Source organism: Emys orbicularis, chromosome 14 (assembly GCF_028017835.1).
Source record: "Emys orbicularis isolate rEmyOrb1 chromosome 14, rEmyOrb1.hap1, whole genome shotgun sequence".
Lineage (NCBI taxonomy): Eukaryota > Metazoa > Chordata > Testudines > Emydidae > Emys > Emys orbicularis.
In genome coordinates, this window is record NC_088696.1 from 42,941,062 (window position 1) to 43,174,388 (window position 233,327).

Below are 233,327 nucleotides of genomic sequence, written 5' to 3' on the forward strand. Positions count from 1 at the left end.
CGCTCTGCCCCCCAGGACCATGCACGGCCCCCGCCCCCAGCCCAGGGGTGCCCGGAGCCGGTGTGTGGCGATGCAAAATGGATCCGCTGCTCCGTGCGCGGCGCCGGGCTCGGCTGTGGGGCTCGGAGCGAGCGGGCGGCGAACGCGCTGTAACCCGAGAGGCGCCGCGGTCACATGGGCGGGGAGGGACCGCGGGGCGGGGGCGGGGGGGAGATGCCCGGGCGCGCTGCGCGAGCCGAGGGGGCTGCGCCCGGGGGTTTGCTCCGGGGACCTAGGGGTGCACGTGGGCGGGGTTTGTTACAAGGCCGGGTGTCACCTCCAAGGTGCGGCTGGGTCACGCCGCGGGGAGGGGCGCAGGTTAGTTTTGAAACGTTGGATGATGATTTTCGGGCTCATGGAAGCGCCTTCGGGTTATTTTATTCCATGTCAAGCTGCAGCCAGCGGCGTGCCCCATGGCGGAAAGCCGGGAGCGCCCGCGGGGCCTGGGAATGACTGAGACGTGTTCCCGGCCCCCAGGGAGGGGCTGATTTCACTGGGCCACCCCCTCCTGGCCAGGTGCAGGGAATCTGCCAAGCCTTGTAGTGCCTTGTATTGGGAGCGGGAAGCCTGCAGCCATAACCACTAGCTCAAGGTCCCAAGTTCTTGGTCAAGTTTTAATTAAGGTCCAGACTCCAGAGAAAATAATAAAAAAACAACAAATAAATAAGATTTGTGGGGCCATTCAAAAGCACCTCGTGTCAGGCTTTGGCCCACTGTCTGCCTCAGGCCTACTCCTGTGCTGCTTATCATAGAAAATTAGATGTGGTCTCCTCCTGAGGTCTCTTCCAACCCTAATCTTCAATGATTCTATGATTAGGGTTGGAAGGGACCTCAGGAGGTCATCTAGTCCAACCTCCTGCTCAAAGCAGGACCAATTCCCAACTAAATCATCCCAGCCAGGGCTTTGTCAAGCCGGGCCTTAAAAACCTCCAAGGAAGGAGACTCCACCACCTCCCTAGGTAACCCATTCCAGTGCTTCACCACCCTCCTAGTGAAATAGTGTTTCCTAATATCCAACCTAGACCTCCCCCACTGCAACTTGAGACCATTGCTCCTTGTTCTGTCATCTGCCACCACTGAGAACAGCCGAGTTCCATCCTCTTTGGAATGCCCTTCAGGTAGTTGAAGGCTGCTATCAAATCCCACCTCACTCTTCTCTTCTGCAGACTAAATAAAACCAGTTCCCTCAGCCCCCTAATCATTTTCATTGCCCTCCGCTGGACTCTCCAATTTGTCCACATTCTTTCTGTAGTGGGGGGCCCAAATCTGGACCCAATGCTCCAGATGTGGCCTCACCAGAGCTGAATAGAGGGGAATAATCACTTCCCTGGATCTGCTGGCAATGCTCCTACTAATGCAGCCCAATATGCTGTTTGGCCTTCTTGGCAACAAGGGCACACTGCTGACTCATCAAGAGGAAGCAAGCCCCTGATTATGCGACATCTTGTACCAATCACTGGGGAGTTTTGTAGGTGTGACGATCCTCTGCTAATACAAATGCCTGAGAACATGCAAGCCCTTTGGTAGCCCAGGCCTCAAATCAACCGAAGAGGGGAAAGGGTTCCCACTGATGTTCCCTATAAAACCAGAAGCACTGACCACCTGCTGCCCCAGAGATTCTCTTTCTCTGTAGATACCAGTGGGTGGCTGGCGAGATCAAATTCAGGGCTGATAGGCAGCATCTATTTGTGTTCTCATCACTTGCCGTGGGCCCCGATCTAAGTTTAGGGGTCAGCTCCTCACTTGGCTCCCAAGTCTACAACAGTCTGACCCAACAGACCAGAATAGACTCACTCCCAAGCCTCAGGGAAATTCAAAGCCCAACATCACACTGGGCTGCTACTTCTCCAACACCAGAGCAGATCATTGTCTCTTCTTCAAACTTTGGGGCAATTTGGCTCAGGATCCATGGGCTGCAACTCGAATTCTAATGAAATGCAAAGCTGGGAGGCAATCAGCTGGTCTGTCCACTGTCTTCATTCTAGGCTTGGGGGAGGTAGATTTCCAAGCCCTAAGAATGCACCTCCTTGGCATTTTCTCTCTTGCTACATGTGGCCTTGTCAATCTCTTTTCTCCCCTCTTGGTGAGATTCCAGGACAGGAATTAGGCCAGGACACCTGGCTTTGCCTTCTCACTCCTCCAAAAAGTGGCCTGGGAGCAGCTGTGGTCAGGACCTCTCCTCTGAACGCAGAGGACGGGCTGAGCTATTTTGTAAAAGCCAATGATTTAAAACCCAAGAGCAGCACTGCTGTCCTTTGGTTCAGAAAGGCAGCTATTCCTGGGAGAGATGGGAAAGTTCTTCATCGTCTGGGGCCAGCAGGCAAAACTACCTGGCATTGTAGGGAACAATGGGAGGTGCCAGGGCCGGATGAAGGTTACGAGGGGCCTAAGGCTAATGGGAGGGAAGGGCCTAAGTATGAATTACATGTTGCAAAAAAAATGATGAAGTCAAACTACATACACATTTACATATTATTTATTTATGTAAAATTAACAAGTTTATTCTACTCTCACGACACTCAATTCTCCAAACAGATACTTCTGAGTAAGAGGTAGCAGGAGGGATGCTACGCTGGCCTTCTCCTGGGCCTCTTTCCTCCTAGGTAGTGGAGTGCTCATCCGTCTGAGGATGAACCTGCAACATCCCCCATCCTGCTCACCTCTTTCCACCTGGTGCTTCTACCCTCAGCTCTCCCCTGGCACAGTGCAAAGCCGAGCCCTGCAGGTGTTTCCCCCAAGCTATGGCCCCCCACACCCCATCTCACTCTGACTGCAGTCTGGGAGGCAGCCAGCTTTTATGATGTAAAAGAAAACCACCCAGGTGTAAAATCCACTGAAGTAGAGGAAGTAGTAGTGGGAAAATGACATTAGGTGGCATTGTATTTTAGGCTGTCTTGCTCTGAACGCTGCCGCCCAGTGTTGCGCTGGCTGAGGACAATGAATTACTGGTTTCACATTGAACCCAAATATTATTTGTGGGATGACACCCAGTTTGTGTAGCTAATCTCCAGTGATGCACCACATCAGGCCACTCTGTCCCCAAGCTCTGCCACAAGTAGAATCATAGACTAGAATCATAGGCCTGGAAGGCACCTGGAGAGGTCTGGTCCCCTGCACTCCCGGCAGGACTAAGTATTTATTCCCTACGTTTGCATTTGTTTGTTTTAAGCTTTCGGTAAGACAAAGGTAACAGCTAGATGGGACACAGATCTTTAGACGGTTGCCCAGTCATAATATTTAGCACTGCTGTACTATGTTAGCTCTTCAAAATCACTGTACAAACATTAAATAAACAATCTAAAGCCTTCTAGCTTTCGAATGACTAGGAGTTGACAAAACAGACCTATTCCCTGTTGTGTTCTCTGCCCCCCTGAACAAAAAAGACTTCACTGAAAATCAGCATCTTAAAAGAACCATTAAGGATCTTCCAAAAGAACAGTCCAACCAAGGCTTCTGTAGTCCCTTGTTACATCAGGTCTGGGGTTTGTTTAAGGCTGGTGTAGAATGAAGGGAGAGCTTTCTGTTTCGTTTGCATGTGTAAATCAAGCAGACCTTGCTTATTTTTTCCCATTAAAGTGCGCGGAGTTTAGGGGAGGAAAGTGAATGAGATTCTGCTTATACCAGGTGTGAAAAAGCAGAAGGGACCAAAATCTATTCTTGTGCAAAAATCTGTTCTCCCTGAAGTCAATAAGGTTACACAGGTGTACCTGTCAGCCGGAATTGGCCTGTCTTCTCATTCCCTTCTCGAATCACATTCCATGCTTACCCAACATTTTCCACTTGGGAAAGTTAGTTAGTTTGAGGTGGGGCAGAAAAATGAGGACTAACTTCAGGTTTATTTAGCTTTAAGTGTTTGGAATGAAACTCAAAAGAAATCAAATGTGATGTACTTTTATGATGGACTGAACTGCTAGAGAACCAGCAAATGGACAGAACCTGCCTTTAGCCTATTCAGCCAGTCTTTCTATCATAGCCTGCTAAGAAGTGGATTTAAAATCCTTGAGGGAGAGGAGAGGGAGAAACCTACAACATTGTGTGTTGAGTTTTGCAACCCCATAAAAGTACAAAGATGCGTTGGCCTGTGGAACTAGGCTGAGCATAAGGGAAGAACTTGGTGGCCTGTGCAGCCCAGGACAGAAAAATACATCAAAGAAAAACATTGGATGTCTTTGATTTTTAGTACAGTTCAATACAGTGTTGAACACAGTGCTCATACCTCTGGAGCCCCTCGCTGGAAGGGTCTGTAAAAGTTAAAGGACTGGGATCCAGAATGGGATGGTTTGGTTTGTTTTTCCTACAAATGTGTGGGAATTTGTTCCTTATACATGGGAGGGGCCATAGGTGCCGACTCCGTGGGTGCTCCGGGGCTGGAGCACCCACGGGGAAAAATTAGTGGGTGCTCTGCACCCACCGGCAGCCAACTCCCCCCGCCCCCGGTCTCATCTCCTCCTCCCCTGAGCGCGCTGTGTCCCCGCTCCTCCGCCTACCTCCCAGCGCTTCCCGCCGCCAAACAGCTGTAGCAAGCTCTGGGAGGGAGGGGGGAGGAGAGGGGAGCCGCACGCTCAGGGGAGGAGGCGGGGCCGGGGTGGGGATTTGGGGAAGGAGTTGAATAGGGGCAGGGAGGGGGCGGAGTTGGGGGGGACTTTGGGGAAGGGGCAGGGATGGAGTCAGGGCGGGGTCGAGTACCCACCGGTGCCATTACAAGTCGGCGCCTATGGGAGGGGCAATCGTTCTGGCTGGAGCTGGATAGTGTGTGTGCAGGTTCTGTGCAAGCTTCCCACCCTACCACTCTGGTATTGCCCCTTCCCCCTCCACCCCCTTGCCCTGCCCCCCCCGGCACTCACCAGTTGTCCAGAAACGGACCCAGCACCCATAGAAGATGATGTGACGGGCACTAGGACCCAGGAGCAGTAGCGTAGCTGGGGGCAGCGGCCGCTCCCCCACTGAACACAAGTGGCGCCTTGTCAATTTCTTGGCGCCTTTTTACTCACCCGGGGGAGCAATAAAAACAAAGGCGCCACCTGCTGCAGCGCTTTTATTTTACTCACCCGGCGGCGCTCCGGGTCTTCGGCGGCGGGCCCGTCACTCGCTCCGGGGGTCTTCGGCGGCGGGCCCGTCACTCGCTCCGGGGGTCTTCGGCGGCGGGCCCGTCACTCGCTCCGGGGGTCTTCGGCCGCGGGCCCGTCACTCGCTCCGGGGGTCTTCGGCCGTGGGCCCGTCACTCGCTCCGGGGGTCTTCGGCGGCGGGCCCGTCACTCGCTCCGGGGGTCTTCGGCGGCGGGCCCGTCACTCGCTCCGGATGTCTTCGGCGGCAGGCCCGTCACTCGCTCCGGGTGTCTTCGGCCGCGGGCCCGTCACTCGCTCCGGGTGTCTTCGGCCGCGGGCCCGTCACTCGCTCCGGGTGTCTTCGGCGGCACTGAGGGTCCCGCCGCCGAAGTGCCGCCGAAGACCCGGAGCGAGTGACGGGCCCGCGGCCGAAGTGCCGCCGAAGACCCCGAGCGAGTGAAGGACCCGCGGCCGAAGACCCCGAGCGAGTGAAGGGCCCGCGGCCGAAGACCCCGAGCGCCACCGGGTGAGTAAAAGCGCCGCAGCGGGTGGCGCCTTTTTTTTTTTTTTTTTATTGCTCCCCCTGTTCCCTCCCCCTGGCTACGCCCCTGCCCAGGAGGCAGCGTCCTGGAGCTGCCTGCCAGCCTCAGGGCAGGAGAGGGACAGAGGGAGCCTCTTCCCTCCCTGGCAGCTAAGCAGAGCTCCCGGGAAATTGGGCGTGGCAGGCGCTGGGGGAGGGGGGGGGGCAATGCCTGCTCAAACCACACCCATGGCTGGCACGGGTTCCCACGGTAACCGGCTTGTTAGTGCCCGGTCCCCAGTGTTAACCGGATCCCTGGCAGCGTGGTCCTGCAGCTGCCAGCGCAGGGGGCTGCTTTGCCATCCCTGCTGGCAGGAGCCCCCCCCCCCCAGCCGCATCCCCTGCCTGACCCGTAGGGCCGAAGCCTATGGCCTGGTTAGCCTAATGGCGAACTCCTGCCCTGGGGAGGTGCGATCAGGGACCACTCTCCCTCCAGGGCTGGGGGGTGACAGCGAGTCACACTCTCGCTGTCCTTAGCGGGGTAGCTGACTAGGAGGCTTGAGGTCCAGCTGCTGGATTCCCCCCGCTCCAAACCACGGGCTGGAGACGGAGGAGGGCAAATGGATTGAATTCCCCACTCTTCAATCTGCCCGGATCAGCTGTCCATTCAGTCGCTATAGCAACTTGAAATGCACCCAGGTCTGGTCCTACAATGCAAACACTGGGAGCTGGAGCCGGTGCCAGAGAAGGCAAAGGGCACCTTGTTGAGCTGGGTGGGCTCACAAAAGGCCGTCTCCAGCCAACAGCTTCACAAAGCAGCGGCTTGGCCAAACACCTCGGGGGCCCTGGGGATTTCGCTTGTGTCAGTGCCATGGAGAGACACACCATCCCCCTATGCATAGGGCTGGAACAGCCGGACTCACGGCCGAGGGGGGAAGCTACTTAACCAGGTCCCTGATGGGAATAAGGCTCCTTTTCTTACAGGTGCCAAGGGCCAACTCCTGGGCCCAGAAGAGGACGGCTGGCCTGGTGGTTAGGGAGTGAGCCTGGGATGTGGGGTCAAGTCCCTGCTCTGCCCTGGATTGATCGTTAGGCAGTCGCTCGCTCGGGCCAGGGCTGCCAAGGGGGGCAGGGGGCGCAAGTGGGGCAACTTGCCCCAGGCCCCGCAGAGGCCCCTACGAGAGTTTTCAGCGGGTCTTCGGCAGCAGGTCCTCCAGTGCCGCCGAACACACCCGGAGCGAGTGAAGGACCCGCTGTCGAAGACCCGGAGCTTCTTCCGCTCTGGGTCTTTGGCGGCGATTCGGCGGCGGGGGGTCCTTCCGCTCCGGGACCCGCCGCCGAAGTGCCGTCGAAGATCCCAGGCCCCCTGAATCCTTTGGGCGGCCCTGGCTCAGGCTCAGCTCCTCAAAGGCCGTTGACACTGAACACCCCGAGCTGAAGGGGAGTTAGGCATCTAAGTGCCTTTGAGGGGCTGGGCTTCAGCGCTTCAGTCCCTCCTCTGTACAATGGGCACAATAGCCCTGCCCCGGGGGGCTGAGACAGTAAGTGCGTTAAAGGGTGGGAGCAGCTCAGATACTGTGGAAATAGGGGGCACGTACACCACAGGAGCCAGATTTTGCTTTTTAAATGAGGTCACCCGTGGGGGAGGGGCTGGACTGATGGTCTCACCTGCATCCGCTTCTCTTCAGTAATCACTGGCGGCTGATGGCTGCCGGGCTGGGACACCTGCTAGGGTTATTCAGTGTGTGATGCTCTTCCCCCTGACTCAGACTGGGCCAATGCACCAGCATGGGGCTGGGGAAATGGTGCTCCAGGAGCTGTAAGAGATGGTTCTAGGCACTGGCCACTCAAACTCCCACAGCCCTCGTAGCAAGAGCAGGGGCATTAACTCAGTGCCAGGGCTAATTCCCTTAGAGGGGGCGAAATACTTCCTCTCCACCCCCTTAGCTGTAGGGGGAATGGAGGCAGGAGTCTGCCACAAGGTTTTTGTAGTGGCTTGAATCGTTTTAATGAGAGGCAATGCCACACTGGATGGCCCCTCAAGGGTTAATATGTCCACCACGGGGTCCTCAGACTCGACCATCTCCTCGGCCGGTAGCCCTATGTTATGGGCCGCCCTGCGCACAGCTCCTGGTGCACTCTGTTATCAATGGTGGGGTGGCCCAAAGGACGAAGACCCCGCACAGCCTCATCCGGTGAGGACAATGACGAAGCCCTAGGCGGAAGCCCTCCTGTCCCTCTAGCTCCCTGGACGCGTCCTACTCTGTGCCCTGCTGCTTGGTACTGGTAGCGGCCTCAGTGGCAGTGGTGGAGCCGGGACCCAGATGGGACTCTGTGCCGTGGACTGAAGCCGTCTCGGTGCTTCGAGGTGGGGGACTGGCTCGAGGTGGTAAAGAGGTGCATCCTTCTGAAATTACGGACTGGGAGTCCCTGGAGTAAGTGCCCTGGGCTTGGTGGTATGCCCACAGGGTACAGAACGGCCATTGCGTGGGCCCATGCCACTGCGCCCATCACGGCACCATCCCCGCCTCCTGCCTGTGTCAGCGCCACTCCGATCGGTGCTGACTGCGCCTGGAATAGTAGGACTCTGCCTCTAAGTCCCATGACCGGGGCTCTGAGCGCGGAGACCACGGTAGTGCCGAGCGGGACAGTGCCAGAGAACGGTGCCACGGAGAAGGCAAGCGGTGCCTCATCATCGTGGGCAACAGGAACATGCAACTCCAATGACTGTCACTGGTGGTAGGAAGGAACTGGAGAGGCGGTGGGTCGGCAGGGACCTATATACACCGCCATGAAGGTGCGACTCCAGGGGGCTCCACAGCCGACCCAACGGGTGCCACTAGGGGAAAAACCTTCCGATGACCGTGCACGCGGCGCGCACACCTACTTGCAATCGACATGAGCAAGCACTCAAAGGAAATGTAAAGTAATGCACATTGGAAAACATAATCCCCAACTATCCATACAAAGGGACGGGGTCTAAATTAGCTTTTCCCACTCAAGAAAGATCTTGGAGTCATTGTGGGTAGTTCTCTGAAAACATCCACTCAATGTGCAGCGGCAGTCAAAAAAGCGAACAGAAGATTGGAATCATTAGGAAAGGGATAGAGAACCAGAAAATATCCTAATGCCACTATATAAATCCATGGTACGGCCACACCTCAAATACTGCATCCAGTTCTGGGCACCCATCTCAAACCAGATCTATTCAGACTGGAAAAGGTACCGAGAAGTGCAACAAAAATGCTTAGGGGGAGGGAACAGCTTCCGTATGAGGAGAGATTAAAAAGCCTGGAAGTGCTCAGCTTAGAAATGAGACGACTAAGCGAGGATATGACAGAGTTCTGATAAAATCATGACTGGGGTGGAGAAAGTGAATAGGGAAGTGTCATTTACCCCTTCGCAGAACACAAGAACCAGGGGTCACTCGATGCAGTTAGTAGGCAGCACGTTTAAAAGAAACATGAGGAAGTATTTCTTCACACAACGCACAGTCAACCAGTGGAACTCGTTGCCAGGGGATGTTGGGAAGGCCAAAACTATAAGTGGGTTAAAAAAAAGAACTAGATCCGTTCATGGAGGACAGGTCCAGCAATGGCTATTAGCCAGGATGGGCAGGGATGCAACCCCATGTCTGGGTGTCCTTAAGCCTGTTTGCCAGAAGCTGGGAATGGGCAACAGGGGATGGATCACTTAATAATTGCTCTGTTCTGTTCATTCCCTCTGGGGCACCTGGCATTGGCCACTGTTGGAAGACAGGACACTGGGCTAGATGGACCTTCGGTCTGACCCAGTATGGCCGTTCTTATGTTCAGATACGGTAATTTTCTGCACTACACTGGACAAGCCTTATTGAATGACGTTTGCAAATCATTGTCAGCCAGGGATCGTATGTGATTCCATGGGGCAGCAGGACTGCAATCCTCCAGGAGATAAGCACAGTGGGGGTGGAGGTGATTCAGGGTGTAACATCTCCAGAGATGCTGCATACACTGGTTCAGAGTGGATTCTCCAGAGACCAACAGACAAAGAAAGGCCTGTTGGATAAATAGCAGAGTTTGAACGGACTCCGAGTTGGCTTTCGGATCTAGCAAACGGACAGGACTGTCTGTCCAAGGAGGAGCCCAATCCTGGAAGGACTGACACCAGCCAGAGTCCGAGGTGACCTCTGGGAAACTTCTCAGCAGGGGGAGGGATAGCTCAGTGGTTTGAGCACTGGCCTCCTAAACCCAGGGTTGTGAGTTCAGTCCTTGAGGGGGCCATTTAGGGATCTGGGGCAAAATCAGTACTTGGTCCTGCTAGTGAAGGCAGGGGGCTGAACTTGATGACCTTTCAGGGTCCCTTCCAGTTCTAGGAGATAGGTATATCTCCATATATTATGAGTGTTGGTTCTTTTATAGGTGTTCTGTACTGCTTTCACCCTAAGAAAAAATGGTTACTCGCCTTCTTGTGGCTGTTGTTCTTCGAGATGTGTTGCTCATGTCCATTCCAGTAGGTGTGCAAACGCCGCGTGCACAGTCTTTGGAAAGTTTTCCCCCCAGCAGCACCCGGGCAGGTCGGTCGTGGAGCCCCCTGGAGTGGTGCCTCCATGGCACTCAATATATGCCCCTGCCAACCTGGTGCCTCCTCAGTCCCTTCTTGCTGGTTACTCCAACAGAGGGGAGGCGGGTGGGTTTGGAATGGACGTGAACAACACATCTTGAAGAACAACAGTTATGAGAAGGTGAGTAACCGTTTTTTCTTCTTCGAGTGCTTGCTCATATCGATTCCAAATAGGTGACTCCCAAGCCCTACCTTGGCGGTGGGGTCGGAGTTATGGAATCACTGACTGGAGCACCACTCTGCTGAAGGCTGCATCATCTCTGGTGTGCTGGATGATGGCGTAATGAGAGGTGAACGTATGCACCGAGGACCAAGTCGCTGCCCTGCAGATTTCTTGGATCAGGACCTGGGCCAGGAACGCCGCCGATGAGGCCTGGGCCCGTGTGGAGTGTGCCGTAAGTGCCGGGGCTGGTATCTTGGCCAGCTTGTCCTGGAAGATATTGTTTGAGATGAGACCGATAGACCTTTCATCCAGTCTGCTACCGCAATGAATAGCTGGTTCGATTTCCTGAATGGTTTGGTGTGTTCGATGTAGAAGGCTAGTGCTTGCTGAACATCCAAGGAGTGCAGCCTCCTGGCATGAGGCTTTGGATAAAAAACAGGCAGGAATATGTCTTGGCTGGTATGGAAATGAGAGACCACCTTACTCAGAAAAGCCGGGTGAACTCTCAGCTGCACCTTGTCTTTGTGGAAAACTGTATAAAGTGGGCCTGAGGTAAAGGCCTTTAACTCAGACACCTTGCTGATGTAATGGCCACTAGGAAGGCTACCTTCCACGACAGGTAGAGGAGGGAGCAAGTCGCCAGTGGCTTGAATGGGGGCCCCACTAATTTGGAGAGGACCGAGTTAAGGTCCCAGGCAGGAACAGGTTGTGTGATCTGGAGATGTAGCTGGTCCAGGCCCTTGAGAAACCGGAAATGGAGCGTCCCGAGACTCGGGGTGGAAAGCTGAGATAGCCGCTAGATGCAACTTTATGGACCACACCGCCAGGCACTGTTTCAGATGCAGAAGGTTCTCCAGAATAAGAGGTAACGTAGCCTGAAGTGGGGGCATATGATGCTAGTCACACCAGCAGGCGAACCTCTTCCACTTTTCCAGATATGTGGCCCTCGTGGAGGGCTTTCTGCTGCAGAGTAAGACCTCCCTCACCTGCTCCGAGCACAGCATGGAGTTCAAGCCATGAAGCTTCCAGGCTGTGAGGTGGAGGGACCGGAGGTCTGAGTGGTGAAGACAACTGTGGTCCTGAGTGATAAGGTTGGGGAGGAGCGGCAACATGATCCAGAAGTGTGGTGTACCAGTGTTGTCGAGGCCACGCTGGTGCCACCAGAATTATCTCCGCCCCATTCCTGTGGACCTTGAGCAGGACCTTGTGCACGAGAGGGATTGGGGGAAAGGCGTAGAGCAGACGGCCTCCCCGGGGTAGCAGGAATGCGTCCACGATTGAGCCTGGGCTGCTTTTCTGGAAGGACAAAACATTGGGCATTTCCTGTTGCTCCGGGTGGCGGACAGGTCGACCCCCCCTCCGGAAGATGGAGTGAATGACGTCCAGCCGGATGGACCACTTGTGGCGGTGGAAGGACCTGCTGAGGTGGTCCGCCAGATACCTGGGCTCCTGGCAGATAGCAGGTTTCCAGGTGAATGGAGTGGGCTACACAGAATTCCCGGAGCCGGAGAGCCTCCCGACAGAGGGGCGAGGACCGGGTTCCACCCTGCTTGTTGATGTAAAACACTGCAGTGGTGGTGTCTGTCGTGACTGCCACGTTCTGGCCTTGCAGACGAGACGGAAAGCCCTGGCATGCGAGTCGCACCGCTCTCAGCTCCTTGATGCTGATCTGGTGAGAGAGCTCGTCCTGTGCCCAGAGGCCCTGCGTTCGGAAATCTCCCAGATGTGCACCCCAACCTAGAGCTGACGCATCCGTAGCTAGAGACCAGGACAGCTGAGGGCTGTTGAAGGGGACTCCCTCACAGACTACTTGAGTATCGAGCCACCGCTGGAGTGACTCTAGCACCTGCTGTGGCACCGTGACCACTAGTCCCAGGCTGTCACGCCCCGGGCGGTATGTCGAGGCAAACCACATCTGCTGAGGCCTGAGCCTCAGCCCGGCAGGCCGCCCTGTGACCGATGAGACTCGGACAGCTCCTCGCTGTAGTGGTCGTGTACTTCCTCAGGCCTCGAATGACGCTTGTCGTGGCTTGGAATCGGGACTCCGGCAGACCTGCTCTCGCCTGGACTGAGTCCAACACTGCTCCGATAAACGCTATCCTCTGGGCCGGAGACAAGGTTGACTTGTTCACGGTGAGGAGGAGACCCAGTCTCTCGAATGTGGATCTGACCAGACAGACCTGCGACTCCACCTGCTCTCTGGAGCGCCCCCTGAGCAGCCAGTCGTCGAGGTGGGGTATCTGCACCTGCCTCCTTCGGAGCAAGGCTGCTACCACCGACATGCACTTGGTGACCGCTCGTGGGGCTGTCGACAGGCCGAAGGGAAGGACCGTGAGCTGAAAAGGTTTTTGATTGATCACGAACCTTAAAATGCATCTGTGTGCAGGGCGAATGGCTATGTGAAAGCACGCGTCTTTCGTGTCGAGGGCGGTGAACCAGTCTCCCGGCTCCAGGGAAGGGATAATTGATTGAGGGAGACCATGCGGAACTTCAACTTCACCGTGAACTTGAGTCCTCACAGCTCTAGAATGGGTCTGAGACCCACCCCCCTTTGCCGAGGGGATTAGGAAATAGCGGGAATAGAATCCCCTGCCCCCGAGGAACCTCCTCCACCGCTCCCATGGCGAGGAGCGTCTCGCCTCCTGGACGAGGAGCTGCTCGTGAGAAGGGTCCCTGTAGAGGGACGGGGAGGGGGGCAGGAGCAGAATATCCCACTTTCACTGTGCGAAGGACCCAGCGGTCTGATGCTATTTGGGACCAAGCGCAGTAGAAGTGGGATAGACGGTTCAAAAAAACACGGGGAAGGATCCGGCATTGAGACAGGTGCTCCGGCCTCGGGCGCACCATCAAAATGTCTGTTTTGAGCCCGACGAAGGCTTAGCCGGGCCCTGGCCCTGTCCAAACGGGGGATGGGAAGGCTTACACCTGCCATGCCTACCCCTGCGCCTGTAGAATTCCTGCCTCGTCCGAGGAGGATATGGGTGCTGTTGGAGCTTAAAGGGCTTTCGTTGGGTTGCCAGCGTATGTGCATAGCCAAAGATTTCATTGGCGCCCTGGAGTCTTTGAGGCGATGCAGCCTGGAGTCTGTGGTCAGCAAACAGGCCCACCCCGTCAAAGGGTAGGTCTGGCATAGGCCTACAGCCATGAGCTACGCCGCACAGCTATCCCTGAGGACAAGGTGCGCGCTGCCGAGTCCGCAGCGTCCCGTGAGGCCTGTAAAGAGGTCCGTGCCACCGCCTTGCCCTCCTCGACAATTGCCCCAACTCCTCCCTGGACTCCGCTGGTACCAGCTCCCTAAGCTTCAGCACTGAGTTCCAGGAGTTCAAGGTACCTGCTCAGGACTGCCTGCTGGTTGGCAATCCTGAGCTGCAAGCCCCCCGTGGAGTAAACTTTGCGTCAAATAAATCCAGGCGCTTGGCGTCCTTGGACTTAGGTGCTGGGGCTTGCTGTCCCTGCCTCTCCTTTTCATTCACTGCAGCCACTATTAACGAGCACGGCTGCAGGTGTGTGAACAGGTACTCATGCCCTTTGGAGGGTACCAAGTACTTCCTCTCCACACCCTTAGCGGTGGGAGGGATGGAGGCCGGGGTCTGCCAAATGGTCCTTGCATTGGCTTGTATAGTTTCGATCAGGGGTAGAGCAACCCTGAATGGTCCTTCTGGTGCCAGGATGTCCACCATAGGGTCCTCTGACTCTACCCCCTCCTCAGCCTGCAGGTTCATATTCCGTGCCACCCTGCGCAGGAGTTCCTGGTGGGCACAGCTATCTCTAGGGGGCGGCCCAGAGGCAGAGGTGCCCGCCACCACATCGTCTGGGGAGGATGACTAGGAGACTAGTGAGGAACCTGGATTCTCCTGACCCTCTTGGTCCTCAGGGACCTCCTGCCCCGCCTCAAGTTCCATGCCAGCCGCTCCAGGGGTGGGTTCCAGAGGAGGTGGTACAACCGCCGGCTCCTCTGCACCCCTAGGAGTGGGGTGACTGGCGCTTCCTCCAGTGGTCATGAAGTGTGAAGCCTGGGACTGTGCCCCTGGGCCTGGTGGTCTGCCCACGGGGTCCAAAATGGCCACTGCTGGATTGGTACCACGAGCGGGGTCTGTGCAGCAAGCCGGATCTGTGCCGATATGAACGGTGCAGAGATTGGGACCTACTGCGTGAAGGCAATCTGCACCGTGAGCAGGAGCGCTGGCGGGACCTGGAGCGGTGCCACGAGTCAGACCAGCACTGCGAGTGTGAACGGCGCCGAGACTCCGAGCGGTGCCTCGCTTCTGCAGTCTGAGTCGAGGGGCAGAACATCGCTGGCTTCCCTCGAGACGGTGCCGCCCGTTGTGGTATTAGCATGGAGGGTCAGGGACCTCGGTGCCGTAAGTGCAAGGAGTTCTCGCACAGCCTCGAAGGTGTCTGGGGTGGAAGGCAGTTCTCCGTCCTCCACCACCTGACATGGGGAGTCCAACTGCACCAGACTCGACGGTCTCCCTCACAGGGCCGAAGTTGACAGTGCAGGCTCCAAAGTTTTCGGCACTGGGGGCTCCTCCCTGCGATGCGCCCCATTGGCCGGCTCCGAGGGGGTGGGTCCCGAAGTGGGGGAACCATTCCTCCCCTGCTTCTGGTGCTGCTTCTGCGCTGGCGAATGGGATTGGTGCTGGGTCGTTCCCGCCGGCTTCGGTGCCGGGGAGCAGCAGTGCCGCGGGTCTCGACCAGAGTCCTTCCGTGGTGCCATCTCCACCACTGCCGCCGGGGCACTGCACACTGCAGAACTCGGTGCCGGGTCCTGCCATGCCGATGCGGGTTGTGGTCTAAGTGCCGCCTCCATAAGGAGCTGCTTCAGTCTAAAGTCCCGCTCCTTCTTGGCTCGGGGGCGAAAGCCCTTACAAATCCTGCACTTTTCTGACCGATGAGCTTCCCCCAGATACTTTAAACAAGCGTCGTGGGGGTCGCCCGTTGGCCTGGGCTTGCTGCAGGACTTGAACTCCTGGGACTTGGGCATGTAAGTCCCAAGGAGAACGCGGTTGGGGGGAGGGTAAACCCCCCAGCCCAACAGCTAACTACTAACTAGCACTACAACAACTAAGAACTAGCTATGAACTAATCAACTAGGGGATAGAAACAGTCGGAAAGAGCAGCTCGGGAAACGGGAGCTTGCTGAGCAAGTCGCCACAGTTCCAACGACCGTCACGGGCAGTAAGAAGGAACCGAGGCGGCGCCGGGTCGGCAGGGGCATCTATAGAGCGCTATGGAGGCGCCACTCCAGGGGGCTCCATGGCCGACCCTACGGGTGCTGCTGGGGGGAAACTTTCCGACGAGCGTGCACGCGGCGCGCACCTACTGGAATGGATGTGAGCAGCCACTCGAAGACGAAGTATGTGCTGAGAGCCGCATAGTACCTTCCACGCACGGGCAATTACGCTGTTTACAGCCTCCGAGGAGAAAGCACCACGCAACCCTTGGCCTGCTCAGGCAGCCCGGCCTGCTGGGGTAACAGTGTGAACAGGGAGCTGCCAACACCCTGCTCAGGAGGGGAAAGAACAAGTCTCTGCCCACAGGAGGTGATGGCTGGGAGCCGGGAGCCTAGAGCGGGGCAATATGGGGGCAGCTGCCCTGAACTGTGACACAAGGGACCAGCTGCTGCTCTAGCCAAAGGCTTTTGGGAAGCCACTTGAAATGCAGATCTCAAGCGGTCTAAAGCCCAGGACAGGTGGCCACAGCAATGGCCCCAAACACTCCATCAGAATACACAGGAACCTGGCTCCGTACCCTGGGACAGGCTCCCGCTCCATAAGCCCCGGCCCTCCTCACTGCTCCACCGACAGGCTGAGGGGCTCAGGCAGGCCGAACAGCACATAGCGTACCTGCAGCGTTGCTCAGACACACTCCCTGGGTTACAGACCTACTGGAAACGGGGCAGGGCGGGATGGGACTCAGCCAGCCTAGGCCCCTGTCCCTCCTCCCCCAGCCGGGCCTGTCACACAATCACGCTCATCAAAACTGCAGATGGCAAACCAGGCCTGACATCTGCTGTCCCCACCACGAAGGGACACGACTGCACCATGGACGCTGGGATGCTCTGCCCCAGGTACCACCCACCAGTGGGCAGCCCTTTGTTACAGACTGTGGCAGGGGCCTGGCCCTGTCTCATCAATGTGACACACAGCGTGACGGCCCCCTGCCCGCCCAGCTCCGCCACTGTAGTCTCAGCCCTGCCTTTGGATTGGGCTTTATGCAGCGGTTGGTCCCAGTGGCCATGGTCAGAGCTGGAGCGGGACATACCGGGAGCTTGGGGGGCGAGGGGGAGCTGGGGTCTGCTGCTGCTCGGTGCTAAGGACCCTGGAGCTGGGACCTGGCCCTGTGAGCCTGTGCAAAGCTCTGGGTTGTTCCCGTGTCGGGTTTGACCCCTTCCAGGGATGGGCAGCTCGGGTCTGGCTCTGAGCTTGGCTGATGCCCTCCTGAGTTTTGCAGGCAGGTTGAGAGCCTGTCCCACTCGGGAGTGGGGGCTCAATGAACTTTCTCCAGGGTGTGGGAACAGGTGGTTCTAAGGGCTGGTGTGCAAAATTGATCCCCGCTCTCCTACTGGTGGACAGATCCTGACCCTCTCCCCATAGGAGAGCCAGGCTCCTCCGAGGGTGGGGGGATATTGTACAGACTGGCTGGAGGAGATGGCTGCATGGGGCACTCCCTGCCCCCAGACTCCATGTATAAGCAGTTAAAGGGACACTCAGATTCACTCCCTCTGCTTTCCCTGGGCACTGGCAGAGCCGGCTTTGGGCACCCGCCGCACGGGGAGGCAGGTTCAGTAGCGGCTGATGGGGAAGGGCTGTGCTGATGGGTCAGGCACTAACGGCACACGGGCGCTCGGGGTCAATTCCCGGCTCTGCTCCGACGCCCTGTGTGGCCGTGGGCGAGTTCCTTAGGGTGAGTTGCGAAGGGGAGCCTCACGCCCACCGGGGCCATCAAAGGTCGGCCCCTGCCCCAGCAATGGCACAGGGATGACACCACCGCCCTGGGTAGGGCCAGCAGCACGGGGCCGGCTCGGACGCTGGGGCGACAAGGGCCAGGGCAAGGCCTAAAGAGAGGTGGAAAAACGAGAGAAACCCAAACAAACGTCCTCAGAGATGACTTCCCATCCCCCAAACGGCCAATGAGTCTGTGTCGAGCATGGGTCAGCATTCCACTGCCTGCTCCCGGGACGGCACAGACACCGGCTGTGTGACTACAGCTCAGACTACGGGCCCGGCCGCGGCTCTCCAGCCGCCCGCGCCGCCCCCGGGGCCCGGCCGCGGCTCTCCAGCCGCCCGCGCCGACCCCCGGGCCCAACCGCGGCTCTCCAGCCGCCCGCGCCGCCCCCGGGGCCCGGCCGCGGGTCTCCAGCAGGGCCCGGCCGCGGGTCTCCAGCCGCCCGCGCCGACCCCCGGGCCCGACCGCGGCTCTCCAGCCGCCCGCGCCGACCCCGGGGCCCGGCCGCGGCTCTCCAGCCGCCCGCGCCGACCCAGGGGCCCGGCCGCGGCTCTCCAGCCGCCCGCGCCGACCCAGGGGCCCGGCCGCGGCTCTCCAGCCGCCCGCGCCGACCCCGGGGCCCGGCCGCGGCTCTCCAGCCGCCCGCGCCGACCCCGGGGCCCGGCCGCGGCTCTCCAGCCGCCCGCGCCGACCCAGGGGCCCGGCCGCGGGTCTCCAGCCGCCCGCGCCGACCCAGGGGCCCGGCCGCGGCTCTCCAGCCGCCCGCGCCGACCCAGGGGCCCGGCCGCGGCTCTCCAGCCGCCCGCGCCGACCCAGGGGCCCGGCCGCGGCTCTCCAGCCGCCCGCGCCGACCCAGGGGCCCGGCCGCGGCTCTCCAGCCGCCCGCGCCGACCCCGGGGCCCGGCCGCGGCTCTCCAGCCGCCCGCGCCGACCCCGGGGCCCGGCCGCGGCTCTCCAGCCGCCCGCGCCGACCCCGGGGCCCGGCCGCGGCTCTCCAGCCGCCCGCGCCGACCCCGGGGCCCGGCCGCGGCTCTCCAGCCGCCCGCGCCGACCCAGGGGCTCTGGGCATCTGCAGAGCCGTTTGAAGCTTACAGTCTGATCTGAAGGCCACAGGATCTTTCCCACTCACTTCAGTGGGCGGCTGGCCTGACTCTGCACGGTGCTGAGTGAGTTCGGCTCCCACTGGTTGCAGTGGGGGTTAAAGGAGCTTGGCACTGGCTGGATTTGGCTCTCTGCCCTTCCCCAGTCAGCAGGTACTAGTGCTCTGAAGTTACCCCACCTCCTGGAGGGGAGACTCTCGACACTAGCCCCCCAGGACAGGGTTCTGAAGATCTTTCCTCAGGACTGAGAGGAATGGATTTATTTTATGCAAGCTAATCCTCAGCACAGGGCTATCAAGATGAGCCAGCCCCACTCTAAACGAAGCAGCAGCCATAAAAGCGGAGGGAGAAGATATTCCTAAGCCTCCCCCCTACAACAAGTCATCCAGAGGAGGGTCATTTCTAGAGGAGCCGCCACCTTAACAGAATCCCCCTAACCAAACCTGGCCTTGTTCCATCTCTGTGCATCAGCTCTCGGCACTGCTCTGGGACGGGTTCCTTCCGCAGAGCTACAAGGTCATACTGGGATGGGAGGCACTGACAGGCCCCACTACAAATGGATACTGGCAACCCAGAACATTGTCTGCAGCCTGTTCCGTCTTCTGATTGGGGCTGCCCAGAATCCTCTCCAATGCAGGAGGGCGTAGCAAGGGGGAACCCAAGGCACAACCCCCAGTGGCCCTGCTGCTCCTTGCCAGCTTGTGTCACACAAGGAGGAGGGCTGGAATTCGGGAGATCAGACCACAGGCTGGATCCTGGGTTGAGGAGCTGGGAAGGGTTGAGGGAATGCCACTCATCCAGCAACTGGCAGGAAGTTAAGCCCAGCAGAGCAGCAGGCTGCCCAGGGGAAAGCGGCATTTCTGCTGCACTTGTGACCTACCCAACCGCCCAAGAGGGGAGCGAGCAGGTGGGGAAGGAAGTGGGCAGTATGAGGATTAAACGTTTCTATGGATAGTGAGACCATCTGGTTCTCTGTTCTCCTGCTTCACAGCACAGGTCAAGCACTGGCAGAGAGGAGCTGGAAAGACACTTCCCTGTAACGGAATAGCCTGCGCCCAGGGGCTCCTTCCCCTCCCTCAGACACTGGCCACCCCTGGAGCAGACAGACCCCTGGGCTCTTGGCCTGCCTGAGGAATAAACACACCCAACCCTGCAACAGTCTGCTCACACTTCGCAGCTTCCTCCGAGCAACTGCAGCAGGGCCGTTTGCAGCGGCCCACCGCTCAGGGTACGTCTGTCCTGCAATCCCGGGGTGACTGCAGCTCCTTCGGCCTGTGACACTGAACACAGCTAGAAAACCCCTGGGCACCGTAACTTTGCCAGCCTCACCCGCCCTGTAGCAGCAGCTTCCACTGACCCAGCTACTGGCGCTTGGGGAGGTGTAGTTCCTGGAGCGATGGAAAACCCCCTTCTGGCCTGTAGCCGGCAGCTACACGGCAGGTGCTCCAGCAGCACAGCGAAGGTGCCGAGCGGTGCCACTGCAGCGCCAAGAGTGCAGACGTGGCCTTAATCGGGCTGGCGCTGGCCCCAGAGCAGGGGCTAGTGCCATGGTAATGAATCCAGGCTTGCCCTGGGACCTGAGCACGTCTACTGGAGCTGCAGTTACCCCCTAGGATTCCAGCATCGGCAGGCCAGACCCCGCCATGCACAAGGGGCACTCAGTGACTCCCTTCTCCCTGGGAACAAATGGCAGACATGGGCCAAATCTCCAACCCACGCAGGAAGTTTGGGAGATGCTGACCCAGCCAGGGGAGAGGGCCCCCAAAGTGCTCAGTGGGTGCGGAGGGCAGCCTCAGCCCAGGTGATGGCCATCCCGGGGGCCTTCCCCAAGGAGCAGCAGATGCCAGGCAGGGACTTTGCCATAATTCTTTTATTTCAACGTGGGGAGCTTTTACATTGGTACAAATCTATTTTCAGGCTAGAAATCTGACTCGGACTGAACCATTCCTCTATATACACATCCATGATGCTTTCAGCGGGGCCATAACTTAAGGCTGCACTGCCATACGTACAATGGGGAGGTGGGTCCGAGGGGGGTGACAAGAGGCGGCTGGGTGATGCACGCACAGGAATGCAAGTCCACAGGGCCAAGAGCACTGGAGGATTAGATGGTGCTGTTGCCACGGGGAGGTCAGGGCAGTGCACGTCTGAGATCCAAGGGGCTGGCTTTCCTTTCGGGACTGCAGCACATGACTGCCTGCCTTGGGGGAGTGATGGGGGAGGGGGAGGCAAGGCCAGTCCAGTCACACGCCCACAGACATACACGCTTGTTTGAGGCTGGAGGTAGCAGAAAATGCTTTTACACGTCTTCCCTCTGGCCTTACTGGCCCGGCTGTGCCATCAGCTGACTGTTGCCAGGGAAGGATTTGTAAGGCAGAGTCCAGGGGTGGGGGTGGGGGCGGGCGTGTGGCTTCATTGGTCCATCTAGTCCCCTCCTGCCGCTTCCCCACATGCTTGCTTGTGATGCTCTGGAATTTTGTGCGGCTGGGGTGTTGGGCTCCGGCATGGTCTCTGGAGATCCTTCCCCAGCTGAGCGCTGTGACCACCTCCACCGCCTCTCCCCTGGAACAAGCCCCCTGCTGGATCACACACCCTGGAACCCACGGCAGCAGCCAAGTCCCTCCGACTCCCCTCCCCAGGTCACTGTCTCCATGCACGCCAGCAGCAGCTGGTGCTCAGAGGACGACCCTTCGGTCTGGGGGCTCTCCCCGGCCAGCCCGCTGGTGTCTCACTTCCAGGTGCTTGTTCTGGACTCGCTCAAAGTGCTGCAGCAGCTCCAGGTAGTCGATGTTGGTGGCGGCCGCTTTCTTGAAGCCCAGGGTGGTCTTAGTGCTGTCTCTGGGGAGAGGAAGCAGAGAGAGATGAGAGGGCGTGTGCCAAGCACCCAGTCTGTTACCACCCCCACGCAGACCACATACCGGAGCTCCCTGCCCCACAGGCCAGATGCTTGTGCTTTCCACTACGAAGCACGGCCCCCTCACTCCGGGCAGGGAGACAGCTGGACAACGACTGTGGAAGAGCCTACAGCTAGGAGCAGGCCAAGGCTGCTTAGCAGCTGAGAAGGGTCAGGAAGGAAGAAACTGGGTATCATGGCAGTGACGCTGCTGCCCATCCCCTACGTTTCTAGTGAACCAGCCGAGTGCACGGGGCAAGTGAAGACCCTGGTGCACTGCTCTATCACCACGGATCAGAGCGCCCAGCCGGATGCTGGGCTGAGCTAACCGGCCAAGCAGCAAGAGGCTTGGAGTAGAGGGTGGTGCGACTCTCTCCTGAAATGGGCCCTGGGCTGAAAGCTGGACAGCACTGTCGCCACTCCTGATAGCACCCCGTGCTACGAGCCTCTCCCGCTCTGAGCAGAGCGAGGCCCCAGGAGGCTGGCTGGCGTTTTGGACGCCAGAGACTGGAAGGAGCTGGAGTGCCCTGCGGAGTAACGCTCAGTACCTGCACCTGCTGGCGTTTCCCGGGGACAGTGTGCTCCAGGCTTGTCCTCTGCTCTATGCCTGCCGGGAGGAGCCACCCCAATGCCAGGCCTGGTGGGGAGTTCAGTGCCCTGGCACCTCACTGCCTGAGAGCTGGGTTCACCTGGCAACAGGGGCCTCCACGGGATCCAAAGAGCAGGGCCCGGCTGGGTCTGGGCCAGACTGGAACCAGCGATGCCCCATGGCTAGGCGGGAGGAGTCTGGCAGAGCCCAGCTGGCGCACAGGAGGCAGCTGCAGAGGCCTGGTCTGGCCCTAGCACTGGTCTCTCAAGAGTCACCCCCACACCAGCAGCGTTAGACAGAGCTGCTGCCCTGCGTGTGCGGTTCCTCAGGTGCCATTCACGGCGTGTGACGCTCCCTCCCAGGCCAGGGGGCCTAGCGAGCTGGGGGCACCAGGCTGCTTTTCTAATCCCACGGTTCTGCGGAGACAGTCCAGGGCCCCCGCTGCGAGGCATCTCCCCCGGCTGAGCAGACAGCGCCCGGCACGCCAGGTTACGGTGCTGCAGCCAGTGCAGAGGAAGCCCGCAGCGCCAGGAAGTTACTGACCCAATGGGACCAAGTACTAGAGCACCCAGCCGGGCTGTGGCCTCGTGTCCTTTCAAAGCCAGCCCCACACACCCACCAAGGCCACTGCCCTACAACCCTGCTGGACTGCCCCCCATGCCCATCTGACTCTTCGCTCCTGTCCGACTGCACTTCCAGCAGGGCCGGCCAAACCCTGCCTCGGATAGTGCATGCACCAGCCCCCCTCTGCCTCGGGAGTCGTTGCTGCCACATGTCCCCGTCCCCCCCCAGAGCAGGCTGCCCTCGCCCACACGCCCCACCCTGCCGATCAGCACAATGGGACAGGCTCTTGTCCCACCTCGTGCTCCCGTCTGTTCCCAGAAGCCCCGAGGGTGGGGGGAAAACGGCCCAGCCCGATGTTATCCCCCACGCCCAGTGCCTGTTCCAGCCCAGCTCCAGCTGACATCACAACAATGGGGCCGGTCGTGTCAGGGATCCTGGGGGACGCTCAGCCCCAGCCCCTCCCTACTCCCCACGGGGCTGGGTCGGGTGAGGCTGCAAGAAGAGGAGACAAACGTACACGTGGGAACCCGTGGCTCGGAGCCAGAACCGCTGCCTGGGAAGGGGGATCCGGGCAGGCTGGGGTGCTGGCCCAGGGCTCAGATGGGGCAGGAGAGGTGGGACTGTCCCGCGGGAAGAGCACACAAGCACACAGAGCCAGGAGGGTGGGGCAGTCTGCCCAGGGCCGGGAGTGTTGAGGGATCCTGGGCCTGTCCCTGGGCAGGAGAGAATGAGCTGCTGGAGGGGGAAGCAGTCTGAGCAGCCACGGGCTGATCTCAGCTGCCCTCCACCCTCCCCTGGCAGGGGAGAGAGCCTGGCCTAGTGCCAGGCGGGAGCACGGGAGCTCTCCCTTGGGCTGACCGAAGGGGCACAGGTCCAGGCTAGTGTGGGATGGCTCAAGGGGGCTCCGGACAAAGAGGGTCAAAGCACTTGGACTCCTGCCGCCAGCGCCCACAAAAGCCACGTGGTGTGCAGCTAAAAACAGGCCGTCTGGGCGGTTCAGCGGCTCGCCAGGGTCACGCAGGGGCAGCGGCGGCGGCACTGGAAATAGAGCCTGGAGCCTTGACTGTCAGCCAGCAGCTCTAACCATAGGCAAGCTGGCTTGCTCCGAGGGCGGCAAAGCAGCGACTGCAGCAGGATGATCCTGGGTGGGAGACCCCCGTTCTCAGGTACATGCCCGTGGGAGACCAAGCCCTGTGCATTTCAACTGCCAACAAGCTGCGTGGGCTCCACTCACTTACTGCCAACTTAGCGGCATCTGCTTTGCAATTCTGAGGTCCTGGCTACACCCAAATTGCCCTGGGTTAGTGGAACCAGTGCAAAAGGCCCTGGGCACAGGCTTGTTCTGGTTCATTGGGGTTTAGTTTCAACCCAGTTCTAAGCAACTTATGCTGCATGGAGATAAAAGCCGCCCCCCACCCACGGGGTTGGACTGGTTTGACTCAGGGCAGGTCTCCACTTACAATGCTGCCCGCGTCACGCTCCAGGGAAGAAGCTACTACACCAGCAGGAGAACTTCTCCCGCCTCCGTAGCGATGGCAGTGGGGAAGCTCTCCTGCCAGCCCAGCGCTGTCTACACTGCGGGTTAGACTAGGTAACTGCTGGCTTTTTCACACTCTGAGCAACAGTTATACCGATGTACGTTTATAGTGTAGACCAGTCCTAAAGTCTGTTTAGACTCACACCTGAAGTGAAACCAGGGCAACGCTGCAGGGAGACCAGCCCCGAGTGCCGGCTCCAGGGCTGTCTGTACTGCGGGCACGAGGAGGGCGAGGGATCGCCCACTGGCGCCATGGCGTGATGCGTCAAGGCTGGCAGAGGGAGCTCCCTCAGGCTTAACTAACTGATTTACGGGGTGGCAAGTGTGGTGCTTGGGAAAGGGACGCACCTAACAGCACAAACAGGCGCTGAGGGACCTGCCTCAGTGCAAGACACGAGAAGTAATTCTTCCGCTCTACGCCGCGCTGATTAGGCCTCAGCTGGAGTATTGTGTCCAGTTCTGGGGGCCCCATGTCTGGAAAGATGTGGACAAACTGGAGAAAGTCCAGAGACGAGCAACAAAAATGATTAAAGGTCTAGAAACCAGCTATGAGGGAAGATTGAAAAAACTGGGTTTGTTTAGTCGGGAGAAGAGAAGACTGAGAGGGGACATGATAACAGTTTTCAAGTACATGAAAGGTTGTTACAAGGAGGAGGGAGAAGAATTGTTCTTCTTAATCTCTGAGATAGGACAAGAAGCAATGGATTTAAATTGCAGCAAGGGAGGTTTAGGTTGGACATTAGGAAAAACTTCCTGTCAGTGGCTAAGCACTGGAATAAATTGCCCAGGGAGGTTGTGGAATCTCCATCATTGGAGATTTTTAAGAGCAGGTTGGACAAACACCTGTCAGGGATGGTCTAGATAATGCTCAGTCCTGCCAGGAGTGCAGGGGACTGGACTAGATGACCTCTCGAGGTCCCTTCCAGTCCTACGATTCTACCGATGCTCCTCAATCCAGACCTGTAGCCCCCTGAGTAATTCCAGCCCGAGAGCCCCCCAACAGCTCTGCCAATACCCTAAATCCAGACCTGGCCCCTGCTATGCCACTTAGTCCCCCCCGAGCTCTTCTGATGCCCCTCCATCCAGACAGGCACCCCCTGCTATTCCACTCCTAGTCCCCCAGCCCCCTGGCTCTGCCAGAGCCCCTCCATACTTATGCTCTGGGAAGGCCCCACTGTGCTGGGTGCTGCCCTGAAGAACCTGCAATCCAAGCGTAAGAGCACAGAAGAGGAGGATAATGCACGCAGCTATTCCAGCCCGTGTCTCCTCCCACCCAGCTCCGCCAAGGCTCCTCATGCTGCGCACCAGCCCTGCTATTCCAGGAGGGGAAAAGCGCAAGGCACTAAAACGCCAGTGTTCAATCCTTTCCCACAGCAGTACGGGAATCCCAGCTCCTGCTGGCTGGCTCTGCGCCTCTGCCTGCTCTGCTTCGGAAGCTGGACTTGGCCAGATCATAAAGAGCGTTTGTCTCCTCGAGATTAATTGGAATTAGGAGCAAACCTGAGACCCGGCTGTGTGTCTGAGGTAGTGCTCCCCACCCTCGGCAGCGCTGAGACACTGGCGGGAGGAGAGGTTTCCCCTGGCCTGGATATTTGGGGGAGGGAGGCCAATCCACAGAGCTTGACATTTGGGAAATCAACAACCCCTACCTACACACACAAGGTGATTAACGGAGGAGGGGCAGGTTTCAGAGTAGCAGCCGTGTTAGTCTGTATGCCACAAGTACTCCTGTTTTTTTTGGAGGAGGGGCAGAAACAGACAGGGCCTGTTTGTTGAGCTTTGAGGAGCTTAGAAGGGGAAGAAAAAACAACCCCCCACTGAAGGCTTAACCCTTCAGACACCCACTACATGCTGCAGAGAATATCTCCGAAATGCTTAGCCAGACAGCGCTGAATGGCCCAGTTTCTCCTGCTGAATCAGATGCTGCCTGAGTTCCTGATTCCAGCCAGTGGGTATCTCCGCTCAGTGGCTGGGAAGACAGAACCGCTGGGCGAGGGGGTGGCAAGCAGCAGCCCTGGCAAGGAGCAAGGTGCCAGTTTGCTGGGAGGTCAGCACTGATTGGGGGCCCCCGGGAGGGGGCGGGAACAGACACTGCTACTCTGCTTAGCAAGTGGCTAACGCTCCCTTCAGAGCCAGGCATGCTGAGCCAAGCTACTGGCCTAGGCCATGTTATGCCTGGAAGTGCCATGCAGTGCTTAGGGAAACTCCTGCCATGGCTCTCATCTCACAGGGTCCCTAGGGCCCCTGCTGAGTCTCCCTCCTGGCCGCCTTGTTCCAAGGAAGCCATGCTGGCCAGCTGAAGGCGAGCGTGTCTGCCCAAGGTCCTGTCTACCCTGGGCCGGGACAGTGGGGGGAAACATGCGGCCAAGATCCGGCTCATGGTGCCTGTGCTGTCAGAGCAGGCAGGGCTCATGGGCTGACACCATGTGATTACCTGGGTCCCTATCATGACCACAACGTACTATTTATTTTCTCTAAAGCCATAGATCTACCTGGCTTGGCTAGCTCTGCTCCCAGTCCAGTGTGGACGAGACGTAACAGAGCAGGCCACGCACTGAGAAGTAACACGTCCTGATCCCCCAACCCCCCACTACTCCACCGAACTCAGGGGATGAGGTTCTGCCAAGCCCTTTGCTCCACTGAACTCACTAGGGAAGTGTGGGGCAGCAGGCCCCTGCTACTCCCTTGGTAGGTACAGCATCCCCACAAGCCCAGTCCCACTGGCCAAGTATAGTGCCCACTTTGGGTTACTGCCATGGGGCAGGACCGTAAAACAAATGCTTTGAGGTTGGGGGAGTTCCTTGCCCCTGGCTTTCCACCTGCACTGCTCAGAGGCTGAGGGGAAGAGCACAAGGCAAAGAGAGAGGCCGGAGGAGCACTGCTAGGGTCGCAGGCAGAGCGCCCAGCAGAGTGCAGCCCCACAATGCCGGCTGAGAGCTGGTCACCTCCAGTACACTGCGCTGGGCTGCTGTTGGCATTTACTTGTGGGCAAGCGTCCGTGAAGCCAAAGTGCAAAGAGCACTAGCCTGAGACAAGTGTCATCTGGGCAGGCACCGAGTCCTGCAGGCAGATGCCAACGGGAACGCTGCACCCCTGCAGCACCACCACTGCTGCTCCAGGCCTGCGAAGGGATGGCCAAGGGCACCTGCAACGAGCCTTTTGCCACGAGGTTTGGCCTCTGGTTGCTAGTGACCAGAGTGCATTACCAGCTCCTTGGAGGCTCATGTAAGAAGGATCGATGTCCTTAGTCTTGTTCATAGGGGACAGGTGGCCGCTTCCGTCACCGCTGGCCCCTCAGCAGACAGGCCGAGATGAGGAATGGGGCACAGAATCCCCCCCAGCAGCGAGACCCTCCACGGGAGGAAGGACGCGCTGGAGGCCATGGTACATTTGTTGTGCTGCAGTTTGGAGATGTAAAGCCTACAGGGAGTGACAGCACCCAGCTCCCTTTCACACGGACTGTGGCACTCGCGAACCCGGCCCCCCACAGCAGGATGGCCAGCATGCTAAGCCACCAGGCTGCGGCTGTTTTAAATGCTGCCAACAGTCTGTCTTAGGCAAGGTTCTGGCGTCTCTCTAGAGTTGGGGGTTTCTCTGAAGACGACTGCCGCGTGGTAGTTGGAACCACAAGAGGCCCCGTGGGCTAATAGGTAGGACACTGGATTGGCCATCCTGGGCTCTAATTCCAGATGTGCCACTGGCCTGCTGGGTGACCTAGAGAGAGGCACACCTCAGTGCCTCAGGTCCCCCCCCCGTCTTGTCTATTCAGACTGTAAAGCTGTGGGGGCAGGGATGGCCTCTCACTTTGCGTCTAGCGCAATGGATGCAGAACTGTAACAGACTAGAACGGACGTGCAACTCTCCTGTGCCGACCCCCACTCTTGGATTAAGAGATTAACCCAAGGCTCAGTGATGGTCAGACTGGGGAACCCAGAGAAATTCACATCCAGGGATAAATGCAACAGTCTTCTCTGCAGAGAGACGTTTAAGAAGAGAGCTAGTCCGTACAAGGAGTGCAGACAAAGGAGATGGGACACCTTGATGGAGATGGAAAACCCGCCAGGCATCTCTGTCCAGGCAGTGGGTTGACCCCTTTCCCCCACGGCTTCCCCCTGCCCCAGCTGGCTCTCCCAAGGAGGGGCAGCTTGCTCTGTTAGGAGAGCGGGCTTCGATGTTTAATGGAATGTAGGTCACAGTTAATCAGATGCTCAGTCTGTCTGACAGCTCTGATTGCTCCAAAAGCCCGTAGTCGGGGGCGAAGGGAGGAAAACCCTCCCCCCCGAACATACACACAAATATAACTGCTCACACTCAAAAAAATACCCTGGCTGAGAACAGAGGCCAATGCTCCTGAGCACACAGGCCGGGGAGCGTGAGGCTCTGGATAACGAGGGACTAGTTAAAAGGCAAGGATCTGCTTTCGGCCCATCTTGGAACGTTGTCCCCATGGCTTTGCAGAGGAGGGATAAGTCTTTAATGTCTCCAGAAGGGATGTGCCGCCGCTGAGGAGCAGCCCTCCCAGCTCATTAGCCCGGACTTTGAAAGAGCTACTTCCCCGCCAAGTGGGACAGCCCAGCCGAACGGAGATGGGGTGGGCTCACCTGGGCCAGGGCGAAGATGTTCCTAGGAGCCCTCCCCACCACAGCCAAGAGACGCCTCATCAGTGCCAAGAGAAGAGGAGAGCCACATACACTGGGACATTTTATGCCTGGCACCGGTTTTATGATAGCGAAGAATTAACAGCACAGGCTGGAGACCCTGGCATGCCGCAGCTTCCCTCTCCCAGGAGGCCTTGCCTGACCGGCCACCCTCAGCCCTAACTGCATTCTGCTCCAGAGATTTCATACCATGGTGGACAGATGTCCAGCAAGGATCAGAACCTGGCCGCCCTGGGCCAGCCTGAAGAGCGAAGCAGCAAGGCAAGCCCTGATCTCTGGCTCCAAGCCGGAGGGCCCCAGCCACTAGGTCCCTGGGTCAGCCCCCCCTTGCTGCGCCGTGTGCCCAGCTGGAGGGGTCCACACTCTGGCTGGAGAGCTCGCTGCCTGCAGCAGGATGCAGAGCTGGCTCGGTATACAGTAGATGGGCATGCCGGGCTGGGCACTGCTGAGGTTCCTGGCCCAGTCTGCACAGCGGATGTCTAGGTCCCTGCCCCCTAAGCAGTGTCCCAGCCAGTCCGTAGAGTTGAAGCCAGAAGGGGCCATTATGATCATGTAGCCTGAGCTCTGGAGTAACCAGAATCAGGTGCACTGAGGGGCTGTGCTGTTGCCCAGCAGCGTAGGGGCCAAGAGCAGCAGATACATCCCAGGCAGGCGACTTGGCGAGACGGCAGAGCAGGCGAAGGCGATCAATGGCTCTCAAAGGCCAGAGTAGCCCGGGCCCAGCAGGGCTGCTAGCACTGGTGTGTGCGCTGCAGTGGCCGGCTAGGGGGAAAAGGGCTGAAGCAGCTCCCAGGGTAGGAGGCTGAGTGTGAGACGCGCTGGCTCCCCACGACGCCGGGTGCTGGGTAGGCTCCCCGGGGCTGTTCCTAGCAAGCTGGGGCAGCTGAGGGGAGCTGCGCCGGTCTCCATTCAGTGTAAATCTGCTCCAGGGCTCTGCTTGTTTCCATGGCGACCCTGCAAGTGAAATTTTCCATCCCGGATGCCAAATGCCTGTGGATGAGGCACAGCCCTCCAAGGGTTACCAAATATAGACAAAAGCCGAGCGAGCGCTGCACAGTGCAGGGCAGGAGCGCGCCCAGAGCACTGGCAGGCGGCAGCGTGCAGCAGGAAGCCTCAGGCCTGACACCCAGCGCTGCGGGCAGGTGCCTCAGAGCAAGGCCCTGCTGCTGCTCGCAGAGAAGGGGTCAGGTCTGGCCTGCCAAACGGCTCATACGCCGTAACGCTCCAGAGCCCCACACGTACGTGGTGCCCACAGGCTGCTCTGCCGCCCTCGACTGCTGCAGAAGGCATCTCAGCGATGTTACCGGAGGGTGAGAGTCGCAGCCCCCGCTCTGCTCTAAACACATGCCCCTGCCCGTGTCTCCCTCCAACTACCCACTGCAGCCCATGAGGTCCCAGCATGCATTGCTCCAGCTTGATGCAAGCAGCCAAGTCTCAGGCCCTTCGGTCCGTACAGGTCACGGCTTTGTATTAAGGATAAGGGCTGCCAAGCTAAATACAATTAGCCGTGTCCTGCGCACTGGTCACCGCCCCACAACTGAGCACTATTCTTCCTCATCAGAATTGCCCTTCGACCTCCCCACACTGGGCTGCGAGGGCCCCAGCCCACGCTGCATCACTGAAGGAGTGGAGGCAGCTCAGCACCTGCAGGATTGGACCTTCATAAGGGATGTTGCTGAGCCAGGCGCATATCGTATCGGGAGCTCTAGGTTTAGGACCAACGTGGGCTGTGCCCTGAGGATACCACAGACACTGCTGGCAGGAATGCAAGAGGACGGCATGCGCTTCCAGGGCCCCTAGGTCAGGGCAGTCTCTGCAGAGGGCTGGAGTCCCAGCCTCCCTGTGACACTGTCGGGGCCATAGCGAAAGGGGAAGGAGTTACTCCCCCAGCTGGTGTCACTCACGTGGTCTGCAGGAGCTCGGGGTTGGGGACGCACTGCAGCCGGTGGGAGAGGAGCTGGAAGGCACTGCTCTGAGGCAGAAGCATCAGCAGCCCGTAGAGAGCCTTGATCAGGTAGGGGTTATTCTTCACGTCCAGCAGCTGCAGGCGCAGATCTGTGGCCAGAACAGACAGGCAATCAATGGAGGTGAAAACAATCCTTCCATCCGGCAGCCAGACCCCCCCCTAAGCCCTCTGCGTTGGTGCAGAGAGAGATCTGGGTCGTTCTTTACAAACCACCCCAAACTTCTCCCAGTTGGCCCAGGAAAGCACCTCCTGGGTGCCATGCACTCATCTGCTTTCAGAGGGCCTGGCAAGCACAACCCCCTGAGGTCCCGTTATTCTCTACCCCACAGACTGCTTTCATGTACCATTGCTTCCAACACCCAGGAGTCCCCTTCCAGCACCTCTAATGCCACAGCAACTTTGTGCCCCTCCCCCTCCGCTAAGCATCTGTGCTTCCAGCAGCAGCACACCCAGTCTTTGAGTCAGGAAGAGACGCTCCCTTCTAAGCCACTGCTTTTGCCCCTGACCTGCAGGCCCGCCACCGTCCCCAGCTCCTGCTGCAGCGTCTCTGCAGGGATGTGATGGCATTTCTCAGGCACAGCCTGAATTTGGATTCCTGCACCAACAGAGGCAGGCTCAAAACAGGGCAAAATGCTGCATCTTTTCAGACAAACTGCATTTACAAAGCACCCCACGGCAGAAGGAGATTGCTACGGAACCCCTGCAGAACGAGACCTGCCAACGAACCGGGGCTGCAGCTCACAGACCCCTCTCCTTTTTGCTTTGGGAAGCAAAATCTACCAGAGTCAGTTGATTGGATGGTTTCCCTTTACCATTTCCTTTCTAGGCCTCCCCCTGCTGCACCTCCCTTCACCACCTTGCAAACAGGTTGCTCACAAATTATCCAGTTTAAGATGTAGTTCTACATTGCGAAGCAGCTCTTTTCTATTCCACAGATCTACTCCTTGCTGTAGTCAGTCAGAATCAGAGACGATTAGGGTTGGATTAGGGTTGCATCTGATGGAGTGGGCTGTAGCCCACAAAAGCTTATGCTCAAATACATTTGTTAGTCTCTAAGGTGCCACAAGTACTCCTGTTCTTTTTGCGGATACAGACTAACACGGCTGCTACTCTGAAACCTAGGGTTGGAAGAGACCTCAGGAGGTCATCTAGTCCAACCCCCTGCTCAAAGCAGGACCAACACCAACTAAATCATCCCAGCCAGGGCTTTGTCAAGCCGGGCCTTAAAAACCTCTAAGGAAGGAGATTCCACCACCTCCCTAGGGAACCCATTCCAGTGCTTCACCACCCTCCTAGTGAAAAAGTTTTTCCTAATATCCAACCTAAACCTCCCCCACTGCAACTTGAGATCGTTACTCCTTGTTCTGTCATCTGCTACCACTGAGAACAGTCTAGATCCATCCTCTTTGAAACCCCCCTTCAGGTAGTTGAAGGCTGCTATCAAATCCCCCCTCACTCTTCTCTTCTGCAGACTAAATAAGACCAGTTCCCTCAGCCTCTCTTCATAAGTCATGTGCCCCAGCCCCCTAATCATTTTTGTTGCCCTCTGCTGGATTCTCTCCAATTTGTCCACATCCTTCTTGTAGTGTGGGGCCCAAAACTGGATGCAATACCCCAGATGTGGCCTCATCAGTGACTGATAGACAGGAATAATCACTTTCCTCGATCTGCTGGCAATGCTCCTACTAATGCAGCCCAATATGCTGTTAGCCTTCTTGGCAACAAGGGCACACTGCTGACTCATATCCAGCTGCTCGGTCCACTGTAATCCCCAGGTCCTTTTCTGCAGAACTGCTGCTTAGCCATTCGGTCCCTAGTCTGTAGCAGTGCATGGGATTCTTCCGTGTTTAGAATGGTTTAGTCATCTCACAACAGAGTTAACACACTGGTTTCTACCTTCTAGCCCTGCAGAGCCAACACAGCTAAGAGAAGGAAGCTGGAGTCAATTCCTTGTTGAGCGTCAAAATAGAATTTAGTTAATTCCAACCACAGGATCAAATCCCACCTCCAGTTGCACAGGTGACAGGAAGGGAAGCTTGCAACCATGGATGAGGCACTAGACTAAGGGCTTGTCTATGCTTTAGAGTTCATTTGGATTAAGATATGCTGTGAATTTAAAGCTGCAATAGCTGCTCCAGAATAACTGTATGTGTAGACAAGCTCTAAGCACTTAGCTTGATGCTCAGACTCCAGGCAAGATTGCAGCTCCAGCAATTAGGAAAAGCCATCTTTCTCGTTCACCGAGCAGGTCTGATTTGATCTGGAAGCAGTGACACCACAGACATGGACTTGCATGATGCCATTTGCAGTAGTGCTGTTCTGAATAGCACGACACTTTCACTCTATGCATCTGAAGAAGTGAGGTTTTTACCCACGAAAGCTTATGCCCAAATAAATCTGTTAGTCTTTAAGGTGCCACCAGACTCCTTGTTGTTTTTGTAGATACAGACTAACACGGCTACCCCCGATACACGACACCGTGAATCGCCCAGAGTGGGTGCTGAAGAGGAACAGACATACACATGCAGAAATCAAGCAATCCCTGCAGAGATTACAACCACCACCACCTGCATTAGAAGAAACGGTTGGAGTGCAGAAATCCTGCAGCGGGCCAGGTGGCCTGTGCCATCACCAGAGACTCTTTAGGAATGAAAGAAACACCTCCAGGCCTACCCCAAAGCCTCGCCAGCTGTGAACACGGCACAGCCCTTCCTAGTTACTGCACAGCACAAACTACACGACACATACAGAGCAGCAGCAGAGTGAAGAAGAAACCAGCAATAAAGAGAACGTGAGTAGCAATTCTGAGTGCCCCACTGTGCTGCAATGGCTCGAGAGCCAGAGTACCAACCTCCGGGCAGACTCCTGGGCAGCGGCCCCACGCCACGCTGGAGGGGAGTTCTAGCCTTCCATTTCACCAACCAACTGTCACGTTCATACTCCTCGGGCACTATAACAGTCTCAACAGGGCCACAGGGAGCCCCCCTCTGTCCTGCCTTTGTCACAGATGGCCCCTTACGCCAGGATCACAGCAATATTCAGGTTACTCCCAGGGCCAAAGGACCCGCCACGTACCCCAGCTTAATTGCACCTGAGATCCCACACAAAGACAACACTCGTAGCCAGTACGATAATAAACTACCTCAAGGTGTATTAACTAGGAAATAGAAACCAGAGTTATTGACAAGGGTAAAGCAGGCTAACACACGCACCAATGAGTTCCAATCTTAAATTTCAAAATGAAACAGATGCTTCTATACTAAGGAAGTGCTATCTGTCCTTTAGGGCTGACCCAGGCTAAGCACTGGGGATCTTTTGCTTATGCCTGGTAATCCTTGCCCCCCAGAGTCCAAGCAGCATAAAGATACCTTTCCTCCTTGTTAGGGGTTTTAATTCCCTTCCCCCTTTCTGCTCAGAGCTGCAAACTCAACTGATGAGTCATGCAAGCAAATTCCTCCCATCTTCACGGGGCTGGGGAAAGTAAACAACAAAGTCTTTTGCCCTCTTTAAGGTTCCGCACTAGTCCCTCGGGTGTCGCTGGGCAGGAGCTAACTCCTTCCACTGGAGACCAGCATGTCACACTACTTAGTGGCTCTCCCCTGTCTGGTGAGCTACACAGTCACAGAGGCTTACAATGCAAACGCCCACATATTCCCTTGCAATATGGGAGACGGATGCTAGAAGTGAGATTAATGCAGGCAGCAATTTACAATCATTCCATACGCACTAAAACACACTTTGAATTGTAGCACCTATTTTAACACTAACACACAAGCGAGTCAGACTGGTCGCAGCTCTGTATTTGTCATTGTTCAACTGAGACCTGGGGTCCTGGGCATGAGCCGGACCCTGCCCTGCCAGCACCACCCATGGCCAATGCAGATTGGTTTTCCGGTCACTAACCTGTCTCTGACCTACAGATCTAGCTCCAGGCAGGAGAGTTGGATCTGAAGAGCAATCCTCACTCCCCAGCGTGCCTGCGAGGCGGAGACCTGCTGCCCGCTGTATTGCTTGCACATCACTCCCTGCAGCAGATCTATGCTAGTCGTAGTCCTGGCTCCCCTGGTGAACTGGCCAAATCACCCTTCTGGGACTGTTTCCCCATCGGTAAAATGAGGATGACGAGACGGACCCACCTTTGTAAAGTGCTTTGAGATCCCTGCCAATCGCCTCTCCCCACGCACCTACTCTGCCAACGAGCCTCCCTCCGGACAGGGGGCAGAGCCATGGCACTCACATTTCCGTGTCTGCCTGCCCAGCCCTGCCAGCTCCCCGCCATGCTCATGTGCAAGTCCTCGGAGCTCTTGGAGAGACCCACGGGAGGGAGGGCTGGAGAGTCCCTCCCTTCCCAGCTCAGGGCCAGGCATTTCCCTATATCCAACCTGATGTTAGCTGGTTCCCCATCTCAGGGGCAGGCAGCCACCTGGTGCCCCCAGAGCTCAGCAAGCCTCACTGTAGGGGGAGGGCTTACAGAAGTGCACGTCCTTTCCACCTTTAATTTAACCCATTCCCATCTCAATTAACCAGCCAAGACCATCTCTTCCCCCTCCTCACTCTATGCCAGCCCCGCAGTCCTGGGCTTGTAGCATTACAGGAATTTCCATGGCAACAGGCTGGGATGCAGCAAGATTTCGGAACAAAGCCAGCGAGAGAAGGGGATAAAGGAGAAGATGGACCCAGGGGCCCCGACAGGAGATCATCTTGAAGGCGACCCGAGACTAGGACAGATTAGGAAGTGCTAGGTACTTTAGGGTTTTAGCGTGGATGGGGGAGGCGAAGCTGCACAGAAATCTGTATTTCACGTCCTGGGCCCATGGCTTGGGTGGAGCAATGGTGTGCGTGTGGCCTGAAGGGAGGTGTATTCAGCCCTGATGCCCGACCCGGGCTGTTCAATGGAGCCGGTAAAGAGCATCCATGTCCCAAGAACACCAAACGTTGCTGTGGAGAGCCAGCAACTTCGCCACATTTGCACCCTCTCATCAGGCAGCACCGCGAGCCACTAGTCACACTAGGGACGTGAAATGGAGCTTAAAGTTCAACTCCATTCGCTGCTCAAGGAGAGAAGTGGGCAGGAGAAGCAGCATGAAGCAATCACTACCCACCCAGCCCGGTGCCAGCCGTGATGAGGTGGTGGGAGGGCCCGCAGCCCAGCTCATTTTAAGGCACTCTCCTGGTGCACGACAGCTCAGTGCAATGAATCTGCACGCACTGCTTGAGCGCTACCAACCCTTGCAAGGTGCAGCCCAAGACGCCAGGGGTAAGCGAGGCACTTTGGGACAGGTTTCCTTCTCTCCCATCTTGCAACGCAAGGGTAGCTAGCATCAGGCAGTCCCACCTCTCGGCTCTGAGTGCCTAAGGAAAGTGTCTGTCACAGGTCACATGTTCCTCGCGCTGCAGATCCTGCTTACCTGTCCCACTGATCTAGGTGGAACTGGGCCAATGGCACAGGCGGCTGAAATCAAAGGGCTGCTAATGCTGCTGCATGGCTTGAGCGACGGAGCAGAGCAGCCGGGTATGAATCAGCTGGGGTGAGCATTCCAAGCCAGGGCTCCCAAAGCAGGGAAGGCCCATGCCTGGGGCTCCCACTCACCCCGGATGGATGAGCATGCCCCGGTCAAGTTGCCATCTGCAGTTGCTGTGTGAAGTGTGTCACAAGATTTAACATGGTCAAGGGCCTGTCTCCTACATGGCATTGGGATCATGTGACACCAACACCCAGAATCGGGACAGGGATCCTCCAAACCCACAGCCACTCTACTTCAGGGGCACGAACACCAGGACATGGAGAGGGCACCCACAGCTTGACTCCTGTGCCCCACAGGGCATCGGTAGCTGCAGCTTGGCACAGGCCCCTTGTCCATCACCCGATTCACTGTCGCCCACTGAAGTTTGCCACACAGGCTCTCTGGTCCCTTTCCCCTTCCTGAGCAGCTGCTGCTGGGTGTGTCAGGAACGTGGTCCCAGCTCCAGCACTGCAGTGTTGCCAACTCAGGTGGTATCTGAGGTTCCGCTCCAAGTTCCAGCTCCTGGAGTCGTGATTATGCAAAACTCAGTTTTCAATTAAAAGAAAAGTTTCTAGCCTCATGGTTGCAGAGAAAAGCTTGACCATGAGCCTCGTGTGCACCCGACCAGCTCGGACCAGAAGGGAAAGGACCAAGCCCAAATTACCTGCTTTTATATGTCATGATTTTAGGCCAATCTCATGATCTTTGGGGGCCTGACTCCCGATCTGTGTATGTTGGGGGTTGGCGATACCATATGTGCACATCTCTAGAGCAGGGCTGGACTAAAGCCCATCATGCCACCGCTACAGCCCCACCCCTCACTCAGCAGCAGCCACGTGGGGTCTCCTTACCGACTACTGGAGCAGCAGCGGGGCACCCTTCCCATTAGCAGCAGTACCGAGCACCCCCCCCACCACCACTCACCTCAGCAGCCAAGTGTATCTGATGAGGGGGGACAAGGGCAGGCCTGCTGCACTCTTCTCCTGCCATATAGGGAGTCCTCTTCTGGGGTGGGGTTAGTGGGCCTGCTCTCAGGGCAGTGGGCCTTGGAGTTGGCACCCCACTGAGAAGCATGGGACAGTTCATCCTTCTCTGAGCAATTCTTTCAGGCTCTCTCAGACGCAGGCAGACGTTGCTGCACTGGTTACACTCAGGTCACATTTTCAAGCTTTTCTTCCCACTCACGAGGGCTATAAACTTCCTTGGTTTTAAAATGAAAGCTGAGATTCCAGTGTAACAACATGACTCCAGCAGCTGAGGCCCCAAGCAGGGACGTGTAATACTGTGCCTTGGTCCAGCCTTGAATTTCAGCATAGGTGCTCTGGGAAGCTGAACCCTCGCTCTGCATCCACGGTGACAGCTGTTTTCTGCAGCGAGTAACTTTATCCCTTTGTTACCATCACTTCCGGGGTTTCCCAGTCCAGTGAGGCTGTGACATGTTGCGCCTTGCAGCCACATCCCCTTGTGCTGAGATCACAACACAACTGGGAAGTTAAGCAGTGTCAGGTTGGTCCAAGAGCTGCAGAAAGCAGTTGGGGTAACTCAGCGGCCTTCTGCTCGCTGGGGCTCTTAGACAGGAGGGACAAAAGAAATCTGCTGGCTGAGCCAGTCCATCTGACTGGAAAAGACAGTTACCTTTTTCCGTAACTGGTGTTCTTTTAGATGTGTTGCTCATGTCCATTCCATGACCCGCCCTCCTTCCCCAGTGTCTGAGTTTCCGGCAAGAATGAACTGAGGGTTGGGGGGAGCTGGCAGCGCTCCTTATTCCATGGCATATACGTGTCACTCCAGAGGGCACCAGAGCTGGTCCACTACGGATACCACAGAGGGAAAAACTCCCGGCACCGGTGCACATGGCGAGTGCGCACACCTAACATGGAATGGACATGAGCAACACATCTCGAAGAACACCAGCTATTTGCTTTCCTCTGATCACACTCAGTCCCATTGATCAGTTCCTAGAGTTGTATCTTTCCTTTATTCTATTAATGCTCATTTCCTCGACAATACTTCTCAATCAGAGTCTGCATGTGGATTTTAGAGCCCTTAAAATATCGCTCTTAAACCAGAAATTTTGGTCTCTGAGCAAAATTTCCCAAAGGAGCAGGCAGACAGCAAGGAACATACACAACTTACATTCTGTGGAAGCTGCTAAAGGTAGGGCTCAAACCCACAGTACATGGGTCCAGCTGAGAGTCAATGACCACAGCATGTCTTCTTGAGCCACACATTTCCCATGACAACATACTACCTGGAAATCCTTGGGCTCTTAACCAAGCCCTAGACTTGCTGTGCATGAACATTTCATTGTCTTTGGCTCAAGCTACTAACATGCCAACCTGGAGTCCGTTAACTTAACCCTGAATAGCTTCAATATAAATCTGCCCTCCTCCCGCGAGGAGCAGTGGGTGCCGTACACTAGCCAAACTCAATCCTGTGTGGCTGAGATAAGTTTGGGGATAATCAGAGTCATAGTCTGAGCCCCAGGTGTGCACAAAACACAAAAAACAGGTGATTTTTGTAACATGATATTTTCAGGGGGGGCTGTATCCCAGGAACCCCATGCTTAGATGACCCCAAATTTGGACCATTAACCTTACCCCACATTCCCATGAGGCACAGCAAATTTTGAGACTACCTGCGTCAGCAAGTGGATTTTAGAGCACTTAGAATAGACAAACACAACAGCAGAGCTGCCACTGCACTATAATGTATCTGAAGTGGTAGTTTTTTACCCGGGAAAGCTTATGCCCAAATAAATCTGTTAGTCTTTAAGGTGCCACCGGACTCCTTGTTGTTTTCGCACTATAATGTTCTCCATCTCTCCATGTATATATCTTCACACAGAGACAGGTATCAGCTTTCCCATGCCACTGCCCTGAGCAGCATCACATATACACAGACTACGTGCAGAAGCCACACACATGAATCTAAGAGGCTCATTTGGAATGGGTTCCCTCTGTTCTTTCCATCTCTTTGTTCAGTGCCAACGCTCTTAGTACTGTTAACCTACATTCGGAGCGCCCTCCCTCCGTGCTGCAGCGATCCAGCGTGTCTCTGATGGACAGTTCTACTGGAGGTCTCACACCGCTCACAGCAAAAAGTCTCATAACTTCTGCTCTATTTATTTGTGCAGCGCTGCCACTTGTGATGAAGGAGCAGGGAGGGGACATGCCCAGGGAGCCTGAGCATGCAGACAGTACATGCACTGGGCGCTCCTTCCCCCACACATGTACACACGCTCCGCTACTAGAAAGCAAATTATGGAAGGGCTCCATATGATCCTTACACGTGAAAATTGGACACTCAATGAGCTGCACCAGCTTGTCTACCTCAGTGAGGAAATCCACTGTGACCTCCAGGTCCCCGCTGGACATGTCTGTTAAGGAAATTCCACCATAAAAGAGGAGCAGCCTTGGTCACCGCGGACCACAGTTTAAGTAGCCAGCAAAGAGGCAGATACTTATCTGTAGCAATAGGAATAAGATGCAGTGCAGATTACCCCCTGCTTCTCTCTTCCATGCGACCAATTACTGCGTATCTGCTGGGGTTGCCCTGCACATCAGAGTCAGGTTTCCAGCTATACCTATCACACCTGCACCTGCAGATGGGAAATCAGTGCCCAGCAACCAGTGTGTGCATAGAATTACCTGGCTGGGTGCACGCAAGTGCTGATCTGGAAACGTGACCGAGTCTTTTCTAAATATGGGCAGTAGAGAGAGAGAGAGAGAGAGAGAGAGAGAGTGAGTGTGTGTGTGTGTGTGTGTGTGTGTGTGTGTGTGAGAGAGAGAGAGATTTTGGTTTCTGGCTTATTTTGGTTTCTGCTCTAACACCCCCACCCCCAGCTCCTACTTCAATGTAACTGCTCCGTTCACCACCTATCCACCCATACCATCAAGCTGCAAACAGCTGACTCCTACAGGAAGCTGCACAACAAATGAGAGTGAGGGGAGGGTGCATGATTAGGCAGTGGCTCAAAGTAGGAGGTTGAAGGAGGCGGCCTAGAATTCAAGGGGACCTGGAGTCAACTCTTTAAACCAAGAGTTTCTCCAAGCCTGGAGAAAGTCAGGCTGCCCTTCAAGCCAGCAGTGGGTTTATCAAATGTGGGCCACAGAGATCACTGCGAGGAGCTCTCCATAAGGAAAGCGAGTGTTACCATTAGCATTGTGACAGCCTCCCCTTGCAGCCGGCACAGGGCTCTCGTGGCACCAATCCAAAGCGTTCCCATCTCCTAAGATGAACTCTAGTGCACAGCAGAGGGGATCACTTAGATCACTATCAAGCCCGTGCTTAGGGAAATGTACTTCGGGAGTTTCATGTTTTGCTGGCACATGGAAATAATCATTATGCTCAACATAAACAGTGATGTCAATGGAACTACCGGAGAATCACAGAAAACTGGTCTGGGTCCCGCCAGCAGAGCCCTCAGCTGCTGCCTCTGCCCAGGGCTTTCTAAACAAGGAAGCATTTTTGAGGCTCTGGATGAGCCGGCCAAATAAACCAAGGAACCGAGTGAAGAACCACTCAGCTTAACTAGCAACAGGGGCCAAGGCGAGCCGAGAATCTCACAGGAAGGGTGACAGCTGGATCACACTTGTGCTGAAAACTAAAATAAAGCAGCAGACAGAGCATGAGCCCATAGGCCCCAGGTCTGCTGCAGGAATGGCCATGATTAACCCTGGTTCAGATCCAACCGGGACAACGCTCGTTTTCTGTCTGCATGGAGGGAGACAACCCCTCCCCCCGTTATAACACAAATGGGCCGACCCCCAAGCTGCCACAGGGTGTTTCTAAGGACAGACAGGCTGCCCTGGGGCACGTGTCGGGGTCTCCACTGCTTGTGAAAACTCTTTGGGGCAGTGACTCTATTCAACCCCTGGCAATAGGTGCTACTGTAATATGAATAGCATTGCAAGCATCAGCACTAGGAACGCAGCGCAGGAGCCACCAGCCGGCTGTCATAGCAGCAGCTGGGGGGGCACATGGATCCCAGGGTGCATCTGGGATCAGGAGCAGGGGAGAGGAAGGTCAGTGACATAAGCCAGCTGGCACAATGCCATCAGCTGCTCTCTGTGTGGGGCTCCTCTGAGTGAAGGGCCTGGGACCGGAGACTCCTGCCTTCGCCTTCACCCTGCCCATGGTGGCCGCAGGGCTGAGCTTTGTACCCCGTTAGAGGGGAACGGCCCTATTGCACGGTGGGGCTTTAAGGACAGCAGGGTGACCCCTCCGAGAGCTGCATGAGGCAGTGGCCTCAGCTGCAGAAACGGCCCCTACAGAGTGGGTGCCTGCCAGTGTAAATGATACAGGAGGAGGGGACCCTTCTCTTCCCCAGCCATTGCGCTCCCTGCTGGGGAGATAAACTCAGCCCTGCGGCGCTTTCCTCTCTCTGCACCCACAAAAACGAACCAGAGGGAGAAAATATCCAGCCCCAGTCCAGGAAACGCTTCCAGGGCCATTACTCTCGCTCCCGCAGCAAGGAAGGTCTCCTGTGTAATGAGGGGAGGGTCGAGCTGGTTGGGGGCCGACCGGCGCAGCGAGGCTAAGGCAGGCTCCTTGCCCTGGCTCTGCACAGCTCCCCGGAAGCGGCTGCAGGGGCGATCAAGGAAGCTCTGCGTGCTGCCCCCTCCCCCAGCGCCGGCTTCGCAGCTCCTGTAGGCTGGGAACTGTGGCCAATGGGGCCTGCGGGCAGTGTGCACTGCGCAGAGCCGCCTGACTGCACTTCCGCCTAGGGGCCGGACAGGCAGGCCGCTGCCAGGAGCAACGCTGAGCCAGGGCAGGGAGCCTGCCTTAGCCCCGCTGCGCCGCCGACCGGGAGCCGCCTGAGGTAAGTGCCGCCCGTCTGGAGCCCGCACCCCGAACCTCCTGCCCCAGGTTGGAACCCCTTTGCGCACCCTAACTCCCTCCCAGACGCCGCACCCCAACCCCTGCTCCAGCCCAGTGAAAGTGAGTGAAGGGGGGGGGGGGGGAGCGAGCCCGGAGGGAGGGGGCTGGAGTGAGTGGGGGGCGGGGCCTCAGAGAAGGGGTGTTTGGTTTTGTGCAGCCCTACGTTCCCTCTCTCTGCAGGGTCTGAGTGTTGTGCTCCCAGCTCCTGCTGGCTGAAGGAGCTTGTGCTTGTGCTTTCTGCTGCACTTAGAGCAGCAAGTGAAGTAGTGTGTGCTGCCTGCCCCTCAGAGAGGGCGCTCACTCCTCTGGATGATCCTAGACCCGCAACTCCATTCGCTGTCCCACGTGAGCCAGAAAGGCTAGGGTCCCTGGGAACTGTGGAAGGCTGGCTTCCTGTTCACGGGTGAGGTTACGGGAGCACCATAGCCGCTGGCCCAGAAGCAACGTCTTTGCTGCAGTCTGTCACCAGTCAGGTCATTCACTCCACTGTGGAGAAGGAAGGAAAACGCAGTTTCTAACCACATCCTATAACTCTCCGCTTAAAACCATTATGGAGCAGGGCAAGAATGCTGCTCCTCAGAGCTCCCAGCTCATCTGAGGGGAGGGGAAAATAACGGAGCCAGAAGAGGTGAAAGGGTGGATGAATTCAAAGGAGCTGCTCAAGTGTATGCACGTGTGAACAACTCCCGCCAGCCGCATCCTTCGCAGCAACCTGTCCTGGCAAACAGGTGAGCTCCCTGGCTGGCAGCGTCCAGGCAAATCGCTGATGTGCTGCTGACCCAACCCTGATTGCCCCTTCTTAGGGGCTGCTCTGGAAGCACATCCTGTTTCCTGGGGAGAGCCAGGCAAAGGCGGCTACAACGGCAGCCTGATGGATGAAGGAGAGAGCGGCTGTAGTTGTGATGTGTGCACATCACGCCCAGGAGACGACTTGTCAGGGCCATCTCAGAGATTCTGAAAGATGCAGGTCCAGTGGCCCTGAAGGCCTCTTCTTCAGCCAATGCCCAGGTAACAGGGCAAGCTTGCTCCATGCCGCCTCCCACCAACAAGCCCCAGCCCTGACCTGCAGCTCTGAGTGGGTCCCCCGTTAAGGATGGGAAGAATAGGACGCCCCACGCCCTCCATGTTCTCCCTCCCCATCCCCACAGAAGCAGCATGATCGAGGAAAGAAACTGTCCAAATGAGCACCTCAGCCTCCCCAAACGTCTTCAGGCCTAACAAACACAGCACGAAAACACTTGCACAAGGTATCCGAAGAAGTCTGTGGCGGAGCAAGAACTTGAACTCAGAACGCCAAAGTCCCAGGCTGGTCCCTTAGCCACAGGCCCATCCTTCCTCCCCAAAGGGGAGGGGCTGGGGTGTTGGGTCACTGCTTTCTCTGTGCTCTGTGGAACAGAGAACTGGTTTCACAAGCAGGGCCCAGCAGGAAGACTGTGGAGAAAATTGTCTGCTGTCCTAGTCATGAGCACAGAGCAATTTTGACCCAATTCATCCCACAGGCTGCGCTCTCAACTTGCAGACACCCCGGTATTTCAGCTCCTTTTGTCTGAAAAGCCCCATCGGCTGGTACCACACCAGAGGAGAGAGTTTCAGACTTTTTCAGAATTATTTAGGCTTCTTGCAAGAGGGGGTGTAGGCAGTGAACTCAGGTCCTTGCTGCAGTTCCCTTACGCAAACAATATCCCAAGGCTCCTTCCCGGCCCAGGGGATGGCAAATGGCCTTGTTAGGGACCATCCTTAATCAGCTGTTTAACTCCACCACTGTTTGTTATGAAAACAGGGGCACGGCTGGCTGCTCAGCTCTGACCTTGTGAGCCAGGGAGAGTCAGCTTGGCAGGTCTGCTGCCCTGTTTAGGCTACAAAGTGTTACCACTGCTACCCTCCTGCTCCCCCCCCGGCCCACTCCCTCGGAGACCCCCAGCAGCACCAAAAAGGATACAACTTCTGGATGAGGTCGTAAGCATGTTTGTAGTTCTGGGTGAGGAAGCAGAGGGACACAGTCGTCACAGGGTTGTGGCACCAGGAGCGGTAGAGACAGCAGAACAGGTTACGACTCTCCTGGGGAAAAGAAAGCAAGCGGGAGTTAGACCCACGGATGGAGGGGTGGTGTAGTGTGCAGGGCCTCAGGTTCCAAACACAGAGTGCCTGCAGCCAGAAGGTCACTGCTCAGCCGGGCCAACTCAACCCTGCAGCCATCCAAATCTGGATTCTGTGGGTCTCCTGGAACAATAGTAAGGGCTAGATTTCCGGACTTCTGAACATACCAATACACTCCTAAGTTGTGCAATAGTGCATGAAGCTGTGGTATTTATAAATGCAAATGACCATCTCCAGCTCCCTGGCTATTTGCATGTGCAATTACCATAACTGTGCACAGCTGTGGTCAATGCCGGAGAAACTCATGCACAGCTCTTCATACATTTTCATGCAAGCATTTGTGGAGCCGGCTGGAAATCAGGTCTCATAAAGCTGTTATAAGAACACAGGGTCTGCTCTGGGTGGCTGGCAGACTGTTGTGCATCGTGGCACTAGGTTGCTGCCCTCCACACCAGCACTGGCTGCATTTCCATCGTATTATATGAAAGCTCTTCGGGGTAAGGGGAGCTCTATGATTGTAAAATATCAATGCACAAGTTATCCAGTATTATCCAAAATTGGGGTGGAGTGGAAGAAATCTCCCCTGGGCTGGGATCTTCCACGCCAAGTTTCAAGCCAGCTGACTAATAAGGGGTCATGAAGGAAACCGACAGACCCTTAACTCTGGTATCATCATGTGGACGCTATTGTGTGCGGAACCGGAGAACTCTGTGAGGCCGGGGAGCACAGGCACAGCAAGGGGTAGAAAGGAGGGGCCGACATGTGTTTGGGTGTTTCCCTCTGCAGAAATAGCCAATAGTCCTCCTTAGTAGTTAGTGGTTTGGGAAGGCTGCCTATTGCGGCCGACAACCTGAGGCATGTCGGCTCCTTCTCTGCCCTGGCCCACGGAGGAGTCGTCTGAACCCCTCGGAGCAGCAGAGCGCACGGCGGGGGTCTGCACTATCTTGACACAGCTTGAATGACAAGAAAGGCAGGAGCACAGTGGCTGCCGACAGAGCCTGCTGCGCTCCTGTGTGTGGGCGGCGAGCTGCAAGACGCACCGAAGGACTGGGTCTGAAGGCTGTCTACCAACACAGGCCTGATTACAAAGGAGAGCTCTGAACTGAGTGCCAGGGAGCCAGGACACAGACCTCACCCCAGACTGGCAGCGGGATGGAACAGGGGATGCCAGCCTCAGACCTAGCTCTGGAGCGGCGCCTTTTGCAGCCCTCGGCGTCGGGAGGGGTGACACCGAGGGCCCCAGAACTGATGCCCCCTGCAGGTGCTGGCTATTTACCTAGCTCTCGGAGGTGCGTTCACCTGACTGATGGCCAACAAGAAGGCGCGGGAGGGCTCTGAATGGAGAGCTGCCAGGCTAGCGCCAGCCCCTTTAAACACCAAGAAAACAGGAGTGCTGAAGAAATCAGGGCAGTCTTGGGAAAACACAGGATGTCTAGAAAAGAATTCAGCTGATGTCAGCTTCCCAGGCAGCCAGCTCCCAGGGAGCTACAGGGCGACTGTCTCCTTTGAGAGCAACGTTACAGCTGCGTTAACGCTTCCTCCACGACGGGCAGAGGCTCAGCGCGCTCACAGGCAGGCCTTGCTAATGCTCAGACCCCACCGCCTCTGGAGCCAAGGCTGAGGCTAGGGCGCGGTCTTGGACACAGGGACAGTGCAGGGTTGAGTCTCCAGCTGGCACGGGGGAGGCTCTCCACCCTTCAGTCCCCAGAACTGCCTTCCGGAGAGCTCACCCCTGCACCCTGCCTCCCAGGGCCTTCATTTCCCCAGGCAGCAGCACCTGCTTTGGGACCCAGGGAGCACCGCAAACTCCTCAGGGGTGAACAGCTGAAGCAGAGGGGCTTTGAGAGGAATGTGATGGGGTGATGCTACCACCATCACCTGTCCCCTTCCTAGCGTGCGCCTGTTTTGGGAGCTGGGAGGCAGATGTCAGCTGCTAGGGAGTACCCGTGGCTGTGGGGGACCCATGACAGAAAGGCTTGTGTGCCATGGGATCAGCTTACACAACAGTGGCTGCTCTCTGCTCAGCAGTGTGCACCAGAAACCCCCTCAGAAGTGGGGGCCGCAAAACTTGGAACTGCCTCCAAGCCCCCCCAGGCACCACCATTGACAATTGCCTCCAGCAATTAAAAACATTCACACTCCAGCTTGGCAGAGAGGGCCCTGGCACCAGTTCCCACTGGGGGATTTGTGTGCACTCAGGGGAATTTTAATACCCAGCCTAGGGAGGGAGGGGGTCCCACAGCCAGACACTGGTCTGGAGCTTGGGAGATCTAGATCCGATTGAGCTCTGCCATTCTTCCTATGGGACCTCAGCTGGTCTCAGTGCACCTCCATTTCTCCCCACCTTTGTCATCTATTTAGATCCTAAGCACTTTGGGGCAGGTACTGTCTGTGTCTGCAAAGCACCAGCACAACGGGGCCCTGATCTTGTTTCAGGCCTCTAGGAAGTACCCGAATACAGGACAGGTTGTGTGCAAGGACCACTCCTCTGGGGAGAGACTGAACATAGAGATTCCAATCACAGGAGACTGGGGAAAGTCCAAAACTGGATTTCAATGGAACTTGCAATGTTCAATCTGGATTCACGGCTTCCTTGACATAGTAACCTGCTTCTCTCTTCCGGCGTCATGATGCAGTGTACAAAGACAGGTACACACTACCCCTAACTGCTCAGTCCCAAACTAAAGTGACTGTTTTTTTCCTGAGATATCAGCATCTTTCTTGGCAACAGTTAGTCACATTACTGAGGATTATGGCTTCCAATAGGATAGGAAATGTGTATACGGACCCTACATAAATCAGGTCTAGTCACACACTGCTCTTGGACCCATCCTTCCTTCAAGCAATAACAAAGAACAATGGTCACATTTTGCACATAGATAGCCCCTTCCAACCAAGGACAGAAAAGCAAACAGCCTGTTAGGAACCATTAGGAAAGGGATAGATAATAAGACAGAAAATATCATAATGCCACTATATAAAACTAGTACACCCACACCTTGAACACTGCGCGCAGTTCTGGTCACCCCATGTAGAAAAAGATACATTACAATTGGAAAAGGTTCAGAAAAGAGCAGCAAAAATGATTAGGGGTATGGAACAGCTTCCATGTGAGGAGAGATTAAGAAGACTGGGACCGTTCACCTTAGAAAACAGATGACTAAGGGCGGATAGGATAGAGGTCTATAACATCATGAATGGTGTGGAGAAAGTGACTAAGAGTTATGTAAAGGGGTAAATAACACAAGAACCAAAAGTCACCCAATGAAATTAATAGGCAGAAGGTTTAATACAAACATAAGGAAGCACTTCTTCCCACAACACAGTCAACCTGTGGAACTCATTACCAAGAGAGGCTGTGAAGGCCCAAAGCATGAATGAGTTAAAAAAAGAACTAGATAAGTTCATGGAGAATAGGTCCATCAGTGGCTATTAGCTAAAATGGTCATGGATGCAACCCCATGCTCTGGGTGTCCCTAAGCCTCCAACTGCCAAAAGCTGAGAGTGGATGACAGGGGCTAGATCACTTGATTGCCTGTTCTGTTCACTCCTTCTGGGGCACCTGGCATTGGCCACTGTCAGAAGACAGGATACTGGGGTAGATGGACCTTTGGTCTGACCCACTATCGCTTCTTATGACCTCAAAGCACCGTACAACTGTTAAGCCTCAACATCTACCAGGGAAAGCTCAAGCCAAGAGTAAATCAACTGAGTCAGGAGCAGGTTAGAGGACTCCCAAGGCCACACTGTCAATGGTAAAGCGAAGAATCAGACCCAAATCCTAACCCTTGCATGATGCTCTCTTCCTCCTTGAACACGAGCCCCTGGACCGTACCCTGTGGGGAACACGAGTGTAAGGCAGACACCAGGCAAAATACTGAGCAGCTCCTTACCATCAAGTCTTAAGACGGGGCTGCTGTTTAGGGCACCAAGAGGCAAGTATGTGAGACAGACAGGAGAAGCAAAGGGGCTCGGAGGTTATGTACTGGCCAGAGAAAAAGGCTAGGCATCTCCTTCCCCTCAGCCAAGTCCCTTAATTCATTCCAAGAGAAACCTGTCAGATGTCAGCCTATGTCCTGAGGGGACAACTCTGCCCTAGGATTGCTAGGGGCCCTGGGTACATGACAGCCTCGGTCACCTGCACACGGAGAGGTAAGAGGTGGGGAGAGCCTGTTTAATGAGGAAGTGTTCCTGTTCAACATACCGGGGTCTTCAGGTCCTTGAGCTGGTTTCGCAGTTGGAAGAGCTCGGAGGAAGTGAGCAGTATTGTGTTGAGAGTGTGGACCATAGTCGAGGCAAACTTGAGGTCCTCTTCCCGCAGCAGGATGTCTGCCATGGAGTGGAAGATGTTTTCAGCATTGAGAAGCAGACAAAGCTGCCTGTATGTCAAAAAGAGAGAAAAAGGGAGAAAGAGGGTTATTTACTCCAGTCTGTGACCATCATAGCAGATCCATACACCACACCCCTCTGGGAAGGTGCCCCTGTGTGGTGTAGGGACATCGGGGATGGAAAAGACCTATCTGGTCACATCCAAGTGCTTCCCCCGGGGCCATGACAGCACTATCCCCTGCAGCCTGTTCTCCAGTGCTGTGTTCAGAACCAGCCCAGTGTTCCAACCAATGGCGTTTCCACCACTCCCTTTAGCGCACTCATTTTTGTTGCCTTTTCCTGACTCTCCTCTGTTTTGGCCATGCCCCTGTGGAGCAGAGATGCTCAGAATGGAACAGGGTATTCTAGATGTGCGGAACAGCGTTCTCTGCCCTCCCCCTCACGCAACTCAAATATCACAGGGGCTTTCCACTGCTCCCTCTGGATTGCTTCTGGCATTGTGTGACCTGGAGGGAGCATTTCCTGACAGCTGTTCAAGGTGCCTGCATGCAGACCTAAAGGTTAGTGCTCCAGCCGAGGACTAGTTCCGCTACCTTGACTCCCATGGGGCAGTGCCTCCCACCCAGCTCCCAGAACACTTCACAAAGGCAGGTAAGAACTGTCTCCATGTTACAGATAGGGAAACCGAGGCACAAACAGGTTATGAGAGTTCTGCAAGGACATCCAACAAATATGTGGCAGAGTCAAGAGTCAGATCCAGATCTCCTGACTCCCAGTCCACTCGAACATGGTGGTGTGGGGGTTACGACGGACGTGCTCCTACAAATACACTTTGTCACTATTGTTTCCTTTATAACAGCCCAGCTCCGCACAGTTCTGCTGATACAGGGTGCTTCATAAGCTGTATCACGGGGGCTCAGCTGGTCACAGCCGGAATGTTCTGCTTAGCAAACTGCAGCATTCGCCAGGTTTTTAACATTTTTCACTAGAAACCAAACCCCAGATTTTCCTCAGCGTTTGTTTGGATTTTAGGATTTTCTGTTTGGTCTGCGATGCCTCCATGTCTCCCTAGCCCTTGCGGTTCTGGATGGTTTGTTCAAGGACACCTGAAATGCTGCCCAACGCTGGCTTTGCTATTCTGTGCTAGAAGAAGCCCCGGTCCAACAGCCTTCAGTACCTTGAGAACCCGGAGAAGGACGTGATCCATTCCCTTGTCGTCACTGGGCAAAAAACAGGCTTAAAACCTTCAAGTCTCATTTTATTTTCAATGTAGAATAATCCATACAACGCGCCTTCTCCTGAAGCCCACTCAGTGACATGCAGAGACTTTCGGGGGGGGGGGGGGGGGGAGGAGATGGGGACTTCCCCTAACGTGCATGACATTCATTAAGAATTTCTTGTCCGAGTTCATTACAATTACAGGGAGGCATTTCAGTGCAGAAAGTCCCCAATGTCTGAGGACCACATTAGCAGAGGTCAGCTAGTTGAGCCAGCAAAGCGATGCTTTCCCCCTTGTCTACACTAGGATCTACCACCAACATTTCTCACTGGATCATGGGCTCAACTTGACCAATACAGAAAATATCCTACTGTAGACACAGCCACTAGCAACCTGCTGGGCTGGATCCTGCCTGGTGTTGGGTTCTCTAACTTGACTAACTTCACTAGATCCGGCTCTCACCAGAATCCTATTCAGATAAGCTCTGGGTGGGCTTGGGCACCAAGGATACTACTTATCTATAGCATGCTCCGGGGTAATGCTGAGTGCTGGAAATGTGTCTCCTTTCTTATCCTTAGGCTGACAGGACCCAAGGACATGGAGAGGGAGGGGAAGGACAGTCTGAGAGTGGATTCCAAAGCTACCTATAAACAACATCCCCTAGTGCACCACTGGGACTCTTCCAAGCACTCATGCCATAACCAGGCACTGAGCACTTAACAGTGGGGTGCTCCGTGATACAGGTACTGTAGGGTTCTCAGTTGCATTCATAAACCCCCTTTCCTTCCCCATTAAAGTAGGGGGCAAATTCCTCATAGAAGATTTAATCGGATGGAGAAAGAGTAACACATTGTCCAGCTGATTGTCTGACGGTGTTCAGCGCGCCGGCCGTCTCCGTGTTTGCATCCCAGTACCCAGGAAGTGACACTCACCATCAGGTAAACCAAACCAGAAACTGGAACTATCACCTGGAGGCATCCGATGGACATTTATGAAGGCAAAAGCAGCAGCATGTGCGTTCCTGAAGGGGCTGGGGCATTAGCAAGCTGCTTGGCGAATCTTTGCTTTGACTGGCTGGGGGGTCGGGGCTGTCGGTCTGCCGATGGAACACTCCCAGCGCGCTCCGATGGAACGTGCCAGACAGGTGCTGCTGCAGGAGCTCTGAGAAAGATCACAAGGCTAGTTCTCCTTGCCAGTGCTGTGCCTACGCTCTCCGAGGCAGCAGTGGCAGCATATGGTGACTTCTGATAGCACGTGCTGGATGCGTGGCTGAAGGCTGAGGCCTCTGGCTTAGAGAACAATAAGCATCCTCCGTTGCATATGGCTTCAAGCTGTGATCTCATCACATCCCATAAGCTAAACAGGGTCAAACTAGGGCGGTGATTTCATGGGAAAACTCAAGGGCAATAGGAAGTGGTGCTGGTGACTCAATAGGTGGCATTCTTCTCTCCAACGTCCCTGGAGAACCAGTGCCCCCGCTTGGCTGGTGTGGGGGGCTGTGCTGCTGGAGTGCTCATCTTTTGAATGAGATTTTAAACCATCTTATGGAACTTTTTGCACAAGTGAAGGCTGACAGCTCTAGTGTCTTGGCCAAACGTGCTCTGCCTAGATTCCCTTCCTGTAGTTTTGGTTAGACACCGTCCTTCACTCCTTGTCCTAAGGTTGTGCAGTCATTCATCCCCTTCTGGAGAGCTGTCCCATTTCACTCTAGGGATGGCTGCACTTCTGTACTGGGCAAAGGGATTTCAGTTCGTGATGCCAGGCAACAAGTGCTTCAGGGTCTCTCCTGGCTGAAAGGCAACCCAGAGATACAGGATTGCTATCACTGCTCGCTAACCGTCTCCTCCTTCATTAAACGTCCAGTACACCTATGTTGACACAAGTTACTTGATCTAGGCCATGCTTATGTGTCGCTACACTAACATGACTGTTTCAACTACAATCCTGGCTGTTGTTAGAAGTTCCCTGAATAAAAAACAGCTTCATGGTGCTGCTGTACTGCTAGCTACAGGATAGAACTATGACTTGCTTTGGTCCTTCCTTGTGATACTGCTTATTTTAGGACAATCCATATTAGATTTGATCAGTCCCTTTTGGCCTTAAAATCTATGAAGATCGTTCATTGTAGAAAGTTACACCTCTTGGCAGGTGAAGAGCAGATTTTGCTAATATGTTTTTTAAACAAATTCTTAAAGCAGAAGGAAGCTGTCCACGAGTCAGACTGAGGACCTAGTAACGCAAGACTTGGGATGAGCACACAATGACGCCAAAGCAGCAGGGCTCTAGGGGGGTAAACCTGCCTTTCTACTCTGCTCTGGAGGCTCTGAAAGAGTCAGTCAAGCTTTGGATGAAGGAGAGAGACCCTGTTGAACATAATTTGCTTGGATTTTTAAACTGCTTTTGACAAGATCCCTCACAAGAGGCTATTAAAGACAATAAACAGCCAAGGGCTGAAGCGGAAGTGTCCCAAGGTGGATCAAAACACAAAGGAAACACTGTAATGAACAGCTGCTACTCAGAGTCCAGGGAGGCTAATAGCAGGATACCGCAGGGAGCAGCATTTCATAGAGTACTGATCTCGAGCAGCAAGTAGGCAGTGGGTGAGAAGACCTATTTACAGCAGGTTTGGGAGAGCTCAGGGCTGGAGGAACCCAGAAGGGTGGAAGATGGGATACTGAAGTGTCATGCAGAGGGAGGAAGAGAAGGCTCAGTCCAGTTGGTGGGGATGGGCTCCCACATCACTAAGGCATCCTTACAAGTGCCCACCTTGCTGGCAGGATTCCAAGGGCTGAAAGCTCTCTGCAGGGAAGAGTGGAGAAGTCAGCCCAGCCACACTCCATCGGCAGGGCTGTCAGCCCAGCAGCTTTCACCAGCACACAATTCCCGGCAGAATTTTGGAAAACCAGTGCCACAGCATCCTCCGCACTCTCCTAAACAGGAGAAGGAAAGCGGTGCTTTCCTGGCAACTTTCTACCCTGGGTCCTGCGAAGCTCAGCGTGCACAGCAGAATCCCTCTACCCACGTGGCTTTCCTATGCTAGGAGCAGGGGGCTGGGACTCGGGGGCAGCAGGAGCAGCTCAAGGCGCCGCTGGTACAATTAGTGACGCAGGGCTGGCCGACAATTAGATTCTCTGTGCAGAGCTTTACGTAACCTAATCTAACGTTCTTTATGGACTGTGTTCAAATGGAACGGGCAGCAATAAATAAGCCCATTGATATCAATTACTCTTGCATAACTGGCTGCAGACATGTGCTTTTGGGATTAAACACTTCCCCCCTCGGTGATCAGCACCGCAACCAACTGGCCAGGAGGCCGCTTGGGTCAGGATACGGCCCCTATTGGTATACCATGGCGAGTGGCAGCCTCAAACAGGAGCTAGCGAGGTTGCTGGAAAGGAAGGGAGACCGCCCTGGGGATGAGTTGCTTGCTTATTTCAAGTCAAACCTGGTGCAGTGCAGCGGGAAACAAATCTTAGTGCCACAGCGAACTGCCAGGGAGGCACCACGGCACTGCAGGGAGCCGGAATCACCCCAGCAACCTTCGGGAGAGGGCTGGGACTGGTAACCAAACCCAGCTGTCTTGGCGCAGAGAGATGATGAGCAGTCAAGCAGTGCGCAGGACTTGAGAGTCAAGGGCAAAAATATCCTTCCTCCTGCTATCAGGGGGTAGCCGTGTTAGTCTGTATCCACAAAAACAACAAGGAGTCCGGTGGCACCTTAAAAAGACTAACAGATTTATTTGGGCATAAGCTTTCGTGGGTAAAAAAAAATCTCATTTCTTCAGATCTTCTCTTCCTCCTGCTGTTACCCCTGACCCCACACCCCTTTCCTCTGGCTCTTCCTGTATGCAATAGCCTTGGGCAATAGTGATTTTATTGGACAGGGAATGCTGCTACCACCGAGGTCTGAGCACGGAACGCCAAGTTCTAACCCCAGCTCCTCTGGCAGTTCTGTGCCCATCTCTCCCCAGCTGTGCAGTGGGACAGATCCCAGCTACACGGGATGCCAGGAAGTTGCTGTGCAGAGGAGATGTATTACGCCAGGACTAAGGATGAGATTTTCAGAAGCATGCGGGGCTGCCCAGCTCTGCTCCCACTGAATGGAATTTTATCACCATCTTCATTAGGAGCAGAGTTAGGCCAACACTGAAAATGTCACCAAGCACCATTCTCTTGTAAGCTACCGAATCAAAGGGGAAGGAAGTTATTCAGGTTAAAAAAATAGCCACATTAACTCGCCTGCCACAGGGACTGAGTGCCATTCCCCTGCAGTGAACAGGTAGCATTTATTCCCTCTGATGATGATGGAATATGGTACTGTCACAATTCAGGGCAACTGGCCCTGTATTTCCCCCTCTATAGTCCAGCAAGGGCCCCTCACTTTTAGGCTCCCTGCTCCTCAGGCATCAGCTCTCTTCGGCAGCGACCTGCGTCACCCCACTCCTGACCAGGATTTCTCCAGGCCGCACAGTTCCCTGCCTGCAGTGCGAATTCCCCAACAAGCTTGCCTAACCCAGCCTGCTTTTCCCTCTCCTCAGAGGTATAAAGGTAGCACCGAGCTTTTCCTACAAAGCACATTTATTCTCAAGGTGAAAGCATTACAGAGAAAACATATTAACCAATCCGAGAACCCATATGCCCGCTAATAAGCTTCCCAGAGATCACTCTAGCTAGGGCTCTGGTAGGAGTCAGTCCTTCAAACCCCCCCACAGAGGTTTTTCTGTGGGCACACATTTGTAAAACCTTTGGCTCAGAACAAGCACCACCCCCGATCTGAGAGTCACCCCTTTATACAGTTTGGGTTTTTGATCTTGGGACCCTGGGAGCAGGTGAGCAGCAGGCCATGGGTTTCTTCTCAAAGCAGTTTCAAAAGGAAGGGTCGGGCGACGGGAATCTGCATTGCCCACCGCCCAGCATTTTCCAAGAAACCCACTCAACTTCCAGTTCCCTCTTGTCCTGCACACCTGTTGGTTCCTTGAAACTCATAACCCTCCCCAGGGTTTACACTGTCCTAGAGCCGCTACAGACGACCCCACAGTAACACAAACATTTGCATTTTTAATACGATGAGCTACTAAGATACTTAAACTTAATTCACTCAGGTTTGTCCAGAACATTGCAGGAAATGGCCATGCCTGTCACAGGTACCAGTTCACAATCAGGCGCCTAGGGCATCCAGGGGCAAAGTATGCACGGAGGCTCTTCCTCTGGCAGACAAACATCAGTGCCAAGAGTATTCCTTCCAGGCTCTGGGCCCACCCTCTAGGCACCTCGAAAATACACAAACTTCAGCTAGATCAGCATCTACTGAGCATCTGCCCCCACGCTCCCTTCCAGACACAAGGGACCACGCTGGGCATCCACCCTGACCTGCATGAGAGCTCAAACACACTCCCTCCCCCTGGGAAAGCCAAGGGCACAGATGGGCTCTGAGCATGTCTCAAAGGCAGAGAGACCGGGTTCTCCTGAACCCATCACTTCTGCAAGCGCAGGGGAGCGTGTTTTCCAGTCTATACAACCCCTCCCTGGCACCAATTCCTCAAGGAGAGATGCTGAATGGGGCAGGGGAGAACAGCCTCCAAAAGGGCCGTACAGTGTCTGACCAGGAGAGAAAGGACACCCCACCCTTCAGCCTTCCTGACGGTCCATCCCACTCCGCCATGAACTCCCAGCCGGCAAACCGAAGGGATCCCCCCCACCGGCTCCCCCTGAACTCCCAGCGGGCACGCCGAAGGGATCCCCCCCGCCCCCGGCTACCCCCGAACTCCCAGCGGGCAAACCGAAGGGATCCCCCCCCCGAACTCCCAGCGGGCACGCTGAAGGGATCCCCCCTAAACTCCCAGCCGACAAACCGAAGGGATCCCCCCCCGGCTTCCCCTGAACTCCCAGCAGGCACGCCGAAGGGATCCCCCGTCTCCCCACCCCCTGAACTCCCAGCGGGCACGCCGAAGGGATCCCCCCCCCCCCCCGGGCTACCCCCGAATTCCCAGCGGGCACGCAAAGGGATCCCCCCCCCCCGGCTCCCCCCAATCTCCCAGCGGGCACGCTGAAGGGATCCCCCGACTCCCCACCCTCGAACTCCCAGCGGGCACGCGAAGGGATCCCCTGGGCTCCCCACCCCCCGAACTCCCAGCGGGCACGCCGAAGGGATCCCCCGGCTCCCCACCCCCTGAACTCCTAGCGGACACGCCGACATATCTCCCGGCTTCCCATCCACAGCTAACGCAGCATGGAAGCGGCTCCTCCACATGCAGTCGCACAGGGCAAGTGGCCCCATGCCTATCACTCTTTCCAGGCCCATCCCCACCCACAATGGAGTTGCCTCTGGGCACAGATTCCCACCTGAACCGCGCAAGAGACACATATCAGCCCCGGGGGGCTAACACCCTGGCTTGAGCGCCTCTGGGGGCAATTACAGCCAGTCAGGGCCCAAACCCCATGATCCAGTCAGTGCTGGGGGGAAAAGAGAAGAGCCCTTCATTACCCTCTACCCTGACGGTCTCTCTGCCTGCACCCTCCGCCGTGCGGCTCAGCACTGCCTTGGCCCTTAGACAAAAGCCTCCCTCCCTGCCCCCAAGAACCCGGCAAGGTTGGGTCAGTTGAGCAAGGCTCGCCGCAGGCTCAGGGGCAGCGAGGAGCCAGTTTCTAGGGCTGCAGGCTAGGATGCACATCCAGCAGCCAGGGCTGCAGAAGCAAGAACTGCCCTGGAAAGCTTCCTGGGAAACCCTGTGTAGGGAGCCAGGAAGGCAGCTGTGAGGAGCCTGGTGACCTCTGACACTCCCCTCACACGCCTGCCTACCCGCTGGAGCAGGCATTTTAAGCCCAATATAATTCTGGTTCTCCCCCCTCCCCCCACCCTCGATCAAAACCAAGGGCTCATTTTCCATAAATAGAAGCTCTGACATTTTGCTGGCCAACGCCTTGTTCCCTCGAGCAGGAGTCTGAAGCAAACTGCTGGCCGATTGCAGGCCTGGTTTTGATTAGCAAGGATGGGATTTTGTTGTTGGTTTTGTGTGCACTAGCATTGGGAAATCTGGAAACGTTTTGCATTAAAGGAACAGCACACACATCACCCGTGTGTGAGGCAGACGGGTACTCCACTGCTTTGCCTCTGCATCTTCCCTAACTCCACCTCTGGGTCTGATTCTCAATACGTGGGGTGGGAAAAGAAACAAACGTGCTCCCACCCCCACTCCCCAGAGAGACAGTGGGAACAAGCTGTTCCCTAGTGGTTACAGCGAAGATTGAGGCAAGGATCTGTGGGAACCCAGGACCCAGCTCCACATGGAGCAACAACAAAGAGCAGCATGTGGGCAGGAAATCTTGCTCCTGGCCAACACTTTGGGGATGTGACTGATCTCCCTCGTGTTTGGGAATCAAAAGCTCTGGTCCAACCTGGGTGCACTGGAAGGAATTTTGAGGGCGCCCCAGAGTTTGGCAAATCCACCCCCTATTTAGGTGTAGACAGCCTGCTGGGAGCCAGGGCTCCTGGGTTCTATTCCAGGGAGCCAGGCAACTGGCTTATTGTTTTAACTCCACTCCCAGCCCCTGGTATCCCAGTTTTCCCCCAGGGAAGTGGAGATAAGCCTGCCCCACTGGGGTGTACTGAAGTGCCACTCCTGTTTGCAGAGACCCCTGAACTTGTGGGGTGGAAGGTGCTATAGAGAGGTTGTCCCAATGCATGATCGGGGGGTTGTGGCAGGGAGCAGCCTCTACAGAGGGAACCATTTACCGTCTGTGAGCACATCTAAGAGCTTTCAAGGCCTGTCCCCATGCACTGGTACTCAGGTACAAGCCAGCTTGCCCAGCCTACAATACAGGAGTCAGTCCCTCCCAAGCTGCTGCTGGGGATGTTGGTCCCACCTGAGGTGTCCAACCCCTGGCAGGTGAAGGGAATCTGACCCCTGCAGCTACGGCTGAGGGCTCAGCTCCCCGCCTGCCTGGAGAGCAGCAGGCGGCCTCGCAGTAAGCTAAAAGCTCCACCGCGAGGTCAGCAGCAGGCAGAGACTTTGCAGGGGCACCTCCAGCAAGGGCCAGCATCTCCACAGCGGCAGCAGCTCTTTGTTACGACACACACTTGGGGCTAAGCCCTTTAGCTTATACAGTCACGGCAGGAATTTTCCACCTCAATTGGTGGAGGGGTGCTTTGCATTCGAGTCCATTTATAGGCACTAATATACTGTTTACAGACAAAGCCTGGGCCCCCTTCCCCTTAAATGCCCACATCTAACCTCTGCAGACCCTGGTGCATTTGCGGTGGGGGGACACGGCCTGCTGCAGAACTCCGTAGACAGCTTCAGAGAGCGCAGGAGCAGCAGCTGTGTTCCGCCCTCCCTTTTCACCAGGCTCGCAGCCCATGCTTCAGGCACCGCACTTTCTGCCCTGCTGCAGTGCCTGAAAGTTTCTGTGGGAGGGGCAGGGAAGAGGAGAGAACAACTGGCCAAAGCGCATCAAGCAACCAAGTGCAGCTGCTAGCCTCCATAACAGCCGCCAACAGCTGAAGCCATCAGCTCAGTGACTCCCAGATCACATGCCAGGGACATGGAAACGCAGAGCAGATCCCCTCTGCTGAAGGGTTTCCACTGAGTGAAGGACAGCGGTGAACAGGAGTCTGTAACCCAGTAGATGGGGAAGTGGGAGGGGAAGGAGCATGGGAAAACAGGTGGCTTTAACTAACCAAGCAATACTGGAGATTCCAGAGAGCTACTGGGAGGGGGTCTAGAGAAACAAGGCTCTTGGCAAGAGGGCAGGAAAAAGGAGAGCGTGGCCTCGTTCCATGCACGTTCTTTGCTGGACGTCACCTGCTCTGCCGTTCCCGCTCCTCCCCTTGGCACTGCAGGCCAGCGCACAGCGTTTCGGATTTGTTACTACTGCAGCTCACAATCAACCATGGAGCATCTGCATAGCTAGGGGTGAAGTGGCACACCAGGCCGTGCATCTCTGCAGACTGGGTTAAGCTCCTGCACTTCAGTCTTGGAGCGGAAATGAGTTGGAGGCTGTAATCTGGTCTGTCTGCACTGCTCAGCCAGGCCATTTAGGAGGCTGTGATAGGGATAGTGAGCTGCCTTGTGAGCGTAGATGCCCAAGTCAAGTAGGAAGGTTACAGAGAAGGATTTCGGTCCAGGCGGCAGAGCTGGGTGTGGGAGGTGATTGTGCTGGTTCCGTCTGCACTACATCTGGTTCCAGCGGATACTCTCTGCTTCTTGCTTTCCATCAGCATTGGAATCCATTCAGGGACTTGTCTGAGAATTTGAGAGTTCAATGGCACAGTCACACACCCGGAGTGAGAGAGGTGGGGGTCTTCCAGCCACCTCACCTTGCCCCCAAACTGCCTGGGAGCAGGAGCAGTGGCACAGAAACGGGAGCCAGGTGCATCTCCCTGGGGGTGGCTCGTCATGCAGGAAGATGGATGGAAGTCTCACTGTCATTCAGGTCCCAAAGTGCTGAGGGACGGAGAGCGGAAGCAGGAGGGCACTGTAGAATCGTGCCATATAGGATCCATAGCACTAGCAGAAGCAGCTGCACTTGTTGGCACTGTGAAGGTCTAGGAGTAGATTCCAGCAGACACCCTAATCCCTCCCCTCCCTGCAGTCAGGGTCTGGATTCTGCTAACATTGATTCCCAGGTGTCGATCCCACCACCATGACTAGATGCACTGACTACAACTGGACTGACAAGGCATGGTAGTGCCCCATTTGGTAGTGTTTGCAAGACCCTTCGGGTGCGTCTCCACTGCAGCTGGGGCTGTGAAGGGCAGCTCGTGTAGATGTATTCTGCTTAGCTTGCTAAAAATAGAAGAGGATGCAGCAGCGCTGGCTTTGGAGCAGGCTGCACAAGCAAGTACATATGCAAGGGGAACAGGTGGGCTGCATCCTCACTTCTAATCTTAGCAAGCCAGCTAGACTACCGCTAGCGCAGGCCTGTTTCCAGGAGCTGCCATTCACACACCTGGCTGCACTGCACATGTATCCTTAAGGCTGCAGCTCTTCGGGTTAGGGACTGAGCCTTGCTGATCGTCTCCTTAGGGACTGGCACATTTTAGAACTGTACTAGGTACTAAATAACCAATGATAAGCCAGGAACTTGCTGGCTTCTGCCTCATGCCTTAGAAGGTCTTTTTGGGTTGAAGCTGTTCGTGCAGAGGAAGCCAGCCTTTTTCGAAAGGAGCATCAACTTAAACCCCCCCCCCCCCGATGTGATTTCAAATGTACTGTTGTGACAAGCAGCACCAAGATCCAACAGTTTTGTTCTCTCTCCTTTGTTATAAGCTGTTTAGTTGCTTGTGGATTGTACAGTGCTTGCATCGACCCAGTGTCAGTTACTCCTCCTGTTTGTCTGGGTCTTTCATCCAGCAATGGCGGAGAGAAAAGCCATTAAAAAAATATATAGGAAAACGTGTCAGGCACTGAGGAGCAGGTGCAGCAGCTGAACTGTTCTGGGGTGGGGAAGTGACTCGATTTCAAGTCCGGGAGCCCTTACAACAAGTTCAGAAAGTAAATCTATTTAGCAGGTTCGGCTGTAGAGCTACAGCTGCTCATCATCTGGCAGCTTCGTAGGGCAGAGGCTGCTCCTGGAGGAGGGAACTCTGCCTCGAAAGCCTGTGCTTGTTCTGAGGAAGGGGCAGAGAAGGGCTGTGATGCTCGAGAGAAGCAGCACAAGGTGAGATGCCGTGACAGCCAGAGGCTGCCCAGGGACGGGATGCAGCAAAGTGCATGGAGGCGGGGCCTCGTAGCTGGCAAGAGGCAGGACCGCCCAATACAAGCATTAAAGGAAATTGTAAGGTGAACCAAAGTAAGTGAGGGGCATCCCTGTGCACAGGGCCCCATCGCCAGTGCACGTACCCTGTGTCACAGGTAGAGCTAGCACGGGGTCTCCTTGTCCTTGGGCTGCCACCTTCACATGGTGGAGCAGCTTGCGTATACTTAAGACCTTAAGAGCGATGCCGTCTGGAGTCCTGTGCTCCTGGTAGGGTCACCCATGGCGGTAAGGTTGAAGGCGAGGTACCAGGCAAAGTGCAGCCCAGCACAACACAACCCGTACAAGACCTCAACAGCAGAACAGCTGGATGAAGCAGGATCACCTCTCAACAGCTGCAACGGAGGAGAAACCCCTGGTCGTCTTGGACCTCCTTGCCACCCGACACAGGTGCCTCGTTTGCCAAGATGTGTGTGGCTGCTGGTGCGCATTAGCTCCCCCACATTAAACTACTCACACACAGACTTCTTTCACAGGAAGAACTTTTTCCCCACCCCTACCCATAAAAGTCCTGCGGCAATGACGGTCATGACTGAGCAGGCCTTTTTAGGAACCCCTCTGTTCACCCCAGATGGGGAAGGAGCTAGGAAATGTGTCCCACATAGGCTGTCCCACCATACCTGATTGGAGAGCCGTGTCCAGAGGGATCACTCCCAATGTGGTCAAAAACCAAAAATGTTTCTTGCAATTTGGAATGTCTGTACCCTACTAGACGAATTAAAAAGTGAAAGACCCAAACGCAGACCAGTAATTGTCGCCCGAGAACTCTCAAGGTACAACATTGACATCGCTGCTCTCTGCGAAACAAGACGTCCAGATGGCCACTTGAGGGAAGAGGGTGGCGGTTACACTTTCTTCTGGAAAGGAAAACCAGCAAGCGACAGGCGAATACACGGTATTGGTTTTGCAATCAAAACCTTCTAGTCAACCACCTGACAGAGCTCCCCGTCGGCATCAACGAGCGCCTTATGACCCTCTGCATCCAACTGGTCAATAAGTCATTTGCCACTATCATCAGTGTATATGCACCAGCTCTTGACGCTGAAGAACAGAAAGAATCATTCTACATGGACCTTGATAAAATGTTGTCATCCACTCCAAAAACAGATAAGATAATCCTCTTAGGGGACTTTAATGCAGGAGTCTAATGTATGAAGTAGCACCATTGGGAAGGAAGTAGTGGGCAAGACCAATTCCAGTGGCATCCTTCTACTCAGCAAATGTGCAGAGCACGACCTTGTGATCACAAACACAATCTACAGACAAAGCAACAAGTACAAAACAACTTGGCAACACCCCCGCTCAAAATAGTGGCACCTCCTAGGCTATGCCATTGTAAGAACACAGGATCTAAGAGATGTCCAAATCACTCATGTCATGAGAGGAGCTGACCATTGCTGGATTGACCTCTGCCTGGTGAGGTCAGTCATGTCCATCAGGATTGCACCAAAACACAGAAAGCAATTCAAATCACACAGACAACAATACAGTATCCAAAGACTTCAATCCTCAGTGTACCAAGAGAACTTCCAAACACTCCTCAGTGAAAAACTGGCCATATAAACACCAGGAAATGACAACGTAAGTGTCGAAGAAGACTGGGAAGCCCTAAAACAGACCATCCATGAGGCTTGTGAGGAATTCATTGGCCTTGCTACCTGTCGACATCAGGACTGGTTTGATAACAACATTGAGATTACAGCCCTTTTGGACCAGAAGAGAAAAGCTTTCTACGACTGGCAAAAATCAACCACTATCCAGTCAGAAGAAGAGCTCTTTCCATCAAGTTCAAAGCAGGATCCGAGAAATCAAAAACAAATGGTGAGAGGACAAAGCAAAAGAAATCCATACATTTGCTGACAGACATGATATGTGGAGCTTTGTTGGTGAGTCAAAGGTCTTGTACTGACCAAGCTCATGTGGCCTCACACCTCTGAGCTCCGAAGATGGTAATGCCCTTCTTAAAGATAACGAATCCATCAAAGAACACTGGAAGGAACACTACCAAAAGCTTCTAAATCAAGAATCAATTGTGACTGACGACACTATTGACTCCATCCCTCAGCACCCAATCTGGGAAACTCTCACCAACCCACCAACTCCTGAGGTCGTCTGCAAAGCAATTAAACAAAAGAAGAAGAATAAAGCACCAGGTCCTGATGGCATACCAGCTGAAGTACTGAAAGTGTGGGGAGAAAAACTGACTAACAAGCTTCACTTGCTGCTCCTCAAAATCTGGCGCACCGAAGAAATCCCCGCTGACTTACGTAACGCTAATACCATCACCATTTTCAAAAAGGGAGACAGGGCTGACCGTAGCAACTATCGAGGCATTGTCCTCCTCTCCATCGCTAGGAAGATTCTTGCTAGAATCTCACTGAATCGCCTGCTCCCTCTCGCAGAGGAAGTACTGCCAGAGTCCCAGTGTGGCTTCAGACCAGTGGTCCCCAACGCGGTGCCCGCGGGCACCATGGTGCCCACCGGGGCATCTATGTGCGCCCGCATACTGGCTGGTGGACGAGCATCCACCGAAATGCCGCCGACAAGCAACGTCATCCAAAGGCGTCGCCGCCGAAATGCCGCCAGTGACAAATGGCCACAGTCTGCCAGATGACAAAGGTTGGGGACCACTGCTTCAGACCATCATGAAGCACAACCGACATGCAGCCAGGCAGATCCAGGAAAAAATGCCAAGAACACTACCCGGAGCTGTATATGGCCTTTATCAATATGACCAAAGCCTTCAACTCTGTCTACTGTGAAGCTTTGTGGAAAATCATGTCAAAGTTTGGCTGCCCAAGCAAATTTATCACCATTGTAAGACTCCTCCATGACCAGATGACTGCCTCCAACCTCTGCAGTGGCTCTACCTCTGAGTCTTTTGTCATCTGACTGGTGTAAAACAAGGCTGTGTGCTGGCACCCACCCTTTTCTCTATTTTCTTAGCAGCTATGAAAACATTAACCCAAGACTGTTTACCACAGGGCATTGGCATCCAACATCGGATTGACGGCGACCTCTTCAACCTCCCTCGTCGCCGTGCCAGAACTAAAGTAATATCGGCAACCATAACTGAACTCCAGCACACAGATGATTGTGCGGTAGTTGCACACTCAAAGGAGGATCTACAAACAGCCCTTAACTGCTTCTCTGAAGCTTACAAAAGCATAGGGCTAACTCTGAACATCGACAAAACAAAAGTTCTCCACCAGCCAGTCCCTGGTCAATCATCAGACCCAGCAAGGAAGATCTACATTGACAAAGAAGAACTGGAAAATGTAGAATACTTTGCCTAGCTTGGCAGCCATCTCTCACAGAGGGCAGATATAGGCATCGAGATTCAGCACAGAATTCGCTGTGCCAGCCTTGCCTTTAGCAGACTGTCTCTCCGGGTATTCGGCAATCACGTGTGTTCAACATCAGAACACACACTAGACTTTTAGTGTATAAAGCCGTGGTAATGGTCCCAACTCTCCTCTACGGCTGTGAGACTTGGATGACCTAGAGAAAACACCTGAAAAACCTGGAACGCCAGCCCCAGCACTTTCTTCGGAAGATCAACAACAAAGTGGGAGGATCATCACACTAATGTCAGTATCCTCACAGAGGCCAACGTCTTCAGTGCTGAGACCTTGATTATCCAGCACCAGCTGAGGTGGAGCGGGCACTGTGTGAGCATGCCTGATGTACGCTTCCCAAAACAACTGCTGTCTGCCCAGCTCACAAAGGAGAAGGGAAACAGGTAGGCCAAAAGAAACACTTTAAAGACACCCTCAAAATAAACATCAAGAGATGTGGCATTGACACCGCACACTGGGAGACAGCAGCCCAGGGATAACCGGCAAAGACTTGCCAGCGAGGGAACGTCCACTTCTGAGGAAAATCGCCTTGCCCTGGTCGCAGGAAGACAATGGTCATGCAGCAATCGTGGCCCAACCCCGCCTTCCAACACCACCTGCCTCTGGCTCAAGGATCAGACTCCTCAGTCACCAAAAGACCCGTGAAAAATAGAACCCGTGAAAGATCATCCTCGACCCCTAGGGATTGCCAATGTCACGGGTAGAGCTAGCACTGTGTTATGAGAAGAGGAGATAACTAGGGAAATAGCCCTGGGTGGGGAAAGGCCAATGCCATGCTCCCTGCTTGGCTGTCTCCTGTCTCACCAAGTGACCAAGCCCTCCCATTCACACAGCCTACCGCAAAGTGCTATTGCAATCCATCTTTGGCCCCAGGCAGCCAGCCCATTTTAAGCCAGGTGAAACAGGAAAACTATCTGGCCCACTGGGTAGGGCTTGCATGGAGTTGGTCTGTAATGTACTGGCTGCACTTATGAGCAAGTGATATCTCCCTGTAGTGGCTGGCTGCCCCCAGAAAGGATAAGGTACCTACTACCACGAGCGAGCACAGCTCTACTTTAGCTGAAGTAGTTGAGGCCTGGACTCAAAGGTCCAAGGTTCTAGTCCCAGTTCCCCAGGGATATGCGATTTATACAACTGTGCCCACTGTCTGCAGAACCCAAATTAGCGACATCAGCTGAATGTCTTCTCTCTGGCCAAGCTGGTAGATGTTACCAGGTCTGCCGGGGGGGAGGGCAAAGAGGGCAATTGCCAAGGGGCCCGGGCCCTTTTAAATCCCCCGGGTGGGCTGCAGGGCTCCTAGGCGTGTGACACCGCTCTGGGCCCTGTGCTTTGGGGTGCCCCACAGGCTGGCGTGATTGGCCAGCGCGGGCAGTCCCGGAAGTGACAGGTTCGTCTCTTCCGCCCCAGGCCCCGCCCCTCCAGGGATGGCCCTGGCCCCTGGAATTTCTGTCGGTGGGCCTGGATTCTACGCTAAGCTTCATTCAGCCAAAAGTTAACGCTGCAGCGCTTACCATACACCAGATCAACAAGCAACCCAGCAGGGCCGGTCTCAGAGATTCCTATCTATGCATCTGTGCTAGTCTCCAGAAGATTCAGTCTGCATGTGCGGTCTACCAACGTTACAAGAAAAACCACAAGTGCTGGCAGGAGCAAAACGGGCCTGAACAGGTTTTATTTCAACCCGTTATTACAATTCTCTGGCTGCAGATCAACCCTCTTTGTTCAGCACTGATTGATTCACCTGCATTGAAGTGAGGAACTGCAGGCCCTTTGATGAGAGGATTGAAGGTCTGTCTCATCTCCCTGCAGCCTCTTTATCCCTTTCCTGGAGTGCTACTTTAACGTCTGACAACGCTCTCCGTGAATCACAACAGACAGCCCCCCGATGTATTCTTGCCCTTGGGGACAACGCAAGCCTCACCCTACTTCTCCGGCACTGGGAGATCACTACTGTCAAAGCCACGCTGAGATCCAACCAGAACCTTTCCCACCGCAATACAAACAGGCCTCTGTACTTCAACTGAAGAGCTACAATCCACTGCTGACAAACACTGCGTTTGAGCCCAGGAAACTGGAAATTCCAGACACACGCTCCGTGCCTTACGACTCAGCTCTCTGAACGCGGCGACACAATGCTCACCACCCCATCACGCCAATGCTTGGCTGAGAGGATGTGTCAGACACACGGCAGCTCCCGCTGAGTTGTAGAGGGGTTGGTCCCGGGAACGCTGGGAAAGGGAGTGCTCGCTCGGAACTGTTGTACCTATTTTATGATGGTAGCAAGGAGAAAGCCAGACAAGCAGCAGGTAGATCTCAAGGAAACAACATGCAGCCTGCATGGAGGGGAAGGGGATATTGCAGCATACGGGGGATACACTTGGAGCTCGAGAACTCCCCCTGAAGATTGCGATGGGGAAGGTCTCTCCTCACAGAGAAGGGCCAGCCAGCCTCACACTGGATTCTTGGGAGAGAGGGGAAGAGGAAAATTGCTCCATTTCCAATGTGCAGCCAGCCCGTAAGAGGTTCCTCATGCTGCATCCCCGTTACGAAGCAGCCGCCTGTGCTAGCAGCCAGCAGCTATGCAGAGCTCACAGGCACGCAGCAGCAGCAACGAAAGGCAGGCCGTAGGTTATTACAAATTAACTCCTTCAATTAAAAGGGTTATTCCTCCTTTTCTGCAGCGCGAGGAACAGGGGGTGGCAGCAGCACTTGTGGCTGAGTAATGGTGAAAGCACCTGCCTGCTGTGAGCTCAGCACCTTTTGCCTGTATGTGTCTGAGGAGCGCGGGGGCAGAGGCTGAGGTGTAGCTCGCACGGCAGGCCAGGGCTGAACAGGGAAGCCAGCCCTCCATGGGAAGGCCAGCTCGCAGTAGGTCACCGAGAGGCCCTGGAACCCAGACGGGAGCTCCCTCCAGCACAGAGGGTTCTGCGGCCGCCGGCAGAGCCCAGGGCGCAGGGAAAGGGTGGGTGTCCTCCCAGCCAGCTGATGGCTGACTACCATGAATCAATTCCCAGTGGGGCGGGAGGGGCTGAGTCTCGCTCACCGGAGGTTGTTCTCCTTCGCTCTGCAAGCGGAACCCACCTGGAAATGCCACCCCAACCTTGCCCAGTAATTAGGGGATGGGGGATTGTCTGTGTTGGAGGTGGCAGGTGGAATTCAATAGGATGCAGGAAACCCCTCCAGCAGGGGGGCAGGTATGGGGTGGGACTGGTTGAAAGAACAGCACACAGGGTTGACTCTAGGCTTCGCAGCCTGGCCAGGAAGCAAGTGTGGGGACACTGCTCCAAGGGAGCACACCTCCATGCTAGCCTGAGGCACCCTGCTGCATGCAGTGGCCCAGCAGCCCCGAGGCCAGGAGAGCACAGAGCAGTGGCCAGGAAGTTTGGAGCCCAGCAGGTGAGTTGTTTGTGCTGACTGACTAGCTCCCCGCTGCTGTTCCGGACCCAGCACTCGAGAGGGCCAATGGTTTCGTCTCCCCTCCCCCGGCCCAGCCCTGCGAGGATGCTGGAACTGTTGCGCAGCAGGGAGAAATGCAGCTGCAGAGGTTACGTTTTCACAGGGCAAACATGCTGGCAGCCGGCCAAGGCGGATAACAACTCAGCAGCTGGCTATCAGGCGGAACCAATCAGAAGGACCAGCGCTGCGGCTGCTGTGTGCAATGCACCCTCCTTCCCTCATTGCAAGGCTCCTGCCTCGCATTCCCTGACATGCGCCTCCCAAGCCCATGCCACCCCCTCCTCCCGTCCCAGCGTAGGCCTGCTAGCAGCGAGGTGCACGCCCACACCACCAAACGAGACAGAGCCACGGCTCAGCTGACGCTGCCAGCACAGAAGCCATTTCCTCTGGTGGGAGCTGGACTGAAAGCGAGCTGTGCAGGAGAGTCGGAGCAGAGCGGGGAGAGGTTAGGGGATACGTCTAATTAAACCATCTGGCTGCAACAGCTGCTCTACTGGGGTGATGGGCTGCCCCTGCGGGACCGGCAGCTCAGAACATTCTCTTCTCTTGGTGCTCTCACCTGACCCGCCTCTGATGGATGCACCTATGAGTCAAATCTGAAACTCCTATTCAGCGTCCTTCCGCGCGACTCCCTGCTCCGTCGGCAAGCCCTGGCCAGTAGACTGGGAGCCCTGGCGTGGGGGAGGAGCACTACCTACGCTGGGGTTTGTGCACATACCCTCCTGCGGACTGCACTGAGATGCAGCAAGTTCTGGGGAACTCACAGCAGAGTGGTGCATCTCTGGGCATGTCTCCACTGCACAGTTATCCCAGGCTCTAGCTGACCGGGCTGGGGTGTGGTTAAACCCAGGCTCCCCTTCAACTTGGGCTGGAACCCATCCACTTTGCAGTGCGGACGCAGGCTAAACCACTCAAGAGCTGATAGTCTCCAAGATGGTACCTTCCCACAATTCCCCCAGGGCCTGACGGGTTCTCCCCGCATGGACTGGGAAAGAACCATGAGTGCCTCAGCCCTGGGATATGGCCCCAGACACAGGGAGGGCACAGCAAGAGCATTATGGGCCCAGGCTCCCCATGGCCAAAGATGGGGGAGGGGGGAAGAGGGAACAGGGAGAGGTCCTGGCCAGACTCATTTCCCATGGGAGGGGTGGGGGAAAAGAGGCTCTGGTCTCTCTGGTGGGAGGGGTGGGGAAATAGGCCCAAGCCAGTCCCAGTTTCTCCAGTGGGGAGGGAGAGAGGTCACAGCAATGTGTGTGTGTGTGGGGGGGGGGGGGGGAAGGGGACTAGGGTTGCCAACCATCCAGGATTGCCCTGGAGTCTCCAGGAATTAAAGATTAATCTTTAATAAAAGTTTCTCATGTGATGAAAACTCCAGGAACACGTCCAACCAAAATTGGCAACCCGAGGGGACCCCATTACATGCATGCCTCTTGGGCTCCCTCCTTATAAAACGTCTGGCTGTGCTGGGCACAATAACAGCTGTTTGCACACGAGCGAGGCTAACCCAGGTTAACGGTGCAACACAGACAACTTAGCTCAGAGGTTTACAGCAGTGCAGCCTGACTGATGTCTCTGCTCCAGTGTAACACCCAGATACACTATGACCACAGGACGGTGATTCAGGACCAGAAGAACCAGGAACAGCTTCATTCCCCTTAATCGAAGGCTCCTCAATCCAGAGTCAGGCCAGAATTTCACTGCACCCCGTCTCTCACTGCTCTCCGTGGCAGCGGCGGGAGCTGCCCTAGTATGGATTGAGGAGCCCAACGTTAGGCTTCTCCTTTTAAAAATCCCAAACATTTTGGCCAAGACGGCAAACCCCACAGCTCTGAGTTCCCCCCAGCAGCCTGCCAGTGAAGCCCAGGAAAACATTCCCCACCACTGCCCAGGCGAGCGGGGGTTTATTGGCGCAGTAGGGTTGTGAAGTCTGAGGCATGGGCGGGTGGTGGGAGGCAGAGACAGAACAGAGGTTAGAAGGCCGGGGAAGAGCCAAGAATTCAGCGCAGGGGAAGGAGACCAGTGTGGCGCAGGTGGGGGACAGAACACAGGCTGACGACAGTTCAGGAAAAGCTCTATGGGAAAGGAAAAGGGACGAGAAGACAAGAGGCTCCGAGCCAGGACGCTGCACTCAGATGGAGTGAATAGAGAGATGGTTTGACAGTGTTGCCATTAAATACAGCACCCAGCTGCTGAGTTCCTTAACACTGGAGGGCATGAGATCGCACACGCACGTCCAGCCCTGGCGAGCAGGCTTAGCCCTGGGGCAATGTGGCAAGGCCTAGCCAGTAAGCCTGGGGGCCATGGGGGACTGTGTGTAAGGGGAAGACTCCCTGCACCTTTATGCAATGTGCTTTATTCCACTGCTGAGCAGCTGCACAACCAAGAATCCCCCTCCCCCACACTACAAGCCAGGCCGACACAGCTATAGCTCCTTCAGGCCGGCCTGGCCCCTTCGAAGGGCAGTGGGGTTTGTGCAGGGATTCCCGGGGAGTAGCTTGTTTGGATCTGTCCCAGCTCTCCACCAAGTCAGTCAGACACACACTTCCAAGTAAGGCCAGAACCTGCCTTGGCTGCTGCAGCTCTGTGAAGGTCCCTCTTGGAAATGGGGCTAATCTAAATATTGCTACTGCGATTGGTCAGAGCTCCCTTTGCCTCCCGCTCCTCCTTTCACTGCTCCGTCCTCAGGCCTCCCCAATGGCTGGTTGAAGGACCACGGCCGAGGGGATGTGTTTAACAGCGCAAAACTGCCCCAGCCCTCCAGCTTCTGAAAGCAGCAGCCAGTGGCTGATTGGTAACTCTGGCGAGGCCTTGGGAAGAATGGAGGGTCTAGGCGGCAGCTTCCCAATCACAGCACCAGTTCACAGGAGATGGCTTAGAAAACCTTTGTACATTTGCAAGATAGGAAGAGAACAGAACACGTGGCCAGTGGCAAATGGGATCCAAAACAATCCCCAAAACCGCTGCCTCCCCACTATCCTCCTCTTCCTGCACAGGAAGTCTGCGCTGGATTTGGTCTCAGTAAATCTGGAGCAACTCCAGTGGGGTTAATTCAAATTCATACCTTTTTAACATTAAAATCTGCCCCTTTCCCTGGCCCAGAGGGAATTTCTGCCCCTCTCTCACTGGAAAATCAGCTCTCCCTGGCAGATCCAGCATGTGGACGGGGGTGAGCTTTCTGAGACTTGGGCAAACCCTGTTATCAGCGCACAGCTGTCGGATGGGAACTGGGATTTCTCCTCCTGGTGCGGGAGTGGAATCTGCTGACCTCTCCAAGTACTGTGGCTAGGAATGGCTGCCCCACAGCCAGCCCACCTAGTACGATTCCTTTGCATTATTTAATAAAGGCAATTTTCACTTTTAAGTAAGAGTCGCTCCTGCATTTTACGGCTAATGCACCATGACTAATAGACAGCAACAACAATAAAAGATCATCATACTGGCAGCAAATTCCACTTAAGCATCTTCCCCTGCCGTAGCCACCTGCTAAATAAATCAAGTGACTCTTTACTAAGTACCAGTTAGCTCTCCAGGAATTTGGTCTATTGGTGCTGGCAATGGTGCAGACAGGATTATTTCTGCTCCATCTTTAAACAACTGCAACAGAGAACAGTAGGATCAGGATGTAATAATTGCCCCAAGACCTACCAATGAAACACTTTGTGGGTGACGCTCACCCTCCCGAACATGTTCTAGATGGGCTAACTAAGGCACAAAGGTGAAAAGACAGTTACCTTTTCGTAACTGGTGTTCTTCAAGAGGTGTGCTCATGTCCATTCCATTGTAGGTGTGTGAGCTCGCCACATGCACCAGTGCAGAAGTTTTTCCCTCAGTGGTATCTATAGGGGACCGGCTCCAGCGCCCTCTGGAGTGGCGCGTGTATGCCCCTGAATAAGGGGCGCCGCCAGCTCCCCCCACCCTCAGTTCATTCTTGCCGGGAACTCCAACAGTGGGGAAGGAGGGCAGGTCATGGAATGGACATAAGCAACACATCCCAAAGCACACCAGTTACGGAAAAAGGTAACTGTCTTTTCTTCTTCGAGTGCTTGCTCATGTCCATTCCATTGTAGGTGACTCCCAAGCAGTACCATGGGAGGCTGGTAGGAGTTCATGGATGTGTTGAATGCAACACAGCTCTGCCTAAGCCAGTGTCATCTCTGGCTTGCTGGGTGATGGCGTAGTGCGCCGTGAATGTGTGTACCAAGGACCATGTTGCGGCCTTGCAGATGTCCTAGATAGGGATGTGCACTAGGAAGGCAGCCGAAGACGTGTGAGCCCTCGTTGAGTGAGCCTTCACTGTCGGTGGAGGCACAGCCTGCGCCAACTCGTAACAAGTGCGGATGGAGGTGATGATCCAATTCAAAATCCCCTGAGAGGACACCGGAAGGCCCTTCATCCTGTCCGCTGTCGTGATAAAGAGCTGGGTCGACCTGCGGAAGGGCTTGGTGAGCTCCAAGTAGAATGCCAGGGCGTGCCAGACATCCAGAGTGTGCAGCCACCTCTCCTCATTGGTTGAGTGAGGCTTGGGCAGAGCACCAGGATGAAGATGTCCTGGTTGACATGGAAGTGCGACACCACCTTAGGCAGGAAAGCCAGATGGGGCCGCAGCTGGACCTTATCTTTGTAGAATGCTGTGTACAGAGGCTCCAAAGTCACGGCTTTAATTTCGGAGACACGCCTCACCGAGGTAATCACTACAAGGAATGCAACCGTCCACAACAGATGGAAAAGGAAGCAAGAAGCCATGGGCTCAAAGGAAGCCAGAAACCTCATGAAAACTTGTTCACCTTAGCCTCTAAGGATAGAACAAGAAGCAATGGGCTTAAACTGCAGCAAGGGAGGTCTAGGTTGGACATTAGGAAAAAGTTCCTAACTGTCAGGGTGGTTAAACACTGGAATAAATTGCCTAGGGAGGTTGTGGAATCTCCATCTCTGGAGATATTTAAGAGTAGGTTAGATAAATGTCTATCAGGGATGGTCTAGACAGTATTTGGTCCTGCCATGCGGGCAGGGGACTGGACTCGATGACCTCTCGAGGTCCCTTCCAGTCCTAGAATCTATGACTAGGTTGAGGTCCCATTGAGGGATCAGGTCCCGGATTGGAACCTGATCAACATCTCATGCGAGAATATCGATTTACCCTGCATGTGAGGATGGAAGGCTGATATGGCTGCCAGGTGCACCTTGATCGAAGAGAAGGCGAGGCCCTGGTGCTGGAAGTGAAGCAGGTAATCCAGGATGGACTGCAGAGACCACTGGGTCGGGGAGATATTGCGCTCCGATGCCCAGCAGGAGAGGCGCTTCCACTTTGCCAGGTAAGTCGCTCTGGTGGAGGGCTTTCTGCTCTCCAGGAGAACCTGCTGTACCCTGCCTAGAGCAGGCCTGTTCCTCTGGGTTCAGCCATGCAGCATCCAAGCTGTGAGGTGGAGAGAGGTTTGGTTCGGGTACAGGAGCCGACCGTGATCCTGCGAGAGTACGTCCGGGGGGCTGGGAAGTGGCCACAGGGCTGCCACGGCCAGATCCATGAGCATGCCAAACCAATGCTGGTGAGGCCATGCTGGGGTGATCATAATGACTTGTCCCTCTTGATTTTCGAGAGGACTTTGCTCATAAGCAGAATTGGTGGGAAGGCGTGCATCAGGTCCCTTGACCCTGACAGGAAAAGGCATCAAAAAGGGAGCCTCTGCCGAGGCCTTGGAGAGAACAGAACTGATGACACTTTCTGTTCTGTCTGGTGTTGAACAGGTCCACGTGGGGAACCCCCACTTCTGGAAGAGCATTCGGATGACCTCTGAATGGAGTGACCACTCGTGGTGAGAGAAGGACCTGCTGAGGCGATCTGCCAGCGTGTTCCAGACACTGGGGAGGCTTCCAGGTGGATCACGTGCTGAATGCAGAAGTCCCACAGGCGGAGGGCCTCCTAGCACAGAGCTGACGAACATGCTCCCCCTTGCCTGTTGACGGAGAACATAGAGGCTGTGTTGTCAGTCAACACTTGCATCACCCGACCGGACAGCTGTGGAAGGAAGACACCCCTGAGCTCCCTGACGTTTATATGCAACACGAGCTCCTCTTACGACTATGACCCTGGAGTCCACAGCATACCGAGATGTGCTCCCCAACTGAGGCCGGATGCATCTGAAATCAGGGAGACTGTGGGTTGTGGACTCGTGAATACCACTCCTTCCAACACCAACATTGGGTCGAGTCCACCACTGCAGAGAGGTGAGTACCCTCGGAGGGATCGTGATGACCTTGTCTAGGTGATGTCTGGCCGGGGAGTAGACCGACACCAGCCACGTTTGGAGGGGGCGCAGCCTGAATCTTGCCTGGCAGACAACATACGTACATGCTGCCATGTGACCCAATAATCCGAGACAGACCTGGGCCATGGTGAGCGGTAAAGCTGGCAATGAGATCTGACATTGCCCTGAACCTGGCCTCTGGCAGAAATGCTCTGGCTCAGGTAGAGTCGAGTACCGCTCCGATAAACTCTATCCCTTGGACCAGGATTAACGTTGATTTTTGTTTGTTTATCAGCAGACCAACAGCTTGACAAGTGGCTTGCAGCATCGCAATGCTGCGCGGGACCTGGACCCTGGAGCGGCCCTTGATGAGCCAGTCGTCGAGGTACGGGTAAATCTGGATACCCTGACGTCTGAGGTGGGCCGCCACCACCAACATGCATTTTATAAACACTCTAGAAGCTGTTGCTAGGCCAAAGGGGAGTACCACAAATTGGTAATGGGTAGTCCCAACTATGAAACGCAGGAACCATCTGTGAACGTGGAATATTGATATGAGAGAGTAAGTGTCTTTCAGATTGAGGCCAGCATACCAGTCTCCCAGATCCAGGGAAGGAAGGATGGAGGCCAGGGAGACCATGCGGAACTTCAACTTCTTGAGATACTTATTGAGGTTCCACAGGTCAAGGATGGGGCGTAGGCCCCCCTTGGCCTTTGGGATTAAAAAAATAGCAGTAGTAAAACCCTTTCCCTCTTAAATGCAGTGGAACTTCCTCGCACCCCCTCATCTCCAGTCCCACCACAGAGCCTGCACCCCAACCCTCTGCCTCAGCCCCGAGCCCCCTCCCACACCCCAAACCCTCATCCCCGGCCCCACCCCAGAGCCCACACCTCCCCACACCCCAGCCCTGAGCCCTCTCCCACACTCCGAACCCCTGGGTCCCACCACATGAATTTTGTTACATGCACCAATAGGAAGGTGATGTGTACATCACCTTCTGGCCTTTCTTTGCTTTTTAGCCGGTACTGGGGATGGGGACTGGCGCCAGTCTGAGGCCGGTGTGAGGGAGCGCTCGGAGACGAATGTCCCGCTCCTTTTTGGTGTGAAGCTTGTCGCTAACGTGGGTTTTCCCTGAGCACTTCAGACAGGGGATCACAGACGGGCATGGTTTTCTTGCAACAGTCACAAGGTTTGAAGCCTGGGGACTGGGGCATGGCCCGCCCCGAGGCTAAGTCCTGTCCGGGGGTAACAAACTATCACTAATGCTTATACTAAGGGAACTATCAAAGTTTTTAACAACTATATACAAAAAGTTCACAATGAGGCACAGTTGAGAGGAGCAAGCTTGCCAAAGCAAGGAGGCATTCCAGCACCGTCTGACGGTAAGAAGGAACGGAGGGAGGGAGGGAGAGACCTGGCAGCGCCCCTTATACCATGGCATACACACGCCACTCTAGAGGGAGCCAGAGCCGGTCCCCTACGGATAGCACTGAGGGAAAAACTTCCAGTGCATGTGGCGAGCACACACCCCTACCATGGAATGGACATGGGCAAGCACTCGAAGAAGCAGCATCTTGTCCAAGGTTACAAGTAGCAGAGCCAAGCCCAGGACACAGAACGGGGTTCGAGCTGCTGAACTGCACAGCTCCCCATGTACACACCGCACTTTGTCCCATGCACGCCAGGACAGCAAGAACCCAGTGTTTGTTGCTGCCATTCTTGCTCCACCATCCAATCTCCACTTTTCTGTTCTCAATAACCACCCTGCCCCCATTCTGCAACAGTTGGCAGCTGTGACTTGAGCACAGTCGGTCTGTTCTCAGAGCGGACCCCCGCCCTCTTATCCCACGGCGTATCTGCAGCAGTCTCCATAGCTGGGTTCTTCAAGCCACACCTCAAGGAGGGCTGCTCCCCTCCCCGCTTCCTCCCCACCCTGTGCTTCCTGCACTAATTCCATTTGGCTGGACCTCGCTTTGCAAATTCCTTCCTGTGGCCTCCCCACCTCGCCTCCAGCAGCCTTTCACCACCCTTCCCACCAGCTCTGCACAGCATCAGAGAAAGGGGCAGAGCCCTGCACCATTTCCTCCTAACTGGTCCATGTGAGATGGGTTGTGGCTGTTCTAATGCATTAGCCTCGCCAAGGGGGACACCCAAGCAGCGCAACCCACCACGTGACATATGGACGAGCGACCCCGTCTCTGCAGCCAGTCCGCACTGCATCCATGCTTTGATCACCAGCTGTGGTCCTTTAGGAATTTGAAGAGGAAGCAGGTCTGTGAGCAAGGATAAAATTAGGACACCGAGGGGAGGAGAGAGAGAGGAAGTCAAGAGAGCTCTGAAGCTGGAGAGAGGATTTTTCCCACCCAACTAAAGTAGGAAAATTGTAATTCTCCATTTTATTTTATTTATTTCCATCAATCCTCAGAAACGCACCCCTTGGGGCAAAGGAAACCATGGCAACCCTGTCAGCTCCCGCTTTAAAAATTCATAGTGCTCAAGATAGTAGATTTCTAGGTGCACTTTTAAAGTTCCAGGAAAAGAGAATGGGGTCTCGTTTTAGTGCTTTTACCACAAAGGGGGGGGGGGGGGGGGGAAGAGAGCTCTCTATTCCCCACCCCCTCTTGGGGAACATGCCATTTTAAAGAGAGCCTCCCATTAGACACTTCCCCAAATGAGCACAGATGCCTAGTCCAAGCTGGGTGCCACATGCTGAGCAGAGCATGCTCAGGTTCCAGAGGGCCAGCTCCACTGATGTCACTGCACTGTTACCCCCTTACATACAGGCATTGAAACAGAAGAATTAGACAGTGAGCAGGAATGGCCAGGGGGCAAATGGGCAGCAGGAAGAGAGGCAAGGACAGGACCTGCCACAGGAAGGACCCAGCGAGAGGGCAGGACAAGAACCACCAGCTCCCACCGCACAGTATCCAGAAGAGGGGTGCTACACTCACTGGGGCATGGGAAGAGTAACAGTGGGACCCACCCAAAAGGAGCAATGTGCTCTGGATGAATGGGCCCTTGCCAAGGAGGCACCGGGGGGCCCCAGGAGCAGGAAGTCATTGTGGACCTCCCAGAACGGACAGAAATCAAACTAGGTGCCAGACAGTGATCGAATCCAGGACCATGGCAGTGCCTCTGTTCGTTAATGCAGCATTTTGATGCCTTGATATTTAAGCCCTTGGGCTTCTAACAGCTTACGCCTCACTCTTTGCAGTGTCAGGTTAACTAAGAATAAAAGCGTTCGATCAAAGGCAGATGATCAAGGGAAACGGTGAGTGTCTCCTCTGGAGCCCTAGTTTAGAGGTGGGTAGCTGAGCTCAGGAAGGAAAGATGAACTTTCCTCTCCGGAATATTTCCCCGCACTCCCTGTCCATAACCCACTCGCCAGCAGAGAACTGGGGCCTGCAGTGAAGCTCCCTCCTTCCAGCACCCACAGCACCTCCTTTCCCTGCGGCCCAGGACCCCTGACATGCCCTAGCGTGTGGCCAACGTCCAGGCAGAAACAGCCATTTAGCACATGGCTGTTGACGTTTATGCGCCTTGGATGAACCTCACCAGCACCCTGCTCGGATGACTTCCAACGGGACTGCTGCTGGTGGGCCAGATCCTAGCCACCTGCCACAGCTGCCAGCGACAGCAGAAACGCACTTCCTCCCCCTCCCCCACCTGAAAGAGAACAAACCGCGCTGCTCAGCGGTGCACCCGGGACAATAGTCACGGCCAGTACATCCCTCGGCCCGCACCGCTTCCCGCAGCCCCCATTGGCCTGGAGCAGCGAACCGCGGCCACTGGGAGCTGCGATTGGCCAGACCTGCGGACGTGGCAGGTAAACAAACCGGCCCGGCCCGCCAGGGGCTTTCCCTACACAAGCAGCGTCCCAAGTTTGGGAAACACTGGTTTAGAGGAAGCTGGTTTTCCTAATACGGAGCAGAAAGGAAACTGGTTGAGTCTCTCCAGACACCCCCCCCCCCCCTCCAGTCCTCAGGACAGTGGTCAGGGCTCTGACCCCCTCGTCTCTCCCTGATTTAGGGGAAGGGGCTGGCAGGGAGCAGAGAGGCACTCCCTAGTGGCTCTGCATGGCAGCTCAGCAGGCCAGTGAGACTCCTTGCTGGGCTAGCCACTCCCAGCTCAGGGTCTCACATGGCCACAAAGGTTTTCCCCCAGCCTGGCATCCCCTTGGAGGCAGGGGGATGCTGTGGGGATCTGTCCTGGCTTCTGACTAGGCTGGGGGAGGGCGAGAAGCAAGCTGTGGCTTGTCCTCCCCATCCGTTGGGTGGGGATCTTAGGGCTGGTGCTTTGCGAAGCAGTTGCCGGTCTTCTTCAGCAGCAACTGCTGCCTGCCTGCTGCTGAGGTGGTTTAGATCCTTAGAGAGGGGACTTCGTCCAGCCAGCTGCCCCTTAATGGCAGGCCCATACATCAGCCCTCGCTTGCATGTAAAGAGCTTTGCCTCTCCAGGGGCCCGGTTCAGTTCTGTGAGATTGATGCCATCGCTGTCAAATGGAAGGGGGAGGGATGGGCCTGGAAGCAATCCCCAGCTAAATCCGTGGGAGTCTTTCCACTGGGGGCCCAGGCCAGGAGCTGCCGGGCTGATGTGGAGAGGAGCAGGACTCCCTGATGGGGGGTGGAGACCCCGTGAGCACTGAAGAGCCCTATTTGCACCCACGGGTGACAGCGCCCCAACGGCTCGGGGAAAAGAGGTTCTCCCAGCTGGCTCAACTCATCGCGCAGAGGGGGGTTTTGCTGCACGAGAGAGAACCCTCCTATGCAGCATCTGCTTGTGAGGAACAATGAACGTCCGAGCTGCTGAACAAGCCGCGCTAGTCTAGTCGGTGCTACCCGGGATCCCCAGGACCAAAAGAGAACAACGAGGAGGAGAGAATCACCACCAAGGAGGCTGCTGCTCTCCCCTCAGAGCACTTTCACAGAGACTCCAGTGATTGGGGAGCTGAGTTTACATAGGGACAGTGCTGGGGTGCTCCCTCTTCAGGATCATCTCTTCCTGGCCAGAACAAGCCTTTGGCAATTGCTTCAAGAGAAGTGACTCTAGGAAAAGGTTAATGATTTCACCACATAGTGCACGAATTGGCTACATCACCGAGTCTCCTCTCTCTGTTCCCCTGCATCTCCCTGTCCTTGCATTCAGACCTCCTCCTTTCCACTGCACATGCTGCTCCTTCTCCCCTCGACATTCCTCTTCCGCTGGCAACTCCGGTCTCCTGCTCCCATGGATGCTCCAGATGGCAGCGCCAGTCCCCGAAAGCACTTTCTGTTTCTTCATAGCACTAACCTCTAGTCAGTGGATGGAGGCAGCTCATTTGGTTCCTCCTTATTTCTAGCTACTTTTACAGGCATCCAAGCTCCTCTTTGCGATCAAACAAATGTTCTGTAAAGCCCAATTTGAGACCCTCAATGTCAAGTTTGCTTGCAGTGATTAAAATTTAAGACCAGAGGGGGACAGATTAGAGATCCTAGTACTATGTAACATTTGGAATACCTAGATCAAAGAACTATAGGTTCAAATCCTGACAGATCCAATTAGCTCTTAATTCTTCCATGTCGGAAATTGAATTCCATCTATGGTCTTTTGGGCATCTTCTTTAAAAACGGAGGTCCTATCTGCTGGATGCCCATACTAGATGGCACTTCATAGGAGTATATTTACCCCAGAGTTTTTATCCAACAATCGCTGCACACTGCTAAGCAACATGTTCTACAGCAGCTGGTTACCCCTGCCCAGCCTAGATGTGGCTGCAATTCAGTGGCGCTGTACATTACTTGTAAAACACTTTAGGAGCTGCAGAAATGCAATACACACACTTGAAAGGAATCATGCTAATGCCTGCTTGAGTTTGATAGCTTGTAAAGGAGGCAGTATGGGCCTAGTGGACAGAGCACTGGCCTGGACTCAAGAAACATGGGTTCTATTCCCGACTCCACCACTAGCCTGCTGAGTGACCTTGGACAACCCTTCTGTGCTCCCCAGATCTCAGTTTCCCCCAATGTAAAATGGGGATAATGATACTGACCTCCTTTTTTAAGGGCTTTGAGATCTACTGATAAGAAGTGCTACACCCGAGCGAGGGATTCGTAGAGAACAGCTATCTGCAGCAGAGAGAGAGAGAGAGAGAGAGAGAGAGGGTTGGCAGAACTCAGTGTTTATTTTTGTTGAATTTCTTGATATCATCAATGTTTATTTTTCAGCTTTTTAGATCAATTTAAATTTTCACAATTGCGTGAAATTACGGGGGGGGGGGGGGGGCGGGGGTGTCAGACAATTATTTAATGACAGCCAATGTTGAGATTCAAAAAATTAAAGCTTTATAACTATTAAAACAAATTGTCAACATCACATGTCAAAATACACAAAGTAAATATCCTTAAACTGGAACAAGAAAAATGCAGCTTAAGAACTTACTTTGCCTATCTGTAAATTTTGATCATCATCCCTGGAAATATTTTTTCATAGGTTTGCTTGTGTACAATGAAACTGACATTTATGGATGTTTACCAATAAAAATCGAATCCTTCCAAGCCTATATATAGCGATAGCGTTTAGCTGAAGTGGAAGGCACACATCCGCACTGCATGCTGGGGAGGGGAAAGGGGGAGGAGGACTGCAATTGCAAAATAGCTTTGGTCGGATGTTTGTTATTTTGCAATTTATCCTTGCTGAGTCTGCTTAAAAGTGCACTGCTCGCAAGCTCCCACTTGCAGTGTCAATGCAAAAAACGAAGCACACGACTCGGACCGTGTGCTATTAGAGGTGGTTCGCCCAGTGGCAGAGCTGAAGGGAGCTCAAGTCCAGGGCCCCTGCTCACGGAGCGCTAGGAGATGGCAGGGCGTTCAATGCTCCAGGACACGCTTGCTGGCTGCAGAATGAAGGATACTACAAAGCATGGCAGATCCCACCGGAGAACTCCCAAGTGCTATTGGCTAGGGGAGGGGCAGCCGGAACGCAGCCCCGCCCGGACCTGCCGCAGCTGGGAGAGGCGCCTCTCCCCCCCAGTACAGGTGCTGCTGTGGGGAGTCCTCTTGCACCCCAAACCCCTCATCTCTGGCCCCACCCCAGAGCCCGCACCCCTGCGCCCCAATCTCTGCCCTAGCCCTGAGCCCCACCCCCACCACATCAATTGTGTTATGTGCACTAATATGAAGGTGATGTGCACACACCACCTCTATATTGGTGCAGAGAACAGAATTCATTCTGCACATGGGTGGGGAAAACTAGAGGGAACCCTGCTGCACACACTTCATAACACAGCACCTCCTACACAGGACAGCTTTTACCGCATCCCAGTGTTCACTTCGACTGCTGCCTGCATCAGCATGCGGTTCCTAGTTACGGGGCACTCTTCACTCTTACCATGTGCACCCAGGGAGCCAGCTGATGGGCCCATTTTAATGTTTTGGGGCTGGAGAGGATTGTAGCCATTTCTGACCCCTCTGACAACCCCATGACTCTGCATCTAGATCAGGGGTCTCAAAGTCCCGGCCCGCGGGTCATCTGCGGCCCGAGAAGCTCCCCACTGCATGCATTGGAATGAACCACGCGGCAGAGCTGGGGCTCAAAGCACTGCTTTTCTGCCTTTGCAAACTGATCGCCCGGGGCCAGGCTCCAATGAGAGTCAAAGCTCGAAGGAGGCAGCAGCTTGTTTTAGTATTTGAGAAAGAAGGATCAGGCATTCCTTCATGGAAGACCTAGTTGAACATGTGCTTTGCAGTGTCAGTCCAATACCTCCGGGATAATTCCCAGCAGTGTATGCACACGGGCTAAGTGGAGGTCAGGCAAGTTGCTGTGTTCCTCTTGGCTAAGAGAGCCAGGGATCAGAGAAGATGCTGTATCAGGCTGCTAACAAATGCTGGCTTGAAAGTCCAATGGAAGCTGGCTAGCCTGCTGAGCCATCCCAAGTCCTTCCTATGTTTGAGCGTTCGCCATTCCTTACGGACGCCCACGTAGGCGCTTTGTTCGTCTCGAACACACAGCAGCTCTCCCCCAAGAAGCTACCATGAAACAAGGGTTTGGATATTCAACACCTCTAGATAATTGCGAGACCAGCAAAATAACCACAGCTAAATACGCCCCAGAAAAGGGAACGAGCACATCGTATTAAGGAGAGGGAAAGGGAGAGGGGACTGAGAGGAACGTCTGCTACTGATGCTCTCAGGGATTAGTGGAGGGAAACCAAGAAGAGCTAAAATACAGCGAGGGGCCATCAGGCCCAATGCACTGATGAGCTGCTAGAGCAGCCTTGCAGAGTCTCAGGCATGGGAGGTGCCTTGAGATTTAAGTACATTGAAAAGGCATTCAAAGCCGCCTCCTGCCCCCCAGGAATGCTGTGCCCCGAATCTCCCCACACCATCGATAAATAAGGAGAAACCAGAAATGGTACATGACCAAAGTTACCCAAGGCAGAAGTACATCATGACCAGCAATCAGGGATCATGCAAGCAGCAGTAGGAATGGCTACGTTTCTACAGGAGACTCATCTGAAAGAGAACAACAACTAAACAATTGTTACCTCCAAGCCCTGTTGGGAGCTTGAGTCACCACCCTGCTTTTTAACCATATGTCTTCACACAGCAAGCCGGGGTCTGAACTCAGCAATATCTGTCCCCGACTGAGGGGACAGGATTTTCAGACTTTATGTTACTGAGAACCCCTCGGCGTTCTTACAAGGTCGCTGTGAAGGGAAAAAGGTGAAAGGCCTGCAGGTGTCATGACCTCAACACACAGCTAGGGAAAGCCAAGCCGCGCCAATCTTCCCACTGAAAATGGAGAGGCACTTTTCAGCTTGCGTTGTAATTCAGAGGGGCTGCAGGTTCCACCGAGCAGGACATGCCACCCTGTGCTTTTCAGCGGTCTAGCCTCAAGAGGGAAGAACAGATGCCCAACATTACAGCACGTGCCTTTGAGGCTGAATCCTAGGCCCAGAACAACATGCCCAGAGGCCCCTGACTCACGTGCAATTCAGCTCCCTGAATGCTCATAACGTCCCAAACGCCTTGGACCATCCCTGCGAACTGGGATGGCTTCAATGATGCATCATCCTCCGTACACCTTTTAACTCAAGTTAGTGCTGCAGTCACCGTGCAAGCTCCTCCCTCGCTCCACGGCACGAGGGCGTTACCGGTACTTCAGAGGGTTAAGCAGCAGCAGCTCGTGGTAGGTTTCTCCTTGGAGACGGATGCTCTCCTTTCAGGCTGACAGCTGTGGCCTAGTTGTCAAGGAAACTGACAAGCTCCTTATTTCCACCCATACAATTTCTTCCATTACAAATAAACTAGGTTCGGAGCTGGCTGCAAGCCAGGGTAACGACAGCTCCTACTCAGCTGTTTATCCAGTTGGAGGGGTGTGTCTGAAAGGGGGTTGCTGGAGGCAGCATGAGAAGGGCCAAGGACTTAATTTTGCAGAGGGAAGGGGCCAAGGTCTAGCTGTCAATGCACTCAGCACAATCTTGGGGCTGTCCTGGTTTTTAAGAGAACGCCCCACTGCCCTTGCTGAGCGAGGAGCAGACTGCTTTCCTTAGGCAGCGTGGGCACAGAATCAGTGTATTCACAAAGCCGGGGAAGAGTTCCATTTTCTCATCTTGAGCCCAGCAGGGAAATAGCGGGGGCTCCCATGAAGGGGCTAACATGAAGACCATCTCCTCCATTTTCAGTCGCACTCCCGTAGTAACCTTGTGTTTGGGCTGGCTTTTAAGCCAGTGAACTCCAGTTCAGGGGGAATTGCACATGTTCTGCTTAGGCCAGCAGGATTAAAGTTCAAGCAGCAAGAGGCACTGATCAGCGTGAAGAATTGAAATGCCCTTGACATTAAAGCTCAGGAGAGGTGCATGGTGGCGCCATGCCGGCTACTCGCTGGAAAAGGGACTTGAGGACAGCATGGGAGCCCAGCGCTGGAAGAGGTCAGACTGGAAGCAGATAGTGTGGGGGAGGGGAGATGTGGTGGAAGGTGAAGCCAGGGGAGTGACTTTTAAGGAGGGGTTTGAGGAGAGGGGCCACCTGGCACCCTACGAGTGTGGCTGCCCCACCCCAGCAGCGAGCCCTGAGCCCAACACTAAAACTAGCTGGGCAGATGCTGCGGCTAGGCCGGGGGCTCAGGCTCGGGGGGGGAGGCTTCAGAGCCTTGACTGCAATTTAACGTGTTGTCTGCACAGCTATTTTGAGCAACCCAGGCCCAGAGGCTGCCTGCCGCAGGCTGTGTAGACGTACTCTAGACTAGACAACCTCAGAAGGCAAAGAGAAAGGCATGAATGACACGAAGACGTGGGCAGGAGATAGACAAAGGAAACACTATGACAGGGCTGGACAGAGCTCCGGACTTGCAGCACAGGAGAGGAATGAAAGCAGATTTGGAAGCAAGGGTAGGACAGAGCAGCGTCAGGCCTGAGATGCACAGCTCTGATCTGGCTCCAACCTTCCCCTACGTTCTGGCTCAGGTCCATCTCTTACGCCAGCTTGAAGGGAGGAGGCGAATTTAACGTTGATGAGGAAAGAGGAAGCCAGCGAAGGAATTCTGGGAGGGGAGCGAGAGATTCAGAGTGGCAGGACGAAATCTGACACAAAGTATTCAGGGAATTGGAAAGTGAAGCAAACTGTCCTTGGCATCAGTTATCAGTTCTACCCGAGGCTGGGGACTTTGGCAATGGGAACAGTGCAGTGCCTTTCATGGCCAGGGCTGGCGCTAGCCAGGAAGAAGACTGAGTGTGGGTTGCAGAGATCTTACAGCAGTATCGAGGGGGAATTGTCCATTGCCAATGCCGTTCTGATTGCGAGAGCGAGACCCCACCTGCGTGAGCTGCAGGGGAGCGTGTCGGATACAGCGTTCAGGAGAATAGCATGACAGAGGGCAGCAACCAAGGGGAGGGAGTGCCTTTGCACTCTGATGAATGAGCTGATGAATGAGAGGCAGTGTCCAGGAGATTCCAGCTACTGCGTAATCATGGAAGATGAGCTGGTAAACAAGGGGAGCCCAGGCAAAGGCGGGTGAAAGACTTTGATGGGAGGAGAGCATACTGTTTAGTGGTGCACTTTGGCTATAATCAGCTATAGACTAAGTCTGCCTAACTCCCTCGTGGTGGCTAGCAGCAGTAATAGGCCTTCCAAGGACATATGGGGAGGGTTAGTCAGGAGATGGGACATCAGCCACTGTGCAGACTGGGATAAGGCACGAGGCTGTACTTGAAAGACAACAAAGGAGGTGTAAAGTTGGTACATTTTAGTTCCTTACTGATCAGTGGCAGAAGTGAGCAGGACCCGAGTGGGACGCAAGGAAACAGTTGGCACTGGCCAAAAATTTGGGGATTTTTATCGAGCAACCAGGATTTCTGGAGTAGAGGGAGGCTCCGTCTGTGTTTACGGTGGCGTCTAGAGCACGTACACTGCATGCCCCCAGCACAGGTAGAAATGGCAGTGCAGCCGGCGAGGCACTGCTCAGACGAGTGACAACATGGCAGAACGTTAGGGTCTATTATCAGAGGGGTAGCCGTGTTAGTCTGAATCTGTGAAAAGCAACAGAGGGTCCTGTGGCACCTTTAAGACTAACAGAAGTATTGGGAGCATAAGCTTTCGTGGGTAAGAACCTCACTTCTTCAGATGCATCGTCTACAGCCAAGCACTGAGGTACAACCGCATCTGCTCCAACTCCTCAGACAGAGACCAACACCTACAAGATCTTCACCAAGCATTCTCAAAACTACGATACCCACACAAGGAAATAAAGAAACAAATCAACAGAGCCAGACGTGTACCCAGAAGCCTCCTGCTACAAGACAGGCCCAAAAAAGAAACCAACAGAACTCCACTGGCCATCACCTACAGTCCTCAGCTTAAACCTCTCCAATGCATCATCAGTGATCTACAACCCATCCTGGACAATGATCCCTCACTTTCACAGACCTTGGGAGGCAGGCCAGTCCTCGCCCACAGACAACCCGCCAACCTTAAGCATATTCTCACCAGCAACCACGCACCGCACCATAACTCTAACTCAGGAACCAACCCATGCAACAAACCTCGATGCCAACTCTGCCCACATATCTACACCAGCAACACCATCACAGGACCTAACCAGATCAGCTACAACATCACCGGCTCATTCACCTGCACGTCCACCAATGTTATATATGCCATCATGTGCCAGCAATGCCCCTCTGCTATGTACATTGGCCAAACTGGACAGTCACTACGCAAGAGGATAAATGGACACAAGTCAGATATCAGGAATGGCAATATACAAAAACCTGTAGGAGAACACTTCAACCTCCCTGGCCACACAATAGCAGATGTAAAGGTAGCCATCTTACAGCAAAAAAACTTCAGGACCAGACTCCAAAGAGAAACTGCTGAGCTCCAGTTCATTTGCAAATTTGACACCATCAGATCAGGATTAAACAAAGACTGTGAATGGCTATCCAACTACAGAAGCAGTTTCTCCTCCCTTGGTGTTCACACCTCAACTGCTAGCAGAGCACCTCACCCTCCCTGACTGAACTAACCTCCTTATCTCCATACTGATTTATACCTGCCTCTGGAGATTTCCATTACTTGCATCTGAAGAAGTAAGGTTCTTACCCACGAAAGCTTATGCTCCCAATACTTCTGTTAGTCTTAAAGGTGCCACAGGACCCTCTGTTAGGGTCTATGTGGCTCTACACGCCCAAGCAGAGCCTCTCACACCTACACTACTATCTTTAGCAGTGTCGCATGCCACTGCCTCCTCCAGTGCAGGGAACGGCTCAGCACAGCTGCCTACTGCCTAAGTCTTTTCCCACGGCCTCCCCCGGCCAGAGCCTGTCACTGCTGTGCAAAGCTACACACTGCAATGTGGGCCCAGCCTACTTTTCACTGCGAGGGGTACGTAAGTGGACCCTACACGCCCCCCTTCCCCCACTAGTGCAGACAAGGCCTTAGGCCTTGGCTACACTTGCGAGTTGCAGCGCTGTAAAGCCGTCCCCAGCGCTGTAACTCACTCCCCGTCCACACTGGCAAGGCATTTGCAGCGCTGTATCTCCGTGGTTGCAGAGCTGCATGTACTCCACCTCTCCGAGAGGAATAGCGAGTGCAGCGCTGCCGCTGCAGCGCTGCGGCGCCAGTGTGGCCGCCCAATGCGCTGTGAATGGCCTCCAGAATTATTCGGCAGTATCCCACAATGCCTGTTCTAGCCATTCTGGTCATCAGTTCAAACTCTACTGCCCTGGCCTCAGGTAACCAACCATGTGACCGACCCTTTACATTCCCCAAGCGAGCCCCAGCATGGAGCAATGGCGAGTTGCTGGACCTCATCAGTGTTTGGGGGGAGGAAGCTGTACAGTCCCAGCTGCGCTCCAGCCGTAGGAATTACGATACCTTCGGGAAGGTATCAAAGGACATGATGGAAAGGGGCCATGACCGGGACGCCCTGCAGTGCAGGATTAAAGTGAAGGAGCTGCGGAGTGCCTACCGCAAAGCCCGCGATGCAAACGGCCGCTCGGGTGCTCCCCCCGTGACCTGCCGATTCTACAAAAGAGCTGGATGCGATACTTGGGGTTAACCCCACCTCCACTCCGAGCACCACCATGGACACTTCAGAGCCGGTGTGGGGGGGGGAGGAGGAAGAGGAGGAGGAGGAGGAAAACGGGAGTGATGGTGGTGGGCCTGATGGAGACACCCCGGAATCCCTGGAGCCATGCAGCCAGGAGCTCTTCTCGAGCCAGGAGGAAGGTAGCCAGTCGCAGCGGCCGGTACTTGGTGGAGGACAAACAGAAGAGCAGGTTCCCGGTAAGCGGGTTTTTTTTTCGGGAAGGAATTTTTTCGGTGCGGGCTCTTTGGGAGAGGAGGGTTAGGCATGCATGCCTAGATGCGGAATAGTGCATTGATGTGGTTTATCACATCGCGGTAATCAGCCTCGGTAATCTCGAATGTCTCATCCAGAACGTGTGCAATGCGTTTGCGCAGGTTTATCGGGAGAGCCGCCGTGGTCCTTGTCCCAGCCAGGCTAACGTGTCCGCGCCACTGTGCCGCGAGGGGCGGGGGGACCATTGCTGCACACAGGCAAGCTGCATATGGGCCAGGGCGGAAGCCGCATTGCAGTAGAATACCCTCCCTTGCTTCCCAGGTCACCCTCAGCAGCGAGATATCATCCAGGACGAACTCCTGTGGAAAATGTTGGGACAGTGTTCAATGTAGGTGCCCCCTGAAGCTGTTGGCTCTCCCCAAGGCACAGAAACCCAGAGGACAGTGCAGCCCTGAAACAATCAGTCCCCCTTACTCACCATTTTGAGGCTCCCGTGGGATATGTGTGCTCTGTTTCGGACGGGAAAATTATGCTATTGTGTAGACCCTGTGTGTTTTCTACTCCTTAAGTGTGGGGGGGGATCATTACTCTGTCTGGTATGAACAATGCTGCCTCTGTTAAATGTTGCATTTTGCCTATACAGCTGCATCAACCTTGAGACCTCAGCCGTCCCTCTTATCGCCTGCTCAGAGACTGCAAAGACTCAGGAAGAGACCGCGAAAAAGCAAAGAAGACATGCTGCAAGAAGTGATGCGGCAATCTATTAAAGAGAATGCGAAAGCACAGGACTGGAGGGAGAGAGAAAGCAGGATCCGCCAGGAAAATGCAGCGCACCGGCGGCAAAGCACCGCGCACCGGCAGCAAAGCACTGATAGGCTCATAAGCATCCTGGAGCGCCAAGCAGATGCTATCCAGGAGCTGGTAGCCATGCAGAAAGAGGAGCAGTACCGCAAACGCAAACGCCACCCTCCCCTACAGCCCTTGTCCCAAAACTCTTTCCGTTGTGCCCCACTGTCACCTCCAACCCACTTTCCCCAACTTCTGTGTTGTTCACGCCACCCGCTGCCTCCAACACCAGTATCTTCACACCCAGCCCTGAAAACCACGACCCTTGCCCTCTGCACTCAACCCCCATCACCATGCAGTATAGCTGTCCTGAAGTGCAGCACTCACTGCACAGCACACCAGACAGGACATACGCGAATCTGTGATTGTACCGTTCCCCACTCCACCCCCTTGTTTCTTTTCAATAAATAATTTTTTTTTCTTTTCAATAAATAATTTTTTTCTCTTTTCAATAAATGGATTCTTTGGCTTTGAAAACATTCTTTATTATTGCATAAAGTAAAAGACTCCTTAGCCCAGGAACTAAACAGGCACTGCAAGTCTGCTTGTCTGCTAAGCAGACACTGATTCCTAAAGATTGGAACTACTGCACTTCACTTCTGTGCAGGGCACCAGATATCACTGCTGGTTTTCAGCCTCAAATTGCTCCCTCAAGGCATCCCTAATCCTTGCAGCCCCACGCTGGGCCCCTGTAATAGCCCTGCTCTCTGGCTGTGCAAATTCAGCCTCCAAATGTTGAACCTCGGAGGTCCATGCCTGAGTGAAGCTTTCACCCTTCCCTTCACAAATATTATGGAGGGCACAGCACGCGGATATAACCGCGGGGATGCTGCTTTCGGCCAAGTCCAGCTTCCCATACAGAGATCGCCAGCGGCCCTTTAAACGGCCAAAGGCACACTCCACAGTCATTCGGCACCGGCTCAGCCTGTAGTTGAACCGTTCCTTGCTGCTGTCAAGTCTCCCTGTGTAGGGTTTCATGAGCCACGGCATTAACGGGTAAGCGGGATCTCCAAGGATCACAATGGGCATTTCAACTTCCCCTACCATGATTTTCTGCTCTGGGAAAAAAGTCCCGGCCTGCATCTTCCTGAACAGCCAAGTGTTCCGAAAGATGCGTGCATCATGCACCTTTCCGGGCCAGCCTGTGTTAATGTCAATGAAACGCCCACGGTGATCCACAAGCGCCTGGAGAACCATAGAGAAATACCCCTTCCGATTAACATACTCGGATCCTAGGTGGGGTGGTGCCAGAATAGGAATGTGCGTCCCATCTATCGCCCCTCCACAGTTAGGGAACCCCATTTGTGCAAAGCCATCCACTATTTCCTGCACGTTACCCAGAGTCACGGTTCTTCTGAGTAGGATGCGATTAATGGCCTTGCAAACTTGCATCAACACGATTCTAACGGTCGACTTTCCCACTCCAAACTGGTTTGCGACCGACCGGTAGCTGTCTGGAGTTGCCAGCTTCCAGATTGAAATAGCCACCCGCTTCTCCACTGGCAGGGCAGCTCTCAATCTCGTGTCCTTGCGCCGCAGGGTGGGGGCGAGCTCCTCACACAGTCCCATGAAAGTGGCTTTTCTCATCCGAACGTTCTGCAGCCACTGCTCGTCATCCCAGACTTCCATGACGATGTGATCCCACCACTCAGTGCTTGTTTCCCAAGCCCAAAAGCGGCGTTCCACGGTGCTGAGCATGTCCGTGAATGCCACAAGCAATTTCGTATCGTACGCGTTACGCGGCTCGATAGCATCGTCGGACTCCTCACCCTCACTCTCACTGTCACTTTGGATCTTAAGGAATAGTTCGACAGTCAAACGTGACGTGCTGGCGAGACTCGTCAGCATACGCCTCAGCAGTTCGGACTCCATTTCCCGCAGACAGATCGCGCTGCACTCTGAAACCGTTGAAAGATGGCGCCAAAGGTGGACAGAAACAAAGGGATTTCTGGGATGCGAAGCGATGCATCACGGGGCATTGGGACAGGACCCAGAATCCCCCGCACCCACGCCCCCTTCCCACAACCCACGGCGCCAGAATGGGAAAAGGTGCTCTGTGGGATAGCTGCCCATAATGCACCGCTCCCAACAGCGCTGCAATTGCCGCAAATGTGGCCACGACAGTGCGCTGGGCAGCTCTCAGTGTGGACAGAGTGCAGCGCTTTCCCTACTCAGCTGCACGAAGTCAGGTTTAACTCACAGCGCTGTAAATCGGCAAGTGTAGCCAAGGCCTCAGTGTCACAGGAGAGATTCTCCAACTCACCCATTGGGGAGTTAAAGGCTAGCTATCATAAGCTCGTTTGGGCCTTATTACCATAATATGTGAGCACATCACCATCTTTCAATATTTATCCCTGTAGCACCCCTGTGAAATACATAACAACGGCCATACTGCATCAGACCAAAGGTCCATCTAGCCCAGTATTCTGACCAATGCCATGTGCCCCAGAAGGAATTAACAGAACAGATAACCAAGTGATCCATCCCCTGTCGCCCATTCCCAGCTTCCGGCAAACAGAGGCTAGGGGCACCATCCCTGCCCATCCTGGCTAATAGCCATTGATGGACCTAGCCTCCATGAATTTAGCTAGTTCTTTTTTGTACCCTGTTAGACTCTTGGCCTTCACAACATCCTCTGGCAAAGAGGTCCACAGGCTGACCGTGCATTGTGTGAAGAACTACTTCCTTTTGTTTGTTTTAAACCTGCTACCTATCTATTTCCTTTGGGGACACCTAGTTCTTGTGTTATGAGAAGGAGTAAATAATACTTCCTTATTTACTTTCTCCATAGGGAAATATCCCCATTGTACAGGTGGGGAACTGAGGCTCAGTGAGACTAAGTGACTTGCCCAAGATCACCCAGGAAATCTGTGACAGAGCAGGGAATTGAATCCAGGTCTCTCAAGACCCAGGCTAGCACTCTAACCACTGGACCATCCTTCCCCTCTCTCAGAGCTCAGCTGCTAAGGTGGACAATTAGCCTGGTGAGATTTTCAAGTCTGAGGAGAGAACAGAAGGGAGCAAGCCTAGTTTTTAAGGTAATGGCTGCACTGAAGGAGGGAATGAGGGGATCAGGAAACTGCACAGCCAAGGAAACTCTTCCATGCCAATGCCAGCGATGTCTGGAAGGCAGCTGGTGGAGGAGAAGGGCATTACGTGCTTTCAAGGGCTAAGAGACATATTACTGGACAACGCACGGATGGACCAGGAAAATGACACGGGATACAAAACCAGAGGGCAGTTTGCTAAAGGGATGGACCAAGCTGAGTCAGAACCAGCTGACAGTGGAGACCGGACTGAACTGACAGACAAAGCTGCGTCTTGGATACCAGCCAGGGGAGAAGGCTCAGAAACCCCCAGCACTGCAGCTTGCTGCAGCCCAACTTCTTCAAGAAGAGCTGGCACCGGGGGCAGGCTGCTTTCTGGCTTCCCAGCCCTAGAGCCCAGGCGGGCTCTGGGTTTCCCAAGCCGAAGTGCAGTGATGAGCACGCTGGCTGACCGGCTCCGAAAGGGGATGCACTAGCTCCAGCATGTCCCATTCCAGAGCCAACTGGCCCGCTGATCAGGCTAGCTCCCCGCAGAACCCAAGCAGTCAGCCAGTACGACGGGTGTTTACAGTGTTTACAGAGGAGGTGGAACAGGATCAGGGAAGGGAGTGGAGTTTACTCAGCTTCCATCCTTCCGCTCAAAAGCCTTAAGGTTTCAATGCGTTAAAACCCTTCTGCTTCAATGCTGGCTTCTCACATGCCTGTACTCAACCACACTGGCCTCCGCTGCCCTTTTCCCAGCTCAGACTCAATGGGGGTAAATTTTACACCCAGCCTACTTCTTAGATCATTCTCATGTGTGTCTCAGGCATGTCCTGACTCCTGCCCCTCGAGCACCAATCAGGGTTCTGGGGAACGTAGCATCCCTTCAGAAATCAGCTTTCCTAGCGTCAAAGCAAGATGGCGTTCGCCTTCCTCTCGTCTCTAGTCTGAATTATTCAAACACGCCGGCCTGCTCACGAGATTCAACAGGCTCCGCGCCTCAGCTCTGTTATTTCCCTCATGCTCGGCCACTAGGCCCACCGCTACTGCTGACCTGACTAGAAAACAACCCTGCCCTGCTGCTGGAAACAAGCGCTCGTTTCTGCACAGTCATCTCCAGCCCCACCAGCTAGTCCCAGGCTTCTGGCCTTGCTAACCTGCCAGTGAGCTAGGGAAGCTGGAGTACAGTCAAGCTGTAGGGACAGGGCTGGAGTGGTTATCCAGGGTTCCACTGCACTTGGGGCTTTACTTGTGGGGTGACCACATGTCCTGGAAGGCAGCACATTGTCCCCAAGGCCAGGGCCCAGGAGAATCAGCCAAACATCAGTGTTGCATGGAGACCGGGCACCTGAGCCAGCAAGATAGAGAGCAGGCTGGCTGTGTACACTGCATCTCAGTCACACGCCCCCCCTCCGTCAGCTCCTCAGTTCAGAGAGTGAACAGGGAGGGGCGCTGCTTGGGTGACGAAAGGACCAGCCTCAGCCTTCCCACCCCTGCCAATGTAGCTTGTAAGTACTCCTCTGCCCTGAGCTCCTCACTGCCCTGCTCTCCCCATTGTGCAGATGAGGAGCCAAGGCCCAGAGACCCCAAGTGATGTGCCCAAGGTCACACAGGAAGTCTGTGGCAGAGCAGGGAATTGAAGCCTGGGTTCTTGGGTCCAGGCTAGTGCCATAACCCCTGGCCCTTTCACCCTCACACACACACTTCCCCCCAGGATGCCCCCCCACCCCATCCCCACCCACTCATTCACACAGTGGGTTTGGTTTGACAATCTGGTCAGCATTTCACAATTCACTCTACACTGCTAGTCAGGCTTGAGTCCCCGGCCAGGAGCTCGACACTTCCAGCCGCACTGAGAATACTCCTCTGTCACCACCATCGCCAGAACCAACTGCAACGGGTACCAGACCAGGCACCAAACACAAAGTTCTGCAGACTTCATCCTCTGTATCAGAGGTGCTCGCTGGGCACATCTGGGCCAGAAGCCCAAGTTGATGACCCAGCTACAGCCTTGGCTAACAGAGCTCAGACAGGAGAGGCTCATGCATTAAGATCCAGAGGTGCCAGATTCCACTCCCACTGCCGATGAACAACCCAAGGGAACAGCACTCCACATGCAGTACCATAAACCAGTGGTTCTCCACTGGGGTACGTGTAACCCCTGGGGATACGCAGAGCTCTTCCGGGATACAGCAACTCATCTAGAGATTTGCCTAGTTTTACAAAAGGTGACATAAAAAGCACTAGTAGTGAAGTCAGTACAAGCTAAAATTTCATCCAGACAATGACTGGTTTATACTGCTTTACGTTTCAGTGTATAGTACACTAGTACAATATTTATATTCCAATTGATTTGATAATTATATGGTCAAAATGAGAAAGTCAGCAATTTTCAGTACTACTGTGCTATGACACTTCTGTATTTTTATGTCTGATTTGGTGAGCAAGTAGTTTTTAAGTGAGGTGAAACTTGGGGTGCACAAGACAAATCAGACTCCTGAAAGGGGTACAGTAGTCTGGAAAGGTTGAGAGCCACTGCCATAAACCAGTCTCCTGTCTTAAGTATGATTCTCTCCTATGTAGCACTCTGTGTGAGGTTGCCAGACTGCTACCACTGTAGTATCTTCAGTTCTCCCTCTCCAGCGTTTGTTCTCTTGCTTCTCCACCTGATACCAAAGAGGCATCTTACCAAGTGTCTCTAGCCAAGCTTTTAGCTTATGGGCTCTTGGAAACGGTCCCTACTTTTGCTTCATATGCTGTGGCTGGCCATATGCTGTGGCTGTCAGGTGTTGAAACTTCTCTTCAAGGAAAAAACCGGTGACCTACCTTCTCGTAGCTGTTGTCCTTCGAGATGTGTTGCTCATGTCCATTCCATGTTAGGTATGTGCATGTGCACTGTGTGCACAGTTGTCAGAGATTTCTGCCTTACCGGTACCCATAGGGCCGGCTGTGGCGCCCTCTGGAGTGCTGCGCTCATGTGTCGGTATATCAGGTGCTGCCGGCCCTGCGCCCTCTCAGTTCCTTCTTGCTGCCAACTCTGACATAGGGGCAGGAGGGTGGGTCATGGAACGGACATGAGCAACACATCTCGACGAACAACAGTTACGAAAGGTGAGTAACTGTTTTTTCTTCTCGAGTGCTTGCCCACGTCAATTCCATTGTAGGTGACTCATAACCAGTATCCACGGAGGTGGGCTCGGAGTTCACAGCTTAGCGGCTGCAGTACTGCCCTACCGAAGCCAGCATCGTCCCGGGCCTGCTGGGTCAGTGCATAGTGGGACGTAAAGTTGCGGACATTTCGGCTGAGGCGCTGAAGAGGGTGCAGAAATCTCCGAGAACTGTGCACATGGGCGCTAGAATGGAATTGACATGAGCACTCTAAGAAGAACTGGGGCTCATTCCTCATGACACTAGGGAGTTTGGGTTCTTGTCACCCACGTGTCGCTTAGAATGATAGGGTGGGCAGGTTTGAGTTTCCCTGCATGACAGATCCTTGTTACCGAGCCTTGCAAATATGAATTTCTCATGTTCTATAATGTTAATAGAACGATCAGAATTGCTCCCACACCCATGGACGAGAGAGAGCGAGAGTTACCATTTTTTAAAGATGTTTGTTTACCCCAGCTAACAGCTCCAGTGCAGCCACTACACTCGTTGCTGGAAATAGGTATTTGGCCTGCCCACATTTCCCCGGTAGACCTCACCAGCTGCTTTGGGAGTGGTTATGAGCTGCCCTGTAAATCTACAAGGGGTTTGTCAACCAGACAGCCTGGTTAAGATCTAAATCACATCAACGACTACTCAGAGACCGCGTAACTAGCGCATTATTATTTCTGAGAGACTGCTATGCATGAACACATACCTTACATGTTCTAAATCGGTACACACTTTTGCAGGGCTGGGGTGGGGAGAAGAAAACGGAGCCAAGGATTAGAACAGCTTCTCGAAAAGATCAGAAAACAAGACTTGAGATTTTTCTAGAAGACCCCAGACCACATTTCAAACTCCAGCCACAGGTTCAGCTGAAGAAAAATATTGAGTTTTAGAAGCAAACATTACTGCAAGCCCAATACTGCTGAGCTCATCTGTAGCTTATCACACAGTGCAGGTTTATGCACGAAGGCCGATGATCACTTTATACAGCTGAAGTGTGTGAAATCCACCAGTCCAACCTAGGGCCAGCCTGCAGCCCAGCCATCCTCCCTCAGCCAACCCAGCCCTCTGCCAGCACCACTAGAGTTCCATGAACTCATTGATCGGAGCCCTTCTGCCCTCAATATCACCCGCCCTGCGAGCCTGTTCAGGGCAACGTGGACCCCTCAGACCGTGCAGTCGATGCAGACACAAGCATGGCTGCTCTACCCACAAACCCTGCTTCAATGGCCTGAAGGGTCAGTCTGATTTGCCCCAGGCTCTCTCATACAACCACACGAACACATCAGAGTTCTATGGGAAACTGCACTGGGGGAGAGACGCCGTTTCAGCTGGAAGAGAGTCAGAGCGGCACAGCCACGCAGGCTAGACGAGACAGGAGCAGCAGAGAAGGGACGGCTCTTGTACCAACAAGCCAACCTACTGTGAAGAGGGACAGAAAGGAGGCCCCTGCTGGACAAGTGGGAGGAGCAGGAGGGGAGCAAAACAAGATCAGTGTGTCGGGGCAGAACACTTTGCACTAAGGTCTGAAGTTTGCGGTTGCAGCGAGACTTTCCTGTGCTGTGTTTTGGCCCAGAGCAAAGCTCCAGAGTCTAGCCCTAACCCGCAGAAAATATGACTAATGGGGATGCTGCTGCACTCTCAACAACAGCAGCCTCTTTCCTGTGTGCTGCTGGCTCGCTCCACGCAATGCCAAGAGCGAGCCAGCGCTGGCAGCATCCCGAGCTGAAGAGGCACAGAGTGAAAAAACAGATGATACACTGATGCCTTGGGAGCGCATCGTCAATGAGATTCCAGAGGTACCAGGCCGCACAGCCTCGCCCTAGGGGCCTGGAACAAAGCGTGGTCAGTGAGTCAGGAGCCCCATGCAAGAGCAAGGCAAGACAAACTTGTTCCCAGACTGATTTCCCCTCCCTTCTTCAGTACACTCTGCTGCCCAGTAACCAGGGCCGGCGCTTCCACTAGGCGACCCTAGGCGGTTGCCTAGGGTGGCAGGATTTTGGGGGGTGGCATTTCGCCGCCCTCGGTGGAAATTCGGCGGCGGGGGGGGGGGTCCTTCCGCTCCGGGTCTTCGGCAGAAATTCAGCAGCGGGTCCTTCACTCGCTCCGGGACCCGCCGCCAAAGTGCCCTGAAGACGTGGAGCAGAAAGACCCCCGCCGCCGAATGCTCAGAGGAGGAGCGCTGCCACCTAGGGCGGCAAAACCTCTGGCACCGCTCCTGCCGGTAACTAGACATTCCACTGGTGGGAATACAAAGCCAGGAAGTGCCTGAGATTTGCAGCAGCTCAGAGGAGGACACATGACTGGTGCAGGTTAGACTAGTCTCTGGTACTTTAATAGTTAATGCTTCACTTCTTCGGCCCCACCTATCCTGACCTTTCAGCATTGCTGCAACCCCCACCCCCATGCACATTTTCCAAGCTAAGCAGAGCCAACTGGGTCCCCCACACTTAACACAAGGGAGGATCAAAGAAGCCTTTCCTTGTTCAATCATTTAACTTGCCCTGGGTGAGCACAATTTTGCAAGGTAGCTTTAAATCACATTTGGGAGCTATGAGTAGACACTGCGGCCAGCAATCCTACTGTTTTACAATAGGCCCGATTCTCTCCCTGCACTGGTATAAACCGCAGTGACGTCACTGAACTCAATGGGGTGACACTGGTGTGAATGAGAGGTGAATCAAACACAGTTTATCCAGACAGGATCCATGGGGCCAAAGAACCATGTCAGAACAGTTGTTCAGAAACTGTGTTCTAGCCACAGTCCCTCGGGACAAGTCAAATTCTTTCTATCTTCCCTCTCAGTTCTCCAGGCTAAGAATCCCAATTCCCCAACCCACTCCTGCAGTCCACGCAGCGAGCGCTGGGGGCTAGGAAAACTACTGGGAAGAACTGCCCCCCCCCTTTCCCCTCACTAAGAACACGCAAATAGGAACGCTGCCCTTTACAGAACTTCTTGCATATTTCGCAAGGTTTCTTTTTTCTAGCCAGCACTTCCTCTTCCTCTCCTCCACACACTCACCGAATTTAATTAATCCCAGCCCATTCCAGTGATGTTGATCACATGTGTTTTCCATTTTTCTCAAGGAAAAGACATCCAGTTCTTACAGGCAGCTTGGAGTAATCTGGGTCACAGAGCAACTTGAGCATGTAGGACAGTTAGCGAATTTCAACAGCACCCTGGAGGTATTTTTAAACGGACCCAGTCACAATTCCCTGGGCACTATTGAGAGAGGGGGTGCTGGAGGTTCCGCATTCGTTCCCCTACTTACACTCCTCTCGGAGTCTGCCAGTGGTGGCAGCTGTCCCAAAGCCCCAGAGGTTGGGCATGTAGGTCTCCAAGTTTCATTCATTGCTATGGGCCCGGGGAGCCCTACAATAAAAGGTCTACTATGCAGTGATGCTGGGCTCCTTGGGCAGGAAGGTTACAGAGTGACTGCTTGAATCCAGCTTCCTAAATACAGGTCCCTGGTGCAAGCTCTAACCCCTGTAGAAATCTCTCTCTGCACCCTCGGCTTGCAGGGCTGGTTGGCTTCATTTACACAGTAAATTTCTTATGCTACGGTCAAACCCTACTGAGCTGCCCCTCGTGCTCATGAAGCTTTTGCTGTGTGTAAGCAACCATATTCAGCTGCAGTCCGGTCGTGAGTAACAGCTTCCGACTCTACAATGCACTCGTGGCCACGCAGGATATTGCAGAGATGAGAACACAAGGGCACTTTGGGGTTCCGAGTGGCCCTGCATGAGGAAAGACGCCAAACTGACCTCATGGCCAACAGAAGCCAAAGCCTTCTCGTGGTTCTCCAGAAATAATCTGGCAGCATCCATGCCACATATTAAACCCCCAATAGGAAGCACTGCTGCCCCTACACACAAAGGATTTGATACATAAAACTGCCGAGACACCAGATCACCTGTGCCTTCAGCTGCTGAGCCCATTGCATGATGGGAAGTGGGATCATTCTTATCATAAAAATTAATTCCTGTCACAAATTAACCTAGTCCATCAAACTCTGAGAGGCTCCATCAAAGACATCTCCTTGCAGACTCAGAACAGCACGTGCACCGGCAGCAAGAGCCAGTCCTGACAGTGCCACTTAATGAACACTGCTCTTCGTCTTCGGTTACCAGGGCTAGAATTCAATGGATGCAAAGGGAAGAGCTAGCGCTGGGGAGCCGGGATGGAGGCCGCTGGAGGAGAGAAGTCTGGCAGGATAATTTGCGGGGGCAGGGGGAGAGGGGGATGGAACGATATCAGCCAACTGACTCCTGACCAGCTACCATAATAAATTGGACATGATGATTAACAGGAACATCCATTCATCGCCAGAACTGACCAGTTTAGCAAAGCTGTAGTCCCCCAATTACTGCATGAAAGGCAGGTTTTTTCCACGTCATCTTGCAGAGCAATTAAAAATGAATCCAACTTTCAACTACATCAATGCAACGCACGGATTACCACCAATGGCCCCGCCAAGTCAACGGAAACCGAGCAGGCCACCGAGTGCACTAATGACTCTTACATAAAGTGCACTTATGAAAATTAGTGTCATGCTGACCATCAAAGGGGGCGAAGAATGCGGAGGAAAGAAGACTGACTTGGCAACTGAATTGACCACCATGCAGGTCTAAACTAGTGGTAGGCCTGGACCAAGACTCTGCATCCAAACACCCCAGGACTATGGGAACATTTGTGTCTGAACTTGGTGGCGTGGCCCTTTAAGCTGACTCCCTGCCTCTGCCCCAATGCACTCAGTTTTCAACTGCCCTGAATTCAGACCACACATTCCTAGCTCAGACTTTGTCCATCCTGCCGCCCCCTGTCCTGTCCTGCAGGGAAGTCAGAGCTCAAAGTACATTTCTGGCTGCACATTGCGCCATTCGGAGCCCCACAGTTCACTGAACTAAATTACACTGGGGTTGGGGATTTTTTTTAAAGGAAAAAAGATAAAAATAAAACTCTCCGGTTACTCCTCTCTGCAAGACAACGGGGCGGTGGGGGAGAATGCACAGTTCATTAAAGCAAAAAAAGGGCAGTCGGCCAGAGAGCATCTTGGCAGGCAGCGCAGAGCATTTTCACAGACTTTCCTGCTTCCCAGCACAGAAGCATCCCTTGTAAAGATCACAGCTGTTTGGATTATGCCTGAGTTCATATCACAGTTTATCAAAGAGGCTAGGGGTTTTTTTTTTCCCCGCGTTGCCCAGTACAAGTGGAACAGTTCACATGAAAACAAACCAGGGTTTTGTTCTGCATGCATTACCATGGAGGGTGGGAAAGAGGAGGAAGCCTCGTTGGAGGGGATTTTCAGTGAAAGGGTTCCTGGGGTCTCTGGAAAATGAGTTGCTGTGCACAGGGCTGGAAGGGTTGACATAGCCTAACTCAGAAGACTAGGTTACAGCAGGTCAAATCTCTGGAAATCTAGCGCATGTCATGAGTTTGATGTTCTCAACCTAAAATCCCAGTGGGACTTGGAGTGCATCCCCAAATGGCCAAACAAATCAACAAGTGGCAGAGCATTCCGAAGGGGCCCAGAGTTGCAACGGCAGGCAGCAGTAGTGGGACAGAACAGATGTGCCTGGGGAGAGCTGTGCACGTCCATTGCTGCTGCTGACCTGGGAGAGTTGCATGAGGGAGAGAGGACTGGAACAGCAGGTGGGGATGCAGGACTGAAGGGCACTGGCAGAGCTTCCCACAAGGAAGCAATGGTGGCAATATTCATCCCTAGACCCCAATTCATTCCAATGCACGAGGATTCTGCATTCTTTCCAGTATCATAGAAGGGCCCACACCACAGGGGTCCAATGCAGATGTGTTTCCCCAGAATGCTGAGGGGTTTCGATCTGGGCACCCTCTCTATGCATGGGGCATACTAAGATTCTGAGCTTGCTACATACCGAGTTACTGTGTGTGACCACTGCCTGCCCTTTGGGGGTAATGACAAAAACGAGGGGATGCAGTCTGTTATAATCCCGGGGGAATTCTCCCTTGATCCAGCCTGAAGAGTCAGCGAAAGCCTCTAACTCCAACAAAAACTCCTCCCTTTGCCAGCTGGTTTCCAGAGGCCCCTGTCCGCGTTGCAGTGCCATGGCTCTTCCTGGCCATGCTCACCAGAGCAGAGAGAGCATGGCCATGGGAAAGCTCTGCAGACAGAACGAAAAACAATTTAACATGCGGCTTAGAGGGAAGAGCTCCTCTGCTCCATCCTGCCTCTGCCCAGCAAGCATCAGATGTTTTTCTACCATAGAAGCCAGTTGCTTTTGAACACCTCCGCCCCACCCGGCCCCATTTTCTAAACACAACATCTTGGTTAACAGGTTTGGTCAACTTGTCAATCTAAGGCCTGGTCTACACGGAAGCTGGGCGGCCCACACCGCAGGCAAGTGCCCACCACGCCTCTTCCTCTGGCGTGGGTGGGGCTCAATCAAGGGACAGCTTCTGAGCACACCTATTGGCTCATGCCCCCCGGGTGAGCCAGGCAGGGCAACGCCTAGTTTGAGGATCCTGCTGGTGTTCAGGTGTGAGCTAAGGGCCCAGGTGTCCATGCCCAGCAGCACATTTTGGTGCTAAGGGGGCTCTACCAGCAGAAACTTAAGGACTTTAGGTATCTACATCCAAAATTTTGATCCCCAAAACCCAGCACAGCTGTGGCTTAACCCCCTTTGTGCATCTAGCCCTAAGTGACTTGCCCAAGGTTACACAGCAAGTGTGGCAGAGCAAGAAACTGACATCCCCCCGCCCCACCAGTTATGCAAGAACTCTGTCTTCTGACACTTCGCCCTGAGGAGGGGACCTTTGTCTGCTGATTATGTGTTCCCAGAGGCCCAAACTGGAAAAAAGAGTGACTTACAGCTGTTAAGAACAAACTTCTGGCCACAGAAAAAAACCTCAGTGAGGTTTGAAAGACTGATCACCTGCTAGAGCCCTTGCAGGACTTGGGGTGATCTCTGGTAAACTTATTAGCATGCGTGTAGGTCAGGGGTCAGCAACCTTTGAGAAGTGGTGTGCCAAGTCTTCATTAATTTAAGGTTTCGTGTGCCAGTAATACATTTTACATTTACAGGGGCCGGCGGATGGAACCCCAGGCCGGCAGCGGGATGAGTCTCTCAGCCCGCTGCCAGTCTGGGGTTCCGTCCGCCGGCCCCTGCCAGGCGGGGTCCTGGCCGCCAGCCCCGCTCAGCCCGCTGCCGGCCTGGGGTTCTGTTCACGAACAAGGTCAGCTCCCAGTCTGCTGCACTGGGCAGCACAGCGTGGGGAGAAGGTGACCAGCCCTCTGTGGAGAAAGAAGGGGTTCAGGACTCTTTAGAAAAGCTGGATGAGCACAAGTCCATGAGGCCGGATGCACTGGATCTGAGGGTGCTAAAGGAGTTGACGGATGTGATTGCAGAGCCATTATCTTTGAAAACTCATGGTGATCGGGGGAGGTCCCGGATGACTGGAAAAAGGCTAATGTAGTGTCCATCTTTAAAAAAGGGAAGGAGGAGGATCCGGGGAACTACAGGCCAGTCAGCCTCACCTCAGTCCCTGGAAAAATCATGGAGCAGGTCCTTAAGGAATCAATTCTGAAGCACTTGGAGGAGAGGAAAGTGATCAGGAATGGTCAGCATGGATTCACCAAGGGCAAGTCATACCTGACTAACCTAATTGCCTTCTATGATGAGATAACTGGCTCTGTGGATGAGGGGAAAGCAGTGGACGTGTTTTTCCTTGACTTTAGCAAAGCTTTTGATACGGTCTCCAACAGTATTCTTGCCAGCAAGTTAAAGAAGTATGGGCTGGATGAATGGACTATAAGGTGGATAGAAAGCTGGCTAGATCGTCGGGCTCAACGGGTAGTGATCAATGGCTCCATGTCTAGTTGGCAGCCGGTATCAAGCGGAGTGCCCCAAGGGTCGGTCCTGGGGCTGGTTTTGTTCAATATCTTCATTAATGATCTAGAGCAGGGGTCGGCAACCTTTCAGAAGTGATGTGCCGAGTCTTCATTTATTCATTCTAATTTAAGGTTTTGCGTGCCAGTAATACATTTTAACCTTTTTAGAAGGTCTCTTTCTATAAGTCTATAATATATAACTTAAACTATTGTTGTATGTAAAGTAAATAAGGTTTCAAAATGTTTAAGAAGCTTCATTTAAAATTAAATTAAAATGCAGAGCCCCCTGGACCAGTGGCCAGGACCCGGGCAGAGTGAGTGCCACTAAAAATCAGCTCACGTGCCGCCTTCGGCACGCATGCCATAGGTTGCCTGCCCCGATCTAGAGGATGATGTGGATTGCACCCTCAGCAAGTTTGCAGATGATACTAAACTGGGAGGAGTGGTAGATACGCTGGAGGGTAGGGATAGGATACAGAGGGACCTAGACAAATTAGAGGATTGGGCCAAAAGAAATCGGATGAGGTTCAACAAGGACAAGTGCAGAGTCCCGCACTTAGGACGGAAGAATCCCATGCACTGCTACAGACTAGGGACCGAGTGGCTAGGCAGCAGTTCTGCAGAAAAAGACCTAGGGGTTACAGTGGACGAGAAGCTGGATACGAGTCAACAGCATGCCCTTGTTGCCAAAAAGGCTAACAGCATGTTGGGCTGTATAAGTAGGGGCATTGCCAGCAGATCGAGGGACATGATCATTCCTCTCTATTCAGCACTGGTGAGGCCTCATCTGGAGTACTGTGTCCAGTTTTGGGCCCCACACTACAAGGAGGATGTGAAAAAATTGGAAAGAGTCCAGCGGAGGGCAACAAAAATGATTAGGGGGCTGGAGCACATGACTTATGAGGAGAGGCTGAGGGAACTGGGATTGTTTAGTCTGCAGAAGAGAAGAATGAGGGGGGATTTGATAGCTGCTTTCAACTACCTGAAAGGGGGTTCCAAAGAGGATGGATCTAGACTGTTCTCAGTGGTACCAGATTACATAACAAGGAGTAATGGTCTGAAGTTGCAGTGGGGGAGGTCTAGGTTGGATATTAGGAAAAACTTTTTCACTAGGAGGGTGGTGAAGCACTGGAATGGGTTCCCTAGGGAGGTGGTGGAATCTCCATCCTTAGAGGTTTTTAAGGCCTGGCTTGACAAAGCCCTGGCTGGGATGATTTAGTTGGTGTTGGTCCTGCTTTGAGCAGGGGGTTGGACTAGATGACCTCTATTCTATGATATTCCTGATATCTATGATTCCATGACCCCGGCTGGCAGCAGAGTGCCACTAAAAATCAGCTCGTGTGCCGCCTTTGGCACATGTGCCACAGGTTGCCAACCCCCGGTGTAGGTTATTTTATTGTTGTAATTTGTTTTCTCTGTACTGCTTTCACCTTAAGAACAAGTGTGCTTGCTTAGGAAAAGCTGTGCGCTACCGTATACCTATAGGCTGTCTGACTTGCTGGGGAACCTGCAGTATGCGCAGGGAGCTTTGCAGCCTAGAAAAACCTCCGTCAGGAGGGAGAGAGATGCATGTCTCCACCAAAGAGGTGATGGCTGGGATCTGAATTACTATTGGTATCTTCACTTCCTGTCCTCAGCTGCTGCCTGGCACTGCTGTCACAGCTGCTGCAGCACATGGTGGAGGAAGGCAGTCATCCCCGAGGACAGTATCGAGCTGAAGCTTGGAAAGTGCTTTGGGCTCCTTTGGGAGCAGATGCGCTTTGCAGAGGGGAATTTTACTGAACCTGCAAAACTGGCATCTGTGAAGAGCTCCAACAATGAGGGTAAATGGGCCCTTTCCCTCAGGCAGGCAAACTGCTGAATCAGGAGCCATCTCTTGGCCTAGCGGGTCACTGCTGATAAAGTACATAGGGCCCACTAGAGAGTGTCTAGATTTAACACACTAACAAACCTGGTTAACATCAAGTATGCCAAACAGAACAGGGCAAGCACATGGATTCTTACACTCACTCCAAAACCCACTGAAATGTAGAGAAAGGTTCACTTCTCCACACAGCAACACCTCCAGATGGGCTCTCAGCAAGAGAACCGCTGTGTACATGGGGTAAGACATGCCCCTGAGGTTTTTACTGGAGCAGATGACTGCACTGCAGCCCTGAGAACATGGTGCCCATTAGAGCAACGTCCTACCTATGATGCTTTAGTGAAAGCATGGATGAACTGGTATTTCTCAGGGCCACTTTGACACAGTGGACGGCAATGAGAAGCAGTGAGCAAAAGGCTGCTGTGACTCCTACCCCTCTGTCTGGGCCAACAAAAGCAGCCCCTTTAAATGCAAGAACGTCTAGGAGCAGATTGTCTGTGGGTTCAAAGGGAGAGAGGCAGTGTCTTGAGCACTAGACTGAGTTTCTGGGGTGCAGTAATCTCACAGGGTTTGGGCTTAGGGTGCTCAAATGCCAGCAGAAAACATCTGGATGAGGGACGAGATCCACAGGGAAGCCATCCACCTGCGGAGACAGACGCTTGTCCAGGTGAAAAGGTGACCCACCAAGGACTCTATGAAGCTTGGTGTGTGCCCTTTTGCTTCTTTAGGGTTATAAAGGCTGCCTGAAAGGACTTGTCTTCCCCAAAGATGGGGCTGTATAAAGAAATCAGGAATTTCAGGTCGGGTGTTCCCTGGAGGAAGATGAGTTCTTACTGGGAGCAGCCAGTCCTTCAGGGAAGCAGTGGGGGTGCTGAGTCTTTAAGATGGCCTCTCTCCTAAGTGTTCTTTAGACCTCTGAGACAAGTATGTGCTAACGCTGATTACAGCTCCCTTGCCCCTCCCAAATGCTCGGCTTTCATTCCCTTCTCTGCTGGAGTCAAATTCACTAGCTCTACAGTCAGTGCAGGCTGGGCCTACACCAGACTTCTTCCCACTAAAGAGTTCTCTCCTCCGCTGTCACTGGTCCAGCTCCAGCACTGGTAACAACAGGTATTGCCAGTGTAGACGGGGCACCGCATAACAACCTACACTTTAATCACACATCTACTAAGGCGACTGTGCTTGGGATTTCCTCCCTGGTGGAGCCAGCCATGAGTTCTCATTCACCAACATTTGGATGAAAACTGGCCCTCCCCCTGCCGCTTTCCCCTTTGGTCACTGGAGGGAGGGAGAGGCAAGGGGGAAATGTTTGGGTGTTAGTTTAAAAATAAATAAAAAAGTACAGACAATTTCAGAACAAACTGTTCTGACGTGTCCTGTGAGCCAGTTCTCATTTTCAGCCAGCTCCGCCTCCAGGTTGTCTCTGGCCCCTCAGGCCAGGCACATCTGTCATGCTGGCTAGCACAAATGGGGGGGGCTGAACAACAGTGGAAGGCTCGGGCTTCCTTGGAGGCCTTGTGGCAGCCGGCCAGCCTTGGACTTGAGGTGGCACAGAGCAAAGCAGGACATCCTCAGGTGGCAGCAGAGGGGATGTCTGAGCCCACCAGCACTCGGTGTAGTGGGAAGTGGCCAACATGGAGGGTATTTCTGTGGCTCCTGCTAGAAGTTAGCAGAGAGCCTCCTGGTTGTAAGGCAAGAGGCTTTACTAGACTGCAGCCTGCTGATCTGACCTCACGCCTTTCAGGCACACAGGGGCCCCGGAGCAGATGAAGAAGCTCCTCTTACTGCACTTTCTTTTCCCACGCACCTTCTGAAGAAAGCAGGCCCCTAAGGAGAGCTGCACGGAGGGGGAATGGAGCCTGGTTCTGTGTATTCCCGCAGCAATGCCCCCTTCTGTCATTAGCAGAAGGATGGGGGAGTGGAGCCACACACTGCAGAAATGGAAAGGTCAGCAATGTTACTATTCTGTGTCCGTGGTGACTGCTCAGTTCTCCAGGGCTGATTTCCTCAGTCTCCCAAGGTCACGGGAAGCCAGGGCATAATGTGACTGAGAAGTACCCACCCTGGTTTGCTGCTAGGACCATGACCCAGGCACGATACCCATCCTCTGGCCAGAAAAAAGGAAAGACCCTCTGTCAGAAGTGGATGCCAACATCACTCCAGAGATTGTCCTGCAGAAGATGCTTTGCACTTGTGACTTGCCAGAAATTCATTTGCCTCTAGGATCACTGAAAAACTACCCATCCGAGTCACATTCCCCGAACTTCATACACACAACATATCTTCAGCCTCCGGGGGCAAATGAAGACTTAGCAGAAAAGAGGTGAAAGTCTTCTATAATCATCAACTGCAAGGGGCAATTGCTGAGCCCCAGAGAGGGGTTAGGAAATAAACCAGGATCATTTCAGACGTTGCCTGGCAGCCTCCATCTGACCCTTTGGACCTCCCTCTTTGCCAAGCACTGGCAACACTAGAGGGAGAGTCACTGCTTGGTTTTCTGACGCTTTCGATCCCACAATTCCTTTTCATCTCATGTTATTCCTTCAGCCGGAAACATTCTTCCAAGTTTAACCATTTTGTTCTCGTTCTCTGCTCCCAAGCCAGGTTCCAAGAGTGTACAGCAAGTCACTGAAATGCACCTTGAGCAACACTTTGTTTTAGCTGTACTTGGGGCTGCAGGCAATCAAAACAGACAGAATCTGTGCCCCGGGTGAGGGACAAGGAATAAAAAGAAAGGAAAAAGGCTGGAGCCTTATGATTAATTTGGGGTGCAACACGCACTTGTCACTAATAACGGGGTTTGTTCTTTGGTGGCTACTTGGAGATTAATTAAGAAGATGATTGTTGAGACACACGAAGTTTTATTAATATCACAATCAATATAAACAAAATCTTAGAACTAGAAAAACAAGATAAGAACAGCAGCAGAATCTGCATGTGTAGTCACCAATCCATGGGCTCAGGGTTACCCTTAAGGCAGGGCTGGGCAAACTACGGCCTGCGGGCCAGATTTGGCCCGCCAGATGTTTTAATCTGGCCCTCGAGCTCCCGTTGGGGAGCAGGGTCTGGGGCCTGTTCTGCTCTGGCGCTCCAGCTGGGGAGCAAGATCGGAGGCTGCTCCACACGGCTCCCGGAAGCAGTGGCATGGCCCCCCTCCAGCTCCTACACGTAGGGGCACCCAGGGGGCTCTGCTCTGCATGCTGCCCCTGCCCCAAGCGCTGCCCCCAAAGCTCCCATTGGCCGGGAACCGCGGCCAATGAGAGTTGCAGGGGTGGTGCCTGCGGACGGGGCAACGTGCAGAGCCACCTGGCCACACCTCCGCATAGGAGGCAGAGAAGGGACATGCCGCTGCTTCTGGGAGCCACTTGAGGTATGCACCACCCAGAATCTGCACCCCTGAGCCTCCCCCTGCGCCCCAACCCCCTGACCCAGCCCTAATCCCCCTCCTGCCCTCCAAACCCCTCGATCCTAGCCCAGAGCCCCCTCCCGCACCCTGGACTCCTCATTTCTGGCCCCACCCCAGAGCCCTCACCCCAACCCCAATTTTGTGAGCATTCATGGCCCGCCATACAATTTCTATTCACAGATGTGGCCCTCGGGCCAAAAAATTTGCCCACCCCTGCCTTAAGGTGAGATTAAGCATTACGGTTGCCACCATCCTGCTATCCCGAGATCCCGCCATGGGTTGGGATTGATTCCCCATTTATGCACCTATTCCCTTACAGCGACCTATTTCCGAGATCACATGGCCCCTTGTTCATACTTGCCATTTCTGCTACCCATGGTTGAGGTTCCAACAATTGCCATAAGCATTTGTGCAGACAGAAGGTTCTCTAGACAACGCAGTTAGGGAACTCAGGCTAAATAAAGGCTTTACAGTCTTACAGTTGATCACAAAACAGATATGGTTAAATCTTCTGACCCAGGGTTACTTGCTAATGCTAACTTTCATTAAGCCTAATGTGGCCTTCTGCTAACCATTGCTACCACTGGGCCTCAAGCTGAACACTAGGCTTCAGGCTCACTGCCAAGCCCACTTTAAAATAATCTTTAAGTTTCTTTGCTTATTCCTACTTGCATCAGAGCGTTCGTTTCATTCACACTGGTTTAGAAAGCACCGTAACTCTTTCTAAGATATGATTATTCTGCCGATCACCTGAGTTCAGGCCATGGGTTAGAGGTCAACAGGATATTAATGGGGAAACCATTCTGTGTTCTTCTATTAAAGATTCACTTGTGGGAACTACTTTGTTTATCCTTATAACCCAGTGCCCACTAGCAAGAAAGAGAAACTGTTAGGACGTCAGTGATCGTCCAACACCGGCACATCACGTGCTCCGGTACCAACTTACCACCCTGCCTTCACCCCAGAATCAGCCTGGCATCAGCCTGCACATTATGCAGTAGCAGGCAGACTTGCTCAGGGAGAGTGCAGAACTGGACTGCGGTGTTAGCCAACACATATGTATCGCACAGCACATTAATATGTATGACACACACCAGCTTACCATGCATTGTGCATCCAATATTAATCTCGGTATATATAGTGTTGGGACGTTATGCTAACGGAATTGTATTATGCTCTTCCCACAATTCTGTTCACCCATGCTAAGTATCCCACAACACTTTGCAAAAAACTGAACTCAGCTTTAGCACTAGCCAATATAAAACCTGTCAAGACAAGATCCATTCATTCTATGTCCCAGTACAGGTTGGGATGTGCCTCCACAGCACAACTAGTACTTGGAACGTGAAACCCAAAACAAAAAAGATAAGGAAAGACTAGGTGGATAAAGGAAAACAAGATAAAAGAGCTGATTGGTGGATTTCAGTCTTAGGAGACAAATTAGAGAGCTCTCCACTACAAATATTGCTAGTTTGAATGCTTACTTTGGAGCACACCTTCTGTGCAGGATGAACTGAAACTGCAAGGGAACAGCTTCCCACAAGGATTGGAAAAGTATTAACTTGTTGCTTTCTGTATTGTAAAGATTTGTCATTAGACAATCACATTGGCTAAGGCAGAGATTTTCTACCTGTGGTCCACAGACCCCTGCGGGTCCGCAGACTACATTGAAGATTTCCAAAGGGTCCTCACCTCCATTTGAAGTTTTGTAGGCGTCTGCAAATGAAAAAAGATTGAAAACCACTGGGCTAAGGCTTGGTTATTTGGTTTCTTGAACATTTTTAATATCAAACCACAATTATAGTCAAGCAACTGGCTCTACTTAAGAAAATAGTTGGAACAAATACACTGAAAACAATCTGAAAAGATTGCACTGAAGATAGCACCAGTGGCTCCCATGATCATGGTCTTGGTGACAACAGATCAAGTACTGACAGTTCAGCAAACTCTCCTGTGACGGGTTAGATCACAGAACCCCCCTTGGGAGCTGCCACCTGATGTGCCAAGACTACTTCTGCCCCTGCTTTCCCTGCCAGCTCGGGACCCCAGCACCCTGTCTTGCTGAGCCAGACACACCCGTCTGCTCCAACACAGACCCAGGGTCTGAATTACTTGCCCCAAAGCTGCAGACTTAACTGAAGCAGCTTACAGAAGTGTTCTTGTCTTTAACACTCAGATGCCCAACTCCCCATGGGGTCTAAACCCAAATAAATCCGTTTTACCCTGTATAAAGCTTATACAAGGTAAACTCAAATTGTTCTCCCTCTATAACACTGATAGAGAGATATGCACAGCTGTTTGCCCCCTCCAAGTATGAATACATATTCTGGGTTAATTAATAAGTAAAAAGTGATTTTATTAAATACAGAAAGTAGGATTTAAGTGGATCCAGGTAGTAACAGACAGAACAAAGTGAATTACCAAGTAAAATAAAATAAAACCCTAATACAGTAATACAACTGAATACAGGTAAAATCTCACCCTTAGAGATGTTTCAATAAGTTTCTTTTCTCAGACCAGACACCTTCCTAGTTTGAGCACAGTCCTTTCCCCTGGTCCAGCCCTTGTTCCAGCTCAGGTGGTAGCTAGGGGATTTCTCATGATGGCTGCCCCTTTGTTCTGTTCCACCCATTTATATATCTTTTGCATAAGGCGGGAATCCTTTGTCCCTCTGGGTTCACCCCCCCTCCTCACTGGAAAAGCGCCAGGCTAAAGATGGATTCCAGTTCAGGTGACATGATCACATGTCACTGTAAGACCCCAAGCCTTCATTCCTCCCAGCCTGCTGCAAACAGAGCCATCCACAGTCAATTGTCCTGGTTGATGGGAGCCATCAAGATTCCAAACCACCATTAATGGCCCACACTTTGCATAATTACAATAGGCCCTCAGAGTTATATTTCATATTTATAGTTTTAGATACAAGAGATATACGTTTAAAGAAATAGGATGATCACACTCAGTAGATTATAAGCTTTGTAATGATACCTTACAAGAGACCTTTTGCATGAAGCATATTTCAGTTACATTATATTCACTCATTAGCATATTTTTATAAAATCATATGGACTGCAACGTCACATCTCCCTCCTCCTCCTCCTCCTCCCTCACTTGCTTTAAATCAGTGACAGTTACTACTGGCATCGAAACTGCCTATATTAAGCTCAAGAATTAACACCTCCTGAGATCAATGGGCAGTTCATACCTCTCCAAGCTATTGCATCATGCTGTGTGCAGACTCAGGGAGTCATCATTGGATCAGTTACGAGAGTCACATTGTGAACATGTTCTTCATAGCTATTAGGGCTGGAGACTTCACTTCTCTGTTAATTGGAAGGTTGGATTCTGGAGCCACAAGTCACCATGAAAAGCACTGGCATGTTAAACTGCCATGACTTGGCCCAATTTCATCTCCTACGGGTTGGGAAATGGCACAGCAAGCCCAGATGCAGGAATCTTTGGTACCCATGCCATTTTCCCCACGCAAAATAGTCCAGCTGACTGTAGTTCAGAGGAATGTCTGACAGGAAATTGTGCAGTCCCCAAACTAGAATGAGACCCAGGCATAGTTCTCTAATGTGCCATGCAGGCCTTGGCCCTCTAATCAGAAACAGGACCATTCTGCCGCTCCCTCTCAAGCACAGTGCACGTAGACCATGGCCTTGTGTTCCCATTTGCAGAAGGCCGGGAAGAGAGAAAGCACTTGCTGTTACAAAAATCCCTCATAGTATAAACTTCTACAGGAGAAGGCCATTAGCACATGCCAACCTAGGCTTTGGGAAATTAGTTTTTCCTGTGATTCTTGAGATCCGACACCCAGTGGAATATAAGCGTGGAGTGGGGAATATACTGGGAGAGGTGGAAAAAAATCTTACAGACCTTCCCCCTGCTGGGGAAAGAGTGGTGGCACTCATGCCCCACCCACAATCTCGGTGTACATGGATGTTTCACTGCTAATTGTTTTAGCAGGAATATTTAACACTGAGATCTAATGGCAACTTCAAAATCTAACTCTCCCTTGAAATGAATGGGGCAACTCTCTCCTCTCCTCTGTTGTTTCAGGCTGTCTGCAGACTCAGGCAGACATCGCTGCCGTTAGACACACCTTGAAGGTTTTCTTTGCAAACATAAGGATTAGGCGTGCATGTGCACCATGCTAACTAGTACTGCTGCCTCTGATCACTACACTCCTTGTAAGCGATACGGTTAATACTTAACCCTGGACCTTTCGCAATTATTCCATCCATCCAGTCTGCCTCTGACCTCCTCTTGCCCTGGAAGAGGGAGTTTCATGGAATTCAATATCCATGCTCATTCGGTGCCCAGCTCGAGCATACCTCAATGATGCTACACAACTGGGCTCTGCCCCCACTGAATTTCCCCTTTGCCTCCCCTGTGACCTTCACGTTGATTATTTCTGAGCAAGCACAGCAGAATTCGCTGCCCCCGCCCCAGATCCGTTGTGTTAAGGATTACATACTGCCAGCCGTCTGTCACAAAGCATGTTTTTCCAGTATCCACCACCTAATCACAGCTCCTTGGAAACAGAAATCAAACCACACAGGAGACCAAGACACTGATTCCACAGTTCCGTTCGCCTTCCCAGTTAAAAGCTCTCTCAAAGTGACCAGTTTTACCAGGCGGTGCCAACTGTTGAGTGTATACATCTCAACGACAATGCTCTGAACGGATTATCAATGCACACAAATACTACACCACACTGTACCCTGCACCAGCTGAAAAAAGAGGGTCCACACACCCACAGAATAGCCTGTTTCACACTCCCACTGTTTTGTTAGTTTCTCAGCAAGATAGGATCTGAAAACAGAGCTTAATTAGGAAACATTTAACCTCAGGGGATAGGAGTGAAAAATATGGTGTCTCAACATGAGAAAATTTAATTCATTTGCTTTAAAAATATCAACCGCAACAACTGGCAAACAAAGATGGCTTGCAGAGAGGTCTTTGACCACAAAGAACCAGGCAAGTGTTAGGCTAAAATGCCACATACCACCTAGAAGGAAGATGTTCTTAGCATAAGCTGTGGTCGGAGAAAGATGGTGTTCTGACCTGATGATGAATGCTCCTCTGGTCTCCAACAGCTTCCGCTCACTGCTGAATCTCTTGAGGAGGTTGATCATGAATTTGTAGAAGTAGGAGTTCATGGTGGGGGTGGAGGGGGAGCACTCCATGCCTTTCATACCTGGAGGGGGAAGGAGAGCAAGTTACAGAACACAGTCACAAGTGCAGCTGTCTTTGAATTGGAATTCTGTCCATGTGACATGCATTTACTCTTCTGGCATGAACCTGTCAGGGTGGGGGAAGGAGAGTGGCAGTGAGTCAGGTAGAGGATTTAAGGCATGATCCAATGGTCTTTCCTTGAGGTACTTATATCTATGTAGCTTATTTCCATAAATGTCTGGCACCTTTATACCAAGATAACCGCATCCACATAGGAGGTTGCACAGATTTGTGTCAGTTTCTAAACAGATATCGTTAAATCAATGCAAAAAACTATGCACAGACCAGCTCTCCATGTAGTCTAAGCTTTACTTTTACTGTGATTCTACACACCAATACACATACCCCTCCGCCACACACACACACACACACACACACACACACACACGCGCACGCGCACTGCCACTTTGAATGGCTAGTTCATTCAAGCAGCCGAGCCAGGGCTTAGCGCAGGAACTGAATTAATGAAGATATTCCTTGTGCTGCTGATTTCATTTCTTTACGTTCTCCTTCAGGAAGTTTCACGCCGCTACTGAACAGCTCGGGGTCTGGCACTAGTGAACACAGCTCAAGTTGCAGCATTTGGTGATCACAAAGTGTAATCCGAAGAACTACTAACTGGAGAGCCCGAATTGAACACCGACTTACAAGTGCCTTTATTAAGGACTTTTCCTCTTTACAGGGAATTTGTTGGGAGACAAGGTAGGTGTGTGGGGAAATGTGCATCAGAAAGATACTTTCAATTTGGTGATCAAAAGCAAAGAGGTTAGTAGTGAGCATAGAGGCAGTGCGGCCTAGTGGATAGTGCACCTCACGTCGGGCTCTGCCCTTAACCTGCTGAGACAGGCTCTCCGGGGCAAGTACGGTCTTTTACTGAGTGTTTGTACAGCTCTTAACACATTGGGCCCCGATCTTGATTTGGGGCTTTAGGTGTTACTATTATAATTTATCAGCATTATAAAGTTATTACCATGGGCACCATTACTTTACAACCCTATGGCTCTGAGAGTTCTTTTACACACTTGGTAAGAGAATTAGAAACCTCAATTCACATAGCCTAATCTCATTGAGAGACAAGTGATAACTTGATAAGATACTATTTGCATGTTAATTGAACTGTGTAAGGGTGTTGGCATGCCAGTTAGCTGGAGAGGCGTGAAAAATGCACTTCCTAGTTCAGGATACCCAGACAGACAGTGTTTAAGACCATTTCACCCCAGAGACAGACACTTCAACCTCAGAGAAGTTGTCCAATAACGACTGCTTTCAAGTGATGGGACTAAGGTATCTACTTAATTTATTTAATTACTAGAACACTAATAAGAAGAATTGCTGTGTGAGAGAGAGACAGACATAATGATACAGCTAGGGCACTACCAAAGAACCCATCCAGAGAGGAGCAAAGTCTTCGGTACTTCTCAACAGATCGAATGATAACTTAAGAGTTTGATTCTTTTAATCCATTTGTACTGAGCTGGGAGTTAGTTGGTCATCAGGTCATGGTGTACCCAATTAAAAGCATAGTGAAAAGTAAGATTGAAAATTTACTGAATGGTTTCTTGTTGGGCCAGCATGGTCTCCATGCCAGTGATCCAGATTTTGGTACAAGTGGGTAATGCTCAGCCTCCCAGCTGGCAAGAACTGAACACATACAAATCCCAGGGGGAAATGAAATGAGACACCAACATGGCTGGGATGTGCAGAGGAAACTAGGGGAATCAGGCATCTATTCCCATTGAATTTCACCCATTCCCTTAGGGGCCTTTGAAAGCCCAGCCCATGCTCTTAAATAACCTTTAATGGCCAGCTCCCAGAAAGCAAGTGCTAACCACAGCAGTGTATTCCCTCAGCTGCAGGTAAGATGATCCAGATTAAAAAAAAAAAATACTATATTGCCAAGACAAAATATTCCAATACAAAGGTGCATGTGTTCAAGTGAATACATTAACCAGAGCTGAAATATATCCATACCCTCCGTATAGCCCGTACAGCTGTTCCTCATTGTTCACAGGAGACTCAAAATAGAAACACTTCAGATGATACCATATGCAGCAGCCCATCTTTAAACACGGCGTGTCAGCCCAGTGCTCTGCAGACCGCACTGAGTAGCTGGTCATTACCGGATCCAAATTAGAGTCCTAGCAGCAGTCGCCAAAGCTTTACATGGACAGAGCTCCCGGTGACAGGCGTGGCTAGTCCCTGCAATAGCCTGGACAAGCCTCATTGAATGATGTTTGCATATCACTGTGGGCCAGGGATTGTATGTGATTCCATGGGGCAGGGGGACTGCAATCCTCCAGTGGGGTTGAGGTGATTGGGCAAATTCACTCAGGGTGTAACACCTCTGGAGAGGCTACATATATTGGTTCAGAGTGGATTCTCAGAGACCAACAAAGAAAGGACTTTTGGATAAATAGCTTGAGTTTTAACAGACTCAGGGCCAGCTTTCAGATCCAGCAAACGGACTGGACCTTCTGTCTAAAGGGGGCCCCAATCTTTCCTGGGAGGGTTTGGAAGGACTTGACCTATTCATGGGGGTGCTCGTTCTGAATTAAGAGCTGTCATGAACTTGTGGCCACAGAAAATGCCTTGGTGGGGTTTGAAGGACTGATCACCTGCCAGAGTTGGGGTGATCTCTGGTAAGCTAATTAACATGTATGTAAATTCTTTTACTGTTGTAATATCTTTTGTCTAACGCTTTCACCTTAAGAATAAATGTGCTTGCTTAGAAAATCTGTGTGGTACCTTATACCTATGGGAAATTATGCTGTTTATAGCCTCCGAAGAGGCGGCCAAGCAGGCCTGCTGAGACAGTCTCACTTGCTGGAGAACCAGAGAGGAGGCAGTGAGCTGTGCAGCCTGGAAAAACCCCAGTCAGGATGGAGACAGACACGTGTTTCAGCACCAGAGAGGTTGACAGTTGGGGATCTGGAAACTTGAAAGCGGATGCCCTTGGTCACACCAGCTCCACCCATTGAGGCAGGATTTTCCCCAACCATACTCCATCCCCATCAGGCCCTCATCTCTTCACCCGCTCAGGCAGAAATTTGGACCTAAAGGTCAGACCCTTCTCAGAGGAGGCCTCTCTCTCCTCATGACCACGTCCGCTGAGTTCCTCCAGCGCTCCGGAATGGACAGTGTCAAGGACACAGCGAGCCTGTGCTGGGAAGTGGTCTCTCTCAGCAGCAGGCCCCCAGCTACAGGGCTCCCTTCCACAAGAAAGGAACAAACTATGATCTGATCTTTGACTCTCAATGCAAGGCCCACCTACGTCTTAGTGTTGTGTGTCGCTAGGCTGATCTATTTAATGCAGCCTTCTCGAGATTATCCCAGTTTTATTGCACCAACGTGTGTGCTGTTCTTCATGCTGTCCTTGTAGCGCTTTCTGGGGCAGCCTTGATTCCGGTGTCCTTGTGCCAATTCTCCACAGAACATTTTTCTGGGGAGTCGATGTTCAGGCATCCGAATGACGTGTCCAACCCAGCGTAGCTGGGCTTTTATCAGCATGGTTTCGATGCTTGTGGCATTTGACTTTTGGAGAACCTCCAGGTTGGTAATTTTGTCTTGACAGCGGCTCCCCATAATGGCGCAGAGACCGCATATGGAAGGCCTCTAGCTGTTTGATATGCCATTTGTATGGTGTCCAGGTCACACAGCTGTAGAGGAGAGGTGAGCACAGAAGCATTGTAATATTTTATTTTGTTGAGAGGGTTCTGTTGTGGGATTTCAGGACTTGGTTGCTAGTGACTGAGAAACTCCCTCCCCATGTCTCAGCAAAATTTGAGATCAAGAAGGAATGGTTCTCCCATGGCACATCGACAGTCAGCTCAGCTTTATGCATGCAAGCATCACCATCAAGCATTTGCCCTTTATCTGTGTTCTGCAGAGCCATTGAGATCCAAATACTGGTCCAGTTTTTCCCCCTGGAATCCAAGTAAGGTGGGGTGTACCAGTGCCTCCAGGGGAAGAGCATCCGGAGAAGGAGGGAGAAGGGAAGGGAAGCACCTATGTGCAGTTAGGCTAAACCTATCACTTTCAAGAGCAATCTGTTGCTGTAGGAAGTCCATGACAACATGGAGAAAAAGGGGAAGTCATCTCCCATTTTGGGGGTGGGGAAGCAGAGGTACCTTGGTACCTTGCCAGCTATCAAGGTCTTTTAGTGCTTAATTATGTGTTTATCCAAAACTGCACTGGATTTTTCTCAGCAACATAAACCTATGCAAAAAAATGTCACTAGCTATAGAATATATCCACCAAAATTTTGGACAAAAGAGCTATCCCAGCTTCACCTTCTTTCTTGCAGAGGGAGAAATATGAAGATGCCAGGTTGGGAACAAAGGCAAACTTTGAAAAATGTAGTATTACAGCTGTACATGGCCAAAGAGCTGAAAAGACCTTGCATTCTTCTCTTGGAACTTTTCAATGAAAAAGGTCCATTTGTCAATAAATAGCAAGAGACCCCTTGTGTCTAGGAGTACTGTGACTGAACCAGAAAGGGAATTGCACCCTCACTTTACACACGGGTGGAACAGATGGGTACTGGACAACAACACATTCCCATTAGAGAATATCCTGAGCTTACTCGGGTAGAGCACTGTTGGATCAATACCTTCCTCCCATGCTCCCTTTAATTCTTGGTAGCCCTCTCTTGGGGGCTTCATTTGGAAAGTTGTAGGGTTTTCTGACAGGCATTGTATAAGCTCTGTACATGAAGGTCATTTTCACAATGAGATTTCAGAGACTGACAGGTTCAGTTGGCTCTTCCATCTCCTTTGCGGTGGAGCGTCATTGCATCCTAAGCATTCCCAGCCAGCAATCAGCCACGTGCTTCTCTGGGGTGTCTTTAAATACTGCCATCAAGTTAACCATTGGAGTTCTTCTTGCCAGCTACTTATTTCATTAGCTGCCCTGCCTCTCCCCAGGCCACCTTGCTGTGCTTAGCTCTACAGCGAACCCCAAACACGCAGCAGCCTATTCATGTTTATTATTTGTATTTGCAGAGCACCGAGGAGCCCTAGTCACAGATCAGGACCCACTGTGCAAGGCGCTGCACAAACAAACAAGAGGACAGTCCCTGCCCCAAGGGTCTTACAATCTAAGTGGACTACAAGAGATGGCCATTGCTCCACAGCCAGAGAAGACATCCCATAGAGCTGAAAACAACCTACCTGCCATGAGATTTCATTTACTTTCAGGTACGTTCCTTCATCCTGCAAACCAAAGATCAAACACTTTCCAGCCTGGAATTACATATCAGTTTAGAAGCACTGCAATTGAAGCAGATTGGATAGTGTTTTCACAGAAGTATGTTTGGAGAAAGGTGACACTTCTCCTGAATGGTTCCCAAACCCTCTGAACATCTCTTTTGCATGAAGGTGTGTGCCCACCATGACAGAGTTCACAAGCTTTGTATATGGAGAGCTTCATGGACCTATAAGATTGCTACATGGAAACAAGATGTGAGACAACAAGGTTAGAGAAGGCAAAGCCATATCCCCACTCAGAACTACCCACCTACCGCCCAAGATCTCATTCATATTATGGTTTCAATGCTATTCTAACTCCATGGCCTTCCCACTCACCTTCTGTCACCGCAAGGTGCTTGCACATTCTAGAGCAATAAAATCCTAGGATCAGCACTCCAGTATTTATATGAAGATGCGTGAGACACAGGCGGGAAGAGGTGTTAAGAAAACTGTGGATTAATTAATTGAAGTTTACACTTTTTTTAAGCCTAGACTTTGCAGATTTGTAACCTGCCAGATCGGCTGCGAACTTACTGATCATGATGCTGACAACAAAGAACACAAGCGCTTTGCTGCTCTTTGGTTGGAGTGTGGGTAGCTGTATGAAGAACCGTCTCTGCTCATATGCGCTGCAAACACCAACTCTAGAGCTTGGCTTCAGTGGCATTAATTAGAGCAAACAGGAACGTCCAATGTTCTTGTGGACCAAAATGAAGAGTGTAGGCATTTAACATGGGTGCAGACCCTGTACTCTTCACCTCCTCTCTCCCAAAGCTTGGCTGAGAAGTCTCCCTGGAACACAGTAAAATCCTAAATCTTCGCTCGACATAGTTCCTGAATGGGATCCAAGAAAAATGCCAGACCTTTCACCAGAGAGCTGAAGCATCTGCACACTCAACACAGGATGAGTAGTGTAGGTTGGAAAAGGAAGTTGCAGCTCTGAAGAGTTCATGACCAGCCGTGATCCTTATAACCACTGTTTGGATAAGTGCTGATGGTTGGAAGGAAAGTAGGAGTGATGGGACATACAGCTCCTTCATTGTATAAGCAACAGAACGAAGAGGTGTGGGAAGCACATCTTCCCCTTGAAAAGAGTGACCCTGCAAGAACACAGAATTAGAACTGCAGGCAGAGTGCACATTCTCAGCTCTTCAGAAAGTATCGGGAGAAACCCAGCCCAGATGAGGCTCCGAGCTCACTTTCCAGATTCTCGGTACATAATGTCAAACAGCTCATTTGAATTGTAAAGCTGCAAAACCCACTGCAACAACGGCCACACCAGCTTTAAAGCACTTCTTCCCCCTGCTGATTTGCGCATGCAAATCAAAGAAAAGGCACTTAGAAAAGACACATGGTATTTGCAATGGTCAGCTGTTTGGAAGAAAAAACGGTTACCTACCTTTCGTAACTGTTGTTCGAGACGTGTTGCTTATGTTCATTCCATTCTAGGGCTGTGCACGCCCACAGGCACCGCTGTCAGAATTGTTTGCCTTAGCGGTATCCGTAGGGCTGGCTCTGGCGCCCTCTTGAGCCCCACGCTCATGTGCCGCCGGGCCTGCACCCTCTCAGGTCCTTCTTGCCGGCAACCTGTCAGCGGGAAAGGAGGACGGGTCATGGAATGGACAGGAGCAACACACCGCGAAGAACAACAGTTACAAAAGGTAGGCAACCGTTTTTCTTCAAGTGTTTGTTCATGTCGATTCCATTCTAGGCGACTCACAAGCAGTATCCCTGGAGGTGGGCTCAGAGTTCACAGTTGTGCAGCTTGCATTGCTGCTCTACCGAAGCCAGCATCGTCCCAGGCCTGCTGGGTGATCGTGTAATGGGACATGAACGTACGGATGGATGACCAGGCAGAGGCCCTGCAGATAGCTTGAATCGCCACCTGGGACAAAAAGGCTGCCGACAAGGCTTGTGCTCTGGTCGAAGGATCGGTTACGATCGCCGGCAGTGGCACGTTTAACTGTTCAGAGCAAAGCCTGATGCAGGCGGTTATCCCCGATGAAATTCTCTGAGCAGAACAGAAAGGCTCTTCATTCTGTCCGCCACCGCCACAAAGAGCTGCATCGACTTACGAAACAGCTTAGTCCTTTCAATATAAAAGGCTAGTGATCTCCTGATGTCGAGAGAGTGCAGTCTATGCTCCTCGTCTGACTTATGAAGTTTCGGAAAGAAGACCGGTAAATACATGCCCTGGTTAGTATGAAGCTGCAAAACTACCTTGGACAGAAAGGCTGAGTGCGGCCGCCGTTGAACTTTGTCCTTATAGAACACTGTATACAGTGGTTCCTAGATGAGTGCTCTAATTTCAGAGACCCTATGGGCTGAGGATATCGCCACCAGAAAGGAGACCTTCGATGAGAGCAGCAGAAGGGAACAGAAGCCAGTCGCTCAAAGGGAAGACTCGGGAGCCTTGACAGCACAAGGTTCAGGTCCCAAGGTGGGACAGGGTCATGCACTTGAGGGTAGAGCCGCTCCAGACCTTTTAGAAACCGGACCATCATGTCATGAGCAAAGACTGACCTGCCCTGTACCGGAGGGGGGGAAGGTTGAAATAGCAGCCAAGTAGACCTTAACCAACGAAAGAGACAGGCCCCGGAGCTTGAGATGCAAAAGATAGTCTAGGATTGACTGGAGTGAGGCCTGTTCGGGACGAAGATTTTGGTCCGAAGCCCAACATGTGAACAGTTTCCACTTGGTGCCCATAGTCAGCAAACGGGATTCCAGAAGGAATAGTTTGATCTGAGTCTAGGAGAGCTCCGATGAACTCTATCCTCTGGGTGGGGGTTACAGTTGATTTTGGCATATTCAGTATTAGTCTAAGCTCTTCGAAAGCCAATCTTTACACGTGACGGTTCCATCTGGGCTTTGGTACGGCCCCTGATAAGCCAGTCGTCTAGGTACGGGAATACTTGTACCTATTGCCTCCTCAGAAAAGTGACTACAACCAACATGCACTTGGTGAACACCCGAGTGTTCACGATAGCCCGAAAAGGAGAACCGTGAACTGATAAAGGGCGTTGTTGACCACGAAGTGGAGGAACTGCTCATGAGACAGTATTATTGACACGTGGAAATATGCATCTTTCAAGTTGAGAGCAGCAAACCAATCCCCCAGATCCAGGGAAGAAATAATGAAAGCCAGGGAGACCATGCAGAACTTCAGCTTTTTCATTACTCTGTTCAGTTCCACAGGTCCAAAATTGGCCTTAGCCCACCTTTGGCTTTCGAGATTAGGAAATATCGGGAATAAAACCCCTTGCCCCAGAACTCCTGCGGGACCTCTTCTCCGGCTCCAGCTTCCAGGAGCACTTGCACATCCTGTATGAGAAGTTGCTCGTGAAAAGGGTCCCTGAAGAGGGACCAGAAGGGGGATGGGAAGGAGGAAGGGAACAGAACTGGAGAGAATATTCCAACTGTACTGTGCGTAAGACCCACTGGTCCAAGGTAATCTGGGCCCAGGCATGGTAGAAATGGGATAAATGATTCACGAAACAGGGAGAAGGATCCGGGATTCTGCCTGGTGTGTTGCTGCCGGGTGCACCGTCAAAAGTTTTGCTTGGGGGCTGAAGACTGCCTTGCCGAGCTCCGGCCCTGGTTGGAAGAGGGCTATGGAGGCTTTCGCCTATTACTCCTGCCCTGCTTCCTGTTGTAATCTTGTCAGGCCTGAGCAGGGTAGAAGTGTGGTGGAGGCTGAGGCTTGAAATGTTTCCTTTCTGGGGCTGGTGTAGGGAGTCCTTTAGAGTCTGCTTGTTCCGAGAACAGACCCGAGGTGTTGAAGGGCAAGTCTTGACTTGTTTGTTGGACCTTGTGCGGGAGGCCCGAAATCTGCAGCCACGAGTTTCTTCACGTGGCTATAACAGTGGACATCATGCAGGTCACCAAGTCCGCTGAGTCCAGTGTAGCTTGCAAGAAGGTCCTTGCAAGAATCTTGCCCTCTTCAAGGATGGCTCCGAAGTCGGACCAAGAATCAGCTGGGAGCAACTCCTTGAACTTGGACAAAAAGTGTCCCAAGAGTTAAAATTATAGCGGCTGAGAACCACTTGTTGGTTGGCAACCCGAAGCTAAAGCCTCCCAGTGGAATAGACCTTACGGCTAAAGAGGTCCAGCTTCTTTGCCTCCTTAGATTTGGGTGTCAGTCCCTGCTGCCCTTGCCTCTCCTTTTCATTTGCCACCGCAACAACCACTGTGCCCGGCTGAGGGTGGGTGAACAGGTATTCAAATCCCTTTGAGGGTACAAAATACTTCCTTTCCACTCCTTTGGCCATGGGAGGAAGAGAGGCAGGAGTTTGCCATAGAGAGTCTTGGTGGTATTTTGGATGGTCTTAATCAGGGGTCAGGCCACCCATGAAAGGCCTTCAGGAGTTAGAACGTCCACCATAGGATCAGTTTCTTCTGACACCTCCTCTGCCTGGAGGCCCAAATTTTGTGCCCTCTTCTAAGAAGCTCCTGGTGGGCTCTGTTGTCCATAGCCGGCAATGTGGCAGACGAGCCCACTACTGCCTCATTTGGGGAGGATGATGCCCTTGGCAGCACCGGATCCTCATGACCCTTCAACTCGCAGGGATCCTCCCGCGCTGATACTTCTTGTGGGGTGCTGGGGGCAGCACCAACCCCGGTCTCAGTGCCGGCATCAGCCTCGGTGCTGGCTTGGATGCTGGTCTCTGAGCCTCTTGGAGGTTCCCGCACCATGGAGGATGATGGGGGGGCCTGCCTTTCCAAGGCGATTGACAGTGATCTGGAGCTCAGCTCCTGGGCTTGGTAATATGCCCACAGGGTGCAAAAGTGGCACTGTGTCAGCACCTGCCATTGTGGTGACCATGGCACCATAGGGATTTGCTGCCCCTCCTCTTGTCTCGAATGGTGACGAGAGCAGTGCTGGCTCTGCCTCAAAATGTAGGACTCCGTCTCTGACCCCAAAGACGAATCCAACCGTGGTGACCATGGCGGTGCTGGAGAGTGGTGCCGAGGGGAGGGCGACCGGTGTCACATCAAGGCCACTTTACCCTTGGAAACACAGCTCCTCTGCGTGGTTCTGGGGGCTGCTGGTGCTGGGGACTGCGGAGCTGTCATCGCCAGGAGGTCCCTGGCTGCCGCAAACGTGTCCGGGGTGGACCGAAGATCCAGCTCCTCCATCTGGCTCTCCCATGCGGGGAGTTCAATGGGACCAGACTCGACGGACCTCCCTGCGAGGCTGGAGTCAACAGTGCTGGTTTCGCCGGAGCAGCGGCAGCGTGTTCCAGCACAGGACACACTCTGCAAGTGCTTTCCCGCTCCACTGCTCTAACTGGGGGCAAGCGCCCCCTCGGCTCTCTTCTGCTGTGTGTGGCAGCAGCAAGTGCGAGCGGTGCCAGGCGCTGCAGGGCTCGTCTTCGGTGCCAGAGAGCGGCAGTGCCGCGGGTCTCTAGATCACGAGTCCTTTGGCAGCGCCACCCCTCCCTCGCTCCGCACTGACGTGCTGGGCTTCAGGCCCGACCCCGGCGGTGCCGGCTAGGGACAAAGAGCTGACTCCATGAGGAGAAGTTTTAACCTAACGTCCCTCTCATCATTGGTTCTTGGGCAGAAGCCTCTGCAGGTCTTACTTGTCAGTCTGGTGGGCTTTTCTCAAGCACTTTAAGCAGGAGCTTGAGGGTCTCCCCTGGGCCTAGGCTTCTGGCAGGACCCGCACGGTTTGAAGCCTTGAGACCGAGGCATAGAACCATAGAACAGCAGGGTTGGAAGGGACCTCAGGAGGTATCTAGTCCAACCCCCTGCTCAAAGCAGGACCAACACCAACTAAATCATCCCAGCCAGGGCTTTGTCAAGCCTGACCTTAAAAACCTCTAAGGAAGGAGATTCCACCACCTCCCTAGGTAACCCATTCCAGTGCTTCACCACCCTCCTAGTGAAATAGTGTTTCCTAATATCCAACCTAAACCTCCCCCACTGCAACTTGAGACCATTGCTCCTTGTTCTGTCATCTGCTACCCACTGAGAACAGTCTAGATCCATCCTCTTTGGAACTCCCTTTCAGGTAGTTGAAAGCAGCTATCAAATCCCCCCTCATTCTTCTCTTCTGCAGACTAAACAATCCCGTGATGGGGGAAAACCCCAACAGAAACTTAACTAACTAAAATACTGAAACACTAACTAAGTAAAAGCTATTTACAGGTACAAATAGGAAAAGTCCACTAGGGGATCACTTGCCATAGTAAGGAAGAGAAGCAGCAGCTCCAATGACCGTCACGAGCGGTAGGAAGGAACTGGAGAGGCGGTGGGTAGGCAAGGACCTATATACACCGCCACAAAGGCACAACTTCAGGGGGCTCCACAGCCGACCCGACAGGTACCACTGGGGGAAAAAACCTTCTGACCACTGAGCATACCTACTTGGAACCGACATGAGCAAGCATGCGAAGAACTCCTCTTTCTTACCGTGCAGTGGCACATGGCACTTTTCCAGGACCTTCCATCCGAGGATCCAAAAGCAGTTTCTAAATAATGAACCAAGCCTGGTATCTCCATTTTAGAGATGGGTTTTTAAGGCCACGCTGAGTCGAAGGTAGAGCCAGGAATATAACCGAGACCTTCCGAATACTCTGCAACCAGACCAAGCGCCTCCTGTCGTATTCAGTTACAGTACAGCATACCTTGTGTGTTTCAGCGCTTGGTCAGCTACTTGTCTCTTTCTGGAATTATAAAATGCCTCCTGCTGCCTGGGCAATTCGAAACATTCATCTGTGGCTCGTGGCACTGATATGCTCCAATCACTCACGAGGGTGTATTATAAATCAAAAGAGACAGGCAATTAGAAATCTATATTAAAGTCCTTATAAATATATATTATATAGCAACCCTGAATGTGCAGGCAATCAGATCACTTGATGGACTGAGCAATCTCCTTAGCTCTGGCTGGGAAGGAAATTTCCTCAAATTACTTGAGAGACTTTTCAAAAAGTTAAAGGGATATGGACTTTGAAAGGAGAGTTTCCTTTTTTGAAAGCCTGCCATTGTCTCAAACACCCCTGGAAGCTGAGTCTACACATGAAGTTGCACTAGTTTAACCAAAATCAGTTTAAAACCAGTTTAGTTAAACTGGTGTGGACCCTTTAAAATTGCTTTAAACTGGGATTATATCAATTTAGCTTCAGTTGATTCCTTACTGAATATCAATAAATATTTAAATCAATATAAGCCAGGTTTAAAATCAGTTTAAGAATGTCCACACAGGCATTTGCAGTGGGGTTTAACAAAAACCATGTAAACATGCCTTAGTTGAACTGGTGTAGCTGCATGCATGCACCAGGCCTGACAGACCAGCGGAATAATTCTGTTCTTTCCAATTTACTTTATGCATTTATCTAGTCTGTCACACTCCTTCCCTTGAGCAGTCAGCCCCTTTTCCCACTTTGTGTGGGCCATTCACAGCAGACAGAAGGTGAGGGAGACATTTACAAATCAAGATACCCAGATACTTTACAAATCAAGGTGATTCTAAAACCATGGCAGCCACTGGTGGGCGGGGGCAGTTCCTGAAACTATGTTAACTCTTTAAAATTGGCGAGATTTGAAGTTAACACCCCCCAGTTTGTTAAAAGCGGAGTAGGCGTGCAGAGACTGGGATGCTTTATAATGCCAAAACTGAGAGCCTGCTCTCCGATGGAGACTAGCAGGATAACATCAGGGAGTTCCTGAGAACTCTTCCTGTTACTGGAAAAAAGGAAGAGCTGGGAACATACAAATCTGCTTATTTATGACTGATAGAGGAACAGAGATGCAATGCTGATGGGCACAGAATAAATAGACATGGGTCAGGTATTTAGGTGCTTATGGTGCCCATTACCTTTGTATCAGTCAAGATATCTCAGGGTACTTATCTGGCTCCTAAGACTGCAGTATCTGAGCCCTTCCTAATCTTTAATGCATATATCCTCCCAATAGCCCAGGAGGTACTATTATCCCCATTTTACTGATGGGGAAACTGAGGCACTGACTGGGACTGGCCCAAGGTCACACAAGAAGCCTGTGGCAGAACAGGGAACTGAATAGCTGAGCACTCTCCTTGGCTTGTCTGATCTCGGTCAAGCTGAAAACGTGAATCTCCTTTTGGTCACACCTGGACTAGTGCAACAGCTCAAGCAGAGAGAAACCTCGTCAGGAGCACTTCACATGCACAAGGCCCAGTTCACGCGCTGTCGAAGGCATGGGAGCCAGCATCAGCAGATGTTGTTAAGTGAAACCTGATGTGCTGGCACGAGAATCTGCAAAATGTCTCCCCAGCGAGCTTCTCTGGGATGTTTTGGGTTTTAGCTTTGTAAATACGACATGGAGGAGCCTGGTGTGGTAGGATAAAAATAGATCCATTCAAAAACAAACGCAATTTGCAGTTCAGCAAAACCGAGGCTAAGATGTCGGCCGCTCGGCTGTGCCAGGCGGCTCCTCTCCCCTCTGCAGGGGACAGGATATTCGTGAGAAAAGCAAACGCCCATGCAAACATCTGAACTATACCTGTCCCCTTTCGTGGTCACAACGGCACACACATTGTATGAGCTTTCCATACAGAAAGGAGTCCTGGGGAAAACTATTCCCCCGCTCTGCCCCTCCAACGCGATTGAGTATCCCCAGCATACTAATTGGCCTCAAGAACTGAAGAGTGGTTTCTGCGGTGTGTTCGAGAGCCTAATGAAACTATGTCGAGACCAAACTAATTTCACTTGTGATTCCTCATACTCTGAATACACCACTGGGTTCCCAGGGACAAAATGGCTCCGGGGACTGGCAATAGGCTAGCGTACCTCTTGTGTCTAAGTTCAAATCCAGTCTAGCTCACTAGTGACTGCAAATTCTCACAGCACTATCTGGTAGCCTACGGGTGGTCTCAGCCTGGGTCCTCACATCACAAAAGCCACCGCCTCCAAGGACCGAAGGAGCATGGGTACTAACTTACCTCCTCGCCCCAGACAAGGTACCTCCCCGATCAGGGCTGAGGCATGCTGGCAGGGGGTGCTGTCCCTGCTGCTGTCCATTTTCTATCTCTTCCAGGGGAACAGCCATTTAAGGGTATGTCTACACTACAAAGCCTCTGCCGGCATAGCCCCACAGTGTAGATCCGGCCTACACGGCTGGAAGGAGTTTATCCATCGGCATAGGAACACCAGCTCCCCGAACGACATTAGCTATGTTGATGGAAGCCCAGTGTAGACAAATCCAGGTTGGCACAGCTATGTTGGTCGGGGTGTGGGTTTTCAGCCCCTCTGCCCCCGAATGACACAGCTATGCAGATCCAGCTTTTCAGCAGAGACCAGGCCGCAGGCTCCAGAGCCGTCCATCCAGAACCAACACTGGACGGCTGTCCCCTTGAGCACTGGGCTTTATATGCACTGCTGCGCTTTTGCAAACAAGCACTGGCAAGGCAGCTACCGAATCCCTGCCATAACCAGTACCCATCCCCTTTCTCCTCTGCATTTCCTTCCCCAAATGCAAGACTTTAACATCTCAAACTGGTTACTCTACAGCCTGCCCGCAATATCATCAGGCCGAGCTCAGGACGTTAGAGACCCGATGGGGCTGCTGCAGCATCACAAGCGGAGTTGGGCAGGATGAAGCAGAGTGCACGGGAGGTTTTTGTTGCTTGGACACATCTTGGCAAAGAGCAGGGAGGGCATTTTCCACAGGCTCAGCTAGAGGGTTTAGTAGCATTTTAATCGGATGTTAAAGATCACTTATGCAGCAGTGGCCCTTTCAAAGCCAAGCCATGCAGTGAGGGTGGGGGCAGGGAATACTTGCCCAAGGCTCTGATTAAAGGTAGGCAGAGGGCTGTATCCCTGTCCTGCAGAAAGGAGGCCCACGTCTAATCTGGGAAAGCCTTGTGAATCCACCACAGATTTACTCTGTTTTGGAAGATAAATCAATAAGCAACAATAGGAACACAGCAGGAATATGTAGCAGATAATTTGCATGAGAAGAAAACATCTGGCACAGCTGTGGGAGGGCCAGCAGCCAAATTTGATAAAGAGCTTGGAGCAGGGCAGTGGCTAATACTGCCTCCCCACTATGCTTTTAGGAATGAATGGGAAGGGGGTTCAGAGAAGCAGAGGGATGCAGTGTAGTATAGAAGGGTAATTCAGGGGATATATAATGAACCCACAGAAGGAACGAAAACAGACAAGTGAGACTTTATCAGGACATTTCAGATCTATACCTACATTGCATCAAAACACAGTTCTATTGAAGGAAAGGAAACAGTCAAGAAATAAATATGGTGTAGCACTTGCACCAACAGTCCCCAAACTTTTGAGGGTCACCCGCACCTTACCCCTGTCCGCGGCTCCCCGCCTACCCCCACGAGCCAGGCTGTGGCTCAGGCCAGGGAGGTGAGGGGGGACAGGACATACGTTGACAGGAGTAAGGGAGCCAAGGCTGGGGTGCAGCTGGGGATGGGTCTGGGTTTGGGAGTGGGGCCACGGCCAGGGGTAGGAGCAGAGCCGCGGTCCAGGGCCGAGGCTGGGGACGGGAGCGGAGCCACAGCTGGGCTGCCTTGGGGGCTGGTAGCTGGGCCTGCGGCCAGGTGAGGCTCTGCTCCTGGCCTTGCCCCCAGCCTCAAACCCGGGCCGGGACCTTCCTCCAGAGGAAGCTTCATGGGCAGATCTCAAAGCATTTCACAATCTTTAATATATCTACCCTCACAACACACCTGTGAGGCAAGGCACTGCTACTTCCCCATTGTACAGATGGGGAACTGAGACAGAGTCTAAGGCCTTGTCTACACTACCAAGTTTTGTCGACAAAACAGTGAATGCGTACACACGGCAATGCAACTTTTGTTGGGAAAAATGCCGTTTTGGCGACAAAATACAACCACCCCAACGAGAGACATACATCTTTTTCCTCTACATTTGTGTCAACAAAGTGCCAGTGTAGACACCACGCTTGGTTTAATTGGCCTCCAGAAAGTGTCCCACAATGCCCATTGTGAGCGCTCTGGTCAGCAGTTTGAACTCCACTGCCCGGCAGCCAGGTAAGCAACCATCTGCCCCTCCCCCGTAGAAGCCCCGGGAATTTTTGAACTTCCATTTCCTGCTGGCTCAGCGTGGAGAGGTCTCATGGCATCTTCCCAGGTGACCATGGCAGATTATCGCACCAAACACTCTCCCGCTTGGACCATTCCGGAGCTGTTGGATCTGATCAGTAGAAGGGGAGCTGCGCCTGAGCTGTAAGAATTGGGATATCTACGGGCAGATTTCTCGAAGCTTGTGCGAAAAGGGCTGTGATCGGCATATGCTGCAGTGCAGAGTGAAGCTAAAGGAGCTGAGGCCGGCGGACCATACGGCAAAGGAGGCAAACTGTAGCTCAGGTGCTTCACCTAAGCTCTGCCGGTTCTAGAAGGAGCTGGACGCTATCCTCAGGGGTGACCCCACCTCCACCACCAAGAGCCCCAGGGATACTTCGGCAGGCCTGGAGGCGGTGGAAAGAGGACCTAACGCAGAGGACGAAGTCCTTGATGAAGAGGTGGAGTTAGACAACGATGTGGAGCTCACGGTAGGGTAGCCCAGTGGGGCAGGCAGCCAGGAACTGTTCTCCACTCCAGAGGTGTCTAGCCAGTCTCAGCAGATGCTCTCCGGCAAGCAAGAAGCAGGAGAGACGACACCTGGTAAGTGGCTGTGGCTTGTGTAGTGCAGAGGTGGGTTCAGGGTATAGAAATGTGGGAGGCTGGCTGTGTTTCTGTGAGCTGCACATTTCCCTATGTAGCTAATCGGTACGGTGGACAGGTTGTTGATGCACACTGAGATCTTACGGGAATCGTCCAGAAAGATCTCCAGGAAAGTTTCCTGGAGGTACTCGGTAATCCTCTGCTGAGGGCTCCTTGGCAGAGCTGCTTTGTTCCTTCCCCCATTGTAGGAAACTTTCCCGCACCATTCGGCAATCACTTGTGCTGGGACCAAAGTGGCACACAGGTGAGCAGCATAGGGAGCAGGGCGGAAGCCACAAGCATGGAGTAGATGAACTCTCGTTTCCCTGCTTACCCTTAGCAGTGAGATATCTGCTACAATGACCCCCGCCTGTGGAAAAGTGCGGGAGAATTTTAGAATGTTTTCCCTTGCAGAGTGTATGCTCTTTTCCCCACATGGAGCACCCCCACCAGCACTCACCATACAATGGGAGTTCGCAGAGATGTGTGCTTACCAAGGGTCAGGGAGAAAGTGATTGTTATGTTGCAAAAGGTGTATTTAACTGAAATGTTTCAATGCTGTGCGTGCATTTAACAATCCTGCTTCTGTGCATTGTCCCTTGTCCTTTGGCACATGTGGCCTTCAGGAACGCACCCCACACACCCCAGCCGAGCGTCCCCACCAGATAAGAAAGCGCCCAAGATGCAACAAAGACGACATGTTCTAGGAGGTATTGCCGTGCAGAGAAAAGGGAATGCAAGGAGTGCTGGGAAGCCGAATGGCAGAACAGAAGAGAGAATCAGGAGTTTGTTAAGGATGCTACTGAGTGGATGATTAAAGCAATGGAGGAGCAAACGCAGATGCTGAAGTCCTTAATCCTGCAGACTGAGCAGATCTGTGCTCGCCCTCCCTGGCAGCACATTCAGAACCCTTTTCCATGCCCCCCAAATTCCTCCTGCACAGTCCTTTCCACTTTCCAGGACTTCTCGGTTTCCCCTTCACTCCACCCCCTCAGACAGCTTTCACAATGATAGCTGGACCTACACACAACTGTGAAAGTCTTCCCTTCCCTGGTTCCTCCTTTCCCAACAAGCATCTTTGTGTGTCTGTGTGTGCTGTTTCTTGTGCAATAAAAGCAAAGTTTTTGAATGCTAACTCATCTTTATTTGTTTTCTACAAATTGAGATAGCAGGCACTACCAATACCTACACTGGCAATTTATTCATGTGCTTGCTGGAATGTAAGGCCCGAAATGTCACTATTACTTCCTAGGAAAACTACATGTAACGTAACATTGAAGCACCAATCACAGAGATATACATTACTGGTTCTCATTTTCAAAGTGTTGCCTCAAAGCCTCCCTGATTTGAATTGCACCCCTCTGGGCCCCTCTGATAGCCCTAGTATCTGGCAGCTCAAAATCAGCAGCCAAGTGGTCTGCCTTAGCACTCCACCCCTGAGCAAACCTTTCACCTTTAGCGTCACAGAGATTATGCAATGTACAGCACGTGGCTATGACCATGGGAATATTATCCTCATTAAGGTCTAACCTGCCATAAAGGCATCACCAGCGTGCTTTTAATCTGCCAAAGACACATTCAACTGTCATCCAGCACCTACTCACAGAGTTCCAGGAAGGTGACTTTCCGCATCTGAAAGTTCTGTAGCCACTGCTCATCATCCCATACCTGCATGACGATACAATCCCACCATTCAATGCTTGTTTCCCAAGCCAAAAGGTGACGGTCTACCATATGCAGCTGTTCTGTGAATGCCAAAAGCAATCTAAAGTTCGTCCTATCCATATCACGCAGCATGTCAGGTGATTGGGAGTCTTCTTCAGTTAGGAACTTCACAATTAATTGCACTGCCATCCACGATGTCTTCATGACAGATAACAGAACATAGGAGAGCAGTGCGGGATCCATCCCTTCTCACAAAGATGCTGGGGTGCACAGCAAAGAAGGGCAGTTGAAAAATGCCTCAAAAGAAAGCCGAAAGCCCATGGAGTGCTGGGACAGAAAGCAATGCATCACGGGACATTGAGCCTGGTCCCCAGATGCTCTGTGATCTGCTCCACCTTCCTACAACACCTAGCGACAGAAGGTGTCGAGCTGGACTGTGGGAGAGATACCCACAATGCATTGCTCACACTGTCGATGATAGTGCCCCCACACTGGATGCGCTTTGCTGACAGAGGGAGCGAATGTGAACATGACATTCTGATTTTCATTATGCCGATTTCTGAGTGTCAACATCACCTCTGTCGACAAAACTTGGTAGTGTAGACAAGGCTTAAGTGCCCCAGGTCATGTAAGAAGGCAGTAGCATGGCAGGGAATTGGACCTGGGTCTCCCAAGTCCCAGGCTAGCACCCCTATCACTGGGCCAGCCTTCCTCTGAGCCACTGCCACACCTCTCTTCGAGAGAGAATATCTAGTTTAAGGAGAGACCCATTGCAGACACACCTGCACTAACCTGGGGTGGAATCTTGCAAGCTACAGGACTTTAGGAACTCTCTGCTTTTGGTTCAGCAAACCCGTTACTGGCAGCCTGATAAACTCCCTGGTTGCTCTGCCCTGCCATGCCTGGCTTATATTAGTACAAGTGGCTGGAGCTGTGACATCTGCTGCCTCCCTGAACTTTCCTGCGCAAAGATGATTATGGGTTTTTTGCGCAACTGAAAATGAAGTGGGAGGGGTAGAAGCCCTGGTAGTTGACATTGCCTGCATCAGTCTTTTCATTATCCCCTGATTAAGCAGGCACCTGGAACGGGTTTGAAGAATAGGATGTAGTATTTGGTATGATTATGTGCCACTTCACTAGAATTCAGAAAAACAGGCCCTGATTTAATCAGATCTAGACCATTCAAGCATTTTCCATACTACATTCACCAAGTGATGCCAGAAATTGAGAGATTAGAAGAGTTGGAATGAAGCCCGAGAGAGCCTTTTCGTTCTGCTCTACGGCAGGATCTACAAGCAGTGAGACCCTGTGTTGCATGGAAATATTCAGATATGCCTCCCCTGCCCACAATTGGTATTTTCAGGCCCTACAGAATATTTTCTGCTCCTCTTCTAGATTAACATGGTGGCAGCTGGTTTGTTGGGAATGCACCGTATACTGTATCTTCTGAAGATGCTGGTGTTCTGCAAAGCCAGACATGGGATACCAGACAATCCAGAGGGGCAGAATGGCTCATGAAAATAAAAGGGCTGAGGAAAAAAGTCTATGCAGACAGGAAGACAGCTACAGCATATTAGCATATCGACCTACAAAGCCAGGCTAGCAGTGAACATCCCATAAGGACATCTACCTGGGGAGGGCAGAGGGCAGGAGAGGCTGGGGAAGGTTCTAGAGACAAGGGGGCTACAGGGATCATCCTGTTTCTCATTCTAATAAAGTTCCTTGTTCAGTGCTGGAAAACGGACCCACACACCAAACAGCTTCTCCGTGCCCAGCACTAAGTACGGTACCTGCACGCTTTTGTTGGAGGCCCTCTAGACACGTATGGGACACAGCAGAGGGTCTATATACGTAGGGCTGGATTTACACCTGGCGTGCCCCTAGGCAACCCAGGTGGCTGGACAGCTATGGGGGCCCCAGCTCCAAGCTCCCCACCACCACCCACAGGGGCTCGGAGCTCCAGGGTCCCCTGCCACCTGTGGTGGCTGGCAGCTGTGGTGTGGGGGGCACTTAACTTTTAGGCGCCCCACAACACAAATCCACCACAACTGCCCAGCGCCCCCTCACAAACCCCCCACTGCCCAGCGCCCCACCACAAGCACCCCCTCCTCCAGAGACCCACTCTCCCCTGTCCCTGGCCGCACTCACTGGCCTGCTGGGAGGTGACTGAGCCGGCAGCGCAGACAGGGATCGCCCTGGCCCCTCAGGAGCAGCGTGATCAGCCAGGCTGGCACAGGAGCGGGGCCTGCCCAGGCCAGGCTCCCTCAGAACCCACTTGCCCAGCAGGTTCCCTGCATTGGACTGCTGAGCTCTTCCCCTGCCACAGGGGCTGCTTTGCCTTCCCTGCTGGCAGGAGCGCTCCAGCAGGGCTGCATTGGACTGTCTCACCCTCAGCCGGCCTGGCTCCACCCCAGGCCGGGACCCGGGAGCAGCAAACTTTGGATTTTTAGGCGCCCCTAGAACACCGGCACACTAGGCACGTGCCTACTGTGTGTAACTGGAAATCCGGCCCTGGATGTATGGTGCAGATTTTGATGGAACACCTGAGCCAACACATCCGATTGTTAAAAACTCATCGCTGAGAAGATCAGATAAGCAGGACACCAATCACAACCCAGCTATCTAGTATGGCTCTCAATACACACTGTGGCTAAAGGCTACAACCCAGATTCTCAGTGTTCCTGGAAGGGTCGCTACTGTTCACCCTGTTTAACCAGGGACAGGAGTCAGGGACTAAAGCCAGAAAACAAGAGACCGAATCTTGGGCTATGACAGACCACCCACTGCAGAATCCAAGCTTCGCCCCGGCCTACAGCAGGTCACTTGCACATTCACCTCATACTGCTGAGGGTGAAGATTTTCAGAGCACTTGTGTCCAGCAAAGTGGCTGGAGCTGATGTACAAAAGAGGCTTGCGATGGGTGATCAGAAGCCGGAATATGTTCTGAGCCTGCCAAACGGGATCATGTTTAAAAAAAACAAAAAAAACACCCAAGTTGCCAGTGTGCTGCTTCCCTGGGAATGGAAGGGTTTGTGCAAAAGACTGGCGGTCATCAGGCGGGGCAGCAGCCGAGCAGTGCTAAAATAACCTTAACTTGGTCTGCGTGCGTCTCCCGTTGGGGTACTCTCTGGGGCAGGGACCGGAAAGCACAGCGCACATCGTAAATAAGGGACACAAGTGAGGGGGCTTATGAAGCCAGGCTCTGCTACTCTCTGGAGAGCAAACCCAGCCCGCTCCCTCTGCTGCCCCCACCCAACACTTCCCATCGGTTCTCCCTGTGCCCACTGCAGGCACCTTGCCTAGCATGGTCACCTCTGCTCTGGTCCCGCTCTGGCGCTATCCTTCCCTGGGACTGAACCCTGTCTCCCTCGCTCTGGCATCCCTCCCTGCAATGGAGATCAGACTAGCTTTCAATCCCCTCCCCCGGCTCTCACTACAGCCAGCTAACACCCCGATCACACTGGTCCCTCCTCTACTGATGCCTTCCACCCTGGACAGAAACCTGGTCATATTCCCCACACTAAGCCCCTGCCTGCAATATACTCCCCATTCCCCACTCTCAGCCCCTCCTGCAATATACGCTTACTCCGTTCCAGCTTCCTCCCACAGCAATCCGTCAGTCAATGCCACTTCCATCCACGGCTGGCTTTACTGCCACTACCCAGGAAGCTGCGGCGCTCCGTCCGAGCTGAGCTGAAGAGTATTTGGCACGAATGGTGTGACGGCTTGTTGTATTTTGCACAGCATATTTCAGCAATGTTACTTACTCCCCTTCTATGTCCCTTGGGAAGAAATCCCCCCCCCCACCCAATCATCAAGGACCGACCATCATAGCCCCCAGAGGAAGCTGTCCCTGGAGCCAGGGTTTCTGCGAGTTAAGAGATACAGGAATTGGTTGGCACAGTTGTGTATCAAGGAGATCATCTAAGCCCAAGACTGGAAGATGAGGGAGAGTGATTTCTGCCCCCATAGAGATCCAGAATCATGTGTAGCATGAATGGACATAGGGGTTGTGTGGGGTGCAGTGGGACTCTGGCTCTAGCCTCCCCCTTTTTGTGGCTTAGGGCACCAATAAAATGAGTTTGGTGGACCTCACTAGTCCTCTATTCGCTCACATCACAAAGCCAGCACATACTATGGCAAGACTGGCCAGTCTGGCCAAGAATGGCCCAAAGGACTGAGCTAGCAGGGGTCAATCAGCCTGCCCTGAAGTGTATTGGTGCACTACAGATCGGCTGCATGGCACCAGTTTGCACTCTGCCTAGTCAAGCTACTTCCCTACAACCCCCTCCCAATTAGGCATTTTGCTCTGGCTATCCTTAGACAGTTTGCCAAATACCGGGCCATCCGCTATGCAGAAAGCTAGCTATCGCCACGCTCTTCCCTGGCTGCAGGAGTCTGGCCATGTGCTGAAGGCTGTGTGCCATAGCAAGGTCCTTCCACCTGGCTAGCATCAGACAATTTATTCCCCTCATCTTTGCTATGCCAATGGGAGCTGGTCTTCCCACAGACAACACAAGCGACAAATGGGACGTCATGTGCCACGCAGCGCAGGTCCTTAAAAGGCAGGTCCTTAAAAGGCAGCTCCAAGTTCATTACATTTTGAGACGCTGTAAGAGCACAGCTAGCCTTATGTCATGGGAGAACAAAGCATCTAAATAAAAGTCAATCTGGGAATGAACTCAGGAAAAGGGACGCTGCTTTCCTGATTGCAACCAGTGAATGGTTGGAGGAAGCCAATCTCAATGGCAGGGAAACGACTGCATAAACACATCCCGGGGAAAACATGAGAAAGGAAGCAAGAGCATGAACGTGGAACAGCCCAGGCCCCTTCCCTTCCCCCACACCCCTCACCACTTTCTTAGGAATGGGTGGCAAGCTTGGATCAAAAATAGCCACACTGCATGAACAATGGAAACGTGCTACGACTTTCTGGACTTACAAGAGTGCCTGACTTAGTGACCTATACCCACAAACAGGTACCCGAGCACTCAGGGACACTAGAGTCCTCAGCTTCCTTACCCTGGGCAGGCAGCTCCTCTCCTCCTATCCCCACAGCTCCCTAATGGCTTTTCAGTCTAGCCTTCTCCTATCATAACAAATCACACAGGAAAAACATCAGCTAGAGCTCTACTGGCCCCCACCACCAATACTGAAGTTGCAACAGTGTCCTACCTGTAAAGCTTCAGTAGTCTGAGCAGATGGCTGCAGTACATGCATCTGCTTCATGCCTAGAGGAAGTGGTACGCTCATCTCTTTGGTTTGGGGGGGGGGTAGGGGGGAGATTTGATTTTCCAACAATCAGGACATCACGTTTGCATCTATTCTGACCAGCTTGTGCGGACAAGTAGCAGGGAACCAGCACACCCTGCAGACAGAGGCTTTGTCACCGTGCTCTATCCCAGCGGAGTGCTAGGGAAATTTGAGCAGAAGCAACACAACCCCAGCAGTGAGATGGGACCCATGCAGCCACTAAGGAGCATATCCACATAGACCAAAGATTTTCTATTAATCACGCTCCAAAAGGCCTTTTCAAAAGGCCATAATGTTACAAATTCAAACCCCAGAGCGTCCTAGCCTAGCAGCAACCCCTCACCTCGCTAAGGACTAATCCTGTGCTAAATCTGAACAGGCAGTCATTGGAGCTGTGTGTGAAACATGCGGGCAGTCACAATAAGGAGAGGGCGGTACTGCCACCCTTATAGAACTCCAGGGAAACCAAAACACAATTGGCTCAAATCCCCCCTTTCAAAAAAGTTTACTTTTGGGCAAAAGCCAAATCATGAGAATTTCAGCCCAAAAGGAGTAATCTGCCAGAAAGTTATAAACAAGTGAGAACAGGTTTACAAAAGGAGAGCAACCCGAACTATAGCACCCACTATTAGCAACCATTATACATGCATCCTGCGTACCCTACACACACACACAACACTGTAGCGACTTGCACTCTAGATACAGAAAACAGCTAGACACGGATGTAGCCAGATTCTTCCAAACCCTTGATTTTTTTTGTACTATGCTTGAATAATTGAAGCCTAGTTTCTGTTCCAGTTAAAGGGGCCACGCAGTCTTCAGGATACGTGCCATACTGCGGGCTATTTTTAGATAATCCACAAGGAAGGAAACCTCAGACAGCCATCATCAGCATGATCTAAAATGCAGCTTTGCAGCTGTTTGGCCAGTGCTGCATAAGCGACTCCACCCACCCAGTGTCAATCTCGGACAGAGACAGGATCACTAGCACTCGCAAAGCACTGCATTAGGTTTCAAAAGTCACAAAAACCTCGCACGAGGAGGCAGTGTTGGCTCTCACCAGACTAGCCCATTAGGCACGTCAGTCCTTCTACGACTACGGGCCTGCACCCGGGAAGCAGGGAGGGTTGTGTTCGCTGAAATAGTGCAACAATTCTAGAGAGGTCTGAGTAGGCTTTTGGGCCCACACTTTACTGGCAATGAGGCAGTCTGTGGGCATCGAGGAAGAGAAGGCAGGAGGGCACGTAGGTGGCTGCACCACTCTTTATTAGCATTTGTGCAAAGTGCCATGGACGTGCATGGCTATTTACAGAGAGACCAGACAGCCCCTACCCTGAGACGCTGACAATCTAACTCCAGCAGGAAATGCCTGGCTCTGAGGATGCAGGACTGTGCTCATGCAGGCTATGGCTACACTAGGAGCTAGGGGTGTGATTCCACCACTCACCCACGTGCTCACGCTAGCTCAGATATAAATAGTGTACCCACAGTAGCACAGAGAGTGGCAGCGGAGGCACGGCTGAGCCTTGCTGAGGATCTCCTCACCAGTTCCAGGCGGACGTGTACTCAGTATGGCTCATCCCAATGAGAGGTAGCGCAAGTGAGAGTCCAGGAGCAGGGAATCCCCCCCCCTCGCCTGTAGTCCTGTGGCAGCTCCAGAGAACTGCAGCCCGAGAGGGGAGTGAGATGGAAGGGTCTGGAGGAGCTGGACTGCCAGCTGCAATGGCTCAACTGCTGTTTGGGGAAGCGGGCGGATTCCAGAGGTACATGAACAATTGTAAATGACATTTTCTATAAAACCTCAAAATATGAAGATTCCCCTCCTCCAGTTTTAACATTTCACCTGTCCTGGCTCTCGGGATAACGTACAACTTCATTTTACAGAGATACATTCCCAGTGTCCTTGGCTTCATCTCTGTGTAACATGATGGACACAGGCCAAAACATTTTCAAGTGGGGCCTTTACATCTTGGGTGCCTCCATTTTTGGAAACCTCCAGCTTAACATCCTGGACCTGGACCATCTAGTGCATTTTCTGTGAGGCTCAGAAACTGGGGAAAAAATCAAGGTGGCTTAAACTGGGCACAGGTACATTTTAAAGTTTGTGGCCTCCATATTTATATGGCATCTGACTGATGAATGGCTCAGCTCACTGCTCCTCCTTCCCCAGGTCTCCTTTCTATAATCAGGAGAATTTAATTTGTTCTATTTTGGGCACTGACTTAATTCTGAAAAAAGTCAGTCCCATTCAAGTGTGGCAATAATGTGATCCGTCTAGCAGATATAAAAACATTGCAGGCACCGTGGATTGCTTTCGGGGCTGAATCCACAGATGGGTAGATAGGATCTGAAGTAGATTGCCACGAAGCAGCTGGAGAACATACTCTTCTGCATCCCAAAATACTCGAGTGATGTGGGGGCTGGAACTGGTATACTGATTCATTACTCCAAGGGAGTCCCTCTCCGCCAGACCAGATCTGACAGGTGCCACTTTGCCTGAAGGGAAATGAAGCAACTAGGAAGTGAGAGGGTGCCTAGCGATTTAGATCACTGTCAGGAGGGCACTTACCAGAGGACCTCAGCTGGCTGGCTTTGACGGGAATGTGCAACTCCGATTGGCCGGATCGCATATCAGAGCCATCACATGGCCCCTGGTCTTCTGTTTGACCTGCAGGAGAGGAGGCGATCTCAGCCAAAACTTCTAGGTCCTTCAGGATAACCTGGTAAGAGGCACAGACAGCACAGAGGTGAGCAATGACAGTGCAGCATGGGAGTCTGCAGAGGTGGCAGGAGACTAGAGACTTCGAGCCTTTTCTTTTTGAAGTGATTGAAAGCAGATCGGATCCAAAAGGCCAACCCTGACCCTGCTGACATGGACCAGGTAGAAGTGGGGAGGCTAGGACTCCTCCTTACAGTGAAGTCATAGAATCATAGAACAGCAGGGTTGGAAGGGACCTATGGTGGTCATCTTGTCCCACCCCCTGCTCAAAGCAGGACCAACACCAACTAAATCATCCCAGCCAGGGCTTTGTCAAGCCTGACCTTAAAAACCTCCAAGGAAGGAGATTCCACCACCTCCCTAGGTAACCCATTCCAGTGCTTCACCACCCTCCTAGTGAAATAGTGTTTCCTAATATCCAACCTAAACCTCCCCCACTGCAACTTGAGACCATTACTCCTTGTTCTGTCATCTGGTACCACTGAGAACAGTCTAGATCCATCCTCTTTGGAACCCCCTTTCAGGTAGTTGAAAGCAGCTATCAAATCCCCCCTCATTCTTCTCTTCTGCAGACTAAACAATCCCAGTTCCCTCAGCCTCTCCTCATAAGCCATGTGCTCCAGCCCCCTAATCATTTTTGTTGCCCTCCGCTGGACTCTTTCCAATTTTTCCACATCCTCCTTGTAGTGTGGGGCCCAAAACTGGACACAGTACTCCAGATGAGGCCTCACCAGTGCTGAATAGAGAGGAATGGTCATGTCCCTCGATCTGCTGGAAATGCCCCTACTTATACAGCCCAACATGCTGTTAGCCTTTTTGGCAACAAGGGCACACTGTTGACTCGTATCCAGCTTCTCGTCCACTGTGACCCCTAGGTCCTTTTCTGCAGAACTGCTACCTAGCCATTCGGTCCCTAGTCTGTAGCAGTGCATGGGATTCTTCTGTCCTAAATGCGGGACTCTGCACTTGTCCTTGTTGAACCTCATCCGATTTCTTTTGGCCCAATCCTCTAATTTGTCTAGGTCCCTCTGTATCCTATTCCTACCCTCCAGCGTATCTACCACTCCTCCCAGCTTAGTGTCATCGGCAAACTTGCTGAGGGTGCAATCCACGCCATCCTCCAGATCATTAATGAAGACATTGAACAAAACTGGCTCCAGGACCGACCCTTGGGGCACTCCGCTTGAAACCAGCTGCCAACTAGACATGGAGCCATTGATCACTACCCGTTGAGCCTGATGATCTAGCCAGCTTTCTATCCACCTTACAGTCCATTCATCCAGCCCATACTTCTTTAACTTGGCGGCAAGAATACGTGAAGTTCCTGGCATACACCTGCCAAGGAGAAGGGCGGGGCAGAGAAAGGGAAGATCTATTGCTTGACTGCAAAGGGGCAGGTGACCATTAAACTTGGGCAAACTTCTACAGTCAGCACCAACTAGACCAGGACTTGCTGCCCTCCACCCAGAGTATATCTGGTAAAAGCCAATGGTTTTACTTCTCAGCTTCACTTCACAAGAGAAGTGAAAAGTTCAGGTAAAGGAGGTAATTGGACGAGACATTTTCCCAGCATGCAATGAATGTTGCAAACCAGCCTGGACAGCCAGCAATGTTACTGGAGGGAGGCATGGGAAATCTGTGCTGGGGATTTCCAGGCACTCTGCAGCCAACCACAGAGTTCTGCTATTCTTGAATGTAGTTTTCATCTAAAGAGGAGCTAGCAACCATTTTGTTTGCAAGGAAAGTCTTTCAGGCACCAGCCAATGCAGTGCCATCTCACTGAGCAGAATGACAGCTTAGAGAGCTATGAATTGTGCCGATTAATCTCAATGGATCGACTCCGAAGACTGTTTAAAATGGCAACATTAATCCAGTGCTGATCAACTCAAAAGAAACTTCTAGCTAATGGGCTTATCTAGCATTGGACACCTCACTTATCTGAAAAGGAGTTTATGTTGGATTGAGGCTGAACGCTTTAACAATGAACGTAACAGCTTTATCCAACACTGGTCATTCTCTGCACAGGACTTCCCCATCACCCGCTCTCCTCTCTACCCCACCACAGTGGTCATTTACAAGATTATGAGGAAAATTACGGTTTTCTACAATTGTCCTCATGTCCCAACCAGTAATAATGGATCTTTCTCCATCCCTAGCTGTTTTATTGGTCACCTCCCTCTCTCTCACCATCCTCCTCCTTACTGGAGATTTGTAAAGCATGGAAACAACTTGAGACACAGGCTGTTGCCTTTGGGGAGCCCTGCTGCACCGACCAGCGCGCAGGCACTGGGCAGAGTGGATCCCACATACACCATCCAGAGTGTTGCCACCTCTTGCTATTTTATTGCAAGTCTCAGAGTATTTGGCATTTTACTTAGATATTTACAGCTCCTGGAGTCATGTGATTATTTGGGAATTTCAGCTTTTATTATTAATTAGTAGTAGTAGTATAATCCTTATGGCTGCAGAGAAGAGCTTGAAAAGTGACCCAAAAAACTCAAAAGCCAGAAGGCAAATGAAGACCCCAAATGTATTTTTTTTTAATCATGAATTTTAAGCCTCTTGTGATTTTTGAAGTCTTGGGGGTGGCAATCCTGTGTCTCAGAGTGCTTAGACAATAAAGTTGCAGGGCACTCAGGCAGTGGGCACCGCCCCCATTTCACAGATGGGGAAAATTAGGTGCCAAGACTCAGGCTTGAAGGCCAGAAGGGACCATTGTGATCATCTAGTCTGACCTCCTGCACATTGCAGGCCAGAGAACCTCACCCACCCACTCCTGTAACAGACCCCTAACCTCTGGCTGAGTTTTCGCCATCCGCCATTCACTCTAGTTCAAACCAGCAACTGAGACAAAACCCATGCTACAGGAAAGGTGAAACTCCTCCCCTCCCCCCCCCCCCCCGGGTCTCTGCCAATCTGGCCCGGGGGGAAATTCCTTTCCAACCCCAAATCTGGCAATCAGTTAGACCCTGACCATGTGGGCAAGACCCACCAGCCAGACACCTGGGAAAGAATTCTCTGTAGTAACTCAGAGCCCTCCCCATCTAGTGCCCTATCTCAGCTGCTAACAGAAGTCATGGATGGGCCATATGCCATTGTAGGCAACCTCAGTGACTTGTATGAAGAATCAGGACGAGAATCCAGCTCTTCTGATTTTCAGTCCTGGACTTTGTCCTCTTCTAAGCCATCCATCTCCCTTAGCCTCAGACCAACTTCCTGCACAACACAGCATTTCTCAGACAGGTTCTCAGGGCTTGTCTACACGGTAAGCTCGTGTGCAGAAAGCCAGGGGGTGACTCTCCAGCTCATCAGCTTGCTGCACAGTCATGTCCCATGCAGACAAGCCCTCAGAGTCTCAGCCAGAGCCGCCCTGAGCAGATGCGGGAGACAAGACAAGCTGATTTGGGGAATGCAAATAGCAGCTCGCTCCTATTACAGCTTCTGTTTCCTTTACAAAGGCCTAAGGAAAGTACGCAGATGAACAGGCACGGCCCTCCTCTCACCCACTTGTAATTGGCCAATGCTACCAGAAGCAGCTCTGCTCACCAGCACTCTTGTGCACTGAAGTAGGCAGCAGTCTACAAAACAAACCCTGGCTGAAACCATTCCCTCTTAGTGCTTGCCAGAGGCTGGGAAGGAGTAGGGGCCAGAAAACAGAGCACCCTCTGGGCTCAGATCTCACTGAACAGATGCGGCCCCTCCAACCAACTCCCATCCCTGCTGGGCCATGTGGATTTCCAGCTCAGCGGGAAGGATGTTCAAGTGGCTCAGAGGGAGGGGAGAAACACACCCACATTTGGTTTAGCCTTCGCTGCTGTGAAGCTACAGAGAGCATATTAACCTACAGAGACCAGAGCTTGGGAAACTGGGAAAAACAAAAGGCTCCAATACACATGGGAGGTCTCTGCACACACAAACATTGTTAAGTAACTCCATGCAACTCCCTCCGGGGGAAAATAAAGGACAACAACAATCTTAGCACTAGAGTGCAAGGAGAGGAGAGAGAAAGCAAGGCCCAACACAGCTGTGTGGTCAATACTGTGGTAATGATAGAGCCAAGGCTGGGATAGCACGGCACAGTCCTTTCAAGCCCCATTTTAAAACAATGTCCTTTTGGGACTGAGATTTCTCATGTGTTGGCCCAACTCCGGAACAATTTATTTGGGGGTGGCTGCAGGGCAGAAGTCAGGTCTCAAAGCTAATCAGTCCTTTTGGAGTCATCCATACAGAGGAATATCCGCTGCACATTTTCACCTAGTTTCTCAGTCTTTTGGGGGCTCAAATCATTCCAGGCCTGTCTACACTACAGCCTATGTCGCTATAACTTATGTCGCTCAGGGATGTGAATAAGCCGCCCCCACAAGCAACGTAAGCTACACCGACCTAAGAGTCTCTTGCGGAGGTGGTTTTATTAGGCTGACGGGAGAGCACTGTCCTGTCAGCATAAAGCGTCTTCACCAGACGTGCTACAGCTGTGCTGCTGTAGTGCTTCTAGTGTAGACTAGCCCTCAGATATGGCTTTGTTTAAAGATAGGAAAGTGACTCAGCCCGGGTGCCATCCAGAATGAGGAGTGTGTGAGCAAGAGCTGCCCTCTAGCTAGTGAGGACACAGTATCTGGAAATGGAAGTTACCAGAGTTTAAGAACAGTGCTCCAAAGTCATCCCAGGTCTGCTGGAAGCCAACAAAGTCTCCCATTGACTTGAGGGCCTGGTCCCACAGTACATGCCCAAAAAGACCACCACCTTCCACAGGGAGTTAAACACAAAAGGTTCCAATGACTCGTGGCGGCCGGGAGCTGTGGGGTACCCCCACCGCCTGCGGCAGCTTGGAGCTCCAGGGGCCGCCAGAGACAGTGGGATACCCCGCAGCTCCCTGCCCTGGGGGCGGCAGGGGATGCTGCAGCTCCCGACCGCCGCAGACTGAAGTCACGGAGGTCGCTGGATGTCACGGATTCCACGACCTCTGTGACTAAATCATAGCCGTACGCCTCGGTTCCTGAAAAGGAGCCGCAGTGATGCAGCGTTCCTGCATCTGCCCTCTGAGCCTGCTTTTCCTGCATTGGCTCAGCATGCACTTATGTACAGTACTGAGGTTCTCCACGGTCGCTCACCCTGAGAGGAGTCCATCTGGGGAGGGCAGGCTGAGGAGTGTTTTGTATGCAGCACACATCTTTCCGCAAAGCGCCGCCGAAGCACTTGCTTTCTTTGTGTGAGCAAGAGAATGAAGCAGGGAGGTTATAGGAAAGCAATATCCTGCAGGAGCACAAATGCCTGCCATTGCCATGGCAACAGGCTGGGTGCCAGAGAGGCACATCAGCTGGGTCCCATCATTCCGGAGCTCGGCTGCCATTAAAACCTCCAGCACTTGCAATGAACAGGACTGGAGCCGTCAGTCTCCCAGGTGGGGGGCGACGACTCTGGGCTCTTACATGGGGAGGAGCGGGGGGGAGAGAGACAGATCCAATGGCATTTCAGATGGAGGATTAATCACTCAGGGATCCACTCCTGATGGATGGAGAAGCACAGCTGGGATAACCTTGCCCCGGCCTTTAGCCACAGAGCCCGGAGAGCACTGGCAGCTGCAATGCAAGCTCTCTCCAGCGTGGCTTGGGGAATGAACAGGGACTAGCGGCTTTAGTCTACAAGGCCAGATGTTGAACATCTGGGCTCTGTTCCTAGGTCTGCACTGACCTGCTGGGTGACTTTGGGCAAGTGACTGTGCCTCAGTTTCCCCATCTGTAAATTGGATGATGAATGCTTAGCCATATTTAAGATAGAGTGTTATAACCCAGGCTCAAAACTAGCAGAGGCCAGCTATACCTCCCAGTCAATTACTGAGCTCATTCTGGTAACAAGAAAAGCGATGAACGTAGCAAAAATCTGTGTCCTACAATCCCTGCAAAGAAATTCTGCCACTGCACAGCTCGCTGGCTCCGACTATCACCCACTTAGACCTAGAGTCCCCTACTAGCAGAAGGGCTGAAACCATTTGAGAACATGGAGATCTGAAGCACCAAGGTGAAGAGGTGGCATTTCACCTCCATTCAGCATGAAGTGCCCCTCTCCCCCACCACATGCATCTGCAAGGGCTGCTGAAACAGAGATTTCCTTTGCCTCCCCTCCACTATGTGTATTTCTCCCCACTCCTCACCACTATAGAATCTGAGCAACTCACAAGCTTTAACGTACTCTACCCCGTCCTCCTGCAGGAGGCAGGGACAGCTGTTTTATAGAGGATGGGAAGTGGGAACAGAAAGGTTCAATGACCTGTAGAGGAACAGAAACCCAATCTGCCGATTGTCAGTACACTGCCCTTAACCCAAGACCATCCTTCCTCTGTCCCTCCCATCTTGTGTGCTAGCCTATTCTCCATATAGCCGAACCAAGGGGCAACCATTGCCACTTACAAAATCTCCCCAGCCAAAACAGTTTTCCTCGGCTGGGTTTCCTAGATTCCAGGAGGCGAGGCTATTTGGAGGGTGCTCTCTGCAGTAGGAACAAGTGGAGCTTATTAGTGTTAATTGGAACAAGCCTCAAAAAGGAGAACATGCCTCTTAGGAAGTACGAATAGTAACCAGGTGAAAACATGCGGCGGGCACCTTCTCACTGAGAGTTACTGGTATCCCCAATTAGCCAGAGCCAGCAATGTGAAAGCTGGAGAGGAAAATTACCCCTCCGCATGGCTGCGGATGGGCCTGAGGGGGTGGGGGGTGGGGACAGACAGAGGGAATTATAAGAAGACAGGAAGATTGTAACAAACAACTAGCTGGTTTCCTTCCTTGTTGGGAGTACAGTTTTCTCTCTACATTGCTCCCAAGCAATGGTTTTAAAGGCACAGAAACCAGGGATTTGTAGGTCTCTTCGGTTATCCAGATCTAGGTCAAGTTAATTTGCCTCTTGTTCTGGTTGAACTGATCTGATACTAGCATCACTGGCTTCTGAGGAGGCTTTCAGGCAGTGCGAGGAGAAAGCAGCCCCCACCCTTCATCTTCCTCTGCAAAGGCATCATCCGTCGCTTAGAAGTAATGTACCATGACACGTGAGCCATTCCCTAGCAACTCAGCAGCGCATCCTGCTGCCACCCAGTAACCCTGCTCACGGGGGGAGCGTACACTCTGGGGGCAGCCCTGCTGCTCACACGCTGATTCGGGAAGGAGAATGGGAGGAGAGGAGAGAGTCAGCAGGACCACAGGTGCTGAAAGCTGAGACACTTGATGGGTGCTGCCCAACTGCTGGCTGAGCACCCTTTGGCACCTGGAGGGAGGGTCCCCAGCTGCTATGGGGATGGTGGAGGGAGGACAAAAAGCCTCAATTCTTGTGACCCAGGAGGCTTCCCACACTAAAAGCACTGAGCAGATTCCCCAGAAGCCTGCAGCAGGCAGGTCCCTTTGGGGAGCGCAGCCTCTCATTAAGGAGTTCTGCAGCCTTTGCCCTGGTGGCAAAGAGCTCGTCTCCTTCTATAGGCAGCATGTGAACATCAGAGAGGAGCGGGTCTCTTCCATCAACCCCGGAAGTGCTTTCATCACCTTGGAACGAGAAGAGCTCCACGTCCCTCATTAAGGGGATTCTGAAGAGAGATCCCATTGCCATCTAGCTGTCTACAGCTCCGCTCTCCTCCCACTCACACAGCGACAAGCTCATTCTAGCATTTGCTCCAGTGACTGACTACACTGAGATCAGAAGCAGGAGTGTTATTAAATGCACAGTATAAAGAAGCCAAAAAGGGTAAGAGGAGGGATCAAGATCGTTTTACCAGCACGTTTTGTATACACCTAAGTAACACACAATGTAAGTCCTGGAATGGCCTGGGTTAGCCAGACCTCCACATTATCCAAAGAGCATTACAGCCCCACACATTAGCATAGAATCACAGGGTCCACCAGATCTAGTCTGACCTCCTGCACGTCAGAGGCCACTAAACCCCAGCCAGTTACCCCTGCACTGAGCCCAAGAACTTTGATTAGACCAAATTATTATAGCCCTCCGGAGACTAAACTACAGTGTGCCACAGGCAGAGAATAGGAGGGACCGGGATGCACCAATGCCCCTGCAATGGCAGGGAACGGATTTGGTGAGATGCGACCAGATGAACTTATATTCCAGTGGCACCTAGACACCAGAAGAGATGAGGGTCCCAATGTGCACACACAGCGAGAGCCCCTGCCCCAAGGAACAGAGGCCCAGGTGACACGGTTTTTGTACCAGTATAACTGTCTGTTAGTGGGTGATCTGTATTTACCAGCATAGTTACACCGGTACCACCCCAGTGTGGGCATAGTTCCACACAGCCTTCGAGTGCCCTATGCTGGTATAGCCATTCCTGTACAAGAGGGGGAATACGCTAGACCAGTAAGGCATCTTCAGACTGGGGTCGTTTATTCCCCTCCTCATACAGGAATAAGGCACCTTTATACTGGGATAACGCGTCCAGACTAGGGCCTGTGCGGCTCTAACGATACAGCTAGAAGGCGGTACAACTCCCGCCCAGAGAAGCCTTACAGTCTAAACAGACAAGCGACCAAGGCTGGAAGAAAGGAAAGATCATCATGCCCGTTTTACAGATGGGGAACTGAGGTACGGAGAGACTAAGGGTATATCTGCACAGTGATTAAACGACCCAGCTGGCCCAGGTCAGCTAACTTGGGCTCGTGGGGTTGTAAAATTGCTGAGTAGATGCAAGTGGGGAGGGACCCAGAGCCTGAGCCCAAACTTCCACACAGCAATTGTTAAGCCCTGAGCACCCAAATCAGCAGACCTGGGCTGTGGCGGCCATGTTGCGGGGTTTTTTATTCCAGTGCAGACATACATGGCAGTGGGCAGGCCACTGCGGGTAAGAAATCGATGCCAGAGGCAGGAGCTGGAGTCCCAGTCCAATGCCTTAACCATGAGGCCTCGCTGAAATTCCCTCAGCCAGCCAGCTTCCTCAACATCTGCAGGACATTCAGACAGCTGAGGAACAAAGCTGCACTACATGCATGACACATGTATGGCACAGACAACCTACACTGCAGGTAAGACAACAGGGCCAGTGGATAGGGCTCTAGACAGCCAAGTTTTACTCTTGACCCTGCCCCCAACTCATACTTTGTCTACACAAAGTTACACCAGTTTAGTTAAACTGATTTAGCTAAACCAGTACAAACCCGGGCGTCACCACTCTTATTTCTGCTTAAGTTGATTAGGAACAGGTTTAAGATAAACTGAAATAAGCTGCTCTTAAACCAAAATACCATCCATGCAGGAGTTTGCAGTGGTTTAACTAGAGCAGTTTACATTCACATCTGTAGGTGAACAAGTGCAGCTCTGGGTAGACAAGCCCTCAGCGTGACCTTTAGCCTTGGTCTCAGTTTCTTCAGTTGTGAATCGGGGCTAAGGCCCATCTTTGTAGAGTGCTTTGAGATCCTGGGATGAGAGGTACTTTTGATGCATTATGTACCACATCATTTACTGTGCATTGGATGCTACATGGGCAACTGAGCTAAGTTCACTCACACGCATCCCCACCCCAAGGATTCCAACAACCTGGCAACCACAAGAGCAAAGCTCCAGTGGTTTGTGATGTCATCAGGACTAACGGCGACTGTCAGAATTGCCCCGTGTTTTATGCCTTTGAAAATCTGTAATAAAAGCACATTTTATCTGCCGAGATGCCCCGCATTCCTCCTGCACATTTAAGGGTTGTTTTGTTGTTGTTGTTTTTGTTTTTTTTAAACTTCAGCTATGAAGAACTGTCACTACTGGCTGATGGTCTGGGACATCAGAGGTCACCTCACCAGTCACCCCTTAAATGTAGTTCGGCAGAATAGTGCAATTGTCAAACACTTGGACAGCTGCTAGGGAGTGAACTCTGCATTCACCCGAGTGAACAATCCTTCATTTGCAGTGCTGGTCCCAGGATCAGAGACACAATGTGGGTGAGGTAATAGCTTTCGCTGCAGCAACTTCTGTTGGGGGAAGGAACAAGCTTTCGAGCTACCAGAGCTCCTCCTCAGGTGATCCATTCCTGCTGCCTCTCAGCACGTGCTCAGGAAATCCAACAGCCTCCCACTGAGTCAGGCCCCCACTCAGATCGGGGCTCCCCCATGTCAGATGCCACTCAAACTGCATCCTGCACAGTGGGAGCCCTGCCCGGAGCTGGGGATTGAGCGGAGCACACGCTGAGTGGCACCAGGAATGGGTAACCGGAAGAAGCGCTGCGTGTAGCTCAAAAACTGGTGCCTTCCACCAACAGAAGTTGGTCCAATAAAAGCTATTCCCTCACCTGAATAACCCTTGACAACACGCCCAGGGAACCCCCTTTCCACTAGACCTGGGGCTGGGACACGTGGGAAGATTAATGTTTTAGGAAGAACTGGAGGAAAGGAGCACTCCATAGTTATTTCAGCTTTCAAACACCAGCACAAGTGCTCCAGGCCTCTGGTATTGTTCCAGTGTGTAGGGTATAACCCAGAGCAAATAGAGCTCTGCTCTCTCATTCTTAAGGGGGCAGGGGGGGAGCAAGAGATGCCCCAGAGCCAGCTTGGGTCAACATTGCTGAAAGAGGACCCGCAAGCCACTGGCTAGGCTGTTTACAGATTACGCAAGGCTATTCAGTGATGAGCAATCCCTGGTCTAAGCACTGCTCTGCTAAAGGAAAGGGGTCAGGGTCCCTGTAATGCCGCAGATTGCTGGGAAGTGGACTCCGCCACTGGGCACTACCCATGTGGAAGTGCTGCTGCATAGTACTGCATTTTGTTACACCCTTAAAACTAGCACAAGGATGCCAAAGCCTTTCACAAGCTACAGTGGCGGCCACCCGAACTGCACAAGGGTTGGGAAAAGAGACGCCCAAAGATGCTCTGTCCTTGCACGTTAACTATGAAAGGCCCTAAAGCCAGAAGGGGAGATGAAAATCCTGGCCTCAGCATGGAGGCTACTTAAGGAACCCTAAGTGTGCCTGCAGGCGCATTCCCTGAGGGCTAACGGAGCCAACTGCACAGTTGAGGAGGTTATTCAAGCCCCAGAAGTATCCTCCAGAAAACAGAAGGGATCCAAACTACACAGGTAAGAGAGTCAGGAGGGTGAAGAGGGAATCTGAAGAACAATTAGCCAGCCATGTAAAGGCCAATACATTCTTTAATCCATCGGAAGTAGGAAGGCCGTGAAAGAAACTTTAGACCCACTAGATCACCAGGGAGTAAATGGAGCAACTAAGGAGGATAAGGACAACATGGTGAAGCCTGAAGCCAAGCAGAGGGCATCAGGAAGGCACCCATCTTGCATCTGCTCTTGCCAGGCAATAAGGAGGACATGTCAATTGGACAGCATCCTGAGAGGAGATAAGAGAGCAAATGAAAAAATAAAGGCAAGGAGGGTCCAGTAGTTAGGATGCTAATCTAGAACTCTGGAGACCTGGGTTCAATTCCCTGCTCTGCCACAGACTCCATGTGTCCCCTTGGGTGGGTCACTTAGCCTTCATGCCTCCGTTTCCCCCTCTGTAAAATGGGGATAACAACACTGCCTTGGCTCACATGGGGGTTGGGAAGATAAATACATTAAAGACTGAAGTACTCAGATACTACAGTAAGAAGGACCACAACTACCAGAGAGAGAGAGCAAATGCAACAAGTAACCAGGCTTCTCCCTGATGGATTAAAACACTGCAAAGCCACTCAGAAAAGATGCCCTCAAAATTCAGCTGTTTTCCCCAAGCTCGGGGAAGAGAAAGCCTGCAGTGCAGTGCAGTGCAGAGACAGCCCTCCGGAGGCATGTTCTACACTAGCAGCACTCTGCGCTGTAGCACAGCTAGACTGGTGCACTAGACTGGGCGCAGCTTGTACTGGCAAAACCGCGTATTCCAGTGCACACATCCCAGCCCATAAGAACAGCTGCAGCTTTGCTGGTGTAATTCCCTCTCCACTCGGGGCTTTAGCCAGCACAGCTGGGTCACTCCATGATCGCCCCTCTTCACGCTCCTGCCCAACACAGCTAGGTGAGCAACAGCACCTTGCAGCCTGTAACGCTCTCGTGGGCTCCAATTTCCCCAGGAGCCCCTGGGAAGCAGGCCTCAGTCCCTAGGGCAAGTCCTGTCCTGAGAGAGGCAATTGCAGCATGGTAAGAGATGGTTCAGAGACTCTGTTCCCCTTTGCCACCTCACGCCAGACCCGTCCTGTTCTCTTTTCAGCCTGCAGTGAATGAAAGGCTGCCAGAGCAAAGCCCTCCAAGGACCCCTAGTGGTGAGATGCCTGTCAGAGCTGCACTGCACTCGGCCCAGGGTGGTTAGGAACCAGGGCACATACCGATTGAGGGCAGTGGGCTATTCATCCCACGCGAAGGCTGGCTGTGCTGTGACTTGAATGCAGCCGCATTCTGTAACAGTGGGCAACGAGGTTTCTTCCCGACACATTCGGAGGTTTGGGGGATTTTTAATTTATTTTTCTTCTAAATGCAGGCCGGAGGGGTGGGAGGTGAGAAGAAACCAAGGGAAGGCAGCACAAGAGCCAAGAATGAGAGCCCCATTGCTGGCAAGCCCCCAAATCAAGGCAGTGTGAAAAGTAAACTTGCATTCCTTCCTCATCAGTGTTAAAAGAGAAACCCCCATCAATCTTCCCACGACAATTTCACTGTACCTCTTTTCAGGCCCCCATCACCAGGGAAGAAAGGGGACGGCGACCTTTGCCCTCCAACTGAGAATTTCACAGCTACCAAATTTCTGCTTCAGTTCAACCCTGATCCAATAAAGAGGATGCGGGAGGGGAGGATGGGGGAAGCATAGGAGTGGGAAGTTTCTCCCCATCCCTCAAAGAATCGGCACACCTAAGCCCCCCACCCGAAGAGCTGCACACAAGTGCACACTAGCTGATCCTGTGTGCACAAATACCTGACTACACAACTGGGGTAGCTGTATGTGCAAAGTCTGATGCAGAAACGCACACGAGTTTGCTCCGCTCAAACTCTCTGAAACTGAAGCCTGCTATACAGAGGGACAGCGAATGCGCAAGGAAGGGCACTAGGGCTGAAATGCATAACGCAGTGAGGCCATATCCGGGCAATACATTCTCTCAACATCAAGCAGCAATAGCCTTTAGCCCTTCAGGAGAGTGATGATGGTAGTTGGCCAAGGGCAAACTGATCAGGACTGAAGCCATTTTGTAACACCGACAGACCTGTCATCTCTCAGGATGGGTGCCCAGATCACTTGAGGCAGATTTTTAGAAACGTGTAATTAGTGCACAGAAAGTTTCACACCCCATCTGATGCCAGATGGTGCACAGAGCACCACAGAGGCTGGGCACGAATCACTGCAACCACCAGCATTGATGCCTGGGTTCTACAACAGAACAGACATCTGAACTGTAGGGTGGCCTGGAGGGGTCAGACCTTGCCCGCCCTGCAGGAGACACAGCAGGATGCATGATCCCTACAGTGTCACATGAATAAGCAACATGTCAATCAGCATGAGTAACCTCTGCGGAGCAGAGGGACAAGAGAGCAAGACTTGCTAAAAGCCACTTTGACTTTCCATCTGCAAACACCTGTCTTTCTCCCAGACCCCTCCTCCTGATACAGGGCAGCATGTGACCAGTCACAAGAGGGAGCCTGCCACAGACCACAGTACAACTGGGCCTGAGCAAAGGCTGCTTCCATCTTAGGACGGGCCAGGGAAATCGTGCGCTGGGCTAGGCAGCAGCACAAAGATGGGTCTGGAGTGGGACAGCAAGAAGCTGGAAGGCTGGAGCACCAGCTATTGACAGTACTTGACCCTTCTGCTCCGCCCAGCTGAGGATCTCAGGGCTGCTTAGACAAGCCAGTGAATTCATACTTGTTATAGGCAAGTCACATCCTCAATGTACATGTGGAGAAACTGCCCCACCTTTTTGTGCCTCAAAGCACAGAGCCAGTGGGAGAGGAACAGAAAGAGGGTTGCCGGAGTCCCAATGCCACGCTTTAACCAGCAGACCCTGCCTTGTCTCCAAAACACACGGACACCATGACTAGGTAAGTGACACCAAAGGGCACCCCCCCGGCTGCAGCAGCTCATTTTAAGACATGCAATGATCGGCACCTGCTGAAATCTCCCGTTCACAGGCCGAAGTAACATCCCCAGAAGTTTAAACGGAGAGCATCTACCCCGCTTCTGGGCGGGGTGGGGGAAGGGTGCAAATAACTGCAGCCCGACTGGCACAGGCGGCTTGGGCCAGCTGGCAGCTTCCTGGTCATGTCTTCCACCTGGGCCACTCCTCTATCGCTAGAGGCTCATGCTCAGCTTTCCTGCCAGTGCCTTGCTTTGCCCTTCGGTCTCAGCGAGTGTGGGGTCTTGGGAAAGGGCATCACCACAACCGCCTCCCTCAGGAATCCCATACGGAAGTGCTGCTTGCAGGGGTAGCAAATTGGATTGCAAACATCTTCCAGGATCCAACTTACATTTGATTGAATGAATTTCTTTGCATTCACCCCCCCCCCCCCTTAAAAACAGCAAAGCTGGCCTCCCTGCCTCCTTGAAAGCAAATATCCTCCCAAATTCAGTCCCTAATGAGCGCAATACTCCCAGGGAAGTTTTGCCACCAAATACAATTACAACAAAAGTCACACACACACACACACACACACACACACACGTACGTACGTGTCCCTTCCTCGCCTTGCTGGTAAACACCACACCGTTCAGTTTAGAATGCCAAGCTGTCAGCATTCAGCCCCAGGCCTGGAGGAAGCTACTGTACAGAGCTGATCAGAGCCAAGAGCAGATCAGACCTGTATCAGCTGTGCCATCTCACTCCAGCAGAACTTATGTTGATTTCCCTCTCACACAGACAAGGCGTTATCACACTTAGAAAGCCAGGCATTTACATACAGGCTGTCTATACAAATGAGAAATTAACAAGCCCCACATGCTAGCTTCACTGATCAGTCACTTGCTATTGGGGCCCATCGACCCCCCCACCCCACAGATTTAGGTGCCTTGGGGCAGGCATTCTGTTTGGCAGACTTGCTTGTGAAGCACCTACTGCACTTTGGGTGCTCTGTAAGAAATAAAGCTGAATCGGAGGCTAGAACAAAGGAGTAAGGAAGTGAATCTCAGGTCATGTTAAGTTCCCTGTACTCTCTTTTTGGTGCGCCCTTTATTTTATGCTCTTTGCTTCACATGGGGTCCCATATTTTGGCCATGGCAAGTTGAAAGCTTAGAGCTGCAGCACAATGGGCCTAAAACCAACAGAGCAAAACTAAAAAGCAACCTGAACAAAGAGCCATTCACTTTGGCAAAAGTTTTTGTTTAGCGTCATTGTGCTTGCAATCCGTGCCGCACTGGGAGAAATTCTCTGGGCTTTACTGCCCAAGCCCATCCCAGAGGGCAGGCAGTGCACCAAGGTTTGTACCCTGCAGTGCTGCAGACGCATGCAGGGAGGCTGGCTGGTGGTGGGGAGCTTAGCAGCACAGGGGAGCGGGGTCAGGGTTAGGGTGAGTGTGGGCAGGGGACAAACTTTAGCAAAATCCGGAATTCTCCATCACTCATCAGGAATTCCCCTCCCCTCAGGTTTCACGTTAACAGCACGAGTGGCACCACCCTTTTATCAGCTGGCTGAAAGTTACATGACAAGTCCTCAGGTTTATTTTTCCCTCCCCAGATGTGAATATTGGAAATCTGGGGCAATGTTAAATCAACCACACCACCCACGCAAATAACTGACTACCAACTGGCTCGTCAAAAGTAACCGTGTTCTCCCTGGAGCCTCCAATGCCCTCTCTCCTTTAGAACGGTTGGTTGCTTCATGAGAAAGAATGGATATTCTTTGGGAACTCATGCCCACGCTGGAGGGGATTTCTGAGGGAGCCATTCAGAATGGCTGTCACAATCCAGCTACTGACTTGGCACTTCAGTTAACAGCAGGCTTCATTGACCCAAAAGGTAGGTACTGTCTGAGATACCTGTATCTTCTCCTTGCTCCTCACTGGAAGAGAACTGGAGCCAGTTCGTCCTCATGCCACACTGGGATCATTCACTTTGTGATTTCTCCTCAGTTCTGATGCCCACTCAATTGGCTTGCATTAGGCTGATGAATTTTAAAAGAATAATTTAGCACTGAGTAATTCTCATGTTCCAAGCGATCTAAGCACTAACCCTCAAAGCAGCCCAGGGAGGAGGTGGGCACCATCCCTATTTTATGGGTGGGGAAACTGTAGTGATCGGTGTAAGAATGTGCCTTTGTTCACACAAGGATTGGCTATAGCTCTGAATACACAGGGAGAAGATCTGAACGAGAAGTGCGGTCTTTACAAAGTCATTTTAACCACACGTTACACAGCTTCCTTTTGAAGTCTCTTTACTTCTAATAGCAGTAAAACCAAGTAGAAGTAGGAAATATTCTCTGTTAGAAGGGTGAGCATCTGAGACTGGGTGGGAATCAAAATTCTTGTTCTATCACATTCCTTCTGTGGCCTTGGGTAAGTCAATGTGACATCTGATTCTATCCAGACTCACATCTCAAACACTAACTCATCCAAGTTCCAGATTTCAGAACCTTCGTTGCTAGTGATGATGCACTAGGCAGAAAGAACATGTCCCAGCCAGACTCCCACCCCACAGTGAGGGTGCAATGCTTTTAGTTATGCAGGAAGAAAAAATAGATATCATTTGCTTGTAAAGTGAGCAAATTTCATCTGGAGTCAGTGAGAGAAACAAGAAACTCAGCAATGCCATTTCCACAGAATTGTTTTTCAGACTATCCCTGAACTTTAAGTCTGCCACGTTCACCAGAACAGATCATTTAAGATGGGGGTGGGGGGGAAGAGCATTTAGACTCTTGAACCAGGAAAAAACGGTTCCCTACCTCACGTAGCTGTTCTTCGAGATGTGCTGCTCATGTCCATTCCATGTCAGGTGTGCGCGCTGCGTGCACAGTCATCGGAAAGGTTTCCCCTAGGGGTGTCCGTAGGGCTGGCTCTGGTGCCCGTTAGAGCCCTGAGCTCATGCGCCGGTATCTTGGGCAGCGCTGGCCCTGTGCTCTCTCAGTTCCTTCTTGCCATCAACTCTGACAGCAGGGAAGGAGGGCGGGTCAGGAATGGACACGAGCAACACATCCCAAAGATCAGTTACAAGAGGCAGGTAACCGTTTTTTCTTATGTCGATTCCATGTTCGGTAACTCACAAGCAGTATCCCCAGAGGTGGGCTCAGAGTTAATTGTCGTGTGGCGTGTAATACTGCTCTGCCGAAGCCAGCATCGTCCCGAGCCTGCTGGGTAATGGCGTAATGGGATGCGAAGGTGCGGACAGAAGACCAGGTAGCAGCTCTACAGATGCCTTGAATCGGGACCTGCGCCAGGAAGGCTGATGAGGCTTGCGCTCTGGGCAGTCACAATCGCCGGTGGTGGCACTTTTGCCTGTTCATAACAAAAGGACGAAGACCGTTATCCACAAGGAGATTCTCCGAGAGGAGACGGGGTGACCTTTCATCATCTGCCACTGCAACAAAGAGCTGCGTCGACTTACGGAAGAGTCTGGGTCTCTCGATGTAGAAGGCTAAGGCCCGCCGAACGTCCAGGTATGTAACCCACATTCTTCGCCGGAGTTATGAGGCTTCGGAAAGAACACCGGAAGGAGCACGTCCTGATTCTTGTGGAAGTGCACCACCACCTCTGGTGAGAAAGCTGGGTGGGGCTGCAGCTGTAGAACCCCGGGTAGGGCGGTTCCTATGTGAGCGCTCTAATTTCAGAGACTGCGAGCCGAAGCGATTGCGACCAGGAAGGAGACCTTCCACGAGAGGAGCATCAGACAACATGAAGCTAACGGCTCGGAGGGGGGCCCGTGAGCCTTGACAGTACCAGATTCTTGTCCCATGGTGGGATAGGGTCACGAACTTGAGGATAAAGTCGCTCCAGACCTTTCAAAAATCTAAATGTCATATCATGGGAAAAAGACAGATCTACCCTGGACTGGAGGATGGAAGGCTGAGATAGCCACCAAGTGAACTTTGATTGATGACTGCGCCAGACCTTGGTGCCTGAGATGCAACAGGCAGTCTAGGAGACTGATTCTGGTCCGAAGCCCAATATGTAAAGCGCTTTTACTTGGCCAGGTAGGTCACCCTAGCAGAGGGCTTTCTGCTACCCATCAGGACCTGCTGCACTTGTGCTGAGCATGCCTGCTCCTCTGCATTCAGCCATGCAGCAGCCGTGCTGTCAGGTGTGGGGATGCTAGGTTCGGGTGCAGACGACGGTCATGGTTCTGGGACAGCAAGTCCGGCCAGAGTGGGAGTTCCAAGAGCATTGCCTCGAGAGCTCTAACAGCGTGCTGAACCAGTGCTGTGCAGCCAGGCCAGAGCTATCAGGATCACCTTCACCCTGGCCTGCTTGATCTTCAAGAGGGTCCTGTGCACCAGAGGTATTGGTGGGAAAGCGTACATCAGTGCCCCCAACCAAGGGAACAAGGCGGTGGCGGACAGGAAACCTCTGTCGAGCCCGCGGATCGAGGAGAACCAGTGACCCGTCCTGTTCTGCCTGGACACAAACAGATCCTCCCAGAGAGTCCCCCACCTCTGGGTGGAGTTACCACTCGTGGGGAGACGAGAAGGACCTGTTGAGGAGATCTGATAAGGCATGCCTGGCCCCGGGAGGTGCGAAGCCACAAGATGAATGGCATGCTGTATGCAGAAGTCCCACAACCTCAGAGCCTCTTGACACAGGGCTGACTAGCAGCCCCCCCGCTTGTTGATGTAGAACATCGCGGTGGTATTGTCCATTAGAATTTGGACCACCCCGTCTCTCGTGTAGGGAAAGAACGCCTTGGAGGCCAGGCGTATCAAACTGAGTTCCCTGATATTTATGTGTAGGGAACGTTCTTCCCGCAACCAGAGGCCTTGTGCGCTGGGGTTGTTGAGGTGGGCTCCCCACCCTAAGTCCAAAGCATCGGACACCAGGTCACTGCCAGGGAAAGGGCTGCGAAGGGGGTCCCTTCCAACACCACGTGTGGGTCTCTCCACCACGCCAGGGATGACAGAATGTGCAGTGGAACTGTGACCATGAGATCCAGATCGTGTCTGCCAGAAGCGTAAACCAAAGCCAGATGTGGCGGGCATGTCGGACCACGTAAGTGCATGCTGCCAGGTGGCCCACCAACCTGAGGCATACCGGTGTAGTTGTGAGCAGGTGGATTCTCACGTGGGTGATACAGTCCGACATGGCCTTGAACCGTGACTCTGGCAGAAAGGCCCTGTCCTAGGTAAAATCAAGTACTGCCCCCATAAACTCTATCCGCTGAACCAGAGTAAGAGTTAATTTTTGCTCATTTATGAGTAGACTCAGATCCTGACAAGTGGCCCGCACCAGACTGAGGCTGTGCTAAACCTGCGCCTGTGATCTGCCTCTGATGAGCCAGTCGTAAATCTATACATCTCAGGTAAGCGGCCATCACCACCATACATTTCATGAAGACCCTTGGGGCGGAAGAGAGTCCGAAGAGAAGTGCTGTAAACTGGTAATGACGTTGGCCCACTATGAAACAGAGGTATCTCCTGTGTCCATGGAAAATAGAAATGTGAAAATAGGCATCCTTTAAACTGTGGGCAACGTACCAGTCTCCTGGATTCAGAGAGGGGATGGAGATGGCCAGGGAGACCATGCGGAACTTCAACTTCTTGAGATATTTACTGAGGTGACGCAGGTCTAGGGGTGGTCTGAAGCCCCCTTTGGCCTTCAGGGCTAGGAAATATCAGGAATAAAATTCCTTCCCCCTCATATCTTGAGGAACTTCCTTTATGGCCCCTATCCGTAGGAGGGTCTCCACCTTCTGGACGAGAAGTCACTCGTGAGAAGGGTCCCTGAAGAGGGGCCGTGAAGGGGGGTGAGAGGGGGAGGAAATCTATAGGGTGTACCCAGATGCTATGGTGTTGAGCACCCAGTGGTCTGAAGTGATTTGGGCCCATGCAGCAAGGAACGGGGATAACTGGTTCAAAAATAAAAGGGTGGCTGGATCCAGGTGCAAGTCCAGTGCATTGCCCTCGGGTGCACCATCAACATGACTGCCGCAGACCACCTTGGTGGCGAAGGGGGCCCGGCTGAGGGGCTGAGGAAGATGTGGCAGAGTGACGGTGTTTATAACCCATCTCTTCTCCTGTATGAGCTCTGCCGAGACAGGCCCGAGTACAGTATCCAGGCGGTGGCGGATGCGGCCGGAACTGCCTCTTAGAGGCCTGAGGTGTGTACAACCCAAGGAAGCGCAGGGTGGCCCTCGAGCCCTTCAGCCTAGTGTCTGCCTGCTGCTAAAAAAGGGTGTTGCTCTCGAGGGGAGGTCCTGGATCAAGAGTTGTACCTCGTTCGACAGCCTGCAGGACTGTAGCCACGAACTGTGTCTCGTAGTAATAGCCGACGCCATCAACCGCGCTGCAGAGTTGGCTGCGTCCAGCGCTGCTTGGAAAGAGGCCCTGGCCACTGCTTTGCCCTCTTCCAAGATGGCTGAGAACTTGTGCCCTGCCCTCCTGGGGTAGAAAGTCTTTGAACTTGGCCATCGAGTCCCAGTGTTGTAACTGTACCATCCCAGCAGCGCCTGCTGACTGGCGATACGTAACTGTGGACTGGCTGTAGAATAAACTTTTCTTCCGAAAAGATCAAGATTTTTAGCATCCTTGTTTATAGGGGTTGCGCTAGCATTGCCCCGTTTGTCCCGTTCATTGGCAACTGAGACCGCCAGTGACCCAGGGGGAGGGTGGGAATACATATACTTGAACCCTTGGGCCGGGACATAGTACTTTTTCTCTACCCTCTGATGTTGGGGGCAGAGAGGATGGCGTTTGCCACTGTGCTTTGACGAGTTTCAGCACCCCGTCATGCCCTGGTAGAGCCACCTTTGATGGGACCACTACAGCCAAGATATCGGACAGGCTGTCGGACAGCTCACTGAGCTCCTCAATCTCCAGACCCAGGTTGGAGGCCACCCTCTCGAGGAGCTCCTGGCGGACACGGAAATCATCAGGTGCAGAAGGTTAGCTGGTCCAGCCACCGCCAGGTTCGGGAAAGAGGACGAGGAGGCAGCCACAGGCAGTGAGGCTGATTCTTCCTCAACTACACAGACGCTGCCGGAGTCTCGGTGCCAGGATCTGGTTCTGAGTCAGTTCCCGGTGCCGCAGCCAAGGCTTGGCCCTTGGAAACTCCCAAGGGTGCCTGGAGAGAATACGAGCCCAGCATGGGAGGGCACCCCCAAGAAGTCCAATACACCCATTGATGTGTCCATTGAGTGGGTGGCTAGGGACCTGACGTTGGGCCTGCCGCAGGCTCCAGCCCGTAAGAGCAGTGCCGGCGATGCCTCGGGGGTGGGGAGGGCTCATTCTCAGACCCCAAGGAAGACTCCTCCCTAGGAGACCAGGGTGGAGCTGAAGCGGTCGCGTGCTGATAGCTGTGGCTGGCTGGGGAGCGGCACCGCGGGGTCGGTGACTGGTGTCTCGGTGCCCGCGATGTACTTCATGGTGCTGGGAGGGCAGAGACTGAGCGACGACCTGGTGATGGGGAGCGCTGGGCTGAGGATCAGCGCCATGTCAGAGGTGCAGCTAGCGGTCTCATTGCGGGTTTCTCTTTAGAGAATCGCCTTTGAGGAGCCCGCCCAGGGTGGGCCTGGGTATCGAGGCATGGGTGGCACAGGGAGAGACATCAAGTCTCTTGCAGCCCGAAAGGCCTCCGGTGTTGAAGGGGCCAGGAAACGTTGTGGGTCCCAACCACTCCCGGGAGTTGGTGGTGGTTCCCAATTCGGTCTCGGTGCCCTAGGCGAACTGACCGCTGCCAGATGCAGCTCCAGGGAAAACGAGCGGCCCTGCACAGGTCTCGGCTCCAGCGGGGACTCCCAGGTAGCTGTGCGTGGTGCCATGGAACGACCTCCGTCGGACCGCGACTTCTTATGCCTCCTCTTAGGCACAGGAGAAGGGGAGTGGCGCCAGGAAGGTCCCAGTGCCGGTGGAGCAGTCCGCACAGATGCCGAAGTGCTCGGTGCCGAGTTGGAGCAGCAAAGTTCCAACGCGGGGCCCAGGGCAGCCTCCGTCAACAGGGCTTTTAGCCAGCTGTCCCTCAGAGTCCACGCAAAATAAACTACTAGGGGACTCGCAAAAGCAAGGTACATTCCAACAACCATCACTGGCGGAAAGAAGGAACTGAGAGGGCACGGGGCCAGCAGGGCCCAATATACCGGCACATGAGCACGGGATTCCAGAGCCAGCCCAGGGTAAACATTTCCGATGACCGTGCACATGGGCGCACACACCCCTAACGTGGAATGAACATGAGCAAGCACTCGAAGAAGAATGTAACTTTAACCCCTGTGAGGTTTTCCATCTCAAGAATCAGAGGGGTAGCCGTGTTAGTCTGAATCTGTAAAAAGTAACAGAGGGTCCTGTGGCACCTTTAAGACTAACAGAAGTATTGGGAGCATAAGCTTTCGTGGGTAAGAACCTCACTTCTTCAGATGCAAGTAATGGAAATCTCCAGAGGCAGGTATAAATCAGTATGGAGATAATGAGGTTCTCTCAAGAAGTGGTTTTTTAACCGACGAAAGCTTATGCCCAAATAAATCTGTTAGTCTTTAAGGTGTCACCGGACCCCTCGTTGTTTTTGCAAAAATTTTAAGTGAAAAGATATAGCATATGCATCGTCAGGCATGAAGTTACTTGTTCGGGTGAATTAGGAAATGGTGTTACAATGGGAGTTTAAAAGCTTTAATCATTTTTGAAGAACAGGTTTCTAAGACACAATCAAAGAGGTCAATAGTATATTTAAACTGAAGCATTATAAAGATCAAACATACATTTTCCTCTGCTTTAAGCCATTTGCTTTTTGTGGTGTTCTTCAGCTTGACAATGAAACTCATCTGTTTCACTACTTACAGCGTTTCACTGTCAGGTTTTCATGCCCTAGCATAATGCTGCAATGTTTGCACTGTAATGCTGCAAGGGAATGGGTATGTTTAAAAATGTATTTCCAGTGGAAGTTAAAGTAGTCTTATGGAAATACACCCATTAGTCTTGAGTTCCATAAAAGCTGGGTTTTACTACACAAGATTTTAGATCATTTAGAGACAACATTGGATCAAATTTGATCCATGTTAAAAAATCCCTCGGCCTGAACAGGAGCAGAAATGCAAGGAAAAACACTGAGTGTTTGTGCTGAACTAGTGACACCTACGACGACAAAACTGTGCAGGGTTTTAGATCAGAGGTTTCCCCAGCTTGCTACTGTATCTGCTGCTCTGGAGTTCCAGAAAGGGAATCACCTGCTCCAAATTCATTCCAAGTTGTTCTTCTGTGTTACAGCGCCACTAACTCTGGGCTGCACCATCTCTGAATATCACCTGGCTGGTTCTGCTCTACTGACTGTTTTCAGCAGGATTCTGAGAGCTGGGTCAGGGTGGGGAGAGGGAACGAAGAGATGAGAGACAAAGCAAGCTAAGGGGTATCCTCAGGTACTGGGCGCTGTCCTGTGGGGAACACCTGGTCTGGCAAATCCGGTTCGTAAGTCAAACTTGTGGGGGGTGAACAACATATAACATGATCAACTCCTACCTCACGGTCTCATCAAGTGCCTTTCTTCCCTTCCTCTAGGACAGCTCACTTGGGAACATGCAGGGAGTGATTTAGGAGCCGCTCAGGAGGACTGGGCTGCAGCAGCAAGGCATTAAATACTGTATGGACCCCTTGCTATACTATAGGTAGTGTTTCATGCTGACATCGAGAAACACTAGCATGAATGTGCTGATCCTCAGAAGCCAGACGTCCCTTCTGCTCCAGCCCAGCGCAAGACGATCACTCCAAACCAGCTGGAGGGTGTGCTAGCAGGACAATTTCTAAGCCCCTGGAGGATCAGTGGCTAGCACTGCTGCTTCCTCTTTGAGGGGACAAGTACCCCCGGGGAGGGAACACTGCACTCCCGTGTGTCACACCGCAGGCCACCTCCCCCAGGGAAGTGTGGGGCAATAGGAAGAATGCTCAAGCTTCTCGCCAGTCCAAGGCTGGACCGTGCATTCGACGTGGCACCACACGGCGTGTGCAGCCTTCTAAACCAAAGGTGCCAGATTCCTGCCCCCACGGCCTTCGAACACACTGGCGAGGTGAAAGTGAAGGTTGCGATGCGAGCGTACTTAGAAACCCCCACGAATACCCTGGTAAGGCTCTGTGCGTCTGCTCCAGATTCACCCAGACCCTACAGACAAGTCAGAGCTCACAAATGGCTGCTGTGAAATTGTCTAGAGCAGGGTGTAAACCTAAAGCAGCGGTTCTCAAACTGTGGGTCATGACCCCATTTTAATGGGGTCGCCAAGGCTGGCTTAGACTTGCTGGGCCCAGGGCCAAAGCCAAAGCCCAAGGGCTTCAGTCCTGGGTAGTGGGACTAAGGTTACAGGTGCCCTGCCTGGGGCTGAAGCCCTTGGGCTTCGGCTTTGGCCCTACGTCCTGGGGCAGTGGGGCTTGGGCGGGCTCAGGCTTCAGTCCCCACTCCTGGGGCTGTGCAATAATTTTTGTTGTCAGAAGGGGGTTGCGGTGCAATGAAGTTTGAGAACCCCTGACCTAAAGAAAAAGCTACCCTGAGCCTCTATAGCGCCACCTGTGGCAGTGTCAGAAACTGAATCCTAATCCCTTACCCTCCAGTCCTCACTGCACAGTCACGTTAGCAATCTCCTCCCTCTTCCCACTCCTTCAAAAGCGCTATTCCGGGCATTCCCGTTTCCACTGCAGCAAGAAGCAAACAAAGCAGGTTAGGAGCCAGCTGAGAAGTGTTATTTAATGGACTGAATCTTCTACGGATTTCCTAAGTAAAAAACGATTTACATAAATAGGCTGGATTAAATAAATCATCTTCAAATTACTTTTGAGCCGTTCCCAGTTATGTCACATGGAGGAAATGCATCACCGGGGTCCTTTCTGCATTGCTTATTTTTAAATATTAAAAAGAAACAATTGTAACATGACTCATTGCAATTTCCTGCCAAGCCAGAGTATCTGCAAGATATGGGCTTTCTAGAGCATTGCAAATGCAGATGGGATGCTTTGGAACTGCTTGCCTCATAAGCAGCAGGGTATGAAATGCGGCCATGCAGTCGCTTGGATTTGCAAGTACAAATCATTCCCTTGATATTACTTATTTTCCCCATCCCTCAACAATCCCCTTAACCAAGGATTTATTCCAGGCTGGGCAACTTTGCCTTCCTAGTCATGCAGTCCAAAGCTGGTATTTCATGATTTTTAGTCCTCGGAGAAAGTCTGGCCTATGAGTCTACCAAAGACCACTAGCAGGGCTATGTGCATTAGGCATTTAACACCGGTTGCACTTCTGGCTTCTAACACAGCTAACATTAGCATCAGAAGTTAGAAACGCTACTGGCCTCTGATGGTAACTGCCAGATCTGCTAATGTCGAATGCAGGAAGTGCTTGATGAAGTAGTGAGGGGGAAGAGGTGAATGTTAGGGGCTGTGAGAATGGGCCAGGGAAGGGTGAGGCAGAGAAGAGGAAATGGAAACTAGACAAGAAAAAGCCAAGGTGCTCTCAGGAATGGGAGCATCTTGTTAGACAGGAAGCAAAGTGCCTCCAGAATGCCAAGCCAAGCACCAGGAAGTGACCATAGAATCATAGAATATCAGGGTTGGAAGGGACCTCAGGAGGTCATCTAGTCTCACCCCCTGCTCAGAGCAGGCCCAACCCCAACTAAATCAGCCCAGCCAGGGCTTTGTCAAGGTGGGCCTTAAAAACCTTTAAGGATGGAAGGTTTTGATGGGCAGGGCCCAATTGCTGGGCCCAAGGCAGGGAGCAAAGACTGGAGCATACATGTTCCTTTTAGAATACAGACACCTACTTTGCTCATGGCAGAGACACTCTTGCTGACAGGTGAGAGGTTAACCCTGTCTTTCCCCAGCAATCATCAGAGAGACCCAGCAAACACCAGGCAGAAGAGACCTCACACACTCCCGTTACAAGGTGCAGACTCATCAACTCTGCAGCAGGAGCAGCTCAAGAAGAATCGCTGGCAGACAAGAACAAAACATTCATCTAAAGATGTCAAAAGTGCATCACTCACCCAGGTTAAAATCCAAGCCCTCCCCTGCCTTGAGGTAAATATTCCAATTTTACAGGCAAGAGGTCAGTGAAGTGAAGCAAAGCAAAGCATCGTTCCCAATGTCCCAGGGGGTCAGCTTCACAGTCAGAAATAGAACTGAGGAGTCCAACACCCAGGCCCCAGTTCTTACCACTGCAGGCAGTACTGCCAGCTGTTGTATTCCCTTGGCAGTAGCAGGTTACCCTGGTATATTGGTTTAGTTGTCTGTGTTGCATGGCTCTAAACCTAGAGCAGGGGTCGGCAGCCTTTCAGAAGTGGTGTGCCAAGTCTTCATTTATTCACTCGAATTTAAGGTTTTGCGTGCCAGTAATACGTTAACGTTTTTAGAAGGTCTCTTTCTACAAGTCTATAACTAAACTATTGTTGTATGTAAAGTAAATAAGGTTTTTAAAATGTTTAAGAAGCTTCATTTAAAATTAAATTAAAATGCAGAGCCCCCCAGACCGGTGTCCAGGACCCGGGCAGTGTGAGTGCCACTGAAAATCAGCTCGTGTGCCGCCTTTGGCACGCGTGCCATAGGTTGCCTACCCCTGACTTAGAGCCTCATCCATTAAGCAACAACACGGTAAGTTGAGACACCTGCCATTCACACGACAAGGCAGGGCAAGGCCCTCCTTAGCTCTGCTCCTGCCTCGTGTTGCTAGTCAAAGTCTCAGCACACCAGGCCAACACAACCCCAAGGCTGGCTGCTAAGCCCTTCTCACACTGCCGGCAGCACCCCAGCCAGGCCTAATCGCCCCACTCTCATGATGCCCCTCAGGCACAAATAACGAGGTAGTGTCTGATTTCTGAGTGAAAGGCCATTGAAAGCAGCTAAATGTAACACGGAGTCTGACTGCACCAGCTGAGCGCCAGGTACTGCATGTAGCCAACACCCGCACTGCCATGAAAGTGGTGTTTAACCACAGCACAACACATCAGCCATCCAGCTACAACCCCCTGGTGGAGAGAAGGGACTGCAAGGCAGCCAGGCCAGGCCAGCCATGGGCAAGCGAGTATAGGGTTGATCTCGCCTAGCTACCTTGTGGTAAAAGCTGCAGGGGCCTGGTCTCCGCTAGGACATTGCAGTGGGCTAGCTCCTGCACATGAGTTATCCTTCTTAACCCTTTACTGGGCACTGTGGAAACCAAATAGAGTCAAGCAAGTAACCAACTGCAAACCAGGTGGAGGCCCCTTCACCAAGGTTGGCCTTGTGCTGGGTGACTTGGTTCCTCTCCCCCACACATAGGTCAGTGTGGGAGACAGCAGGGGCACTCAACACCCCCCCCCCCCCCCTAATGGCCAGTCAGTAACAGATCAAGCTGGCCTTAACATTATCACCAGGCTTTAGGCTGAGCAGCCCACTGAGGGGAGTAGGGAAATTCACACTCTAGAGTCACGGGGTTCGTCCCAGGCTTGACTGTGGGAGTCGGTGAAATTACAGCTAGAAATGGGTTTGTCGGTAGACTCAGTGAGACACACTGAATTGGGTCATGTGCAGGGAACTCTCTGGAGCCACAAGGGCTAGACAATCCTGCAGAGCCAGAGAAGAGCTGATACAGCGAACTGGTGCACTGGTCCGGGCTAGCTCGAAGCTAAGGTGAGAGCATGACAGCTGGCAAGCACAGCCCAGGGGGGTTGTATACGAGGTGTAACACTCACCTCGTCTGACTCATCCGACAATGTCCGTAGCAAAATGGGAAAGAGGCTGTCTGTATGCCGGAACATCTGAAACCAGAGAAACACGGGGCCTCAGTCACACAGAGTCTGGAATATCCCTCCCACACACCAGGAGCCGTCCTCGTCAGTGCAGGCTAGTGCAGCTTTGCAGGCATTTTCCCAGCCAGCTAGCAAGCTCTTCGAAGTAGGGATCGAAACAGTAGCTCGGGTGAAAGTATCAGTAGCAAACTTATTAGGCCAACAAGTACAATCCCAGAAGGACACGGTTGCTTGTTTGCTGAGCTGATTCCATACCTATGTAATGAGAAGGCAAGTTTCTAGTGTGGGACACTCACTTTCCTACCCTTCCCAAGAGAGGAAAGGCCAGAAGAGACTTACAAGTGAAGGGTTTCTTATTAAAACCCCCATGGGTAGTTTGGGGGTGAATTTTTGGGCTTCTCTTCATGAGGAGCTGCAGTCACCATGGCATCGATTCAGATTTCACCTCCTGTCTGATTAGATACATGGTTAACGAGAACTGATGTGCAGCAGGCAGCGTGAATGATGGCAGCTGCTCCCACTAGAGAACTTATGACATGTCCTACCAGGATTGATCTATGGTAGGCAGCACCCCAGGGGAAGGAAGAGGGGGTGTCTTCCCCTCTACCTTCTCTTGGGAGAGCTCGCAATCTAGAAAGGCCAAGCCCCTTCCCTTCTCCTCTGGAGGATTCTTGAAAACCCTTGCCAAGCCCCGATGTGCTCTAATACCCACACCTGGATCATACCCCAGATGTGCTGTAACTGCCAGCCAACCTGCTCAGGATAGGGGACTGCATCTAAATTCATCTATAGCACCACCTCCCAAGCACTCGCTCTCCTTGCAACGAGTCCACTGATAGAACCTCAGCTACAGCAAGTCAGGAGCAACGGATCAAAAAGGGCTTCCCAGGCGCTTCTCCAAACCTGCTGACATTTCGCTCTTCCCCCCACAGCCTGTCTAACGGGAAGAACCCCTGTGCCAAGCACGATGCCTGTTAGGCTGGCCTGCCCGCAGAGTCCTACACAGCGTCCAGTGGGAACCAACGACCTGCAAAGGCAGTCAGAAGTTTCAGCCCTGATGGAAGAGCCCCAGAAACCACACTTGGCTTTAAGGGAGAAGCCAGCCCAGGTCTACCCCAGAGACGCTGGGCAGAGCAGAATTTTCAGAGGCCTCTCGCTAGCAGTGCAATCCCGCCAACCGATCTACAGACGTACATATGGGAGGTCTGTGGCAGCCTTCTCCTCCCAGGGAAGGTGGTGGCAAGGGACACGAGTCTGAAGAGCTGGGAGGGTGTGACAACTGGCAGCAGAACAGGTAACTCCTGAGTGAACCCAAAGCTCAGTGTTTGGTTCAGAAACAGGGCAGAGGCTCGGCTGGGTTTTTATGCCTCACCCAGGAGCAGCGGTTTGCCTACCCGTGCTACTAAGGTCCCTAATGTCAGAAGGGCTCATTTTGATGAAAGCCGGGGTATTGCTCATGTTTGTACGGACCATTTTCTGCAGCTAGAGCCGTCTTCAACGCATTGCAGCCCAGCTGGGCTAGTGGCAGGAAAGCCCTCAGCTGATGGTAGGACTCAGGTTAATGGGTGTTGAGAACAAAGACGGTAGCTAGAGCCAAGTGTGCAGCACTCTGCCGGAGTGACAACCCCACTAGCTCCAGCCCTGCGGCTGGTCCCCACGTCTGCCAATGCACCTCAATGCTAAACTGAAGCACTCCCGTTCTTCTAGCTCGGCAGCCGTTCCTTGCTATTGCAGCCAAGGCTCCACCATACAACTCTGCCAGTGCACCTCCTCCCTACCTGCAGTGCCCCCTGCTGGTCACAGAACGTCGCTGAGGCACTGAGCCAGGAGACGCACTGGCTTTGCAACAGACAAGTGGTCAGCGATAACTAGGCTGAGACCAAGCAGCTCCAGCCCAGCTCCGCAAAGGGAGCAGGATATTGCACCAATGGTTTCACAAGCCCGACTTACCTTCCGCGGCGTCTTGATGTACAAGTGATAGAGCCATTTCAGGACTGCGATTCTGGTCATCATCCCGGTGGCTGAGTCGTGAAGGTGGCAGTCCAACACCTGCACTATCCCATCGAGGTTAAGGGTCACCGGGACCCGGTCAGTGCTGCACAGAAAACCAGGGGCACAAAGACGGTGGTTTGTGTGCGCACGTGTCCCCGCGCTGCTCCAGCCCAGAAGGTTGGCCCCAGCACCCCCTCTTCCACACATCAACTGGCAGGTGACCCCGGCTGCCTACGCTTGCTGTCTTTCAGAGCTACACATAAGAGCGAAGGAGCAATTTCACACAGTCCACAACTGACAGGAGCTGCTGAGTTAATGGATTGGCTAATCAGGAACCCACTGCATGGGGGGGGGGGGGGGGGGGCGACGACGATGGAACAAGCAGAGCCTGTGTAAAACATGGATTGTACCACTCAAATCTGCTGGCCAGAGAACCTTTAGTATTGGGTTTATCATTCTGCTCCTCCCTAGGGCTGGTGTGTCAGGGTTTGCGCCTCCTCTCTCGTGACATGGGCATGAAGTGAAAGACTGAGCAGTGTGATTCCATAGGCCAGAGGAGCACAGATTTGCCCAGCCCCGCCGCAACAGGCTACCCCCCCCTACTTGCTGTGATCCCGGGGATCAGGTGTGACTGACAGCCTGGTCCCCAGCTCCTCATGCATCACTAGAATAGCCTGGGTTGGCAGCACTGCAGCCTGATGGGTTAAGCACTGGCTGGGAAGCTAAGAGACGTGGCCTCAAGTCTTAGGTCTGACTTATTGGAAGTAATATAAACACGCAACCTGTATCTCCTGGGGGTTAGGAGGAAGCTTTCCCGGGGGTGGGTTGTCCCATAACTGCCTTTATTGCAGTTTCTTGAACCTTCCCTCTAAAGCATCTGACAGGACACTGCACTTGAGGGATCTGCCACAGCAGTTACTATGTTGAGAAACTAGAATATGCTACAACACAGCCAAAGGCCATCAAATCCGGGCTCCAAATAACAAAGTGTGCGTGCCAGATGCATTGAGAGTCCCAGCAGGAACAGCATGGGCATTCCCACACGCTGACCCTGCCAGGGGACTCAGAGCTGCCTCGAAGGGGCCACGTCAATGAGCCAGGGCACTTGGTCTCCATTAACCTTCCCGCCATGACTCCTAACAAGGGGCCCAGCTGGTATCACGCGTGGCAGTTGTTTCTGCAATGGGGACACCTACCCAACTAGAGCATGGACTGAATGCCAGCTTTTCCCAAAGGGCCCTGGCAATTGGTCAGAGGGGCAATGGCTTTCGGGTACCATCAACCTGGGCTGAATTCACAACAACTCGAGTTTACCAAACTATTTCCACGATCACCATGGACAGACCAGAAAATCCTCAGCTTCCACCCCAGCATGACCATCTCTGCCCCAAAGGGGCTAACTGAACAGCGAGGAGATCACGAGTCCAAAGAACTTGCATTGCAATGTGGGTAGAAGACTCCCAAATAACAGCGTTTGCCAGATAAACTTTGCCCTCCTTTGGATGTAATGACTCTCCAGTTTCCAACTAGGATCTGAAAGTCTAACTGGAGCCCTAGGAGTTCCCAGAATCTGTATTCTCCTCCCCCCAGCAGTAAAGCTCTCAAAGCATTCGCTCAAAGAGTTCCACATGAGGAATCTCGCCTCTAGCCATTCCTGTTGGGGCTGGCTGGATCCCAGGGGTGGGGCAGAGTTGATGGCTGGGGCCCAATCTTACATTCAAGGCCAGATGGCTGAAACACATGCCCGAAACAGATGCCCAAGAGAAGATGCTCTGAAGATCCAGAAGGGGCGATGCGCTCTTGCCTTCCAGGACATACAGGGGATTTCTAAGAGACTGAATTATTCAAGTGTGTGCTGAACTCATGATGGCTCTCTCATTTGCTTGGAGTTTCTCTGCAGCTTATTTTATGGGAATTCCTAAAGGGCAAATTTCTCTGCAGAAACTGCTGTTTCATAGGGTTTGATTTCCCCCTGGACAGGCAGTCTAAGGGTGAGACAGGGGGATCCTTGCCCTCTAGGAGGTAGATGAATTGTTTGAGCTACATCATGTCAGATGTTTGTTCAGGTTTCTGTTCGAGGTTAGTGCGGATGTCAGAGGCAGCCGCCAAGGCCAGCTGATCTAGCATTTCAAGCCCTCACCGGGGAGAAGAGAGGCAGGCCCCAAGAGGCTTCGGATTAGGGTCCGAATGGGGCCGCAGCACTTTTGGATATCAGGCTACTGTATTGAAGCAGGCAAATTAGGTTTTGGCCCAAAATCAGGCGCCAAATCGCCAGTGAGTGCGGGCAGGAGCCTCCACGTGCAGCCTAGCAAGACGGAGCTTCTGCTGAGGGTCAGCCAGGCTCACTGGTCGCCATCTACAGCCCACGGTCATTGCTCTCGTCCTGCTGTCGGCATCCCCAGGGCAGAGTAGGGCTGCGCCGGCTTTGGGTGGATTTAGTAACACGCTGCTGCACCGTGCTCTGCAGCATGCCCACGCACTTCTCTGCTCTTCCTTAATCCACAGCCAGCCTCACACAGGCGCTTCGTCACAGTAGCAATGGCATCGCTTTAATCGGACCCTCCACGGATGTGCCACGGGCTCTCAGCGCTGAGATCTGGGCCAGGGCAGGTGCTTTTGTCTAGTTCATCACCCTCGCTTTAGATCCGCTGCTCTGCAGCCCTGAGAAGGTGCTGTCATGTTCGCTCTGGGGACTGTATTAAGGCAAGTACATTTTCTCTTGTGAATTCAGCGCTGCGAGATGTGCCAGGCCTGAGACTAGAGCGCTCTATTCATCCCCAGGAGTGGTGTGGGCAGCCTCAGGGCAAGCTTGCCCTCGCATGGCCCTGCCAGCATGCCTCTGCCCTGACCTCGCAGGGCATCATGTCGCAGTGGGAAGTTCAGCTTCAAAGCCATTCACTCGTTCGCCTCCCTCCACAGCCAGCGGGGCTGCCTATTCATGCCAGTTGCAGTGCATACTTATCAACTTGTGAAAGGGAAAATGAATGGGTTCTCAAGCTGCCTAATGGCGACTGATGCACACAGCAGCCAGCGCTCCCTCCCTGGGGAAAGCGGGGAGGGGGGTTCCCATTTGTTTTGGCGTGAGAACATCCAAGCCACAATTAAATCAGATTTAAAAACACAAACCACTAAAGTTACTCTCCCTGGTCCCACTTGTACATTAGAGTATCTTCTTCAGACTGGTTTCTTTGTAACAGTGTTTCCCAACCCTTTGCTTTCTTCAAGGTATTTCTGATTGGGCCCTTCCACTAAACATCTGTTCTTACCTTCAGCTATTGCTTTTCCTCCCCTACCCCATCTCCATTCCCTCCATGCTCGTCTCTCCCTTCTGTTTCCCCCTTTGGAGGAGGGGCTCAGGGCCCAGGCCGGGCCAACCCTTCAAATGTAGGCAATCAGTGTGTTTAAGGAGAAAATGGGAGCGAGCCTGCGGTCACCCTGCTCCAGGTGTGGCTGAGCGGAGCGCGCTAGGATTGTAATGATACGGATATTTATCCCCTGGGTGCCTGGCAAGGTGGTAGCAGCTTTCACTCTCTGCTGATCTGGGCTGACTGAGCCAGTGACTGGTTCTGTCTCTCTCCATTAGCCCGCCTGTCCCCCGGTGCTTCCCTGGCTATTTTAGTTTGTTGCAATTTCTAATGTCCGAGTTGCTGATCACACTCCCTGGTCTAACCAGAAAACCATACTTTAGTATTACAGTCATAACTAACGGCACCAGGATCAGGCTGTGACATTACGCCCCATATTCTTCATAGTAATATTATTATGATAAGAGTATGGCATGATTCTGATGTCTTTTGTGCAAGATAAGGCATGTGAGATATTGAGAAGGTTCTGATTTACTGAAGATGATTATCCTACTTGTAGGCATGTATCATTTTGGTATCTGAAGTTAGGAATATGGCCTGTGTATCTATTACAAATGCGTTTACAGCTGGGAACACCCACTACGCAAAAGATTCTCAGTCTAGATGGCTGGCTAGGAAGGGCCATTAGGGAGAACAATAGGTCTTAGAAGAAGCTAATCTCCCACCCGGGGGGCCTTCCTAGGGAGCCTCTTTAAGGACACTACAAACAGCCTCTGAGTCACTGCTGCTATGACCCTACAGGGACATGTGACCAAGTCACCTGGTACTGGACTCCATCTTGGAATACCAGTGTTTTTCCATTGACCGGAGGTGGGAGCCAAGCTTAAAGATAAAGAGTTCCCGCCATATGCAAAAGCTATTTAAGGCAGGGGAGTGACATCATCGTGGTTCTTCACTGACTCCCTACTCACAGAGACTCCTGGAAACACCTGAGGAACAAGGTCTGAACTGAGGGAGAAGGGCTGGACCCAGGCGAGAGGGGTTTCTAGCCTGTGACAGGAATACCTGGGGGTTTTAAACTGCAAGCAAGGGCAGCTTAAGAATCCCTGCAACCAGCTCAAATCACCATTTAGGGTGAGAAGTTGCTACTCCTATCCAAGCTCTTTAGTCTATTAAGCTTAGATTGCCTTTGTGTCTATTTGCTATGTAATCCGCTTTGATCTGTTTGCTCTCCCTTATCACTTAAAATCTCTTTTGTAGTTAATAAATTTGTTTTGCTTTATCACAAACCAGTTTGAGGAAGTTATAACTTGGGGTAAAAAGCGGTTGTATATTTCTTCTCCATATTGAGGGAGGGGGAAATTTCATGAGCTTACGCTGTACAGTTCCCTGAGCAGCACAAGTCGGTATAATTTCGGGTTTACCCTCTAGAGGGGGGTGCATGCCTGAGTAGCCAGGAAGTCCCTTAGCTGAAGCCTTCCCATGCAGAACTGATCACAGCGTCTGTATGTTTCTGCAGCTAGGTGTCTCTCTACCTGTATGTGTGCTGGTGAAGGTACAGACTGGAGCGTGGGAGAGGGCTTGGCAGGCTGGTCACAGCAGTATAGTGTAAAGGGAACCCAGGCGGGCTCAGTGGTACCCCAGTTCCAGGTGGCACCCTGGGGGGAACCCGTCCCAGGGGCCTCTCTGTTCTGGGCACCATACCGACACAGTGAGACACCTTGCCCAAAGAGCTGACAGTCCACCTAGACGAGGCAAAGAATCACACAGGCAGGTACAGAACCCAGATCTCCAGCCGTTCAGGCCAATCCCTATACCGCGACCATGCTGCAGGAGGTTGTACGCATGGACCCCTTGGTGTGGAGTGGGCATGCTCTCCATTCGAAAACCAGAACGCTGCTGTTCTCTGACCAGCCAGTGTGGCCCATTAACCTAGGTACATAAGGCCTCGATGACAGAGGAGAATTTTGGAGGAACACGTCTGCAGAAACCCAAAGCTTTTCCTTCTCCCATTTTTTTTTTTTTAAAGCCACAGCACCACAACCCTACTAAATTCCTACTAATGAGGGATTTCACACTAGGGAGTGGATGTGCTGCGAAGTGCTCTTCACTTCCCTGGCATACTCTAACTGTTCCATCACCGTCTGAACAGGGCATGGGAATACTCCTGTTGCCATGACCTAGAGACCCAGCTAGCTAAACACTAGAATGAGGATTCCTAGATATCATGACAGGTGCATTAGGAGAACCTAGTGGGCAGCCTGCAACTATGTTCCTTCAGCACTCTCCTCTGCTCCATAAAGCCTGCTCCTCTTACCCCCTGGATAACTTCTCCTACAGCTTGTCCCCACCTCACACTCCACCAAAGCCCTTTCAAGGGTTTCCTTTGTCTTCTTCACCAGCTTCTACATTCATTCCCCCTGTGGCAACGCTCCTCTCTGCTCTCCTCCAGGCGGAGCAGCAAATAAAACATCTGGCCAGACTGGAGAAGGCGGCATTCCCAATCCCCCAAGACACATACTGCAGATGAGTTGCAAGAGACTGAGCATTTGGGGGGAGGGGGTCATTTATAGCCCACAACACCTAGATGATGCTGCCAGTCCAACCTAGTGGCATGTCCGTGCATTGTAGTCGTCTGCAGAGCTGGGACTGGGAGCGCTCTCTCCTGCAGGTCCGCAGAGGAAGGGTAAGGAGTTTGTGCTGCAGGGAGGGGTGGGAAGCAGCACCACACCACTGCTCCCAATAGCCCTCACTACTGTCAGATGAGCTGGGGTGTGCAATACACGTCCTCGTCAACCAAGGAATAGCCACCTGGCCCATTATGAAGTCTGGACTAAGCCAATTGGAATGGGCTAAAACCATGACTGAGGGAGGCCAAGCGAGCTGGACAGGAGGCCAGGTCTCAAAGAATGGTCAAGTCTTGAATTCTGCTATCCTGTTTTACACTATTTTACCGGTACTGATGTCCAGCCATTTTGAGAGGTGGGATAGACAACCAGGTCTTCTCTTAGCACCTAAGACTGACTGAAGGAATTCACAGAATTATGTTCCAGCAGCCAGATTTCAACCTCCCCTTCATGGTCTGGGCTCAGGTTATGATCTTTGGAATCAATTCTGTTGTTAAGTTATGGCAGATTCCACAGTGTCTCTGAAACGTGACTCTAGTTCTGTTTGATCAAGCCAGATTTCCACCAAGACTGAAGGTAGGGTCCCAGTCTGGTAATGACTCTACGAAATCCCTCCCAAACGTCCTTCGACCTGCCTACAGACGATGTGGCTTAGTAGATTCTAAGGTTGTGGAAGACATGTTCTGTTTCCATTAGTGTACTCCTGGCACTCAGTGCAGATTTCTACATGCTTATGTAGCTGAACATAGCGATGGTCCTCCTGAGATTCTCCCAAGGCCCATGATCCTTTTTCAGTCAACCGTGAGACTGGTGATTGTTGTGGAAGAGTTTTTGAACGTTCACAGTGTGCTTTAGGGTGGCATCACTTTCTGTTCCAACAAGACAACACACCCGCCCATAGGTCAAACATGCAGACCTCCTTTTCTCTACGTTCTTGGATGGCATCTTCAGCAACTTGGACACAATATTGTGCAGTTTCTCAGACACCGAACTGGCAGTGGGAAGTAGGAACGCCTTCCCCCTGCCTGAATGCTTGTAGCCACTGAGGGCCATTTCTCATGTTCTGCTCACCATCTTCCATTAATGCCAACACTGGTTTTTCAGTTGCTACTTTGGTTTTGCCTCTCCATTTGCAGCCTCTAGTAGGAGACCTGCAAGTTAAGTGTCTAGAGAAGTAGCCAGAGCAAAGCGCTTAATTGCTCATTCTGTGGTATGCTAAGAGGGATATAAAAAAAAGGCAGCTGAAACTTCCTGAACAAGTTGTTCTAAAGTTCTTCTCTTCAGTTGTTCTAAAGAGCAATTGTCTCTCTCGCTCATGTGGCCCTTCGGTAGATACACCCAATTTGGAGCTCATCAGCTGATTTGCCATCCTGATACCAACACCCACAAAGAGGGAGAAGGAACCTTTCTAACCTGCTCCCCCCACCCTTGCCCACTTCTAAAAAGTTATGGACTTTCAGCATCTGCAGCTGGGGGGCGCAGTGGAAGCCAAGGTCAGATGGTAAAGTATGGCACTGCCTGCAACACCGGTATTGAGTCAGGAGTCTGTTTTCTTCCTCTCACTTTGTTTTTCGGGAGGGGCGCCTATACCCAGCAGCAGGCAGTAAGAACTGGGCCTCATTACTTTCTGCTGAGCTTCACTTCCCTGTATAAAGCCAAGTGGCTACTGACTTCAGGAGTAGTAAAGCCTGCATAATTCAGCCCCCCCAACACACTCCTCACCAGAGCACAAGTTGAAAGGCCCTTCCACTAAAGCCGAAAAGACGCAAACCGAGTAGGGCTTAAGGAAACCGCTTTCATGGATTCATTCCATCTCAAGCCATTTTGAAAGCAGCTTTTCTAAGGGCAGCCTCGCCACTATCTGCTCCTCACAGATGGCTTGAAGAGCCTCAGCCATTGCAGCTCATGGTGCTCCCAATAAGCCCCCGGGAAGCGTTCGTGCTCTGGGGGTGCAGGCTGGATTAGCCGGCAGAGGGCAATGCTGACCCTCCCAACATCTACTGCAACGGGTCTCCTCAGCTGGCACTCGGTGACCGACAGGAACACGCACGGTGTGTGCAGCTTGCTGGGTTTCCTTTGCTTAGCCTCTTCCCTTCTCGTCTATCACCTTTCCCCTTCCTTTGCCTTGAGCGGAGACCTTCATGTTTTTCACTCTCCCTTCTCTGTACACGGCACACAACCCCCAGCCCCCCTCTCTCCCCATCCATTCCGTTTCTAACCCCACCTCCATAGGGCTCTAGCAACATTAGACAAGCCCCCATCCACCCCTGAAAGGAGTTCACCTCAGTCCCTGTTTAGGGATGAGAATTTTTTTTTTTTTTAAATCTTCCTTCCACGGAGGCCATGGACAGGGGAAATCTGCCCCAAGAAGTGAGGCGTATTGAGGGCGTCTCTCGCTGTCTGTCGCTGGGTTCCTGGATTCCTTCCCCTTCCTATCAGATGGCAAGGATTAGAGGCGGATTTCAGCCCAGCACCAGTTCGAGGGTCACTGAGCCTCTGGCAGAGCGAGCGGGTGCACTGCCTCAAACGCAGATAGCTACAACACTGCCTTGCGCTCTGCTGAGCTAACATCACTGCTCGCAAGCAGGGCTGGCATGAGAAGTGAGCAGAGTCCAGCTCAGTGCTTCCTGGCAGATGGCAGCAGTCCTGTCTCGCAGTCCAAGCCAGGGACCAGGCAAGAGCCAGGCTGCCTGACAGCCTCCCCCAGGAATTAAGTACCACCAGAAACCTCCCCACCTTGCACTCCAATGCAACCTGCCTTCTCGACGAACAAAGAGCAGCATGGACATCTGAAAACAAACAAAACCCTACCAAAACAAAACACGCCACTGCACACACAAATCTCCCCAGGGAGAGGATGACAGCAAGGGCAAGCCCCATGTGACAGTCACGTCACTTAATGCACGACTGGATGGCGCTCAGATACGAGGAGGCTGAAGGCAGGATAAGAACCTAGGCAGCATTTTAAAAAGACATCCAGCTACACTATTCTAGAAGTCAGGAATGGGGGAGACCTGTTAGATCACCCCATCCATCTGCCTGAGCTGATCTGCATCCCTTTGCAAGGCACTTCAGAGTAGGGGGCTACGGCTCCGGATCCATCAGCATCAATGCGTCACTTGACTTGTGTGACTGGATGGGTCACGGTATTGAAGGAGCTTTTCCTCTCTCAGCCATCAGCTTGTCTCCAACCCAGACGGAGAGTGACCAACAGCAGTTCACATCCAGCAGCTGACTCAGTCCGTTTCCTAGTTGACAAAGGCCTTTGGTACAGAAATGGACCAATGTGGACTGGGTGCAATGGCAGGGTGTGGGGAAGACTTGCCCTGCAGCCAGAGGGGCTCATTTCCAGTGTCACAACACACCACCCGCACTAGCGATTTCAAAGAAAAGCTCCTGAGAAATCAGCTTTGCAGACTGACAGCATCAGCAGTGGCTGCTCTGCTCCAGTGGGCTTTGAAGTGACAGGCCATTAAACAAATTCTATTTAACATCTTAAGTGTAAAGTCCAAGGATGAAACTTGCATCAGCAACAGCTCAGGTATAAACAATTCACTGCACTATTAAAGGGACACCGTTTAGTGGTCTAGTGCAGGGGTGGGCAAACTTTTTGGCCCAAGGGCAACATCTGGGTATGGAAATTGTATGCCAGGCCATGAATACTCAAGAAATTTGGGTTGGGTTGCAGAGGGGGTGAGGGCTCTGGTTGGGGGTGCAGGCTCAGGGGTGGGGTCAGAAATGAGGAGTTCAGGGTGCAGGAGGGGGCTCCAGGTTGAGTCAGGGGGTTGGGATGCGGGGGGGGGGGTCAGGGCTCCTGCTAGGGGTGCAGGCTGTGAGGTGGAGCTTGGGCTGAGGTATTTGGGGTGTAGGAGGGTGCTCAAGGCTGGGACCAAGGGTGCAGGAGGAAGATCAGGGCTGGGGCAGGATGTTGGGGCATAGGAAAGGGTCAGGGGTTCAGGCGGCGCTTACCTCAAGCAGCTCCCGGAAGCAGTGGCATGTCCCCCCACTGGCTCCTACATGGAGGCGTGGCCGGGTGGCTCTGCACACTGTCCATCCGCAGGCGCCGCCCCTGCAGCTTCCATTGGCCACAGTTCCTGGCCAATGGGAGCTGTGGGGGCGGCGCTTGGGGCGGGGACAGCACCCAGAGCCCTCTGGCTGCCCCTAACCGTAGGAGCCAGAGGGGGGACATGCCACTGCTTCCGGGAACTGTGGCATGCACGCACGGAGCGGCCCCCAACCCCGCTCCCCAGCGGGAGCTCGAGGACCAGATTAAATCGGCTGGCGGGCTGGATGTGGCCTGAGGACTGTAGTTTGCCCACCCCGGACTAGTGGCTCGAGATCATACTGGAAACTCAGCGTATGTCTACACTACCCACCGGATCGGCAGGCAGCGATCAATCCAGCGGGGGACAATTTATCGTGTCTAGTCTAGACGCGATAAATCGATCCTCGAGCGCTCTCTCGTCGACTCCTGTACTCCACCGCCGCGAAAGGCAACGGGGGAGCGGCAGCAGTCGACTCACCGCAGTGAAGACATCACGGTAAGTCGATCTAAGTATGTCGATTTCAGCTACATAGGATGACCTTGGAACAAGTCACTTAACCTCGCTATGCTTTTCCCCCTCCTGCCCACCTTCTTTGTCGCCTTTGGTTGTAAACGCTTCAGAGCAGGGACTCGCTTACCACGTTTGTACAGCACCTAGCACAAAAGGGTTCTGATATCGGGCAGGGTCTTTGGGTCCCCCGTCACGCCAGTAATGACGGGGGACCCATTGCAGATCAGCACATGAAATCTGGGATGGTATTCCCTTCTCCAGGAGAGATACCTGCCGCTCCCAAGGAAGGCAGTGGTGCACTGGGGGACGGGACGGGACACTCCAGGACTGGCCCACTGGGGAGTAGTTAACACACGGCAGTGTAAGGTTATCATCATTAACCTGGTGCATTTGATAGCCCATTGGCTAGTGAGTTTCCAGGCTCTGTTACACACAGGGGAGAAGATATGGCCCAGAGCTGCACGCACTGACACATACTTCACTTAAAGCAGGTGACAAGTCACCAGTGACTTTATGGAGACTGTTGCTGCACTTACGGTCAAGCACAGGTCTAAGTGTCTACTGACTAAGGGCCTAGGACTGTAAAGGCACAAACACTAACAAGGGGACTCCGGCAGGTACAGTAACCCATGAGATGCGACTGCAGTTAGATTGTGTGCCTTTAAACTAGTGCAAGGGCATATTAACACCTGAGTTACAGTGACACTCTGTGGTGGGCTGGTGGTATTGCAGTCTTACCCAAGCGTAGAACGAAGCCTTCCTTTAAGCTGTGCATGCGTAACCAAGGTGGGACAGTATGGAGCTGACCGTTAATACGCCCAAATGGGCACCCCATGGAGAGTTTCTGTAACTTCACCCCCATCTGTGCACAGCACAAACGTACAGCCGCTATTCCCATTCTCTCTCTAGGTTTCTAGAGCACACCCATTGCTGGGGGACCTCCTGGATGGAGCTGGGCTAACTAGACTTGCAATAGGCCAGTGATCTCCTTGGCTTCCCTACTTCCAGCCAAGCAGGCAGGGCTACGGCTGAACTTACTTCGCCCTCTCCCCTCCTCTGGGAGGTCTCCGTGAATGGGGCCTGGAGCCTCCCCTTTTCAGCAGTCGGGTCTCACGCTGGGTGGAGTGAAGGTGCTAGCAGGGAAGGCTGGGACAGGTGGGGTCACGGTTCTGCCCCTGGAGTGTGTGAAGTGCTGATTCCTTCACCCCCTACAGAGAGCTCCTGCCTCACAAACGCCCACCCCTCCCTCGAGCATGCCAGGCTCCCAGCAGGCCAAGTGTCTTGCTATAGTGGCCCCCAAAGGAGGAGTTTGGAGTCTGTCAGAGCAAAGGAACGGGCACTGGCCAGGCCTCCCTCTGACAGCCCACCTCTATTGGTCCTGCAGCCCCGACAATGCCCCTCCATCCTCACCTGCACCCGTGTCCCTGCAAAGCCTCTCCCCGCCACAACAAAAGGGAGAGGGGGGTCTCACTGACCTGTATCCCATGCACGTCATTCTCAAGCAATGACCATTACTTTACCTGCTTACATTGAAGACACTGGCGCTGCTGAGGTTGGAATCGCTGGAGGCCTCCAGGCAACCTAAAGGAAGATCAAAGGGACACTACTTAGACCCTGCGATGGGGCAGATTGAGACAGCGACTCCTACTCATCCCCCTGGCTGGAGAACAGCGCACTACCCTGTAGATCTGTACAATGAGGACAGCCATTCAGGCCTTTGGAAGAGCTCACCCTCCAGGTCCATCACACACTGCAGCAGGCACGTTACATTGTGTATGGGCCCATGTGAGCCAGGAGCTCTCCCGTGGTCACGGTGCCCTCTACTGAAGGAAGGTGGCCATGAGGATATTTTCACTAGCACAAACTCGAGCTATAGCTCTCCAAGGCCACCTAGCCTAGATGTTACTCACCCACCTCAGCCCAGCCTTCCTCCCCCTTTAGCCCTCACAAAAACGGAGCCCAGCCAGCACTAGCAAGGCTTGCAAACTGGTTTCCTAACTTCAGAGGAAGAAATTCCAACCTTGCCTCAAAATTAAGTTCATGGAACTGAACTAGACGATCTGGTCATTTTCCAAGCGAGTGACTGATACAGCTGAGAACCGACACCTTGGGTCTCAGTCCAACTAGTAATGGGGCAGGGCGTTCCGTCCCAAACTACTCTACCCCATCTGCCACTGACTAGTCCCTCCAATTAGTAATGGGGCAGGGCGTCCCGTCCCAAACTACACTACCCCATCTACCACTGACCAGTCCCTCCATTGACAGGCAAGGAAAGACCTGAATGCCACGCAGGCTGACTTTCTCAGACCCAGAATTGGTCCCATTTGGGTCACGGAACAGGAATGATAGGAAAGTTCATACCGTGTAGCCGGTCTGGGGGTGAACCAGGCCTCTGGCTGCAGGGCTCTTAATACTGCAGATATCACTAGGAATTGCATTGGTGTTTAAGCCATTCAATAATAGGCGGTGAAGGGGAAATATTTTCCTCACTACACCCCATCCGATTTATGTTCCAGCCCGCCCCCACCTCGCTTCCTAAACCCGCCTAGCTGCTGCCTGGACTCTAACCCCGGTAATACAATTCTTTAGGCTGTGAGATTCTGGTTACATCATGAAATCCAGATCCAAGTCAGAGCCTTCCCCACCCTGGGCAGATCTGACTCTGTACAAAGAGCTGGTGATCTGAACGCTGTTCATTCTGCCCCTGATCAGCTCAAAGACCCCGGAGAGCAGATTCTGCAGTGCCCAAACCAGCACCCTGAGGGAGGGAGAGTGCAGCACCCGCTCTCCCATGGTTACAAAAGGCTGGCAGCCTGTCAACCAGCAACTGAAGCAGCAAAGCTGGTTGAAAACCTCAGCTGAGGAAGAGACGACTGGGGCTGTGCATTTCACACGGCAGCCCCACACCCCTCCAGCTAGACTGGCATCCATTTCAAAAGGCGGCTCCTGCACTGGCCAGGAATCAAACGCTGGCCACCCCCGTGGCAAGCGAGAATTCTGCACTGAGCCACCAATATCCCAGCTGCAGGAAAAGGCTGCACCAGCCGTTTAAGGACCGAGCCCTGGTCTACACAACATTTAGATCAGTGAAAGAATTCTTCCAGCGACTTCGCTAGGGCCACTTGGGGAGGTGGATCCGTGACACGGATGGAAAACCCCCGACCATCGATGTCGGGAGCATCTCTGGCACTCCGGTGGCACAGATGCAGATGTGCTTCCATAGCCCCCAAAGCGCAGACAGGCCCAGAGGGCCAGGGACCCCCCCGGGCCAGGAACTGCTAGTCACATACACTGAAGCTGCTACATCAGCAAGTGAAGAGAGAGGGGCTGGGGCCATTGAAGAGCCTGTGCCAGAGGTTTCCCTTGGGGTAAGGTGTGATCTAGTGAGAACACAGCACCATGGCAACACTAGAAATGTGATTCACAGAGGTTCTATTCTTTCATGTGAATGCTCCTCTGCCCTGGTGCTAGAAATCCGATGTAATAGGTTTCCTAATTGTTCAATCAGTTCCCTGGAAAGGACTGACCAGGACAGAGGGTCAGGTTGGCGCAGGGCAATCATTTTAATTAAGAAAAAAAGCCTGGCTCTTGCATTGGCCGGGAATCGAACCCGGGCCTCCCGCGTGGCAGGCGAGAATTCTACCACTGAACCACCAATGCTGCAGCTGGGGAAAACTGCGTCTCCAGCTGTTTTCTTCATGCTGCACACATGGGGACAGTCAGGAAGTATCTGGTTACAATCCTGCTTTGGGAACATGTAATTCTGGCCTTAGGCTTCTTAACCCTTGCACCATAAAGCGTGGAAGCAAGAGCACCTCCAGGCTCTTCATTTCACTGTCTTGCTCTTCATTTTAGGGCCTTGATTTCACTGCCCGACAGGCCATTTGCAAAAGTACTCGGCTCAGACAAGGACACATCTGGCTGAACTGACAGTAGAGCGAAGGTCTCCGCAAGCCGGGATCTCTGCACTCCCCTGGGGAAGCGAGGGGAAAGGATAGGAGCCTGCAATCAACTGACAGCAAGTCTGGTTGGGCCACGGGTAACACCAGAGAACATGCAGGAGCCACATGACCAACCCCCCCTACCCCCCCGATGGTGACCCAAGCTCCGTGTGCCAATAGCAGAGGTTCTTGGGGGATAGGAAAGCACCCTGTGCGTGGAACTGTTGCTTCAGAAATTAAAACTGCCTCCGTTGGTCTGTCTGAATGGATGCCCTGGAGGCTAACAAGAGCTCAGATCCCCTGAGGGTTATTTACTCACGTGTGTGAGGACAGGAGAGGAGCTGGGCAGTGTGACTCATACCCAGCTCCACCAGTGGTGATTGTGGCACTGCCAAGTAGGCACAGGCTAGCATGATGCCATAGGTGTGAGCAGGGGGCTCCTGGGGTCTCTCCCAGAGCTGGCCACTGATTGGCTAAGTGACTGGGGAGCAGCCCCAGGCATAAAACCAGGATACTGTGGCTTCCTCTTCTAGCGACCTCTCGGTTCCAGCTAAAAGCGTCTGCCATCCAACAGCTGCCAATAAGCAAAAGGCAGGTTGGCAGGGCTGCAGCCAGAGGAGAAAGGGCTGGGAGGTGCCTTCCCTGGCTGCAGCCCTGCAACCTCCCAGCTAGACTGGCGTACATATCAAAAGGTTGCTCCTGCACTGGCCAGGAATCAAACGCTGGCTGCCCCCGTGGCAAGCGAGAATTCTGCACTGAGCCACCAATATCCCAGCTGCAGGAAAAGGCTGCACTAGTCGTTTAAGGACCGAGCCCTGGTCTATACAACATTTAGATCAGTGAAAGAATTCTTCCAGCGACTTCGCTAGGGCCACTTGCGGAGGTGGATCAGTGACACGGATGGAAACCCCCGACCATCGATGTCGGGAGCATCTCTGGCACTCCGGTGGCACAGATGCAGATGTGCTTCCATAGCCCCCAAAGCGCAGACAGGCCCAGAGGGCCAGGGACCCCCCCGGGCCAGGAACTGCTAGTCACATTCACTGAAGCTGCTACATCAGCAACTGAAGAGAGAGGGGCGGGGGCCATTGAAGAGCCTGTGCCAGAGGTTTCCCTTGGGGTAAGGTGTGATCTAGTGAGAACACAGCACCATTGCAACACTAGAAATGTGATTCACAGAGGTTCTATTCTTTCATGTGAATGCTCCTCTGCCCTGGTGCTAGAAATCCGATGTAATAGGTTTCCTAATTGTTCAATCAGTTCCCTGGAAAGGACTGACCAGGACAGAGGGTCAGGTTGGCGCAGGGCAATCATTTTAATTAAGAAAAAAAGCTTTGCTCTTGCATTGGCCGGGAATCGAACCCGGGCCTCCCGCGTGGCAGGCGAGAATTCTACCACTGAACCACCAATGCTGCAGCTGGGGAAAACTGCGTCTCCAGCTGTTTTCTTCATGCTGCACACATGGGGACAGTCAGGAAGTATCTGGTTACAATCCTGCTTTGGGAACATGTAATTCTGGCCTTAGGCTTCTTAACCCTTGCAACATAAAGCGTGGAAGCAAGAGCACCTCCAGGCTCTTCATTTCACTGTCTTGCTCTTCATTTTAGGGCCTTGATTTCACTGCCCGACAGGCCATTTGCAAAAGTGCTCGGCTCAGACAAGGACACATCTGGCTGAACTGACAGTAGAGCGAAGGTCTCCGCAAGCCGGGATCTCTGCACTCCCCTGGGGAAGCGAGGGGAAAGGATAGGAGCCTGCAATCAACTGACAGCAAGTCTGGTTGGGCCACGGGTAACACCTGAGAACATGCAGGAGCCACATGACCAACCCCCCCTACCCCCCGATGGTGACCCAAGCTCCGTGTGCCAATAGCAGAGGTTCTTGGGGGATAGGAAAGCACCCTGTGCGTGGAACTGTTGCTTCAGAAATTAAAACTGCCTCCGTTGGTCTGTCTGAATGGATGCCCTGGAGGCTAACAAGAGCTCAGATCCCCTGAGGGTTATTTACTCACGTGTGTGAGGACAGGAGAGGAGCTGGGCAATGTGACTCATACCCAGCTCCACCAGTGGTGATTGTGGCACTGCCAAGTAGGCACAGGCTAGCATGATGCCATAGGTGTGAGCAGGGGGCTCCTGGGGTCTCTCCCAGAGCTGGCCACTGATTGGCTAAGTGACTGGGGAGCAGCCCCAGGCATAAAACCAGGATACTGTGGCTTCCTCTTCTAGCGACCTCTCGGTTCCAGCTAAAAGCGTCTGCCATCCAACAGCTGCCAATAAGCAAAAGGCAGGTTGGCAGGGCTGCAGCCAGAGGAGAAAGGGCTGGGAGGTGCCTTCCCTGGCTGCAGCCCTGCAACCTCCCAGCTAGACTGGCGTACATATCAAAAGGTTGCTCCTGCACTGGCCAGGAATCAAACGCTGGCTGCCCCCGTGGCAAGCGAGAATTCTGCACTGAGCCACCAATATCCCAGCTGCAGGAAAAGGCTGCACTAGTCGTTTAAGGACCGAGCCCTGGTCTACACAACATTTAGATCAGTGAAAGAATTCTTCCAGCGACTTCGCTAGGGCCACTTGCGGAGGTGGATCAGTGACACGGATGGAAACCCCCGACCATCGATGTCGGGAGCATCTCTGGCACTCCGGTGGCACAGCTGCAGATGTGCTTCCATAGCCCCCAAAGCGCAGACAGGCCCAGAGGGCCAGGGACCCCCCCGGGCCAGGAACTGCTAGTCACATTCACTGAAGCTGCTACATCAGCAACTGAAGAGAGAGGGGCGGGGGCCATTCAAGAGCCTGTGCCAGAGGTTTCCCTTGGGGTAAGGTGTGATCTAGTGAGAACACAGCACCATTGCAACACTAGAAATGTGATTCACAGAAGTTCTATTCTTTCATGTGAATGCTCCTCTGCCCTGGTGCTAGAAATCCGATGTAATAGGTTTCCTAATTGTTCAATCAGTTCCCTGGAAAAGACTGACCAGGGCAGAGGGTCAGGTTGGCGCAGGGCAATCATTTTAATTAAAAAAAAAAGCCTGGCTCTTGCATTGGCCGGGAATCGAACCCGGGCCTCCCGCGTGGCAGGCGAGAATTCTACCACTGAACCACCAATGCTGCAGCTGGGGAAAACTGCGTCTCCAGCTGTTTTCTTCATGCTGCACACATGGTGACAGTCAGGAAGTATCTGGTTACAATCCTGCTTTGGGAACATGTAATTCTGGCCTTAGGCTTCTTAACCCTTGCACCATAAAGCGTGGAAGCAAGAGCACCTCCAGGCTCTTCATTTCACTGTCTTGCTCTTCATTTTAGGGCCTTGATTTCACTGCCCGACAGGCCATTTGCAAAAGTGCTCGGCTCAGACAAGGACACATCTGGCTGAACTGACAGTAGAGCGAAGGTCTCCGCAAGCCGGGATCTCTGCACTCCCCTGGGGAAGCGAGGGGAAAGGATAGGAGCCTGCAATCAACTGACAGCAAGTCTGGTTGGGCCACGGGTAACACCTGAGAACATGCAGGAGCCACATGACATGACCCCCCCCCCACCCCCCCGATGGTGACCCAAGCTCCGTGTGCCAATAGCAGAGGTTCTTGGGGGATAGGAAAGCACCCTGTGCGCGGAACTGTTGCTTCAGAAATTAAAACTGCCTCCATTGGTCTGTCTGAATGGATGCCCTGGAGGCTAACGAGAGCTCAGACCCCCCGAGGGTTATTTACTCACGAGTGCTAGGACAGGAGAGGAGCTGGGCAGTGTGACTCATACCCAGCTCCACCAGTGGTGCGTGTGGCACTGCCAAGTAGGCACAGGCCGGCATGGTGCCATAGGTGTGAGCAGGAGGCTCCTGGGCTCCGGGAAGTTGGCAGGGCTGCAGCCAGAGGAGAAAGGGCTGGGAGGTGCCTTCCTTGGCTGCAGCCCTGCAACCTCCCAGCTAGACTGGTGTACATTTCAAAAGGTTGCTCCTGCACTGGCCAGGAATCAAAGCCACCAATATCCCAGCTGCAGGAAAAGGCTGCACCAGTCGTTTAAGGACCGAGCCCTGGTCTACACAACATTTAGATCAGTGAAAGAATTCTTCCAGCGACTTCGCTAGGGCCACTTGCGGAGGTGGATCAGTGACACGGATGGAAACCCCGACCATCGATGTCGGGCGCATCTCTGGCACTCCGGAGGCACAGCTGCAGATGTGCTTCCATAGCCCCCAAAGCGCAGACAGGCCCAGAGGGCCAGGGACCCCCCCGGGCCAGGAACTGCTAGTCACATTCACTGAAGCTGCTACATCAGCAAGTGAAGAGAGAGGGGCGGGGGCCATTCAAGAGCCTGTGCCAGAGGTTTCCCTTGGGGTAAGGTGTGATCTAGTGAGAACACAGCACCATGGCAACACTAGAAGTGTGATTCACAGAGGTTCTATTCTTTCATGTGAATGCTCCTCTGCCCTGGTCCTAGAAATCCGATGTAATAGGTTTCCTAATTGTTCAATCAGTTCCCTGGAAAGGACTGACCAGGACAGAGGGTCAGGTTGGCGCAGGGCAATCATTTTAATTAAGAAAAAAAGCCTGGCTCTTGCATTGGCCGGGAATCGAACCCGGGCCTCCCGCGTGGCAGGCAAGAATTCTACCACTGAACCACCAATGCTGCAGCTGGGGAAAACTGCGTCTCCAGCTGTTTTCTTCATGCTGCACACATGGTGACAGTCAGGAAGTATCTGGTTACAATCCTGCTTTGGGAACATGTAATTCTGGCCTTAGGCTTCTTAACCCTTGCACCATAAAGCGTGTAATGGTGTTGCCAGCTGTGGGTGTGCCGCCTGAAAGCCCTGTATGCACTAGAAAATTAGTTTGTTTCTGACAGCAGTCATCTGCATCAGTTTGTCCTGACCCAATGGCAAAGAGGTAACGAGAACTAGGTGAACCTATTTTCAACACCTCTGCAGAAAATGTGATTGAGAGTCAGTGGATGATGGTCTTGATTGTACTCAAGAGCATTAACTGTTTTGGCAACAGGCACATCATAGGGGACCTGTTGCTGATTGCCATTGTCAGCAATCCATTAGGTCATTTTCTTAATGTAGATGCTACCTTAAAAGCAAGTAGTATTCAAACTGGTGGTGGTGGTGGTGGTGGTGAGGAGCCCGTGTCATGGACCCCACTGTGCTATGCATTGCACAAACACAAGAAAAAGATGGTCACTGCGCCAGACCTCTAGGTGAGGAGGAGTTTACTGCTAAACACGCTTCTGTGTCAACTGTTGGCTCTGAGCAGGATAGCCCATATAAATAACGTATTGGGTGAAGATCAAGCCAAATTAAAAGATCCTAAGGACCTACCATGTAGCGACTTGACAGATGACTTGTGAAGTACTGTATCAGAGGGGTAGCCGTGTTAGTCTGAATCTGTAAAAAGCAACAGAGGGTCCTGTGGCACCTTTAAGACTAACAGAAGTATTGGGAACATAAGCTTTCGTGGGTAAGAACCTCACTTCTTCAGATGCAAGTAATGGAAATTTCCAGAGGCAGGTATAAATCAGTATGGAGATAAGGAGGTTAGTTCAGTCAGGGAGGGTGAGGTGCTCTGCTAGCAGTTGAGGTGTGAACACCAAGGGAGGAGAAACTGCTTCTGTAGTTGGATAGCCATTCACAGTCTTTGTTTAATCCTGATCTGATGGTGTCAAATTTGCAAATGAACTGGAGCTCAGCAGTTTCTCTTTGGAGTCTGGTCCTGAAGTTTTTTTGCTGTAAGATGGCTACCTTTACATCTGCTATTGTGTGGCCAGGGAGGTTGAAGTGTTCTCCTACAGGTTTTTGTATATTGCCATTCCTGATATCTGACTTGTGTCCATTTATCCTCTTGCGTAGTGACTGTCCAGTTTGGCCAATGTACATAGCAGAGGGGCATTGCTGGCCCATGATGGCATATATAACATTGGTGGACGTGCAGGTGAATGAGCCGGTGATGTTGTAGCTGATCTGGTTAGATCCTGTGATGGTGTTGCTGATGTAGATATGTGGGCAGAGTTGGCATCGAGGTTTGTTGCATGGGTTGGTTCCTGAGTTGGAGTTGTTATGGTGCGGTGCGTGGTTGCTGGTGAGAATATGCTTAAGGTTGGCGGGTTGTCTGTGGGCAAGGACTGGCCTGCCTCCCAAGGTCTGTGAAAGTGAGGGATCATTGTCCAGGATGGGTTGTAGATCACTGATGATGCGTTGGAGAGGTTTAAGCTGAGGACTGTAGGTGATGGCCAGTGGAATTCTGTTGGTTTCTTTTTTAGGCCTGTCTTGTAGCAGGAGGCTTCTGGGTACACGTCTGGCTCTGTTGATTTGTTTCTTTATTTCCTTGTGTGGGTATCGTAGTTTTGAGAATGCTTGGTGAAGATCTTGTAGGTGTTGGTCTCTGTCTGAGGGGTTGGAGCATATGCGGTTGTACCTCAGCGCTTGGCTGTAGACGATGCATCGTGTGGTGTGTCCGGGGTGGAAGCTGGAGGCATGAAGGTAGGCGTAGCGGTCGGTGGGTTTTCGGTATAGGGTGGTGTTAATGTGGCCATCACTTATTTGTACTGTGGTGTCTAGGAAGTGGACCTCCCGTGTAGATTGGTCCAGGCTGAGGTTGATGGTGGGGTGGAAGCTGTTGAAATCATGGTGGAATTCTTCCAGGGTCTCCTTCCCATGGGTCCAGATGATGAAGATGTCATCAATGTAGCGTAGGTAGAGAAGGGGCGTGAGTGGACGAGAGCTGAGGAAGCGTTGTTCCAGGTCAGCCATAAAAATGTTGGCATATTGTGGGGCCATGCAGGTGCCCATAGCGGTGCCACTGGTCTGGAGGTATATATTGTCACCAAATTTGAAATAATTGTGCGTGAGGATAAAGTCACAGAGCTCAGCAACAAGTTGTGCTGTGTCATCATCAGGGATACTGTTCCTGACAGCTTGTATTCCATCTGTGTGTGGGATGTTTGTGTAGAGAGCCTCTACATCCATGGTGGCTAGGATGGTGTTTTCTGGGAGGTCACCAATGCATTGTAGTTTTCTCAGGAAATCTGTGGTGTCACGGAGATAGCTGGGAGTGCTGGTGGCGTAGGGTCTGAGTAGGGAGTCCACATATCCAGACAGTCCTTCAGTGAGAGTGCCAATGCCCGAGATGATGGGGCGTCCAGGATTTCCAGGTTTGTGGACCTTGGGTAGTAGATAGAATAACCCCGGTCGGGGCTCTAAGGGTATGTTGATTTGTTCCTGTGTTAGTGTAGGTAGTGTCCTGAGTAGATGGTGCAGTTTCTTAGTGTATTCCTCAGTGGGAGCTGAGGAAAGTGGCCTGTAGAATTTGGTATTGGAGAGTTGTCTGGCAGCCTCCTTCTGGTAGTCAGACCTGTTCATGACGACAACAGTGAAGTACTGTTGCTCTTATTAGCATTGTGAACACTTACATGTCCTCTTACATGCTGCCCCAAAGACTCATTGAGTCCTAGGATTAAGATAGATCTGGGAAATTCGCTACACAACGCCAGGTGTGATGCCATTGCCTGTGGTCACTCTGACACAACGCAGTGTACTAAGGACCGTTGCCTCTCTTGGGTTGCCCCACCGGCGATGCCAGGCAGGGTCAGAGTGTGCCCCCCTTCGCATGCCAGTGGAGATTGGCGGGCGCAGTGTGCTGGGATGCGACGTGGCTGAAAAGCATGCAATGCCACTTTGGGACATGAGGAGTGACTGAAGGGAAGCTGGGTTTTTGCCAGATTTTGACATTTTGCACAAAGTCAAACCACTTTTTACTCAGAACTTGGTGCTGACCGCACATATAGAATGTCGCTAGCCGCTCCAAGTCTGCCTGTAGCAGTGTACAGGTTTTTGACCAGCCTAGCAATATGGGCAGCACAAAGGTTTGAAAGATCCTGAAATTTGGTAAATGTATGGTCTTTAAAAATGACTAATAGGTACCATCAAGTTGATTGTAATTGGTTTAAACAATTATTTAGAAGTAGTTTTCATGTATTTTGCCTGTGCGGTGATTCCTCCGGGCAGGTTATGGTTTTACAGTCATATTTGTATTTTGAATGTTTCTTTCCTGTTTTTAAAATGCCAACACAAACAGGAGAAATGGACTATGCAGCAGAAACAGTGACAGACTATGCATACTGCTGTCAAGTGTGTAAAGACAACAAAACGAAAAAGGGGAGGGAGGGTTATTTTCTAACTTTTCCTCACTTATCCTAGTTGTTACCAGACATGCCAAACCCGTGAGGGAAGAAAAAAAATGCAGAAATTGGGCTTGTTTTTGGCTTAATTGGCTTGTGAGTTGCTTTTTTGGCTTGTAGCTTCTCTTTTTTGATTGGCTCCTGGCAAACAGGGGCAAGGGGGGGAGGGGAAGAGACAGTGTCAGGGGTGCACAGTGGGCCCATTGCAGTCCCAGACTGCACGCTGGGCAGATCTAGTCACAGAGTGTTGGGGTTCTAAGGGATTGGCTTTTGGCTTTTTCTTCTTATCTTCAAAGATGCTTTATTTTCCACAGCTGCTGTGCAAGAGAAACTCACACAAACTGTACAGGGGAGCCATGAAACTGACTAGCCTACAAGCTCTCTGGGGCAGAGACTGTTTTTGTTCTCTTTTGTACAGTGCCTAGCACAATGCAGTCCTGGCCTATGGACAGGGGCTCCTGCGCATTGTCAACCACAAATACAATGGTGCTGGCAAGTGCATAAAGGAAACTGGAGAAAGAAGAAGTCTGTCAACTACAGTGGCCTTGGGTTTTACATTATGATAGAATATCAGGGTTGGAAGGGACCTCAGGAGGTCATCTAGTCCAACCCCCTGCTCAAAGGTTGGACCAATTCCCAACTAAGTCATCCCAGCCAGGGCTTTGTTAAGCCTGACCTTAAAAACCTCTAAATACTTCGGTAGCTGGCAAGTTTCAAAGTTTAGGGACACGCGCGCACTACTTGGGTTGTACTGGCAATTGAGTGAGGTAATTACAATTCTCATCAATCCCAAATAACGAAGCTTACAGGGACCTATGCAGAAGGCAAGAGCCGTGTCCCTAGACTCCATGTTAATTATGTACTGACGTAACCCACAACCAGGAAGAAGGAAAAATCATTTCACTGCCACGATGTCAATGCTCAAACAACAGCTTCCACGGACAACCACTGCATTGCAGCATTTGACTTTAGACTGAGCACGGGCTATGTTGAGATTGCTAGATTGCTCACGGTAAAGGGGCATGCCAAGTTACAACGCTCAGTGCTGTCTATGATTTAATTTTATGGAAGCACTCAGGCCTGGTCTACACTTACAGTTGAGTTCGACATAGCAGCATCTCTGAGTGTGAAAAATCCACACCGCTGAGTGCTGTAGCTATGCCGACCTAACCCCCAGTGTTGAGGCGGTGTTCCTACACCAGATGGAAAACCCCTTCTGCCGGCATAGGCTGTGTCTACACTATGTGATTATGCCGACATAGCTATGGTACTGTAGCTGTGCCGGTATAGTCCCTGCGGTGTAGACGCAGCCTCAGGCTCCAAACAGGATGAGCAGATCCTCTGCGCTGCATACTGTACAAACAGAAGCGAGATCAGAATGTCTCTCTCGACTGAGGACACAGCTGTGAAATGGGATTATACCGCATTTAGCCCACTGGACTGCAGCAAAAGAACGGAAGCCAGTGGGGAAAGTGTTGGCTTAGTTGATTCTGATCATTCCTTGACTTTAGCAAAGCTTTTGATACAGTCTCCCACAGTATTCTTGCCAGCAAGTTAAAGAAGTATGGATAGAAGTGGATAGAAAACTGGCTAGATCGTCGGGCTCAACAGATAGTGATCAATGGCTCCATGTCTAGTTGGCAGCCGGTATCAAGCGGAGTGCCCCAAGGGTCGGTCCTGGGGCCAGTTTTCATTAATGATCTGGATGATGACGTGGACTCAGCACGTTTGCAGATGACACTAAACTGGGAGGAATGGTAGATACGCTGGAGGGTAGGGATAGGATACAGAGGGACCTAGACAAATTAGAGGATTGGGCCAAAAGAAATCAGATGAGGTTCAACAAGGACAAGTGCAGAGTCCTGCACTTAGGATGGAAGAATCCCATGCACTGCTACAGACTAGGGACCGAGTGGCTAGGCAGCAGTTCTGCAGAAAAGGACCTAAGGGTTACAGTGGACGAGAAGCTGGATATGAGTCAGCAGTGTGCCCTTGTTGCCAAGAAGGCCAACGGCATTTTGGGCTGTATAAGTAGGAGCACTGCCAGCAGATTGAGGGACGTGATCATTCCCCTCTATTTGGCATTGGTGAGGCCTCATCTGGAGTACTGTGTCCAGTTTTGGGCCCCACACTACAAGAAGGATATGGAAAATTGGAAAGAGTCCAGCGGAGGGCATCAATAATGATTAGGGGGCTGGAGCACATGACTTATGAGGAGAAGCTAAGGGAACTGGGATTGTTTGGTCTGCAGAAGAGAAGAATGAGGGGGGATTTGATAGCTGCTTTCAACTACCTGAAGGGGGGGTTCCAAAGAGGATGGATCTAGACTGTTCTCAGTGGTACCAGATGACAGAACAAGGAGCAATGGTCTCAAGTTGCAGTGGGGGAGGTTTAGGTTGGATATTAGGAAACACTTTTTCACTAGGAGGGTGGTGAAGCACTGGAATGGGTTGCCTAGGGAGGTGGTGGAATCTCCTTCCTTAGAGGTTTTTAAGGTCAGGCTTGACGAATCCCTGGCTGGGATGATTTAGTTGGTGTTGGTCCTGCTTTGAGCAGGGGTTGGACTAGATACCTCCTGAGGTCCCTTCCAACCCTGATATTCTAGGATTCTATGATGGACCGATCTGCCCATCACACAACTCACACATCTAATAAATGGGTCCCATGTCGCACCTCGCAAGTGCTCTGCCCATCCGCTCTCCAAGGCCTTGACCGGAATATGTCTGAACAGGCAGCCCTGGGACATGCAGGGGAAGCACCAGAATGCTAACTATTTGGGTGCCGTTCTGACAAAGCCAAGATGAAAAGGGACTCACCGCTGGAGGTCACCTCCTGCTGGGAGAGGGACTCCTCCTTGGGCTCCGTCTGGAGGCTCAGGGATTGCTTGCCCTCATCCGTTTCGTCGTCTTCTGGGATGACCAGCTTCATCAGGCTCTGGTTACACACATTAGCTACCTCTTTGATGCCTGAGCAGAGAGGATGTAAGGAACACTCTAATCCAAGACGCTTTACACAGCACCTTAGACAAGCCACGCAGCAGGGACACAGAAGGATATCTCAGAACCATTCCCACTCCCCTACCCCACATAGTTCCCACCCCGTCCAGTCATTACCGCAACCCTGTAAGCTATACATTCTGACAGCTGCCCCCTCACATTACTGCCCCCACCCCTTTTTGGGGAAGGGTGGAGGGAACTATATATTTGTGGCAGGAAAGTTGGCTAATTCCTTGTGTCCCACCTCAGCAACCCCAAACTCAGTAGCTATCCTCTGCTCCCACATCACACCAGAGTGCACAGCTGGAAGTGTCTGCTCAGGTGACCAGATATGTCCTGTTAGGTGATCAGATGCTCACACTCCAGAGATGGGGCAGCTCATCCCGCTGGGAGGCAGTGCTTCAAGGGGACTCAAGCGTCACTATAGGAAGGGGCCATTCCTGAGTTCACACCCTCATGCCCCAGAGAAGGTGATTTTCCCAGGCTAACCACTGACTGACTGACACCAAGGACCAGCAGTGGCCCCATTACACATGCAGCATGTGATTTCCCTCCTCCCCAACAGAGATCTTACCTATTTGGATTCCCCTTCTCCACAGGCCTGGTCATATCATTTAAAACCACCTAGGGGCCTAAGGAGGGGTAAGATTGTAACAATCTTTGTTTCTTTCCCCCCTTCCACCAAACCCTCTCTGGCCAGGAGAGCCGGGATTAGCTCCCTGAGGAGCTTTGCCAATGCCCCCAGAATACCCGTACAGAGCTGCGTATGCTTGGTGACGACTGTATGACCAAGAGGAAGCAGAGACACTGGGGCTCGGCGGCAGTGCCTGCTTCCCCTGATCTGGGTAACAAGGATACTCTTCTTCCGGTCATCGTAGGATAGGCACGGCAGAACGGCGGTCAGGATCCCTGAGGAGTAGGGCAGCATCACCCGGCCAGCCAGTTGGATGAATTCCCTCATCCAGCACATGGCTGTCAGCTGAATCAGATCATCTGGAAGACAGGGACCAAGGAGAGCTGAGGAAGAGGCAGGTGGCACCCAGATGGATCAAACTCAACAAATTACCCAACATGCACAATGAGATGACAATTGACTTCTGGTTTCGGTTTCATCAGCCGGGGTCATAGTGAGGGGTGCTCTCCCAAAGATCCATCCCCCAAAAGCCCAGAGTAGCTGGATGTTAAAAATGCTTAGTGAAAACGCTAAATGTAGACATGTGCTGGTAATCATTAGGCTTCAGTGTTAACCCCCACTGACATTCATGAGAACAGTACATGCCTCAATTTTAAGCATTTATAACAGGGGTCGGCAACCTTTCAGCAGTGGTGTGCTGAGTCTTCATTTATTCGCTCTGATTTAAGGTTTCGTGTGCCAGTAATACATTTTAACGTTTTTAGGTCTCTTTCTATAAGTCTATAATATACAACTAAACTATTGTTGTATGTAAAGTAAATAAGGTTTTTAAAATGTTTAAGAAGCTTCATTTAAAATTAAATTAAAATGCAGAGCCCCCCCGGACGGTGGCCAGGACCCGGGCAGCGTGAGTGCCACTGAAAATCAGCTCGCGTGCCGCCTTCGGCACCCGTGCCATAGGTTGCCTGCCCCTGATTTATAACATGCTCCTCACCACAGTAATTGTACAGCTAAGTCACCACCACAACACGTCGGCCCACGTATGTGCTGCATGCCTCCCTCTTTCCCCTGAGGCCGCATGGGGATTTACTGCTTAACTCTCCATGTTCTGCCGCAGAGTAGCAGCTGGAGAGGCCTGTCTGCAAACACAGGCAGACAGCATTGCACAGGCTCCCACTCGGGTGGTCTCTTTCAGAACCACCAGGGCTGGGAAGGCTGCTTTAAAGAAAATTCTGAAGAAACTAAAGGAGCCAGCAAAAGAGTGAGTGCTGGTATGAGGTACTAGCCTGGCCGCCCACTTCCTCCCCCTTGGCCTCCAGCCTCCTCCACACTGATCCAGCCACCCACTCACCAGCCATGCGAACACCCAGTCTAGGCAGGAACAGCCTCTGTTTGCGCAGATTGTGTAAACCCCTGCTTGAGACCTGAGTAAGCTGCACCCGTCCGTGCAGATCACGGCTTAGAGCAGTTTACCCTGTCTCTACCCAAGGCTTGCAGCATTAGTGCAGCTAAGGCAGGGGGAGCTGCTGATGGCCGAAGTTGGGGTAAATCCCCAGCAAAGAGGCCACACACATAGCAGGAAGCACGGAATCAAATAGAACCCTTTTAAAGTGTTCCATCAATAACCTAATGAAACCAGATTCAGTTGCTCAAGCCTGGGTGCCAGAAAGTTACACCGGTTTTACCAGAGGTGTTATTTTATAATCAATACCAATTTAGACAGAGAGCTGAAACTTGGCATTCTAAAACCGAGGCACACCTAGTTTACAGGCTTAGCTGGCGTATGTAAATTCAGAGATTTTAAATAGATACAATTGCTTTCAGTTCGAAATACGTGTGCCCCCACGGTTTGCACCATGTAATTAGATTGGTTGTAAAGAGATGCCACTTATGTGCAGACAAGCCCTCTCTCAGAGAGTACCAAAGCTGTCTGTCTGTGTCCATGTCTCATACCTGCAGGGTCCACTGGATGGCACTTTGCCAGAGAAAAGTGTGCAGTATATTTCAGGGTTTATTTTTATTTCTATGTAGATGTCCAAAAAAAGCAGGGTTTTCAGGGCTCTCTGTACGTACAAGTAGCATGGTTTCAAACAGCACTCCTCTAAACCGCACTAGGGAACCTTTAGTGAGCACCAGCAGAGTCTACAAGGACCAATTAACGCACAACACCTTAGTACACTTTAGAAATCACAGCCTGTAGTCCCCATCACTGCCCTGTGTAGACAAGCCCTTGGATACAAGCCACGAAGCAGGGACATCACCTATCTGAACAATCTGCATTGGGAAAGGGATGAAGCCAACACAAATTGAGTAACCATTTTTGGTGGTTTTTGTATGGGGTGTTTTATCTGTGTTTATCAGGTAAAACCTAAAACGAGAAACCCTAAACATATTAATTATCTACGCCACAGAAACCTTGAGGCACTTGGGCCTAATTTTTCAGTCCTTGGGACACCTAAATCGAGTGGTGTGCCGTGACACTTTTAGCAAGGCATGCAATTCTACAACTGCATGCGAGGTCATGTTGCGTGGAGGACACCATTTTGTTTTACAAAGTGATAACTCCATACATGTTTGGGGTCCTGACAGAAGCGTCCCATGGCCAGTCATATTCAGGGCTTTCATGTTCTTGTGGAACTGAATCCTGGAACATGCAATGCAGGCGTTGCATACATAGACGACACGCTACTGCCTAAATCTCTAAATAAGTGTCCTTGGTGCTGAGTGCCTGCAGATCCCATTAAGGGCTGTCTAGATTTGGGCACTTTAGGCACTGCTGGTTGAAGGGCTGGCCTAAGTACCTGACAGCATCCCAGAGCCACATTTCCAGTGTAATGGATCAGTGATGTAATGCAAGCAGTAGTAATTCACAGGGGTGACAGCATTAAAGGCTATGGAGCACAGCAGCATGCCCAGAGACCCAGACTTGCTGGCCATGCTTGCAATGCTTCTAGTCCTCTGGCCACTGCCTGAGCCCGGCTTCCAGCAGGGCTTCACATGGGCAGCTCCAAGGTCTTTTCATCTAATAAAGTCAGGAGGAACCTGTTTGAGCCAAGGCATCTTGCCAAGCACAGGATTCTGCTGAGAGTGCGAAAAAGCATTTCCAAGCATGGGACAAACCAGGGCCTGGATTTGCCGCAAGGTCTCCGGTCACTCCAAAGTCACTGGTACAGCACTGGTGGAAGCCGTCCTGCTGAGCAGTGACATTTGGGACATCATTACTGAGGTATCCCAGTGTCAGGGGCAAAGCCCCTGCTACTGTTGCTATACAACACTCGACACTCAGGCAGAAGGGGCTATAGAAACACGGCACCCTGTTCCATTTTACTGGCGGAGAAACTGACAACCAGTAGGCTACAGTGGTGAATCAACCTGAACAGTGACCTGCAAAGGCACTCCCTGATGGCTTCACACTGTGACCACTGAAGGCACTGGTAAAACTCACCCAGTTCCATGGGAGGAGAGTGAGGGCAGTGGTGAGCGCTTGTGAATCCCACCCCCTAACATTTCTAATTCCAGACCGTGCTGGTAGGTGAACGGACGCTAACTGCGTATGGAGCCTGGCTTACTGAACTCTAACACTGGGCTCCCACGCTTCGGCCAGGAATGCAATTCTCTGCCAGCTTTCATCAAAGAGCTTTCCAAGTATATTCCATGGTGGGAAGATCCCCAGGACAGGATTTTCAGAGCCCCACGCAAAGCAGCTCATCCTCCCTTTGAAAACACAACCCCTGTGTAAGGCCTGGCGCTGGTTCAGCCATGAGCGAACCGTGACCCAAAAGAAGTGCTGTGTTGGTCTGGGATTGTAGCCTGTTTTCCCTGGGGGTGGGGAGCTGTCGAGGAGAACTGTGCCATCTACACCATTAACAGACTTCAGTCCTGAATCAAAGGGTTTGGTCACAGGCACAGGGACTGTGGCTGCCATCCAGCTTTGCACACTCACCAGAAGCCTGGCAGTGAATCACTAGAATATTGGCCATTTCTGCAAACTTGACACTGGAAGGATTCTTCTTGATCTCTTTAAGGAACTCCCCGAGGGCCACCTCACACCTGCAGGGCGGAAGGACACCCAGTTAAGAGATTCATTCTTAGCCTACAGAGCACAGGGACACACCCCAACCTTCCTGGGTACATATGAACTGACACCAAGAGCCCAGTTACATGCACAGACTCACTGCAGCTATCTTCTGACACTGGTCAGCACTCGTCCCAACAGGGGGCTTGAGCGTTTCCAACGTCGGGCACATGCCTGTGAGTTACCCACACTCAAGTTAACTCCCCTTGAGTTAGGCCCAGCTTGAGAGAGAGCAGCCACACTACGAAACACCACTGGCTGCACCGACCAACTGTTAGCTGCACAGACCAGCTGCGTCCCCACCGCATTACTGAGCTGCAGCAGCATTTAACCTTCAACCCACGTCCCCTGCCAGGCCAGCTAGCTTGAATTTACAGCACCCCTGAGCTCAAGATGTGTGTGTGGGGACAGGAGTCGGGTTAGGGGCTACACTCCACTTACACCTCAAGCTAACTCTGCAGTGAAGACAAACCCATGGTAAGCTGCTGCCTCACTGACCCAGTAGTCAGCCCCTTGCCTCTCAGACACCATCTCTGCCTGGATCAGAGCAGTGGGAGAACCATGCTCTACATCAGGGGTTCTCAAACTGGGGTCGTGACCCCTCAGGGGGTCACGAGGTTATTACGTGGGGGGGTCGTGAGCTGTCAGTCTCCGTCTCCCCCCAACCCTGCTTCGCCTCCGGCATTTTGTAATAATGTTAAATATAAAAAAAGTGTTTTAAATTTATACGGGGGGGGTGTAACACTCAGAGGCTGGTTGTGTGAAAGGGGTCACCAGTGCAAAAGTTTGCGAATCATTTTGCTCTGCACAGCATAACTTCGCACGTATGGAGCTTGCAAGGTCATGGTGTACGGAGGGCACCATTTTGCTCTTCCAAATCCCATCCTCCATCCTGGAAGGAAATTATTCATTAAAATGGGGTCATGCCAGCAAAAAGTTGGGGAACTGCTGCTCTACAGTCAACTCCGGCCAGAGTGAGCTGGGAGCAGCAGCATGATGCTGGCCTAGAGACTTCAGCCCATTTATTAAGACAACCAGTTTGCTCCACCTTGCGATGCACGCTCCTTTGTGCCTTTGCCACATAGCTCTGGTTTGTGGACAGTGGAAGAGACTCTGACTATGGAGCAGACAGCAGCGTTTCACCCCAGCCCCAAGGCAGGGAAACCTGCGCATCTCCCACCAGCCCCCCCACCGAGTGTTTACCCAGTGCTCCGCACACCCCCACACTCACATCTTCCGGATCTCTTTGCTGTTGTCTCCCAGGATCTGGAAGAGTCCATCCAGGATCTCCGGCAGGTAATCCAAGAGATTAATGTCAGGCACTGACTCTAGCACCAGGATCTAGCTCAGGGAAGACAAGAAACCGTCCTAGTGCGTTTCAGAGAAGACTAGAAGTTAAACAAACCAACCCCCCCAGAAGGATGCTTTGGTGCAGGAGCAGTGAAAAAACGGAGGGGCGCGTAAACTTGGCGACAGTAGGTGGTACTGTAAAGAGCACGGCTGTCTGAGCTGGGGGTGCTGGACTAGATGACCTAACGGGCTCGCCATCGCAAGGGGCAGTGCGGGCCAATGGACTAAGTACCAGGGAACGTGGCAGTTCTCATCCCAGCTCTGTCACCGTGTCCTGTGCACTAGTCAATCCACGACACCTGCCCCATCTGTAAAATAGAGGATATTTATCTACCCTCCAGGCACTGGAAGGGCTGTTTGCTCTCTTACTTTGAACGTACAAAGCGCGATGCAAGTTAGGCACGTGCTACGTGTTTTCATTATCTTCTAGGACTCTACAAGTCCATGGCAACAGGAATGCAGAGAGCTAATCAGCCAACAGCTATGGCCAGCTGCAGGAAATAAGCCAGGAGTGACTCGACCTTTTAAGGAGCAAGTGAGTTAGAGGACAAGACAAAGTGAACCTCATGCATCTGCATCCGCTAAGTTAGTGCGGGACATGTGCCTAGACGCTATGATGGGCACACTGAACCCCAGTTGCAGCGCAGCCACCGCTGTTTGATAGCTTTCATCAGGACAAGAGCTCGACAGCCCTGGGCTGCAACCACGTCGTCCCTTGCTCGAGCCTCAGCAGTGGAGCAGATGGCACAAGTGCTGTGCCACGCGCACTTACCCAGGAGATGATGAACTGCCGGGCATACTGGTTGTTGGAATAAATCCTCTCCCGCAGCAGCGGGATGAAACCCACGAGGTCAAACTTGTTACTCTCAGTCACGATGTCCTAGGAAACAAACACCATTGGCAGACGTTAGGGCAGCGGTGGGACACACACACACACACACCCACCCCCCAGCGCTCAGACCCTATGCACCAGCGCAGGCACCAGCTGGCCACTTCCTAGTTTTAGCAAGTTGGGGGCTGAACATATTTTAGAAAGTGAAAAGTCACCCACAGTGGATGGGGCTCAAACCAGCTAATTCTAGGCCTGGGCGAGGACTCTCAGCTATTGGTCCCCGACCCAAAGGGCCACAGGGTGTGTCCTAACTGGTCAGCGAATCAGGCATCCTCCCTCTGGCAGTGGCCAGTACTGAGGTTTCAGAAACAGGTGAAGACTCACTCCCCACAATGCACCAGTCCGATTGCACAACCCTGAACATGGAAGCGGGGGGGGGGGGGGGGGGGGAGATTTCCTTGATTCACGCACTGACCAGCTCATGCCCCACAGCATGTGATTGAAACATCCTGATATGTAACGAGAAGTGTCCCTAGTCCTTTTTAGGGCTCACCTACACTGTATGACTGATCTCCTGCAACAGTGAATCCCTCTGCTCCAGTCTTATGGCACAGTGGACAAGAGTGTGAGAGCAGGGCTGGACTCTCCCACAGCGCCCCTCTGCTACCTCCCCAGCAGGGATCTCTGCACCATGCCAAGCGCTGGGCTGGCATTTGGGAGCAGGGAAGGGAGCGGGCAAGGGGCCCATTAGTCCTATGAGTGAGGAGGAGGAGGAGGAGGAGGAAATAGGAGCAGGAAACATCTGGAGGTTTGGACAGGTAAGAACCACACTGTGTATAGATCAGGAAATGGAATTAATGGCTCCTACAAGAGACAGCAGCTTCTGCTCTTCAGACAGAGCAGTCCAGCTCACCTGCCTAAACAAGGAACCCAGACGAGAGACAAAAAAAGGTAGAGACCCCACTCTGTACCTGGTGAGGGAGATGCGACCTACCGATCACACTGGAGCCTTCCCCTGGGGCAACATGGTGGGGACAGGTACTCCAGTAAGCTTTTCATTAACATTCACCCATTGCTGTGTTAAAGGCAACTCCTCCCCACCCCCAGTCATACTTCAAGTGTATGTAGCCTTAGCATTGAGATGGCCAGCAAAGCAACCTCTCATTCCCCCAGAGCAGCAGCCAATAGGAAAGAGAGCAATTTCCACAGCCACAGGATGAAGTTGCGATGGTATTGGCTGGTACAGCCTCCTGGAAATGTAACCAATGTATAACTCTGTCCTCCTTCCGCCCCCACAAGGGCCTTCTGACCTGGGGCCCTAGGATAGTCAGCTAAAAGAAGGGAAATGGGAATTACCTTGAGAAGTCGGTCCAGTAGTTCAGAGCCGCTTTTCACATTTGGGTCTGGATCAGCGGCAAGCTGCAAGTTACAAAAACAAAAATGCCATCGCAGGTTCCAGAGAGAAAGACAGACACATACCAGTGTATTTGTGCTGGATTCCTAGCAATGCCCAAGGTCATTAGCCATGAGAACACATCCCTGACACTTGCACAGGTTAAATCAACGTCATTGCTTGCCAGCTGTTTCCTTTCAGACTAGAAGTTGAATGAGTTTCCAGGAAGGGGCTGGGGAGATGGTTGCATGGGGCAGAGCTGGGTTCACAACACCCTGAGTGGAAGGTGTGCCCCAGGCAAGAGAAGGTGGACAGACACTAAGCCTGATCCGAAATGCCTGAACACCACTTGCTCAGCTCTCTTCTCGCAACCACAGTGAGCAAGGGACAGACACGGCGAGGGTAGCAGCCTAAGCCTTCTGCAGACATTCCTACAACAGCAGGGGCGAGTGGGCCCAAAGCCAAAGCCAAGTGTGCCTGCACCCTGCCATGCAGCAGGAGGGATCTGCACCGGTGGCCCCTTTAGTAGGTGACAGGTGAGGGCTCCCACCCTGCACCTTCGTGGGGGACGGAAGGCGGACACAGGGGAAAAGCCACTTACCTTACTCAGGCCATCAAACAGCACATTAAAGTGTGGGAGGACGGAGCCCCTGGCCACCTTGACGATGTTATATAGGGCCTCACAGGCATAGTACCGTAGTCGGCTGTCAGCATCGTTGAAGCACGTCAGCACTGGCTCAATCAGCTCCTTCAGGTACAGCCCAGAATCCTGATGGCAGAACAAGGCTGGGGGTTAGAGCCAGTCCCCACTCAGGGTCGGAACAGACTGACCTCTAGCAGTGCACGCCATACAACAGAGCACTGGGACATGACCACAGGTGGCAGTGCCACGAGGCATCGCCTCCTTTGCGTGCATTGGCTCGTACATCAGATCATACCAAGCGAGCCTGTACCATCTCACCATGGCTCCAGATTCACAGGGAGCGATCAGATTAGTATTGTGAATGCCCCTGGAGGATTGCAGGCCTCGTGCTGCAAGTGCCAGCACAGGAACGGAGATCATTGCATTCTGGCTCCCTGACAACGCCACGATCATCATTATGACGTAACCATGGAGAGACAACAGGTCGTTAAGACTTCTTTGGAACAGTGATAATCCCATTCCTGAAACCAGAGACTTCAAAACACATTCGTCCCATCACAGGAGATCACGTGGCTGAAACCGGATAGCGACAGTGTTTGGGACTACACTTAGTCCAGGCTTATAACCAAAACTAGGCCTCCGAGGGAAATGTGACCGCATGGGGTACTACCCCCAGCTCTTGGACCCTCATGCATTGCTATGGGGTGTCAGTATCGGATTAGAATAGGACCATATGAATCCTTGTTGCAACCACTGTTCTATATTTGCAGCAAATCTTGTACAAAAGTTGTCGAGTGTGGTGTCTATGAAAAGGTTACGTGTTGCTGGTTATAATTATGCTATCTGTATGCATATATCATTTTTGTATGTGAAGTTATAAGTATTGGAATATCCACCAGCTCTATGGGGATTGTCTGCCCCATTCTTTGCAGTTCACTCTAATTGAACAACCATAGTTATCCCCCACTGGGACACCAGTCACAGCCAGATATGCCATGTAAGATATCTGCAAAAATGTCAATTTGCTAGCTATGAATCTTGTTTATGTTTGTATCACCTGTGTATTAGGGGTTATAGACATGTATGTACGCCTGTATTTCAAACCTGTGCTGTGCTTCTGGGTGACGACACCCCTAGACAGTTTGGCATCAGCACTGTCTAGCCTGCTTGACAGCCCATTTGTGATGTTGCACACCATATGTTTTATGGAAATATGCTTATGAATAGGACATAACTGGAATATGCTTTATGCTAAATACCCCCTGTATGGTGTCATTAGAAATCTTGTAATCTACTAAGTGTGTTCATCCTATTTGTTCGCATGTCTTATTTCTATATCTGGAGTTAGGAGAATAAGATATAAACTTGTATCACTGATGTAAACATATTAAGTGGAGGCCATTAAGGGTGCCCCAGAAACAATCAGTTGTAAATGGCCTTAGTTACTTGAAAGCCTTCCTATGTATGGGCCAGCTCATGGTGAATGGAGACTAGGGGTATTACAGTGACATGTGACCATGTCACCTGATACTGGAATCCATCTTAAATCTGGTACTTTTCCATTTAGGAGGAGGAGGTGGGACCCAGAGAGACAAAAGATTCCCGCCTTGTGCCAAAGCTATAAAAGAGGGTGGAGCAGGACCAAGGGGGCTGCCAGTCACAAGAAAACCCCTGCTTACCACCTGAGATGTCTGCTGGATCGAACAAAGGCTGTACCAGGGGAAAGGATTGGGCCCAGACTAGGAAGGAGTCTAGTCTGTGAAAGAAGCTTATTAGAACATCTCTGAGGGTGAGATATTACCTGTAATCAGTTTCATAATGTATTAGGCTTAGACTTGCGTGTTTTGTTTTATTTTGCTTTGTGACTTACTTTGTTCTGTCTATTACTTGAAACCACTTAAATCCTACTTTTTATACTTAATAAAAGCACTCTTGTTTATTAATAAACCCAGAGTAAGTGATTAATACCTGGGGAAGCAAACAGCTGTGCATATCTCTCTATCAGTGTTACAGAGGGCGGACAATTATGAATTTACCCTGTATAAGCTTTATACAGAGTAAAATGGATTTATTTGGGGTTTGGATCCCATTGGGAGATGGGTGTCTGGGTGCTGCAGGCAGGTAACCCGCTGAGCTGTTTTTAGCTAAAGTCTGCAGCTTTGGGGGTGTGGCCCAGATCCTGGGCCTCTTTTGCAGCGGGCTACGACGTGTGATTTTATACAGAGATAGCTTGTCTCTCGAGTGGTGCACTGCGCTGAAATGCAGAACGAAATGCTATAAACAGACTGCCTTACTTTTTCCTTCCTCCCTCATCAAGACATTTTTGATAACTAAATGTGTATCCGATCCAAAGCCCATTGTGACTTCAGCCTGTGGATCAGGTTGTTCATGCACAAACCTCCCTGTTTTACGGAGCACAAAGCTGGATCCTGCAGCCATTACTCAGTGCTCTCATTGAGGAGAATGGCGTACAGGACCTAAGGAAAGGGGAACAGACCCTTAATCTGAACAGAAGCCAGTGACGTTTTCCCTTGCACATAAATGTTACAATAAGGTGTCAGCGCACTAGCACAGCACTGGGATGCATGTCTATTTCAGTGACTAAAAGTAGTCTAAAGTCTTACTCTGAAGTCCAATGGAAAGACGCAGTGTAAATTGATGCAACGGTTTACGCTTGTCTGTGCAGCCCAACGTGGTTTGGGTAAGCCTCTGACTGGGCCTGGCCTCTAGTCTAGCTATGCTTTAGCCTAGTTAAGGGCCTGAGTATGCTACAATAAGCTACCATGTTGTGGGACTGAGTGGTGCAGGGCTGTGTTTTATCATAAGCACATGGCATTAACATGTAATTGATACACAAAGATTGTTTCCCTGCGGTACTTCCAAAGCCCAGGCAATGCTGAAATGTCTACTAAGCTCCCAGACCTGATCTCCAGCATTTGGTGGAGTTCATGGCTTTTGCCTTGAGCATCTCATAAGGAGCAAAGTAACTTCTGCTGCCTCTTCTGAGGTGGACAGAACTCACTCTCCTTAGACATGGCTTGTCACGTTCCTGTTCACATCCTTCCCCAGCCCAGCCCCAGTGTTAATTTTTCATTTTCCCCCCAGCAGCCGGAGTTTGCCAGTTACAATTAAATGTTTCCATCAAGCAGCCTGGGCCTACCACAGGGCTAGGATGCACACCCCGTCCTGGGTGCACCGGTGAGCACTGCCTCCTGGAGCAGGGCGTTGACATCAAGGAGACTGCTGGGGGAGCACTTTCCAGCAGCCTGTAGACCACAGGGAGCAGATGCTCACATGCTACAGTGACAGGCGAAATCGAAGAACTGGGACCCCTACCTTTCCGAGAGCAATGGAGCAGGCTGCTAGGCCGATGAGCCCCCCTTTCCTGCTGTGAGGGTGCTGCGAGAGCGCAAACTCTTGTGACAGGATCTGGATGACGTGCTTGATCTGCGCTGCGTTGTTCTGAGCCACGAATTCTCGCACCAACCTAGCAGAGAACAGAGGGGAGGGCAGGAAGCTTTAGCTTCTATATGACAGAATATCTTGGCCTGGCTTCCACAATGCATGAGATGCTAGCCCCAATGACATTTGCCATGGTTTAGAGTCTTGTGCACTGGCTACCAGACTCCCCCAGCCCAGGAAACATGGACAGGATGAGAAGATTCATTACAAAGAGCCTCAACTCAAGCCCTCCGGGGAAAGCCAGCAACTAAAAACAGGACAGATGAACAAGTAACTGGCTGCTCCTCACTACTACCCCCTCATTTACTCATGCTCCACCTTGAACCGGTCCAATCACTTCATGAGACAGACAAGTGTTCTGCCACCGCAGACTCCTGAAACCGCAGCGTGAACTCAGTTCCTCAGGGGGAACCTCCCTAAGGACAAGTGGCTCATCCCCTCTTCTGGTCCTTTAACTACCCCAAAAATCCCCTGTGCACTGGGCTGGCGCAGGCTCCCTAAAGATCCCCAATGTCTACGCAGCCTTAAACCCGCAAGACTCAACACGAGCATTAACTGCTTTCTACAGTTATCACCCATCTCCCCAAGCCCTCCCAAGAGCAAAAGGACCCATTGTCCTCCCAACCAACAGAGGAACACCTGTGGCATTTACAAACCACAGAGAGGGGGAGTTATGACCCAGAAAGAGATTAGGAAGAGCATTCAAATGCATCTCACTGTGAGCATCCTCCTCGCTCCCAAACTCCTTGACGGCTTTGCATTAAAACTTTCAAGGGGGACTCTAAACTGGGCCAAGATCTCATGTGGGATTTTAGGCAATTTAGTTTTGGCCAAACTGAAGGGGTTCGGTCCCATTTTAGACCACGACACCTCCCCAGTCCTTTATAAGAGTCAAATGTAGATTCAGTCAGCTCCACTTACAATTCCTATTATACCAAACGTACTGCTGGCATGGCAGTAACTGTGATGCAATGGAGCTCATGGAAAGAAAAATAAGCGTTTGTCACTCACATAACTGCACACATTGTCTTTGCCACAGGAAAGAGGACATGGCAGGGTTTATGGAAGAACGGTTCAGAATACACATGGCTCACTGGGAGAATTCTTCCCTTGCATGCTGGAGGCCAGGGTTCAAGTCCCAGTCAGTGCATACATAAGAACAGCCATTTTGAGTCAGACCAATGGTCTGTCTAGCCCAGTGGTTTTCAAACTGCAAGTCGCGACCAAGTCTGGGGTCGCAGAATGTCAGGCACTGGGTCGCGCTGGCTCTGGTCTGCACCATGGACCGGGCCGTTGAAAGTCCCAGCGGCAGTGCTGCCCAGCTGAGGCAGGCTAGTCCCTACCTGTTCCGACACCGCGCTGCGCCTCGGAAGCAGCCAGCAGCAGGTCCAGCCCCTAGGCGGGGAGCCACAGGGCTCAGCACGCTGCCCGAGCACCGGTTCCGCACACCCGTTGGCTGGTTCCCGGACAATGGGAGCTGGGGGGGTGCCCATGGGCGAGAGCCATGTAGAGCTGCTGATGCACCTCTGCCATTGGGTGACTGCTGGTTCTTCGGTTATGTGAAGGGGTAAATAACACTTCCCAATTCACTTTCTCCTCACCAGCCATGGTTTTACAGACCTCTATCATATCCCCCCTTATTCATCTCTTTTCCAGATTGAATAGTCCCAGTCTTTTTAATCTCTCCGCATACAGAAGCTGTTTCACATCCTGATCATTTTTGTTATCCTTCTCAGTACCTTCTCCGTTTCTAATATGCTTTGAGATGGGGCTACCAGAATTTCACAGTATTCAAGGTGTACGATGGATAAACTTTAAAAATAAAAATAAAAACACCTCACGCCTCCCCCTTTTTTAAGGCACTATTTGCAAATTATTCAATTTCCTGCCATGAAAATAACACTTGAAACCAAAGAGATCTTAGGACTTGCACTCTGGACAGCCATGAGTAGAACCTCAACTCTTTAGAGAAGGTGAACAAAGTTTTCATGTAAAACGTCCCCTCCTTTTCAGAACCCACTGCCAAGCTGTGCTTATGTAGTTACTGTACTAGCCTATGATGGATTTAGATCAACATGTTCCTACACACAAAACCCAGTGGAACGGGGCTGAACAGTCACCCAAATCCTCAACGCCGCATCTGCATAAAGGGCTGCAGCAGTATTCTATAGACACCAGACCAACGGAAGGCAAACCTCTTCCTCTCATTAGACCCGTCTCATACTCATCCCCCCTCCACTGCTGCTGCTGGGGCTGCATCACTGCAGCTGGATAGTTATAATGCTGTAGACTTGGGAGAGGGCTCCAGGCACCTGCACGGAGAGGGTCAAGCAGCTGAACCGTTGGTGGTGCAGTGGTAGAATTCTCACCTGCTCCAGTACCATCAGGGCAGGATACACGGATAACACCACATGCTACTCCCACTGGGAAACGGACACCCAGACTGCCAGCCCGACGGAGCAGCAATGAGTGCAGTGACAGGGAGAAATACCAGGGCTTGTCTACACAGGCAAGTTTTGTCGCCAAAAACTGCCTTTTGGCGACAAAACCGCGATAGCGTACACGCTGCAAGGTCATTTAAAAAAAAAAAGCCCCTAGATTTGGTGACAAAAAACATCCACCCCTGCGAGAGACTTGTCTTTTCCCCTCCCTTTACTGTCGACAAACAGCCAGGGTAGACATGACAGCGTTTTTCCGATTTTATTGGCCTCCAGAAAGTATCCCACAATTCCCATGCTGCCGCTCTGGTCAGTGGTTTGAACTCCACTGCCCTGCGGCCAACCCGCTCCTCCCCCTTGCAAGCCCCGGGATTTTTAAATCTCATTCCTGTTTGCTGGCTTCCCAGAGGAGCATGGCTGGGTATCGCACCAAACGCACTCCCGCTTGGACCGCCGCTGAGCTGTTGGATCCGATCAGTATATCAGGAGAGGAGTCTGTTCAGTCGCAGCTGTGAGTGACCAGTAAGAATTGGGACACTTATGGGCACATTTCTCAAGGCTTGTGTGAAAAGGGCTGTGATCAGGGGACACAGCAGTGCAGAGTGAAGATAAAGGAGCTGAGGCAGGCGTACCATAAGGCGCGGGAGGCAAACCATCACTCCGGCGGTGCACCTAAGACCTGCTGCTTCTATAAGGAGCTGAATGCTACCCTCGGTGGTGACCCCACCTCCATCGCCAATTGCCCCGTGGATACTTTGCATGCAGCTAAAAGAGGGGATAACCCAGAGGCTGAAATTGTGGATGAAGAAGTGGAGCTAGAAGAGGAAGTGGAGCTCCCAGCGGGGTCGCCCGGTGGGGCAGGCAGCCAGGAACTTTTCTCCACTCCAGGAGTTGCTGTGACTTGTGTAGGGAATCGAAAAGTGGGAGGCAGGTAGTGTTTTCTGTGAGCTGGACATTGCCCTGTGTAGCTAATCTGCATAGCTACGCAGGGTGTTGATGGACATCGAGACCTGCAGGGAATCCTCCAGAGAGAGGCTCTGGAAAGTTTCCAAGAGGTACTTGTTAATCCTCTGCCGCAGATTCCAAGGGATTGCAGCCTTGTTAGTTCCCCCATTGTAGGAAACTGTCCCCTGCCATTTAGCAATCGCTGGAGCTGGGACCAAAGCGGCACATAGCTGAGCAGCATATAGACTGGGGCAAAAGCCGCGAGCATTCAGCAGCCGAGCCCTGGTTTCTCTGGTCACCCTCAGCAGCGAGATGTCAGCCAGCAGGTTGGCCTGTGAAAGTGTGGGATAATTTTAGAATGAGATCCCTGCTAAGGTGCCCTGCAAGCCAAGACCTTTTTGTCCATACGCACAACCACCTTCCCCCTACTCCCGAAACTCACCATGACTGGGGTGCTCGCAGAGCTGTGTGCCTGCATAGAGTCTCAGAGAGAAAGTGATTTCTACTAGCAAAATGCCCTTTTTACTAAAATGTTTCAATTGTTTGCTGGAATGTAACAATCCCTCTTCTGTTCAGCACAGACCTTGAAGAACACACCACGCACCCCCACGGACCGGCTGCTGTAGATAAGAAAAAACCCTAGGCGCAACAAAGAAGACATGCTCCGCAAGGTTATACAGCGCGATGAGAGACAGACCAGGGAATGGAAAGAGTGCTGGGAAGCCGAAAGGCAGGACAGGAAGGAGAATGCTGCTTTTGCTAGACAAGCGACAGAGCGGATGATAAAAGTTATGGAGGATCAGACAGAGATGCTCAAGTCTCTGAGACAGCTGCAGACTGAGCAGATCCGAGTTCGAGCGCCACTGCAGCAGATGCACAATTCTTTGCCAACCCCACCCCCCCCTATGCCCACACTGTCCTTTGCACTTCACAGAGTTTCCCCATCACTCCACCCCCTCTCACAGCTTGGACAATGATAGCTGGAGCCACACACACTTGTGAGGTTTTACCCTTTTTAACAATAACTAAAGGCTAAGGTATTTAATGGTACAGCATTTTTATTCTGTGTCCTACAAAAGCGTATAGCAAGCAATTCACTCTCGGGAACAGGTTCCTAAAGCATTGTGTTGCATGGATCTTGGGCCCCAAAATTGTACATGGATGCACCAGGGAAGCACCTCCAAAGCAGACATATGTAACTGCCCCTCATTGTCCAAGTGGTTCCTCGAGGCCTCTCTGATGTTAATAGCAGCCCTCTGGGCTCCTCTGACAGCCCTAGCATCTGGCTGTTCAAACTGTGCAGCCAAGCGCTCTGCCTCAGTGCTCCACACCTGAGCAAACATTTCACCCCTAGATTCCCACAGATTATGCAAAGTGCAGCACGTGGCTATGACCACAGGAATATTATCCGCGGTAAGGTCTAGCCTGCCTTGAGACACCTCCAGCGAGCTTTCAAACGGCCAAAGGCACATTCGACTACCATGCGGCACCTGCTCAGCCTGTTGTTAAAACGCTCCTTGCTGCTGTCCAGGTGCCCCGTGTAAGGTTCCATGAGCCAGGGCTGTAAGGGGTAAGCCGGGTCTCCCACGATTACTATGGGCATTTCCACATCCCCCACTGTGATCTTGTGGTCTGGAAAGAAAGTCCCCGCCAGCAGCTTTCTGTACAGGCCACTGTTCCTGAAGATGCGTGCGTCATGCACCTTTCCAGACCAGCCTGCATTGATGTCCGTGAAACGCCCCCGGTGATCCACAAGCGCCTGCAACACCACGGAGAAGTATCCCTTCCTATCAATGTATTCAGAGGCAAGGTGGTCTGGCGCTAAAATTGGAATGTGTGCGCCATCAATCGCCCCGCCACTATTTTATGCACATTTCCCAGAGTCATGGTCCTCCGCAGCGGGATGCGATTTATTGCCCTGCACACTTGGAGTAATAAAGCCCCAACAGTGGACTTTCCTACTCCATATTGATTTGCGACTGACTGGTAGCAGTCTGGATTCGCCAGCTTCCACACAGCGATTGCAACACGCTTCTCTACCGGAAGGGCCACTCTCAATCTGCTGTCCTTGCGCCGCAGGTCGGGGGAAGGTTGCTTTACGCATCCGCAAGTTCTGTACCCACTGGTCGTCAACCCATACCTGCATGACAATGCGATCCCACCAATCAGTGCTTGTTTCCCTAGCCCAGAAGCGGTGGTCTACCGCAAGGGTCGGCAACCTTTCAGAAGTGGTGTGCCGAGTCTTCATTTATTCACTCTAATTTAAGGTTTCACATGCCAGTAATATATTTTAACGTTTTTAGAAGGTCTCCTTCTATAAGTCTATAATATATAACTAAACTATTGTTCTATGTAAAGTAAATAAGGTTTTTAAAATGTTTAAGAAGCTTCATTTAAAATTAAATTAAAATGCAGAGCCCCCCGGATCGGTGGCCAGGGCCCGGGCAGTGTGAGCGCCACTGAAAATCAGCTTGCGTGCCGCCTTCGGCACACATGCCATAGGTTGCCTACCCCTGGTCTACCGTATGCAGCTCTCTGTGAATGCACAAAGCACTGATAAGTTGCTGCTGAACATTCTGTGATTCCAGGAGAAGAGTCCCTAATAGGGTCATGCATTTGGTTTGTTTTGAGCAGGATTAACATTAGCTCTGGTCTCGTGCATTGGTTTCAATGAAAGCAGCTGCCCTCTTTCTGTTCAGGGACACCCTGGACACTCACACAAAGAGAAGAGAAGAGAAGAGCAGAGCTCCCCACAGGGTTTAAACTAGGAATTCCGCTTAGAAATTGACTTTTTAAATCAAAAGCTTCCCATTCTGTAGGGTAATGCAGTAACTACATCTCTAACGAGGGAGAGGGCTGTTTGTGGCTCAAGCAGCATGAGACCACCAAGCCAGAGTAAGTGTTTTTCCATTTGGATTTAATAACCAGAAAGAATTTATGGGGGGCAGGGGGCAGTTCTAAAAGCTTTTCTATATGGGGACTCTCGGGAGAGTTAAGACAAATTAAGTGCACTAAGCCTCTGTGTGGATGCTCTCCCTCAGTTTCAAGTTAGGTATGTTTGCACTGCAGCTATGCCACTGTAGTGATGTACTGTAGACACCCACTACCGCAACAGAAGGGGTTTCTCTGCTGCTGTAGTCAATCCATCCCCTCTAGGCCAAGAGAAGAATTCTCCCTTTGACCTAGTGGTCTCTACATCAGGCTGGCTTAACTACACCTCTGAGATTTGTGAATTTTTCACACCCTGAGTGACATAGCTAGTAGAACCTAAAAATTTTAGGTGTAGATCAGGCCTTAATCCCCTTTGAAAGAAGGCCACTTTACTCCTGAATGAGAGCATCCACACAGGGGCTTCATACACACTAACTTCACAATTCTACTTAATTTCCCTTAACTTTCCTGGGTTTCCCCATGTAGACAAGCCCAAAGTGTGTTTTCCCTTATCCAGGGCTAGATGAGTTTGACAACTGCAATAGAACCTCAGAGTTATGAACACCAGAGTTACAAACTGACCAGTCAACCACACACCTCATTTGGAACTGGAAGTAGCCAATCAGGCAGCAGCAGAGACAACAAAAAAACAAAAATGTACAGTACTGTGTTAAATGTAAACTACTAAAAAAGGGGAAAGAGGCATTTTTCTTCAGCACAGTAAAGTTTCAAAGCTGTGTAAGTCAATGTTCAGTTGTAAACTTTTGAAAGAACAACCGTAATGTTTTCTTCAGAGTTACGAACATTGCAGAGTCATGAACAACCTCCATTTCTGAGGTGTTCGTAACTCTGAGGTTCTACTGTACTGACCACCGTACGAAATCTACTAGCCAGTAAGAGATATGAAAGAGGTGGACAAGCAACCCATCAGCAGCAACACAAGTGTGATATCAACACAAACCTCCGCCTTGCTGGAATACCCACCAGACAGGTGTCTCCCAACCATGCTTGAGGGTTCCAGAGTAGGGACCAGCTTCTGGCTAGTGTATTTTGGATGAATGTAAAGCTTCACAATTAATCGCACTGTTAAACAATAACAGAATACCATTTATTTAAATATTTTGGGCGTTTTTCTACTTTAAGTACATTGATTTCAATTACAACACAGAATACAAAGTGTACAGTGCTCACTTTATATTATTTTTATTACAAATATTTGCACTGTAAAAATGATAAAGAGTATTTTTCAATTCACCTCATACAAGTACCAGAATGCAATCTCTATCGTGAAAATAATCTACATTGCTAAATTTCACTTTGTTATGTAACTGCACTCAAAAACAAAACAATGTAAAACTTTAGAGCCTACAAGTCCACTCAGTCCAACTTCTTCTTCAGCCAATCACAGACAAGAAGTTTGTCTACATTTGCAGGAGATAATGCTGCCAGCTTCTTATTTACAATGTCACCTGAAAGTTAGAACAGGCATTCGCATGGCACTTTTGTAGCCGGCATTGCAAGCATTACGTGCCAGATATGCTAAACATTCGTATGCCCCTTCATGCTTCGGCCACCATTCCAGAGGACATGCTTCCATGCTGATGATGCTAGTTAAAAAAATAATGCATTAATTAAATTTGTGACTGTACTCCTTGGGGGGAGAATAGTACGTCTCCTGCTCTGTTTTACCCGCATTCTGCCATATATTTCATGTTATAGCAGTCTCAGATGATGACCCAGCACATGTTGGTCATTTTAAGAACACTTTCACTGCAGATTTGACAAAACGCAAAGACGGTACCAATGTGAGATTTCTAAAGAGAGCTACAGCACTCATCCCCAGGTTTAAGAATCTGAAGTGCCTTCCAAAATCTGATGAGGTGTTGAGAATGCTTTCAGAAGTCTTAAAGAGCAACACACCGATGCGGAAACCACAGAACCCAAACCACCAAAAAAGAAAATCAGACTTCTGTTGGTGGCATCTGACTCAGATGATGAAAATGAACATGCGTCGGTCTGCACTGCTTTGGATCGTTATCGAGCAGAACCCCTCATTAGCATGTATGCATGTTCTTTGGAATGGTGGTTGAAGCATGAAGGGACATATGAATCTTTAACGCATCCAGCATGAATCTTTAACGCATCTGGCACGTAAATATCTTGTGAGGCTGGCTACAACAGTGCCATGCGAACACCTGTTCTCACTTTCAGGTGACATTGTAAACAAGAAGCTGGCAGCATTATCTCCCAGAAACATAAACAAAACTTGTCATAGATTACCTTTAATAAGCAATTCTCATAGGGGATATTCAGTAGACAGCAGAAAAGCAGAACTATAGGACAGGGTCTAGAGTTTGGCTGCAGTCACAGAGCTACCATAAGCAATGAAGATTTTAACGGAGACTAAACAAAATGTGCAATCCATCCTCTCAAAAGATGGGACCATAAAGATTTCTCAGCCACTCAACAGACATGGCCTTGGGGAAAAGGCTGCTTTCAAACACAAGCTTCATGTTTGTAGCCCACACCCAGCATGAAGTCTGCATTTCCTATTTGAGAAATTGGGGGAGTTGCTTTCACCAGCCAAGTCAGCTGCTTAGAAGGATCAGTGTCATGTTGATTTAACAAGCAGGGGGAGGGGTGGCATTACTGAGCATCATTTCCCATGGCCTACATTCCCTATACCCACTTTTCCATGCTTCTCTCACAGAGCATTAGACCCTTGATCCCAGAGCTTGTTCGTAGCCAGGCTTGGAAGGATTTGATTTTTATCGATAAATGTTGATAAACATCGATTTCATGGTACATGCACAAACCGACAAAAAATATTTCCAACAATAACAATCAAAGTTTACAGATAGGCAAAATAAGAAAAATATTGCTTGAGAACTTCTTGGAGTTTGATTTAAGGCCAAAATTTTGACATATGACTTTGAAACAGCTGAAAACAATTATGAAACAAATAACTGGGGAGGAAGAATTTAATCAGAAAAATGTAACTGATCATTGGGGATCTTTGAAGAATACCTTACTGCATGGAGGAACAAGGCTGTGCTGGTTCAAAATCAACTGGGATCTGAGGGCAAGTGAAGGCGACAGTATACATAAAAATAATAGATATCAGATGTAGGAAAGGGGAAGTTGATAGTAATGAATATAAATCAGAATTTAGGAACTGTAGAAAATTGATAAGGGAAGCAAAGGGACATAAGGAGAAATCTCTGGTGAGCAGCGTTAGAGAATAAAAGGAGGTTTTTAAAATATATTAGGAAGACAAAGAATCCTGACAATGGTATTGGTCCATTACTAGACAGAAATGGTGGAATTATCAATAATAATGCAAAAAAGGTAGAAGTGTTCAGTATTTCTGTTCTATATTTGGGAAAAAAGAGAAATGATGCATTGATGATAATACTCTTTCCATTCCACTAGTATCTCTGGAGAATGTTAAACAGAAGCTATTAAAGCCAGATTGCTTCTAAGAGCAGCTTGTCCTGGAACCCACAAGGGCTGAGGCGATTCTCGATTTAGTCCTAAGAGTAACACAGGATCTGAGCCAAGAGGTGAATATAGCTGACCCACTCAGCAATAGCGACCAAACTTAACACTCTAGTAGGGGGGGAAAAGCCAAATAAACCCACCATAGTAGCATTTAACTTCTAAAAGGGGAACCACACAAAAATGAAGAAGCTAGTTAAACAGAAGCTAAAAGGAACAGTCAAGGAAATGTCTGCAAGCTGCACAGAGACTATTTAAAAACACCATAATAAAGGCTCAAACTAAATGTCTACCCCTCCTCCCACCAAAACAAAAATCCACAAGGACCAAAAAAAGCCACCATGGCTAAACAAAGTAAAAGACATGGTTAGAGGAAAAAAGCCATCCTGTAAAAACTGGAAATCATTGTGACACTGCACCCCATAGTCTTCACAATGATATTAGGAGTATGGCATAATTATGATGTATTTTATGCAGGAGAAGTCATCGGAGGCGTCATTGGAAAAGTTATGAATTGTCCTAGATGATTATCTAATTTGTGTGCATGTATCATTTGTGTGTCTGAAGTTATGAACTTTGACTACGTAACTGTATTTCGAATGTAGTTACACCTGGTAACGCCCACTGGACAAGATGCTTTCAGCCTAGATAGTGGGTGGGGAAGGGCCTATTCAGGACAATGGGCCATGAGGAAAAAACAATATACCATAGGAGAAGCTTATCTCCCAGCTGGTGAGCCTTCCTGTGAACGCTACAGACAGCCTGTGAGTGACGGCTGCTATGACTCTACAAGGACATGTGATGAGACCACATGTCTCTAGACTCCATCTTGGGATGTCAGTATTTTTCCCCACAGACTAGTCTTGGAACCAAGCTTTGAAACAAAGGGCTCCCACCACATGCTATATAAGGCAGGGAGTGACATAATTTGTGGTTCTACTCCCCACACAAGAAGACTCCGGGAAACACCTGAGGAACAAAGACTGACCTGGGGGAAGTGCTGGACCCAGGCTAAAGGGATTTCTAGCCTGTGAATGAAGCACCTGGGGATTCTAAGCTTAAAGCAAGTGCAGCTCGCCCCTTAAGAATCTGCAGCCTGCTTGTATCATCTCTTAGGCTGAGAATCTGCTATTCAGGGTTGTGAGTTCAATCCTTGAGGGGGCCACTTAGGGATCTGGGGCAAAATCAGTACTTGGTCCTGCTAGTGAAGGCAGGGGGCTGGACTCGATGACCTTTCGAGGTCCCTTCCAGTTCTAGGAGATTGGATATAATATAATATAATATATGGAGATAGAGTTTGCATTTTTTGTTTATTTGCTAGGTAAGCACTTAAAATCTATCTTTAGTTAATAAACATGTTAACAAGTTAATAAACTTGTTTTTGCTTTATCTAAACCAGTGAGTTGGAGTGAAGTGTATGGGAATCTTAGCTCAGGGGCAAGACACTGTTGAAAAATTCCTCTCCACATTGAGGGAGGGGGCAAATTTTAGGAGCTTACGACGTACACTTCCCTGTGCAGCACAAGACGGTATAATTTTAGGTTTATTCTCCAGAGGGGATGCGCACTTGTGGAGCTGGGAGTTGCCTTAGCTGTAGCCTTCGTATGCAGGGGCTGGTCAGAGAGCCTGCACGTAACTGCAGCTGGGTGTGTCCCCACCTATATGTATGCTGGTGAGCATGCAGGCTGGAGGACTCTGCAGCTTGTGACAGCAGTGCAGTGTGAGAGGGAGCCCAGGATGGTGGGTCGGGGGCTCAGTGGTACCCCAGCCCCAGACTGCACCCCAGGGCTGACAACCCATCACAGTTATATCCTCCTGAGGAAAATAGAAAGGAGCATAAACTCTGGCAAGTCAAGTGTAAAAGTATAATTAGGCAGGCCAAAAAAGAATTTGAAGAGCAACTAGCTAGGGAAAAAACAACAACTTGCTGTTTTTGTAAGTAGATCAGAAGAAGGCAGGCTGCCAAACAGCGAATGGGGCCACTGGACAATCAAGGTGCTAAAGGAGCACTCAGGGGAAATGAGGCTGTTGCAGAGAAGCTAAATGAATTCTTTGCATTGCTCTTCACTGAGCAGAGGACATAGGCGAGATCCTCAGATTTGTCACCTAAAAAGAATTGCTCAAGTGTGGGGAACTGTCCCCGACAATCAGTAGAGGGAAAAGATCATAATGCCGTTAAATAAATCCATGATCCACCCATGCGTTAAATACTGCATGCAATTCTGCTTTCCTCACCTCAAAGATATATTCAAATTGGAAAAGGTGCAGAGAAGGGCTATGAAATTCATTAGGGGTGTGGAACAGCTTCCATATGAAGGGAGATTAAAAAGACTGGGACTGTTCAGTTTAGAAGAGAGATAACTAAGGGGGGAGGGGGGGAATAGGATAGAGGTCTATAAAATCATGACTTTGAGGAGAAAGTGAATAGGGAAGTGTTATTTACCCCTTTACATAACATGAATTAGGGGTCACCAATGAAGTTGATAGGCAGCAGGTTTAACACAAACCAAAGTAAGTACTTCCTCACACAATGCACAGTCAACTTATGGAACTCGTCAAAAGTACAACTGGGTTAAAAAAACTACACGAGTTCATGGAACATGGGTCCATCAATGGCTATTAGCCAACATGATCAGTAAGCTTAAGTTTTTGTCACGGTAATTTTTTAGTAAAAGTCACGGACAGGTCGCAGGCAAACAAAAACTCACAGGAGCCCGTGGACTGTCTGACTTTACTAGAAATAACCAGGGGGCAGGGCTGGGAGAGTGGGTTGAGGAATGACAACTGGAGCGCCTGCCCCCGCCCGGGGGGCAGGAGGACTGACAGCCTGAGCCCTACTGCCAAGGGGGGAAGAGGGTACAGCTCCAGTCCCAGCGGCTAACAGCTGAAGCCGAAGAAGTCACAGGGGTCCGGTGAAGTCACAGAATCCTTGACTGCCCTGGCCAAACTGTGTTTTAACGATCAGGGATGCAACTCCACACACTCAGTGTCCCTAAACATCCAGAAGCTGGGACTGGATGACAGGGGATGGATCACGTGAAATTGCCCTGTTCATGTCATTCCCTCTGAAGTGTCTGGTACTGGCCACTGTCAGAAGACAGGGTAGTGGGCTAGATTGATCACTGGTCTAACCCAGTATGGTCAATCTTATGATACATAAACAGGGGAATTTCAACTAGAAGTAGAGAGGTTATTTTAATCTCTGTATTTCGCACTGGTGTGCCCGCTGCTGGAATCCTGTGTCCAGTTCTGGTGCCCACAACTCAAGAAGGATGTTAACAAATTGAAGAGGGTTCAGTGAAGAGCCACAAGAATGATTAAAGGATTAGAAAACAAATCTTACAGTGATAGACTCAAGGAGTTTAATCTATTTAGTTTAGCAAACAGAAGGTTCATGGGTGACTTGATTACACCCTAAAAGTATCTAAATGAGGAACAAATATTCAATAATGAGCTCTGCAATCTAGCAGGGAAAGATCTAACATGATCCAATGGCTGGGAGTTGAAGCTAGACAAATTCAGACTGGAAACAAGGCGTAAATGTTTAACCCTGAGAGTAGCATGTAGCAGGGGTCGTGGTGGATTCTCCATCACTGACAATTTTTAAACCAAGATTGGATGTTTCTCTGAAAGATAATGCCTAGGGCGTATTTTGGAGAAACGTACTGGCCTGTGCTATACAGAAGGTCAGACTTGGTGATCACAGTGGTCCCTTCTGGCCTGAGTATCTATGAAAGTTTATTTCTATGAAAGGTGATTTATTGGTTATAAAGCTTTAACTTTTGGAATCTCAATGTTTCCTCTCATTAAATAATTATTGTCTGCCCCTCCCCACTTTCTGATCCCCCATAATTTCCCACAACTATGAAAATTTAAATAAATTTAAATGGAAAAAGATGCCTAAAAATAAACATCTGTCAAAATTATTTAAAAAAGATTTCTGCCAAGCCTGTTAATAGCCATTAGCTGGGCTGTTCCTGCTGTGCTGATGGAATTTCTTTGGGGTTCTCCCCCCCCCCCCCCAATTTATTGAGAGCTTTTATTTGAAGGGGCAGAGCTGTTCAATCTTTAGCAGAGTCTTAAAGGTTTCCTGTCCATTAAATAAGTATTTCTGACAAAATAGTTTGAAGTAAGCAATCTGTCTAGGAAGCCCATTCTCTCAGTTCAACTTTTACTCAACACTTGAGATGCCAGTTTCACTACTTTCCAGGATAGTGCCTGTGGCAGAAAAGACATGAATTTCTAATGCAAAAAAAAAAAAAAAAAATCAAGCAAAATTTTTTCTGGGGTGGGGGAGAGGAGGATTGCAAACCTTGCAGGGCCTTCTTTATTCAGAATAAAGCAGCACAAAAAAGAAAAGAAAAAACACCTTACACTTAAGTATGGCTACACTAGAGAGCTTGCAGCTTGCACGGATGCAACTGCGCCACTGTTTGCTCTCTAGTGTAGCCCCTCTAAGCTGATGGGAGAGAGCTCTCCCGTCGACTTAATTAATGCACCCCAACGAGCAGGAGCGACGGTAGCTCTGTTGGCAGGAGCTCTCCCACTGACATAGCGCTGTCCACACCGACACTTAGGTCAGTCGCTGGGAGGAAGGGGTGTGGCTTATTCACACCCCTGAGTGACATAAGTTACACTGACGTAAGTGGTGGTGTAGACATTGCCTCAGCTCCAGTTCATGACAACTCAAATTCAACCTGTGTCAGAGATTATCAGTGCCGACGGAAGATACTCAGAGCAGTGCTAGTAGCAGCTACTTATCAAAAGGGTTAAAGAGATGAGTTGGATATGATTTTGTACATTAAAAACATGCTGTGAAGTACAAATGATATCGCAGGGAGGGCTGATCTAGATTTTACTCCAAGGAATTCTGCACCAAAAAATTAAAAATCCTGGAAAATTCTGAGGAAGTTATTTGTCAACATAACACTATATAATCACACCACCAGTTTTAATTCCTCTCAGCAATTACGTCTAACAGGAGCAGAGAATTAGAGAAATCCCCAGGATAACCCAGTTCCTGTTTCTCTGCCCTTCCCCCCCACCCAACCTGTGGGCCAGACACACTCACCCCCTCCCAGAGCCCAGCCGTGGGACCCTCCCCAAAGCCCAGACACTCACATCCCCCCACCCCCCCAACTCAGCCGTGGCCGGCCCCGAGCCCAGACACTCCCATCCCCAAAGCAGCAGCAGCATGGCCCCTCTCCATCTCTCACGCCTAGGGGCAGATAGGGGGCTCCGCTCTGCACACTGCCCCCACCCCAAGCGCCACCCCCACAGCTCCCATTGGCCAGGAACCGCAGACAAAGGGTGCCACAGGGGCTGTGCCTGCGGACAGGGCAGGGTGCAGAGCCACCTGGCCGCGCCTCCACATAGAAGCGGGAGAAGGGACATGCCACTGCTTCCGGGAGCTGCTTGAGGTCTGTATCCCTGAGCCTCTCTCCACATCCCAACCCCCTGCCCCAGCCCTGATCCCCCTCCTGCCCTCTGAACCCCTCGATCCCAGCCTGGAGCACCCTCCTGCACCCCAAAACCCTCATTCCCAGCCCCACCCCAGAGCCCCCACCTCCAGCCAGAGCCCCCACCTCCAGCCAGAGCCCCACGCTCCCCCCCCCCCAGCCCTGATCCCCCTCCCACCAACTGAAACCCTTGGTACCAGCCTGGAGCACCCTCCTGTATCTCAAGCCCCTCATCCCCAGCCCCACCCCAGAGCCTGCAGCCTCAGCTGGAGCCCTCCCACACACAGCCCACCCCAACCCGGAGCCCCCTCCCACACCCTGAACTCCTCATTTCTGGCCCCACCCCATAGCCCGCACCCCCAACCAGAGCCCTCACTCCCTCCCGCACCCCAACCCCAATTTTGAGCGCATTCATGGCCCACCATACAATTTCTATTCCCAGATGTGGCCCTCAGGTCAAAAAGTTTGCCCACCCCTGCCTTAGTGGCAGCCAACAGCTCTGCAGCCTATTTCTATGGGGGGAGGGGGAGAGAATTCTGCACAGACAACATTAATTTCTGCAAAATTCTGCATTGTACAGTGGCGCAGCATTCCCCCAGGAGCTTTGAGGCCTCCTTCTGTACTTAAACATGCTAGACTCTGACAACCCACTTCAAGTGGTTTCGGAGCTCTCTTCAGTGTTGCTGCTAGACACTCACAATTGACCAATGCTCAGCACAGCCAGCTGCCTCTGTAGTACGCAGGCTTCCGAGCCGCAGTTCACCACTGCCCAGGACTTACAAAGCATGCTACTGTAAACAAGGCTTTGGAAGATTACCTAGGCCTGGGATATCAAATCCCACACACATCACAACTGCTTGGAAGGGTTGAGAAAGTGAGCGAAAAGGGAATGATGCTGCCTTTGGGGTGGGGAGTGAAGGCACATGTGAGAGCATGAAGAAAGCTTACGCTGGAGTAAGTAGAGTGGGCAGAGAAGGAAAGAAAACTGGACAAAATTAGAACCAAAGTAACCATCTGCACGCAACATTTTACCATCCTATAAGATCTCAGCCAAAAACCGGTAAGAAATGTCTAGAACACTCACGCCAGTACCCTAAAGATTAAGACAGTTTAATTCCCTGTCAAATGTGCACCATGGAAAAGGAACACATCAATACTTAGAGAGCTAGACAAGTTTCCATCTCCATGCAAGAAGCAAAAATGTCCTCTGGTTTCCATTGCACAGCACCTTACACTGATGAGCAATTTAACGACAGAGCAATAAAATCTTTATTGCATCACTAGAGGTTTTATGGTTTTGAAGCTCCAATTATGTAATAATGTAACTGATTTTTCACAGCTAATGCTCTGCTTTGAGCACTCCACCCATATTCGGACAGTGAAACTTGAGCATCGCTGGTTAGTTAGTCTCAAGCTCCCACACTGGAAATGCTTTTGTGTTTAGAGTCACTGAATTTCAGGGGGATGCTGAACATACGGTTATGAAAGACAGAGGAATGTCTGGATCAGGTTTTACACAGCTCTGTCCTTTAACTCAGTGGTTCTGAAACTGTGGGTCACAACACAGTTTTAATGGGTTTGCCAGGGCGGGTGTTAGACTTGCTAGGGCCTGGCGCTTTGCCTTCAGCCCTGGGTGGCAGGGCTCAGGTTACACCCCCCCCCCCCCCAGGACTGAAGCCCTCGGGCTTCGGCTTTGGTCCCTCCATCCCAAGCACTGGGGCTTGGGCTCAGGCTTTGGTGTCCCGCCCCCTCGCTCCTGGGGACATGAAACAATTGTTGTCAGAAGGGGGCTGAGGTGCAATGAAGTTGGAGACCCCCCTGATTTAACAAACTCTGCTCCGGGACTTTCCCCTGGAGCGCCAGCTTGTCTGAGACCCGCACTCCTGCTCTGGCCGCCACTTGGCCCGCGGAGGATTACAGCCACGCGCAGACCCCCGCCCCGTGCCTTGCGCGCAGCGGGGCTCGGCTCGGGGCGGCTGCTGCTCTGCGACCCTCGGTCCAGGCTGCGGCTCAGCCCGGCCCCAGGCCCCCGCCGCTCCCGCCCGGCTCTCACTTCTCGATCTCCAGCGCCGCCACCTTCCGCTTCTCGTAGAGTTTGTCGTTCAGGGCCCGCACCACGCTGGGCGCCAGGGGCGAGAAATCCTTCTCCGGGTTCATGCTGCCGCCGCCGCCGCCTCCAGCGGGGCTCGGCCCAGCCACAGCCCCGCGCCGCGCCGGGGGCTCCGGGGCCGGCGGGGCGCCGCCTGCTCGCGGCCGGGAGGCGGAGACGCAGGAGCCCGCGCGGGTCTCGCCGCGTTCCTCTGGGCGGGCTGCGGCTCGCGGGCGCGGCACTACAGGGCGGCCGCCGTGTTACCTCGGGCACATGACTCCGCGCACATGACTCCGCGCGGGTCTGATTCCGCCTCCGCCTCTGGTCCCGCCCCCAAACCGAGACCCCGCCTCTTCCGGGCGAGGCCGCGCCCCCGCTCGCTGCTCTCAGCGGAGCTTGGCCCCGCCCCCCATGGCCGCGGCCGGGTTTCCGCTCTGTTGGGATGGTTCGCTCCGGCTCCTGTCACTGAGATACGCCCCCCGCGTTCCGTAGTGGCACGGTCCTGCCGCCCGTTCGTTCCAAAGCGGTTCCTGCGGCAGCGCCGGGCAAACCCCATTGGCCAGGAGCTGGGCTGAGCCCAGCGCGTCACCACACTGCAGCCGGCGCGTTCCGTTGTGGGAGCCAGGTCTCGCCCGGCGTCCCGGTGCCCCCTACTGGCGGAAAGTGGCCATGAGGCTATTTTCACTAAGTCCGACTCCAGAGCTATAGCTCTCCAAGGCCACCTAGCCCAGATGTTACTCACCCACCTCAGCCCAGCCTTCCTCCCCCTTTAGCCCTCACAAAAACGGAGCCCAGCCAGCACTAGCAAGGCTTGCAAACTGGTTTCCTAACTTCAGAGGAATTCCAACCTTGCCCCAAAATTAAGTTCATGGAACTGAACTAGACGATCTGGTCATTTCCCAAGCGAGTGACTGATACAGCTGAGAACCGACACCTTGGGTCTCAGTCCAACTAGTAATGGGGCAGGGCGTCCCGTCCCAAACTACTCTACCCCATCTGCCACTGACCAGTCCCTCCAATTAGTAATGGGGCAGGGCGTCCCGTCCCAAACTACACTACCCCATCTGCCACTGACCAGTCCCTCCAATTAGTAATGGGGCAGGGCGTCCCGTCCCAAACCACCCCACCCCATCTGCCACTGACCAGTCCCTCCAATTAGTAATGGGGCAGGGCGTCCCGTCCCAAACCACCCCACCCCATCTGCCACTGACCAGTCCCTCCAACTAGTAATGGGGCAGGGCGTCCCATCCCAAACCACACCACCCCATCTGCCACTGACCAGTCCCTCCAACTAGTAATGGGGCAGGGCGTCCCATCCCAAACCACACCACCCCATCTGCCACTGACCAGTCCCTCCAATTAGTAATGGGGCAGGGCGTCCTGTGCCAAACCACCCCACCCCATCTGCCACTGACCAGTCCCTCCAATTAGTAATGGGGCAGGGCGTCCCGTCCCAAACCACCCCACCCCATCTGCCACTGACCAGTCCCTCCAACTAGTAATGGGGCAGGACGTCCCGTCCCAAACCACCCCACCCCATCTGCCACTGACCAGTCCCTCCAACTAGTAATGGGGCAGGGCGTCCCGTCCCAAACCACCCCACCCCATCTGCCACTGACCAGTCCCTCCATGGATAGGCAAGGGAAGGCCTGAATGCCACGCAGGCTGACTTTCTCAGACCCAGAATTGGTCCCATTTGGGTCAGGGAACAGGAATGATAGGAAAGTTCATACAGTAGCTGGTCTGGGGGTGAACCAGGCCTCTGGCTGCAGGGCTCTTAACGCAGCACATATCACTAGGAATTGCATTGGTGTTTAAGCCATTCAATAATAGGCGGTGAAGGGGAAATATTTTCCTCCCTACACCCCTTCCGATTTATGTTCCAGCCCGCCCCCACCTCGCTTCCTAAACCTGCCTAGCTGCTGCCTGGACTCTAACCCCGGTAATACAATTCTTTAGGCTGTGAGATTCTGGTTATATCATGAAATCCAGATCCAAGTCAGAGCCTTCCCCACCCTGGGCAGATCTGACTCTGTACAAAGAGCTGGTGATCTGAACGCTGTTCATTCTGCCCCTGATCAGCTCAAAGACCCCGGAGAGCAGATTCTGCAGCGCCCAAACCAGCACCCTGAGGGAGGGAGAGTGCAGCACCCGCTCTCCCATGGTTACAAAAGGCTGGCAGCCTGTCAACCAGCAACTGAAGCAGCAAAGCTGGTTGAAAACCTCAGCTGAGGAAGAGACGTCGGGGGCTGTGCATTTCACACGGCAGCCCCACACCCCTCCAGCTAGACTGGCGTCCATTTCAAAAGGCGGCTCCTGCACTGGCCAGGAATCAAACGCTGGCCACCCCCGTGGCAAGCGAGAATTCTGCACTGAGCCACCAATATCCCAGCTGCAGGAAAAGGCTGCACCAGACTGAGCCCTGGTCTATACAACATTTAGATCAGTGAAAGAATTCTTCCAGCGACTTCGCTAGGGCCACTTGCGGAGGTGGATCAGTGACACGGATGGAAACCCCCGACCATCGATGTCGGGCGCATCTCTGGCACTCCGGTGGCACAGATGCAGATGTGCTTCCATAGCCCCCAAAGCGCAGACAGGCCCAGAGGGCCAGGGACCCCCCCGGGCCAGGAACCGCTAGTCACATTCACTGAAGCTGCTACATCAGCAAGTGAAGAGAGAGGGGCGGGGGCCATTCAAGAGCCTGTGCCAGAGGTTTCCCTTGGGGTAAGGTGTGATCTAGTGAGAACACAGCACCATTGCAACACTAGAAGTGTGATTGACAGAGGTTCTATTCTTTCATGTGAATGCTCCTCTGCCCTGGTGCTAGAAATCCGATGTAATAGGTTTCCTAATTGTTTAATCAGTTCCCTGGAAAAGACTGACCAGGACAGAGGGTCAGGTTGGCGCAGAGCAATCATTTTAATTAAGAAAAAAAGCTTTGCTCTTGCATTGGCCGGGAATCGAACCCGGGCCTCCCGCGTGGCAGGCGAGAATTCTACCACTGAACCACCAATGCTGCAGCTGGGGAAAACTGCGTCTCCAGCTGTTTTCTTCATGCTGCACACATGGGGACAGTCAGGAAGTATCTGGTTACAATCCTGCTTTGGGAACATGTAATTCTGGCCTTAGGCTTCTTAACCCTTGCACCATAAAGCGTGGAAGCAAGAGCACCCCCAGGCTCTTCATTTCACTGTCTTGCTCTTCATTTTAGGGCCTTGATTTCACTGCCCGACAGGCCATTTGCAAAAGTGCTCGGCTCAGACAAGGACACATCTGGCTGAACTGACAGTAGAGCGAAGGTCTCCGCAAGCCGGGATCTCTGCACTCCCCTGGGGAAGCGAGGGGAAAGGATAGGAGCCTGCAATCAACTGACAGCAAGTCTGGTTGGGCCATGGGTAACACCTGAGAACATGCAGGAGCCACATGACATGACCCCCCCCCCCGATGGTGACCCAAGCTCCGTGTGCCAATAGCAGAGGTTCTTGGGGGATAGGAAAGCACCCTGTGCGCGGAACTGTTGCTTCAGAAATTAAAACTGCCTCCATTGGTCTGTCTGAATGGATGCCCTGGAGGCTAACGAGAGCTCAGACCCCCTGAGGGTTATTTACTCACGTGTGTGAGGACAGGAGAGGAGCTGGGCAGTGTGACTCATACCCAGCTCCACCAGTGGTGCGTGTGGCACTGCCAAGTAGGCACAGGCCGGCATGGTGCCATAGGTGTGAGCAGGAGGTGCCTTCCCTGGCTGCAGCCCTGCAACCTCCCCGCAGTGTTGGGACATGCCAAGCCTGGCCTCCTGTGCCGGTGCAGCCTCACATTTTAACTGTAAAAGTGCCACAGGCGGCTCGCGATCCACTGCTTGGCCACCACTGCCATCTACCAACTACACTGCCAACACCTCTATCCCAGACAAGAGTGATTACACTCCCCTGTCTTTCATGGATCTTGCTAGCTTGGCTACTCGGAGAATGGTGTTGCCAGCAGTGGGTGTTCCGCCTGAAAGCCCTGTATGCACTAGAAAATTAATGTTTGGCTTGCAGAGTGTTGCTTCTTTTTTTGATCGGCTCCCGGCAAGCAGGGGCAAAGGGGGGAGAGAGTCGGGGTGCACAGTGGGCCCATCACAGTCCCAGACTGCACGCTGGGGGATCTAGTCACAGAGTGTTGGGTTCTTAGGGATTGGTTTGTTTTGGCCTTGTTTTGAAATGGGATTAACTTGATTTCTGGTTTATTGTGAAAGTCAGGGTGCTTATTTACCCTGTGAAAGTTGGCAACTGTGCTTGTTACTTGTCTAGTAGATTGTTTTCTGAAAAAGGGTTTTTAAGGTTACCTATTTTAATGGTGTCTAATCTTCCCAGGTTCCACTGGAGGACCTCTGCAGGGTCTCAGGGTTGTCTGTGAGCTCTAACACCTTAATTGAAGGGGACATAGGTGTCCAACCTTTCAACAAATGCTTTCTTTATCCAAAATTAGTTGCTTAAAAAAGGGTCAGCGGGAACTGAATTGCATGGTCTCTCATCTTCCATTGGTAGCTATAATCAGGCCAAGCCAGTGTTAACAAGGAATCAGCTACACAATTTGTATTCTGTTGACTCTTGTGGCGTCCCCTTTTTTCCAGCTTTCAAATAGCAGCGTTTTCCAGTTAAAACACTTCCTGGATTTTTGATTGTGGGGAGAGGGGAGACTGAAAAAACCTGTGGGAAGAGAAAAAGGTAATTGGTTGATAAAGGTAATAGTGTTGATGTAGGGTACTTAAACTTCTGTAAGGGGTTTGATTTGTTCAAAAAAGAACTAGATAATTCATGCAGGATGGGTCCATCAATGGCTATTAGCCAGGATGGGCAGGGATGAAAAAACATGCTCTGAAGTGTCCCTAGCCTCTGTTTGCTAGAAGCTGGAAATGGGCGACCGGGGATGGATCACTTGATGATTCCCGGTTCTGTTCATTCCCTCTGGGGCAGCTGGCATTGGCCAATGTCGGAAGACAAGATACTGGGCTGGCTGGACCATTGGTCTGACCCAGTCTGTCCGCTCCTATGTTCTTGTTACAGTCTTATGTGCAGCCAGAGAGAGGAGGCCTTGCAGCTCTGTGGTTTCCCCAGCATCCTCGCTCCCCATGGAAAGCCCTGACACCTGGGCTGCAGCTTCCCCCGCCTCTGCTACTGCCCTGCCCTCAGCTTCTCCTCTCAGCATGCAGTGCCAGGACCACGGCAGGGGCTCTGTCGTTGGACAGGGATGCAGGTGCTTCAGCTCATTACTTCCCTGTGGTAGCAGTCTCTGGCCACAGGTAGATTCGAGGGGCTGCAGGCAGAGAAGCCACATCCCAGAACTTCCTTTCCTGCCTGCAGCCCAACAAACCTGCCTTTCGCCTATTGGCCCCGGTGCCAGGGCAGGATGCAGCCCAGAGGGGGCAGGGAGAGGTACCATGCAGTTCCAGCGTTTCCTTCCCTGGCTGCAGCCCCACAAACCTTCCTGTGGCTAGGGCCTTTCTTCCAAAAGCAGTTGTTGATGAGCCGCATGGCTGCTGCCGATGTCTGAATCCCATTCTCCGTCGACTGGGAACCGCTCTCCGCTGGTGCACTAGGTTGTATTTCAGGTTCCGGTTGAGCGTCTTGTGCCGGTTTAGCTGCTGCTGCAGGTGCAGGCTCTGTGGTGCCCTTTGGTGCTGGCTCCCCTGACTCTGGTGGGGTTGCAAGCACGGGCTTTGGTGCTGACTGCTCCACCAGTTCTGGTCCTTGGGCTGGTTCTGGCTGGGTCCCAGGAACTAGATCTACAACCGCTGCCATAGACTCTGGTTTGCGTCTGGTTCCACCACCTCTGGCTGGGTTCCTTTAGGAGGCTCAGGAATGGAGTTAGGTGTGGAGGCCTGTTTAGCCTGGCTGTGGGTGACCATCCCCACCCTTTTCGTTAGCCTCACATGGTTGGCTAAGTCTTCTCCCAGCAGCATGGGAATGGGATAATCGTCATAGACTGCAAAAGTCCATATCCCTGACCAGCCCTTGTACTGGACAAGCAGCTTGGCTGTAGGCAAGTTAAAAGAGTTGGCCTTAAAGGGTTGCACCATCACCTGGGCCTCTTGGTTGATGAATTTGGGGTCCACCAGGGATTGGTGGATAGCTGACACCTGTACTCCAGTGTCTCTCCACGCAGTAATCTTCCTCCTGCCCACAGTCACAGTTTCCCTTTGCTCTGGGGGTATTTGCAACACATCTGGGCCTGAGGGCTCTTAGTGGGACTCCTGGGTGATGAGCTGTAGTCAGCTGGTGCTCTTGGCCTTCATAGAATATCAGGGTTGGAAGGAACCTCAGGAGGTCATCCAGTCCAATCCCCTGCTCAAAGCAGGACCTCCACCCATTTGACTCTGATATCCCCCACCTCGGTTACAGTTTTGGGCTTCCCATCTAGGATGTATCTTTCTGTTTCCTCAGGAACACCCTCTAAGAACTGCTCCATTTGTATTAGGAGAGACAGATCTTCCAGAGACTTAACATTTGCCTCAAGCCCTTTCACCCCCCCTCCGGGGAGGAGCTGAGAAAGAAAACAAAGGAAATCAGCTGTTGCCACCAGCTAATTAAACAACATGTGCACAAACCTCTTAGGATACAAAAACCCAATCCTGTTCTTAAAAAAGGTAAATTTTTATTAAAAACAAAAAGAAAGAAAATGCATTTGAAAACTTAGGCTATTGCTAGATTTAAAAAGAGCAAATACAATAATGAAGCATCAAGAAGCACCAGAGCCCTGGCCATTGACCCTGTGGCCACGTACTTGTAGACTAGCCCTGGGGAAAACCTGCTGACTGTGCAGATGGTGGTAGGCCGTATAGAATCATAGAATATCAAGGTTGGAAGGGACCTCAGGAGGTATCTAGTCCAACCCCCTGCTCAAAGCAGGACCAATTCCCAACTAAATCATCCCAGCCAGGGCTTTGTCAAGCCTGACCTTAAAAACCTCCAAGGAAGGAGATTCCACCACCTCCCTAGGTAAAGCATTCCAGTGCTTCACCACCCTCCTAGTGAAATAGTGTTTCCTAATATCCAACCTAGACCTCCCCCACTGCAACTTGAGACCATTGCTCCTTGTTCTGTCATCTGCCACCACTGAGAACAGCCGAGCTCCATCCTCTTTGGAACCCCCCTCAGGTAGTTGAAGGCTGCTATCAAATCCCCCCTCATTCTTCTCTTCTGGAGACTAAACAATCCCAGTTCCCTCAGCCTCTCCTCATAAGTCATGTGCTCCAGACCCCTAATCATTTTTGTTGCCCTCCGCTGGACTCTTTCCAATATTTCCACATCCTTCTTGTAGTGTGGGGCCCAAAACTGGACACAGTACTCTAGATGAGGCCTCACCAATGTCGCATAAATGGGAACGATCACGTCCCTCGATCTGCTGGCAATGCCCCTACTTATACAGCCCAAAATGCCATTAGCCTTCTTGGCAACAAGAGCACACTGTTGACTCATATCCAGCTTCTCGTCCACTGTGACCCCTAGGTTCTTTTCTGCAGAACTGCTACCTAGCCATTCGGTCCCTAGTCTGTAGCAGTGCATAGGATTCTTCTGTCCGAAGTGCAGGACTCTGCACTTGTCCTTGTTGAACCTCATCAGATTTCTTTTGGCCCAATCCTCCAATTTGTCTAGGTCCATCTGTATCTGATCCCTACCCTCCAGCGTATCTACCATGCCTCCCAGTTTAGTGTCATCGGCAAACTTGCTGAGAGTGCAGTCCACACCATCCTCCAGATCATTAATAAAAATATTAAACAAAACCGGCCCCAGGACCGACCCTTGGGGCACTCCGCTTGAAACCGGCTGCCAACTAGACATGGAGCCATTGATCACTACCCGTTGAGCCCGACGATCTAGCCAGCTTTCTATCCACCTTACAGTCCATTCATCCAGCCCATACTTCTTTAACTTGCTGGCAAGAATACTGTGGGAGACCGTATCAAAAGCTTTGCTAAAGTCAAGGAATAACACATCCACTGCTTTCCCCTCATCCACAGAGCCAGTTATCTCCTCATAGAAGGCAATTAGTAGGCCGGCAACTACTCACTCTCAGAGCCCGAGGAGGAATAATCTTCCTCTGGTGACCACCACAGGGTAGGCTTCCCTGTTGTGTCTGGCAGCCTCGAGCCTGCCATTCGGGGAGCGGTACCGGGACCCCCCTGAGCCATGACGCGTATCCGGCGACCGACAGTTAATGGGCATAGGCCCAGTAAGAAGCTGGGGAGAGGTGCCACCTGCTCTGAGGGCGGTTTGCAGACTCCGGCAACGGGAACTGGAGCGTGGGGACCATCTGTGCGACGCTCTGGCAGCTGGGGATGGGGTTGCAATGACCGGCAAGGCTCCCAAGAGCAGTTCCGGGATTCCTGAGAGCGCCAAGGCGGCTCTGGCAAGCAGCGCTTGGGAGCTGGGAAGCGAGGCCTGCCAGGTGATCGTTGCTGGGATTCCAGGGACCGGCGGCATGCCTCTGGGGCCCGGTACCACGGGTGCGGTGACTGGCGTTGGGATCCCGGGGATGGGTGCCTGGAGTCTGGCATTCTGTGCTGGGAACTTGCCGACTGGTTGCAGGTCTGTGATCTGGGGTGCGGCTCCGGAGGTTGCTGGCACAGCCCTGGAGAGTGAGATGGGGCCAGGGTACGGTGCCACGGGTGACTTATGTAGGGGTGCCACTGAAGGCTTTCCCCTTGAAAGGGATGAGAGGGAGAAGATGTCTTTTGCCACTTTAAAGGCTTCCAGGGTGGCATCATGAGGTAATACCCCGGTAGGAGGCAGGTCATGGGGCGGACTAGGTTCAGCCAGCGAGGCTGCCACCGGACCAGGTCCTTCTTGGTCTGGGGCTGGAATCCCTTGCAAATGCGACACGTCTCCCGAATGAGGGACTCACCCAGACACTTTAAACAGCTTAAATGTAGATCGCTGATTGGCAGGGGCTTCTTACAGCCTCGCACGGCTTGAAGCCCGGGGAGCGGGGCATGCCCTGTCCCTGGGCTAAGTCCCTCGGGGTTTATCTATCACTAACGTATACGAAACTCTTAAGA

At 52.3% G+C, this 233,327-nt stretch overlaps 1 protein-coding gene and 5 non-coding genes across 6 annotated transcripts; all 6 read right to left on the reverse strand.

Moving 5' to 3' along the window:
* Nucleotides 1-20,283: 20,283 nt before the first annotated feature.
* VAC14 (VAC14 component of PIKFYVE complex) lies at nucleotides 20,284-224,355 on the reverse strand. Its single transcript, XM_065416489.1, has 19 exons — nucleotides 224,252-224,355; nucleotides 206,802-206,952; nucleotides 203,424-203,591; nucleotides 202,786-202,848; nucleotides 201,370-201,477; nucleotides 200,479-200,588; nucleotides 199,116-199,222; nucleotides 195,397-195,531; nucleotides 194,359-194,508; nucleotides 180,957-181,017; nucleotides 168,907-169,051; nucleotides 166,900-166,965; nucleotides 139,053-139,203; nucleotides 112,481-112,613; nucleotides 48,314-48,488; nucleotides 43,952-44,070; nucleotides 39,419-39,498; nucleotides 30,564-30,714; nucleotides 20,284-21,256 (listed from the first exon to the last, which is right to left on the reverse strand). The coding sequence occupies exons 1-19, from the start codon at nucleotides 224,353-224,355 to the stop codon at nucleotides 21,094-21,096; spliced, it is 2,340 nt and encodes a 779-aa protein (XP_065272561.1). The 3' UTR covers nucleotides 20,284-21,093.
* TRNAG-GCC (transfer RNA glycine (anticodon GCC)) lies at nucleotides 183,026-183,096 on the reverse strand. Its single transcript has one exon. It is a non-coding gene; the product is annotated as a tRNA-Gly (tRNA).
* On the reverse strand, nucleotides 184,719-184,789 carry TRNAG-GCC (transfer RNA glycine (anticodon GCC)). The gene has a single exon. It is a non-coding gene; the product is annotated as a tRNA-Gly (tRNA).
* TRNAG-GCC (transfer RNA glycine (anticodon GCC)) lies at nucleotides 186,411-186,481 on the reverse strand. The gene has a single exon. It is a non-coding gene; the product is annotated as a tRNA-Gly (tRNA).
* Nucleotides 187,926-187,996, reverse strand: TRNAG-GCC (transfer RNA glycine (anticodon GCC)). Its single transcript has one exon. It is a non-coding gene; the product is annotated as a tRNA-Gly (tRNA).
* Nucleotides 224,356-227,235: 2,880 nt separating the features above from the next.
* On the reverse strand, nucleotides 227,236-227,306 carry TRNAG-GCC (transfer RNA glycine (anticodon GCC)). Its single transcript has one exon. It is a non-coding gene; the product is annotated as a tRNA-Gly (tRNA).
* Between the last annotated feature and the right edge of the window lie 6,021 nt (nucleotides 227,307-233,327).

Excerpts from the sequence above, each read along its gene's own strand:
- VAC14 (XM_065416489.1), bottom strand. The coding sequence starts at position 224,355 with ATGAACCCGGAGAAGGATTTCTCGCCCCTGGCGCCCAGCGTGGTGCGG. Across the intron at positions 206,953-224,251 it reads GCGGCGCTGGAGATCGAGAA|GTTGGTGCGAGAATTCGTGG; the intron begins GTGAGAGCCGGG and ends GTTCTCTGCTAG. Across the intron at positions 195,532-199,115 it reads GATTCACTGCCAGGCTTCTG|ATGATCTGATTCAGCTGACA; the intron begins GTGAGTGTGCAA and ends CCTGTCTTCCAG.